General features: G+C 40.1%; 1 protein-coding gene and 2 long non-coding RNA genes across 6 annotated transcripts; 2 read left to right on the top strand and 1 right to left on the bottom strand.

The window, feature by feature from the left end:
- The first annotated feature begins 98,220 nt into the window (after positions 1 to 98,220).
- On the top strand, positions 98,221 to 235,418 carry NRP1 (neuropilin 1). Of its 4 annotated transcripts, none has more exons than XM_003988216.6 (17): positions 98,221 to 98,541; positions 101,975 to 102,149; positions 153,763 to 153,944; positions 159,921 to 160,148; positions 166,331 to 166,486; positions 169,015 to 169,181; positions 193,758 to 193,913; positions 197,566 to 197,710; positions 204,780 to 205,111; positions 209,653 to 209,797; positions 213,181 to 213,264; positions 217,653 to 217,712; positions 223,214 to 223,351; positions 227,191 to 227,465; positions 227,946 to 228,042; positions 230,315 to 230,365; positions 232,501 to 235,418. In XM_003988216.6, the coding sequence occupies exons 1-17, from the start codon at positions 98,469 to 98,471 to the stop codon at positions 232,788 to 232,790; spliced, it is 2,754 nt and encodes a 917-aa protein (XP_003988265.1). In that variant the 5' UTR covers positions 98,221 to 98,468; the 3' UTR covers positions 232,791 to 235,418. The 4 variants fall into 4 exon arrangements, with proteins under 4 accessions (XP_003988265.1, XP_006933414.1, XP_006933415.1 ...); XM_006933352.5 differs by having other exon boundaries at positions 98,222 to 98,541; positions 213,181 to 213,285; XM_006933353.5 differs by having other exon boundaries at positions 98,223 to 98,541; positions 227,194 to 227,465.
- On the bottom strand, positions 134,712 to 150,458 carry LOC109501397. Its single transcript, XR_006600422.1, has 4 exons — positions 149,974 to 150,458; positions 143,481 to 143,510; positions 136,001 to 136,150; positions 134,712 to 135,057 (listed from the first exon to the last, which is right to left on the bottom strand). It is a non-coding gene; the product is annotated as an uncharacterized LOC109501397 (long non-coding RNA).
- LOC109501398 lies at positions 197,717 to 199,558 on the top strand. Its single transcript, XR_002159429.3, has 2 exons — positions 197,717 to 198,094; positions 198,906 to 199,558. It is a non-coding gene; the product is annotated as an uncharacterized LOC109501398 (long non-coding RNA).
- Positions 235,419 to 288,358: the final 52,940 nt, after the last annotated feature.

The following is a 288,358-nucleotide window of genomic DNA, read 5'->3' as shown; positions in this document are numbered from 1 at the left end:
ATATGTCTAAATATTTTCTTATTTTAGCCTTGCATTTAAATAACAGCTTAGCTGGATTTTTTTTTTTTTTTTTTTTTAAATCTAGGTTTGAGGCCTCTGCGTGGTTCAGTTGGTTAAACGTTCAACTTGGGCTCAGGTCATGATCTTGTGGTTGGTGAGTTTGAGACCGGTGTGGGGCCCTGTCCTGACAGCTCAGAGCCTGGAGTGTGTTTCAGATTCTGTGTCTTCCTCTCTCTCTCTGCCCCTTTACTGCTCACACTCTGTCTTTCTGTCTCTCTCTCTCTGTCTCCCTGTCTCTCTCTCTCTGTCTCCCTGTCTCTCTCTCTCTCTCAAAAATAAATAAACATTAAAAAAAATCTAGCTTCAAATTCTTTTACTTTGTACTGTTAAACTCTTACTCCGTTTCTTCTTTCTTCTCATGTGGCTATTGAAAAGTCTGATGTCCTACCTTTCTTGCTTATTTCTAGGTAACCCTCTTGTTATTTTGAAAGCTTACATGTTCTGTTCGATTTGAGTGTTCCGAAGTTATTCTGCATTATGTACATTATATTTTTTCTCTAATTTGTCTTATACAGCATGCTATACAATTTTTTAATTAAAAGTTCTGATGTAATTCTTTAAATTTGACAATTTTTGACTATTATTCTGCTTTTAATTGCTAGGCTTTGTTCATTAATTCCATTTATCCTTTTTCTTTCAAAGAATTTGAACTTCATATTTGCTTTTGATACATTTTGTGGTCATCTTTCTTAGTTTGGGGCTCTTTATGATACCTGGCCATGGCAACCTACTTTGTAATCCTCAGATTTAGTCTGAAAAATGGTTGGGACATGCCTTGACCATTTTCATTGTACAAAAGTATCTTATTCATGTATTTCTTTGCTTATTTATTTTATCCCTCCTCATTATACTGTAAACATCCTGAGAACAGCAGTTTTGTCTATCCCAGCTACAGTCATTGTTCTAAAGATAATGCCTGACATTATACAATATACCCAAGAAATACATATTTTATAAAAGAATATGGAAAATATTTTCTGTACCCACTAAAACAGGGCAGGCTATGCTGTAGAAACAAACAACCTCAAAATCTTGGTAGATTATAACATGTTTATCATAGAGCACCTGCCTGAGGGTTCTGCTCCCCTCCATTCTCACGCATGTACACAAGCTGATGGAGCCCCCTCCACCAGGAGTTTGGTTGCACAAAGTAGAGTAAAGTGATGAAAGACGAGTTCAGAAAGATAGTCATGAACCAGATCAGGTGACCTTTGAAAGTCAAGGTATAGATTTTGGATTCTGTGAGGGAATCCAACGGAGGATTTTAAAAAGAGGAATAACATTATATGATTTACCAGGTTATTCTTACTACTGGTAGGGAATGAATTGAAGGCAGGAGGCAAGAATAGAATCAAGGAGACCACTACAGAGGCTCCAGCAGCATTTCAGGTAAGAGATGATGATGGCTTAGAGAGACGTGTGGCAGTGGGAGATAAACCGCAGTAGATGGGTTTGGCATATGTTCTTGACATCAAGTTGACAGATCTTTTGGAGGATTAAAATAGAGGGGATAAAAGAAGTCAAGGATGACACCTAGGTTCTTGGCTTGAGTAATTGGTAGATGCTGGGGTATTTTGCTGGCAAGGGAAAACTGGCAATATCTTGTGGTAAGAAATCAAGAATTTTGTTTTGAACACCAAGTGGAGAGTCTATGAGTCATTTAGAAATCAAATAACCAGAAATAAGCACAGAAGTAATAGATTTGGGTTCATTATCATATAGATTATAGCTATAGCCATGGGACTTGCTAAGATTACTGAGGGAAGAGAAGGAGCCTGGGATTATGGCTTGGTTATTAAACAGAGGAAGAGGAGCTGGGGAAAGAGCCTAATAAGAAAAACTGTCAAGATGGGGGAAGAGTGTGGTGTCAAGGAAACCAAGTGCAGACAGTGTTTTTACAAAATAGGGAATGCTCAAGTGTTTTGAAGGATGGTAAAATGTCAAGTAAGACAAGGAAAAATAAATGACCATTGGTGACTGAAAAGAGCAATGTCAGAGAGATTTCTGGGAACAGAAGCCTGATTGGAGAGGACTGAGTGCTGAAATGAGGTGAGAAGTAGAGTTTTACTCTGGAAAATTCTTTCAAGAAGTATTGCTATGAAGGGGCCTTGAGGAATTAAATCATGCAGAATGTACTCTTTGTTTCCTCCTTTTGTCAGGGAAGAAATCAAGTACTTGGCTCAAGTGAAAGAATGAGGAAGGAAAAGAAGATGAACACATAATGAAATTTTCACAAAATCAAATGGAAATAATAAAAGAATTTTCTTAGAAATCTTTAGATATAAATTAGTCGTTCATTGCAGAAAAGATTTTTTATTTGTTTTGCAAAAGAGCTAAAAAGCTATGTGACCAACCAGACCTGAGCATTTGTTCATTATTTTATATTGCTATTAAAATGCTGTAGGTAATTTTCAGTTATATATAAAGAACTAGCAAGACAGCTATATTCTTATAATTTAAAAATTATCACATGTCAATAAAACTATTAAATTATAATTTTAGGCCATTAAAATGAATAATTTAAGGCTATGAGGAGAGCTTTCACTTTAATAAGTTCATAAGGTGTCAAACTTTGCAATTTATTATAGATTCTCCAGCTAATATGCCATAATTAATGTGAATGAAAAATATTTCATTGCCTAAATATTCTGTTTATGTATTCCTTTCTAATGATGAAACAAAAGGACTAATTTGTTAAAGATGTTCTTTAATTGACTCCAAAGGGAATACTTAGAATATAATTTGCTGACTCGTTTTGTGCAATTCCTGATTCCTGGTACTCAATGACGTCCATAATTTTATGATGACAAAACAGTATAATCATGTAGTAATGTTATTCCCAAGCACAACAGTTCCCAGTGGATTTTCACTACCAACTGTATGGTTTAATAAAAAGAACACTGGGGATAAGATTTCAAAAGGTAGAGGTAAAAAAAGGTCCCTCTGGCAAAGTAGACCCTTGCCACCAAGAATACAGACCTGGGAGAAGGTAGGCAGGTGAGACAGATAGATAGATACATAGATAGATAGATAGATGATAGATAGATAGATAGATAGATAGATAGATAGATAGATGATAGATAGATAGACAGCAAGAAGTATTATCATTTATTGCCAAGTATTTGCCCAGTTGGGGAAAACAAAGTTTCCCTACTTTAGGAGAGAGTAGACTTACACATCTCTTCACTCCATACCAAATATGATACACACTATTAGGTATTAAGGGGATAGGATTCCACTACTTATGAGGAAGGGTGATAGCTTTATCTGCTCAGGAAAAAGATAGAAATTCTGCTAGGCACCTTCTTTTATGGTACTCCCCAAATATCCTTGTGGCCTTTATTGATATCAGCTGGGCACTTGCTGTCTGTGCTGCATGTACACAAAAGCAACTCATCAATCCCCTCAGTCATAACCTAATAATTCAAGTCACAACCTAATAATTCAATATAGGCAAATTGGGCTTAAATTTTAGCTAGTATCCTACAGATAAATTACATTTTATTATTAATTGTTTGGGGCTCATATGTGTTAACAATTTAGGGGAGAATTTGGAGGCAAAGCATTTGTTTGAAGAGGCAGGTCTTATTAGGGTTTATTTAGTTTAGATTAGATTTTTAGAAGTTCACCATTCACAATTTACTTACATAAATAAATTACCACATATAAACCTTAATTTTCTCAATGGGAAAACAATGATCGAATTATCAACCATTCGACATCCCCAGCAGGATGTTTGTGAGATCCTCAAAGACAATGTCAATGAACGTTCTTAGCTAAATTCATACTACTTTACCAATAGGAGGCAGCTTTAAGCCTACTTCATTTCCAGTGTTCAAACATTAAAATTCTAATCACAATGGATATTTGTCAGAATATAACCCATTTAAAGGGTAAGAACTCCTACATTTTATGACCCCAAAGAAAACTTTAGTGAGCTGTTCATAGAGCCAAAACTTGCCTTAGCTCTGAAATCATAATGGGCAGAACAAATGTGGGCCCATGACATGGCCCTGACATTAGGAAGTAAACATCACATGATGTCATGTGAGTGGAATATGAAATGTGAAAGCCAAGCCATTCTTTAACCCTACCTGTCATATGTTAGGCCCTGTATTAATGTGCTCTGCCAAAATGGGGTCTTTACTACTAAAGAGACATGGAAGTTTGGACTAGGTCCAGAGGAGAACGTGACAATTATTAATGACTTGGAAAAAAGACCTATAAAGAAAGGTTAAAGAAACTCAGAACTTTTCAGAGAAGACTTAAGTATCTTCACAATTTCAAAGTGGGCAATTAACCAGTAGGAAACACAAAATCAAGAAGAGGAGTCTGGCTGTTAAATTTGTCAGACAGAAGAAGTTTCCAAGGGACAATGTGGAATCTTATCTGGGGGTGATTACGGGTTTGATGATCTTTTGCTTGGATGGTTTCAATTTCATGTTATCTCAACTCCTAGGCTTAGACTTGGGAACCTCTTAAGGCCATTTGTAAAAGGGGTGCTTGGGCTTATCTGAAGGGCAATGTTTATTCCTTGTGTCAACATAGAGCTGGAACCAAAGAAATTGAGACTGTTATTTCATTCTGGCAACTAAATTGTCACTCCCTCAATAAAATTTGTTGCAATAAAAGTCTACCCAGTACATACAAAAATCACTTGACTGTTCCATTTTGGTTTTAGTTCTTTCTTTGAGGTACCCTTTTTTAATGTCCCACACATACACACCCTGAATGCATCCTGTACTCCCTTATATCTGAACCTTTTCTTATTTTCTCTTCTCCCCCAGGAATGTCTTTGCTCACCCTTTCCATCTGTTAAAATATTACTACTTTATTTCATATTCCTCAAGGCCAATTCAACTGGCATTTCCTCCAAATAAACTTCCTTAGTTTTCTCCTTCCACTCTGTTGGAACTAATCTCTCCCATATGCACATATGGAAGTATAGCTTCTATAGCACTTTGTACTTTTATTTTACTTCTGCTTTTGAAAATAGATGCTCAATTATTTATTTGCCTCTCTTCTAGAGATAAAGTTCCTTGAGGACAAGAAAAATTATTCTTTCTTCTACTCCCCATAGTGCCATGCATATAATAAATAAGAATATTTCTCAGGAAATACTCTCTGCAGTCATGGACATGAGCCCTTGAACGTTCTTTTCTTTGTAACTGGAATACACTGTCTTACTCTAAGAAAAGTCATCTGTCTTTCTCTCACAACTCTGTATAGAATTTATATCTTCTATTATAATTTTGAACCTAATTCCACTGAGATATTGGTTCACATTATTCTAGACTCTAGACCAAAATCTGTATTTGTTACCTATTGCTGCATAATAAATTCCCCCCACAGCTTAGTGGCTCCACATTTTCATTATCTCATAGTTTTTGTGGTTCAGGAATTGAGGTCTGGTGTATCTGGTCCTCTGCTTCATGTTCTCTCAAAGGTTGTAATCATAGTGTCAGTCCAGGATAAGGAGCTTCATCTAAAATATCAACTGGGGAAGGATCTCCCATATGGTTGTTGGCAAGATTCAGTCTCTACAGGGTGGTTGGCTTGAGGTTCTTTGTTGGCTACTGGAAGAAGAATCTCTCAGTGCCTTGCTACATGGCCCTCTCCAATATGGCAATTTGCTTCATCAAAGCTGTTAAGAGAGAACATCTTTATAGTGTAAAGCTTATCCCATCTCATTCCCAGCTTATTTACTTGTTCTCAAGCCACCTTAGATTAGTGAAAATAGAATCAATTCTTCTCCCTCTGTAACTCCTGATGGTGCACCATAGTGCATAAAGTGTGTTTGACTAAAGATGTTCCTTAATGAAATTCAAGTAAGTTTGAGAAATGTAGCAAACTCTGCAACTCTCAGAAGACTCACAAAACAAATAAATATAGTAAAAGATCTGTAATATATTAATTTGCCATGGTAAAGAAAACTGTTTAATTTTATTTTTTTCAGGGTTTCCCAAATTTGTTTGGCAAGGGACCCCTATAACAACCTATGAAACTACTGCTCTGAAGAATGTGCTTCTTTAAATAAGGTGTTAATTGTATAACAAGAAATAATCCCTTCTGAGAGTGTACCCAAAACACAGAGAAACTGAAAGCACTTGAGAGGCATTGTATTTCATATATGCTACCCAGGAAAGTAGGACAGAGGGCAGAGTGGTACTTAGAAGCACCATTGTGCAAATTCTATGAAGGAGTTTGATAAGCAATGGTTTGGGTGATCTCTGCACACAGGACATATAGGATGTACCATCCATCCAAGGAGCCAAATTATGGGTCTTGCTTGTGGAAGTTACTTCAAATAAGTAAATAATTAACCTACTTCTTGCAACACTGGAGCATACCCCCATCACTCTTTTTCCCTTTCTACCTCTTCCTCCCCACAGGACTGTGCTTCTTGGATGTAAACAATGCCGAGATAAGATGGGGATGTAGTGGGGTGAACAGTGTAGTGAAGCATTTCTAGCAGAGGACCGGGATATGCTTCAGACAGCTCTGAAATGTGTGAGCCCTGACCAACTGCCCACCAACCGCCGATTTTATCCTCTAATGAGACTTCCTTATTCCTCCCAAGCACGGTTTTAATAAATTGTCCTGGAAAACATCAAAGTTATTTGAAAAGGTCCATTATGGCATATTATTTCTTTATGCAAAATGGCTGTTTAACAAGATTGCCTCCTTGAACTTTTCACATGAATAAGAAAGCCAATCTCATTTGCTAATGGAGGCTTTACAGCAGATCCTTTTGCTGCCCTTGTCTCTCTTTACCATTATTTTATGGATAATAATTTACAATTTGTGTAAGCTAGGGGGGGAAATACCCTAGAGCATAGGGTGACATTCTCTGTGCTGCCATATGGTGTGAATGTCCCTGAGGCACATTTTAAGGAAGCCAGCCCTGGCCCCTTTGGCAGTTTGACAGGAAGTAGAGAAGGGCAGGTGATACTTGCCACTGAGGTGAGGCCAGGGCTAGCTTCATAAGCTCCCAGCCTTTGCTCAGAAACTCTATTTGTAAGACGCCGTTTGCATCAGTTATGGTTAAGAAGGCAATGGATTCGTAAGGAAGGAGTCATGCCGCTCTTACCCCTGATTTGAGCACAGAGTGGATGATGTGGATAATTAGGCTTCTGCTGCTGCTAATGATTATTCAAGTGAATAAGGGGATAGAAAAGAGTGAGCAGTAGAAATATCTTAGCAAGAAAACATGTACTGAATGGGAAGCTTGCACAGCACTCAGATCCTTAGTAGACACCCACCTGAGTTTTGGCACTGGTCAAAAATTGGTGAATTTACCATCTATAGAAATTACTTCCTTGACATCATGGGATATGTTTTATATTCTCTATTTGGGAAATTCCTATGTAATTTTATGTTAAATGGGGGAATTTCTTCTGAGCAGCAAGGAAAGATGTTTTCAATTGTTTTTCTGAAGGGGAAAGAAAGGAGGTTGTAGGAGACAGCCCAGGATCCCTGGATAGGATGAGAAAAAAGAGAGAGAGAACTGGGGTGCCTGGGTGGTTCAGTTGGTTGAGCCTCTGACCTTGGCTTGTCATGATCTTTCAGTTCGTGGGTTCAAGCCCCATGTTGGGCTCTGTGCTGACATCTCAGAGCCTGGAGCCTTCTTAAAATTCTGTGTCTCCCTCTCCCCCTGCCCCTGCTCGGGCTCTGTCTCTCAAAAATAAATAAACATTAAAAAAAGTTTTTTTAAGAGAGAACTGGATTAACTATACAAGAAGGTATAATAAAACAGAAAGGAAAGAAAAAGGAAATTAAGAAGTTATGGGATTTAATTTTTTCAAAGGTGATGTTTTGAGTAAATCATTTGAGGGAAAAATTTGAGGGAAGGTTACAAAATTATTAGTATATCAAGATTTTCATTAGGGTAAGAAAGAATGATTATTTCTTTTATGAAACTTACTTTCTTCACGGATAAGTGGAACGCTCCTGAAAAAAAAAAGTCTATTGACTCTGACTTTGCCCACTTTATGCCAATTGTTATTTAATCTTTCTGGTTGCCAGTTTCTTTGACTATACATGAAATAGTATACCTGCCTTTTCAACAGAGGCTGCCTTAATAATGGAAAGAATCTCAGGACATCAGAAACTATGAGACTTGGGAAGGAGCCAAAAGGCAGGAGATGTTTCTTTGCTGAAATTTATTTTGGAGAATTTGATACTTCAAGATTTGCATGATGTCAGAATGCCAAATCAAAACATCAGAAAGAAAAATATGTTTTTCCTTCTTCAGCCAGCCTTTATTCTGTGTAGAATCCCTTCAATTAAGAGTTGTAAATGATTCAATAAATAATAATTTCAAAAAAAGTGTATAAATTTAAAAATAGTTAAAATTTAAAATGGACCATCTTGAGAAATTTTCAGTGGTATGTGTCTGTGTGTATGTGCATGGCCAAAAGGCCTTCTCTAGCAGACAGAATAAAATTAAATTAGGAGATGTACCCTTAAAAGACTGATCATAAAGAGACCCAGTACCTGATGGTGATGCCAAAAGCCCTATAAAAATGCCTATGGATAGCAGGTGCCATCAGGCGATGATCAAGTTGATTGTCTATCTGCATCGAAATGGCTCTCCACCATGTAACTAATCACGTAGATGAATATTATTGTGATTTACACAGCAAAAAAATAAAATCACTTAGCAAAAAGGCCATGATTTAATGTTTTGCCTTGTGTTTATCTATTATTATAATCAAAATTACCAATTACCCATCATATTGGTCAATATGGTGGCCCAAGTTAGTTAAAATACTTATTGAGTACCTCCTATGTGGAAGACTTTGTACTAACTACTGTGGAAGACACACACACACACGCATTCACACACACATATACACACTCACACACACAAACACATTATGAATGATACATAAATCCTGCTTCTAGTTTCTTAAAATGTATGGACACTTTTATTAGATGAAAACTTTGAAGTATTATTCCCATGGTGGAAATACTTTGAATTACATAATCTAGGTAATCCTGAAGAGTTTGTATGTAAATATTCACAAACAGGAATATATTTTAAATGCTCAAGGAAAGTTTGCTAATTTAAGAATCATAAATTGTCTCACATAAGACAATTTGATAATTCCAGTAGTCTATGTTACTTGTAATTTTTGAACTTTATACTTATTTATAATAATTTATTTATACATCTGTTATCTTGTAGTAATAATTGCATTTTTCAAACAACAAAATATATCCAACCTTTTTTTAAAAAGTGTAATGTAAACATTGCCTTTTCACAAATGCCAAAAATGTTCTAATGGTGTGTAGAACAAAGACAACTCATAAGGAAAAAAAAGGCTCCTTTCACCTGAGAGATCATTTCTAGTGCATGGTGTGGTAAAGAAAATGTTTACTACTTGCCCATTTAGAGAAAATGTCTTTTATTCACTACACTGGACCATACTTTTATCCTGTGCTTTTAAAAAGATAAAAGCAACAGAATGCATTTACACTCCTGTTTCAAGAAAGGATATTTGTTTAAAAATGTTTTTTTCTTTCTTAAATGAATGGGGAAACATTAAAAATGTAATTTGAATGACCTTTTTTGCAGTAACCTAATGTATGTATTTCCTGACATAATACTACTATAGAGTTAAAAAAAAACACATAAAGAACAAGCAAACATTTGTTTGTTGCATTTGATATATACATGTAGTCTACAGATATGAAGGCTTATGTTAAAGTTTTAATGTGGAAAAATATTAGAATGCTTTCATTTATTCTGATGGCTATGAAGGTCAAAGAGAGATCAATCCACAGAAGCCAGTAAAGTTAGAAGTAATTTAATTAGGGTTGTCTAGATCTGAAATATCATCTAATCCACTTATTGCTGGGGGGAAATATGTGTATCTATATTTGTCAAAAGTGATTATGTACTTTTATAACCTGTGAAGAATTATACCACAAACCCCATGAAGAAGACAGCCATACAGGAAAAAAAATGGAATGGGCAATATTTATTGTCATGCTCAATATTATTTCAAAGTACAATAGTATTTTTTTTCTTTCTTTATGAAAACTGCATTATAACAACCACAAAGGTCAGTTAAGAAGTGTTATGCACAGCCCCTTGCCACCTAAAGGAAGCCAACTTGTTACATCGACAAGGGTGACATTGCATGGTCTCTGGGCCCCTCCCAGGGGATCACATTTCAATGTCATGATACTTGCTGGTGTCTCAGAACCTACTGTGTTGTACAGAGGCCAATGTGATCCATTGTCACCACTCACTCTGACCAAGTCAGTTCAAGAGATAAGACTTTCAAACAAACTATAATATGTAAGCTACAAGGTAGAATGCAGAAGCTTTTTGGTGTGCTGGAGCTCTCATTCACTATTTCCACAGGACGTCATGTGAGTGGTGGCTCCAAAGGACTGTATAATTCACCTGGGTGTCCCACACAGGAGGTCCCATGTATCCATGGTGGGCAGAATGCACCTGTTTTGTTACCCTATCTGAGATTCCTGAATGCCACTACCAACAGGGCACTATTAACTGGTGGAACATTTGTTCTACAGAACCTCATCATTTTTTCCACTCAATCTTTCTTTGTAGACACCAAATCCACAGAGAAACTGATAAGAGAAATTATAATTAACAATTAATAAATAAGTCTCCTCAGCAAGGAAAGTCCCTTATTCCCGAAGGTTTCTAGATGCATTTAGCGACTAATTGCATAAGCAATTCTGTCACCTGTGACCTTGCATCGAGACCTCTCATTATAAAAAAGGCTTCACCAAGTTAGTCAATTTGTTCCAGGAAAATGGAGTTGATGTAAAATTTCAGTCCTGCCTATAGAGTTTTCAAAGTGCAGGCATATGTTGCCTAGAGTTCAACTCCAATGAGGTTTGAGGCTTTTATTAAATTATCCCCATTTCATCAAGCATTTTCCTGAGTCCTGCAAACCTCTAAGTGAATATAATGTTAGTTTTACCTTTTTTCATAGTCCTGTGTGGGGCAGAGGGGGAAAGGGGTACGGGAGAATGAGCGTTGAGTTCATTGGACCACAACCTTCTGAATGGGCCTCACTGTGGAGAGGGACTTTTATCCCTGACAGGATGGTAAAATACTCTAACTTATTCGGATCTGCATTCTTTTTGCAGTCCTGAATCTACGTTTATTTATTTTTGGGACAGAGAGAGACAGAGCATGAACGGGGGAGGGGCAGAGAGAGAGGGAGACACAGAATCGGAAACAGGCTCCAGCCTCTGAGCCATCAGCCCAGAGCCTGAGGCGGGGTTCGAACTCCCGGACCGCAAGATCGTGACCTGGCTGAAGTCGGACGCTTAACCGACTGCGCCACCCAGGCGCCCCTGCAGTCCTGAATCTAAACAACCAAGGTTTGTAAAAGTTTAAAACTCTGTAGTTTTTTTTTTTTTTTTTTTTTTTTTTTTTTTTTTTTTTTTTTTTAATGAAACAAGAAGAGTATTTAAATGGCAACAAAGAAGGGAAGCTGTTAAGCATTCCCATGATTGGCTTCCAATGGAGCAACCGGTGCGGAACAGAACTTGAGGGTTTCATATTGAGTTCCAGATTGCCATATGGGTTCAGATGAAAGTTAAAGTCAATGAGTTGGATACTTTTCAAATCAGATACATGAAAATTTGGTAGGAACACAGGGGTGGGTTTAAAAACTATACTTTAATTAAAGATCACAACATGTTTTCCACAGCTTTTCTGTGTTTAGGCTTGGCAAGCCCATGATGAGTCCACACTAATGACCATGAACAGAAAGAAAACTACTTGTGTCTCGTGTTTTTACAACACTGTTTATAGACTTCTCTTATGGTACTTATAAATTGTGCTAAAAAGAACTTGATATATAGGACCAGATAGACCCAGTTTTGAATCCCAGGCACACTATTTACTGTGTGACATTGGACTAGTTGTTTAACTTCTAAGTTTTCCTAGTGATCTGGTTATCTATTACATAATGGCTAACATTCCAGAACTTAAGGATAAGGCAACAACGATTTTAGTATGTTTGTGGATTCTGTAGATCAAGAATTCAGTCAAGCCACAGCAGTGATGGCTTATCTCTGCTTTACAGTGTCTGGAAAGATGGAATCTATAGGCAAACGGAATCGCCTAGAAGTTTTATTCAGTACCTGGGTCAGGATAAATTGAAGGCTGGCTCAGCTAGGACTGGCACCCAGAGAATGTAGACATGCCCTGGGTTCCTCACAGCATGGTGGTCTCATACTTCTTCCATGATGGTTCTGGGCTCCAAGAGCAAATGTTCCAGAGGTCAAGGCAGAAGATACATGGCCTTTTAAGACATTTTGTCATTTATCTTGTACTCTACCAGTCAAGGCAGTCACAAGCCTCCCTAGATTCAAGGGGAGAGGATATAGACCCCACCTCTTAAAGAGGGTATCAAAGAATGTGTGGCCATGTTTTAAAACCACCAGTACAACCTTGTAGGAACATGGTGAGGATTAAATTAGAAAATGTAAAACATTATATTTCCAGTACCAGAAAATTAACAGGTGCTTAATAGATGGAGTTCTGTTTAGTACTTTGTTAGGGTTGTTAAGGTACAAATCTTACTGCCCACTGTAAGTTCGCACAAGATAAGTGGAATTCATGGGGTTACCCTGCACTCACGCAGTGCCCTGGCACATGCTTCATACACTTAGCTAAACATTTACTGGACTGTTTTTGGTTATAGGCCTGAGACTGTGAATGAATTAATGAAACTTTTGGAATCTTGTAGTAAGCAATGATACCTAAGATAGTTTATTAAGAAATATTGTTAATGCCCCAAAGCACTTAAAGTGGTGCTTTAGAATTACTGACAAATTATCATTTCAACATAGGTACTGCTAAATGTGCAAAAGCAATGATTTGATTTCATGAATACATAACTGTGTAATTCTTTTAGAAAGCACTGGGATCCCTTATTGTCACTTACCAATGCCATTTAGTTAAAGTCTTAAGAACACAACTTTTCCTCAAGTTCTTCTTGTTGTTGTTGTTTTTTTTTTTTTAATCCACACTGTATGAGATTGTGCAAACCAATGAAAGGAGAGGTTAGACAGAATTTTCTGGCCAAAATGAGTTTGCACAGCTGTGAGCAATAAAATACAGCAGCCATGGCAACCCTCTCCAGTGTCCCGATAACACATCTGAAATGAGGTTATTAGAATTATTAATTCACATTAGTGGCTATTAAAATTACTACCTGCAGATTTGCTGCTTGAAAATCCTTTCTGTGTGTGTCAGAAGAAGGCCTTGTTTCCAAAGGGATCTAGGTACTTAAATAGATGCAATCTATTGTGTGTAAGGTGTTGGAGGAAGACCAATGGATTAATAAAGCTCGCAGTGAAATCGGGATAGCTGCCTTGTGAGGCAAAGAAAGCACATGTAACACTTTGTTCTCCTGACGGTGGCAAAGGACCAATGAGGCTCTGATGGCCGGAATGATAACTGGATGCTCCTGAATTCTCTAGAAGGTATTACTTAAAATCCAACCCAGTGTGGGCTGTTTCATGAAATTCTGAGTGGCATAGAAAATATTCTACCTTGGCGAGCCATAAACAAAATCAAAAGAAATCAGCTGAAAAGTAAGTCATTTGTAAGGAGGTTATGGGGATTCTTGGAGAGCCCATGGAGACTTGGCTAACTCCCTTCCATCCCCCATTAACTCAACTCAAAAAGCAGATGCCTGCTGTTTTAAGCAAAAGAAGAAACACCATTACAGAGAGGCCACGGTAGGAATTAATCAGGGGAAGCAGCTATACGGCTGAAAAAGAACATTTTATTTATGGAAATGAGCAGGAAAACACACACACACAAGGGGAAGAAAATCTACAGGTATAGGAAAGAGGCTGCTGAGGTGACAGAGCTGCCTTCCTTGTAGCTCACGCGTGCCATGTGATGTGCGTAGAACCAGACATCTGCAGGAATGTCTTCCTGGTGACAATGGTGCCCCTAATCCCTGGAGCAGGAGCCCTGTTCAGCCTTGCATAGTGTCACAGAAATGGGAGGCATGAATAAGAGTTCCTGTGTCCCTTCTGAATTGTGTCCTAGTGACTAAGAAGGGGTACTCCATACTTCTGCCTTTTTGATCTAGCTTTGCTGGGTCCTTCATCCACGCAAAGGCAGTCTGCCCTTGACTCAGGAATAGTTGTCAGCCAGAAGCCAGCAGGCTTCCTCCACACTGCTAAATGTGGGGGTCTTTTGTTTTTCTTTTTATTGAAGTATAATTAACATATAGTGTTATATGAGTTTCAGGTGTGTAATATAGTGATTCAACAAATCTATACATTTCTCAGTGTTCATCAAGGTAAGAGTACTCTTAATCCCCTTTACCTGTTTCACCCACCCACGTCCCCTCTGGTAACCATCAGTTTGTCTTCTGTATTTAAGAGTCTGGTGTTTTGTCTATTTTTTGTTCTTTCTTTGTATATTTGTTTTGTTTCTTAAATCCCACATACAAGTGAAATCCTATGGGATTTGTCTTTCTCTGTCTGATGTTTTGCACTTTGCATTATGCCCTAGAGGTCCATCCATGTCGTTGCTGGTGGCAAGATCTTTTTCCAAAACAGGGAGCCTTTGATAACCTCTGCATAAAGCACCAGGAACAATTGCAAGGGTCCTATTTAACCTTGCTCTGAGTCTCCAGAAGTGGGCACAGGAACCAGGAGACTAAGACAGAACACTGATAAACACCACATAACTCCAGAAGCCACATTCTCCAAACAGAACTTCAAACACACACTCCGCAGAGGACTTGGGTGTTGCTTACAGATTCTCAGAGCAGTCTGAGTCATATATAGTTCAGAAGTCAGAAATGCTGAAATTGCTGGGACATTCCTATGGTTTGTGGGATGATTTGATAATATGTTTGTATTGAATCTGGCTGGAAAACCAGAAGGTATGTTTGCTCAAAGAGGTCACACACAGAGACCTTCCTAAATAGGAATTTGTCATAGAGGCTGGCCTCAAAGAATCATTGATTCCCACCCAAGGAGAAGAGCTTCCATGAGATTTTTCTAGTAGCAGAGACTAGATTGTATCTCTGTAAAGTATATACCTGCAAAATTCAATTCTATTCACAATTCCACTGTATCTAACAAGTAACTATTGAGTACTTAGTATTTTGAAATCCCATTGCCTTAAAATTCTTACCTACTGGCAAAAATGCCACACCTCTTTCATGGAACTACATGAAAAAAGTTTTTTTAAAGGATTAACTGCTTTACATATTTGGGCATTGAGATGGCCCAGTCTTCCCTTTGACTTGATTTTCAGTTAGCTGGCTTTCTTAATCACAAAATAAATATACATTTTTCTGATTACAAGGTAAATCAAATGTAACATGATGCAAAAGCACAAAAGTAGAAAATGAATACTATTCCAAAAATCCCCACTTATTCCAAAAATCAGCCACCTTCTAATCTTTTTCCTGTGTGTGTGTGTGTGTGTGTGCGCGCGCGCACGCCTTGGTATTTCTTCAAAACTTGCCTCTCTGTCACTTGATCAGTATCCATCACATCCACTTAGATTCCAGATCCCCCAAGCCCTCACCATAAGTCCCATATGGTTTCTTTTCCTCAATCTCAAAAGTTTTGGATGCAACCTCAACAATTGCTTTATGCATCTCTGGCTCTTAAAGTCATGCATTATGTTTACTTTTGGGTTACTGATCACTTCATTTATCAGTTCCCTGCTCATCTTCACCATCTTAACCTTTTATCCTCGTGCACAAGTCAGCATCAGAAATTCCTATCTTGTAGATAGGCACTATTTCTGCCTTTAACTGCTAAGAATAAGAGGATGGGGTGGTGCTTTTGTGTCTCTCGGAAAAGGACAGGTGGCCCTGGCCATCTGGGTGTCATTTATCCCAAACATTTGCCTTTGATTTCCCAGACTTTTTCCCCAATTTCTTCCAGAACACTTGTCCCTTTCCTCTGTCCCTTCCCACCCACACTCCTGTTTCTTCACAGCCTGTCCTCTGTCACTGTTTTTTGCCACTTCCTCTGTACTTTCAAAATCAGTCTTGTGTTTGTCTTGTCAAAATCTTATCTGCCTTCTTTCTAGTTATTTAGAAAGTTTTATTCACATTGATACATAAAAATTCTGACTTTTGTCATTGGCTTATCCAAGAGTTTTCCCATCCCCTCTCTATTTCTCTCTTAATTGTAATCATCAAAAATCCATTTTCTCAATCTACAAAAAGCAGGTTCTAAAGCTTTGTGATTCAGAAAAATGCACTGGAAGGTACACAGATGTGGATGCACAGAAAACAATAAAATCTGGACAATAAAATCATCTGATAAATTCTCTGCCAATTGTGTCCATGTTCTTCATGTTTTCCCCTCTTGCTAAATTTTACTCTTAAGACATTTCTCCTACATTTGTGGAGTGAGTCATGACTTGGGTGTTGCAATCCCCTCTGCCCTCCTATTTCCTAGACACATCCTCTCTCTGGTCTTGACTCTTAAATGTTTCTCCTCATATATCAAATAACCAACCTAAAAATGAACCCTGTTTGTTTCCTTTTTAAGACACCTTCTTTCCCTTCTTGACTGTCAATAACACCTCCCCGCTTCCCAAACTCAGGGGCTTATAATCATGTATTATTCCTCCATTTCCTTCTCTGGCCACATTTCATTCCCATGGGACCACCGCTCCACTTCCTGAACAGAAATCTTACAAAGTGAGCGTTTTCATTCTCACTTCCACTGGACTTTAGTTTAGACTGAAATAATTTCCTGCTCAACCTGCATGCAACCCCAACTTCCTACCTTTCTAACTCTCTTGCTTCTCCCTTCTCCTTCCTAGGAATCTAAAATTTTACTAGCAAAATATTTTATTTTCTCAGCCCATTTCCCTATGTCCCCCACACCCGCAGGTGTACCCTGTTCATGTAGTTGTTCTTCTTGATTTCCAGAAGTTTTTTTTTTTTTTGTTTTTCATATACAATTCAGTGTTTCATGATATTTATGTAGCCCTCCCTTTTATCTCAGGCTCTGGCATCTTTCTTTCCTGACCTGCATTAACGACTGGCTCTCATAAGCATCCTGTTATGGCATCTTTTAACTTCTATATTTATTCCAACACACTTGACTTGAAGCTTGAGCACTGAAGTATACATATTTTATCTACTGTATCCCCTTCCAGATGAATAGTTTGGTTGCAAATAACCAGGATATGCTAGATTTTGTTACTACATAACAAATGATTTCTAACTACTTCTTGTTTTGAATCACAACAAACAGTGCCACAAGGCATCCTTGTTATTATTTCTTTAAAAACACTTGGAGCCCTTGTACAGGAAGTGGGAAGTAGGACAGCCCTGGAATAGCCTTGAGGAAATATTGTGTTGTGGAAACTACTTTTGGGATTACATGGGACATTTCCTAAGACCCAGGTAAAAGCAGAAGCAAGAGAAAGATAGTCTAGGCTGCTTCCCAGGGAGTTTTCACGCACTGAAAACCACAAGAGTGTCTCCATGGCTCACTTAATGGAGAAGGTACTTGAGACCTTGGGACTGATTTGTCTAACTTTGGTGTAGTTGGATTCGTGTCAAATATAAGCATCAGTACAGTGGAACCAGCCAACTTTCTGAAATCTTTCCCTTGGTTCCAGACACCTCCTCTATGGTGTTTATACTAACCCTGGAGCTAGAAAATCCTCTTGAATCGGATAACTATGAAGACCTATATTTCCTCCAGTCCATCTTAAACCTGTTCATTCATCCCTTAATAATCAACATGATGCATTAACTTTCTCCCTTTGACTTTCAACTCTTAGCTATCGCCTCCCGAGTCCTTCAGCCCAAAGATGCGTTGAAATGGCTGATGCTGTACAGCTGTCACAACCAAACACTCAGTTTAAATGTTACTTCTTCCTGGAAGAATCAGTTATTGTCTTAATGTTGCCCCAAGCTGGTCCCCTCAGACCACTCCTGGGGACTCTGCCACAGTTGCTTGCGCTGTTTCACCTCTTAGATTTTAATACATATTAGAAAAATCTAAATGAGATTTTTCATTGGGGTAATTTCAATTTCTTCCCAAAAGATAGGCAGGGAAAGCAGCGGGATGCTTTGCCAGCTGCAGCTTTAGCACTTTGATGGAAGGATGCAAACTCAGTCTTTATCTCTTTATGGATCACAAAGGCCTGAACTAATTAGTACTTATTAGAAAGCCAATTAGAAATACATTTTATTTCTCCATGTGGTGTAAATGGAATATACCAAGGTTGATTGTGGACCGAGATATGCTCTACAGCACTAATGCAGAAGCGGCAAGTGCAGGGTCTGGAGGGCGCTGCACCGAGAACGGAGGTATGGTTCTCTCTTTCTCATATGCAAACTTGACCAAATGCTATGCATGGTTGGGTCTATGGCTAATATCCATGTGCTGTGGGGAATAAATATCCTTTCCTACTTTTGATCTAACATCCCTAGCATTCCAACAGATCGCTCACCTAGAGTGTTTCCTTTACTTTCTCATTTTTCTTCATTATCAAACCTATTCAGCCAAGATTTTATGTAACTGGGTTTAGACACCAATAACCACACAGATGTGACGTCTATTTTTGAGAACCTTCCATCTTCTTCTCTGACAACCCTTTTACTGTGTTATCCAAAGGTGCTCAGTCAGGGTTGATATAATACCACCTCCCACCTCCCACTTTAACCACTCTGTCTTGTGCTGGCCTTAAGTGTGCTCCTAACTTTCCTCTTAGAGATGCTTTGCCAATTAGCTAGGTGATAAATACAAACAACTCAGATCCATATTCTTCCATAAATTTCATATTCACTCTCTCAATATTAGAATGCTAGTGACTGTTTATCAAATATAAAATTCATTATATGTCTGTGTATCAAGCCATTTGTCCATCCATCTATCCGTCCATATCTGTATCTATGTCTGTATAACCCTCATTCCCTCTCCCTCCCTCGCTCTCTCTTTTCTCATATGTGCGCACTTTAATAACAACCTATATAGCTTAGGAGGTTGGAAGAGTGATGTCTTTTCCTGTCATATGCCTCCTTTTGGTTCAGACTCAGTAAGTAAACCATTTTTGGCCCTCCACTCACAATCTGGACCTTATGTGTTTATGTTAAGTGTCACCTCTTCCCTCATTAGACAAAATGCTTCTTATTAGCCAGCACTGTGCCCATACTGAAATGGAGATCATAAGCTCAGTAACCTCTATGTGGACAAAAATTATTTGCTAATTATCAGAAGTACTTGCTCAGGAACTTGGTTCTGCCCCACTGTTACTGCTGAGCTGACTAAGCCATCTGCTAGCCTGCTTTCTTTTATTGTACAGTTTGGGGCCTCCCGTGTGTCATTCTGAAAGCTGCTATTGCGACTCCCTAAATTACTTTCCACTGCTCATATTCTTTATTGCCTTTGTCTTATTTTAGAATCTTAGATTGTTCTCATTCTTCACCTGTCTTTGAGCTTAAACAAAATTGGCCTGGTTGTATGGGTCACCCTTTATGTGGTCATTCGAAATTAAATGAAAGCTTTCAAACAGAAAGGTCTAATAAAGACATTAACTTATTTTATCCTATAATATCAATGCTTTTTTTGAGGGTGGGGTAGGGTGGTAGGGGGAGATTTTCATGGTTTGTAACTCTAATCTAAAATGCCCAAGAAATTCCATCACCCATAAAGTGAAAAGCAAACAGACATCCACAAAAAAAGCACATTCCTTATGCCCCTAATATTGCCTTCAACACACTGGCTACCTGGCTGACATTTACACTGGTATTTTCTTCTAGTTTTTCCATGAGATTTGCTTCCTTCCCCTCTTTCAGTCATCTCCCTGGTATTAACTTGTTATAAGTAGAAATCTGTGGCATGTTTCTTCTTATTTCAGGTGCCCAGATAACACATGGATCCTCACCTGTCCCTAAGATCAGCTCTTTCTTTTCATTCTAGGACATTATGCTGTGCTTTTTTTTTATCTCCTCTTATATATCTTCATGTTAAACAATCAAGGTTTTATACCCATCTTGTGTTGATTAATGAACCTTAATTCTTGGAAGAAAACTCTGAGACAAGATTTTTGAGTCATTCCTGACTCAGCAAAGCTTCTAGCATTCCCCTGTCCTCAAAGCCCTAATATGAAGAATGTCCATCTGACAGAACCTGAGTTCATTGCCCACAAATTAAAAGTGTAATTCTTTTTCTTTTCAAAGACTCAGGCATTTGAGCACTGGAATGCTCAACTCTGAGGTCCCCAACTGCACAACATATTTCACATCATCCTTCTGTATTACATATTATTCACTCTTGATATTATTCCCAGCCACGTTCTTTGTTATTATACAGATTGCTGAGGTTACATTTTTGTAGACATTTCTCCAGTACCATCCTCACTTTCTCTCTGATGGGTTAAACTTCTGCCTGTCTCTTTGAGTCCTGTTCTAGTCACTTTGATGCATTGTGATTGACAGTTTTTCTGACCCCCCCCCCCAGGCCTCAAGAAAGATCTGTTAGTGCAATGCCAGTTCTCCCTCCACTTTTCTCTGGTGAATGATTGGGCAGGTGCTCCAGAACTTATTACCCAGCTCCCCATTGGTCCTGCTGGGAACACCCAGGTGCAAATTGCTTTTGCTCTTGGGATCAGAGTTAGCTGCCCAGGTAAATGTGGTTCCTGCCTCTGTATGCAGAGAAAGACTCCAGAAATTTTTAAAATTTTAAAAAAATATTGTTTTTATTATTTCTTTTTGAGAGAGACAGAGCACAAGCAGAGGAGGGACAGAGATAGAGGGAGACATAGAATCCGAAGCACAGAGCCTGATGCAGGGCTTGAACTCACAAACTGTGAGACCATGACCTACGCCGAAGTCTCAGACCTGAGCTTAACCAACTGAGCCACCCAGAAGCCCCTAGAATTTTTTAATGTGGGATGGGTCATCAGAGATTTCTATAGTTCCCTAGGAGCTAGGACTGTTGGCGTGTTACCACTTTCTAAATTACTAAAAATGCATTTTTGTTATTTATCAGATGGATTGGATATGATTTAAACTTCTTTAGTTATGGTTTTCATATCTAGAAATTATGCATGCATTTTTATTATCTTTGATGGATGTAAACTTTTTAGAATTTGGCAATCCTAAGGAAGCAAGATTATGTCTCAGAAAGATGAATTCTAGCTGTTTCTTCTATCTTTAGTTCCTTCCTCATAGGCCTGGTCTTCCCCAACTCTGGTCAACAGAAATAAATACAGCTTTCCTTGCCATATGAGGTCACAAAGCACCATTTCACCAGGGGTACCCCTGGGCCAGGTGCTCTCACCTGGACTATGTGAGCCTGAGCAAGTTATTAATAATAAACTGTTCTCTGAATCCTCACAAGGTATATGTGCAGCTATGCAACCTTCCTGTAAATATCTCCCCACTTCTTCACAGAAAAGGATTTCAGTACATTAATCTCAGCTTCCCTTTGTCATAGATATGCACAATTTCACCCGCATGTCGTTCAGGAATCTATGACAACGCCTTCCTTCTGTCCATCCAACTGTGTCACTACTAGTAAATGTGATCCCTCAATGACACGCTAACAGCTTTTATCCTTGGCCTGTGTATCAGTATTGCTGCCAAACCAATGCTCATCTTATCCTCCAGAATAAGTCAGAAACAGCTCCCCTGCTAAAGCTGACTCTGTACTCTCAACTCTGGAATCTGAATCACAGCTAAAAGGTTTGTGAGTCATGGCCACGGTTTTAATACCGAAAGTTCCCAGGGCCAATGTGCCAGTGTGGGCAGTCACTGGCTTCTTCTTCAACCCCCATCCTGATGATGACTCAGCTTTCAGCTCTTGTGATTTGCCCTCTTCCTTTTCATTAACCCTTCCAGATCTGTTCTTCCCTCTGTCATCTGGTTTCTCCTTCTGAAACTTTAGGGGAATTAACTGATTAATTCACCCATGCCAAAAAATTCAACTGCTTTTCTTAAATGTTTATTTATTTGAAAGAGAGAGAGAGAGAGGGAGGGAGAGAGAGAGAGAGAGACAGCATGCAAGAGTGGGGCGGGGCAGAGAGAGAGGACAGAGAATCCTAAGCGAGCTCTGTGCTGACAGAAGTGAACTTGACTCAGGACTCGAACTCACAAACCATGAGATCATGACCTGGGCTGAAGTTGGATGCTTAACTGACTGAGCCACCCAAGCACCCCCAGAAAATTCAACTTCTTAAGTCTAATATTTCCCCATCCTTGTTATTTTTCCTTCTTCCTTCTTTTTCCTTCAAGCAGCAATTCCCCTCATGTGGTCACTTGTCTGGCTACTCCCAGCTACTCCTCAAAGAAGCATCTCCCATTCTGATGGAGTCTGTGCTCTTCCATGATATTTCGTACAGCCCTGACTTCCTCTGTGTCTCTTACAGCTTCTCTGACCTCCCACCGCAGCGCTCTCTACAGTTGTTGAAGGAGTTGTCTCTCTCCCTCCTTTGTCCTTGCAAAGTGGCCATCAGGCTTAGCTTATGTATCTCTCAGATTGGGAGGATCTTGCCCAAATATAAAACCTCAATCACATGACTAGACTTTTAGGGAACCAGTATTCCTTATGCATCCCAAACTGTCATTTCTAGAATGGACAGGGAAATTAAAAAATGGTCAATGTAGGTGACAAAAATATTCAGGACAAAACAGAACAATATCCTATAATCAAGACTTTAAATTACAATGGCAGACAAAATAGCAGGTGAAAAGAAAGCAAAGAAGCATCTTTCTTGGTGGATGGGATAGTGCCATCTTCCTACCTTCACCCTCACAGATACTAGAATTTTCTCAGTAAAAAGCCACAGACTTGTGGGATTCCTTTACTAACCCCTTTTCTCTCCTAACCATGCTTGTTGCCACTAATACTATAAGTGAGAGCAGATAGGAATCCCAGCCTCTCTAGAGCATTCAGGGGCTCTTTTTTTTTTTTCAATATATGAAATTTATTGTCAAATTGGTTTCCATACAACACCCAGTGCTCATCCCAAAAGGTGAGGAGCTCTTTAGATAGGAGGAGAAGGCAGCAGAGAAACATCCAGACTAGCCTTTCTGAGTCTCCATCACAAACAGCTGGCCAGTTTCTATGTCAGATGAACAATAATTTCATGTACATTGCTCAAAATTCAGTAAATCAAAAACTATATTGACTTTCCATGAAAACTGGCTCACTTTCTCACTATTCCATTCTCCTGCATTGTGGTGTCTTTATTCTTTGGTTGAACGAGAACTTCAGGTTGGCTTCCTTTCCCTATCCCTGATATCCAGTCTGTCACTACTCTTTTTAGACTCTTCCTCCTTCCTCCTCCTCCTCTCCTCCTCCTCTTTCTTCTTCCTCTTCCTCTTCTTCTTCTTTTTTGTTCATTTTAAATTATTTTATCTTTTGCCATCTTAGATCAGATTACCACACCTATCTGGTGGATGGGAACTATGGCACCTTGTGTTTCCTTACCCTTGCCTATGTTCTTGGGCAATGACACTGACCACCCCAAACCCTGCTCTCAGGACATCCTCTCTCATTCAAGGATGCACCATGGCTTCATTTCATCACTATACCAAAAGCAACCAACCACACTTACCAAATTTAAAGGTGGAACACTATTCAGTACTCCCTGTAGGATTGCCGTCAATCTTTGTTTTTTCAGTATTATTTTGTTAAGTATATGAAGCGCATGATTGCTCTGATGCCTTTGTTCTTTTAAGTATTATGTAATATCCTATTTTTGTCCCTATTGTTTCTGCCTTAAATTCTAATTTGTCTGATTAACATTACCAAACTAAATCTCTTTTGATAAACATTTGTATGGTGTCTCTTTTTACTCCTCTTCATCTTTAATCTTTCCGTATGATTTTAAATTGTCTGTTTTAAGCAATATATACCTGGATCTTTATGATATTGAATAATCTATCTTTCAATAGATGGTTAATTCATTACTTTCATTGAATTTTATTTACTTTTATTAATTTTGTTTGGACTAATTTCACCATCTTAGTTACCATTCTTTTCCTTGACTTTTTTTCACCTTTGCCTTTTTCTGTAATAAAAATATTTCTGCATTTTTGTTTATATATTTGTTTTCTTCCACTACTTTGGTAATTAGAACTTGTGTTTCCATTCTTTCAGTGACAACTCTTAATTTTTTAACATATAGATTGTATCTTTTGATACTTATATCCTTCTGTTGACCATGACAACCATATCAGTATGATTTAACACTCTCTGAAGAATGACCCTCTCATTATCTTATGGTTATTGGTTAGATTGTGGTTTACATTTTTTAGTTATTTTAAGGTAAAAAAAATAAATAAATGTAATGTCCTTTAATCAAATTCTGTTATAATTGCTTTTAACTTACCCAGTGCATTTAGCTTTTAATGTGCTTTTAAGAGTTTCTATTTTGATCTCACCCTTGAGATAGTTTAACTGGTTTTTAGATCATGCTGACGATTATTTTTCCTCACCTATTTGTTTATCTGCCATTTTGTTCTGGATAATCTATCTTTTCTGTGTTATGAACTTTAAGATTTTCTCTTTATCTTTGATATCTACAAGTTTATTATGAAGTGAATGGGTATGGATTTGTTTTTATTTCTCTTTCTAGGTACATAGAATGTGCTTTCAGTCTGAGTACTCATGCCAGTCTTTTCTTCCCAACTGTTTCCTCATTTTCTTCTGCTGGAACGCTTACTAGATATACTCTGGTGGTTTTCACCTGGCCTTCCTGTCTCTCAGTGCCTGTTCATGTGTATTTTCAAATCAATCTCTCCCCACCACCACCACCCCACCCCACCCCAACCTAGCCCCAGCCATTTGCTTCATGCTGAGTATGCTGTATCTTAGCAATGTTTTCCAAATGTGTAATATGTTCTTCCACAGTTTATCCTGTATTTTGGATTTTTATTTTTATTTAATTACTATATTCCTCAATCCCAAAATTTTAGAATTGGTTCTTTTCTATATCCACCCATTCTAGTTTTATTTCTGCCTTTTGTTTCCTACTTATATTTTATGGTTTCATTTATCTCTTTATGCACCCTAAATGTAGGTCTTTGTCCAGACTTCATCTATGCTGATTTCTTGTCCAGATTTTTTTTTTGTCTACTTCCTTCCTTCTTACCATTAGGTTTCTCCATGTGGCTTAGAGTTTTGTTTTGCTGGTTCATCCTGTTTGGTTGGTTTCTTTCTCTCTTGCTCTGTCTTACATCTTCATCCTTCCTAGTCCAACCATTTGTATCTGCTTCTACCTGGTCCCTGGGTTCCAAGTGCAGAACCAGACTTTATAATGGTCATTTGGGGACCTAGTGTTTTGGGGAGAGGAGAGATGTCACAGATGGAGCTCCTTATCCTGAGACTGTGCCTCTACCTCCTACCTTCTTGGATTTCCAATTACCATCATCTGTAGTCCCTAGGCAGCAGTCGATAAGAGTTTTTCCATATCTTTTTGAGAGCTTAGAGAGCCCAACCTCAGCCCCTGGCATTTGTCTTCATCTCTTGATTTTTTTTTTTTTTTTAAATCTCTTTTACCCTGTAGGAACTTAGTTCCCATTGCCTGCTGCCTGACCTGGACTCCATCCCACCCGTGGCTATGACCCTGCTTACCACTTTGTATTTTTGTTTCACTTTTGTTCCATGGAAATGTTTTAATAGTACTTCAACTTAGCTATTATAATTTTCCCATTTAATACTTAATCATTTCTTGGTATTTGAAACAGATGGGAGGTGTGCCAAAGCCCTGCCTGCCTGTACCAGCTTGACCACAGTTCAACACTACTTCCAACTACTCACCAAAATAAGATGTTTGGTTGAGTTAGGAAACCAAACACCTCTGCCATGCTGTATGCAATAACATATTCAAGTCTTATGAGCCTTATAACTCAACTCCCTAGTCCTTGGCAAAGGCTTCACCAAAGGCTCCAACCCTTAAACCTTCGCCTCTCCTTTGAATTTCCCAAACGGTGTAGATCTCAAATAGAAACTTAACATTCATAGCCTAGTCATTTTATGAACTATTTAGAAGGCCCATGCTTTACAATAACTTGTAATTAGTTGAGACATAACTAAACTAGTTAGTAAAACCAGATAACCCCCAATTAATGCTGATTTTATTGTGCCTTATTTATCAATTGGTTGGTTATTACAAAAAGTGACCAAAGACTTCCTCTCTTTGACATTTAGAGGCATTTGTGCATATTGCTATTATGCATCTATTTCTATAAACATAATATAATAAAGAGTTCATTTGACTTGTAGGATTCATTTTAATAATGTAGTATAGTTTTTGGTTCTAAACCTATATAGTTTTAAGTTTTGAATTGGACCACTGTATTTTTCAATTATATTTTATTGAATTTTAGAAAGGAGAAGAAATACATCTTATTTATTTTTTGCAATCAAATATATTAATATATTTTTTCTTTTTTATTAGGTTTTTATTTTAATTCTAGTACGGTTAATATACAGTGTTATATTAGTTTTAGGTGTACAGTATAGTGATTCAACAATTCTATACATTACTGTGTTCATCATGATAAGGGCATTCTTTAATCTTCATCACCTATTTCACCCATCCCCCACCCACCTTCCCTCTGGTAACCATCAGTTTGTTCTCCATTGTTAATAGCCTGTTTCTTGGTTTGCCTGTATCTCCTGTTTTCCTTTTTGCTCATTTGTTTTGCTTCTTTTTTTTTCAAGCATTTTACTTCTTAGAATTTATTGTACAGATATATATTTGAGGAATGACAAAGAGAAACAGAATAAAAATACCTAAATGTCCATTAGTAGCGGTCTTTCAAGGTAAGTTAGAATGTTCTGTTAAAAGTCATGTGAGTTCAGGCGCCTGGGTGGCACAGTCGGTTAAGCGTCTGACTTCAGCCAGGTCACGATCTCGTGGTCCGTGAGTTCGAGCCCCGCGTCGGGCTCTGGGCTGATGGCTCAGAGCCTGGAGCCTGTTTCCGATTCTGTGTCTCCCTCTCTCTCTGCCCCTCCCCCGTTCATGCTTTGTCTCTCTCTGTCCCAAAAATAAAAAAAAATTAAAAAAACGTTGAAAAAGTCACGTGAGTTCTATATGTACAGATATGAAAAGATTGCTTAAAGTCTGTTACAGAATCAGATGTAAAGTTACCATTTATATTATGTATAAACATGCACATATTTACTACACCACATGCTCAACTATGCATACATTATCTTTGCATGAATACATACAAGAAACTGGTCACAGAGGTTGCCAGAGATGAATTTACTTTTAACCAACCATGTGTTTGCTTTTCAAGCTTTTTACTATTATATGGATACCTATGCAAAATGGAGAAAATGTTTCCATTTTCAATTCATTTTGCCATGTTAAAGAGTATTTCCAAATCTGGAGGATTTACAAAGACCTCGCAGCATCTTTCATCAATGTCAAGAATCTACTCATAAAATGTTCCATTCGGTACCCATAGCTTAGCCTCTAATTTTATTTAATACTTTCACTCATATTTTCAATCTTTACAGCTGAATTATAAGCCCCTTGGTGGCAGAGAATGTCCTGCAGGACCTTGAAGAAAGGGACTCAGCTCTGTTTGTTCATGTGAACCCAGGGTCTGGTACACAGAAAAATCTCAGCAAATGGTTTGCTGTGTTTGTTTGTTTGTTTGTTTGTTTTGCTCCATCAGTTCATTTTTATTTTCTTCAATCTTATCTGTAGTAGGTAAATAATGGGAACAAATACCTGTTACTTGTGAAAGGCTTTGTTCAATTTGACGCACAAGCTAAAATCAGGAGTAGATTCTTAGTACACGGAGATCAAGATGATATGATGAGCGACTATTATTTGGGTTGTTTGAGGGAGCTTTTCATGTATCTCAAAGTTCCTCAGGCACAGGGTTTTGTCTTCTACTTATTTTTACATCTCCCTTAGTGCCTAACAAAGGAATGCATACCTACGTAGGTACTCTACAAATTCTTGTTGCGTGAATGCCACTTTCAGAGACTCCTATATGGTGGATGTGAGAGCTCGAAAACTCCCTGGAGAAATCAGCCTAAAATGGGCTTGGGGAGACTGGCATCTGCGTAAAGCAATACTTTAGTATCAGGCGTTGGACTCTGAGATGTGCTACTTTGCCAGTAGGATCATCAGTGTGGCAAACCTATTTCCAGTGTTAATATTAAATTCTCTATCTCGTTGTGTCCCCTTTCCCTGGTCCCTTAAGTCCAATGGCTTGACAGTTTTAGATAATGCAAAACAATGGTAGTGCTTGGTCTTTGTCTGATTTGTGATTAGGTTTTTTTTGTTATTTTCGTACTTTAGCATTTCATCCGCCTCTTGAGACTTTGATGCTGGGCACATATTTTATTTATCTGAATTTTAAAATGCTACCATCCTTTGTGAGAAAAGATAAGTAAAAGTGCTTTTTTGGTCCCCCTGTGGAACTGTTCTTTGTTTTATCAGTAATGCATGTGCTAGGGAACAATTTTAATGGGATCTGTTCTGAGTGTCTGAAGGACACATGCAGATTGGATTTCATTCCTCAGTGAATTTTCACCTGAGAAGATTGCACCATCCTTACTATACCCATGCTTTAGCCTTTGCATGGCTGTGGTAGACTGAGTAACAGTCTCACCCCCCACTCCCCAAGATATTCATGTCCTGATTCCCAGAACCTATGAAGGTTACCTGATGTGACAAAATAGTATTTACAGATATGATCAAGTTAAGGATCCTGAGATGGGGAGATTATCCTGGATTGCCCAGGTGGACCCAATGTAATCATAAGAGTCCTTGTAAGAGGGTAAGCAGAGGGAGATTTGATGAAAGGAGAGGATGAGGTGATGTGACAATGAAAGCAGAGAGTGGCGTGATACTCTTTGAAGATGGAAGAAGCCACAAGCCAAAGAATATAGACAGTCACTGGAAACAAAAAAAGCAAGGAAACAGACCCTCTCTTCAGAGCCACCAGAAGGAGCCAGCCCTGCTGACACCTCGACTTTAACCTCATGAGTACCCTCTGGCTTCTGAAACTATCAGAGAAAACAAACATGTTCTTTTAAGCCATGGAGTCTCTGACAATTTGTTACAGCAGCAACAGGAAACTAATACATGCCCCATATAGTGTAAGCATCCAACTTGCTTATATAATGACAAAGAACCCTGGAAGCTCTCATTGAACAGTTCCTTAACAGCCACAGAGTCCAACAATCCAAGTACTATTTGAATCCCTGTTATGTTATCCATGGCAATGATCACTGGAAGTAGAGGGAACCATCCATCTGGAACATAGCCCGCTTTACCTCTGACAGCTACATTCAGGGGGTAGATAATATACAGTACAATAGTTCTTCCTGAGAGAACCTTCATGCAATGGAAGAAGAGAGCCAGATAGGTTTAAATTGTGACTGCATCTGAGATCCTTCAGCAGCACGAGGATAAAAACATATACCTTACAGGGTTGTTGAAAGGATTAGAGATCCTGGCAGAATACCTGGCATGTATGGGTCACTAACAAATGATAAACACCATTATTTTTATTGCGCACCAAATAAATTTGCTTCAAATAAATAGCTTCATCCAATTACACAATCCGTACTTTATCGCTATACAGGAAAGGTCTAATCCTTCCTCTTACATAGACAACCTTTGCAATACTAACAATAGCAATGCGTCTTGTGAGACTTTATCTAGTCCAGTGAAACCTTTCCAGATTCTTCAGCTGTAGTTCCTATGTCATGGTTTAAATCTCCTCCATTATTTTCTAATCTCAAGCTCTATCCCATCCTTAGTGTAGAAATAAGACACGTGGAATAGGATCTGTTTGAGGGGTTCACAGCACCTGTGAATGGAAAGACAATATATAAGCACCCATGTTCTCCATTAAGGCTATCATGCAGCTGCTATGACTCAGCGTGGAAGATGGGCCTGTGGGTAATAACCTGCCAGATGATAATCTCTGTCTTTAAACTGACATTTGAGGGATAATCCTCAAATTTATAGTCCAGTGCCTAGAAAGTAGGATAGACTCAGGAGGAACAATTTGATATATATATATAGTTATAAATATAAATAGTTATATATATATATATATAAACTTATATATATAAATACACTAATTATGTATGGGATCTCTAAAACATAGTGCAGTGGCCTCTCCGATTTTACTTTCTTGGGATAGAAAACAAGTGGTCTTAACCTGCAACAAAATATTCCTCTAGTTCTGCCTTTCTCATTTTGTCATTGACCTGCATCAAACCCATTGATAACTATCCTGCTTAGCTCTTGCCTCCCTCCGCAGCCCTCACCTCCTATCCCCTTGCTTTTATCTCCTATATCCCCACCATAGCAAACTTCCAGCAGCTTGGCAAAGTGCCACTTCCCCTTGCCCATAAGTCAATCTGCCTGGTACAATCTTCTCCCCCTCCTATGTCTATTTCACCTCCTATTTCACTGTCAAGATCCATCTCATTATTCACCTCACTCAGGACCTCTTCTTTACCCATCCCACCCCATCACCACCACAAGGATGAATCAGAGCTCCTCTGTATGTGGATAATACCATGTACTTGCTGCCATCATAATATTTATTTATATCTTGTTGTATTTGATGATCATGTGTCTCTCTCCCATGTGAGTTTCTGAACTTCTTAAAGGTTGGGATTTGTGTATTGCATGTACTTAGCACAGAGCTGGACTATGCAAAGAGTTCAATGTGTACATGCTAAATGCAAAGATAAGTGCTCACGAGTTCTCTGGTACTATATGTGCACCTTTGCCTAACCATTCTGTGTGTCTGGTGTTCTGTCATTACGTCACCAACAGGGATTGTCACACAGCCATCTCACATGGTACTCTAGATACCAGAGCTATTCTAGTACAACTTCTCCATGGAGTAAATGCTCAAATAGACCCAACAAACCCATAACTTTGAAAACTGGAAATGATTTACCTAGGAAAAACAGCATGGAACAACGCTTTGAGCTCTCTAAACCAGGTGGTATCTTGCAAACTAAAATGTGGTTTCTGATTGATATTGGGTGCTTGAATTACTTAACCCTGCCTCCCCTTTAATCAATTAATCATTTATAAAAAAGACCAAATAATATAAATGATTATTTATTTATTGCTTTTATTCCTTTCTTTAAGCACTCTCTAGACTAGTCCATATTTCAGTGCATGTCAGCCCTCTTCAATCATTTTTTCTTGACACACACTGATTTCAGAATTTGGTATTTATTGCAACCTACTTAATGTATTGCGGTGTGGGGTATTTTTTTCCTAATAGCATTTAAAAATGTGTGCTTATACTTCCATAAGAATTGTTACCAATTTTTCAATGCATTTGTATTTGATAATTTTTGTTTCAAAAATAAATTGCAAGGTCTTCCACAACACAATTCCTTTGGTTATATACTATACAGGGGAGAAAATCTGTACAAAAGGTTATCACTGTAAGTTTATGTGGAAAAAGTAGAGAAAATTTTCTTTCACACTTTCTAGCAAGTCTTTAGTAATTCTTATTCCCCTGAATTAACTAATCACTGACGCTTGTTCTTAAATTTGTTTAACAGGTCGGATAAATGCTGACTCAGCATTTATGGCTTAAGAGAGGTAAAATTTATGTGTGTCTCTTAAACTCATTGGATAAAAAACACAAATAGTAAATCTAGGACACACTTCACACAAGTCACCAGAGGAGATGAATAGTGTCAGATGCTAAACATGGGTCTTTTCTGAGGGAGAAAATTTTGTCAGTTTCCAATCAAACACAGGCAACTGTAACAGCTATGCTCTCTGCTCACTACCTGCCATGTCACTTAACTGCTTGGTCAACAGTTTCCTTTAGAGGTGCACAAATAAGCTTTAGTTGGGCCTAAAACCACTTTTTTTGCTTATGCTCAAGCCCCATTGAACCAACCTAAGTAATTAGTTGCTTTTCGGCACCTGTGTATAACACAAGAGACTGGGAAACATCCGGTGGCTCGGGGGGAAAACTAGCAAGCAGGACAAGTCCCATTGGTTTGTACAATAAAATGGCTCATGCATAGAAAAAGTAAGCCATCTAAATAGAGCGTGTGGAAATTTACTAGGACTTCTGATTCTTTTCCATGGAAAAATCTGTTTAGTAAAAACACAAGATAAAATTTAGACTATTTTCTGATTAGATGAATGCACAAGAGCCTGGGAATAAGAACATGCTAGAATATAACAATCAAATTAGAAAATGGGCAAAAGACATAGACACTTCACTGAAGAGGATGTACAGATGGCAAATAAGCACGTGAAAAGATGTTCCACATCAGTAACCGTTAGGGAAATGCAAATTAAAACCACAATGAGCTATTACTACACACCTATTAGAATGGCTAAAATAAAAAATAACAAATGCTTGCAAAGATGTTCAGAAACTGGATCTCTCATGCATTGCTAGTGGGAATATAAAATGGCACAGCCATTCTGGAAAAGAGTATGGCTGCTTCTTATGAAACTAACCACATACTATAAGACCCAGAAATTATACCACTAGGTGTTTGTTGCAGAGAAATCAAAATGCACATTCACACAAAAACCTGTACATAAATGTTTGTGGCAGCTTTATTCCTAATAGCTAAAGCCTGGAAACAATCCAGATGCCCTTCTGTGGGTGACTAGTTAAGCAAATGGTGTTCCATCTGCAGCATAGAACACTACTCAGCAAGAAAAAGGAACTTTGGATTAATGATACACAGAACAATTTGGATAGATCTCAAGGGAATTATTTGAATTTAAAAGGTTATGTACTGCATGCTTCCATTTATATAACATTCTTGAAATAGCCAAATAATAGAAATAAAAAACATATTAGTAGTTGCCAGCGTCCAGATAGTGGGAAAGAGAGAAGTAGCCCAAGGTATCCTCATGATGAAACTGTTCTGTATTTTGACTGTTGTGGTGGTCACATGAGTCTACACATGGATAAAATTGCATAGAACTAAATACACGCACACTAAAATAAGTGCATGTAAAACTGGTGAATTTTGAACACAGTTGGTACAGAGTATCAGTGTCAATTTCTTGCTTGTGATATTGTAGTATGGTTACCATCAAGGGAAACTGGATGAAAAGTGCATAGGAACTCTGTGTTACTTCTCAAAATGAAAAGTTAAAAAAATTTTAATGTTAGAAAAATATTTGTAGGTTACTGATTGATAGGATTACAGTTTTAGGTTGATAAATTTGCTCTTCTGAAAAACGGTCACCTTAGGGTTTCAACATTACTCAGGGTTCTAAAGCAATGGATGACAGACCTGGACATCACCCTCAATTTTTTCCCTGTTTTTATCCTCTTCCACACTAACTCATCAAGTTCTACTTCCTGTACACTCCTTAAATATTATGTCCTCCCTTGTTTCTACCGCCATTGTCTTGGTACAGATCATCATCTTTCCTTAGAGACTATTCCAATAGTCTCCAGACTAGCCTCAAAGTCTTTGTTCTCCTCTTCATTGCAGTCCATTATCAAAAGTGTAATAAGCTAGTCCTCTTTCTTAAAAAGAAAGTTTGCCTTTCGTCTACTTCATTGACTCCCACTTACCCCCAGGATAATAAAGAATTCTTATATATTAGAGAGAAGCCCCAACATGCTGGAACCATTACCTTAGTATCTACCATTATTTTTCCCACATGATACTTGATACTTCAAGGATTTTAAACTATATGGGATTTCTATTCACACCACAAGTACTTACGCTTCCATACTTTGTCCACACCCTTCCCTCTCCCTTGAATGATCCATTCCACCCTCTTACCTTCCAAGCAGTCTTCTGCAAAACCTCAACTTAGATATTAGCTTCTCTATCAAACCTCCCCTGAAAACCTAAGTAGAATTCATCACTTTCTTTTGTGTCTTGAACATACTGTTGAATTTATAACATTGGTTCATATGTGTTGATGTACATGTCTCTTTCCCTTCTCAGGGTGATGAACTCGTTAAGGACAAGCTCCATGCCCTCTCATCTTTATCTTCTTATGATCACACACAATGTTTATCAAACAATAGGCACTTGATAAGTGTTTGATGAACTGAGTTAGAGAAAAATTATGGAACTCCAGCAGTCTGATTGACTTGGCTGTAGCTATTTGGTATCAGTAATGAGAATTACAGCTGTGATTAATTGCAATGATGGTCCCAATTAATAGCCTCCCATTACAATGTGACTTTGCAGCTCCTCCCATCGGGAGGGGTAGTCTGTTCCCTCACACCTTGATTCTGAGCTGGTCTTGTGATTTGCTTTTGCAAACTGAAAGTGACAGAAATGTCAGTGTGCCATTTCTGAGCCTAAGCCTTGAGAGACCTCTTGTGATTCTGCTCTCTCTCTTGGAAAGCTGCCCAACCACTATGTGAATGAGCCAGGCTGACCTGCTGGAGGACAAGAAACCACATGAAGGACAGCCCAATATTCCTAGCCAGGCTACTCCAGACAAGCCTGTAGTGAGCCAGTCCCTAGGACAAGCCAACAGAACTATCTGTATGACCTAAAGTTGACAGGAGATTTATAAGTGAGCCAGTTGAGACTAAGAAGACCACCCAATTGACCTGTAGATTCATCAACAAAACAGTGATTATTATTGCATGCCACTGATGTTTGATTGTTTCTGATATAATATTAGTTTGGTAATAAATAAAGATGTGAAAATTAGTACCAGAGGTGGAATGTTGATGTAACCAACATCTAAAGTATGCAGCATTGATTTGGGAAACAATGTGTGAGTAGAGGATGGAAAAACAGTAAGTACACTCTTAGCAAAGGCTGGAGAAATGGTGTAAATATTGTTTTCAAAGCTAGAAAAATGGTGATCTGTGTTATGCAACAGCAAAATTACCTGTAAGTGGTCATCCCTGCACATTACATGAAGTGAAAGGAGCCAGTCATAAAAATCCACATATAACTCCATTTGCATGGAATGGCCAGAATAGGCCAATCAGTAGAAATAGAGGTGGAATTTGAGGAACTTAACAGAAGGCCATAGGGTAAAGGAAGGAAAAATAAGTTACAAGGAGGAAGGCAAACCACAAGAGACTCAAGTACAGAGAACAAACTGAGGGTTGATGGGGGTTGGGAGTGGTGGGGAAAATGGGTAATGGGCATCAAGGAGGCACTTGGTAGGATGAACACAGGGTGTTGGATATAAGTGATGAATCACAGGAATCTACTCCTGAAGTCAAGATTACACTGTATACATTATATGTTAGCTAATGTGACAATAAAATATTATATATATGTATATTAGATTAATTAATGTTTGCCAGGGGCTTGGGGAAGACAGAAATGGGGAGTGACTTCTGGTGGATATAAGATTTATTTTTGGAAGCACAAAAATTTTCTAAAATTAGATAGTAATGAGAGTAGTACAACCACTGAACTGTACAATTTAAATGAGTGAATTTTAGAGTATGTGTATTATTTTTCAGTAACGCTGTTATTGAAAAAGCTATCACCTGCTGCAAAATAAAACATGCTTCATCAATCAATCAATAGATTGATCAATCAAGTATCATATATACACACATACATATGTATATATACACACATATACATGCATATATATATATATATATGTACATATAAAACCTAAAAAATGCTTGGTTTTGGTTAAGTGCATTCTCCAGGCAGAATGTTAAAAGTGTTAGCTGGTCACTTCTAGCTGCATATGGCAAGGTACATAATCAGAAGATGATGTAAAGAAAGCACTGGACAGTGTGTAAATGACTTGATGGATTGAAAAATAAAACACTTACTTATTTCCAGTCTCTTTAGATAGCAAAAGATTCTTAATGTAAAATTCTGCCTGAGGACACAGATCAAATCAAGGGTATCATTGTGTGACCATTTGTTTAAACCTCTGAAATAGTTAAAGGACACATTGAGACAAATGATTCAATTGCCACTGAACCAAAGGACTTCTAAAATCTCTCAAAAACGGAATCCCAAAGTAGCAGTTGATAAATCTAGAGAGCCATATCTACAGAACAATCTTGGGTATTGGCTTTGTCCAATGAGGTGAAGAAAATAATCAGATTAATTAGGAAGTTAGATAGGCAAAAGCACTGCCATTCTAGACTAAAGGTGATTGAGATTGTCCAAAATGTTCAAAATATTCTGAGCATCCTACTTTCTGTAGGCAGAAATAGGTTAAGAACGTCATTCATCAAAAAAAAAATCCATTCATCTGCAAATATGGGTTATTTCTTCAGATGGAGCCAATGAGGATGATGGAAAAGAAGAACATCTCAGAGGCCAGGGACAGGATCTCGGAGGATGGCATAAGAACTTCAAAACAAACAAAAAAAGACCAAGGAATCAGTCACAAGAATCAGAACCAAGGTTCCTCACCACCAGCCAAGGTCCAATCAAGAAACACTCCCCATCTCCAGAGTTGGAGGTACCTGGTAACATTTCCCTGATGAGTTTCAGAACTGCTATGGGTCAGTTACTGCTAGTGTCTCCCATCCTCTCCCTTTTTCAAAAGGAGTTTTTATTGCAGTGATTTGCCCCTGTGCCATTGTGATATGCTGGGTCTCTGGTGACACGTAACTTGTCTCTACATTTCACAGACCTCTGGATCAAGAGGATACACATTCCAAGAGCCACATGCAGAGCTGATATTAAGTTTAATCCATGATTGGTTGAGATTTTGTCAGTCTTAGCAGAGTCTGACTATATTTTGCGTGTAGGAGGGCTATGAATTATTGAGACCAGAGGCAAATTGCTATGAATTGATTGTAGAGATAACCCCAACTAATGGCATCTCTATATCTGCACTCTGCAATGTGACTTTGCTGCTATTCCCATCAAGAAACAGAGGCTAGCTCCCTAGCACTTGGATCTGGCTAAATTGTCTATTTGCTTTGACTAATATAATATGGTGAGGCCAAAGTTATGCCAGTTCTGTGTCTAGGTCTTGAGGACTTTCACACTTTCACTTTCTTTTAGAATCTTGCTTCTGCTAGGAGAACAAGCTTAATAAGCCTGCTAGATAATATGACAGACAGAGTATAGAGTAAAGAGTATGAGAGAATTCAATTGCCATTGTTATTCCCTAGCCAGTGACTATAGAAATGAACCAACATCCAGAAGCAGAGCCACCTGGCCAACTTGCAGATGACTGCAGATGCATAAAGAAGCATACCAAGATGTACTGAACCCAGTCTAAATTTCCAGCCTTAAGAATTGTAAGACAAATTAGTGTCTATGGGTGTAAGTTGCCAAACTTGGGGCAGTTTGTTATGTAGAGATAGTTAACTGATACAATAACTAACATAAACTGGGTACCTACTCAATGTTAGGCATTGTTTTATACACCTTGTAGGTATTAGTTCATTTATTCCTTACAAGAACTCCGAAGTAGGTGTTTTTATTATCTCAGTTTTACAGAGAATGAAACTGAATTAAAGAGAGTTGAAATAATTTGCCAAGGCTACCAACCAGAAGGTAGTAAATCCTGGGCTCAAACTCAGAAAGTCTGGAGAGAGAGTCCACGCTTTTAAGCAGTATACTATACGATTGCTTGAGCAAGCAACTTGAGACAAACACCTTGATTTATTTACCTTTGTTTCCCCAATGCTTGGCATCAACTAAGGGCTCTAAAAATACTAAATTTTCCATTTGTAACAACATGTATGGACCCATTTTTAATTTCTACATGTTGCTAACTATAAGGAGCCATTATCTGAGGAATAAAGTTCAAGTCCTTTAACATCTATCTACAAAAAGCAGCCTATAATGTAATTTCCTCTACCCCTTTCCCTCCATGTACACACTATTCCTTGATAATTCTCCATAAGGATCTACCAACGTGTTCAAGTATTCAGTAAATATTGAGTACATATGGTTTGGCAGATACTGGACCTCTTGCTTTTTATGCATTACGGATGGCTCAATTCACACAACTCTATGAAGTATTTTACCCTAATTTATAAATGTGCGCAAGTATATGATTTTTTAGTATACAAGTACAGTTATAAGAACAGAACCAAAATATCAATGATTTAAACAATAGAGAAATTTATTTCTCTATTGTTTAACAGTCCAAATATAAACTGTCCAGGGAAGGTTGGAAACCCCACAGGGTTGCAGATCCAGACAATTTCTATCTTTTTGCTACATTAGCCCCAACCCACAATTTTTGCTATATGGCCCAAGATGGGTGCATTGGCCCCAGCCATCACATGTGGATTCCAGCCATAAAAGAGAAAAATAAAGGCAAATAAGAAAGCATCTTCTTTCCTTTCAAGGAAATGACCCAGAACACACCCACATTTTTTTTCCATGTTCCATGGGCCAAAACTTTATCATGTGTTCACATCTGGTAATAGGGGAGGCTGAGAATTATAATCCTTAGCAGAGCAGCCATGTTCAAAAGTTTAAAAAAATGTGTGTAATGTGAGAATGAGAGCATAGGCACTGGGGACTACTGGTCACTGTTGTCGCACCCACTGGGTCACATCCAGGTCACAGAGCTAGAGAGTGATAGAACTGGGATTTAATAAATGTGGGCCTGCCTCTGCCACCTGTGCTTGGTGCATTGTGCTGCCCTTATGCTTTCCTCTCTCTTGCTCCCTCAGCAAGTTGTTTGTGCTTTCCTCAGAGCACTTGCACTGTCTGTGTTACAGTCGTGTCTGTGCCTCTTTGTCTCAACCACAAGACAAGACATCAGGACATCCTGAAGTCACAGAGCTATTTTAATCATTCTTGCTCCTAAGCCTTCAATATAATCCTAATGACCATTGTGTGCCAGGCAGTGTGCCAGGCTCTGCATTCATTCACCCCCCCATGTGAAGAACACTGTACTGATGTACTCGTTTCAGAGGCCAGGAAACGGACACTTCAAGAGATTAGGTAACCTGCCCGAGATCATGCAACTAGAAAGTGTCCAAATGGAGATCTGGAATCTGCACCGCTGGCCTCCAAATCCTCTTTTACACTGTCTATTCCGGACCAAGCTCAGCCATGGAAAGTCATGATTTACATACAGCCCTCCCATTCACTCAGTAAGCCACTTAATTATGCCACTGAAACTATTCCCTTGGGAATTATAAAGAATAGTTGTTTTGTCCGTGTTCTCCAAGATTTTCTGGGTCAGTTCTCTTGGTCTTCTTCTGACAATTTACTCCTTTCTTACTTATCCTTATCCAGGGGTTTCCTCTCTGCTGATTTTATTCTTTTCCTGGGAGGTTTTTTTCTCTTTCCTTCGAAGGCAGGTACCCCACAAGTATATTCTCTGAGCTCTGCCCACCCTTCTCGTCCTCTCACTCAAAGACAGCATCCAGAACACTCCTTTGGAAGCTCCAGTCAGCCAAATTCCCGATGGGTCTTCATCTCTCCCTTCCATGTCTCCCCTGGTGCACATCCACCTGCCCGTGGACACCTCCTCCTGTTAACTATGCTAGCCATCTAAACTTGTCATGTCCAAAATGGAACAGCGTGCCTCTGTCTCTCCTCCAACCCAACCCCAAAACTAAAATTAAAACATAAATAAGGGGCGCCTGGGTGGCGCAGTCGGTTAAGCGTCCGACTTCAGCCAGGTCACGATCTCACGGTCCGTGAGTTCGAGCCCCGCGTCAGGCTCTGGGCTGATGGCTCAGAGCCTGGAGCCTGTTTCCGATTCTGTGTCTCCCTCTCTCTCTGCCCCTCCCCCGTTCATGCTCTGTCTCTCTCTGTCCCAAAAATAAATAAACGTTAAAAAAAAAACATAAATAAATTGACTCTTGCTTATTTTCCTTCCTATATCAGGGTATCATTTTTTTCTGTATTTCACCAACTTTAAATGCCATAGTTGCATCTTACTTCTTTTTCTCCTTAGCCCAGTCCCTTCCCCTGCCCTTCTATGGTTCTTTCTTTTCTTACTCTATTGTTACCCTTATGTCAGATCCTGGCCACCTGTGACAGGGCATGACCTCTCAACAGGCCTCTCTGCTGCCCCCAGATCCATGAGTGTGGGCTGGGACTTGGGGCCTATCTCCCTGCAGCCCCCGTCTCCCTCGTGGGTTCCCATAGAACTGCACCTTGGCTCCCTTGGTCCCACCCAGCCTCCTCCCACTGGCTTCTGCCCAGCAGTCACTGCTACCTTCTACTCCCAGCAGGGGCTAGGCAAAGGCTCAGGGATGGTCACATTTGGACACATGTGCCTTGCAGAATCTCAGGGCGGAGTATGGCTATGGCCCTCCCTGACCCAGACTGGCTGTACCACTGACCACTGTATGGGAATTTGGCAGAGATGAGCTTCTCATCCACCCTGATCCAGGAACCTCGCACCTTTAGGTGCCCTGAGGCCACCCATCTGCTATGGGTTGAGGCAGCGGGCCGTGGGAAGGGAATACGTACGTGGCTTGACTTCCTCACCACCAGCCAAGACAAAGCACACTTGTACAGCAGCTGGTGGGAGGGAGAACCCAGAAGCTGAATGACGGGCTCTAGCCAGGCACCCATGGAGCACAGATCTTCCCCTGAGAGGACCCTGGTGCCCTGTATATTATCCCTAAAATACCCCTTGAACTCTAGTATCTCCTCACTTACTGGACAACCTGGAAAACAGGCTGCAAGTGCTTTAACCCAGTGTGTAATTTCTCCTTGCTCTGGACACGTGAACATCACCAACATCCTCTCTCCCTATCTCTTTCCTTCCTCCTGCTTGCCTACCTTTGCTCATGCTGAACTCCTGTTGGAAATGCCAGTCCACACCTCAGCCCCATTGGATTCTACTTACCTGAACCCTGTACATCTTGCAGGGCTAGGTAAATCTCTCCTCCACGATGTCCCCATGATTCCCAAGGGATGAGCTCTCCCCTCTGAATACGTACATCACTCCCATACATTTGGCTACTTTACTGCCTTATATTTTCATCGGTTACACATATATTTCTCTTCATTCTAAAGGAGATTTTAAACCTGTTGAAGTATCTGGGTCTTAAAGATCTTTGACTACCATCAATATCCAGCACAGAGCTTGCACACAGTCAGCCTACAGTAAGTAGCTGTTGATTGTTAGAATGTGGACAAGGTGTGCAGAACAGACACTCCAGGAGGGTTGGCCAGTATCTGCAAGAGTGTGGAGGTGGAATACGTGTAAGGGACAGAAGGAGGCTGCAGAGAAGGGGGTAGAAGCTCGAAGAGGAGACTTCTTGACAAGAGCTGGGGGTCCTGGTGGGGAAGTGAAACATTTAAAAAAATCCCAGGTCACCGTATCTAATGAAATGTCAGACTGGTTCTCAAATCCTCTGCACAATTTTGCATTCCCACTCCAGTAGCCTCCAGGTGCTGTTCTCATACATTGATCTCCCTAATTGTATCTCACTGTTCGTTTGAAATGTGATTTGCAAATCCAGCCCACTGCTTCAGAGCCCAGGTCCTGGCAACTGCCTGTGACTGATTCAAACGAGACTGTTTGAGGATACTCTCCTTCCCCCACCTCGTACATGTTTGCTGCAAGTCCTGTCTCTCAGAAAGGGTCTTTGTGCCACTATTTTACAATAATATTTTGGATAAAATGTTCAGTTTCTTCTTTGTGATTCCAGTCAGATGGAGAAGATCTGAGCTCAGTGTGCAGGAAAGGGCAGAGGATCTGTAATTTTCCTTAAAACAGTTCTTGGCCAGAGCCCTTGTCTAATTTGTATGATGCATTGCTTGACAATGTTACGAAACACCATGCTGGCCTACAAGGCTAATTTATGGAAATTACAAACATGCATGGATTGGATTCTTTTTTATATTATAAAGTGGTCTGACGTTTTGAATTTTTGTTGGCTTTTTAGTCTCTGAGGGATGAGTGAGCCCAGAAACTTCCTAACGTTCCCATACATCAGAATCTTGCTAATCTTTTGGTGGTCTGTGAGTCCAAAAGCAGCAAAGCCTTTGAAAATGCCTCCTGCATTCTGTTCCACATTGCATTTTAAAGTTTCTTTTTGATGATTTTATTTTTGGGAGACCTTCAGAATCCTGTTTGTAAGTTGGCCATTTTGTTCCTATTGCTTGATATTTCACTAACATCTCAATAGACAGTACATTCAGCCAAAAGTACTCTGGACTCATACATCAAAGAAATCCTTAATGAAAGTACATTAAAATCAGCCTTCAGGGTCTGTCTTAAATCACTAGAAATACATTTACACTGTAAAAAATTTAATTGAAAGGATTTTCTTTTTTTCAAAAATGTATGTAGTGATCTGATCCTAAGTATATTCCAAATCCAAGGTCATCTTCATAATGAAGCAAATAGCTACTGATTTGCTTAGCTTTGATGATAAATTCCATTTTTTTTCCCAGGCAAAATATAAGCCACCAAGGATTTGTCTATTAGGAAATAAGGTTGATGCACTGGGTTTGTCTTAATTTACTATGTAAGTAATTGTTACTTGAGATAATGTTTAAATAGTTCCTAGATACTCCTTTTATTCAAAGAAAGGTAGCCTATCACCTGTTTTCATCTAAATGAACATGCTTTCTAAATTAAAAAAAAAGTACATTTTTTTGCTTCTTTAATTAATCCCTTCTTCAATCCTAGAGACCATAAAAACAAAAGCAAAATATTTCTTAAAGTCACGTATTACTCTCTCATCTTCTCCTTAAAAATGTCAATCAATTTATTCTGAAATCTTCTTGTAATTAAAGTATGGAATATCTTACTTTTTATTCATTCATTCATACCACAGACATTTTCCCTAAGAATTCTCATTTCTCCATTCCAATTTTGGCTTTGCAAGCAAGCCTGCTATTTATTTCTGGTACTGTTCGATGTCTCTCAATTTAATCCTCAAATAATTATATTCAAACATCCAAAGAGCACAAATGTAGCAGCCTAACTATTTAACTCAAATTCTAAATCACAAGTTATTCATGTTAATGGTTATAATGAGTTTTTAAAGCATATATTACCATTATTTAACATGCCAGAAAAGGAGTTCAGTGTTTCTTTTCCTCATGAAATTTCAAAAATCACTAGAATTAAAATCACATCAGACATGTTTGGCTGACCTGTGAGTATCACAGGGCAGTGGTCCTCGCTTCCCATGATTTGGCACCCTCTTTCTCATTCAGTGTTCTTTTATGTAGAGAGGAAACAGCAACAGAGGATCAAATAACTGGATCTTTTCCATTTTTTTCCATATTTTGTCCACACATTTACACAGGTCTAATTGGCAAGATATAAATACGATGATCTTTTTCTGAAAGGAGAGCCTGTGGCATCATTCATATTCTCCATACCTTTATACATGCATACACACACACTCATGTACACACACACACACACACACACACACACAGGATCTGTTACTGCTCCTTGTGAAATTACTCCAACTGTCTATCCTGGAAAAACTAGGAATATGTCCTTACTCTGCAGCAAGTCAGCTCATTCAGACAATGAAACCCTGGAAGTTAGGACTTGGCACTTGGCTTTATTCTCCTTCCCAGAAAAATGCAAATACCAGCTCTGTGACCAGGTTCTGTATCCTCCTCACCACTCCCTGCCACTACCCCTGCCTCATCCAGGTCTCGTTGCCAAACCCAAGCCTGAACAGAGGAGAAGAGCCACAAACACAGGGGGGTGGGCTCAGACCAACAGTGGAGCAACAGGTGCAGAGGACTCGGTCATAATCTCAAAAGGATTCCATGTCCTAACACTGCTTTTGTTACTGACTGGACCAGGTTCCTTGGACACAGCTAGAGTAGAAATGAGGCCAAGCCCCAAATTTAAAGGCACAGGCAAGGCTTTGTTGGGGGCAACAGCTGCAGCTGAAAGGAGACACAGTCAGACAAAGGTGTCAGACTGGCTCCCTGAACAATATCCATGGAAAGGTTTAAAGGGGCTGAGGTGGGAAAGGAATGATGTGTAAACAGGTAAGGGTGGGGAATCCCAGTAAAGTGGGAGCGCAGGTGCAGTTGACAGAACATGATCTGGGTGTGGTTTTTAGCATTAAAATGAGGGGAGATGTTAGTGAAAGGTCAACTTTGGTGACCCTCCTGTTTCAGATCAGTTTGAACAGGTCTGGGCTTGCTCCTTGGTCCCAGCTGTACTCTGGAAGAAAAGCAACAAGAGCCAGTGGAGGGTGCCCCGGGTGCATAGGGACTGGTTGCCAGAGTCCTTGACTGTCTCACTTTCCCTTCTCCTTCCTGTTTCCAGGCAGGGTTCTCACATACTGGCCTCCTAGGACCAAATTTCTGATTTTCTTTAACCTCTCTTAAGCCTTCCTTTACTGGCCATCTATCCCCATCTGCTGCTTCAGGAATTTCTCTCATTTCCTTTCCAGAACAAGGTGGACTATCAGAGTCCACTCTGCAGACTCACCCCAATTCAGCATCCTCCCCTAAATTGTTGGTCTGCGGGGTGGTAACTATACCCATGATTTTGGAAAAAATCTCCTTGTTAGGTGTATCATCAGTTCTCAGTGGTGAGCAAGTTAGTGGAAGGCTATTTGGCATACGGGCTTTCGTGAGGATCATCTAACTGTAGTGCCTGGCATCTCAGCTATTCTGGCCACATGCATATTCCCTTCTGTCTGACTCTAGCCCAACATTTGAAGTAAGTCAACAAGGTAATCTTTCTAATACCGATTCTTCCATCAAAGGCTGCTTGGATTAATAGGCAAACATTCAGGCTTTGACCGTATCAGACTTTCCTTTTACTTACATTGTCTTCTAAAATGTATTATGTAAGCCAAACACTATAACTGAAATTTCTACTCATTCAGAATTAGTTGCCCCACCTGCCTGTCTGACCAACAATGACTCAGTGGGAACTTCTGTCTATCAATATCAGAAGGTCTTCAGGATGTTCTTTTGGCTGTTTCCAAAGTCATTCCAAAAAGCATTCCTTCAGTGCTGTAATAGAGGCCAGATTTGGTATTCAACAGCACAAAGACTTTTCTTTCTTTCCTGCCAACTTGAGACATCCTTATAGCTTTAAAGGACAAGAATATTCAGTAACTGCCAAGACTGAATGAATCAGCCCCCAAAAGCTATAGTAAAAATTATGTAGGAAATAACAGGCCAAGAAAACCCAGTGCAAAACAATGGTCATTTTACATGTAAATTTCATGGCCTTCATATTACAAAAGAAACAAACAAATTAGTAGAGACCTTAGCCCCAAGGAAATTAGTTTGGAATTTAGAAAGTGTGACAAATACATTTAAAGATTTTAACAAAACCTGGCATTTTTAGCCAACACACAAGTCTTGTATTTCATCAAACTTTTCCTTAAATCATAAAATGCTCCATTATGAATATATTGGAAACATGATGAACTATTGTTTTTGGCTTCTTTGCAAGAAAGCAATAAAGTTGCCTTTTTCTTGGCTGTTATCTAGATTCTTGTCATTATCCATGACATTGCATGAACCTGTATTATCTTTAATTTTGTTTTTGCAAACTAATAGTCGTAAGAAAATCTCCTTTTTTCACTTAATGATTTGGTTTATTTTCAGTGTCTTTTTCAGTATGATCTCAGCTCCTAGGCAAAAGGGAGTTGAGAAACTTGTAGAAGATTGACAAGGGCAGAGGACTGCAGTTGGCAGGTAGAGGCACAATAAAGCCCTGATAAATCTATAAAATTTTGGCTTAAATATCTTAAGTACCATTACTGTTTAAAACCTGCCCCAATATAATGGTAGTAGGGAAAGAATTCCAAAATATTGGCCAGTTTAGTGGGCATTCCCTTTCCTCTGGTGACCCAACACCATAGGACAAATACACTTAGGAAGCTGAACAATGATATCTGACTGATGTGTGATGGCTACCCTGTAGGGGTACCCTAAAGGGTTTAGGCCAAGGTGGCTAAATGCGTTCTCACTAAGACAAACCCTTTAGTGACTTCATATTCACTTTGGAGTCCCAACACCAGCCACTCTAGATTCTTGTCTCATTATCTCCTGCTCTGGGCATATTATTCATAGACAAGGTGGGGGCTTATGATGGCAACAGAAAGAGAAAATTATTATTAAAAACATTTCAAGAACCCCAATCTCTTGCAAGTTTAGAATATGAATCAGGCAGAAAGAAAAAGCTTCATGTTTGTCAAACAAAAAGCATCCTGATAGACAAATAACATGGAAAGTTTAACATTAAGTTAAGGCAAAAAACAACCAGGGCTGGTAATGTTGTCCATCAAGGAAGGAGACGGGGGGAAATGTGGGCAAATGCTACCAGCATGTAGACAGTGACCTGGATAATCCAGGACGTTCCAGGTAAGGGAACAGTGCTTTCCCATGCCCTGACTCCCTCTGTCTGTGGGCGCCACTTTATTTAAAAATCTGTCAGTTAAAACTTCAAAACACCTACAATAAAACTGAGGGACCTACAGAAGGTACACCTGTAAACAAGACTCCTTCCCTTTCAAAGTCCTAACGAATGACAAAGGACGGGTGGTAAAAACCTAGAAATAGATACAGTATGAGTGCTGTGAGGGGGTTATTTAAACAGACCCTGAGGTGAGGGTGGGAGGACCCCAGAAAGCATGCAATTGGTTCAAATCTTACAAATGAAGAAGGAAAGAGATTTGTTCAAGATCCCACAGTTACCAGGGTGCCTGGGTGGCTCAGTGGGCTGTCAGACTCTTGATTTTGGCTCAGGTCATCATCTTGGAGTTGTTGAGTTAGAGCCCTGCGTCACATTCTGCACTGACAGTGCAGAACCTGCTTGGGATTCTGTCTCTTTCCTTCTCTCTGGCCTGCCCCTCGCCCCCCCCCCAAATAAATAAATAAACTTTAAATATAAAAAAGATCCCATAGTTACCAGTAGAAACTGAGTCTTCTACTTCCTCCATTATGTAGCACTACCTCTCCAGGACTCACATTTCTGAGAAATAATGAGATTAATGGAATTAGATAACTCATAACCCAATTTCTCATTTCTCAGTGAGATCAGGAAGGGAACTATGAAGTCAGGATGTGTGTGACAATGAGATAGGGCAGTTCAAAGAGGACCAAGGGTAGACAGGGGTTAGTGCTGATATCTATCAGGGAGGGGACTTCTGTCCAGGATCTGGGAAGTCTGCAGAGGTGTGCAGAAAGGACTGAGAATTAAAAGCAGGTGTGCAGGAGCAGCCACACAGGTCAGCAAAGCAGAACAGACGAACCTGTTCTGATGTGGTGCTGAGGAATAGAATATTTACTCAACCTAGGTCAAAGGCTCTTTGTTTTCCAGTTTTATGCTGTTAGAAACACAAAAGACTATTCCAGAGAGAGGCATGCTTTACAGGTCCTGACAAACGCTACTCACAGAAAATACTGGATATAGGCTTGTTAAGAATGAGGATTTAAAGAATCTAGCCGACTTCGCCAAATAACCAATTAAATTAGAATTAATTATTGAGAAGAATGTATATACATATATGTACATACATATATATTTGGGTCTCTGGAAACAAATAACAAAACCAATTAGAGCTACTTTGCATCCAAAAAAAGAGGAAAAAAAAGAAAATTTACTCTCAGTATACAAAGTCACTCTATGGAACTCAAGGTCAAGCAAGCCTCAGGCTTCAGCAAGGAACTAGAATAGAAGTTGCTGGAACTCTCCACTTGCCCAGCCTGCTTTGCTCTGTAGATTGCTTCATTGTTCCCTCTCTGCATTTTGCCTGTGCTGCCTGACACTGGGCAGGAGGCGGCCACCCCCAAATCCACAGGTCACCGTTCAGTCACAAGCAGATTCTGATTGGCAGGACCACAGACCTACTGCCAAACACCTGAAAAGAGAATATGTTCATTCCAGCTCAATTCCAGAGTCCATCACTGGCCTAAATGGCTCTATCCAGGAAAAGTGTTCCAGCAGAGGGAGATGGATTGGGGGCTGAGCAGATGGTTTCCAGAAAAAGACCTGGAGGTAGGGTCCTGAGGCATCTACTATGTATTCATTCCTTAAATTTAAAAATTAAATTTAAATTTAAATTTAAATTTAAAACTAGGGACCTCCAAGAGCTTCTAGGCCAAACCAGTGATTTTGTAAATAAAGAATATGAGGCTCTAAGAAGTGAAATGCTTGCCCAAATTTATAAACCATATATATGGCAAAGCCAGAATTAATCTGAAGTCCTCCTATTCCTTCATTCCTTCATTCAACTCATGTTGACTTACAGCTTGTCAGCTTACTACATGTCAGGTCCTTGGCCAAGGACTAGAAATAAGTGTTGTATGCCAAACAGGATCTTCTCCTTCCTGGAGTCTACAGACATGTGGGGGAACAATCACACAAATAAATAAAAGTATAACTCTCATCAGTGTTAAAAAAATTGACAGTACCAATTTCCATTTTGCTGTTAGATGTCATTGGCTAGGTCAAAAGAGTAGATATCAGCACTCAGAAGAGGAGTTGCACCTAAAATCAACTTTGACAGGCATGATATCGCCAAGATGGTTGCATAGGAGGCTTCTGACTGGCCCTTCTTTCTATGGACACACTGCAAATATAGCTACCCACAGACTAATTGCCTCTGAGAGAAATCTAGAACTAGTTGAGTGACTCCTGCACATTGGATGACACAGAAAATACCCACATCAAAACACGTAGAAAAGGCTGAGACACTCTTGCTATAAACTGCACCCAGGACACAGTGACATGCATTTGGGAAGGAACCCCCAAGTCTAAGCTGCTCCTTGAGGACCAGAGGATTTGGACGATACTTAAGTATCCTAACTTCTAAGGCTGCCACTCAAGGGACAGTCTCTCACACAAGGGACAGACTCCCAAATCACCTAGCTCTGAGAGTCAATGAGGTTTGTATTTACCAGATCCATAGCACTATAGTAAACAAAAAAACAGTTGTTAGATGGACATCTGAGCACTCCCCTTGGTTATATCCCCAGCTCAGCGCAGAGGGAGTAGGGAAAAATAGCCATCCCTCAGTTTCTTGCTGGAAGGGACTGCATACTTTCCAAGCTGCTGCCTGAAGGTCCAGCTTCTAATCAGTCCGTTGCTAGGTGCTGACGAGTTCCTCCCCAGAACCCAAAAAAACTGGTAAGCACTTTCCTTACATTCTCCCTCCGGCTCACTCTAACAATAAAACCAAGTTTCCAGCTTCTCTCTGGAAGGAACTTGTTCACACATTTAGTGCCCCAACTTCTCAACTTTTGTGGTGGCCACCCAAGGGATAAGCCCTCAAATCACCTAGCTATGATAGCCAACAGGGCTCAGCATTCACAGGTCTATATTAAACAAACAAATAAAACAGTTTTCAAATGGGTGTGCAAGTACTTCCTGCAGATATTTCCCACCCTGGGCTCAGCACAAGTACCAAATGGAAATAAAGAAAATCCCATTTACAATAGCATCAAAAGTATTCCTAAAATACTTAGGAATAAATTTAACCAAGGAAATAAAAGAACTATACACTGAAAACTGTAAAACATTGTTGATAGAAATTGAGGAACACACAAATAAATAGAAAATATTCCATACCCATGAATTGGAAGAATTCATATTATTCAAATATCCATAGTACCCAAAGTTATCTACATATCCAATTCAATTTCTCTCAAAATTCCAATGGCATTTTTCACAGAAATGGAAAAAAATAACCTTAAAATTCATATGGAACTACAAAAGACCCTAAATAGCCAAAGCAATCTTGAGAAAGAACAAACCTGTAGGCATCACACTTCCTGATTTCAAACTACACAAAGCTGTAGTAATCAAAACAAAGTGTAGCACAGACACATAGGTCAATGGAACAGAATAGAAAGCTCAGAAAGAAACCCAAGCATATTAGTCACTTAATTTTTGACAGGGACGCCAAGTGGGGAAAAAATAGTCCCTTCAATAAATGGTGCTGGGAAAACTGGGTTTCACATGGCCAAAAAAAAAAAAAAAATGAAACTGGCCCCCCAACTTATACCATACAAAAAAAAAATCAACTCAAAATGGACTAAAGACTTGAACATAAGACCTGAAACTCTAAAACTTCTCAAAGAAAACATAGGCAGTAAGCTCCATGACATTGGTATTGGCAATGATTTTCTTTGGGTTTACACTGAAAGAAAAAGTAACAAAGACAAAAATAAAGAATGAGACCACATCAAACTTAAGAACTTCTGCACTATAGGGGCACCTGGGTGGCTCAGTCAGTTAAGCCTCCGACTTTGGCTCAGGTCATGATCTCACTGTCCATGAGTTTGAGCTCCCCTTCAGGCTCCGTGCTGATAGCTCAGAGCCTGGATCCTGCATCAGAGCCTGGATCCTGCTTCAGATTCTCCATCTCCCTCTCTCTCTGCCCCTCCCCTGCTCATGCTTTGTCTCTCTCTCTCTCTCTCAAAAATAAATAAAGATTTTTAAACATTTTTTAAATAAAATAAAATAAAAGCTTATGCACCATAAAGGAAACCATTAACAAAGTGAAAAGACAACCTGTGGGGGAAAAAGACAACCTATGGAATGGGAGAAAATATTTGCAAACCACATATCCAATAAGGGATTAATATCCAAAATATATAAAGAACTCATACAACTCAACAGCAAAGTAAAGAAATTTTATTTTCCCTAAATTTAAATAACATTTTATTTTGCTTAAATTTAAATAAAAATTTAAAAATGAAAAAAAAAAAGGACCTGAATAGATATTTTTCCATTTTCCAAAGAATACACACATTTAGGCAACAGGTACATGAAAAGGCGCTCAGCATCACTAATCACCAGGAAAATGCAAATCAAAACCGCAATGTGATATCACCTCACCCATGTTAGAATGTCTATTATCAAAAAGACAAGAGATAATAAACATTGGTGAGGATGTGGAGAAGAGGGAACCCTTGTCCATCACTGGGGGAAATGTAAACTGGTGTAGCCAATATGGAAAACAGTATGAAGCTTCCTCAAGAAATTAAAAATAGAACTACCATATGATCCAGAGATCTCACTTCTGGGAATATAGCCAAAGGAAACAAAATCATTATCTCAAAAAGATATTTGTACTCTCATGTTCATTATAGCATTATTCACCATACCCAAGGTACAGAAACAACCTAAGTTTCTGTCAGTGAGTGGATAAATAAATAAAATGTGATACATACACATTTATACACAACGAAATATCATTCAGCCTTAAGAAAGAAGGAAATGCTGCCTTTTGTGAGAAGATGGATGGAGCTAGAGAATAATATGCTAAGTGAAATAAGTCAGAAAAAGACAAATAATGCATGCTTTCCTTATATATGGAATTTAAAAAAAGAAAGAAAAAAGCCTTTCTCATAGAAACAGACAGTAGAAAAGTGGTTCCAGGGGCTGCAGAGTGGGAGAAATGGGGAGAGACTGGTAAAAGTATACAAACTTTCAGTCACAAGAAGAATAAAGTCTGAAGATCTAACACATAACATGGTGACTATAGTTGAAATTTGCTAAGAGATAGATAGAACTTAGGAGTTACCACACACACAAAAGGTAAATATGTGAGGTGACGGATATGTTAATTAACTCAATTGTTGGAATCCTTTTTACAAAAAAATTTTAACGTTTATTTTTCAGAGAGAGACAGAGCATGAATGGGGGAGGGTCAGAGACAGGGAGACCCAGAATCTGAAACAGGCTCCAGACTCTGAGCTGTCAGCACAGAGCCCGACGCGGGGCTCAAACTCACAGATCCCGAGATCATGACCTGAGCTGAAGTCGGCCGCTTAACCAACTGAGCCACCCAGGCGCTCCTGGAATCCTTTAACAATATACACATGTGTCAAATCACCACACTGTATACTCTAAATATACTACAATTGTATTTGCGATAAAATAAACTTAGACACTTCATAATTTCATCAATCAATATAGTGTGTGTAGACATGTTACACTATTATAAAATCTTGAGAAGTGGTTTCAAAATCACCCATAGCTGTGGCACAGCCCTCAGTGTGTGTGACTGTTTACCAGCAAACAGCATTTTATCAATAGACATTAATTTTTGTTGAATTGGCATTGGCTGAACATTTGGAAACAATGAAAATATTCCATCAACTCAGAATACAGTCTTTTTCAAAGATTCTTATAGTACAGGCATCCTAGATATTTCTTTTTTGGATATCTGTGGCTCCTTAACTGAGATGTTGTCATCAAAAATGTAAAAGCCTATGAAAAATTAAAATGGCTTTGGTTTGGCTAAGGCCCTCAGCTGAAAGAATATCATCACATGTCTTCACTTCTCTTGTATGTATGGAATTGTACTTTGGAGATTTTTTTCTTTTCTTCCTTTTGACTAAAACCAAGTCAGTTGCAAAGTATCCAGCCGCCTTGCTTCTTAAGAAAGTACTCTTGATTTTTAGGTGTCATTGTTCTCTCCCATTACCATGCAGCAGGTTTCTTCTCTAAACAAGTGGCATTCTTAATCTTTCCTTCCATTCCATGCAACACAAACTGAGCTGGAAAAAAATAACTCCAAAATAGCATCTTTCTATTTTTGCAGTTTTATATGATTATAACATGCTAGAAATGTCACTATAATTATAGCAACAAATTATTTCAACAATCCTCACAAGTGATGCTATTTATAGACACTTGGAGAAGTATACAGAGCATGAATCGACCCTGGCGGAAAATCTACTGAATGGCTGTGCTGTAGCCTGGGGCGGGTACCACCTGGCACCAGGTGATTAGATGTGTCCTGTGGAAACGAGGTTCCAGGAGTCTTCACTCAAATGCAAAACATAAGAAACAGAATAAAGGGAAGAGGACATTTAACTGATTATAGCTTGGCATTCACTCTGCATTCCTAGTGTGTTAGATACTATTTTAAAAAATTACAATCACTGTTTCACTCTCTTTCAAGACTTAAAGCTGACTGTTCTATCAGAGAGACCTCAGGTTCAGGAGAGGTAAATGGCAAGGGAGAAATGTTTAGGTCAGGAAAAAGAATGAGATATCCACCTATCTCTTATCTGTGATCATTTATGGACTATTGAAGCTGGAAAGAATACAAATAGTTACTATGGACCATACTTACTTCGTTCATGGCAGTTTAAGCAGATTGGCTGGACGTGTTTGTTTGTTACTGGGTTTTCCCTTTTTTGTTTTTAGTTTCTTTCATTTTATGGTTTTTATATAGTATTGCTTAACAAAGCTGTACATTCAGGGATGAAGTAAATTTCACAGTGGCTCCTTTAACCTCTACTGCTCGGATGCATTTGCAGAAACTGCACTTTAGCTCAGAGATTCAGCCTAGGATGAGATTTAGAGAGCAGGGAAAACCATTTCATCAAAAGTAACCCCTCAGTAAATCACAATTTGCTCCAAAGTATCTGTGTTTTTGCATATTGGTTGACGAAGCTCTCTTCCTGGGTCACTGAGTAGAGTTGACAGTGCTGTCATTCTGAGAGCAATGGGTAAGTAGCTTCCCTTCTCTTCCCCAAAACCTGACCATGCCTCTCCAGGACACCTCCCAGGAAAGTGTGAGCACCAGCTGCAGTAGCTGATAATGACAACCCTGTTTGATTTTTTTTTCCTAGCAAACAAAAAAGATGTCCCTAATTTTCCTAATCTCCCTGTGAATGTCCACCTCTGTGTCATTAAATGTTCACCTACAGAATTTTAAACTCTATCAGAGATTGCTTTTTTCCTATCTGTATTTCTCTGGTGTGCATTATTGCCTCGAGTATGCAAAGGTAAATTTGCCATTAGTTGGCTGTCATTATGTTGTGGGAGTATACATACAGAGTGAAGCTTAAGCTTAATGCAGGGCACAAGGTTGAACTTCCGTGACTGTTGCATGGTGCCGAGAAAGTGATCTGGGGACACACTTTATGGGTAAATGACAAGTGCAAGAAAGGGGTCTCCAAGGCAGAAGACAAAGATTTCCGGAATTAATTGCTAGTAGCTTCTTCTGATCCATGTAAAGGACCAACCTAAGTAGGAAAAATAGTAACAATAAGAACAACAAAAAAACCAAACCCAACAACATGTGTACAGCAGGGACTGCAGCCGCAGCTCCATTTGGAATGAATAAACATGTGTTAATCATTAGAGTTTGAAACTGATCCCAGAGTATGTTGCATTATAGCTACAGACGTGAAAAATGCATCTTTGCACAGACAATAACTATGAATGCTTAGATGGCGACAAAGCCATCCCTCATAGTGCGGAGCTCAGGATGGGCTGGGGAGGACAACGCGATGTTACAGGTCACATTTAAGGAAGGAGGAGATGAATTTTCTTCAGAAGCAGCAGGATGTTCCCTGGCACGCAAACTACGGGCTTTGTAAGAGAGCTCCAGATGGATGCTGAGAATAAGATACTAAACACAGCAACACCATACTAGTTGGACAGCTACCTGACAGCATTGGAAGAAGCCTGCAGAAAGGGTCCCTTCATTACGCTAATAATACACGGGCTTATGTGGTTAACTGAAGCCAAGGGCTGGGGATAATTTTACAAAAAGGAAAAAAATTTAGCTGCCATGGTAACCTAGACAACGACAGATCTTCTGGATGTGACAAGATTCCAGGCTGAATTACACAAAGTCACCATAAGCCCAGAAAGCAAAATGGATTTAATTAGTTGGTTAAAGTCTGCAGTACAGGAAAAATGGCAACATTTGTCCTTTATTCTCTTTCCAAACTAACAACATTTCGCTAGTATGAGCGTTCCTAGAAAAGGAGCATTTTTAGCTAAGCACGTGATTGCAAAACGATGCTTCGCATGGGAAATCCCCAAATTTAAATTCCCTCAAAACTCCAGATCCAAATTAGCCATGACTCCTTGAAGGATGAATAGAGAATAGGCTTCATGACATGTCATTACTAAACATGGAGTCTTCAAATGTCCCTCCCTGTAGCCACAGATGCCAAGATTACCACTTCCTAATTTTAAGGCTATTAAGATAACTATAGCGCAGGAAACTTCTTCATCTTATTAATCAAAATATATTTGGTAAGTACATATGGCATATTGAATATTAAATAAAGCAACTCTCAACAGAGAAGATTCCTATAAACTAAGATTTACTATCCAAAACAACAGCCGTGTTATCATAGCCAGGCCTGTGGGGGGATATTAAAGGGCACTGAAAACTTTTCTAAAATTGGAAGACTTGTGGGGATGTTGCACATGTATTTTGCCTTCCTATAATTTTCTTTACCTTGGTGTCTTAACTGTGTATTATAGACTATTACGATTATACAATTATTATTACTACTATTAATAATAATTATTGTTACTATTACACCTGCTCTATAACTCTCTTCTTTTGGTTTTCTAACCCCCATTTCTGGGTAATCTTGGTCCCATTCATAGCTCCTCTTCATGGAGTCCTCGTTCTCTCCTTTTCTGCTGTCAGCTTCGACTCCTCATCTCCCATTTCTCCATTCGATATTTATATGTTTCCCAAAGCCTCCTCTCATATCCACAGTTTACCATTTACCATTTACCATTTTACCAATTTACCATTTACCAATTTACCATTCGATATTTATATGTTTCCCAAAGCCTCCTCTCATATCCACAGTTAAATTCTTCTCCCCGGTCCTTTATTTCCGTAGGCTTCTGTCAATGCAGTCATTGCCCTTCCAGGGTTTCTAGTCGAAACTTCAGAATTGGTTATCTTCACATCTGATGTCTAATCAACCACCAAGTCCTGTGGGTTCTTCCTTCAGATTCTCCCTCAATCCTGCCCACATATTTATACTTGGCAATGTCAAATGAACTACTGCTCATGAACAGATCATAGTCCCTCAGGTCTGCGTGCCTGGGAGTATGTGCTTTCCTCAAGTATCATTAGGTAAAGAGCAGTAGAAACTCAAAATAGTTCTCAATGAAGGGATATTGTGTAAAGATTCAGAGAAATCTCATGGAACTCAAGGTGGGAAGCCAAGTCCAGCTGGCAGTCCCAGAGCTGAGAGTGGGAAGAACGCCAGGAACTAAGGGGGTGTTTCTCTTTACTCAAGAGGTGCTTCATTCCCTCAGTTTGCTTGAAGGCCAACCGTTTCTTTATTCATCAACATGCAAATGACCACCAGGCATCAAGACCTCCCAGCTCTATTTTCTGTCACCACTTGGCAACATACCTGGGTCTCTCAGTTCAAAGTTCAAGGGAAAGAAAAGATTGAACCAAGTTATCTGTTTAACCAAAACCACACATATGTTTGGTAGCTGGACCATCAGTAGGCTGCCTTTGTGTCAGGTGGCACGTGCCTACCCCTTAGGCAATGAGCCCTGATTCAAGTAGTGGGAGCCGTAACTATTGTGGCCATTTGCAGAGACTGTAGGTGGAGGATGGTCTTTAGAAGGGACCATGGAGGACAGGCAATGAAACAATTCTTGTCAAAAGTGCTGTTTCCTAGAACACTCTTTTCCCCACCCATCTACTCAGAATACTCCTCCTACTCATTCTTTGAAACCCAGAAACAGTCACTCTTTTGTTCACCATTTCACTTATTTTGCTCAGAGCCCCAAGCAGAAACAATCACACCCAGCTCGGTGTTGTTGCTATTTCTTGAGCTTATATCTATTACTGCATATAAATCACTAACCTGTAATTATTTATTTGCATGATTGGGTCTCCCACTGGACCGAGCATCTCTTCAGGACAGTTTTGAATTCTGTTCATTGCAGTATTCCCAACATTGAACACAGTGTCTGGTAGTAAGTACTCAACAAATGTTTTGTTGACTGAGTTGCTTTTAATATGCTAATTAATTAATTAATATTTATGAATGTTGTCTCCCAAGTCTGCCCCTTGCTTTAGGGAATTAATTGTATGTAATTGAAAGGGCAGAAGTTACAGTTAGAAGCAATGAATTAGAAGCATCTATAGAAATATGGATGAATCTTAAAAGTATAGTCCTTAGTAAAAAACAGAAAGGAAGAGAAGATATGTAATGAATATCATTTACATGAATTAAATTTTTAGTGCACACAAAATGTAGTAATATTTAGGAACACATACAAAAAAACAAATATACAACAAACAGATGGAAATTTTTGACTATGGAAAGAGAGTAATGGAAAAAAGGTACAAGAATTTTTAAAAGAGATAACAATAAATAAATAAAATAAGAAAGGGGTCTTACACAGATTGAAGATGGTAATGTGCCTTGATCCAAGGAGAATGATGGACTCAACCATCTGCTTTGACTTCAAAATAAAGAATAACAAATGGAATGAATTTTAATATTATTAAGGTTTACATTGGTTTACGTACCCTAGCTCTTGTTTGTTGGTGAATTGATACTGGGAAAGTTACTTACATCTCCTTGTACTTTAGTTTCCCTATTTATAAAATTGGGATATTATCAACTTAGTAGGTATGCCTTAAAATTAAATTAGAAAATGTATATAGAACACAGGTCACACAGCAACTCAAGAAATATTCATATAAATGGATTCCTATGCAGTCTCCCTGCTTCCATTCGCCTTTGGGTTCTTCCAGATCAAATTTACCTACTATCAAAGACAAAGACATCCTGCCCCTACTCAAAAATTTTCCATTATTTCCTGATTCCTATATTATCTATTTCCCACTTTGTTGGAATTGGAGGGTTAGTGGTAACAAGGTAGAGGTGTTAGAAATGATGTCTTAAATCTTACCTGTGAGTTTAACACAGTAGAGGAAGAGGTGGCTGAGGGAGACAATAGAGAGGGCATGGAAGGATATTGCCCTTGTACCACAGAGTTAGACCATGGAGTTGGCTACTGGAATGACTATCACACTCCTATAATATGAGGATTGGAGTGCCACCCAGTGATCCACTAATCAATGCTTAGCAACTCAAGGCCAACCTTACTCACTTCCTTTCATAAATCTTGAGCTCCAGGTAAACTGATTTTGTTATCATTCTCTCTGTAGGAGTGCTGACATTTCCTGCTCTGTGACTTTCCTGAAGATATTCCACACTTGGAATGTCTCGTCTCTTGTCCCCCTATTTCAATACTATTCATTTTTCAGGGACCAGCTAAAATCCAAACTTCTGAAAAAACTTCCATAGATCACTTCAATTTTTGAGGAAGCTCTCCTTTCAAGATGGTCACATTTATTTGGCATTATATACTACCCCTTCATAAGTTTGAGTCATCTGTTCAATCTGAATTATATTTATATTGGGTGTATAGACTTTTATTCTTATGGTATCTTAGTATCTAAACAGTGATTTATATGTAGTAGACCCTCAAAAAATATTGTTTAACAAAGAAGTCACTTCAATAGCCTAAAATTATATAATTTTCAGGTGAGTTAACTGAAGGCTAAAATCTCAACTTATTTTATCAGTGAGGAGACAGCAGGTAGAGGAAATAACGTCATATCTATGAGTTAATGAATACATTTGTTCTTTTAAATTTTGAGTTTCCCTGTCTTTTTCCTAATCCATAGAGGTTTATGGGGATATCTTGGGATGATACACAACCACAAAGGGCCTTAATTTCAACCATTTGTGAAATGAAAGTGTTTGATTAGAAATTTCTTCAATCAAAATCTTACAGAGAAACCCAATCAACAATAACAACACACACACATGCACACACACATACACACACATACACACACAAATACGTAGCTGCTGTGATTGAAGATTCCCATCATCTTTCCCTTTCTCCATTCACCAGTTACTTGGAAGTAGAGTTTGAAAACCCCAGGATGGAACCAAAGGCTCTCAGACACTTGTTAGTTGCTGACTCCATGACTGCAGGAAACTGAACACCTTCTTGCTTCCTTCATACCATCCTCCATTTGGCAGGCTATCTGAGTGGTACAAATTACTTAATAGGCCATTCAAAGTAGTAGGAGTTTCACTGCCTTCCCAAGATTCTATGAAGATCAAATGAAATAACATCAGTTGAGGTGTTTGCCAGTAATAAATCTTAGCATAAAGTCATAGTGGTATTATTCATATTTAGATGGTGATTGTTGTTGCTTTTACCATTTTTATTACTAACTTGCAACACTACTTAGAGATACTAATTTTACTTAAATGCGAGGAAATGAGGACTTATAGAGGTTAACTAACCTCAAACCAGGCAAATTCTAAGTAACAGAACAGTGATTTTAATTGCAGGCTTTCTTATCCAACATCCATCTTTTCACAACATGCGTCCTCAAACTGAATTAAAAAGGCTGCCTGAAAGAAAAGATGGTTTTTGAAAAATATGTTTAAAAGAACACAACTTACAATGTCCTCCATGACAGTAACCCTAACTGATATCTCTGAAGAGCTTGGAGTGAATCATTTTGATCCTTGGGGCCACCTTGAAACATGGAAGTGTTGGGGGTGATGGAGTAACAGCTTTTCATGAGCTTGGGATGCAATAAAAGATGCCAGAGGGAAACAAAGGCCAGCTGGTGGAATTTACCAGAAGCCAGGGATGAGTGTTTCTGGTAAGAGTAAACTCTATTCCCTGGGATATTACTCTGGTTCCTGTTTGTCATCTCCCATACTGTTGGTAATAGTTGGGCACATTTCTATGCTTGGTTTCTAGGCACTCCCAACCACATACTAACAAGTTTAATCTTTGCTCCCCATTGATCTAATACCTCTCATAGATAAGACCTTCACACTTCCACATATGTACACTCTGCTTTGTGGTGTCAAACTTATGTACTTGTTTTTTTACTCTGCAAGCTCAAGACCCATCATCAGTCATGACAGGTAAGACATTGAGACTGAGACTGCCTATATTACTCAAATGAAATGACTTTCCCAAGATCATGAGAACACAGACAAATTCAGTGTCCAGATCCAAAATCCAGCTGTCTTCCCACCACATAGTTTTTTGGATGAAGCATTAAAAACTGGTCTGCATATTATTACATTGCTATCTGATCCCATTAGTGACATACGAGCTTTGTGAAATACAGTGCTTTCTTCCTCTGGAAGCCATTTGATTCTTATATAATCAAACACTGAAAGTATTGTATTTCATGTCCTCACAATCAACATGGAAGGTGATGAATATGGAGCATGTTTGGTTTTAAGAAATCTCTATGTGAGGGGTGGAAGGGAGCAGGCATGGTGTATATTCATTTGTTTGACTTCATTTTATTGTCTTTTGCAAATCCTTTTTAAATTAATTGATTGGGCCCAATGAACAGGTCTTTCTTTTCTCCTTCCCACTCTCTTCTCTTTCCATAAAGATCCCTCTGGGATCCCAAAGACATCTATTCAGAGAAGAGAGCTTGAGACATAAAGGGGTCCATGCTTTGGGGAAAGTCTTCAATACCTGCTGTCTCATTGGGCTCCATGTGTGTCAATAACTTTACTTGTGGAAGGTGCTGGTATGAACATTCAGATTCAGGACAGAGACTCCAAAACCTCTAGTTAAAACCTCTGTCCTACTAGTTTCAGAGAATCTAAGTCTTCCCTCTAAGGTTTCATTTTTGGTCTCAGTACTACAAAAAAGGACATGTTTTCAATATAATTCACAAAAACCAGTCACATCTGGCGAATTATTAGTAAATACTAAATAATTAAGCTTCAGTTCAACAAAATTTGAATCTAATGTCATTAGGTGGCCTCCATTTGGAGTTTCTGTTAACTACTTCGAGTCTAAAACTGGTACAAAACCCTTTCAATTCACCAATGTTTAAATTTTGCATTTCAATTTAGGAGGAGAAACAGGAAATGAAGAAAGAAAGAAAATTATTACAGTTCCAAATGTCTAAAAGTGTTTAACTTCAGTTTTTTTTTAACTTGGTTTTCATTTTATTCAAATTAGTGTAGGCACTGCAAATAAAATTTTAGAATGCAGACAGAAGGTCTGTGAAGCATAAATTATAGGTGTTTTCCCAACTGGTTTGTATAAAGGATTTGCTAGATCATAAAAGTTTAATTCACTAAAAGTCAATTCTTCTGAAAAAGAAATTAACTTGGTTTAAAGAATAATATTCATTCACTTAAGGAGTTTATACTGAGTGCCTAGGATGTACCAAGCATTGTGCTTAGTACCATGGGAGACATGGATATACATATAGGTATATAATCTAGAAGTTTGGTGAACTTATTTGAAAAAGAAGAGGAGAGGGACAGAAAGATATACCTATAATACTGGAAATGCTGGCAAATCTAGTTTTTGCAAACATGATATATGTTGAATTTCTTCTGCCACAGTTTGGATGCATATACCTTATCTATAAAACAAATATCTATCTAGTATTTAAGCACCAGTGAAGATACAATGATGAATAATCTGTAACCCTTGCCCTCAAGGAGTTTACAGTCTCGTAATCAATTTGATAACTAGGTGATTTTTTAGAAAAAGGGGTGAGCTCTCTATTCTCCCAAAGTAAGGATCAGTAGCTTTGAAAACAGGAATTAGGGAAGCAGCAGAACCAGGCAGTATCTGGGTTGAATTCTGTAGGAAGGGGATGACGTTAAAAAGACTAACAATTAACTTTTGAGAAACAAGCTCAACGTAGAAGAAAAATAGACTGGAGGGAGCCAATTTTAATTCCTGAGCCAAGAATTGACCATGGCCTGGATGGATGATCCAATCTGAGAAGAATCTGTAAGAATGGCCTCTTTATCTTTACAAAGCTAGATGCCTTATCCTTGGTGCCTGCATGCTCCTATCAATAAGGAACTGGTACCCACATCTGGCTATAATAAGTGATGAGTCCTTCCCCCCAAAAAAGATTCAGAGTTCCAAGACTGAAGCACAGAAGAAAAAATTGCAGAATATACATTCATTCTGCCACCCACCCCCACCTCAAGCAGGGTGCACAGTGCCAGTCCCCCTTCTCAGTATTGAGAGGACACTGAAGGGACTATGTCATTGTCCACAGTAACAGCAACAACCAATTTAGATCCTTAATGACAGTCATCCTGTCATTAAGTCATCCTTAAAAAGTCATCCTTTTTCCCTATGCAGAATCTAGATGAAATAACAAGCACACCAGAGATGAGGTAAGAAATTAAAATCATAAACTCAGACTCTAAGAGTGTACCTTAGTGTAACGTTTAAATTTTAGCATTAGAGATTGTCTATCTACTCATAATATAAAAATAAAACACAGTAAGTCTTTTAAAAATCTGGCTCAAAAACTTTTTCATGAATTGATTTGAAATGAAATCTATGACATGTTCTAAAAACTCTTGAATCGCTTAAAAAAGAATTCCGTAGAACCACGGAAACTTAAGGCATGGATGTTACCTTAGGAGGTAATATTCATAATTGATTATGGGATTCTCCTGGGAATTCTCTATCGGAAGTACCCATAGTGTAATTCTGCACTGGAAACCAAGGATTACCTGTCCTTCACTATTCCCCCTATATCATCCTCTACAAAATCTGCCTCGGTAAGAATCTGCATTCTCAGGGCGCCTGGGTGGCTCAGTGAGACTGACTTGTTTTTGGCTCAGGTCACAATCTCTTGGTTTGGTTCCTGAGTTCAAGCCCTGTGTCAGGCTCTGTGTTGACAGTGTGGAGCCTGCTTGGAATTTTCTCTCTCCCTCTCTCTGCCCCTCCTGGACTTGAGATCTCTCCCTCTGTCTCTCAAAATAAATAAACTTAAAAAAGAGGGGTGGGGAAGGGCTCCTGGATGGCTCAGCTGGTTAAGCATCTGACTTCCGCTCAGGTTATGGTCTTGCCATTTCAGAGTTCGAGCCCCGCGTTGGGCTCTGTGCTGACAGCTAAGAGTCTGGAGCCTGTTTCAGATCCTGTGTCTCCCTCTCCCTCCCTGTCCCTCCCCCACTCGCACTCTGTCTCTCTCTCAAAAATAAATAAACATTAAAAACATTTTTTAAATAGAAATAAAAAAGAATCTGTGTTACTCACATTCCCTAAAGTAATTTGCAAATGGGATTCTGTTTGCCTACAAGAGATGGAACAGGGTAATTTTAACAACAAAATTTAATTTGATCTAGGAAACATATGAGGGAATTTTAGCCATTCAAAGCAGAAAAAAGGAATAATAAGAACTGAGGCTTCTCTTTTCCCTCACTTTCCTCAAAACTTGAACTTCTGGCAGGACCTTGTTCATTCTTTCACTTCTCAAACCTGCCATTCTTTGTTTCCAGTTTTTACCTTTTTCTTTAATACCCCATTCTCCTTATTTAAAGCCAAATGTGGAGTTATTAAAAAGTAATTTTTTTTAAAAGAGAAATAAAATTTGTAGAATACTACCAAAAAACCCCTACATTTTATAAATTATAAATCTGAGGCATAAGGAATTTAGTGACTTGCCTGAAGTCACACAGTGAACACATCAAAAACCTAGGGACCCAGCTTCTAAGAAGATTAGAGTCAGATAGACATTGACTCTGGAGGCAGAATAATAATGAGATAACGTTTGGAGATTAGCTCCAAACCTGCATATAGTAAATACCCAAGAAAAAAATCACCATCATAAGTTTCTGTCTTCAAAGATGTCAGGATGATAAGTGCTGCAGAGGAAAAAAAAAAAAAGATAGGGGGAGGAAAGTAGAAAGTAAAGAGGGATGCTAACTTCATTGAGAGAGATGTATGTCGTTCACAATAACCCTGCCCGCTGCCCCCTGACGTAGCCCCCTTTTATCCTGGCTCTTTGCTTTAAGACCTTTTGTTTTCTTTTTTTGCCTTATATCTCTTGCTTCCTCTACTTTTTGAATACTAAATGCTTAATACCCAAGATAAAAAATATAAGTTCTGCACTCAATAAAGAGAGAGGTGAACGACATGGATACAAAAATTACTTCAGCAGACTGGGTATAACTCGGCTTAATTTTTGTCAAATATAGGGATGCCTGGGTGGCTTGGTCAGTTGAGTGTTGGACTCTTGATTTGGACCCAGTTCATGATCTCACAATACAGCCTGCTTGGGATTCTCTCCCTCTCTCTCTCTGCCTCTCTCCTACTCATGCTTGTTCTCTCTATCTCTCCCTTTCTCTCAAAATAAATAAATAAACATTAAACAAATCTGTCAAATATAAGAAAAATGGTTTCAAGTTTTAAAAAGAAAGCCCAAAATACACAGAAAAACTAAATTTTGTTGAAGACCCATTAGTCTTTGCTCATTCATCTCAGGATAGTTGCAGAAAGGTGAAATCCATTCAAACAAGCTGTGGTCCCTAAAACTGAATTTTCAAAGAATCCCCAAACCCCTCTGCCAGTATCTCATTGACCTACTCATTTTTTTTATGTATCCATCAAATATAATCCTCCACACACTGAATTGAAAAAGGAGTTAGAGTCAGAGTATTCAAATAATTTAGAATTTTTATAGCAGCTGATATCTATTATTAAATTAATTTTCACCTGTAGGATAAAACTGAAGTGTTTTATGGGCATCTACAATCTTAAAAACCTTTATTTCCATTTTAAAATAACTGAATACATGTTCTGGTAATCTCTCTTTCAGCCTCTTCTTCTCTGAAAAGAGGGTAGATTCACAACCCCTTTGGATACTCAAGCAGGAGAGGACTGAGAGACACAAACCTTTAAAAGGAATTTTAATGCCATTTAGAAATTATCTCATCAAACCTAAGATGGTGGCATGAAGTAGTGAGAAAATCTTTGCCCTGACACTCTGGTGGGGTTGGGAAAGGAGACAAACCAAGTTTTCTAGAACCAATTGTGCTGGAAAATGCTATATGGTATTTTAAAAGAAACACCTTCATTTTTCCAGGTCCCAATTTCCTCATCTATAAAATGATGGGGTTATGTCAGCTGCTTCTAAGTTCAGGAATTGAAACTTAACGTAGTCAATTTCAACCTAAATATCTTCCTTATCTGGGGTGTTTGGATGGCTCAGTCGGTTAAACATCTGACTTAGGGCTCAGGTCATGATCTCGTGGTTCATGGGTTCAAGCCCCATATCTGGCTCTGTGCTGACAGCTCAGAACCTGGAGCCTGTTTCGGATTCTGTGTCTCCTTTGCTCTCTGCCCCTCCCCCGCTCATGTTCTGTCTCTCTCCCTCTTTCTAAAATAAATAAATATTTTTTTTAATTCGAAATATCTTCCCTATCTTGCTTTATACCTCAATCTGACCAGTGCCATCTGTCTCAGGAAAAGGAAACACCACTCACCCAAGTGGTCACACCCGTCACCTAGAAGATGTCGTTCATGCCTTTCTTTCTCTCACAACCCAAATTCAAGCCATGAGTATATGATTTCTGAACATATCCTGAATTTGGATCTTTCTTTCTATCATAATTGCATTCCAAACTACCTCCTTTTTTCTTCTCTCCTAATGTATTTTCCTGTTCCCGCTTTTGCTCTGATAAGGTTTATTCTCTACAGAGCAGCCAGAGTGATCCTTTTAAAACATACATCAAACTCTGTCCCTTTCCAGAACAAATTCATCCACAGGTTTCCCTTCAATCTCAGAATACCTTGGCAAATCCTTACCATGCTCTGCAAGGGCCTACACAGCTCACTTCTGGCTATCCCACCAAGTATGACTATATTCTCCCTCTGCCTGTTGGCCTCCAACCACTCTGCCCCCCTATTGTCCCCACTCACAGTCTTTGTACACACAGCTCCCCTGGCTAGAACCCTCTCCCCTCACACCTGGATGGCCCCCTATTCTGCTGCACAGGTCTCTGTTTTATTGTCACTTGCTCAGAGATACTCATGCTGACCTCCATATCTGAAATAACTTCCCTGTTACTCTCTCTGAATCCCCTTCCCTTTGTTTTATTTTCCTTAGTACCTCTATCACAAATATGTTAGATTGTTTCCATAGTGGTGCACAATGAATCATGGCTCCTGACCATATGTAGCTCACTCTGAGCCCCTGGGACATGAGCAAATATGACACACTTGATAAACACTTGTTCTTTGGTGCTTGTTCCCATGGAACCCTAGGACCACCCAGGGCCAAAAGACCACATGGACAGAGGATCCCAGCCAGCCCCGCTCTGCCAACTGACCCCAGCCACGAGCTGACCTTTCAGTTCAAAGCAGTCACATGAGGGAGCCCAGGTGAGGCCAGCAGGGACCCCACAGCTCATCCACAGAATTGTAGGACATAATAAACCATTGTTTAAGCCACTCAGTTTGGGATGGTTTTTTATACACCAAAATATAACCAACACAGCTCCGATGGCATATTATTCCTTTATTGTTGTCTTCCCATTGGCATGTGTATCCTATGTGCATGTAGGGACTTGGTGCCAGAGAGTGTTGTGGTGGCAAAGTGCCAAAGGAAAAGTATTTGAGAAGGTAATCCCAGCCAGAACGAGTGCAGACCAATCAAAAACATCTTACAATATTTCAGTTCATTCACACAGGCAGTGCCCATGACCAAAACCACTGCTGTGCCCATCCTGTCTTCCTGCTAAATCAGAATCCCCTCAAGCTGAAACCTTAGCTCACTGTATTATTGATTTCTAAACATACCCATCACTGAGCTTCTAGACCCTTGGACAAAGAACAATATACTTTTTAAGTAACCATTATTTTATATCTGGTATAATTAAAGTTATAAACTTGCCATTCCTCCCACCACATTAGAAAAATGACTTCCCCACACACTCGTAGCCTCAGGAAAGATGGGCAAAGAAAACTACGTTCATGGAAGAGCTGTCAGTTCTATTGATGATGAGCAACATGGATTGAGAGGCCGGACCTAACACCCTGTCCCCTGCCCAGTGGGCTGGTAGAGCAAGACTGGGGGAAAGAATCAGAGAAACAGGCATGGAGGCTTTAAACTGAGCCCAGAAGTGAGCTGAATCTGAGCAGACAGTAGACAGGAGATACCATTTGTTTTTCATAGTCACTACTCTTGGGGACACACTGGTGTCAAGTAAGGCAGGCAAACTAGGGGCTCGTTTGCTTGGGAGCCATTCTTGAGTTTTCCCACAGGCTACACTGCCTGGAGCAAGTTCATTCAGCATTCTGGGTTGTAGTTTTCTTATCTGCAAGAAGAGGAAATTGTCCTAGATGGGATCTAGGGCCCTTTTAAGCTTAGAATGCTATGAGCTTAAATCAGTAATACCAGAAAGATGCTGTTTATCACCCCCACATCCAAGAGATGAACAATGAAGTCACTATTTTTATCAATTGTTAGACACAAATTAATAGTCCTATGAAACAGTTTTTATGAAACTGCTTCCTAGATGTTGTGTGTGTTGCATCAAAAGCAAACATCATGAATTGACTCATTCCGCATGTATGTGCTGAACACCACTACATGTTGGAATCTGGACAAGCACCCAGGCCAGGTGAGAGGCACAGAAGACAGCCCCCTGTGGAAGGCTGTAGTCAGTTCATAAAGGATCTTGAGTCCCCAGTGGCTTTAAAGGAGGAAGTTACTGGTCAGCGTGATTCAGAGGAGGCTCATTCTGGTGTCAGGGCTGCTGGGCAGGCGGGGAGAAGCAGATGGTGGGGAAGCCAGCAAGAAGGCTGTTGAAGTAGTGTGAGTGAAACAGAAGCATAAAGTTCTTCCTCTGTTATGCGGGCAAACTGTGTAACACAGAGACCCAAGCATGCCACAGCTCAACACAAGAGGCATTTCCTGGACAGTGGGTCAGCACCGGGGGTAGTTCCTCCACATGGGTTGTGCCATCCACATCTCCACGACCTCATGGGGCTTCATGGTGACCAGTGTTCAACCAACAGAAAATGAAAGAGCACAGAAGACCTCGTGCGGCAGGTTCTCAGAGACCACACCTGAAAAAAACACATTTCTGTTCTGTGTCCCATTGGCATGGCCTGGATGATACAACAGAGTCTGGGAAAACCATATACTCCTTGACAGTCCCAGGAAGACAAAAACTTTTGGAAAACTACTGGAAGTGTCTGCTAGAAGATGTGAGCTGACAAAGTAGCAAAGACAATAAGATGAGGGAAGGATGGAATTAGGAGACATTTCTGAGATTAAATCACAGAATGTGGTGGCAATTTGGAAGGAAGCTAGGGAATGAAAGGGAGACATTTGGTGATGACCCTGAAATTTCTAGCTTAGTAAACTGAAATTAAAAATATTGCCAATAAGAAATAATGTTTTTGAAGGGCAACTTAGTGTTATCCATCAAAATTTCAAATGGAGCATACCTTTCATACAAACATTCTACTCTAGGAACTTCTATATAGAAAAATTGATTCTCTCTCTCTCTCTCTCTCTCTCTCACACATACACACACACATACACACATGCAAATGCATTTCTTGCAACATAGCTTGCATTAGTCAAATAAGGGAAAACTACTTAAATGTCCATCAAGAGAATACAATAGGATGAAATATGATATAGCCACATAAGTGACAACCATTAAAAATTGCAAGAGTGATCTATATGTATTGACAAGAAAAGATGTTTAAATTGTACTGTCACATTTAAAAAGCAAGTTGCAGAATGATATATACAACTGTTTTTGGAATAAAAATATATGTATGCATATTCATTGAAGAAAAATTCTAAAATAATATACCAAAAACCATTAAGTCATTACTTTGAGAGTTATGTATTATTTAAGTTTATTTTTATAGAGTTTCTATCTTCACTTGAATAATCAGGAAAATATATGATTAAGGGTTTTATTATTCATCTATTCATCTAGCTAGCTAGCTATCTAATTTATTTCCCAGGATCTAATTTATTTCAAGGAGTACATAGTTTCCCATGCCTGTTTAGGTTTAGGAGAATGGTCAGAATGTGAACATGTATGTGTGCATGTGTGGAAATGTGTGTTATTTTTGCTGTTCCTCCAAAACGCTTCATAACATCAGCAGCTTTCCCATTTTAGACAAGAGTCTCTGAGAAGTTAATGTGCCTCCTCCATATCACAAGCATCCGTATGAAGGATCTTTCCTTGGGCTTCATGGAAAATATGAAGGCCTTCTTCTGCTATCCTTGTCTGCAGAAGACCCCCACAGGCAGACATTAGTGATGGCTTGGTGGCAGAAGGGTGGGCTGAGTGGGCAGAGAGGGAAAGGCAATGAGCAAAATAAAGAAAGCTGTGTCTTCTTTTGGAAGATCATGTGGAATGTCAGCTAAAACAACCCCCTGTCTATTTTCACTTTGCCTAGTTCTTGTTTCCCTTTTCTCTTGATCCTTCTCTCTGACTCTGTTTTTCTCCCCTCTGCCTTTCAGCAAAAGATGATAATGAGAGGAGATATAAAAGCCAACAAACCTTTAGCTGTTTTTGATATTTTGCAAATGTTGCCTTAGGATTTTTTTGTTTGTTTTGTTTTTGTTTTTGTTTCTGATCACAAGCCCTTGAGAGATACAAGCCATGCAATTTTAAATTTTTGTTTGTTTGCTTAGAGAGAGCAGGAGGTATGTAGAGAGAGGAAAGGAGAGAGAATTCCAAGCAGGCTCCACACCATCAGCACAGAGCTCAATATGGGGCCTGAACTCACAAACCACAAGATCATGACCTGAGCCAAAACCACGAATCAGATGTTAAACAACTGAGCTACCCAGGCATCCCACAATTTGAAAATTGTGTACCCTGTCTTCTATAGGGACATAGTCATGCCCATAAAATTCTATTATTAAGCTCTTGATCACAGGTACCATTTGAGAAATAAGTGGCAATTGTTGAGTTTTTTAGTTGTATATTGATGTTACCAGTTAATTTTTGTTTTTCTCTTTCTTCTCAATCCAGTTATCTCTCTCAAATGTATTGAGTGAAATAAATAACAAGTGTGTACATTTTGTTTTCCTGCCTTGTTTTTTTATTTCTTTTTTTTTTTAACATTTTATTTATCTTTGAGAGACAGAGCATGAGCAGGGGAGGGGCAGAGAAAGAGAATCCGAAGAAGGCTCCAGGCTCTAGCACAGAGCCAGATGCAGGGCTTGTGAACTGTGTGATCATGACCTGAGCCAAAGTCAGAGACTCAACCGAATGAGCCACCCAGGTGCCCCTTCCTGTCTTGTTTTTGATGAATCATAAAAAGATCCATATAAAAAAATGTAAAAGGCGTTTCACATGCAAAATATTTCACAAAGAATGAAACTAAGACATAAAATATCACATATATTTGTATCAGCTCACAGAAACCTGTTATTTCCATGTAATAAGACATTTCATAAGCTACCCATGAAGTCTGTTTCTTAATATTATAGCCACTACACACATACACACACACACACACACACACACACGTGCACACACACATGTACACATACACACAGCGGGTTGGGGGAGAGACAAAGACTGAATTGGCTTAGCAAATATCACTAATAGCCAGTATTGTTGCAAATTCATCTTTATTGCTTTATGTATGAAAATAAATTTAAGTATATATTTAATATGCATCTAATGTAACAATAAATTCGTTATAAAAATAATCATTAGAATGCAGATGGTAAGACTTTGTTTCTAAATAAAGTCAGCAACAATTATTAAAAATGGTTTATTAGGTTCTTTTTTAAATAAAGGAAAATGATAAGCCTCAGTGTGTGTAGGATATGTCTGCATCATGCAGGCTTACTTGGAGCATAAGAATGCATACTGCTTCAGTAATTCGGATGAGAAGAAAGAAGTCACAATATTTTAACTTGTAATAAAAATCCATCAAATATGCTTTTCAAAAAATATTATTGTGTGAATGTCTTAAATGGCTATCATTTCTAGGAATCTTCTTTAGCTATCTCTGCCCTCAAGAAAATCAAATAAATTACACTAGACCAAGCATTAATTGGTTGCCAAGATTCATTTTGGTAAAAATCATTCTGGAGTTATAGACGTTCATAAAAAGACTAATTGCAAAGTGGTTTAAATTATTGTTATTATGATTTAATTGTTCAAAACAATTTTCCCTTAGGAGTATTTTTTCCAAGTCATTTATTTCACTTTACCAAATGACCTTTTAAGAAGTTCTGTAATCAGCATACTTTGTCAAGCCAAAATAGGAAATATGCAGAAATACTCTGGACTGTTTGCTCTCTTTTCTTCTCTGTCTCTCTCTTTCTTTCTTTAGGAAAGCCATGAATTTTATTATTAAAGTAATTCAAAAAGATAGGCACCTATAAAATTAAAAACAAAAGCCCAACCTTAATGCCATTAGGCTCATTAATTTTTTATGAAAAATAGAAACAGTATGTTAAAGTAGTATGCTGAATATTTAATATGAAAAATAATGTGAAATGGCTTAAACATATTAGATGTAATATGAATATATAACCTAAAATATAAAATGCAATACCTAAATATACGATGTGAATATATTTATCTTGTAACACTTTGTATTTAAAGTCTTCCTTATAGGGAGTCTTTGAAAGGCCCCAAATATTTTCCTTTCCACAGCGTATAATTTAGCAACATGTCCTTTCTGTGCACTGACTGGTTTCAAAGTGTTTCAATAATCAAAATATATACAGAAAAAGAAATTCAACTCAGTATATTTGCATCTGCTTAATGTGAAAAATTTTATTGTCATCTGAGTTCCCAAAATAAAGATGAGGATTGGAGACTGACAGTCTAGCTTGTGGCCCTTTTTCTATCCACACATTGAGCACAGGGTCCATGGGGTAAATATGAAGATGTGGGCCAGCTGACCTTCCCATCTTATGAAGAACCTGAGTAAAGTAATAAAGTTAGGAAACAGGATGGAGTTCATCTACAGATGATCAAACTCAATATTTTTTCATAGTTAAAAGCTGGGTGTATTTAAAACAGAATTTACTCTTGGGGCGCCTGGGTGGCTCAGTCGGTTGAACATCCGACTTCGGCTCAGGTAATGATCTCACGGTCCGTGAGTTCGAGCCCCGCATCGGGCTCTGTGCTGACAGCTCAGAGCCTGGAGCCTGCTTCAGATTCTGTGTCTCCCTCTCTCTCTGCCCCTCCCCTGTTCATGCTCTGTCTCTGTCTCAAAATTAAATAAACATTTAAAAAATTTTTATAAAATAGAATGTACTCTTGATAATAGTTTGAGATTTCATCTATATAATATTAATCAGCAAAAACACAGGTTTATCAGATTCTCTTTTAAATCTAGCATGTATCTCTGGCTTTCAAATGGTATAAGAAGGTGGTGACCAGTGTCACATATGCACAAAAGGTGTCTTCTATCAAAAAAGAAAAAAGAAAGAAAGAAAGAAAGAAAGAAAGAAAGAAAGAAAGAGAAATCAGCAGATGTAGTATGCATTAACTGTTCTTTAAAACTATGTGGCCATGGTAGGAATATGGAGGAAAAACAGAAGGTGAAAATGTATGCAGATGAAAGGATCTTGTTATGGACTGAACTGTGCTCCTTCCCCCAAATTCATATGTTGAAGCCCTAACTTCCAATGTGACTATATTTGGATATTAGACATTTAGGGAATAATTAAGGTTAACAAAAGTCGTATGGGTGGGGTCCTATTCTAACACCGATGGTGGCCTTATAAGAACACAGACACCAGAGATCTCTCTTTCTGCTAGTGCACAGAGGAATTTCATAGGAATACACCATGAGAAGGTGGCCAACTGCAAGCCAGGAAAAGAAGTCTCATTAGAAACCAACCCTAACAATACCTTCACCTTGGACACTTAGCCTTCAGAACTGTGAGAAAATTAGTGTTTTGTTGTTTAAGCCATCCAGCCTGTGGCATTCTGTTATGGCAGCCCAGAAAGACAATGCCAGTTTAAAAAGTGCTTCCATTTGTTAGCTAATGGAAGGTGAATGAAAAGAAAAAGGAGACACAGGACAGGGCCAACAACTGATTGAACAAGTCCCAGAGGAGACTAAAGATGATGGAGTCTTGAACACAGAACACAGTTCACAGAACACAGATGACTTTCATTGAATAAATCAATTGCTCTAGAACATTTTAGACAGAATTTAGAGAACTTAACAAGCATTCTGACTTAGTAGGTGCAGTATTTTCAAAAATGCTTCAAAATAGTACCCTTTCCCTTTCATCTCAGAAGAAATAGCTCCTACTCCAGAACCAAACCTTCCACTTGCACTTAGGATTTCAAAACTTCCCACCCCCTGAAGACATCTTAGACTTTCTCTTCATTACATTCCTGGCCAGGCCTCTCCTTGAGGTCTCTCCCCACCAGCAACCACACCCATATACCCTATGCCCCAGGCTTGAATTTTCTAGCCTCTTGTGACTTAGGAACCCCTTTCATAATGATCTTGCAAATCATCTCCTTTAAATTTCTCCATGGTATAAAATGAGTAAATTTTAAGTTGAATTTTTTTTTAAATTTTACATCAGTGTATTATTAAAAATTGTATCACAAAATTCATTTAAAATACTCTCCTATAATATTAATTCTGTGTATAAAAATGTTTATCTTTTTCCATTTGTTATATGACACAGTACTGTTTGATTTGCTTTAATTATGTAAAAAAAAAAAAAAAAGAGAGAGATGGTTTAGTAACAAATCCCAAAATGATACTGTATGCAGTTTGGAGACTGATGTATATTAAAATGTAGATTAAAATTTAATTACGTGTTACATCATCAGGATTTGACTACTTTAGTAGCTGATGTTTAGAATCCCTATATTTTGCAGTTTAAAAATCAACTGGTTCATTTATATAATTGTTAAGTTCTAATGATGATATGAAAGGAGTTTTCAGGCTGTTATTTGCAAGCACTTTCCAAATAACATATTTTTATTAGATGAAAAGCCAAACTAGATATGATAACTACTCTATTTTTTTCTCTTTTTCTGTTTTTTTTTAAGCATTTGAGGCATCTTGAAGAGCTTCTTCAGAATTTTGATATATGACTTGTGGATTAGGTGAAAATCACATAGAGGCAAACATGCAGAAATATTATCATGTGCTTTTCAATAATTTCTATTCTGACATCAACATTCCTTACTTTATGCCTTAAACCCAGAAGCCCCTTTGTCAGCTCCAAGATGAAATTGAACAAATTGCTTAAAAATTATATGATTAAAACCAGTGGTATTCAGTCTAGTGACAACCTTGTTATTTCCATCTCCACTTTCTAACATGCTTGCCTATCTAGTGTGTATAGGGACTCTGGCATCCTGCTGCTATTACTTACTAGGGCACAAATCCCTTGGAAAATCTTGGGGAATCTCTGGGTGTCCACAGATCACAGATCAGAACACATTGCTTTAGCCCCTTGCTCTCAAACTTGAGCGAGCATCAAAATCAAATGAAGGAACTGTTAAAGCACGAACTGCTGGGCCCCAGAAAAATCCAAATTTTCTGATTCAGTAAATCTGGAGACGTGCAACAATTTGCATCTCTAGTGAGTTCTCAGATGATGCTGAGGCTGCCAGGTCCAGAAGCAGGCAGGAAGAAGCACTGCTCCACCCTTGCAGACTGTTTAAAGTGTTCCCATTTGCATCCAGGGTCCAGGTCTCAGCTTTTTCCCTTCCTGGAATGCCCCTCCCCCAGCTCTTCCCATCCTCTGAGTTCTACCTGTGGAAACTCCACCCCCACCTGTCCTTCAAGGCAAATTTACTACACTTCCTCTAGCCAGCTTTCTATTCTGCCCAGAGTTCCCCCATGTTCTCCCCTGTGAGACAGCCAGGTGGATGCTTGCCCAGCATGCACACATTGAGCACAGACTACAGGCTAGGCTGCAAGGAAAATGTCCAGGATACAAAGATGTGTAAGCTGCAGATCTTCCCTTTAAGGAGACCTCATTTATGGATCTCACTCTTGTTGGCTGAGTTGAAAACGCCTGGATTGTGACAACTATGTCTTATTAATCTCTATATCCCCTAAAGAGCCTCATGCACATTTAGGCATTTAATAAGGTTACTTCTAATTTTAATTGACTCATGAAAAATATTATTTACTTATTCAACAAATACTTATTGGATGTGCCATGATGGATGAGGCAGACCTAATCCCAGCCCTTATAATAATAATGACACATGATGATTTATTGAATGCTTATTATGTGCCAGACACTGTACTGAGTGCTTTATATTTATCAACTCATTTAAACCTCAAAACAAGTCTATATGATGAGTACTGTAATTACTTTGACTTTACATTGAGGAAGTCTAGGTAAGCTGCTCAAGGTCACACAGCTAGGAAGAAAAGGAACCAGGATTTAGGGCCCAGGCAATCTGGCCCTAGAGTTTGCCATTTACCATGACAGTATAGCTGCTGAAACCTATTTTATTTAGTAAGGGAGGAGGGCAGTAACGCTGAATGAATTAAATACAATCCTAATATGTACTATGAAATGAGAAGTACAAGATGTTGTAATACTAGATGATGTAGGGGCAAACTTGGTCTTTGGGGATGGTCAGGAAAAGCTTTCTTGAAAAATAATTTCAAGCTAAAATACAAAGTGCAAACAGGAGTAAAGAAAGCAAAAGAGAAAGAGGGTAAAGTGGTGTTACAAGTCAAAGAAAAGGCATGTGCTTAGTTTGCAAGGGGTGAAATATGTTTAAGGAACTGAATGCTGGGAGGCCTAGGTGGTTCAGTCAGTTGGGTGTCAGCTCAGGTGGTGATCTCAGGGTTCCTGAGTTCGAGCCCCGCATCCACCTCTGTGCTGACAGCTTGGAGCCTGGAACCTGCTTCAGATTCTGTGACTCCCTCTCTCTCTGCCCCTCCCCCGCTCACACTCTGTCTCTCAAAAATAAATAAAACGTTAAATTTTTTTTTAATTAAAAAATTTTAAAAAAGGAACTGAATGCTTATGTCTGAAAAGATGCAGCTGAAAAACACTGGAGGCAGATCAGTCAGACTTAGGCATCCTGTTGGGGATTCTGAAAATCATCCTAAGAACAATGGGAAGCCGCTGAAGTTGTCTATGTAAGACAGTTGTATGATTGGATGTACACAGAATGGAAAAGAACAAGTACAAATATGGACACTGGCTGGTAGGCTACTTCTATAGACTAAGCAAGAGAGGAAGATGGCTTATATTATGGTGTTGGCAGTGGAAAAATTGAGAAATGAATGGATTTTAGCAAGACTGAGAGAGAAGATAAAACTTATTGCTAACTGAATGGGAGGGCTGAGGGAGAAGTGCCAAAAAGGACTCTGATTTCTGTCATGCAGAGGGAGGTGACAGAGAGTGACTGAAGGGTGACTTTTAAATTGAAACCAGAGTGATAAAGAAGAACCAGAAATGTAGGGATCTAGACAAGAAAATTGCAGGCAGAGGTGAAAGTAAGTTCCAAAGCCCTGATGTGGGAATGAGCTTGACGTGTGTGGGATGGCAGTGTGGCTGGGGCACAGTGGGAGAAGCAGGGTGTGGAGGAGAGCAAAAAAGAAGACTAGACCTGAGTCATCACAGCCTTGAGAGTGAAGGCAGAAAATTTAGAATTATTCTAAGTGAAATGGGAGCCACAGAAGAGTTGCCACAGAATGGAGACATACATGCACATGTTTAAAAAGTGTTTTAGCAGGGTGCCCGAGTGGTGCAGCTGGTTAAGGATCTGACTCTTGTTCTCAGCTCAGGTCATGATTTTGTGGTTCATGAGTTTGAGCCCAGCATCTGGGTCTGTGCTGCTGGTGCAGAACCTGCTTGGGATTCTGTCTCTCCTTCTCTCTGCCCCTCCTCCATTTGTTCTCTCTCTCTCTCTCTCTCTCTCTCTCAATCTTAAAATAAATAAATAAACATAAAAAATTGTTTTAGCTGCTTTTGTAGAGAAGCTACTATAATAGATCAGGTGAGAGATACTGGAGGCTTAAACTGGGGAAATGATTATACTTAGCATTTAAAAGATCATGGGTGTTAGATTTTGGCCTAGACAACTGATGGATGGTGGTATTTACTACTTACTAATGTGGGGCATGCTGGGGAAGAACTTCTCAGGTGGACAAATATCAAGGGTTCTGTTTCCAATGTGTAGTTTAAGATGCCCAGCAGACTTCCCAGTGGTGTTACACTGACAATCAGGTATGTGGGTCCAGGGCTCAAGACCAGGGCTACTAACAGTACATTTGGAGTTTTGCTTGAAGCCATGGGACTGAATAAGATCACTGAGTAAAACATGGAAGGGGAAGGGACAAACACTGAGCTCTGGGACACCTCAAATATGGGCCACCTGGATCGTTAGAATGAAGCTAAAGAAGTGACCACCACATATGGCCACCTGCACATCATTGTGACCTTGACCAGGGCAATGTCAGTGGTATGGTGGCAGCGATAGCCTCACGGAATTCCAGTGAGGAGACAAATCAGAGGGAATGACACTGGCTACTTTTGTCTTAAGTTGTGTTGTGATGAAACCCAGGGGAGTGGCGGGGGGCTGGAGAGGGTGTGGGAAATACTATAGCATATCTGGGTGCAGGGGAGAATGACTTTGAATAAAGGAGTGGGAGGGAGTGGGTAGCAAGAGAGAGAGAGAGAAAGAATAACCATAGGACTTAGTCCTTGAGAAGGCCAAAGGGGGTAACAGAAGTAGAGGAGATGGCTTTAGACAGCAACAGGGATAGCTCATCAACTGAAATGAGAAGGAATACTATATGGGTACGGATAGTTAGGTTGGTACAGTTAGGTTAGACAGATACAGATAGCAGTTAAGTTGTTAGATAACGTGGAGGGAAGATGAATTAATTCAGTTTCACTCTCTGCTTATATTTTTCAATGAAGTATGAGTTGAGGTCATCAGCTGAGCAAGATGGGAAATTGAATACAGATATTGAAAGCAAATAAAAAGTTGTGACATAGTCATAGAAGCAAGTGGAAAAAGAAACTACCAGAGAAATAAAGCAGGGTTGTACAACAATGTCCAGTACAGATTGTGGTTATGAATATAAGTGAGACCGGTCAGCACAGTTATGTGATCTTTTCCCCCAACATTGTTCAGCTGTTTTGGTGAAGCGTGGATGCATGGATAGATGGATAATTGGTTGAAGCAAGGGTGTACATATGCCAGGCAGGTGCAATGAAAGAAGAGAGGGACAACGAAATGAAGGAAGTGGTTGTAATTATGGGCTCTGCAAATGAAGGTAGGTGAGGAGGGAAGGAAGAGAGGCACTAGATTTGAGATCTTGATAACATTTAAGAATCTCCGGTATAAGGTATCAGAGCATGTAATAGGTTAGCAAGGATAGGTTGTGGTGTCTCAAAAGAATTATGCTTAAAACCAAGCTAGTTTCTCTTGCATTATAGGTCATAATCACTTATTCAAAGCTAGTCTGGCCAGATACAATCATTATTCAGAATTTTTCAAATTTCCCAAAACATAGTGCATATGTGTCATATTCCAATGGGAAACAGGGGCACTCTCCAATCAAACACATTAATATTTCTGTAGCAAAACCACGAATGTTCATGTGAAGTAGGATAAAGACTATTAATACCCTTGGAACAAATCAGATCAGGTCATCTTGCCAGATGAGTTGTCAGAACTGGTGGGATGTTGTCTCCAAATGAGTGGCAAATAAATAAATAATCAAATAAACAAAGGTGTCAGAGCTATTTGATTGGGGATTTCAGATAAGAGATTGTGAAGACAACAACCCTCTGTGCCCCCAAGTCATTTGATTTTTAATTTTCTCTCGTTTTCTTTTTCTCCAAGAAATTTCATATACTTCCCAACTAACACAGCCATAATGCTCAAACAATAGCCATAATTTTAAAGGTCACACATGTTTACCATTGCTCACCTAGAGGAATAAAGTTTTACACCAACTCATGAAAAACTTAACCTCCTGTAAAAATATGTGAACAAATGTAGACTTGCTTCCGTAGGGAAGGGAAGCAGGGGCAATTATCCCAGAGTGTGCCAGCTCTGGAATTGCTCTGGGGTCAGCTCCATCCTCTGGTTTACATTCGTGGGGAGGATCCACCCAACAGCTGTGTTTCAATCATCTACAGAGATACTGTCTCCCACCCACTACCCTAAGTTAGTGAATTGTAATAAAAAGCACAGAATTGAATGTGCTGCGAAATATACATTATGTTCCATTGTGTAACTGTGTAATTACTGTACTATACATGCTGGGCCAGAGAATGACTGAAAACTGAAGAATTAACCAAAGTTATGGCTACTCTTGGACGAGATCCAGCAGGCAGATGAACGGGAAAGTCCTGATATTTTGCCAAGGCCAGGGCTGTAGATAACTGAGCGACACATGGGGTAATAGAAAGAATTAATTGACTGAAAGTTCAGATTAGAAGGTTGTTGAGTGTGGCAAGTTTGTCCAGAATGGTATCTTGGGATGTGGTGTTAAAACAAACAAAGAAAACCATATAGGATATTAATATTATTTTAATAATCAATAAAAATCTACATAACCTTAAGTTTTAATAATCTTTCTCTGTATCAAGCAATGTTTCCATTCCACCATTTAGCAATGTTTCATCATGTTGTTGCAAGTATCAACCTTCTTCCTTCTTTCTTTTGTAATTTACTGAGGTAAATCTGTTTTCTTTTAGGATAATCTTTCTAGCCCAACATTCCTAAGCAGACAGAGTTTGCAAGAGTGGTCCATTAAGAATTTCATTTTTCCAAAAGCTTAAGAAAACCATACATTTAATTAGGATAAGGCTAAGAAGCTAATTAACCTTGCAAGTATATTCCTGAGAAAGTACATTCCAAGTGGGAGAAAGAGTGAATGAAAGTAGAAAGGTAGAGAGATGTAGATGCCCAGGGAGTTCATTCCAGCAGGACAGAGAGTGTAGGTAGAATTAAGGAAAGTGAAGAACAGAAATGAATGTCACCATCCAGTTTTGAGTCTCTTAAATGCTAGCCTGACAAATTGGAATTTATTTAGTTTGTTTGCAAAGACAACACAAAGGTTTTTGAATAAGACAATGGCATTATCATATTTATATAGCTTTTTCCGTAGAACTCAAACCACTTCACGTTCTTCTGAGTCATTAAATATGTCTGTGGCTTTAGGGTAACATCAAGTTAATTTGAGTCCTTGTCCTAGTTTTTACTGACTTCCAAGACCTGGAATCTATAAATTAAAGTCTGCCAGTGACTCAAACTCTCTGAACTTCATTTTACTTCTATGTAAGTGGGGATAATAATACTAATTTTATAAAGTCCCTGTGAGGATCAAATGAGAGAATATGTAAACCACATTGTGGAGTATATGGTACAAAGTCAATGCTCATTATAAGTCAGTTCTCCTCCCAGGCCTTCCATGTCTTCTAATAATTAGAATGATAACATCAGAAAGAAAATATCCCTCCTGTAAGCCTTTTCATTTTCTCTTTATTCAATTTGAGAGACTTTTATATGGCAACTTGCTAGATCCTAGGACACCAAGATGAATAAAATAAGGCTCTTTTTCTCAAGAATTCCACAGGCTAGTGAAGGGAGCAGAAACCACATCAATAACCAGAACACCAAGTAAGGAGAATTAACAAAACACTGGAAGCTTAGAGGATGGGAGCTAATCCTTGCCAGTGGATCTGAGATTTCACAGGAGAGCTGATAGTTTAGCTAGGCTTTCAAGAATGAGGAGGTAGACATGTGAGCAAATCACAAAGGCATAGAGGGTGAGATCCTAAAACAAGAAGGCCAATAGGGTGGACTAACCCAGTATGAATCCAGAAGGAATATGAGAACAGGTTATTAAGGAATATATTTATCCTACTGTGAGTATGAGTTTCATCCTACATAGAAGCAGAAACCACAAAAAGTGTTCAAGCTGATTTGATATTTTAGGCAGTGGTGCAATAGGATATACTGGAACACCGGAGCAGCAACACCTCCAAGATCCACAGAGACCTTCATGTTTCCAGTGTTGGTATCACGATGGAAACTGTAACCAAGATGAAGGGTCCAAGAAGAAGAAAAGTAGGGAGCAGTGGGTTGAGGAGTGAGATGAAATTATTTGGGACCCCTTAGACTTGCATTGGCTGTGGCACAACCAGACGTAAAGCTGCTTTGAAGTTCAGTAAAGAGATCACGATGGATTCAAGGAAATCGCAGATTATAGGTAAGGGCTGAAGCCAAGCATGTGACCAGGTTCAACCATGAAAATATGGAGTGTGAAGGAAAGAGGGCTAAGGGTGGAATGAATGATGGGGATCACAGAGTAAAACATGGTGTGAAGAAAATAAAGGATTGGTAACAATAACACAGGGGCATCTAGCTGGCTTGAGCTATACAGCATGCAACTCTTAATCCCGAGGTTGTGAGTTCAAACTCTATGTTGGGTATAGACATTACTTAAAAAATAATAATAAAAAATAAAATAAGTAATACAAGTGGAAAAAAAACAGAAAAAGAATGTCTATGAAGTCAATGGAGAAAGCCAGAAAAGACCAACTGTGTTTTTTTTTTTTAATGTTTTTATTTATTTTTGAGGCAGAGAGAGGCAGAGCATGAGCAGGGGAGGGGCAGAGAGAGAGGGAGACACAGAATCCGAAGCAGGCTCCAGGCTCTGTGCTGTCAGCACAGAGACCGACGCGGGGCTCGAACTCAGGGACCATGAGATAATGACTTGAGCCGAAGCCGGATGCTTAACCGACTGAGCTACCCAGGCGCCCCAGACCAACTGCATTTTATGCAGAAAGAAAGTCAAAATATGTTTAGAGTGAAAATACATATATAGGTCTTTTTCCTTTATTCCTTTATTTATGTATAAATAAATATAATAAAATATAATATAGAATAAAAATATAAAAATAAATATATATAATATAAATTTAATACATAAAACGTATCTTTTATCGCCATTTAACAAACAAGATGAAATGCTTACCTGATTTTTTCCATGTATTATGTAATGGCTCCAAGTAGAAAACATTTCCTGAAGAGAATATCATTTTTTCTCATTCTTAGATGATCTAGATGGCATCATTCAGTCTTTTGTGTCCACACTCATTATAATACAATCAATCCTATATAATGACACAAGATACATTTTCCTGAGACTACCAATCTGCTACTTTCCTATTCAAAGAACTTTGAGTTACTCCTAATTGCTTACAGGATAAAGAATAAATCTTTTCCTTTGTCATTAATGACCCTTCGTATGCAAGCAACAACTTCCTGTCCTGTTACTCTATTACATGAATCTTCTCTCTCTGGTTTATTCATTGTCCTCAAACAAATTTTATGCATTTATGCCTCTAATGGTTTTTTAATACCTGATATAATTCCCTTTATCCGACCCTTAGAAACAAAAAGAAATGCTGCTATGTAATTCCTGAGCATCCTGGAAGGCTTGTCTCAAGTATCATTCCCACTAAAGTCCACTCTGCTTTCTAGACCTTTGATAGTTTTCATTTGGTACTTATCAGGCCAGAGACGAGAGAATCTGAGCAGGGCCCTGAAAGACTGTGTGACCTTTGGAAATATCTCCGGCCCTCGGTTTTCTCATCTGTAAAATGAGAGAATTTTTAAGATTCTCGAGCTCCAAAATCATTTTGTTAGAGTGGGCAGTAGGTTCTAACAGGATACTAGAGGCCAGCAGAGAGGAAGACATGGGGCAGCACTCCACAAGAGTTGGATCAAACCAGACAGCCCAAGATGGTGGATGCCATGACAGGAACCACCCCCCAACCCCGACCAAATTAGGAAGAAAAAGCAGGAAACACTGCTTCCCACCCCAAGAGATGAATATTCCATCCCCTAGCTAACAACTATCAATACAAGATAGAAACCCAACCCCCAGGGCATGCAGCACCTGCACGAGTGCTCTATCTCTGTCTCTCTCTCCCACTCTCATATCTCCAGAGTGTACTTTTTGCTTTCGTTTTCATAAACTTTCTTGCTTGTGTTGCTCATCCCCTGTGTTGTATGTCTGTCCTCGAATTCTTTCTTGAGACAAGACCAAGAACCATCTGCACCTCCTTCAGGATGGGCTGGGTCTAGGCCCTAGGGTTCAGAGTCTCCCCAGTTCACCCAGCAACAACTTGATCCTATATGTTATAGTGCGTGTCTAGCTAAAGAGATAGGCACAGAGCAAAACAGAACAGAATAAAACAAACCATGATACTAGGCACACACATGCGGATGTGCACGCACAGACACACACAGACACACACAATATTCCAGCAAGGAATGAAATTGAACATCTTCTAATGAAATGAATGTACTAATACTGATGAAGGAGCATGAGGTAGGTGGAGGGGCAAAACACAAGCTAGCACACACCCCCCTCCCAAGGTGGGATTTGTGTGATATTCCTTGGACACTCCCGGCTACCCAAAAACAAGACAGGACAAAAAATAAATTGTTAAACTGATAGGAGTCTCCACCAGCTTACCAGAAAAAAGCAATCCCATCAATAGCCTAAAGTCCAGGAACTGCCTACTGTCTTAATGTTAATGTTTTGCTGGAGGGAAAAACAACCTTAGCTTGACAATAGCTAGGCTTCGGATTGTCTTGGAGCCTTTACCATATGACAATCCCTTTAGCAACTCCCTCTTGACTTTATCTCTCCCACTCTATAAAATGGTCACCCCTGACACTTACAGCGACGCTCTTCCTGCCCATGGGTACTGTCCCCATGCTTCAATAAAATTACCTTTTTGCAGCAGAGACGTCTTTAAGAATTTTTTCTTGGCCTCTATCTCCGGACGGCCCTTCCCCCCCCCACCATCACCTCAAACTTTCATCAATACTAAGACTTTGCCAATGAACTTGAGTTTGGAAAAGAACATATATATGGAATAGAATGACAGTGGCACAGGAATCAATTCAAGCACCTCACAAAATTGGAAGCTAAAAGTGTAGAACAAACTTAAGCTTTTAAAAAACGTTGTCAATAAAATGAACCTAGGGTCCCTATTTTCTGACTTTGATGACCTTCTGGGATTCATTTCATGTTCCCCTCTCATGCACACTGTCCCATTTTGACATACAATATCCTCTCAAATCTCTCTGAGTATATTAGTCATAGTTTCCATATTTTTTTAAGTTCTTTTTTTCCTCCCTGAATTTTCTCTCTTATCTATCTATTTTTGTTTTCTGGTGTTTTGCTTTCACACTGCAGGATTTTCACAAATGCTTTGTGATCCATGGTTGGCCCTTCAGACTTAAGATGAGGGAGCAAAACAGTTGTTTATATATCTGCTTTTCTTACTGAACAGTAAGTCCTTTGACCAGAAGGATTATGTTTTGTTTACCTTTTTTTCTTAAACACTTTTGCAAACTTGACATGCAATATAAAAATTATAGTATTTAGAACATAGGAACTGACCCACTCTTTTCTATCCATACTATATTTGGAGTAAGAGTACCATTAACAACCAATAAGGAAGACTGAATCAGTTATGAAACTTCATTCTGTAATCAAAAGTTGAATAGTTATATCATTGATCACACAAATGGAGAGGTCACCTGGAAAAGAATAGGCAGAAGGAAGTAAAGAAAAATGGGACATTAAAGGCAAGTCAGATATCTGAATGACTAGACATGACTGTTGTACAAATACCATTACTATGATAGGCACTCTCCCTATATCAGGAACTATCCTGAAAATTAAACATCTAACTCTTGCAGTCCTATGAGGTAGGTATTATTTTTTGCCCCATTTTACAGATGTGAGATCAAAAGGCAAAAATACTAAGTACTTTGCCCAAGGCAACACTGTTCATAATTGGCAAAGCTGAAATTTGTACCTAGGCTATTTCTAGAATAGTCATTTAATCTCTATAGACCTAATTATCATACATTAAGGGCTTTAGAATTTGGAAGTGAATGGAATTTATTAGAATTTAGAATTTCAATCAGAAATTCAATTCAATTAGAATTTCCCAGTGATGAACTAATAGAATCAAATGTCAGGGACATCAAGAGGGCACGTTTGCAATGGTCAAGAAGTTAAGTCTTCAAAATCTACTCCAAATCCAAGAGTCTTTGATGGCAGTTTTATGTGCATATATGTAGTCATTCTTTCCAAGTAAAATGTAAGATTCTTGGAGGTATGAATAATGTCTTAACCTTTTCCGTGTTCTATGTTCTCCTCTCCACACTGTTCTGTATGCATAGTAAGCAACAAATATTTGTTGTTTAATTTTGAAATACTTTCCACTGACTAGCCTTTTAGAACAGGGTCGATTATCTCTTCTCTGTGATGTTTAGCATGAAGGCAACAGAACAGATTGATGACTTCTAAAGCTCCCTTCTAGAGCTATGATTTGGTAGGGGACAAAAATAGACAGGAAAAAGCACCAACATCCTTATGTCCCTCTGTGGCACAGTTGGAGAGTGCTATGCCAGGGTTTCTGATTTTAAAGGTTGTTTTAAAAAAGAGAGAGAGAGAGAGAAAGATAAAATGAAGTTCTGAGCAAGTCTCAAAATGGCTTATTGATCATGTCACGCAGGTCTTCTAAACTCCATCCTGGGTATATACAAAATATCAAATACGTGTTGGGAAAAGGAGCTAGCCTTTCTGATGGCCTCAAGGATATGTCAGATATAGCAGCAAGTTATCTAAATATTTCTAGACTACAATATTCAAGACAAGAGGAGCAATCACAAAGATTTTGCAAAACAATTGTCAGCAGTAAGAACATATCTGACAAGTTTGGGGGTAATACTTCTTAAATATCTCTCCAGGTTGTTTAAATTCATTTGAAATCATCATTTTGTCTCCAAACAATGACAATTTGATATTACAAGTAGAACATTACAGTAATTTTGAAGCAAATGTTACTGGGTCACTTTGTAACTGACACTACATTTAAATACATTATATTATTCTTTTAAAAGCTGAATGAAAGTGCAAAAAATATTACTGAGTTAAGAAAGTGAGAGTATAGGATAATAATAATGATGCTTTAAACCTAGTCTTGAAATTTTTAGACAGCGTACATAACTATTTTCATCCAATAGCAAAAGCATACAGACATAAAGATTTGAACAAAGAGAATTAGATGTTCTTGTGTTGAGAGAAAACTGAAGAGCAGAACTCAAAAGTCTTTGAAAGCATCAAATGATCCTATAATAGTGAGATACGGTTGCTTGTAAAGTTATAATTATATCCACATTGACTAAAACAGCTCCTAACCTCCAAAAACGCCATTTACAGAGAAGATAGAAATTCTACTTACCTGCGGCCCCACCCTCCCAAACCACAAAGCCTCACTGATGGCAGCTGTTCCCTCTCACCCTCATCTTCAACTGCATGTCTTGGCTGTTCAGGCTCTTCCTTCAGGAATATGAGTACTATCAGGACCTCAACCAAGCCACTTCTTTAGAGCCCCACTATCCAGAAAATTTCCCCTCACAATCCTAGGAGTAGAACCCAGCTGCCAAAGCCTGGCTTTTTTGAGCTTTCCCCTATTATTACCCTATTGACTTAGTGTCCTTGCCCTTCTTAAAAATAACCAGGTCTAGGATCATAAGAGGCCTCACAGCTCATGGCTACCAATAATGAAAGTTCAGCTATGGGTGAGTTTACAATGTCTTAGTGAACTGGCCTGTTGTCTATCTTGTATAACCTTGTTTCTGTGGGGAACCATGTACAACCCTAACCAACTAATTTCGAAACCGGTATCTAGAGCATAACCCATGCCTAGGCTAGGGACCACCCATAATAATAATCACCCCCAACTAAGCAGCAGGAGCTAAAACTACAAATTGAAAATATTCCACCAGGGAAAGAAGAGGAACTAAGACATTGGGAATGCATATTTAATAGTTGTAGCTATAGAAAAGGAAAATAAATTCACACCCAAAAACAAAAGCAAATTAAGAAGGCTTTTTAGGTGAAACTACTAGCTAATAATGCTGTCATGGGAACTCTGATAAAATGCTTACATTGCAGTCTGACAGATCCCAGAATCCTCTGATGGTCTAGGAAATCAAGTTATTGAAAACATTGTCTTTTGTATTTAGAATGTCTTCTCTGCTTTGGAGTAAAAAAAATGTGTCCACACTGGATGTTAACAATAACCAAAAGGAAAAGAAAGGAAACAAGCAAACAAACAAAAATCACTCTCTTTTTTTCTTCTTTTCCAATGGAAGCACTAGAAGGAACAGTAAAATAACAAGGCCATGGTATCAATCTGTCAGAATTAAAAGGGACATAGTAAAGGTCACAACTGCGTAGAGTGCACAAACTCAACACCAAGAAGATTTGGAAGTCATTTGGCTTTGACTTAATACCGTAAAAGTGTTTGTGCTTAATTATGGAAGCCCTCGGGGACTCTTCCCTTTCCCCTTTGAAGGTGGGGAGTCATCAGTAATGGAAATTACCTGGTTGTGAGATTAAGAAAGACAATGTGCTGGACACCAACGAGGGGCCAACATGGTTCTGACAAATTACAACCAAGCCTCTCTTTTAGGGCAGCAGGATATCACTCTGGGGGATTTTTCCATCAGCCAAAGTACACCTACCTGGATCTTTGTAGATGTGACCTTCAATTAAGGCAATGATTTCCTCATTACCCATTTTCCACAGGCTTATTTTACAGAGAAACTCCCAGGGAGCATGAAATAGGAAAACTCAGAAGGAACAACAAAAGGGATTTTAAAATCAGGATAGTCATTACAGCCTCAGGGGAAAAGGAAGAATGTTTTGGGAGCCTTTATAAAACTTTTGTTTTATTTATATTGTTTTCCAAGGACAGCTTTTACTAAGGGATGTGGTTGTTAAAATCACAGCAAAGGTACGCTTTGTCAGATAGATGAAGAAGCTCTACTCTGACCTCCTCATGCTTTGGGCCAGCAAGACACTGAGGAATATTTTTATCTTAGCCACAAAACCAAACCTATCTTCTGGACTTAATAATATAGGGAATATTTGCTAGAGCCAACCACAGCTTAATCAGTATGAGCCCATCTAATACCCCTATGAAGAACCAAAAATTGCCCCAGAAAATGCTCCTGTGTCAAAAGCATGGTACTGGGTAGGTAGAGCTTTCAATCTCACGAGCAAGTCTGCAACTGAGCTCCAGATTAATCTGAAAAATACTCTGAAACATAATGTGCCCTTGATATGGAAGCTAGAGGTAACATAAAAGGAGACCCACAAACCAAACGTGTTATTTTTTGTCTTCAACTTGACCTAGCACCGGCAGGTCTCCATTATTGCTCCCTGAAGGGAAGTGGGAATGAAAGAGCAGAAACCCAGCTTGGTGCATATTCCGCTTCCATTGACAAGGGTACCCAGAAAGGCAGAGCATGTCCATTAGCACAAACAGCACATGGTCAGAGAAACATAAAGAGGAACAGCCTTGCTTTACCCTGTACTTTCTCAATAAACCTTTTCTTAAATTTTTAATCTAGTTAACTCACAAAGATCCTTTATGAAATAAGTACTCCTGTTCCCAGCTGAATAGGAATGCTGACTTGCCCTATACTTATGAGAAATCAGGCAAAGAAGAGTTTTGGTGAAGGGTGTTTTGTGGTTTCTTTATTTTGCTTTATCTTATGGTTTTGGCCACTCCCTGCCATTCCTCCGATAGTACTATTTTTATTTTATTTTATTTTATTTTATTTTATTTTATTTTATTTTATTTTATTTTATTTTATTTCTTACTGACAGTATATACAGATGGACACAGGACACAGTCTTCAAGTCCACTGCAAAGCTTCATGGTCCATGTTAAGAAAACAATTCAGAAAGAAAATACACTGGGAAGGTTTTAAATATCACATGAGCAAAGGAGCCAGTGTGAGAGACTCCCTGAGATGTCCTGGAATAGCACCCATACATTCAAGGTCTTACAGAATATTGGAGAATGAGACACCCACTCTAATGTTTAAAAAAAAAAACTGCTCTCAAATAGTAAAATTATCATCCAATTTTGCCACTGATAAGGCCTTGAAAGATTACTGAATCCAATGCCTGTGTTTTACAGATGAAAACCCTGGCAGCCCAGCAGGATGAAGCGATGTGTTCAGTACTGCACAGAGTTGTGGTAAAATGGTAGCCTGGACCCTCTGGGTCTGGACTCTCAGCACGGTGCTCTGAAATTAAGTTGTACTTTCCTGTTATATGCTTTCATAGGTAAGTATCTCTCTGACATTGTTCACATCCTTATTTAAGCATGTATCTTAAAAAATTTTTAGGGACAGCTGGTGGCTCAGCCAGTTAAGTTTCTGACTCTTGATTTCAGCTCAGGTCATGATTTCACAGTTAATGAGATCGAGCCCCAAGTGGGGGTTCTGTGCTGACAACAGGAACCTGCTTGGGATTCTCTCTCCCTCTTTCTCTTCTCCATGCCCCCCAACCCCTCTCTCTCTCAAAATCTACATTAAAAAATACTATTTTTAAAGAGTAACATTATGTAAAAAAAAAAAAAAGTCTGGTACTATAAATGTGTGTGGGCCTGTTCCAAATATGTCTCAATATAGTCAAGTAGTTCTTTTTTTCCATGAGGCTTAACATACCTAAAGAAAACGTACCACATAAGACCTGCATTAGAACATATTGTTCTGAGTTCTTTTTAGGATGTGATTACTGTTTATTGCAAACTTCACACCAGAGTCTACCAATCATGTCACCCTAAAAACTGTTTATTTGTTGAAGAAAACAAATTATTTTATAAGTGATTCTTAGGCTGTGTCTTCACAGCAATCTCCCCAAAGTAGATATGTTTGTATTTCCCCCTTGAAGGCAACTTAACATTTTGGAACCCCAGTGGTGGTATTCTGACACCATTGTGCACAGATTCCTTATTCATATCCTTATGAGGGTATCCTGAAAATTTCCTGGCCTCTAAGAGCTTACTAACTTGGATTACATAGCCTCTGAAATTTCACCATTCTGTGGGCTAAGTCTTGTGCTCTTACAGTGAGTGATATATTTTTTTTAAAGGCCTTTGTGAAGGAGCAGGGAGAAGAGAAATAAAATGCAGGAGAGTCACTGAAAAGAAGGTGGAGTTAAAAAGGAACTCCTTCACCTGCTTTATCATTTTACTGACAGCTAACCTTAAATGAAGTTTGAAATAAAAACTATAGATGCATGCTATGTCACAGTTGGATATTTGGATAAAAATCTAAAAACAAAGGAAAGCAAAACAAACACACACTGTCATCCACCATAATAAAAATGAAGAACTGAAAGTTTGGTAACTGGTCACTCCCAAACAACAAAGAGACTGGTCTGCTGAATAGTGGACACTTGTGGCTTCTGGTGACCTGGCATTCCTTCCTACTTCTTCCAGGAAACTAGAGACCCTCTTTTTCTTTCAGAGACTGCCTCTCTGCACTCTGTCTATCATGCGCCTTCATGCCCACAGCTCTGGTTGGGCAAGTGACCCAGGATGACGAACAAGAGGAATCCATCTCTCTTGACAACTGCCTGCTCCAGGGATGGGCACATAAACCAAGCAGATCCATCTGGATTTTATGGAAGGTAAGTACATATTTTGGGAGAGAAAGCCTACCTCTGAACCCTTTCTCTACTAACACAATCTACAAAGAAGGAAGCTTTAAGTATGGACTTGCTATTACCCTTGACACTGCCTGGAGAGTGCCTGTTGGAGAATGAAGTCAGCTCAGATGAAAACACACATGTCTTGCTGATTGGCACCAATTGAACCTTTGGCCTAGCTATGCCTGAGGCTAGGTCCACATCTTGATTTCCCAATTAGGACCATTAAATCACTTTTTTGTTTAAGCTAAAACGGATTGACAAGTGACAACCTTGATTACCCCTCATCATCCTAGAATTTAGGAGATGCTTCCTTTTATACCTGACAGGAAAGTTGCTGTCTTATATCTACATAATAAAAGATATTCACCTGACATGATCAGAGCTAATAGGAACTACACAGATATCAAGAGTTGATCTGTTTCCTACAGTAGCACCTGTTTAAAAACCCAAGGCAGACCATTTCAAACCAAGGTCCAAAGAATCTTAAAAATCAATGAGACAAGAGTTTGCTTAGGCAGACAACATTAAATTTGAGTATGTTTGAGTAAGTCTGAGAATGAGTTAAATTTGACTACATCCAGTCCGTGTCTCAATATAATTCCAAAGTCTGAGATATCACAAAGGAATTTTAAAATCCAATGGAGAAATATGCCTTTGAATGCCAGACTAGAGACAATAGCACAGTGTGAATTTAAGATGCCATTTGACCTCATAAAACACAAGCTAGTGGATATTTTATGAATTTTCTAAAGAATAAACCAATTGTGTTAAACTTATTTTATAGTTTTACTTCTATCTTAAGATACAAAGGAACATCAATTGGTAAAGATAAATTCAGAACATCAATTTCCCACAGTTTATTCCATCATAGAATTGCTGCATAATCTTGCCAAATTTGAATTCTCCATGTATCTTGGTTCTTCAACCTGTGGCATAAAAGGGAGAAATGATCTCTTTAGAGGCTGGTGAGACCCAGGTCCACTTTGAACTCTGAATGCAAATTGTAAGTAGTAAAGTTCTCATGGATGCTTGCTTTTTGTTTCTTTCTTTCTTTTTTTTTTTTTTTGCTTTACATTTCAAAATGCAAGCCTATATATTTTGTTTTATCACCTATCGCTTAACAATTTTGCTGTCTCAACTTTTACATTTCTATTATTTTTAATTTCTACACCTAGAAGTTACACCAACAAAATTGAGAAGAGAAAGTGCAGGAGTGTCTCTTACTAAATATTTTCCCTTCCTGTCTACATTGCTATTTATTGTCCCTGCTGAGGTGTTTATAGCATTTGTGCAGGAGGAGAATGTGCCTGCAAAAGGTAACTTGTTGAATGACTAGTCTGAGGAACTTTTACAGTACAAAGTTTCCCCAAAGGCTTCCCTTGTTCTGCATGCCTTCCTCAGGTCATACAAACTTTTATGTGGCATTAGGACAAGTCCATCAAAGCAATGAATTTTGTAGCTGAAAATCAACCAGCAAATATATGTTACCTCTTATATAGGAGAAAAGGTGCTTTGACAATCTATTGGTTTAACATAATAAACTGAAGGAAGAGGGCTTGTTGAAAATGATGCCCACTGAAAATAGTCTATCAAATACATTTGACTGAACTATCAAGGCAGGAAATTGTATAACAACTCAAAGTAAGCAAAACAATCACCTATGTATCTATGGAAAGTGTGTGCAATATTGTTGTTGAATCTTGACTTTCCAAAATTGAAGAAACAGTTTATTTCACATGGAATATCCAAACAAGCAAGTCTGTGGATGGCTTCTATAGGGTGTAAATGAACATTTAAAATTCTTCTTTGGCCATCTCCAGAAGGATAAAAGACAAAGAAGAGATTGGGTGGGAGTGGAAGACATTGCAAAGAGTTATTTGGAGTGACACTTTCCTGTACATTAGTAGACACATTCATTAATTTTTTATAAATAATAGTTAGAAAAATTCCCTTTTATTAAGGCATTATTAAACACCTACTTTGAGTCACTAAAACTGAAATAATACCATGAATATTTGATTACTAGGTCAGTAGGGGTTAAGCAAGCTTTTATGTTTCATGGAAGCCAATTTTTCTAGGAAAAGTGTCCCTAGTTCAAATTTTCAACCTACAAAATTATCAAAACAACAGGAACAGCTTCTCTGGTCAGTCTGCTCTTCATTCCAATTATGCTCATCTCCAGAGACTTTCAATACCTCTCTCTCTCCCTCTTATCGCATGGGACAGGAGAAAATGGAAGACACTAGAGAGAAACTGTCCCCTACCAGGACAGCAAACCTCCATGCAATTACATCCACCAGCTCCTCTTTCCTCACATGGCTATGACACAGAGGCTGTGCCTTATTTTCAATATCTTTCCCAATACTAGATTCTACCCATTGGCGTTTAAGAGCGTTCGAGAGCACCCATCTTGAAAGCAAACAAGAAAGAGAAAAAATCAACCTCCCTCCACACTTCTTCCTTGCAGGGCTATTTTCTGTTTCCCCCACCTTCAGTAGAAACTTGCAAACAGAATTATCTTTGCTCATTGTCGCTATTTCCTTACCTTCCACTCATTCGCTAGCCCCCTCCATGCTGGCCTCTAGCCCTGTCCCTCCATCACTCCACTGGAAAGACTCTTGTCAAAGTCACTGTCAGTAGTGATTGGCCGCTATATCCAATTGCATTTCAGTCCTCATCCAACTAGGACTCTCAACAGTATTTCAACTCGCTTGTCTAGCATTTCCTGTTTGAAATCTCCCTTCTACTTGACTTTTATGACAATATGCCCTCCTGGTTTTCCTTCTACTTCTCCAGCTGCTCGTTCTCCAGATCTTTTGTTGAATCCAGTCTTTAAATGTTCTTCAGCGTTCTGTCTTGCTCTCCTTTTCCAATTCCCTTAGCAATTTAATCCATTCCTTCCACTTCAATTACTAAATTCTTATAATTACTGGATTGTAATATCACAATCTATTGCTACATACCAAAGACTACAAATGTATATCTCTAATCCAAACCACTCCTCTGTATTCCTACCTCATTTGATAGTCTCAAAGACACTAAACACTAAACCTGGATCAGATCAAACTCATGATCTTCTTTCTACACTAGTCTTCCTTCCAGTGTCTTTTGCCTATTTGAAGACTATCACCACCAATTATGAAAGCCATAACCTTAGGGGTTGTCCTTGACCACACCCTCTTCTTCATTAGCATAGCCATTTCACCATCTGTCCTGTTATTACACTTCCAAATACACCAGAAATACATCTTTTTCCAACCTCCACTGCTATGATCTTTGTTCATGTTCATATTCAGATTCTACCATAGTTACTTCCTAACTGGTCTCTTGGCTTCTTCCCTTATTCTACTCTTAACCTATTCCCCACATAGCAGCTGGAATCATCTGATATGAACACAAAACAAAATTAAATTCTGCTAACATAAATTCTACAATTCTTAACTGTGGGTTTGTTTTGTTTTGTTGTTTTTGTTGTTGTTGTTTTGATTTTTGTTTTCAACTTTTAAATTAGTTTTTACTAGTTTTTTTTTCAAAATTCCTTAAAATTTTAGTTCTCTGTATAAAACTATGATTAAATGTTAAGAGAGAACTACTTCCCTGTTTGATTATTCAAATTATATTTTATACATTGTCCTACTTAAAAACAATCCTTTGGAAATTTTGAATATGTTCTCCGTAATGTTTTTATTGGTCTGATGAGTGTTCCTATTGGCTATTATCACCTTAATTTTCCTAATTAAAAAGTAATTCAATAAAGGCAGAACAATCTAAGAATATTCTTTTAGACAAATAATACATAATTTTCAAATTCTAGCCCTGACCTCTAACACCAAAAACTGTTTTAAATCAGATAACATGTTTCCAATTTTAGCATTGTCTTCCTGCATCTTGTTATTGCATGTACTGTATTATAACTTTGTCTTAAAACTTTAGATGGTAGCATTTTCTCCAACATGTGAAGAATTTTTAAAGTAATTTTTTATTTACTTAAAATTTTTTTAACATTTATTTTGAGAGACAGAGACATAAAATGAGCAGGGGAGGGGCAGAGAGAGAGGGAAACACAGAATCTGAAGCAGGCTCCAGGCTCTGAGTTGTCAGCACAGAGCCTGGCATGGGGCTCAAACCCATGAACCATGAGATCAGGACCTGAGCCTAAATTGGATACTTAACTGACTGAGCCACCCAGGTGCCCCTTAAAGTAATTTTTAAAAGGCCAAAACTGAAGGATAAGAAAGTAAAGTTTCATTTGTTTATTTTCTTCCTTCTTCTGACAATCCAAATTAATGACATACCTATGGATGAGGTCCAAAAGATACCTCCTGAATAGCAGAGTCCTTTGACAGAAGTGTCATTTGTAATATAATTTTTAAACATAGTAGTAGGGACTCCTGGCTGGCTCGGTAGGAAGAGCATGCAACTCTTGATCTCAGGGTTGTAAGTTCGAGCCCCATCTTGGGTGTAGAGATTACTAAAAATAAATAAATAAACCTAAAATAAAATAAAATAATAGTAAATTAATTTAAATTTAAATTTCTAATCTTTTCCCAGTTTCACTTCTTCCATCCTTACATTTCAAATGTAGGTTAGATCCTGCTAAAAATATGTTGTTTTATTGCTTTTCTGAAATATGTGGGTTTGGTGCTTTAAAAAACTTGCCTAGACTTGATATAGTTTTGAAATACCAACCTCAATCTCCATATTGCATCAACCTGGAATACTTTGAGGAAGTTTGTGGCTCAAATGGCCCTCCCGGAGCAATGGATCTCATCTTATTTCTGATAAATTGAGGAGAGCTTGATGAAAAGAACCAAACATTTACCACCCAGTCTACTCTTAATGGCGGGCAAAGATTCCAGCCCTGCTAGGGAGGTCTGTGTCCCTTATTCCTCTGCAGTTCCAGTGTGGGAGTCTATGGGGCTCGGTGTTGCCCACCCAGGGCCTCCGCCTGGCATTCTGGAAGTATGCTCCATGAATCTTCCCTTCACTAAAACTGGGTCCTATCTAGTCTGGGGATTTGTGATGTCAGGAAGAGTGATGTGTTCGTGAGATCAAAATAAAATCAACCTAGGAACACTGCCAAATTCTTCCTCTGTCTATCACTTATTCTCATATAAAGGTCGGTCTGTCTCCCTTGCTGGAGAATTGCGGAAATCTAAAACTGACCCTTTTCAGCACTTAAGCGGAATCTAACAGCAGAGGAAAGAGGTTGTTAGCAAGGACAATTTGCTCTGTACCAACCCACTAGCTGGCAATTATCAATCAGTGTGGTAGGGCTCCATTCCCCAGTACTGTGTAGAAACTAAGAAGTCTAGAAAAGCCTCAGATCAGGTAAGCCCAGAAAAATCAGAGGCAGAACTTAAATTTGATAGTTCCCCCCAAGCACTTAGTGCAAGTCTTATTAGTTGCTTGGAGAAAGCCTGGCTAAAGTGTTCACCGGTGAGCAAGAGAGAAGACAGGAGTTTTTTGGGGTTTTTTTGTTTTGTTTTGTTTTTGTTTTTTTTTCCTGCGTGTTGACACGCTGGAGGTGCCCTTCCTCCGGGAAAGGAGGAAGGGAGCCAGAGGGGGCGACGAGGTTGCAGAGTGGGGGTAGTCCCTCTCTGAGCGCCTGATCTGGTGGCTTTATTTGTTAGCGCGGTGGGTCCAGGCTGGGAACTGCACACTCAGCAGGGAAAGGGGAAGAGAGATTGGCGGCAGTTTTATAAAAACAATACAGCTCAAGTCTCCCGCGTGTGCCCCCTCGCTCACCCCGCGGAGGCACAGTCCGGTCAGAAACGGCTCCCTGGAGCTAGTGCGGCCTCCTAGTTCCCAGTAGGAAGAAGGCGGGTGTTTGCGACTGGAGGACGCCCTGACCGCTGCACACCCCTCCCCATTCCCCTTCTCTGTCAACCCGCCAGGTTCTGAGAGGCGCCTTTCTCTCCGAGCCCGGGACGGAGGTTGCTCGGGGTCACCCCAAATCTGATGATGCCGTTCGCCCTGCGCAGCTGGGGCTTGGGACTGGCGGGGGTGCTCTGGAGGCAGAGAGGACACGGGGAGGAGGCGACGTGCGCCTGTCGTAGCCAAGCGCCGGGGCTTTCCTCCGCAGCGCCTGCTCCCCCGGGTCTGCGCTGGGCGCGGCTGGCGCCCTGGTCTCGCCTCCCTCCCGCCCTCCCGCCGGCCGCCAGGGCCCCCGGACGCCGGGCTGCCCACGGCCCCGCCACTGTCCCTTCCGCTCAACCCGGGCATTTGACTCCCGGCCTCGTAGCGCCACCTCCCCACCCAGCGCCTCCCGGGGGTCCGAGAGCCAAGACTCGGGAAACTGGTGAGGGGAAGGAGGCGCCCTGAGGCCAGCTTGGAGGCGGGGGCTTTCCGCGCGCCCGCAGCGGGAAGGAAAGCTGGACCCGGAGAGAGCGCGGTGAAGGCGGACGCCACGGCTGCACCTCCGCCCGGCCACTAGCCCGCCGGCACCCCGAGGGGCGCGCGCCATCGCGCGTTGCCGGGCCCGCGCGCCTCGGGCTGCCCTCCTCCCGTCCCGCCCCTAGTTCTTCCGCCAAAACCCTTGACCAGAGTCTCCTGGCCAACATTCTTAAATCTCTTTTGCCAGCTCTTTGCGCCAGGTAGGAATAAAGCTCTGCTTTCAGGGTGTGTGCAGAACGCCTATTCCCAGAAGGTGTAGTGACCTTTTCACCTCCCGCACGAACTCCTTGGGAGGGGGGTCCGAGGGCATTTACCCTCTCAAGGGCCTGATCGGTGGCCGAAACGTTTGTTCCCTATTCTTGCTATCCATATCCTCAGAGGCCTTATGCAGCAGTTCCGGGAAAGCCTTTGGGGATGGAACTGGGGGGCATCCAGTCCACAGTGAGGACGCGCCGCCACGGGAGGTGGGGGTGGACAGGAGCTGGAGGACTGGCATGACAATTGCCTGTGGCCTGGGGCGGGCACCGTGCGAGCCCTGCCAAGAGCCCTCCTACTCCGCTACTGTTCTCCCTCCCAGCAGAGGCACAGAAACGGGGGCCCCTGGACCCCTAATTGCCAACCCCCGGGAACACCTGGGCTCCAGAGAGACAAGAGTCTGGGCGGGGTCGGGCGACGGCTGCCCCCTAGCTGAAGACGCACCACTTCCCACCCTCCCGCGTTCCCTCTGTCCCGGAGGAGAGGGCCCCAGATCTCAGTTAACAATGGAGCCCCCGGTGCGCGGCGGGCACCCGGGCACCACTGGCGCCCGGCAGCGCGCCCTGCTGCGGGACAGGGAGGCCTTGTGCGGCTGCAGCACAGCCTCGCCCGCTCGAGTGGTCTGATTCGGATTTACGTGGCAGCGACACTGTCAACCCTTGCCTGGCTCTGTGGTGCGTCTTCCCACTCCAGCCTAGCTTTCCCGGGTCTCCCTTGTCCTGGCCCGGAGCGCCAGGGGAGCCCTGCTCCTCCTCGCCCCGGGCCTCGGGCCGGCACACGGGAGTGACCGGGCAGGCCCAGCGCTCCTCGCCGCCGCGGGTCGGGGATTTGGAGTTGCTCGAAGCTGCAGCCAGCTCCCGGGCGCGCCGCACTCCTCCGCGGTCGGATCCCGGCGATCCTCCACCAGCTGCCGGGCTCTCCCCCGGGGGTCCTGAGCGAGCGCGCAGAGGTAGGCTAGCCCGACCCAGTCAGTCACTGGCACCGACCTCGATGCTTTCTTTCCAAACACACACACACACACACACACACACACACACACACACACACACACACACACGCGCCCTGGGCGCAGACCCCCCAACGCCTCCCTTCCCGTGGATATCCTTCAGGGCCTCCGGGAGAGACCGACAGACGGACGGGGAAAGCACACGGAGGGAAACTTGTTCCTTCCAGTCTCCTGTCAGGCAATTACTGGCGAGCCTGTGCCGGCAGAGGGGAGGGAGGAAGCGAGGGAAGGGCTCCAGAAGGGGAGGGGGAGGACGAAGGAGGTGGGGGAGGCGGGGGTGCAGTTGGTGAAACTCCTCTGTCTCCCGCTCATCTTTTCATTGCGTGCTCCTCTCCTTCGCGCAGACACCCCAGACCTCCCCTGGGCGCCAGCTCCTCGGCTCCAACGGGTCCAGAAACAAGCCGGAATTTTTTTTTTTTTTTTTTTCTGGAAATTGGCTTTGGTGTGTTTCCCTACCTCCCTCCTCCCCCGTCTAGCCCCCCCTCCTTTTTTTTTTTTTTTTTTTTTTTTTTTTTTTGAGACATGGCCCGGGCAGTGGCTCCTGGAAGAGGAACAAGTGTGGGAAAAGAGAGAGGAAACCGGAGCTAAATGACAGGATGCAGGCGACTTGAGACACAAAAAGAGAAGCATTTCTCTCGGATCAAGGCATTGCATCGCTGCTCTCCTTTCTCCAAGACGGACTGAGGATTTTACGGCTCTAGGCGGAGTTGAAGCTCTTCAGATTGTTTAGATTCCCCGCTTTGCTCTATTTTCCCCGCACGTTCTGGTTCTCCCGCGTCTGCCTGGGGATCCGGCGAAGGGAGAATGGAGAGGGGGCTGCCGCTCCTCTGCGCCGCGCTCGCCGTCGCCTTCGCCCCGGCCAGCGCTTTTCGAAACGGTAAGTGACAGGCGGAGGCGCGTGTGACAGCGCGGCGCCCGGGCTCCCCCGCTGCCCGCGTCCGGCCGGGACTCGGGCTTCCCGCTCCAGCCACGGGACTCACGCGGAACTGCCGGGATGCGCCGGGAATAGCCACCTCCTGGGCGGAGGAAACTTTTGTCCAGGAGGAGAAATAAAAAAATAAGAACGGTCGGCTCGGGGCAGGAAGATTTCAAGTCCTCTGCCTCCCTCCCCAAGTTGGTTGTTTGGTTATGGGGGTTTTCCTACCTCCGTTACAAGGCAAAGCTGCCTACCTTCCCAGATCAGCACACCAATTATCTTAATAATGTTTCCTCCCAAAGGCAATTAGATGAGACTCCCTTTCAAAAATCTGATGGCTGTTGAAAGTTAATGAACACTTTGCCGGGAGAACTTCCTGGTTGTTTTGCAGCTCTTTGAAACCATCTCCTCTGGTGGGTGCCTGCAAGAGATAGCGGTTTTGGGGTTGCTGGACCTCCGTCCTCTGTCTTTACATATCGCCCCTCATCTGTCTGAAGTATGAATGAAAGTTACATAGTGTCAATAAAGGAATCTGATATATACAGTGTAAGACACCGGGATATCTGAAAATCCCTAACCTAGCTACAGCTTCCACTTAGCTTCTAACACCACTCACTGCTAAGTAAATGAAAGAGTGCTGGGTTATAAACAGTATTCTGTAAACTAAATAATGTATTTTAAAATGTGATCTTGTTGTAGGCATGTTTAACTTACACTTTAAAGTAGGTGAAGGCAAGGATATGGAATTATCTTTACAGTAATTCTTCAGCAATTATTATTAACTATTTATCAAATATTTACTTTTGTCTGGCTTAGATTTCAATCAAAGTAATTAGGAAAAAAAAGAACACCCACTACTTACTGTGGTATATTGTTTTAATAAGAGGCCACAAGTGGAGGGGTTCATACCAAGAGGAATTTAAATCACGTCTTTATGATAGGAGTTAATCTCTCTAATATGCTTTTTGGAGGTTTTGTGATTGAAGCAATAGATTTCCCCCAACAGCCACCAAGCAGTGTTCTAAAAGAAAAGCTTAGAGGCGACACACACACACACACACACACACACACACACACACACACACCTGTAAATATGGAGTTCAGTTTATTAATGAACCTGAGTTAGTGGCATCTTTCTATAATCTGGCTGGCAAGGGATGAAAAACATTCTCCTCCAATTGAAAGAGGTCAAGTGGTTAGACTTTAGAAATTACAGTAACCCAACCTCTGCCCTCTACAACTCCTGGGATTAAGTCCTTAGTAGGGATATTCACAGGATGGATTCGTAGCCTAATGCAAATAGCTTCCAGACTTTAGATTGTGAAGTCCATGGATATATATATATATATATATATATATATATATATATATATAGTATATTTTTAAATTTTCTTAGCAGAAATCTGGGGAATGCTGAGAACCTGAGCTCCAGTCTGTGAGCTTGCCTGGTTAAAGCCATGTTGCTATGCGTTCAGTGACCAGAGCCAGTAAATGCCTCTGTAACACAGCAGACCTCTTAAAGCCATGTCCACCTCCTCCAAGTACCAGTGTCTGCTAAATTAATTCATTAACCTTATTTAGGTCTAATGGTCCAGAGTCATTAGAAATTGCTCTTTCTTAATCAACTGTTAGAGAGATTTAACAGAGCCAGGGAGTCTAGCAGTCCACATTATCTTATTACACTGTCACTTTCTCAGAAGTCACAGATTAAAGAGCTCTGGTGTGGTACCGAGTCTACCTAAATGTCTTCTGAAGTGACTCTGTGGAGTGACTAGAAGCAGTGCTGTTTTATTTCACTCCTCTTACGGATGCCAGACACTGCCATGATGTTTGTATAGAGCTGGAGGAGACTTAATGAGATGGGGTCACTTTCCAAGTTTTCTGCACATTTGAAATAATGGAAAAGCCTCAGTAGAATCACATAACAGAGTCCAACATGATCATTAGTTGAGATCCTGAACTCTAGTTGCAACATTTCTTCTTGGCAAACCTTAAGGTTTTAAAAGCCAAGGCAGAGGAAACCAGTAGAAGGGTACCCCCCAGTCTAAGAAACAGGGTCAGAAACATCTAGCAATTGAGAAAAACAATGTGATTTATATTGTCTTCTTTTTAATTTATGGGAAATGATTTCTGTAATGCATGTAGCTTTATGCATTTTTGATGTGCACTTCATCTTTCATTTCCATTTGACCTGGTTTTCCTGTAATAAAATTCTGTAGATTTATAAATTCATGCTGAGAGCAAAGAATGCCATTCTCTTTCCACAGGGAATCTATTAGATGCAATATTAAAATCTATATATACCATTACTGAAAATTTGTGATTGATAGGCTTATATATTTCACTGCTTTCATACCTATTCCTCTTACATAGTTTATGCACCAAATTTTTATTGCTTAAAATTAAGCATCAATAAATGTGGCAGCATTTCAGGCTGAGACTCTCCAGCATGAAATCCATCATAAAAAGTGACAATGAGAATCTATGCTGAACAATAAAGCAGCCCAGTGACTGGTTTATTTGGCTCTCAGTGAATCACTTCAGCATTTGGTTTTTGTTTTTGTTTTTTAAATGAGGGCTCAAAACTAGTAAGCTCACCTTTCGCAGAATGTGAGACTATGGCTTACCATACCCAGACCTCATGTGTGGTAGGATTTTTTTTTCAACATATAGGGAATTAGAATTAATGCTGGGTGGCTATTTATTTTTCTTTCTGCCCAGTAGCTTTGATCTAGTCTCTAGGACTGAACAACTTTACTTGGAGCGGTAGAGCAGAATTATTTCTGCTTCACCAAATACACTTTGTTCTCTGTTGATCTGGATCTCCAGAGCAGAGATAACTCAAAATCACTTAGATTTATGGGCAGATAAAACAACAACACAAAAGGTTTGGCTTTAAGCCAATCGAAATCTTGGATGACAATCCCCACTGATCAATGACATAGACCAGGCTTATCATCAAAAAGCCACACAAGGGGTCGAATCACTTCTTTTAGTCACCTTCCACTCAGAACTTGCTACTTAATGCGATTACACTTCTTGGGGGATAATTAAGTCTAGTAGAAGCTCCCTGGGGACCATGTTAACATCCATTGAGAGGATTTAATGTTTTTAACGCTAGAAGACCTTTTTTCTTGGGAAGGAACTTTGTGGGGGTAAGGGTGGAGTCCTGTCAGATGTCAGTCTACTTTTCTCCTGTGCTAACCGTCCTGGGATCAAAGAGTGTTCCTTGGTGGGGGGTTGCTATCAGTGCCACCTGAAGGGCCTGTGGGGACCTCTTGGAGTTCCCCCTACAGAGCTGTGGAATGTTTAATAACCAGTAATGTTTGTATAAAGCTAGAATACCTAAATGGTTGTCAGGGAAAGATTTACTAAAATGTTATTTTTATTACAGATAAATGTGGTGATACTATAAAAATTGAAAGCCCAGGGTACCTTACATCTCCTGGTTATCCTCATTCTTATCACCCAAGTGAAAAATGTGAATGGCTGATTCAGGCTCCTGACCCATACCAGAGAATTATGATCAACTTCAACCCTCACTTTGATTTGGAGGACAGAGACTGCAAGTAAGTGAGAAAGTATTTGAACAGGGCACCACACCACCATCTAGTGGTCATGGATGCCTAAGGGGGGGAAGTCTGTGTGTACAGTATGGGATATAAATGGATCCAGGAGGGATTCTGATCTAGGCCAGATCATGTATCAATGGTATGGAAATTAAATTATGTTAAGTAATTTCTGAGTTCCCCAAACTAGCATATTATGTTTAAATGTATAATCTCTCAATTTTTTTTCCTGTTAACACTTATGGTTTCAGAACTCTTTTGTTAAGAAATGTATATTTACATTTCTTTCTCTTTTCTTTTGTTCCTGGAAAGGGGAAGAACTAGAAACCCAAACTTTCACTTAAGATTTTTTTTAATATTGTGGGTTACTAACATATATAGCATCAACAGATGATGAGGTTGGGTATTTTTTAACAAATCTGTGACACATTTTGTGACTTAAGGACTGAATCTTATTGAATTTGACATGACAAAAGCAAAGTGTCATTGAATAAAAATAAGGCATATAGTGTAAGCTGGATGAGGGGTTTTCGTTGTAGATTAATGATTGCAAGTGTCTTGTGGAAAATGCAAAAAAAATGTTAATGCATAATGAATACAATGGGGCTCAAATATAAATTATTATTTCATCTATCTGCTTTCATCTTGCTAACGCCTTATACTGTTAACTAAATAAGCATCAATTTATGCCAGATTTCCTTATTATCAAAATATCCTCACTTTAGATACAGTCTAAATTTTATCTCTTCACTTTATATGAATGAGCTAGTGTGTGGATCTTGCTTTTCACAGTGTAGAAAATGTGTTTTAACATTGCAGGCAGCAGTCTCCTCAGATCCAGGATTTGCTTTTCTCTCTGGACATCCACGAGACCACCTGTCTCTGTCTTGTCCACGTTACCACACTCTGCCACCCTGCATGTGATGTGTTCTCCAGACACTTGAACCTGAATATCTATCTTTAATGAATGTTTGGATAACGAAATAGTTTTAGCCAAGGAAAACAATCTACTTAAATCTCAATTCTAAAGTGTTTCTCGGGGACCAATATGTTTTCCCAAGTTTTAAAATGGATCAGTTTGATATAATTTCATACGATGTGAGTAGGCTATGGTTTCCATTGGATATAAACATTATTATGCAGACACGTTCATTATTAAAAATGTTCTATTTGCAAACACATAGCCTTTTTAGGGAAGAACAGAGTAATATGAAAACGTTCCCACCTGTAGGAAGTCCTTAACGACCTGTTGAGTTGGTGGGGTAAACTAATGTTTCATGGGCAGGGAAATGAGGTCATCAGGCTAATTCAACATTCTGGTACCTAGAGAATTAGCATACATTCATACACTGTTGATCAATTTCCAAATAATCAGCATACACTAGAGTGTAAAAAAAGTATGCTGATTCCAATTTAATCCTTGTTCTGTGCCTCAGGGCATTATATTGACTTCTTAATCTTGTATGAAAGTTGCCATTAATAGAGTGTTCCAGTGACTGCTAAAAAACAGGGAGTTTATTGTTGTTGCCAATATTCTGTATGGTGGTTTTACAGCGTCAGTCACCTAGAGAAGCTGGATGTTTGTTCTCTCTTTCATTTTATTTTGTTTTATTTTTTGCTTTTTGAAAATATTTAAACTGCTATAAGAGATATTTTTAAGAGATGGTAAAACATGTTCAAGTAATAACATTTTTCCAAAGATAAGATGCCATTACATTTTAGTAAACTCATGTCTACTAAATCCTGATCTGAAAATCATGACCACATCTGCATATGATATAATAGCTAAAACATTCAAAATAATCAGTAGTCAGTAGCAATGGTGTGCTGGTAAGGGTTGAACAACTGGTTCTTGGAAGGGGGTGGGTCAAGTCCTCATTTGTAACATTTGCCAATTTCTGTAGTATAAATATTCCCACCATGGCCAGTTTCAAACTATCTATGTGATGTCACTGTATGCAGACTTGCAAAGAGACGTGCATGAGGGGTTCTTGTGAGCTGGTGCAAGCTGGAGTAGAAGTGTATGAAGGGGAAGCCAGTCAAGTGAGTTAATATGTGTCAAGTGTGTATCACAGTGTCTGGCAGGCAGTAAGTCTGCAATAACTATTTGCTATATCATAATGGGAGGTGGAGGGTTGTGGAATTGGAAGAGCACTTTTTCAATGTTCTTTCTTAAACATGACAAGAAAAGGGATAATTATAATTTATAGCAAGGGAAAATTTTAGTGATATCGACAAGGTATTCAAGAAACTGACATGACCAAGAAGATTGTTGCTGTTGTTCTGATAGAGGCGAGACTTTTCAAGGCTACAGAGTGAAGTGGTTTCTTAACTGTAGCGAGTAGGAATTTGTTCTCTGTGAAGGTGCCATCTCCTGGCCAGCCTTGAAAGGCTGATAATGTTTAGCCTGATGAAGTCAACGGAGATGATGGCATAGAAAATAGCTTTGTGCCCTGTTTTGAAGTGTTGCTACCTGATTGTTTTATCAATAAAAATTCAAAAAATGATATAGGAAGAGCAGCTTAAGACATTGCTGTCACTATATTTTCAGGCTGGTCCACATGTGACTCCTGGTCACTGTTGCACGTTGCAGTTGAGATACAAGCGTGGCACAATTCTGACAATCTTTTGTGAAGGCTGTGAGAATAATCTACAGCTTTAATTTAAAATTAAAATTCCCTACAAAAATGAAAAATACCAATAACCCTTGGGAGAACAAATGCATAGGCAAAAATTTTTTGTTGGATGTGCAAGAGCATAGTTTCTTTGTTTTTTACATTTTAGTGGGTTTGGGGTGGGTTTTTGTTTTTGTTTTTCTTTGTTTGTTTGTTTTTTGGTCATTTATAATAGGCTGCTTCCAAAAACATATTTGAGTTGATACAAAATTAGGTACAATAAACCAAATACAGCGAGCTGGCAAGCTTTTAGTTATCATTCCTGTTAAGATCAAACTGATTGTCTTATTTGAGATATTTAATATCTTCCCCTGTTTCAGCTACATTTTATGTCTAAGAGCAGTAAAAAGTCCAATGTCATTGGGTTATTGGCAAGATAAAATAGGGTAGTGGCTATGAAAGCCCTTTGAAAAGTTAAAAAGCTTCCCTCGAAAGAAGTTGCCACTGTTATTATGGTATCTTTAACAACTTGGTGATGGTTAAAACATTTAGAAATATGAAACTTAAGCATATGTCAAACTAAATACATAGATCCAGTAATGGGATGATCCACATAAAATATACCTGGTAATTTCTCTTGAAGCTTTCTAGTATTTGTACAGTCAACTTCCACCATGTGAAAGTTTAAGAAATCAATTCCCTAGCACATTTGCTTATTGAGGAACATCCTTAAAACCCAGGTAAAATTCTTTTTGTGGAGTGTAGGGATGGATAAGTAATTAAATAGATTACCTCTGGTAGGAAAACTATTTACTTATTTAAATTGGTATTGTTTTATTTATAATTAAATTAAAAACTATGTGATAATTTTTAACAATATACTAATGCAGTATCAATTTTTCATGTGAAGAGCTCCAAGACCAACCCAACACATAAGCACTATGAACCTAACCTTACAAAAGGTTTTTAGAGTGGATATCAAGGCGTTACTTCCTTAGGGAAAATGGATGTGCAAGTTTGTGCCTGATAATATTAAAATGCAACAATCTATGCTTCAGGTTGCAGTATGAAAGTCAGGTTTCATTACGAATAAACATAAAGACATACTATTATAACTACCAGAGTTCTTTTATTGAACAATGTATAGTATTGACCAATCAATCAATCAACCGGTAGAGCAGTAGAGAATCTGTCTGTGGCTAACATTGCACTAGGACGTTTAGCTAGAATTACCACCTGGTTTTATTGTTATGTTGATAAAAGAGAGGTGGTTAGAGAATATTCTGAAGGAGGAGAAGGTATGGAAGGAATGTACCAGTAAAATCCTCCATACCTGTGAAGTGTCAAAGCATAGTTACAAACAGAAAAGAAAGAAAAAGGCAACCTGCTGAAGTGTTTTTCAGAAAACAGTGTTCATTGTGACCTGTAAATGGTTTTCAGCATTTACATTGAGCTAGTTAGCTCTTACTCAGCTACAGTTTTCTTCGGTGGTAAAGCAGACATCTTGAATCTCGTAAAACTTTATATCTGCATAATAAACAAGAATGTCATTGATACAGTAGTTAGAATTTATGGAACTTTTCCGGTTTCCCAGCAATGCAAACTATCAGCATGATAATTTATAATGGGTTGTGACAAATACTGCTGAGCAAAGAGGTGTGTGATTACATTCAGATCAGATGTCCTCATCTAGGGAGCAATAAAAATTTCACAGACTTTGGGTTAAAAACATTAAGAAAATGAATGTGGAGCTCCAGAAAGAGTCTAAAAAGGTGGTAGTATTGGAGGGAGAAAACTCAGTAGTGGTCTTCTTACTGACTGGTTCCTGGCTCCAATGGCTGGTTTGTCAGTTGCTGTTTTGCAGGATTTCACCAAGACACAAGCTAACATGGTACAGGTGCTTTTTTGTCTATAAGAGATTTGTAATCTGTTCTTTGTGTAACCAAAAGTAGGTTTTTTTTCTAATTCAATGCAATCAAAGGAGTTTTCACTCTTGTAACTTCATGTGAAGTTTAGTTATAAGAAAATTCTAACTAAACAGATAATACTCAAGTTTGGGCATTTTGTTGGAATAGATCACACACTGTTTCTTTAATGCCACTTTTAAAATTACCTAAGTTCTTATGAACTTAGAAACACTGGTCATTTCATTTATTTTCATAGACTATAAACTCACTGAATGAAAATTAATGTTATGCTAGTTTCTCAGGTCTGATAATTTCCACCAATTTAATTATCCAATGGCCACTTTGTCATTTATTGCCAATTTGGGGAAGTATAAGTTCCATTTTTGGTTTCCCTGAGTGCTATTTTCTGTTTGTCTTTTCTTATTTTCCTTTGTTCCACATGGGGTTTTTTTCCCCAATTAATTTTGATTTTTTTTAAATGCTGCATTAAAATATTATTTATTTTGATTGGTAAGTTTTTCATTTTTTTGTTTTTGAGGTGAGTGCCTTACTCTAGTCCCAGTCTTGCATTTTAGAGCATCACTTACACCCAAACAAAGTCTTTGTTTTATGGAAAACAGTGAGTATTTTAAACCAAAATACTTCTCCATTTTCTATATGAAATATAGAAGTATAGGTTCTTTTAATTAAGGTATGATATGTATGTAGAAAAATACACACAGTGTGAAGTTTGATAAAATTTTATAAGGTGAGCACATCCATGTAACCAATCCAAAGTAAACATTTCCAGCTTCCTATGAAGAAGCCCACTTATGTTCGCTTTCAGTCACTAGCCTTTAGCTTTTTAAGGATGACTACTGTCCTAACTTCTGTGATTCCATTTCTATAAATTTCAAAGTCAGACAAAACTGAACTATAGTCTTAGAAGTCTGTATGCACTATCCTTCGAATATGATAAAACTCTTTGGAATAGAGATAGAACAATGCATACTATTCCCTTTCTAATAATAATAATAGTAATAATAATAACAGTCATACTGAAGTGTACTCTAATATTTTTTAGTAACTCCTGTAGAAATCTCTTGTATTTGTTACATATATTATGCATATGTTAAAATATACACAAAGTTTTCAATCTGGAGCTTGCTTTAGATTCAAGGCAAATGCAGAAAAATCTTCCTTTGCTTTACTTTTCAGTTTTTCATTGTTGATTTTCATCCCAAGTAACTTCCTGACATGGTCAGTGTGAGAGACACCACTCAATTAAAAACTTTTTAGTGGATAAGAATGAACCCTTCTTAGAACAACTGCTGGCCAATGTTGTTGCTACCACCTGCAGCCTCCTTGGTTACTACTCAGGCAGATAATTATCTACTTTCTTCCTTTTGATTTTTTTTCCATTAGGACTGATTCAATTTGAACAAAACCCCATGTGTTTAATAAAATTAACTTTCTTTATTATTTTTTACTATAAGCAGTCACATTTGATCATAATGAATTTTGAGTATTATAGGGTTGTTTCGCGTTAGGCATTTTGGTAATTTGAAAGAAGAAACCTTTATGAGAAACTAAAAGAGAAGGTTAGTTGAAATCTTATCAAATTGAATCAACATGTGCATGGCATTTCCAACCAGATTTCACTTGGGGAGCAGACACTTAAAAATCGATCCAAATGAGACATATGCCTTCAGCCGGCATGCATATTCTCAGCTCCTTTCTTTCCAGCATAAAACTTGATACTTGCATGCATGCTGACATACTCCGGCAGAAGCACACACACAAACACATATGTGCATGTGTGTGTGTGCTTGTAAAGGAGGCTACAAAATAAACTTAACTAATTGCTGTTGTAGTATTCATCAAGGCTGATCATTAAGCCCAAAGAAGAACAAGAGACAAGATTAGTGTTCAGATCAGGTTCCAAATGCCTCTTAATTGGGTGTTTGTAATCAATCCTGATTGTAGGAGTCAGTGACTTGGCAGAACATAGCACCTCAAAAAAAGATTTTTCCTGCTATTCTGTGGTTGATAGAACTGTCTAGTATCTAGGTCCGTTAGGGATGGCATGAGGTCAGGATAACTCTCAGATTGGCTGTGAAGCATGCCAAACACATTATGCTGCTTATGTTTGAAATCACTTAGTCTTTGCAGTTAGCTTAGCAAATGAACTTCGTTCATTCAGAACTCTACTAAATTCTGCAGAAGAGCAGAGAGGAAAAATAATCTTTTGGCTTCTGTCCACTCAATTGCCTTGTAACTTGGATTCTTTCCTGATCACACCCAGGTCTATATTGTACACATTTTATATCTTATTCAGTCAACATGTTTTTTTTCCCCTTTAATTTAAATAGTTGGTAGAGTGTTTAGAAAGTAATGATCATGGCTGGTTCTTATTGTTGGGTCCTCACTCCATGCCTGCCATGGCACTCACTAAGCACTATGTACGTGCACGGGATGTCACTTAATCTTCCTATCATCCCCATTTTACAGATGGCAGCACTGAGGTTTACAAAAGTTAGACTGAGCCCAAATGCTCAGCTGCTGCACCAAATCCCTTTCCATCTTTGTGACTGATGCGGCTTGTGATGTCCCTTTTGAATGAGAAAATTCTTACGAAGGGTTGCCACCTTATCTTTTATTCAAGTAGCCATTTTCTTCTATGAAACACCTCACACAAAACTTTGAATACAAACCAACTAACTCTGGGGAAGGACTTAGTTTTGGAGCTGTCAGTTCAGATTAGGTAAGAACTGCTAAAAATGGTGCACAGAAACTTCATACCAATTGGTGATTTTCCACTCAGTTAAAACTTGCCTTGGGGTTGGGTGGCTTAGTTAGTTGAGTGTCAACTCTTGATTTTGGCTCAGGTCATGATCCCAGGGTTGTGGGATTGAGCCCCGCATAGGGCTGCACACTGAGTGTGGAGCCTGCTTAAGATTCTCTCTCTCCCCCTTTCCCTCTCCCTGCTGTCTCTCTCTCTCTCTCTCTCTCTCTCAAAAATAAATAAATAATAAAATAAAACAAAATAAAATAAAATGAAATTAAAGTAAAGTAAAATAACTTGCCTTAACTTGGGGATGAAATCCTGGGGGGGGGGAAATATCTAAATTCTGGTCCCTTTGGTTGGTGGAGTTGGAAAGCTCAAAGCACATACAAACACAATATTTATGTAAAGCCTGATAACCAGGCAGCACAAGCGTTCGATTTATGCAATTGGTTCGGGGGACATGTGAGATCCCAGCTGGGTCCAGGGCTTTTTCACAGGCCCAGAAGGCAGCAGGATTCCTTGTCTTCCAAGCATGGCTCATTTACTTAATCTCAGGCAAATGTCAGGAAAGTTTTGCTCTCTCATGTCTTCCCTGTCTGTAAAGTTTTGATACTTCTATTTGCCATCATGACTCTGTAAGGGTTAAATGGAGAATGTTTGCTCAGGCACTGGATTCCTATGAGAAACAGAAGAGTGTTTTTTGAGAAGAAACAGATGCTCCAGAGTATTTTGTTTTTATCTGGTCAGATACTTGTATAATCAGCTGGCCAGGTTGGAGGTGATGGCTTGTTGCTTCTGATGGACTGGCATGTCACAGAGAGAGCAGCCAGTCCCAGGCTGAAAGCGGATGCTGAATGTCTCCTTATTCAACTTCTTAAATTTCTTTAGAACAGCCAGAGGTGCCAAAGGCCAGTCAATATATTTGTGATTCCAACTTCTTGCCTGACTCTCCAACCAACAGATGCTATTGTGTGAAATATAAGCAGTCACTGAAATGGCATGGAAAAAAAATTAAATGTGCTCAAAATCTTGTTCCGAGAGAGATAACTTAAAAAAAAAAAATTGAAGGCACTAGGGATGCCTGGGTGGCTCAGTCGGTTAAGCATCCAACTTCAGCTCAAGTCATGATCTCCCTGTTTCCTGAGTTCGAGCCCCACATTGGGCTCTGCACTGTCAGCTGTCAGCACACAGCCTGCTTGGGATTCTCTCTCCCCCTCTCTCTCTCTGCCTTCCCCACTCATGTGCTCTTTCTCTTTCAAAATAAGTGAACTTAAAAAAAAATTAAGAGCACTGAATTCCCAAATTTAAAGAAAAAAAAAAACAGGCTCTTGACCCAAACAAAATAAAAGACACAAAACCCCACAAGCATGGTAGCTTGACTTCATCTCGTTTGGGATGATGATTTTTAGACAGAGCAATCCCTGGCAAATGAGACTGATATTTTACCTTTTATCTCAGTTCATACCTGCCTGTTCATTCTTGAATAGCTTGAGAAAACAGGCGTTTATTTGTAACACAGTTGGTCACAGAAAAAGATGATTAAAATTTTAATTTTTGGATCAATCCACTCTTGAAAAAATTTCAGCCACTAGAAATGACAAATTCTCATTGGTTCGACAATGAGAGTGCATTTGCATCTCTCTCCTACCACCCATCTGCTCAGGTTCTTCATTCTAACAATACAGGTAAAGGTTGGTCTCCCCATTGGGTAGTGAGCTCTTTGGAAGCAGACACTGTGTCTTACTTTCATTTCTACTCTCTACCATCCCCACAGTGCCTTGCACATATAAGTTAGTGGAACTACACAGCTGACTTTTCTTGAAATTGAAGTCTGGAAAGAAGAGAAGAGAAGAAAACAATGTTGCCCTGAGTGGGCAGTCTGGGGGACAGACTAGCAAAAGTCAGTGAAGGGAGAGCAAAGGAGCAATTCTGGTAACTGTCCAAGTGGGTGTTCCGTTGGTCTCAGTGCCAGTTTTTCGAAAAGACGTGATGGCAGCCACTCCCCAGACACGGAGGTGCGTTATCGAAATCTGGCCAGGTTCCCCCTCCTCCTTCCCCACCTGCCTAGTCAGAGGCATCAGAACTGGAACTTTCTTTGTTTTTTGTTTTGTTTTGTTTTGTTTTCTTTGTTTGTTTTAATTTATTGTCAAGTGAGCTAACATACAGTGTAGTCTTGGCTTCAGGAGTAGATTCCGTGATTCATCTCTTACTGATGACACTCAGTGCTCATCCCAACAAGTACCCTTCTCAATGCCCATCACCCATTTTCCCCGCCTTCTCCAACCCCCACCCCCATCAACCCTCAGTTTCTTCTCTGTATTTAAGAGTCTCTTATGGTTTGCCTCCCTCTCTGTATCTTATCTTTCCTTCCCTTCCCCCTATGGTCTTCTGTTAAGTTTCTCAAATTCCACATATCAGTGAAATCATATGATATCTGTCTTTCTCTGACTTATTTTGCTTAGCATAACTTTGGAGCCTCAGTTCCCAGCCACACAGGCAAGGCTGGCTGATCAGCTGGGGAGTGATCAAGCAGAAGGTTGGGGGGGGCAGGGGTTAGCCTCTCATACATGTACAGCCCACTGCTCTTACCCTGTGTATGTTTGAAATGCATTTTAGCCCTGGTTCCACTGGAGCCAAAACATCACCAGAACTGCCCTAGAAGCGTCTTCCCTTCTACAAGCGGTAGCCCGTAATTTCATTTTTAGTGAAGGTTGTTGACCCCGGGCAGAGGGAAGAGTGAGGTTTTTTTATAGAACTGATTGGATTTTCTTTCTTTCTTTCTTTCTTCTTTCTTTCTTTCTTTCTTTCTTTCTTTCTTTCTTTCTTTCTTTCTTCTTTCTTTCTTTCTTAAGAAAAAGTTTTATGTTTTCCTTATCCTTTATTTCATTGCCAATTTTTTTGTCCCTGAGTAACTGTTAGGTTATCTTGGTTCAGTCCGTTAAGACATCCTCCTTTCCCTCCTTAGCGGATCTAGCCTCATATCTGGTGTGTGTTAGTTCATTAACAGGAGCTGGGGATTTCTGATTGTCGGGGGAACATGTTAGCAGCTCCTGTGAAAAGTGTTCTGGTGAGGATCAGGGGCATGGAGTATAATTGCACGTCTGCCCTTCATTTCCATCTGTGAGGCAGGACACAGGGAAGGTGGGCGGGGTCACAATCTGTGAATGGCTGGGTTGTAGCGCTGTGAATACTGTGGTTTTGACAACCTCAACCAGTGCCTCTCAGGCAGATGTAACAACATCAGGCTCTGATGGAGCAACACAGCCTAGACATAGCTTCAATTCCTCTTTTTCCTTCTCTTTCTGGAGAAAAAAAAATTGCTTTCCTTCCTCTACCTATCTCGGTGACACAGTGTTGATGAGATAATGTAGGTGGAAGTAGCTTAGGAATACAAGAGAAATATGTTAAATAAAGCCTAGGTATTACTATAACAGGAAGTGCATCCGCAGGTTTTGTTCCTCAAAATAAGTTCAGACTGTAAACAATAACGTCTGCATCCTTACGAGGAGGCACTTATAAATATTTCAAAAGCACTGCACATGTCTACAATGGAGATAGTATCTCATGCCCAGCATGTATTCAGCAAACAAGAATTTCTGAACGTTCTTATACTAAGTTTGGCTGGATAAGTGGGCTATAATTGCTGTCTTCTAAAACTCTGGATGGGTGGAGTTTCTGGAAAAATCTCGTGGAAGATGCTATCTCAATGTCACAAACTTGATAATAAAATTCATGGCTTTAAAAACATAATTTTCTCAAGTTTGCCTGAGGACTTATAAATATATGTATATGGTACATTCAGACAGTAAACCAGCCAATACTTTATGTACAGCCGGAGCCAATATCATGGTGGCTATTACAGGAGGGATGCCAGTCCTTTCCGACCAGTTAACCAAAATTGTGCCAGTCCATTCATGTCCACAAAAGAGGAAATTAGACGGATTTTGTGTTAGAAATTTGTACAGAAAAGCAACTGGGAAAATACATGTCTTTAAATTGATGATTCATTGCATTCCTGTCCCTGTCCCTGCACTTCTGGTGGCCCCAGGTCTTTTAACTTTGTTGTCTCCTTCCCCTATTTCTGGTTGTGAGAGATTTCCCAATAGTGAGGAGATGTCTCGGTGGCTGTGATGAAAAGCACGTTCTCAGGAAGTCCCTTGAGAGAGTGGCAGAGGAGAGATTGCTGTTTTAGCCCCCTCTCCCCACTTCACCCTCATAAATGGCCTTAAATGATACAGTCATATCTGTAGCTTCTCAAATGCACTTTCAATTCTGTTTTCATTTGAAATGCCTTCAGGTGTGTGTGTCCGGGAGCTCCAGCAGAAGTGGTTTGCTTTCCTTCTTGTGGGACCATTGTGGTTCTTCACAGGTCAGATAGATTCTGTAGGACTTTCTTACTCATGAGTAAAAGAAATCCTCCTGGGAACTTGTTACCCTTCACACAAATATTTCATCTCTCTCTCTCCCTTTCCTCTTACTGCCACAAATACTATACTCCACAACTCTACCTTCTCACTTAACTCTTTTCCACATAATTCCTGTCCCCTCCAGTTGATTGAAACCTCTTGTTGAAATGTTACATTCCAATTATTCTTCTAATGCCTCAACCACTAGCCTTGCCTTGGCTCTAATTTCTTCAATCTATGTACAACATTATACACAATTTGCTACTCTCTACACATCGGGGCTTCCTTCTTCCCTGCATCTCGTCATACTGAACCATCATGCTTTCCTCCCCACCTCTTTTTTCTGACTTTCTCTTTCTCTTCTAACACTAAAAGACAGGCCCTTGCCAAGTTTCTGCCTTTGCCCTGAATGTCTTCTCCCTGAATTGCCTTGTTGATCTTAGTCACTCAGCTCAGATAATACCCAAATTTCTGTCCAGCCCTAGATTTGACCTACACATTGGACTCAAACTTCCAAATTCATATGGGACGATGTTGACTGCCTGAGTGGTAGACCATTGCTACAAATGAAAAATCTGATTTTGTACCACCCCTGCATTTTCTTTCTCATATTGACTCCTTTCTTTCCTGTTTATCCAAACTCGGCACTCTGCAATGTCTCCCAATGCCTATTTGTCCCCCAGGTGCAGTCAGTTTAAAGGCCTCTAAATTACAAATCTAGAACTCTTTTTTGTTACATTTCTTCTGTAACCACTCAAGCCCTAACACTTTTAACCCCTTCTTGGTGCTATTGCATTAGCCTTATAAAGGGACTTTCCTTATTCTTCTTCTTTGCTTAGAAACATGGAGCTTCCCATTTCTCCTTGCTTCTGTCTGTACTTCTCAGTCAGTCTTTCACAACATAATTTCCCCCATCCCTCCAGCCTATCTCCTGTGGTTCCCCTATACATCCTAACCAAAATACATTGTAGTTCTTTAGACTTACCCCTGCTTTCCCACCCCACACCTATTCATAAGATGTTTCCTTCAGAAAGGTGGGAAGGGTAAACACGGTTCCCTGTGAAAATGTTACACATCATTCTAGTTGAATCTGAAATGCTGCTTCCTTCATAAAGCCATTCACCGAATAAACATGGTTTCTCTTTCTCTGTCCTCCAACACCCTCAAAAACTGTATTTATACCTCATTCATGTTCTTTAAAATATTCTACATTGTGTCATGATCATTAATATTCTGCTACTCTCCATTCAACTAGTTCGTGAGTTGCTCAAGAATGGAGGATGATATTGATTTCCACTGCTTGCAGGGCCTTGCATAGTGTTTCAGCTATTATAGGTGTTTAATTAACATTTCCGAACTGAACTGACCAACTGACACCCAGCGAGTCTTCTCCAGGGTGTCTATCTAGCGTGGAAGAACCAAGCCAGCTTTACAGGGAAAGCTCTAACTTAATCAGACTATTAAAATGCACACTTACACTTCTCATTTACATAGTTAACCCTTCATTTTCCCGGGTAGTGGAGTCAAACTTACATTTTCCTTCTAAAAACCGCTAGTTTTAAAAACCTAGATTTCAACAGGTGAATGGCTTCAGCTAAATCTCGAAAAAATATGCAGAGGTAGTGCTTGACTGAAAGCTTTGCTTTCTGTCTTACACTCATCTCCATAACCTGTTTTGGAGTTAGAGACATAACATGAATACTATTGTATAGGTATATGTCCTGATTGCTGAGTGTTTTCTGATATCACCACAACTCTTAAGACCTTGTGTCACTACTCTGAATATTTTGTCCATTGTATATTTATATCCAGGCTCATGTTCAAACCACCTTTATGTAAATTTAACACAAATAATTTAGAGGTTTCATCCATTCCAGCTGGCAACCTCAGTATATGCACATGTTAACTTCCCAGCAGATCACTGGGGAAGTTGTATAAAGTGAGGTTCTGTATGATAGAAGTCAACAGGGGATACAAACTGTGCAGAATGGTGTAAGTTTGTTAGTCTCTATCGCCAGATAAATACCATGCCCCAGGCCTTGGTACAGCCACTTGTAAATACCACTCTGGGGAGGTGTTAGATTGAGCTAGCCCAGGGGTTGCTGCAGTGGGGTGTTTTCTAAAATGGACAGTACAGGGTTTCAGCTACTCCTCTGGTTGACAGCATGGCAGTGTTTCCTAAGTGTTTCTTAAAGTTGTGTGTCACAATGAGCTAGTGTCAACCCAAGGGGAAGACACAAAGAAAATTGTAGGTTCATGGCTACACCTACAATAGCAAGTAACCTCAGCCACCATGGCTCATTTTTAGATTTCTTACTACTTTACACTGAGTTCTCTGGGATAGTTCCAGATGTTTCTGTTATCTGTCTTATCTAGAAACCCACAGCACATCCTCATTCTCCCATGTCCAGGTTGCCTGCAACCAGAGAACAGAATGACTTAGATGACAAACTCTTGCATTTCCATGGGTATAAAAGATTAGCTGGGGCAGAGGTGGGAGTGCTACCTGACCAGGACCTCATTTTATGCTACTTTGTGCCAGTCTGTGTTGACCATGTTCATCAGTCCCTCGGGAGACTTGCTTAGTTAACAGTGCGCCCTTCATGTATGATGCCTATAGGAACCTATAGTGATCCTGAATTCTAGAAGCGATTCAGCCTTTATGTAGCTGTGGGCTCCAGTATTTCATCTTTCTGGGCTTGCATTTCCTCATCTGTGAAGTGAGAGGATTGGGCTCTGTGCTTTAAGCTGTCTTGCCTCTAATATAACAAGAGTGAATGTGTGCAGGGGAATTCTGCTGCCATAAGAGCATATTCCAAAGGTGTCTTTTCTGGCGATTTTTCCTGGCCCTGATCCCTGGGCCTTCCTTTGTCTTTGACAAGACCCCTGCCCCTTTTTCTTTTGTCTGTCTTAGCTGTAAGCTACCCCCACTCAGCCTTTTGTAAAATGGCCCCTCCCATTTCCTTACTCTTTTTTTTTTTTTTTTTTTTTTTTTGCCTCTGAGACACTCTTATGTCAGAGACACTCTTTTATGTCAGGTTTCTACCCCCAAATGGTATCAGACATTTTAAACTCTATTTCAGCAACATTTATTCTGAGGAATTGCCCGTTTTCCCACCTGACTTTAATCTTCCCCATTACCAGGTCTGTTTCAGCTAATCAGTCATTTGGAAGAACTGAGAATGTGGTCCTCAGAAATACTCATCTCTCGTTCTGCTGTTGTTGAATATGATATTTGCGGGCAGTGGAAATTTCGCATAGGAATGAGTTGTTTATTCTTGAAACTAAATGAGCCACAGGCCAAGTTCGAAGTGTAATTTAACTGCAATTGATAGCCTAAGTGTTAATCGAAACTTGGATTTGATCACTAAGAAGTAGCTCTACCTTACCTTTTTTGTTCAACATGGTTTCTTAAAATTAGATTATAAAAAATAGAAATTACATTGGAAAAAATACAAAGGAATGACAACAGCGATTTTGTTAATGAATCCCACCTCACTCTTTATGTCTCAGAGGCAGTGTAAACTGTGTAATAAGCTATGCATCTATTTGTAAAACAGCCTCGAATTAAGGAGCTTATTCAGATGCCATTGTAAAAATAATTTTCTGAAATTGTGGTCTATCAACAGGAGATAAGATGGCACTTTGTTGTCGCCTGCTGAGGCCCATTATGAATATTCTATTTCAGAAGCAAATCACACTGTAAATACAATGTTCAGATTCATTTATTTCCACAATAGCATTTTTGCAAAGGTGCAATTTCATAATTTGACTTAGTATTGATAGCACATCATCATTTCAAAGCTCTTTATAACCACTGGTTAATTCACACATCCTTAGGAAATTGTTTATTTGTACCAGCCCCATTTTACAGTGAAATCACCAAAATGTACACAGATAAAGCAACTTACCAAAGACTAAACAGGGAGAGAGATGTGATTAAAATGTGCTGTCCTTCTCCTGAGCACATCTGACTAGGCACTTCTGAACATACATGTGTTCCCAATAAAAACTAAGAGCTCTCTTAATGATTCTATTACAGGCAGGAAACTTGGTTTAAAACAATAAATCCAAGTCATTCAAGATGCAAATGTAAACAGGACCTGAAATGAAAGAACATATTAATTGTACTTTTCTCCTCCCTTTGGTCCCCCGAGCCATATTTTTGTTAAAGCAAGTGATCAATGGTGGACTAATGTCTAAAGTTATTTAGCTAATTCCCAGCATTAATTGGAAAATGTCTAGTATTTCTAAACACCGCAATAAAAAAAGAACTTGAACTGTCAACCCCCATTATTTTTGTCATTACATCCTTCCTAGGACTGACCCTGGGATTTAAGCTCTTCGTGCTTTTTATCCATGTTGTTTTAGGGTTTGGTGTAGATATCAGTTATACAGGCCCTGAGGTTGATGATGATCATGAGTTTACCGTTCAAAATCCATCACAACATATTCTTAAAAAAATGCATGGTGATAAATTCAGAACTTATAACCTTGGAAGTTGAGGTCAATTCAGGCACTTTCCAAAACATTGTTTATTTGGACACCAACATTCCTCCTTTGAATACCTCAACTGTTGCCTACTATTTCATTCATTTGACAAGTAATTATTGACTACATAGTATGTGCCAATGACTGTTCGGTGATATAGCAGTGACTGTAACAGACATCATCCCCTTCCTTCATGGCACTTATATTCTAGAAAGACGGTGATTAACAAAAGAGAGCCTCTGTGGCAGGAGCTGTCCTTTGTGCTCACTCTGTGCCCTTCCATCTTGATTCTCATTATCTTCACCTGAAGTTTCCAGACTGTCCCACCTGGGACCCGACTCTCTCTCCAAATAAGATGCATATAAAAACATCTGGCTTAGGCAATTGTTGGTTGAGTGTCATGTTTGTTCCTGGTTGCTGATGCTCTCTACATGTAACCGCTGCTGAGGTTCCAGACCCTCTCTGATTCAGCCTTCAGTCACTACTCTTGCTTTCCAAGCTCACTTAATCTCCAGCCCTAAATACTTGACCGATGCATGCCAGCTATCCTCATCTGACACTGGCTAGGAAGGTCCTGCCTCGGGTCCTGGCCTCTTTGACTATAATTATGGATCCCAGTCCATCCTCTTTTACTCTCCAGCAGGCTCTGAGTGACAGGTTTCAGGAAGCAGTGGACATGGACAGAGTGAACATGTGGCCTCCAAAGTTCCAGGATGGTTTTGGGTTGCTTTAAAGTATGTGTTTGCCAGAGCCGGCTCAGCAGGGCTGCAGGGGACATGGCCTCTGGGTGATTCATATACAAGAATCTCTCAGTGGGGACCAAGCACAATCAGCCCTCACATTTTAGAGTTGGCTTATAGCCTGAGCAACCATTTTACTCTTTCTTCAAGTGGCATAAATTAAAGAGAAGACAGAAGGAAACTATAGGAAATCTTTTCTCTCTCATATCCCTAGCTGGAGTATAAAAATAATAATCCTTTAACAAAAATGGAGCAGAATGCTTTACCTTACCATTCCATCTTCGTCTCTTTCCATTAAAGGTCCCCATCCACTTCCTGAACATAGTGAGGGGTAATAGAAACAGAAAGGAAGAGATAATCCTCAAGGAGACATGGACAGAACTTGACCAATGATCGGATCTAAGGGGAGATGGAGGCTGGGATTAGCGACTCTGGGTGTCCCTGTCTTCAAGACCTGAAAAAACAATAGTACCAGTAACATAGATAGTAAAAAAGCAAGGTAGTAGGTCCTATTGTGGACATTTTGATATGCTTTTGAAATATATACACAACATTCGATTGCTTTCGAAGTAAGATGATCCAGTTCAATGCTGATAAAAATGGGTTTGACCACTTCATCTTAAGAGAAGGAGGAAAACTAGAATTCACCTACCAAATCTGTCGAAGATGGCAAATATGTTTGGTATGGATTAGCAGTGGTCTTCTGTAGTACATTTGAGAAAACTTCTTGGAAAGGAATGGCACAGTAGAATGCAGTGCCTCCCACAGGCTTGAGAAAGAGGTGGTAGTTCAAGTGCTACAAATAGCCATCTTTAGTCCGTACACAGAAGCAACCTCTTTTGGAAATAGGCTAACCACAGAATGGTAGACAAGAGTTTTATGTAGAACAAACATTTTTGTTGATTAAGTTAAGGCATGAGTATTTTTTTTTTCTTGAGCACAGAGTTATCCGAAATAGATTTTTAAATCTAATTGTTATCAGCCCAAGGACAATTTTTGGATTATTTGTCTTGAAAGAAGTCTTATGTATATATTCTATAGAATCAATTTTAAAAACTCAAGATTTGCAGATACTGTGAAAATATACATAATCATTTTTATAGTTCTAAATAAAGATTTTCTCTGTGGCTTGGCAAACTCTACGTTCTGATTTACACAATAGGCCTTTTATAGAGACATGCACACCACACTGAGGTTGCATATATATGATGGACTCATGCTGCATATTTTTCCTTTGAATAAATATTTAAAAAAAAAAAGACACAAGAAAATAAGTTACCCGTAATCCTGCCACTCAAAGATAACACTGTCTTCTTTTTGTGTATCTTTTTTAGGCTTTTCTCTTTGCATTTGGAAATATGCATATGTTAAAAAAAATGAGATGATTCTCTGTAAACACTTTTTATCCTACCATTTTCTCTTAAAATTACATTTTAAGTATTATATTAGGCCCTTAAATAGCTTTTATGGCATGACTTTTACAAATCACATTATCTTTACAAAAATAATAATTTTTATTAAACTGCTTAGGACATTTATTTTCAATTATTCAAAATTATAAGTAATAACAATAATGGTGAGATGAACATCTCTATGCACATCGTTTTGTATCTTTGAGAATTTCTTTGGAAGAGATTTCTAGAATTATGATTTCTGAACTGAACAGTAAGGACAGTATTACGCCTCTTGAATACAAATTAGCAGCTTGCTTAAGAGGGTAATTCTCAGAGATGGGGAGGTTGGTGAGATTTACTTTAAAACCATCTACATTTTCAAAGAAATTGATATTTTTATGACATAAATTGACACTTTAAATCAGGAATTGGCACACTTTCTGAAAAGGATCAGCTAGTAAATATTTTAGGTTTTGCTGACAAGATGATCTCAATCTCAACTTCTCAGCTCCTCCATGATAGTGTGAAAGCCCTAGACAAGTAAATGAATGAGCATGGCTGTGTTTCAATAAAACTTTATTTACAAAAACACACAGACCAGTTTGCTGTGCTGGCCGTAGTTTCCCAACCCCTGTCTCACCTGAAAATTCTGCCAGTCTGTGAAAACATCTAAATTTGTCACCAGCAAGATTTGGGAGCCATGTTTTGCAGTGTTCCCTTTGTAAAGATTTGAGCTTGTAGGATTGTAAATCCCAACTATAGTCTAGGGAAGGGAGTAAATTTGCTTTTGTTGAAAGGCAATTTGGAAACTAAGCAAGGAAGCTATGAATCAGCCTGTTGTTTCAACATATGTAGACTATGAAGAAGTCTATACAGTTAAGCTTCTGTTTGCCTCTGTTGGGCAGCTGTAGCTCTGCCTTGCATCTTTTCTTAGTGTGCTTCCTTGAGATATTCACTCTAGCTTCCACAAAAGTAGTCCCATCTATGTACACAAACTAATTTAACTCAACATTGATTCAATCAAGGGCTCCATCACTCATTAATTCCAGCATTACTGCACAATTCCTAGGAAAACAAAGCTGACGCTGGAAGAAAAAAAAAATCTTATGAGAAATAACTTTGTTCTCAGGAAACTTACTGAACAGGGAATATTTTTCCCAGATGTTAATCATGTAATTGCTTTTCCTTAGGTGACCCTTTATGGAACAGCTAAAAGACATCACTGACTACCTTTAACAAAGGTATAAAACAAAGGAAATAAACCAAGTGTAGTCTAAATAATGCTACTATGTCATAGATAACTAGCAATTATTTGTCAAGGAAATTAGTAAAGTAGCCACAGGTGTGATATATATTTTAACAGTCTTTATGGCAAAATAGAGGATGAAGGAAATTACTTTCAGTGACTGTCGGATCTTACAGAAATGGGCAGGCATGTGGGTGCACACACACACACACACACACACAGAGACACCCCCTTATGACTTTAAGAATGCAGAAGCAGCTGCCTTGGTAAACACCACATCTGAGTCCAGCAGTAGTTTTATGCTCATTGTTTCTGTCTCTTTTATTTATGCTAGGGAAACAATGTGAGCTAGATGCAGACAGCATCTCTGCCAATAATAGAACTGTGTTTGCTGGGGAGCCCAAGCAAATAACAAAGAGTTAGAAAAAAATGGATTTGACCTTAGCAAATTAATATAAACAATAACTTCCCTGCACACACGCACCCGTACTCATACACACATACACATATTCACACCATGTATGTATAACAGCTACAGTTAAAATTTTGGTTAGAATTTTTTTTTTACTAAAGGACCCCAAATTGTGTTCCCATCATAAGCTTTTAGGTCTAACATAGTTTTTAAAATGTATGGAAGTTATAAACACATACACTGCTTGGCAGTTAGCTAAAATGATAACCCCAGATTTATATTCTGACCCTTCTGTTGGGTGGATGAAGACACTGGAGATTTAACAGTGAGTGACTTTCCCAGTGAGTGAGGCTGTGTTACAAGCTTGTTTCTCCTGATTCCCAGAACAATAATTCCTTCACCCATTCACACTGCCTCTGTACCTATGTTTCTTTTCCTATTTGTTGTTTGTTCTGGGTAGTATATATTCATGATTTGTTGTTTGGGACACATGTATCTCTTCTGCAGCTTGTCCTTCAAGAGGTTGAGAACTTATTTTGTGTCATCTTGAAAGGTAGGACTGGGACCAGTGGGTAAAAATGATGGTCCTAACACACCATCACAACCCTTCTAATTGTCATAAAATATGACTTCCCGGGAATGTAAGCTCAATCTTGAGCTATTTTAATTTGAAAGGTTTACATGTTAAAAAAATAGTTTTAGTACATTATATATGTTTATACAAATGCAATTCAGTACCTTATAATAGTTGCTATATGACAGAAAATCTTCAGACAGAGTTATCAGTGAGGTCACACAAATCAATGATTCCCACTATCACTGTGTGCTGTGAATTGGTCCATGGTAATGTCACAGAGTGCCCATTTGTAGCCTGGCAGAACACACGTTCCTGATGCACAGTGTTCTATAGCAAATCACTTTTCAATTACAAAGAATTGATTTGATTCTTTACATTACTTTAAATCAAGCTGGATGCTTTTGCTTTTCTGACTTTCATTGTTTAGACTCAAAGTATGTGGTTTTCTACTCAATTTCTACTCTAGTGAGGGACTATTTCATAAAGCAGTGGGCTCCCATTACCCCCAGAAGCTTTCAAGCAGTGGCTTGATGCCATCTGTGAGGAGTGTCATGCAATTCTGTAAAATTTCAGACCGAGACTGAATCGGGTCCACAAATAAATGGAGATGAGTAGATTGAATGCCAACGCCATGGCCGTTGGTTTAGATGGAGTCATTTTCATTTCATTCCCCAGAGTGCATAATGAAAGACACAGCTTATCTCAGAGCTAAGTTTGACTTGTAAAATAGCATCACAACAGCTGCTATGGGACAATCATCATGTTGTAGAGTCCTGGTGCCCTTGGGTACTGAGAAGCAAAGGAACCAGTGAGGCAGTATTGATTAAAAATAAATAAATAAATAAATAAATAAATAAATAAATAAATGGCATCCCAACCAGGATGACAGAGAACCTCACTGAAGACAAAATGCTACCAACTGTCTCTTATGGTTGGGGTTTGGTTTCTTCCCCATTCTTTTCTTAGCTATCTCAGTCTTTTGCAGTGATGAGTTAGTACTCCTAGGGGGCTAGGGGTTCAGTTCAAATAAAGAGAAGTAAATCAGTGAAAGAAGAGGATATGGAAGCCAAAAATAGAAGGTACTATAGTGAAAACATGTCTTGGGTCAACTCCTAAACTAATTATTATAATGTATTTCAGTTACCTTCAACCGTTTGACCTTTTTTTCGTGTGTTAACCAAATTACTTTTCGTTATTTCCCAAGAACAGCTAAGTATCATACAGGGAATATTTGTTCTGTCATATGATTTGGTTGAATCCCCCATTTATATCTTAATGGAAAAATGGGTTCTCAAAATTTGAAAAAATCAGAATATTCATTTCTTCTTTCTTATCACCATGCCAATACTGTTTTATTCTATTCAGTAAAAACAAAAGGCAGGGGCATATATCACATGAAGTACCACAGTGGGCAGTGGGCACTGGGCTCAGGATGATGAATAACGCCTTGTTTACCATCCTCAAAGGGGCTACAGTAAATGAGGGAAGCAGGACTGGTAAACAGATGTTTTATAATTTAAGATGGTAAATGCTATAACTGATGAGTAAATGAGGCGGTTTCCAAGTTTGGTTATGTGGGCAAAGCTTCACTTTTCTCCGGCCACTTCCATCCCATTTAACATTATTTACTTTTTTCTCATTAACCACCAACCTCCCATTTAGAGAGGAAACTGAATATCCATTCACACCCACAAATTTTGGCCTTTCACTTCATTTCCCTATTATAATGAAATAAGGCCCTAATCATTGTCAACTGGAAACTAAATAAGGTAGAGTTTAAACATGAATTGTTATTGATCTGTACCACCTACAACTGTATGAAAGGCAGAGACAAAGAACTGTACCCTGGAATGCATCCCTTGATATTTAAAAGTTTATCATCTCTTTTGGAATATGGAGTTTATCCAAATAATGAGATAGCAAATGAAACAAGGCAGTCTGGAAGTGCCAGCTGAGTGTTACAGAGGAATGTGTGATAAGAATTCAAAGCACCCGTTTTTCCTTGTCAGGTAATTAAAAAGAAGAATGAGTTCTACAGATAAGACGAATACAAGAGAGAAGGTCTTTTAGAAATGTTTGTTTGTTTGAGTACACTTTGATCTATTTGTCCAATTTAGAGAGAAGGTAACTGATAGCGTTGATTGCTCTCTCTCACTTCACTCTTACATAATGAGGTTCACATACAGGTGTGATTAAGTAGAAAGGAATGCAAAATCTCGCTATGGTGGAGGGACAGATTTTGCCTGAAATTGGTAGATTGTAGTGAAATTACAGAGGGGTGATTAACTGCCTTGGACAAAGATGTACTCAACTTTGGAAATATGAGCTGTGACTATAAAATAATAAAGTTTACTTTATAAACAATCATACCCAGAATTTCTGCCTGCAATGATGTCTCTACCTTTTAAGTCATTGACTGTGCTCCCATTTGTCAAAACCAGTTTCGAAGTGACCTCAGGGCCCTTACTAACCACAGGGATAGAAGCGATTTTTGGGTTTACAGTTATTATTTTTATTTCTAAACTTTGAGGTCCCCAAACTTGCCAGAGCACCTCCCACACCTCTCCTGTTCCCCTTTGTACTGTGAACAGGTCTGATCAGCTTGCCTTCCTTGGCTGTTAATCAGGACGGAGGCTCCAGGCCTGGGCCTGGATTTCTCAGAGGAAATCTTAACTTTTCTCCAAGCCCCACCTCCTCATTAACAGACCAGCTACAACTTACTCTTCCTGCATTTTCTGTGTGGCTCTTGCAGTCCTGGCAAGATGCCGGCACCTCTGCCACGGATGGTAATAAAGTGCCCTCCAAGAGAACATCTGATCTGCAAAGTGTTAATGGTGAAAAACTGGGGGGAAGTCCTTATCCAAAAGCCATCTTTTGATCAAGGAGGGGCCCTCTGCCTCAGAGGAAATCTTTCCTGTTTACAGACTTCTGGGGCTTTGAAAAGCCTTGGCAGACAGTGGGCCAGGCTCCTTAGCTTTTACAGAGGGGCAAACAGGATGAGACCAGGATGGAAACTACATATCATAGGAACCCAGAAGGACAGGAAGTAACAACATGAGAGGGAACTCTTGATTAAAAGTATAATTGGAAAGGTTTGTGGGAGGTGGGAAGGGGATAATGACATTAAAATATGTCTGTAGATTTTGTTCGTGTTTGTGATAGTACAACCATTAGCCCACCTTTTCTTCAATTGGTTTTCTTTGTCACATTATTCTCCACTTTGGAGAAATCTGATCTTTCCCCCCTCCCCCCCCCCCCCACCTTGCATGAAGATTTTGTGCTAAGTCTATTTGGGAGAAAAGACAATCAAACTTCATTATTTTGATTATTATTAATTTCTTTTTTTTCTTTTTTTAATATGAAATTTATTGTCAAATTGGTTTCCATACAACACCCAGTGCTCATCCCAACAGGTGCCCTCCTCAATACCCATCACCCACCCTCCCGTCCCTCCCACCCCCCCATCAACCCTCAGTTTGTTCTCAGTTTTTAAGAGTCTCTTATGTTTTGGCTCCCTCCCTCTCTAACCTCTTTTTTTTCCTTCCCAATCCCCATGGTCTTCTGTTAAGTTTCTCAGGATCCACATAACAGTGAAAACATATGGTATCTGTCTTTCTCTGTATGACTTGTTAAGTGAAATAAGTCATACAGATTATTATTAATTTCTATGTGAAGTGGAACTTGGGAAAGACCTTATTATCCTTTGTAGAATTAATTATTCTAGAATTAATAATGAGGATATTGAAAATAAAAGAAGTAGGTAAAGGATGAAATTGCCATTCACTATGCTTTTTCTACATCCTGTTCTCCAAGAATGACATAGATGGTTGTGAATTCTTTTTAAAAAATGGCTCAAAATTAGACATTACTATTAAAGGAACATTTTTCTCTTGCTTCAAAAACTGTTGTGTGTGTGTGGTGGTGGTGGTGGTGGTGGCCATTGAACTCCCACGTGTGGATGGGGATGTCCACGAAATGCCCCACTAATCTTTACTCCATTTCTTGGCTCCACCCAGCCTTCATGTCACCACTGAGCCACACCCACCCAGCTCTGTATCCCACACTACAGGGTGAACCATGATCATCTGTTTCCAGACAGAAGTCAGTAGTAACATGTTTTATAATTGTAGTCCTATGCCAACTAGAGAATAAATTGTCATTACCAGATGGCTCCATGTTGCAGAAAATGTGCTAGTACAGAATTCTGCATCAGCCTCCTTGACTTGCACCCAGCAGGTGATATTTATGGACTGTTTACAAGTTGCTCACATATGGCATTCTAAAGAGGTTTGTAACTTTTATATGCTGTCATCCAGTTTATTTATTTTATGAAAATCCCACTCCAAAGGTCAGTCTCGTTCTGTCTACCTCCCTAACTTCAGACTGAAGGAAAAATCCTGAATGTAATCTCAGGACAAAAGAGCTAAACAAAGGGACTTTCAAACTCTCCAAATGTAGTGCTCCCCCCACCCCCCCGCCACACACACGTCCCTGCCACGCTGCTCATCCTGACTGCGGGTGTAACCCCAGTGAGAATGGGGTAGTGTCTCTCACTTATTCAAATGATACAACATTCATGTGCTTCTGTGTGGAATCATCTGCCAGCACTGGGCTTGGTTCAGCTCATATGGAGGAGAGACCCCAGCAGCAACCCTGCGGAGTGAAGTGTAGTCAGTCACGTGGGAGGGCAAGCCATGGGCACGGAAGCAGAAGTGCCCACAGACCCCTCCTGCCACGCACCCCTACCTCAGTCCTCAATGGGCCCTGGCCATCAGGTAGGAGCCTTGCCTGGCCACCGTCCAAAGTGGAGCATCAGGGCTCCCACCTGAGACAGTGACACATCGGTTCCTGAAAATAGTTCTTCCTGACCTGGATGCACTTTGCTCTGGACATTGGCATTCCCGACTTTATCATCCTCGGTCCAGGTAGACACTCAAGATGGGTGGAAATTCTATTCATTTTTAGGTCAAGGAAAATAGGAAGAAGATGTTTTCTTGTCCTCGGGAGAGCTAATCTACAGGAGTCACATTATTTGGTCATTGGAAACATTTCAATACTGAAACGAACACAAGGTGTCCCCATGGTGGGAAGAAGGGGCAGGAAAGAGGGGAGAAAGAGGGGGCAGGCTGCCCAGGAGCCACAAGGTCCAAGGACCATGAAGATTTTAGACGTCTTGAAAGTCAAGTTCTTCATCTTCATTTGGTAGGAAATAGGAGACAGCAGGAAATTTTTTAGAACATGAACTTTTCAAGTGACTTTTCCAAGTCACATAGGTAATCTTTTCCCTTTTCACAGATTTCTTTAGGTAATTAGAGAGCATATCATAACACAGAGTTCAGATGGGGAAAATGGAGGCCAGTGATTCCCCCACAGTTCAACAGGCACTGTCAAGCTAACCAGGATCCAGTCATTATTCTTAACTGATTGCACCCCTCCAAATCAGTTCCTGCAGCAACTTGTATTTTTATTTTTTCAAAATGTTTATTTGCTTATTTTTTAGAGAGTGCAAGTGGGGGAGGGGCAGAGAGAGGGGACAGAGAATCCAAAGCAGGCTCTGCACTGACAGTCTGACAGCAGCAAGCCCGATGTGGGGCTGGCACTCAGGAACAGTGAGATCATGACCTGACCGGAAGTCCGACTCAACCAACTGAGCCACCCAGGTGCCCCTGCAGCAATTTTTTTTAAAAAATACCTAAAACTGGGCCCTCAGATAATCCTGAGCTAAGAGCCTGTGGATGGTGCTCAATACTGGTGAGCGGAACAGACAGAGACCCTGCCTCAGCACCCAGGCCTCTGGCCCACAGGTCAGCCTGCAAGGCTGATGGACCCCTGCCTGGGAGAGCCAGTGGGTCTAGGGAAGGATGCTTCTGGGGGAAAGGAAACAAGGCTTCTGTGGTAGGGGTGGGGCAGGTTTGGCTCAGCCTCTAGAAAGAGTAGGGCATGGTTTATAGAGCCCTTTTTCTGGACCACACTGACCCAGGGTCAGCCACTTACTCTGTGACCTTGGGCAATGTAATCTCATTAAGCCCCATTTCTCTCAAGGACAAAGTGGACCTAAAAATAGTACCTTGTGTGGTTATTGGAGTATGGAATGAGATTATACAGGGCAAATGCCTAGAAAAGCTCCTGGCGCACGTAAGTGCTCATGAATAGTAGGTGGTAACAGTAGTGGCGGTGGTGGGAGTATTTTGATTAGTGGGAAGAATCTGGGGTTTCCATTCTGGCAACATTCCAGCCTCGGCCTATAACAATAGCAGCTACAGTTCCTGTGGTGTCTACTGCGTGCCTGATGGCATGTGTATATCTTTAATCCTCACAATCATGCTGCAAGATATTGTCATCCCCATTTTATGAAAGAGAAATGAAGTATAAAAAAGTTAAAAGATCTGGCTAAAACCACAGAACTTGCAGTGGCAGAACAAGGGTTTGAAGCCAGAGGTCCTTCTGATGCCAAAACCACTGGAGGATCTAGGTTCCCTGACCAGATACTGAATTATGGGAACTTGTGTTCCCTTCCAGCTGAGCAGGGATCCCAGAACCCCTGACCACATGACTGGTACTAATGTGCTTATTTCCGGGGCAATAACTGAAAAGCACTTGGGATCTTGGGAATTCAGGCATAACATAAGGTTAGGACATTAAATGGGACCTCCAACTCTGAAGTTGAAAAATCAGGCTTTTCTCAGGGCAAAGGACGGCTGTGAATAATGAACAGGGGCTGCCTAGATGGGTGGGTGTTGGCTGTGTGCAGGCAGACCCCTCAGATCCCCCAGACTCCCTTCAACCTGGGCAGCACACCCTAATGGAGCAGGAACCACATGAGCCCACCTGCTGGTAAGTCCCTAGTCACCCAGGGTAGAAAGAAGACTTTCACATGCTGCTCCTGGGACCAGTGCTAGAAATAGGTTCTCTTAAAGTTCCCTATCACAAACTGAAAAAAAAATTTCCTGGGGATCCCAAGATCTTAAAAATCTGCTTGGCTCCAGAAAAACAGGTACATTTAATGCTCATCTGAGCAAGAGCAGGATAAAGTGAATTTCCACTGTGAACTGACGTTGATAAGTATATTATTAGTAGAAAAATGTAGTACTCGTTTTCAGAGAATAATGTAATTCCTAAGAATGTTTTCTTAGAGCAGTGTCCAAGGGTCTAATTTTTTTTTAAAGTTTATTTATTTATTTATTTTGAGAGAGACTGACACAGCACGAGCTGGGAAGGGGCAGAGAGAGGGGGGCAGAGAGAATCTCAAGCAGGCTCCACACTGCCAGCACAGAGCCCAGTGAGGGGCATGAACTCACGGACTGTGAGATCATGACCTGAGCTGAAACCAAGAGTCGGTCACTTAATCAACTGAGCCATCCAGGTGCCCCAAGTCTAATTTTCTATAGCCATGAGATCCATCTGACTACAGGATCTCAGGAGATCACTGAGAAGGTGGTCCTCTGTTTTTTTTTCCCTCCCCTCCCTCTGTCCTCAGACCTGCACAATTTAAGGCAGTTAACCCTACCTTGAGGCCCAAAGTGTTTGAAGGAAAAGTAGGTTTGCTGGAATGGAGTGCACTTTGACAACATGAGATACAAGATGGAAAGTAAAAACTGCAGAGTCCCCAGAAATATTTCAGAATCCATATTTATATTCAATTGAAATCTAAAGAAACAGAAATTCATGCAAATGGCTTCTAGGAACACCCTTGAAGAAAACAGTTCATTAATAGACTGCAAGTGAAATATTCACCCCTTAAACAGTGTGCTGCTTTTTATAATAAGACACACAGGCTGTGGCCATAACTAAATTTGCCATAAATTATATGGCATCACCACAGACAGTAGTGTTTAGTGTTGGGTTATAGTACAGATTGTGTGGACTCCCAATCTGTAATTTATAATCAATTTGTAGAGTTTTTAAAGTTGCAGTGAAGGAAAGATTTTTATTTGTTTAAACTGGATTATTAGGACTGACATGCTAATGCTGTCTGGACTCTGGTGGCCCAGTAGGTGCCTCCCAGGGAACTGACTGACTTGCCTAAACCAAACTTGGTGTGTGGCCTTGGAGCACTTGGCTGCCAGATTACCTGTTCCCATCCTATCCCTGCAGCTCTAGAGTAAGAACAGACCCCTTGTGCCACTCCTGGGTAGTGACTGCTCCAGATCAACCTTCCTGGCACTCCTGTCTGCATTAGGCCTACCCTGAGAGTGCAGAAACTTCTTGTGCTTCTCATCAAAGAACAAGCTTATTTCCAGCTGGCTCTGGGCTGGTTTGGGTATAAGAAGCAGGATTAAGATGAAAGGAATCATTTTTCATAGGTCTACTTAAAGTAACTAAAAGGAAAAGGAGATGGAGAGTTCCAGAACAGTCAAACTAACCTCTAGAGAGGTCAGTGGACTAGGGGCAGCTTGCCTTCAAACAGATCTTCCTGTCTGGCTGTCGGTTCCTGCCCTCACTGAAAAGCCTGAGGATACAGCTGAAAGAAAAGTGTTTCCCAGACTTAAGGAATATACTTATCCCCCTTTCAAGAAAAGCATTCCCGCCAACCTTTAGTGTTGAAAATTATTTTATTATTATATTGCTTACTATATACGTACAAACATGTGTTCATGTCCTATTTATGTTTAGCATTCCCACAGAATAAATAAAATAATGCAAGTTTACACATTAATCTTGACTTAACAACAAAACCAAAACACTCGGATAACAGCATCAATTTTACGTGATGAATCATGGCATTTGGCAGAAGCAAAATCCCTGTCATTGGGTAACATAATAATAGAATGATGAGTTTGCAGTTTTATACTTAACTTATTATTAACTTAATTTCCTTGAGTTTCAGCACAATGGACAACCCTTCTGGCTACTAGCATGGCCTTTGCTGTTTTTCCTTTTTTTAATTTTTTATTGTTTAATTTGTTTTAGCCACTGATGGTGGTTTAAAGTAATGGCATATTAACGATGGATTAATTTAATGGTGTAGCCCAAAATATTATTATGTTGGAAAATAATAAAAAGTTGTTCACTGCCTATTTATGTCTGGAGTTGTCACTTGTGAACTACTGCCTATTAGTTCCCCAGTGACTAGACCATGGTGCCAATGACCAGGATCCCAGTGCTTTAGAGTTCAGTTCTATGTTACTCCTGTGTTATCTGGTATGACTCGCCCATCCCAACCACTTGTGTCTGTTTGAATGAACGGGAAGCCTTTGTCTACACAGGGAGCCATGCCTTCAGGTGGTCTGCACTTCTCACTCATTTAATCATAAACCCAAATACACGTGTGACTACAGAAAGACATGGCAATGTTCCTTATATGATGGTTATCGAGGCGATCTAGAATATGTTTGCAGTGCAGGTTTTTAAAAAGATAATCATCAAAAGGAAAACCCCATAATGTTAAATTCTTTTATAACTGTTTGACACTTGGAGAATGACTGGCCTTAGGTCCAAGTGCCCACATATGACATATTAGAGATCGTATCAGGGCAAGCCACAGGCTCTGGATCTTGATCATAGCTATGGTAAAACCAGAACCAACATGACTATTTTTAAATCCTGGTGTGTTGTTAATGGAAAAGGCCTTTGAGATCTTCTGGGGCAATACCTTTAGGTTACAGATGAAACAAAGGCCCAGACCAGTCAAGTGACTTACCCAGCATCACCCGAGTCCCTCCTGACTCTTTGACCAAGGCTGTCCTGTCACTGCATCAGCTTCAGAGGGGCAGTCAACCCTCGCAGCTCAGTAAGTTGGTAGCTGTGGCACAGAGGAAATGTTCCTTGTTTAATGTTATGGATTTTGCTCAGATACAAAGTGGATGTCGGTTCTCTCCCAGGTTTCACTTACATCGGGTGAACCCTTCAGGATTTCACAAAGACTGGCTTATTACTGCTTTTCTTCCTCATTAACTTTCCAGTGCTTCTCCTTCTGGCCCTTTCTATTTCTGAGCAGTTGCTAGAAATGAGTTTTGCTGAAACATTATTTTGTGAAAAATATCACACCCAGAATAAGGACTTACATATGTTAGCAGGAAGTTAGATGTCACTTTAGACTTCATTACGATTCTCACATTCTAAGAGCTTAACCCAAAGCTTTTGAGAAATGTAGGGACCTCACCACTACATAAAACGTCACATATACATAAAAATCAGTAAGTGATCAACACCTTACATTGCAAGAAATAACATCAATTTTAACTTGAGGTTGCAAACCCCACTCTGATTTTATATAAAGTTCTACTTTGTTGAATTTGCTCACACATGTTATTGTTCAAGGTAACATGAAGTAAAGAATATATTTAGCTGGTATTAGTGACCTCTTTGAGTTGTCTGAAGAAGGAACATTATCCACACTACAACTGTGATAGAGGACTACACATTGGGTATGGGGGAGTGAAATTCATTCATTCACATGGTAATGCAAAAATTGATAAATCCTCAGTATGGTGATAATGCCACATACCTATTATACAAATCAGCTATGTTTTAAGGGATGTTTGTGGCTTTTAAGCGTGTGTGTGCGTGTGTGTGTGTGTGTGTGTGTGTGTGTGCGCGCTGTTAGCAGATGCCAAGCATTCCTCCTTCAAAGATAACAAATATGTTTTCTGTCTTCTCCCTCTTGCTGAATGCTGAGTGAGTGTGTTTTAATAGAAGCGCTGGAATGGGGAGAGAGAATCCAGAGTCCACTATTGACTCTGCTGCAGTCTCCTGGTCATATGACCTGTAGCAGTCACATCACTTACTAGGGGCTCTGTTTCCTTATCTGTAACATTTAGGGGTCAGAGAAGATGCCTGCCAAATTCCCTTCTGTAATTCTTGTTCTTGATAGCTTTCTTTGTTTCTAGCACGATGAAACAAATTGTGTGTGATTAAGTACACCATCGCCGTTATAAAGATGTAATAGTCCAAACAGGTTGTAAAATTCTAAGGATGCAACGCTCTGTTTTCTTCCACACTGGAAGCCAAGGTATCTACTAAAGATGTTAGAATCAAAATTGGCTGGGCCAAAAACATTCCAGGGAAGGAAAAGCCTGGAAAAGTTCCTTCTCAGATTACTATATTAAAGTCTATATTTCATAAATGTCTCTTATCTCATCTCAAAAGACATAGAGAATCTAAGTATTCTGGAATAAAAATAGATTGTTATTTACGTATATGTGCATGCGTACATTTAAATAAATTGGAAAAAAGAAATGTTCTGAAACTGAAACGAAACAGGTTGGAACTGTCTTCAAAAATTTTCTTCAAAGTAGAGGTTACAGAATGCAGGAATAAGTTACTAGGGAAGCTGTGGAATTTCTTTCTTCAATGGGTTTTAAACGTAGGACAGACACAAATCTGCTCATCTGCCTGAACTGGATTAGGTTGTACAAATGAACTCAAGCCCTTCATTGTTGATTCCCATGAAAATGCTCAGATGCCTTTCTCTGTCCATTAAGGTTCAGGGTCAAAGTCAGCACAATGGTACATGCATAGAAAACTTAATTTCCTCTCCTCCCATATTTGTAGCTAAACATTAACTGAGCCCATCAGAATGCTTGAAAACATTTATTTTTTTCAAGTGGGGATTTTAAAAATCACTTTGCTTGCTGTTCACATATATGCTAGAGAAACAAGGGAGCCAACAACTGTAGAATCCTGTTATTCAAGAAAAATCAGGGCAAAAGTAAATTTGTAGAGAAAGTTCATGTTCTTAAACCATGCAAGTGAAAAACATTTTAGGAAGTCTGTGGAAAAATAGTAGCTAGGGTATCAGGATGTTAAAACTCACTCTGATCTTGGCTACTCCACTTCTCTGTCTCAGTTTCCATATTTAAAAATAAGGAGCTCAAATAGACAATTTTCAAGGACATTTCAACTTGAAAATAGATATATAAAAACCTCTCTCCCTCCCTTGCTCTCTCTTTTTATGTAATATATGGCAATATATATATGACTATATATGGCAGATATGTGACTATATATATAAGATAGATGTGTGTGTGTGTGTGTGTGTGTGTGTATAGAGAGAGAGAGGGAGAGAGAGAGAGAGAGACAGAGAGAGAGAGAGACAAGATATATAGATATATACGTATCTTCTAAATTTTGTCCCCATTTAATTGACTCTCTAATTCCAGGAAACACTTTTTGACCCATGTTTTAAATGTTTATTATAAGTGAGTTTGCAAGCACTTAGTTTTCTCTAGAATTCATGCCGACACTCTTTTGAAGATTCTATTTGCATCTACTCTATGTACCCCACAGATGTCTTACTGCTCTCCACGTCTCCACAACACAGCTCTGTTTAGTGGCGCGCTATGGTTGCTGTTGTTCATAGTTGTCTGGAAAAGTCTTGTCTCCAAATTACAGTGGCTTTCTTTTCTCTTGCCCTGAAGCAACAAATGATGGGAGAAATCTGTGTATGTTTCTGTTCTTCAGAGTCAGAGCTGCCTCAAGTGTAGAATTCTTAACCCTCTAGTTAATTCCAAATGCAATGAATTGCTAAATAAATGAGAACCATGGGCTGCCTATCAGGGCATTTGTGTAAGTTAAATTAATTTTTAGAACCAGATTGCATTAGTTAAGGCTGGGATCTTAATGTGCGCCGACAAAAATGTCCAATCAGCCTACCAAGGTGCCTGAGATGTATTGCCCAGATAATAGCTGAAAATTTGAACTTGGCATTTTTATGGATTGGTTTGTGTCTAAAAGGCAGGCAGCTTTTAAAAGCCCTGCATAAACACTGCTTTCTGTGGACACCTATGGCGTGACTATTTATAAAAGTACCCAATCATTTTTCCCCTCCTAAAAGTGCTATTGGCAGAGGAGGGCTTGATATTTAATCTATAACCTGCAACTCACTGCACCCCACAGTGGCAAAGAACACACAAGAGCCAGAAGAAAGAGATCAAGAAAGCATTAAAAATGTCAGGCCACAAGACCATGTTTAAATTATTAGGTGAGATGCTGTCCTGCATTTAACAATGGCCCAGCACACCTCCAGGCCCAACTTCCTCTCCACTTGCTCTGTTTTGATGGGTTACTGCAATCTGTTCTGAAATTGAATTTCAGTTTGTTTCAATAGCATTTTGCAGTAAATAAGAGTGACTCTGGTATCTTGTTTGCGAATCTTGATGTAATAATCAGAAGTAATTGAAGCATGCACAAGCCACAGAGACTTATGACATGTTTTTAAACAAGTATTGACTGATATGAAACTAATTTAACTAAAACTGGAAATCGGACTCCTCGGAGAAGGCGTGCACAGAATACAGGGTCTGTTGCAGTTGCACTGAATTGGCCTTAAAAAATGGCTCGTTCAAGTCTCCTTACCTTTCCTGAGGAGTTTAGGTGCAAGTTAGTGGCAGGCAAGGTTGTGACCCCATGAATAGGGCTAATCATCTGACGACCGGAATTAATCATTTGTCAGTCCTGTGGTTTGGATTAAGTGGGGTGAGTCATCCACGACTGGCTCGGTGGCTCCTATGGATAAGAAAACCTCTTGGTAACAGAGGCACACAAAATCGACTCCAAATGACAACATTTTGTGTAAACCAGCACAGATTTGGAATCTTTTTGTTTTATAAGTGAAACTTCCTTAGATAAGATTGTAATCTTTTGTATTTATGCTCATGCTTACATGGATCTATGTAACTACAGACATCCCACATAACCATCATATACATTCTCACTTGCAATGTGCCTGCTGGACTTATATTCCATTTAATGCTACTTAGGTACTGAAAAGGAGAAATAAAAGAACAAACCTATAATTTACATCTCTAAGCCTTATTACAGACAAAGATTATTAGAACAGGCCGTGCTATTCTCCTTAGGCTCCGGATTTAAAGCAGGTGAAAAGCGTTTGAGGATAAGAATTTGGAATTCAAGTGATGGAAAAAAATAGTCTAAAATGTTGGCTTCCACAGATACTGACCTTAGGTACAAATGGTGGTGAATTCTTTTGTTCACACACTAAAGAAAAGAGAATGGATTGTGTGTAGTGCACTCAGATTAGTGATAAAGTCTCTGAAACCTTTTGATGCTTGTCCCCTAATTGAAGGAAGTAGAGGAGAGTGATAATGCAGAGAGGGAACATAACGGAAAGAAAATAATTAACAGCTTCATTAGGCAAATTTTACCATTTGAATGTGTTTCAAGCACACAACTAATGTCAGTTGGATTGAGACTTTATGTGGAGCAAATTTCTTTAAGACAATGAATTACAACATATAATTTGAAATGCATAAATGCTGCCCTTATCAGTAACACTACCAGAGATCACAGAAAAGTTGAGGTCTAAACAGTATATTTTCCTAAATAGAATCTTGAAGACATGGACCTCATTAGAATCATCATTCCACCTGTGGAAACAGGATTGACAGAGCGACTGGGGATTTATAGACGTAATACCTATTATCACTAATAGGAGTTAGGTACCCAAATCCCAGAACGGTAGATGAGACTATGCCCCTAAGTGTTTGGCATACTCCTGTGCAGAGGTGTTGTTGTCGTGATGGCTATTTTAACAAGGTTTAATGTAATTGGAACAAAAGTAGAACCACCCAGGGTCTTGAGTTTTCCCCACAGTGATTGATACCATTTGTAGAAAAAAATTTCTTAGAGCATAATATGTTTTCTTCCAGAACCTTTAGTAAGCAAATTAGACAATGCAGCTGAAATGTTGTTACAATATCAATACCAAAGAGTTGGACTACCTGAATTATGTGATGTTTGTTGCGTTTTCTTGTTTATTCATTTTCTCCATAAGCATGAGCTTTTTTCCAGGGAGGCAGTTTTGTTTCTGATTCTCATAAAAGCCCGAGATAAATAGAGAGACATATTTTCTACCTACCAGAAATCTTATCAGGGAAATAACTAGGGCATGGCAACACCTAAAAACCAATTCCAGGGCAACACTGGGCAAATATAATTACCTGGTCCATACTGGCTAACAAAGGGCTCCATAAATTCAAGTGGAGGAAACATCTACAGATGACTGACTATAAGGAAAGCTTCACAGAACAGATGAACCTTGAGTTGGGCTTTGAAAGAATGGAATTTGGTTTGGCAAAAATAAGAAAAGAGAAACTTCCAGGAAAAGAGATGCCAGAACAATTCTGTGCAGTTATTCTTAGGTGAGGGGTGTCAGAGAAGTTGCTCTGGTCTTTGGAAGAGTAGTACTATCCCAGGGGTGGTGACTGGGCAGAGAGGCTGGGAGCAGAGACCCACAGGAGTAGCCAGGGGAAGACTCTTTGGGTTTGTGTCTTCAGACGACATGCATTTGCCTTCAAGTCATCGTTTCTAATTTCCTTTTTACCCTGCCATTTCTCTAGTAGCCTTTTTTAAGGCCATTATCAGCATTTCTTCTATCTACATTTAAACACTGTTTTTCAAAAGTCCAGGGGAGAACAAGGGAGAGATACGTCATGTTGTTTGCAGCCCCAGAAGAGCCTGGCTGACACTCTACCTTGAGCCAGCTCTGAAGTACTGAACGAGCAGAGCATGCTTGAGAGGCAGTGGGAAACACCTTGCTAGAGAGATATCTTCACATCATCTTCAACTGGCACGACTTCTATTTCTTGGACTTTCCGTCTAGCATCCATGCTATTGGTTTGCTTTTTGGTCCCTGACAGTGAGGTCGAGAGCCAAGGATGAGGAGTCGGCTCTGTCTACACTGCCACTCATACCCTTGACTCTATTCCAGGCACTTTTGTGTGACTCTAGGTGAGCAATTCAGGAGTTAATTCAGCTTATTCTTTAGTAAGTTCAGTAAAGAATCGCCTGTGACACCAATGGTTTAACAAAATCGACCAGCTACTCTGGTCATGATGTGGACATAGCTGCAGTAAAGACACCCTCACATGTCACAGGACACCATGTATTCACTCTTTCCTTTCAAGCCTGTAAAACAATGCCAAGTGTAAAAGCTCTCTCAGCTTTGCAGAAAAAGAGTGCTGCATAAATATAAGCTATTATTGCTTTTCTCACCAAAATTATATATACACATATATGTGTCACACATGCTAAGAATACTTTCCTCCTTAATTGCAAAACATAATGGGAGTAAAAATCAAAGCTTTTGCTAATGGTCTGCCGTTTGTACAGAACATTTCCATTGAACAGATCAATATTATTACTGTTCAAACATTTACACAGCCTGTGTTCAACATGTCTGTCACACATTAAGGGGCAAGTATTTTTGAAGACATTGGATTTTAAAGAAGAAAAATTAGAAAAACATCAAGTTGAAGTTATTATTTTTAATGACTGCTAAACCCAACATTCCTTCTGCTTTGATAGTATTTGAACTATTAACCTGTGTTTCTGGAGTGTATGTTCATCAGTGAATAATTAAGGAGGAATTCAGTAGTAAAAAACTGATATAAAAGCCATTTGATTCTAAACTTACAAAAGCCTATTTTAAGTTTTAAAAAATGATTAAGGCTATGTGTGTGCTTAATTAGTGAAAATGGGTATTTCGCCTATGTCTGGCAAGGAGAATTATTACAACCTGTCATTAGGAAAAGTATCCTGAATCAATGACATTTCTACAGTATAGCAACAATCTTGCTATATTGCACTCACACACACACACACACACACACACACACACACACACACACACAAATGTTAAAGGGACTATCGGTTGGCATGAAATTACATAGTAGTGCGTGTGAGGAGGAAGGGAGTAAGAGAAAATTCAGCATATAAATTTAACAGTTACAAAAATAGGAACATTCTCAGTCCAGCATTGGGAGTTCTTGGCTGGTGTGCCTAGTTTGTAAAAGAAAAATCAGCAAAATAAATTCTTTCTCTGGCATCAGAAAGCCAACCCTCAATGTGAATGTGGAAAATTTTTGTATTAAATTGTCATCTGGGCATTTCTTTCGCCCTCTGGCTCCATCCATGGGGAGATCTAGAGCAGCCCTTCCTCTGCCCTGAACCTCTCTCCATTTCCTGGGTCCCTGCTCCACAGAGACAATTTGTCATTCCCATGGCAAGACCCTGCGTCAAGATTGCCTAGCCCCAAATCAATAGGAAATGTGGAGGCTGGAGAGTATGGGAATGGAGGCATGGTGGGGTATGGAAGAGAGGAGAATAGAAGTCTAGCCACCCACCCTGCCTTTTGTGGCACCAACACTACTCCAAGTGCCCACAACATTACAGTGTTCGAAATACATACGCACCTTCCATAGTGCTCACTGTCCTTATACTTGCTAAAATAAGCTTGTCTCAACAACCTTTGAGCAATTTGAGAAGTGGTTCCTTACATATCTGTGCTTTTGCCTGTTTTCAAAAGTGTCAGTCTCATATATGTGTTCTTTAATTTTTTTCTATTCTTATAATACCAAAAAAGTTAGAGACTTTAGGGTTGTAATGCTTATCCACAGATACCTGTCCTGTGGAGGAGGAATTGAATGTGGTCTTAGGATAATGGGTAGAAGCTACATTAAATACTGAAGAAGCATTTATTGAGGGAGCAGATCCAAGTCAAAACAAGGAACACACAATAATCATCAGGATGACAAAGATGGAATGAACTCCTTGTCTGGACTCAGTCCATCTCCTCTTCCTATAGGTTTTGGAGCAAGGCTGAGCAGTCCCTTGGTAGGAATCTCAAATTGGAAGTAAACCCTGATGACCATCAAGACCCTTTCATCATCTCCTCACAAATGGGATGTAATGGTTTGTCGTTCATCAAAATACAGTAGAATGTTCTGGTTCTTCTGGTAACTGGATTTGAAATATTGCTCCACTCCCCTTAAGCGTTTTTTGGCTTCAGTTTTCTCATCTATAAAATTTAATTTTTTTTAATTTTTTTTATTTTAGAGAGAGAGGGAGAGAGTGCATGAGTGGGGGAGAGGAGCAGAGGGAGAGAGAGAGAGAATCTTAAGCAAGATCCATGCTCAGCACAGAACCAGACAGGGGATTTGATCTCATGACCCTGGAATCATGACCTGAGCCAAAATCAGGAGTCGGATGCTCAACCACCTGAGCCCGCCAGGCACCCCTATACAAGGCAGTATTGGTCTCCTATCCCTCAGATCTCTTCCCACTGTAAATTTTGCTAGTTCTCTTCATGGTGCTCACCACAACATGAACTACATAGTAAAAATCAGGACATTCCCAATTCCTGCTCTCAGAGATGCAAACTAGAGTAATCTAGCCAAGTGCATCTTTCAGGCGTGGTCAAGCCTGTTTTACCAAGTATAGGGATCAGTCTTAGGGATCAGCATTGTACTTGTTTAGCTAGAAACAGTTGCTAAAACAGTTTTCCAAGCACTGATTAAAATTAAATTCCTAACATTTAAGGCAGAAAAGAGGAAGGAATTATGTTGCCAAATTTATCTCTGTCTTTGCAAATTTATGTCATCACTTACAAAATTGATTCCCTTCCTGAAATTTTTTTATTATTTTTGACCTGTGGCTAGTTCAAAGTCAGTGACTTTCCAAAATAACACTTTGAAAATACTTTCTGATGAACAACAGTTCCACAGGTATTATGTAATAAAAGACGCTTACAATCAATAGATTGGCACATGTTGGGTTAAACCAAGTTAAATCAAGGTTTCGGACCTGTGGGACTTCTCAGAGCCTTTAATATACTGACATAAATTGTGAATATTCACAAAAGGAACATTACAACATGTAGCATTCCCAGATGATTTGGGAAAAAAAACTATTTTTTCCGTGAAACATTTCATGAGTATTCTGGGGAACACATTTTAGGACCAATTCTTCACTGTTTCTGCTTCCATTAAAAAATAATAATAATAAAGGCAAACACAACAGACTGGAAATTGATGAAAACAACAATAATATTATATAGGTAATTGGCCATTACTAGAGAAAAAAAGCAATCACAATTAATGAAATATCTGAAATATGGGATATTTTTAATGTAATGTGATAATCTCAAAGACCTGCACTATTTTAAGTAAGTTTCCCCTGAAGGATTCTCAAAGGGCCTGTTTTATTGTACATTTGTAAGCGAGCACTTATTTGCCCCCAAATAATTCAAGAACTAAAATGCTGAAAAACTACCTTGCTATCTCTCTGTGTGACTTTACACTATCAATTCTCTTAACAAACTTTTATTTATAAAGTGCAATAAACTGTAGCCCTCTACGTTAAAAGCATTCAAAGAAAGTAAGCTGTTGAAATATAGTGAAATGTTCAATGTTCCATGTATTCTGGTTTTTAATGCAAAAAGTCACCTTTCCTTATGGAATAATTAGTCAAAGTAAGGGAAGATAAAGCACAACCTTCTATCTCCTTTGCCTACCTGTCTTGTTTTTACAGCTGAGTCTTTACTATCATCAAGAGGAAATTTTTTATGCCTTTCTCTAGCTTATGTTGTGATAAAGAGAAGAGTGTATTTGGAAATGCTCCCTTTATGCTCCCTTTTGTTTCAGCAAACTTGACCATATTCCCTTTTCCTTTCTGTGAAGCTTGCCATTAAAGGCACCTTGGGGTTGGGGAGGAGTTTAGATGGTAGGACGGAGGTTGTCTGATCTCCCGGTTGAGTCAAATCCATGCTTCCACCAGAGCCATTTTGGCAAACTGACCCCTCTGTGTTCATATGGTTAAACTTAGATGGTGCTTCTGCTTTTAGGCTACTGGCAATGTTTATGGCCACTGCTTTCTTTTCTTCTAAACACGCAGTTACTCTTTAAGGTCTGCATAAATCATGAGGCCACCTAGATCATTAAAACCCTTTCTTCTCTCCATGAGCTTGCTCCTAACACAGAGATGGTTCGAGTCTTGCTCTATACCAATTAATTACTGAGTCTGTAATGCAAATCAGTGATAAGATAAAATCATATAAACTAATGTTTAGGCCAGTAACCAATGATTCCCTGAATATATTTTTTAACTGGTTTGCACGTTGTAATATAGAAGAAACCCTAGTTGACATTTGAAGTATTTTATGTCCATAGATATATTTCTCATTACATAAATTATTCTCTGTATTACTAATCGACTTGGGGGTTCAGAATATATGCTAGGTTAGTAAAACTACTAGTGACCCAGTCATGTGCAGCTGATACACCTGTTTTTCAAGTTAATAGAATCTTAAATAATGAAAACCAAAAAACAGAAAAGAACAAATACTGTGAGCATGGATGCACCGAACTCTAAAGATGGCCTACAGCAATTCAACAGTACACTGCTTTCAGTAAACATTAGGGGTTAAAGAAAAGGCAAATCTCCCTTTGACCATGATCTATTTTTCTCAAGTGTATTTCATTCTAGTATTATAAATGCATTAGGCCCATGGTGCCTGGGTGGCTCAGTCGGTTGGGCGTCCAATTTTGACTCAGGTCATGACCTCACAGTTCATGGGTTCGAACCCCATCTCGGGCTCTCTGCTGTCAGCACAGAGTCCACTCTGGATCCTCTGTCCCTCTCTCTCTCTCTCTCTCTGCCCCTGCCCTGCTTGTGCTGTCTTTCTCTCTCAAAAACGAACATTAAAATATAATTTTTTTAAATAAATGCATTAGGCCTATACCTAAAAGATTCATATTTCTTGGTTATGGCTAGCTTAGTGGTTTGTATCTTAGGTAAACTCTAGGACCTACTGAACAGAATTGTAGAGTTCCAACTAGGGTCAGTGCTCCCTGTCCATACTAAAATTCAACTCAATGTTGCTTTCACTGGTCGTGTCACTAAAAGGAAAACTAATCTGTGTCACTAGACACATTTTTCTTTGGCATTTTTTTTTCTTTCCACTTTTTTTTTCAGAAAATATGGGTAGCCATTTCAGGGTAAGGGACTTCCCCATTCCAGAATGAGTAATCTCACCTACCTGACACCATAGCGTTCTACTGTAATTAACCTGCAAAGAAAAAAAAAAAAACTTAAAAAAATAAGTATTTGCCAACTTTAGTTCCTGCAGCTCTGATTTGCAAACTACCTAGATCCCCACTGAATAATTACTAATTAATCAGGAGGATATTTTTAAAATTCTTGAAATTAGCACCTCAGGTCCTATAGTCTAAAGCAGAATTATTGCTTTATTTCTTTTTCCAAACAATGAAAAAGGAAACTTGAGGATTATGATTTTGTGACACTATAAGCCAGAGTCACTGCCTTTCTATAACTGGAAGTTGTACCCGGGGTGCTTCCATTGTACCAATTATGGGGGCTTTTGGAGAAAATTCAGCACTGCATGCTAAGAGTACTAATCCAACTGCACATCATTAAATCAGTTGGGTACATCAGTGGAAACACTTAACAGACTTAGTGATTTAAAAAAACATATTGTGGTTATCTATAAATTGATTTCTTTAATTCCATTATTGACAATGGTTTTTATTGATTGACTTTTGGTGGTAGTACTGGGGCAAGACCTACTGCCATCACAAGTCGTATTTTTCAGAATACCAGGTTATTATGGCCATATTCTGAGATTTAGTCATGTGACTGATGGATCCCCCTGGGAGATAACAGTAGTTAGATTTCCTGCACTACCTGAACTACACAGTCTGTTTTGAGCTTGGTGGCATACCTTTTGGAAAACAAAGCCCCCATTTACTTTTTGATACATTCATCTCTTTCCTTCTTATGCATTCCAACCTCACTTGGGAAGGGACATCAAGCCTGTCAAAGATCATTACATTCATTACCTAATTTAACCCTCCCTATCGTCCTGTAGGTTAATCCTCATATGAGTTGTCCATTGTACAGGTGAGCAACAGAGGCTCACAGAGTTTGGTTAATACCTGCCCAAGGCACTCAGCTAGTCAGTGGCACAGTGTAAGGACTTGGATCACAGTTGTCCCAATTTGGCTAAATTGACTGCCTGATGGTCAGGCAGGTGGCACTTCCTTGCCTCACTGACCCCTGTGACACTTTGTGGGAGGTCAAATATAGTGACACATCTTGACAGACCAAAGGTGCCTGAGTGGTTCCTGAAGTTCAGAGCCCAGACCAGAACCCTGTTCTTCCTGCCCCAGATCTCTCCACTGGGCCACGTTATAAGAAGCTCAGTTAACTTAAAAAACTCAAAATTATTCCCTTTGGAGGGCCAAGAGGAGAGGAGCAGAGAGAAGAGAATATCTTTTTAGAAAAAAAAAAAAACCTTAAAGATACAAGGATTTAAAATAAATAAGAAGGAAGTAAATGTGTCCAAAAAAACCCCTCTGTCACTTCCTGATGGCTTGACTTGCTATATAAACCCATCTTGAGACAATCCATACAAGTAATTCCTTTTTTTTTTCCCTGAGAACAGTGGAAAGTTGGCAAGAAGTAAAAATTTTCTATGAAATAGGGAGGCGAACAAGTTGTAAATGATGTTAATATCTTCCAGATGGCACAGTTTTACTTGGGAACTGAGTTTATTGTAATTAAAGGCATGTGAATTTTTCTATAAATACTGAACTTTGCAAGTTTGACACTGAAAGACTCCATCACTTCTGGAGGATAGTTGTTTTAAGGGAGGTGTTCCTTCTCTTCCATTTAAAATGCATCATTGAATTTCATAATCTGAGTTAAATCATAGAAATATTTTCCCATGTGAAGGACTCTTTTTTATCTTCCATTCCAATAAATCTTAATTACGAAGTGAGATTCCTCAGAAATGAGAAATTTTAACTCCAAACATTTTCTATTAAAATTATGTATTTTGACCATTATTTTATACCCCATGTCTTGAATTCTTTTATGTATTTATTTTTAAATTAAGCTATTATCACTTTTCTGTCTCCAGACATATGTGTTGGGCAATCTTGGAAGTTCTGTTTTTGCTTCAAACAGGAGAGTCTGGCTCACTCCAGAACCCTGCTTTCCTTTTCCCTGCAAGCAATGCCTGCGGGCTCAGGGATCCCAAACCAGCAGCCAACATGACATGAGAACATTAAAATTGCTTCCATGATTGCTCCAATTTCCTAATCCCATCCTTAGTCTTACCCTGTATCTACTAATCTCTGCTCTACCAGGTGATGCAAGTGGATGATCCCTGTTGGCTTTGGTTTCTACTGTAGCTTCCAAGCCCCGTATGTCCTACCAGAGCTTGGTCTCTGTGGTAGGCAGAATTCTAAGAAGGGCCCCCAGGATCTTTGGCCCCTGGGATGCACACACCTTCTCCCAGTTATTCAATCAGCCATTAATCCAGGTGCTGCTACAAAGGGATTTTGCTGATTTAATTAAGTGGCTAAACCAGCAGACCTCAAGAAAGGGAGATGATCCTGAATGAGCCTGACCTAATCAAATGAGCCCTTAGAAGGGACTGAGCTTTTCCTGAAGACCATGAGGCATGAGTAAGGCAGATTTTCTGCTGTTGGCTTTGAAGCTGGAGAGGGCCACATGATGACAGGTGCAGGTGGTCTGTAGGATCTGAGAGCAGCCCCCAGCTGACAGCCAGCAAGAGAGTGGGGATTGCAGTCTGGCAGCTACAAGAAACTGAATTCTGCCCTGGTGGTGTGGGCTTTGACAAGGACACCAAGCTCAATTTGAGAATGCAACCCTACTGACACCTTGATTTTGGTCTTAGGTTGCCCCGAGCAGAGAGCCCCAGCCACGCCATGCCAGACTGCTGAACTATGTGACCTAATAAATATGTGTTGTCTTCGGCCCCTCTCTTCACGGTGATTTGTTATGCAGCAGCAGGGATCTGTCTGTAACCTGCTGGACATTTATTATCTCATGTTTTCTCCTATGCTAGTCCTGACCAGCCACGGCATCCCTCGTAATCAACTGCCATCCCTTTGCATGGCTCCAGGAAGAACCATTTAATATCTCTTAATTTTACTCCAGTAAAACTTTTTTCTTTAACATTTTCTTTCTTTACTTTTGTAATGCCTCATTTCCTGGGACTGTTAACTCTCATACATATTATTATGTTACTATCTAGTCTATTAATCATCAGTTTTCAATAGCTGCAATAAAATTATGGATATTCTTTATAGTGACCCTGAGGCATCACAAAAGCTTAAAGATGAAAATTTTAATGTGTGAGATTAGCTTTATGAGTTTTACTATACTCTGATTATTGAGAACAAGTTATCTGACTACCTACATAAAGAAACCCTTGCTATACTGAATCAGCAGAACCACCTTCTGGAAAAGATGCTAGGGAGACTGTATTGTGTTGGGATTTCCTGCAGGAGAATTATCTGGAAGCCTGTGGACAAGTGCAAGATTAACATCTTGCAAGCCTTTGAGGAGGACAATGACAAGACAAAAGCGTTTGCAACAGTTTTTGTTCTAAGAGAGGTAGGGGGTTGGCCTCCCATTCACAATCTATAAAGTCAGTTACAGGAGGCATGGTTTGGCTGGGGTACATCCAGCAGCCACTAAGCAAAGCTACCTGTTCTCTTTAGCACCACCTACTTCCCAGCTCTGTGGCATGGGCGCAGCCAGCCGGCCAGGGTTGTCATCCCTGCCCTCTGGACCTTGAGCTCTGTACTGAGGAACTCCAGGGTAGAGAAATGGCAATGTTGATAAAATGCCACTCTCCTTATAAGTGAATGGGGTCACCACTATGTTGGGTAGCTCCGCAACTGAAATAATGCTCCCCCATGCCCGGACACTGTCAAGAGCATATCGCTTAGTGCAACTATTCGTAACCACATCATAAGTATAGCTATAGTCAGGCTATGGACTAGAAGTTAGGGGTGTATCAAAAGGATAACTAGACTTGCGGCATATCAGAAGGATTGCCAGAATAGAAATAAGGGAGACTGACTTTTAGAAAGTGTCAGCACAAGTTAAAATGAGGCTTAGCTTAAAGACTCATGTCCTACAATCCTACTTATAATACACAGAGTGCATACAGGAACAAAAAAAAAAATATATATATATATATATACATACATATATATTATATATGAAAAAACATGTATCATTAGGAAAAGATATTTAGCATTATTTTAATAAGGGAAAATTACTTTATTAACTTAGAAACAAACATTAAAGGGGAATATGACAAAATATTAAACAAAACAATTTTCTGTCTATAGTATAAATTTAAAATTTTTGCCAGATTCAGAATGGCTTTCTTAGAAATTGGCACTTCATAGAATCAGCCAGCACAGCCCAGTTTCTCTGTCCCTCTGAAAATGTCAAGGGCTCTCTGGCCATGCCCAAGGCTCAGGCCCTCTCCTTGTCCTGAGTTTGGTGTGTTACTACCTCCTTCCTGGGGGAGTGGCCCAGGCCGACTCCAACTCTGGTGGCAGTCAGAGGGGCCTGCCTTTCCCACTTATCCATCCTGGGGAGTGCGGATAGGCCTGCATAATCCAGTCTCTGTGCCTGACCCATCCTTACTGGAGTAATCTGTGTTCAGACCCCAGTGCCAGCAGTGGGGAGAAACCAAAATTTGAGCTGCTATTCGATAACACTCTAGCACCCTCCTCTGTTTCATTTCTATTTCTCTACTGCCCAGGCGGGGCTTGGGTTCTAGTCATGTGGTCCCTGAACATCCACCCCAAACAGGAGGACCAGGACCAGGACTAGAATAGCTCTGGAAGAGGCCCATTAAATGACCACCACCAATTCCACTGAAACTTTCAACCCACGTGACTCCCTGGAGGCCAGTGGCTCTCTCTTATCTCTATGTCTGTCTCACACATGCACACATGCACATAAGCCTCCATACACACTGATATGTCTGTGTATATAGCTCTAGCACACAGTTAAGAAAAAAAATCAATGAAATATTAGTCGATGTGGTGGTTTTCTAGCAACAATGACCAGTTGAAAATGAATTATGAGTTGTTAATAAGTAATTCTAAAATAATAAGGTCATACCCATCCTCCACCTCTCAAAATATATGTATGAGAAAGAGTAACAACAACAAAAATAGGAATCAAATTTGCCCAAAAGTAGGCAATGTCGAAAGGATGCAAATTTCTTCATCTGTGTCTCCCACCCAGTGCTTCCCCAGCTCTGTGCTCCCTCTGGGTTGGTACCACCTGATCAGTGCCTTCCTGGGATCATGGGAAAGACTATGTTAGATAGTACATCTGACAGCACTTTGTAACGTGGAAATTACCATACAAATGGCAAGTATTATTGCCAGTATCAGACGCTATCAGATCACATCTGATTCATTTTAACTTTCTAATACTTAAAAAAAAAAAGCACACAGACTTTCATTGATCCAGTTATTTTTAAAAAAGATGAAGCCTTTGATTTATTTCCAAATAAAACCTCATAAAAAATAGTGTTTTCTGACCAAGAAATAAAAAATTATTAGCTAGGCAACAGGATATTGATTTGCTACTTTATATACAGAGAGTTAATGCTTTTCAAAATAACTTTTATTTGATTACAAAGAACACTTATCCATTGTAAAAATTTTGAAAAATACAGAAATGACTGAGGAACATAATCTCACTACCTGGAGACAATCACTTATTAATGGCTCTACATACTCCCTTCCATTTCTTTTTCTTCATATGATTAAGAATTGAGAATATACTGTATATAGGGTTTTATGCTCTTACTTTTCACTTATGATATCATTAACATTTTTCCTATGTTATAAAAAAATCTTTTGTTGAATATGCTTTTAGTGGCTGAATAATATTCCATGATATGAATGTATATAAATTCCTTCTTGTTTCCTTCCTGTCTGCCTTATTTCCATTTTCCCCCATTATTTTAAATAAAACTTCAGGAAATATTTTTGCATAAATATTTGACATGATTCCAGATTATTTCCTTTGAATGGATTTCTAAAAATTGTTTTTACTCAATAAGAAGCTATGAACCTTATAAGCCTCTTCATATATCTTGATTAGAACATTGCAAGCAAGCCAGAACTTGGGGGTGAATATCATGTAAAATCACTCAGAAACACAGATACAGATACAGACTAATTGGCTTCTTCTAGCCCCATCATTGTATATTTTTATTTCCAAATCCTTCTCTAATGCTCTGAGAGTAAAGCTCATTCTCTGCTGGGGAATATGTAAGGTAATTCTTGGACAGCGGTGTAGTAATCGTTTACAGGTTGTTCAGTAGGAATAGCTATTAATGCCTTGTGCAAAATAAACCAAAGATCCAAAGAAACACATTTTTGCAGGTGAAAATTATGTTAGCCAACATCATTTCTCACTCTGGTTTATGATGTCAGGTATCAGGTTTCTCCATTATTAATGTACACATGCACGTGGGGGCAGATCCTCTTGGAAGGAGATTAAAAAGACGCCACCCCCTTCCTAATCATACGAGAATGTCCAGAAGCTGTGAGGGGCTGGTACAGTAGCTCCCCCGTACAGACAACACCCCGCAGAGGATTAGCTTTCTTCCCATTAGCGGGCTCCACCATGGAGAGTCAGGGGTCATTTGTACTCACCAGAGAAAACCCGACTTGAGTAAAGTGTGCTATTCGTCTCTTCAGCACTGCGTACCTATAAAGCCTCTGAAACCACTCTTTAGTGACTGAGTACATTTCTCATTTCCCATCCCTTCTCCCCCTACTTGGCGGTTTTCCTAAAGCCGTAATTCAAACTTCCCAAAAGAAAAAAAAATAATAATCTCTGGGTAATCCTTTCAAGAATTCTTAGAAGGAAATCTTTATTCTTTTATCATTCTTATGGGAAACCTAACTCGTGATTAGTATTAGGACTCAGAATGTTTCACCACACACGTATACCCAGGTAGGGTGAGGGAAGGGGGAGTGTGGGGGCAAAACACCCTTCAGCTTAAGGAATTTGTGCTCCTGGGGCGCCTGGCGGGCTCAGTCAGTGGAGCATCTGACTTCAGCTCAAGTCATGATCTGGGTTCGTGAGTTGGAGTCCCACATCGGGCTCGTTGCTGTCAGTGCAGAGCCCACTTTGGATCCTCTGTCTCCCTCCCTCTGCCTCTCCCCTGCTTGTGCTCTCTCAAAACTAAATAAACATTTAAAAAAAAAAAAAAAAAGAGTTTGCTCTCCCAAGCCCGGGACACTCTTGAGAAGCACCACCATAGTACCACACCCTAAACCAGGAACCATGGTAAAGTGTCTTTAAGTTGTAAAAGAGTTAGTTCCCAGTAAATGCAGGCTCCTTAAGGGAAAGCATTAAGGTAGGAGAGTTAAGAAAAAAAGTGGCAGGATGCCTAAAGGGGGAGAGCTTGGTTGTCCTCTAAATATTTAAAAAATCCACATGACGTTTACATTCCTGTGATAAGTGGACAGGATGAGGTTTGAAGAAGGGTTTCCCTGGCTGGGACCCTCCAGGCCCCTGCACAGAAAGACAGTGCGCTTTGGACTCAGAGGCAGCTTCCTTGTCACCTGGAGCATTCATGTTCTGGAGCAGGGCTCCAAACGGATGGGCATGTCAGCTTGCTGACCCCTCCTCGAGCTTCTATGCGTGGGCCCAGTTCCTGAGACACAGTTCCCGGCTCTCCTCAGGCTCTTCTCCAACGTGTGGGTTCAGCACGAGAGTCAAGCAAGTGGCCCGGCTTCCACCTGTGTAGGTCCCTGCCGTCATGACCAGGGATCTTGACATTCCAAGAAGTGCGGCGTTTGTCACACTGGAGCACTAACAGAGCAATGTGCAGCCGCCTGGGGGAGCGAAATTTGCAAACTCAGTATCTCGGGCCTCAGGCCAATGCAGGCTGGGTGCGTTGCTGTGGTGACACATTTAGTCTCTAGGGAGGGATTGCTGGCATGCCTGCTGCATTCCTGGCACCACGTTTGCCAGCAAGAAACTTATGGAGTGGAACTGGTATCAACTCCAGAGGGAGATGCAAGCTGCTTTCTTAACTTCCTTGGCAGTACTACCCTTTGCAACTTGTGCACATAAACCCTCCTGAATATTTACATGAACTGCTATTTGTGACACTCTTTGGGGCCCTGTTGGATGGTGCTTTGAAGGGAAGTGCTAAAATGATAGCAGCCTTCCAGTTTATAAATGTAACTATTGTATCCCCGAATAATTCAGTTTCCTAAAATTGGCACTTAACGATGCAATGACTTATCTCTTGCTGGGAAGAGATTCTAATCCCTCTCCTCCTGTTAAAAATAGCTTTTACTGTTGCCAAGAGGAGAGCCTGGTATTTACTATTAGAAGATATGTGAATTAAAATACTAGCTTCTTTCTCTGTTGCAACTCACTGGCACTATCTTAGCTGAGCTCTCTCCTACCTGGGAGGAAAGGCTCCTCACAGAAGTGCCCCCAGTTCTTAGGAAAGCCTGACCTACCTCCCTTACTTGTGCCTGGAAAGCAAAATGCACTAAGATTTGGCCACTTAGTATTCAGACCATGTCAAGATTCAAGTAAAAAGCCTATATTGCACCATCACCAGGCCAAACATAGCCAACAGTTCAAACCACAGTTAAATTATAAGCAAACGTGGGGCAAAACATGCAGACCTGTCTAGTCAATGAAGCAGTAGAGATAAAAGGAATTACTACATAAATGCCAATGTGGAGGCTTAATGAATACAGAGATGGTGTCCTTTCCAGCTGCCCCCAGTTAAGTGTAAAAGGCCAGTAAGGATTTTGAGCATAATGCTTTCTTCCTCCTCTTCCTCCTCCTCCTCCTCCTCCTCCTCCGCTTTTTCTTCTCCCCCTCCTGCTTCATCTTCTTTTAACATGCAAAGCATCTCCCAAGGTATTGAGAAATGAACAATTCTTCTGTGCATGTCCATAGTTTTGCAGAGGGGCCAGCCAATGATTACTACTGGAAACATCAGATGCAGCAAAGGAAATGCAGTTAATACAATAATTCACATATGTTAATGCTTAGTTCCATCAATGTCAACTTTATTTTCTTCTTGATATACACAAAGCTGGCACACAATTTTAACTGATGAGGTAATGTCATTTTTAATTTAGAGAGCCTTAAGCTGTCCACTCTAACTAGTGATATCATCTTTGCAGTTCCCTTGTGAGACTTTATGTAAACATAAGTAATGTGTCCTGGACAGTTTGAAAAGAGATTGTTAAAGATGACATTGGTCATCATGAAGATTTCCCCCACTTTGATCTCTTTTAAATTGCCAGATACAGTTTATATTACTGCCATATTCTAGCCATTCCTGAAATTAATATATCCCAGGACTTTTGAACCAAGTCAAACGCAGAAATAAAATAAAGGTTTGAAATGAATGGACTGTAATGTTTTCATGTCAGTTATAGAAGAAAAATGGAAGACAGCTCAGATTATCTGGATCCTAGGTGACTTGGTAAATAACAAGAGAGGAAAGGGAAAGGCACTAAGAGTATAACACCAAACAAACAAAACTCTTCCTATTTTTGAGGGGGAATGCTAGTTTGTTGGAGCCGGCTCCCCACCTCTTGGAGGTAAAGAAGCATATGTGTTATCTCAGTACAATATTTAGAATAATATTTTATTGTGATTTCCTTTACCATTTGTCTCCTTAGTGTATTATTATTAAGCCCGTTTTTTTTTTAAATCACATCACTTTGGTGACTTGGAGTGTGTCACATTTCCTTTTCAAACAACAATATTCCTTTAAAGATTCAGGCTGATGGGTATAAACACAGTAATTTTCCATTTTTAAATAAACCTTTTTCTTTGGAGAGATTATGTTCTGCAATTCAAGTATAGCTTTGGAGAAGATGATCTGTGTTTTAACCACTGTGGATACTGAGAGAGTTTTTCCTAAGAAGTCTGGAGTTTGGTAGAATTGAATTAAATAGTAAAGAATCTGTTTATTATTCTGTGGCCATATGTTTAGAGGGTCGCTCACAGAAATCAAAGTATTTTTCATGGAGAGCTCCAGCCAAGGAGACATTTTGGATTCATAAAAGAACTTCACAGTTTGAAAAGAATGCATAGCATTATGTATTGACACCCCACCACCACAGACAAAGGAACACAATTTAATAATAGAGAATTGTGCTCGTGAGATTTTTCTTTTTCTTGTTAATTGGTTACTTTAACTGACATTGTCTGCAAGTATAATGGACACCATTATTCTTAATAGTTCTGTGTTGCCAGATGATGTATACAGACATGATGTAGTCCATTTTGATTATTTCATTTTGCTAGATTTTTATCCCTCCATGTAATACAGTGGTGAATACAGATAGCACTGTTTTCCTAACAGACTATGCTGGATAATGCTGCCTTCTAAATCACTGAAATTAAAAGGGCATTTCTCACTAACCTGTTGTCTCCTGTATTTATGTTAGGTATGACTACGTGGAGGTCATCGATGGAGACAATGAAAATGGACGCTTATGGGGAAAGTTCTGTGGGAAGATTGCTCCTTCCCCTGTAGTGTCTTCAGGGCCATTTCTTTTTATTAAATTTGTCTCTGACTATGAGACACATGGTGCTGGATTTTCCATACGTTATGAAATTTTCAAGAGAGGTGAGTGACTTCCTGCAGAACAAGTGTGGCTAAATGTTCATTACCATTGTTTGATTCCATGAATGACAAAGGGAAAAGAAGACAAAGGCATAATGCTTTGATCTTCTTGTAAAAAATTGCATATTCCCGTTACAAAACTGTTGGAAAATACTTTAAACAAAGGAAAATTACCCAATGTATGGAAGAAGTCGTGCTTAAAGATTTTTTTAAGTGGGTCACCTGGGTGACGCAGTCGGTTGAGGGTCCGACTCTTGGTTTCGGCTCAGGTCACGATCTCACAGTTCATGAGTTTCAGCCGCACATCGGGCTCTGCGCTGATGGCATGGAGCCTGCTTCAGATTCTGTCTCTCCTTCTCTCTGCCCCTCCCCAACTTGTGCGCGCGCGCGTGTGCGCGCGCTCTCTCTCTCTCTCTCTAATAAATAAATAAACTTTAAAAAATATTTTTAAAGTATTTCAGGACTCAAAATTGCATCATTTTAATGTGCTGACCAGTGTTTATAGGGTATATATTCTGTAAAACTCTCTAAGAGCATTTATTCTTATCTTTCTTCAAAAATAAGTGTGATCTTCTCTTGAAGTTTTATTTCTTTCATTCAAAATGTGTGAGTCTCCTTTATCTTAAAGCCATGTACATACATCCTGTTCCCTTTATTTCATTACAAAACTCAAAACTAGTATTTCCCAGGAAAGGGAAAGCAGTCTGCTGGTCTTAGAGTTTCTAAAGCTGCTGAAGGAAGAAGAGTCTTTCTATTAATGTCTGTTAAGAAGAGGAGTAGTTGTAGAAAGAACCTCCTGGAGGAAACAAAACAGTAAAGCTTTAAATGCCATTCCCCTTAGGAAATAAAGATCTTTCTCCCTCTACGATATAATCACTTAGTAGTAATCTTCTGTTCAAATGGTATATATTGAGATGGATAGAATCTGACAATTCCTAGTCTCCCAGCCTTGAAGAATTGAATGCACATATCAGTCAATTGATAAACAATGTATCTTTATCCAGATGTCACTGTTTTTCACAACAGCTGGTAGATTCCTTTAATGTGTTAAATTTAACCTTCCGTTTTAGGTTGGCAGTAATGTGGTGGGTGGGAGTTCCAATCCAGGGACAGAACTTAAGATTTGAGTGTACTGTCCTAGAATAGGAGCTTTTTTTAATAGAAAAAAATCTAGTTACATCAATTACAGAGTCTCAGCGGCAACTGAGAATAACAAATAGGAGTCATTAGGAGTTTCTAGGAACATTGGTACAACTTCTTAAAATTTCAAAGAAATCTGCCATTGCCCCATACAAGTATGGATAGAAACAATTCTGCAAACATTTGAATAAATAATAGTATACATATGACTTCAGTATGTACAGCTGATTACATATATACATATTTTCTTGTGTTGAAAGCTGTTTGACCTGTTGTAGAAATCATATTGTACGTGTATGTATATGGACACACACACACACACACACACACACGTATCTACATTTGCTCACTTACCGGCATATGGCACTATCAAAGAAAATAAGGTGTCAGAAAAGAATTTAGGAGTAGCCTTTCATTTTCAGTGTTTCTCGAAGATCTGAAGATAGTTGAAAGAGGAGAGAGAGAGAGAGAGAGAGAGAGAGATCTATAACTAAGTCATTGAGAATTCTTCATATTCCTTCCTAATGAACTCAGCCCCTTATACTTCCATTTCCTCAGAGGTACTGTAATTTCCTTATCCTGATCTCCAACACCACCTTTGAAACTTGAAGCCTTATTTTTTCTTTCTCTTCTTGCCTCTCTACATCCAATATGGCTTCTAGTTCTTTTGAATTTACATCCAAAAGCCTCCAAGAGTCATGCTGCCTTTCTGCATTCACTACATTAACTGAAGAGGCCCAATTTGGGTTCTCCCGATGTTTTCTCATGCTACACACAGCTTCTCAAACAGTCATCAAGCCACTGTCCTCCAAATGCCTATGGCAGGTGTCCATCACCTATTGGGTTAAACCTCAATGTCCCATTGGGTCAAGCTCAAGGCTTGACATCAAGTACTCCCAACCTTCTCCAGCTTCAAATCCCACAGATCCACACCTGGTTTCCTGTCTCGGATAGTGCACTGGGTAATGTCCAGCAGACCTGAATGTGAAGTTTAATTCTGCCTCTATCAATCTGAATGTTCAGAGACTTGGATTCCTCATCTGGTAAATGGATAATAGTATCCAACACAGGTTTATTGAGAAGATAAGTTGAGATGAAAACATGAGAAACATGTAGCCAGTGCCTGTCACCAAAGATGTGTTCAGTAAACAATGCTTATGGATGAAGCTGGTGCCATTAGCTTTCAGAGCCCTTGCTCTCTATCAGTTTATATTAACCTCCATGGAAACCTGGTTCTTTTCTTTCTTCTTCTCAAGAAGCTTTTTTTAATTCTTCTACTTTTTTTTCCTATGCATATACCCAACTTGTCCTCTACACATGCAAGTGCACACACACATACACACAATATACACATAATGCATATTATGTATACACACATATATCCAAGTATGTTTCACTAACCATTATGCTTCTTAATATTTTCAAATTTGTACATATATGCATATTTTATTTCCCAACCAGATTGGTACCACCTGAAAAATGCAAAGAAAACATCTTTCCCCCCCCTCACTGCATATACTATAGTCCTTACAGGTGTTTCATAGAAAGTCATTAACGAATACATTTACGCATACATATACAGGTTCATGGATATTTTTTTCCTCAAAAGCCATTTAATGATATTATAGAATCCATGAATCTCCTTTTTTTATTTTTGAAAACATACCACTTCTTCCAGAGTGCAGCAATTTCAAGTTTCCTCAAAACACATAAATTATACTAATTATAGTTGGCCCAATAAATGAGTCTTTCACCTGTTGGCCTTGAGGTTTTCTGGCACTAGATTACAGTTCTAAGGAAATTTTAGGCCATTTCTGCATCCCTAAGGCTGCATTTCTCGAAGGCCACCTTTGCAAAGGTCAGTCAGCAAAGCCAGTCCCCACCTCTTCCCATGCTTCCTGGAGCCACCCTGGACACCCTAACTTTCTACCCAGGTCCCTCACTTTCCCCTTCTATGTGTCTTTTCCTAGATGGTGAAAGATTGGGCCATCAACCTGAAAATTATTCCCACTCACCTAAAACAATTTCTCCAGGAAACTCAAGCATCACTACCTATCACTCCTCCCCTGTCCTTCCCTTGGTCTGGGTTATCCAAGGGAAGAAAATGTAGACATTTTCTTTGCGTGTCCATGTGGGGAAGACATGGCATTTATTGAGAGCAAGACTGATCCCTTCACATGTTATTTGGTTATGAGTCTGGATTTTAATAATAATTCCAAGCAGACTATCTTAGCTGTTATTATTGTGTACCCTTATTGTCATTAACAATGAAGCGTGGCATTCTTACAGCCACACAAGGTCCTCCAAGTCTTACAAATAAATCAAAAGCACAGTGTTCACTGGCGGCCAATGCCATGTGTCACCTCTCACAGCAGCAGCTCACTCATGCCTAGACATGCGGGGCTGCTCTCCCTCTCTCCTGTTTAGTGCTTCTGTACTCTCTACAGAGTTCCTTCACCCACTCCTGCCTTGCTTGTTTTTGGGAAGTGCTTGCTCATCTGTGGCAAACCTATGCAACAGTGAACAGGAAAAATATTAAAACAAATGTTGATGTTTACTGGAGGAAGTAGGAAAATACAGAATCTTGAAGTTTAAAGGGATTTTTTTCCCAAATCCTAAAGCCTACCTCCCATTTGTTATATACAGAATCTGAAGACTGGGAAGGTTAGGAGGCCACTCAAGTTTACACAGCAGGTTAGCAGTAGAAGTAGGACTGGATCACAGATCTGGTGCTCAATCCAGTTCTCTTCTACTACTCCATGGAATTTCTCCAGTTTTTGTCACACTCCTAGGCAAACCTGGGCCAGCCTTAGTGAAAGCATTGAAATTATTTGATTTTGAAAGTATGCCTTTAATCCCTGTCATTTTTTCCTCTTATTAAATCTTGATCTCACCTGGATAATTTTACCTTTTTAAGAAGGAGAAAATGTTAGTACCTGAGTTGAACCCCACTGTCAGCTTTTCCTTATAAGGATCTTAAAAAAGCATCCCCCCCCACCCCGCACTGCCCCAGGGAGGAAGCTGGAGGTCTCCAGGGTCACTGTTCCTACATCTTAAAAATAAAATGAAAGGGATTCCAATATTTTATATATATATATGTGTATATATATGTATATATATTTATATATATGTATATATATATATATATATAATTGTAAACTATAATGTCTTTGTAAATTAATGTCTTAAATTGGCAAAGTCCCTGTCATCTTAGAAGCCACCCATGAACTTTGAATATAAATGATACGGCACATTCTGTAATCTTCTTACCTGTAATTGACATGGTAAATGTCACATGTTAGTAACTTTAACCAGAATCAAATAAGTAAGTATCTGAAGCCACCATGGTGAAGGATGAGCCACATCTGTGAAGGCTTTGGAAGGCATTTTAAACAAGTCAGACCTCAAAAGGCCAGGTTTATTGTGTACATCTAGTAATTTTTATTCTTCTGTGTCTCCAGTGCCATGAACATCTAGTATGTACATGGAGAGCAAACAATTGATTTGTTTTCTCAAAAGCCTGCCAGACGCACTGAGGTGGAGATTCAGCGTAGCAATTCTAAACACTAAAAATAGAGATCTGTTGGTTTAATTTAATCTGTATTGATGCCTACAGTGTTGCCTCTAGTACTTGGCTCTGTGGGAGAATATTTAGTTAAGAACACTCTCAACCAACCTCCTTATTAGAGCTGAATCCATGCATGCCATCACAGGGTGCCCATCAGTGAGACAATGTCCCAGGGAAAGAATTGTTGAATCGAATATTCCCAGGTTGGATCTTGAGTTTCAAGAGGATCAAGTCATTGCTGATTCCCAGAGATCCTTAGGATACCTTTGAAAATCATAGCAATGGTGGTGGTGATAAGGGGTCAAGTTGATGTGCTCATATTCTTGTAGATGGGCCATTTTCAATGGTGTGGTGAATACCACCCCATTTGCCACTGGACGCCATGAATCAAAATTGTGGTCATTCATACGGTCATAAGGTCAACTTGCCCTATAGGTGTGTATGAGCTTGACCAATTTAAATTACAAATTACCATAATTTGTAAAGTGTTGAAAACCCTGAATAGTCACTAAAATTATACACTATAAATAGACACATTACACACCCACACATGTATGTTAAAAATAATTTTAGAATGGCACTGTATCTGATACATTGGGGAAGGCAACAATGTCAACATTGATATCAAGTGACTTCTAGCAACACGGCCTGTAATCACAGTTTATCGTGCCCTCACTAACAGCCACACTTTACCGGCACACCTGTGTCAACACCACTCAAAATGAGTCACTCACCCTGGATACATGTACGAATTACCTTTCACATTTAGTTTGTCAAAGAGGCATAGGTCACATCTGGCAGAGTTACTGAGTCACTGGTGTAGGAATCTGAAACCCAAACTCCCTCCACTGAATTCTCTCCCTCGCCTTTGTAAATGTTCTATTTCACCAATAAAGGGCTGTCAGCCTCAAGATTTAAAGATTTAAGCTTGAAGGGGCTATAATTATTTCTCTAGGGCTCTGTCGAGATTTCTGTAGCTTAGTCATTCATTGTTCCCACATGATTTGATATTTGTCATTTTTTTTTCTCTGCAACAGCAGAAGTTTTTAAATTGCTTCACACAAATGGAAAACTAAGGTGAACACAATAAATCTGAACTTGACTTTCCATACCTATCACTCCTATAGTAAGGCTGAGTAATGAGTGATTCGGAAAGTGACTATAATCGTGAGCTTTTATTAGAAAGATATGCTGCCTTTACCCAGGTTATTTGTTGGTGAAGTTGTGTGAGTGGGATTTTCACTTTGCTCTTTCTTTTCTTTTGCTTCTAGGTCCTGAATGTTCTCAGAATTACACAGCACCTAGTGGAGTGATAAAGTCCCCAGGATTCCCTGAAAAATATCCCAACAGCCTTGAATGCACTTATATTATCTTTGCACCAAAGATGTCAGAGATTATCCTGGAATTTGAAAGCTTTGACCTGGAGCTTGACTCAAACCCTCCAGGGGGGATGTTCTGTCGCTATGACCGGCTAGAAATCTGGGATGGATTCCCTGATGGTAAGAAGGGCAGGAAGCATCCCCAAAAGGGGAGAATCTGGGGGAAGGGCGCTGAGATCCTTTTACAAGTGTCATGATACATGCATCATTTTTTAAAAAAATAGTTCAGAAGGAGGAGATAAAACAAAGCAAAATGGTAACTCTCTTTATGAAGAGTAGCGATGAAATATTTGAGCTCAAAAGACAGTAATTATCTAGTCTAATTTCTTCAATTTATAGGTAAGGAAACTGGGGCCATGAACGATTACACATGGTCTCATAGCTATTTTTGTGATAGAATTAGGACCAACACATGGTTTTCCTGACTAAAGTATTTGCCTCATTTCATTGACCTGCCTACTGGTCATTAATTCACAGACCTGAAGAGATCAGTTAAGTCAGACAATTCACTTGACAAATGCAGAGACTAAAGACCAGAGAGGTTAAGTACTTGATACAATTTTAAGGGTGAAATGGCATCCATTATGCGGTTACCAAAAATTTAGAAATTTAGAAAAAGAAAGAGGATGTTTGGACATTCCTAATTTAGACAGATTCCTTATCTGCTCCCTAGGGAATTTTTATCTTTGGCAATTTGAATCATCTCAACACATCATCTGTATACATTGTTTTTATCATCTAAATTTATCCTACATTTTAAAATATATTTACTGAATACCTGCCATGTACCAGGCATTGGTCTAGCTACTTAGTAACAGAACAATCAAAGATGGCTGCCCTTCCCCTCCCCTGCCCCCCCCCCCCACCTGGAGTTTTGATTCTGCCAGGGGCCATTGGACAATAAACAATACACTAACAGATGAAAGAATTCTGTCCTTGGAATGCAAAAAGAGAGAACTTCTGTAAACAACAACAACAACAAAAATGAAAGAAAGGAAAGTAGAGTAGAGCAAAGGCATGAAAAGTACTAGGGTTAAGAGACGGGAATATTTAGGTTGAAATTTTAAATAAGGTGGTCAGTTTCAGCCTTATTACAAAAATGTCATTTTAGCAAAGATTTGAAGGAGGAAGGGGACAGGGGGGTGGCCATGTGGACAGCTAGATGAAAGTTTTCCATTTCTATCCTTGTGAATTAGAAGGTGAATGGCAAAAATACACACCCAAATCCTGAAAGAGGGAGATAATATCAAATAATTTGTTGCAGCTGCATTGCTTGTCTTGTGTTTAGTCTGGTTTAATATTAAGATTTCTCTAGAGAACACACTCTACACAGATCAGAAAGGGCAGCTTGGAAGTTCTTACAAATCATGCAGTTAGAAATATGTAACCACCAATAAAATAGAGTCAGATATTATGATCAGGCTGGAGGAAAGAATATTTAAATAAATACTAAATTGTAAATGAAGGGCAAGTATCATGTGAAAGAGATTGCCTTTGCCTTTGAAATGACATTAAAATTCTCAGCGTAATTCAATTTAGCTATGCTCCTCAACAGTAAACAGCAATGGAGATAAACTGGGTTTAGAGAAAGCTTATATTGTCATTGCAGTAAGTGGGTGAGTTATCATTGGTATAGTTTCGTCTTTGCTCTTTTACTATATAAATAGGGTTATGATGATCTTATCGAAACTCCTTCATTAAGTAATGAGATTTGCCCAAACAGAGTGCTGATTGATTTCTAAGTATTCAATCTGATAATTAGGAAAACAATATTATAACAGTATTGTAATAATAGTTGGAACATTTAATAATGGGTTTATTTGTTCACAACCCAAATTTGCAGCCTTCCTTTCTAGAACTTACATTTAAATTGACATTTGAAAAGGAGGTCCAATCAACCAACTTATTTAGAATACTTTCAGAAAGAAGCACATTGTTATTAGTGTCAAGGGTTTTTCAAAGTAGTAATTTTCTGGCTCTAGAAAATCACTGAGTTGAAGCGAGGAACAATTAACAATAAGAGTTATCAGCCTTGCAATTCAGTCATGTTTTAAACTACGGTGCACTTGACTTATTCCCAGAGAAAACTGGCCTTGGAATATGGAAACTGTGTTTGTATATTTGTTAAAATTTACCTAGCCTTGTCCAGCCTACACCAGCATAACAGCTCTCTCCTTTTTAGGCAAAAATGACAGACTTCCCCTCCTGGGTTTGTCAGTGGCACTAGAAACATTTTTGTTATAGTAGTTCAACACATACAGTCCCTTGCCAGCAAAATTGCTTTTACTCTTTGATATCCCTTCCAAAAACAACAACCAGAAGGCGCTGAAGGCTTTTAACCATCAAGTGATTTTATGTTGCCTTTTATCATACACATTGAATTAGGTGACTAAGTAATTGAAAGCTACCCATTGAATAGGATTGACTTTGAAGAAAAGCAGTTTACTCCCAAACTCAAGTCGAGGTATGCATTGTTGTGAATCACACATCTTTGTCTATCACTCCTTAAGCTCCATGGATTCACAAGTAGCGACTCTGTAGTAATTGGTGGAAGTTTACATATGGTTTGTGAGCCATGAGCTGAGCACACTGCCCGGTCCTGGTGGATATTGCAAATGTTTGTGCTGAATTCTGGAGCCAAACACGAATGCTTAGCTCACACCACATGGGCACACATGAAGTCAGCTCTCCCCCCAGGCTTTAGCTGCTGTTGTTACCTACATTCCAAAAACTATCAACTATTTGAGGAGTAAGTTTCATGAACGCTAGATTGAGCTCTGTTTGGATTTTATTGACTTAATGTTTATATTAAAATTAACTTCTGGGGCGCCTGGGTGGCTCAGTAGGTTAAACGTCCAACTTCAGCTCAGCTCATGGTCTCACCGTCCATGGGTTCAAGCCCTGCACTGGGCTCTGTGCTGACAGCTCAGAGCCTGGAGCCCGCTTTGGATTCTGTGTTTCCCTCTCTCTCTCTGCCCCTCCCCTGCTCATATGCTGTCTGTCTCTCTTAAAAATAAATAAAAACATTTAAAAATAAAAAATAAAAAAAATTAAATTAAACTTCTAAAATAGAAATGATATAAACATAAAATTATTAACATTCCAAAATGTAAATGACATAAATGTGCAATTTTTTTTTCTGGGAAAAAGTTGCCAAGTCCAGATATTCTCCAACAAAAAGTTTATTATTGTAGGAAAACAATACCTGGTCTATTTTGTACTTTTTCGAAGTGATTACCTTTTTTGTTTAGTTATTCAGAATGCCTCCTTTTGAAAGTCTGTCTTTGTAGCAGATTGCTGCCTTTTTTTTTTTGCCCCCCACCATAGAAAGGGAACAGGAGACCAAACTGTCTCATTCTGAGGTGAGAGATTGGAGAGATTAATTATTGGAGAAATTAATGGAAAAATACAAATAACAGGGTAATGCCATTCCCAGTTGCAGGTATATCTTTTAAATAGCATAAATACTTTATTGCCTTCACACCTGGAAAGATATGGTCACTATGCACCTACTGTCCTCCCAAGAGATTGTTTAGCACATATTGCTTACTTAAATTCTTCAGTAATGCAATTGCTGAGTTCCACTTCTGTTTTTGTGAGTTTCCATTCATCTCCTTGGCCTAACGGAAAGAGGAAATCCAATAGCTGTGTTCATGTAAATACACAAATGAGCACATGCATGAGATAGATAAGTACTGTGCCCACTCTTGCTCAGATCAATATTGCATTAGCTTGCTAGGCTAAGGTCTCGCTGTTGTTCAGGAAAATTCAATACTTCTTTGTCTTATAGTCGAAAAAGCCTTTTCACTCTCATATCTTGAGGGCTCCTAAAGAGAGTTGCACACTGCTATCCGGGGGCAAGGTTCTAAAGGACAGAAGGCAGATTTACCCGGCATGTCTTAAACATTATAAACCAGTGAGTCATGGAGACTCTCTAAATTATGAGTCTGCATTAGACAAGTTCTCTTCTGTTTGCTCTTTCAAAGAGACTCCCCCTCCCCACTCCCCAGAGGAATGGGGTGGTGGGGGGAGGGTGGAGAATCTGCAGCCAGAGCTTAAGGGGTTGAGTGTGGCTTCCCTTGTGCACTTGTATTCTTGGCGGGTCAATGGCTGTGGTGATCAGAGACCGGCTCCAAGGACTAAGGCTGTAAATGTTTGCCCACAAGCTAAAGAAAAAGAAAGTTATGAAACCACAATAATGGAATTTAAATGAGGGGAAAAAGTGAGAACCTACGAATGGACTCTAGGCCTCTCATTAAGATTGTAAATCAGAAATGGGATTCTTTTCAAGGAAAGGAAAGACCGGAGTTTATGGCTCTAGCTCGGTGTTTTCATGCATATGTCATGGGCAACTTTGTGCTCCATAGGGAAGAAAAAGGTGTTGAATTCATTCAGAATGATGAAAATCTGCCAAAGGACTAGCACTTGTAGAAGAAGCTGAGGCTCAGATTAAAGCTCAAGAGAAACAAAACTGCAAGTTTCATCTCCTGAGATGCTCTCTTCTGCCAACTGGGAAACCTGATAGAACAACATTTTCTTCCCATAACAGAGTCCCTGTTCATGACCATGTCATGCCCTGTAGATAATCTGTATCAATTCCCCTAATGGGCCAGGGTCCTTGTTTTCTTCATAATAAAGCAGGCTACACACACACACACACACACACACACACACACACACAATGTTTGGTTGCTGGAGAATGAGGAGTTACAGTAGAGAAAACTCTTTAAATTCAATCACATCAATTACTATGAATGCATGAAGTTTTCAGATATTCGAAGTAACCATTTTTCACTAACTCGAATGTGGAAACACTTTGGTTTAGTTGTAGTTTTAGGTTTGCTTTGTTTTAAGAGGGCCAGCCAAGAGCTGAAAACCTGTCAGCCAAGGATCTGAGCACTCCGAAAAGCAGGGTGCTTGGACTAGCCAGCTGCCTACTAGGAACTCAGTGGGTAGGTGAGGCTCCAGGGAGATCAGTTCTTATGAGACTCACTTTTCCAATCACATTGGAAGCTGCTTCCAGTCTTCATCAGCTGCTTTCTGCATCCAAGCTCCACACACGGGCCTTGGCGCAGCAAGTCCCTTCTGTAGGCCCATCCTTCCAGAGAGGGGTCCACCCACTGTGCTTCCTTGAACAAAGCAATAACTCTTAGTTGAAATGCAGAGAACCATGGATTTCTTGGAGGGGAAAATGGTCCACACCAGATTGTCCTTCTAAGCCCAAACCATCTGCTATGTTTTTACCATATGTGCAATGGAAAAAAAAAAAAAAAAAAAAACTAGAGAAAAGGGGATTTTTTTTTTTCCTTGCTGATGATCTGGACAGGGAATTGGAGAGATTCTCCAAGCCCAGAGGGCTTGTGCACTGTCTATGTGGCAAGTTGCAATTACTAACTGCCAAGGTTTATCTAAAAGCACTTCAACAAAGGGGTGGCCAGTTTAAGCCCAGTTGCAGTTTGACATATCACAAATTAATCAGTGTTCCCAATTTTTCACTGCCCAGGTACTACTTTTTTTCCTGATATGCACAGTCAAATGGCTCCTTTGGGCCATCTTTTAGCCACAGGACCTAAGTGCAATGTGGTCACGTCTCTTAAGTTTGGGAGAGGAAAAAAAACAGAAAAGTCAGATACATTTTCTTTTCATTTTGTTTACAACTTATTATTACGTATAAATTATTGGTGTCTGTAGCTTCTAATTTTTTTAAATTGTTACAATTATAAATTATCCATTAGATAGAGCCCTGTCTGTGATGTTCATCATGATAAGGCTCCAGAACTAAAAGATGGAATGAAGAAGGAAATTGGGGTTACTCAATGTTGGATCAGATTCCTGGCACTGGTCTGCTTGCATCCGGGACCAGTTCCCTGGATCTCCTCATAGGGGGGGAAAGTGAGTAAGGCAGCTTCCAGAACCCTTGGTGATCACAGCCTAGCTGGAATCTTTCAGCACTGGGCAGTGTGTGCAGTTTGGTCCTGGAGATGAATGTCAAGGTGACACTTGACAGCCCAAATCTCATTCACTGCAGATGAAGCAAGCATTTTGATTCTGTTCCTGAAAACAATCCTGCTCAGTGGGGAATGAGGTTATATGCCTGTTATTGCCCTTCTAAGCACACTTTAAATCCCTCTCCACAAACCTGATCCAATATGTTCACAGTGAAACAATTAACCAGGGAAGACTTGCTTTGGGTAAGAAAACACTTCTGGGTTCTGCCGGGACCCATGTTTGCAAACGGTTATTCTTGCATCTGCGGTGGAACAAAAGATACTTTAATGTTCTCTGCATTTCTCCCTTTCTAGTTGGTCCTCACATCGGGCGTTACTGTGGACAGAAGACACCAGGTCGGATCCGTTCCTCCTCGGGCATTCTCTCCATGGTTTTTTATACTGACAGTGCAATCGCAAAAGAAGGCTTCTCAGCAAACTACAGTGTTTTGCAGAGTAGTGTCTCAGAAGGTCAGTATTTATTCACCCTGCCAAGCCCTGTGGTAAACACTCCATGTTATTCCTCCTCACACATCTGTGGCCACATGAAACACTAAAGAAATGGTTTGCGAATTGGAATGTCAAATATTTATTTTTCTCTTTTAAATGGTTTTTATGGATATCAATAGGAAGAACTGTTTGGTGTGCTTTCTTAAGGAAATTGTGGATGAGAAGACTGCTTGTGAGCCTCTGAAATGATGGGAGAAAGTGGGAAATGGCAAAACAGTGTCCTGAAACAACGAACTATAGCCAGACCCTATCTGGCACCCTTGAATGTGTACTGGGCTGAGAATCATAAAAGGACAGGCATTGATCACAAGGGATAGGAACAAATCTGCCATAATTTATTGACAAGCCAGTCTTACAGAATAGATGACACCTGGTGGATTGGTTTGTGAAGACACCAATGGAAGCCATTTGTTTTTTGTTTTTAGGTGAATAAAAGTGGATATTCGTGTAAAAGAAGTGTGTTTTAATTTTGGTTATAGCTTTCCACAAAAGAAAGAGGAAGTACTATGTTTCACATCTTATTAAAATAATCAACTAACTCAACGCTTCTTCAAAGTTTATGTGGTGTCCAGATCTTTTAAGGGCCCAAGGAAAACACCAGAGAGAACAATGAGTAAATTGTGTATTTCATCAGGTCTAGCTGCCAGGTTGTAAAGTAACATAGGGAAGAGGACAGGGGCTGTTTGGAGACCTTTCCTGCAGATATACTAGTATCTTTTTTTTTTTTTTTTAATATTTGTCAGATGGGTGCCCTGGGTGGCTCAGCTGGTTGGGCATCCCACTCTTTTTTTTTTTTAAGCTTTATTTATCTTTGAGAGAGACAGACCAACAGAGTGTGAGCAGGAGAAAGGCAGAGAGAGGGAGACAGAATCTGAAGCAGGCTCGAGGCTCTGAGCTGTCAGCACAGAGCCTGATGCGGGGCTCAAACTCATGAATGGTGAGATCATGGCCTAAGCCAAAGTCAGACACTTAACCAACTGAGCCACCCAGGTGCCCCATAGATATGCTAATATCTTTTCTACCAGATCTTACTGGAAAATGAAAAGGCCAATTAAATTTCAAGATCTTATTTGTGCTTAATTTGATTAATTAATTTATATATGTTTGTGTCTATAAATATTTTTAAATGTTTATTGAGAGAGAGAGAGAGAGAGAGAGAGAGAACATGGGGGAGAGGCAGACAGAAGTAGAGAGAGAGAGAAGCCCAAGCAGATTCCACGCTGTCAGCACAGAGCGCGACACAGGGCTGGATCCCATGAACCATGAGATCATGACCTGAGCTGAAATCTAGAGGTGGATGTTCAACCAGCTGAGCCACCCAGGCACCCCTATAAATATTTCCATATTATAAATAACAAATCTAAGCTTAAAAGTATGAAACCAGTGAAAGAAAACCTTCTATGCCATAAAACTTTACCTATTATGATAAAAAATTCAGAAAATGTGCAAGTTTGGTTAGTTGGCATTTTTCTTGATGATTGAGAATCCTTAATCTCTAAAGCTTTTTTTTCCCCATGTTAGTACTTTTAGATTCACATTTCTTAAAGTTGATTATTTATTTCCCTATGTCATATTTCATATCAATGTCATATTTCATTGTTTCACTGAGTGTATGAGGCCTTATGGAATACATGCTTTCATGATTCATAGTCATCATTGTGAGCATTATTATTTTATGTTGTAAAACTGTGGTCCTCCTTGGGACCATATGATACTGTGGTTTACTTCTGATGGATACTCTCGTGTTTTAATAATATAAACTAATGATGTTAATAATCATGACAAGGCCAGGGCAGGAGGCATGAGAACAAAGGGAATCAGGGAGAAGTGGCCCAGGTGCCAACTACAAGGAAATCTGAAAGACAGAGAATTAAGGTCTACTGTTCACCAAATATGGATTATAAACAGACATAGAATCTTTTTCACTTTTACTGGATCTTAGAGAAAATACTAAAACTTCTGGTGTGTACTCGTATGAACTTTGAAAATAAATCAAAAGCACCATCATTTCCTAGTAATTTTTTTAAAGTATACTTATTTATTTTGAGAACAACAGTCAGAGCAAGTGGGGGGAGGGGCAGAGACAGAACTGCAAGCAAGGTCTGTGCTGCCAGCACAGTCTGATGTGGAGCTTAAACTCATGAACCATGAGATCATGAGCTGAGCTAAAACCAAGAGTCGGGACCCTCACCTGACTGAGCCACCAAGCACCCCCTAATAGATTTCTAATAGTATTTCTGTCAACCTAGGTCCAGTTAGGAAAATAATTAATCCACTACAAGATCTTCAGAACCCTGTTTTTAAAAATTACTGCCATGAATTTATTCCCACGTATCAGTACCACGTCTCAATAAGTCCCCCACTGTCATCTTCTGTAAGATTTTGTGTGAATGTCAACGTGAATGTTTTAGTTGGCCAGATTATAAAAAGAAATCTGCATTTCAGGTCCCCTATGTTTTCATGACTTTGGGCCATTTTTTCCCCTCTAGATTTCAAATGTATGGAAGCTCTGGGCATGGAATCAGGGGAGATTCATTCTGACCAAATCACAGCTTCTTCCCAGTATAGCACTAACTGGTCTGCAGAACGCTCTCGCCTCAACTACCCTGAGAATGGGTGGACTCCCGGAGAAGATTCCTACAGAGAGTGGATACAGGTATGTAGCAGGAGACATGGCATCTTTAGGTTGGAAGATTTTGGTCATCTAGAAAGGGTGTTGAAAAAAAGCAGTGCAATGCCTGATGCCTGCAGGTGAGAAGACAAAAGGAATGGGCACCAAGTGTCATCACCCTGCAGAACCATCATGTCACTGCAGTCTAAGAAAAGCAGGCCTGGTTGATGTCCTTGAAAATTCTTTTTTTTTTTCTTTTTTAACTCTTCAGAGAATGCCCAGTTGTCTCACTTTGGTAACAACTAAAAGATCTGATTTTTCCCAACAACTACACATTTTCTATTCATATACTTCCTCCTTCAACAGATTTTTATTTCCTTGATGAAATATTTTGGCTCAACCAGTAGACTTGCATGAAATAGTTATATCAAAGTATAAGGCTTCTTATTTGTTTGTTCAGAGTAGAAGAAGGAAAGAAAGGAGCTGATGTTTGCTTTTCCATACAAGTGTACATAGCACATGCCCAAGAAAGCAGTGGGAGCAGATCAAGGGCACTGGTCTTTGGGGGCTGTGTATATACACATGTATGTCTGAAATGGACACATTTGTATCCTTATTATGGCGTTGCTTCTGCTTCCCTCCCTTTGCCCTGATACCCCCTTCCTTACCATTACCCTTACATCCCCGACAGACTCTCCTCTTCTGCACCATGACTCCCTTGCCCCAACTCATCCCTGGCACCAATCCTAATACCTCAGCCTGGCCAACCTTGTTGTCTGGATACGCCCACTCAAGACCTGATGCTCATGTTCTTGACTTTTTCACCCACTGTCAAATGAAACATTGGGTATCTGGCTGTGTGGGTTAAACTGTGGGCAAATTATACAAAGTTATTTGCTGAAGGATACAGGCTTCATTTTCATAGAGTAGGCAAAGCTTGTCTTACATACCTTGCAAGATATATAAAAATGACTAATTCCCAGAGAGAGTTTCTAAGCAAGGAAAAAAAGCAAGATGATTAATCCCCTACTTTCTATATCCATTGTTGTTTCAGTCTTTTGAACACAAATCCCAGATTTTGTTTTACTTTGTAAAGGTCAATATTAGTTTAACATACACTTAAAGTGAAATGGCCTATTACAGGAGACTGAACTCCTGCTAACCTCTAAATGATAACACTCTAAATGTGTAGACGGTGAGAAAAGATGAGATTTTTACCTAAGGATTGCTGAATCCAGCTCTAGATTAAGTCAGAAGTTAAATGAATTTGCCTATGTCAAAATAGCTCTTGGTAACTTGTTTTTTCACATCCCCAAACCAACAGGCAGTTCAGTATGATTGACAGACGTGTCTCCAGAGGAAAGCTTGCATTTTGCAGTGCTAAGCATGTTTGCATGGTAACGTGGTCCTATTCTTGGTAATGTGGATAGTGCTCAATAATTTAGGGACAGTGTTGGGCTTGCAAGACTTCTGAAATTGCAACTGTAGCAATTCTTCTGTGCAAGGCAATTCTGTGTCAGTAGAAACATTGAGACAAGATGGGCTCTCACAAAGCATTTGTCAACAAGACAGGATTTACATCCTTCTCAGGAGCTAGGCAAAAGGAAAAAAAATCTGAAATGGTCCGTCTCTTTCTATCAAAGCATAGAAAGCAATGGTTAGGAGAAGCTACGTAACCAAAATCTCTCAAACAAGGTTTACTTCTTACTCAAGCTACTCTCCATCGGCCAGCTGGGGGTCTGTTCCACATCTTCTAACACCAGGACCCAGACAGAGGGGACAGCTGTCATCTCAAATATTGCTGGTCACCAAGCAAAGGGAAAAAGAGAGCACAGCCATTGTGCTAGCTCTTATGGTCCCCTCAAAGAGCGCTTTCACCCATTTTCATTGCCAAAGCACATCCCATGGCCACACTTATCTTCTGAGGGGTAGCAATTCACTTCATGCTGGATGGAGGAGAGCTAGAAATTTGGTGAACAGCATGAATGACAATTGTGCCATTCATAGAATAGTTACCATTTATTGAGGGTTTACTATGGGGCCCCACTTCTGCTGAGTACTTGACATATTTGTATTTCATCCTCACAGTAATCCTGTGAAGGAGGTGCTATTATCCTCATTTTACAAAGGAGGACCCTGAGGTTCGGAGAGATTAGTAAATGCCCAAGATCACAGTGAATGACCAGGCTTGGAATCAGGGTCTGCCAAACTCCCAACACCTGCTTCTTCACACTTCAGTCTCCTCTTCTTTATCATTTGTTACCTTTCATATGAATTCAGGTATATCTTGGGACATAATTCCCTTCATGCCTTTCCTTGTGAGAGGACACACGGAGATGAGTTGGGTGCTTACTCTTTCTAAATCTAGCGTTCAATGCCCTTATGCCTCCATCCCTATGGACGATGAATGTCAGAGAGACTCAGCATCAGTTCACCTTGAGGTAAGATTATCTTTTGCTCCTTCTGGAGCTCACTGGACTCATTTACATGTTTGTTGTATCTTTTCCCTCATGATGGGAGCTCTTATCATTCACCCATCACCTAATTATGAATAATTTTGTATGTTTCCAGCTTTTCTGAAACTCCTTGGAAGTGGTTGGCTTGTTGTTTTCATTGGGTAGATGTTTTACATTAACCACCAAGTAAAGCATAATTGAGGCTGAGGGCAAGAGGCGCGTACCTCCAATCACAGGAGCATTAGCGCACAGACATTTCTATTTATATGCACATCAGTATGCAGTTGGTATTTGTTTTCTTTTTCTGCTTTTTCACATTTTGCATGAGATATACCCCACAAAACATGTTGCTGTAGCAACAAGAACAAACACTTGCATGTGTTAAATTAATAAGGCAGTGTTGGAAGCTGACTTTCCTTCAAGACAGGAACAGTCTTTGGTTGCCATTGTTTTCTCTAGGAAATTACTGAGTGACATAAAAAAAACAATGCATCGTTAACCGTGGGTATGAACGTCTACATCGGTGCTTCCTGTGAGATCTGTTGTCTGCCAGAAAGCTTAAAAACAAGTCAAGAGGCAATTTAGTGGGAAGGGGCATAAGGGAAGTCCCCACTCGGAGCTTTGCACATGGTCATATCCTGCTCAAAAGGCCACTTCATATCCTGAGCAGCTAAAACCTCCTAATGGTCAACAGCAGAGTTTAATCACACTTCGAAATTTGCCCATGTTTTTCAGAGTATTCCACTCTGTCCTGTTGCTTGGAGCTGCTTATCTTATTATTCATTTAGTCTTTTTCTTCCTTTTGTTTCTGGCTAAACAATAAAGGATTCAAAGTAAAGACTCCGTATATCAGTGGTGTTATAAAAATTCTTAATTTTCAAGCATATCATCAGAGCCCAAGCCATTAACCTCATTGAAGCTGAATTTCTTTCCCTGTAAAATGAAGGTATGGTAGCCTTCTCCATTCAAGCTGTCGCAGTTCATGATACTGTGAATCTCAGAGAAATGCAGTCTTGGGCTTTCTTCTCCTCTGTGCATACTAAGTGCGTAGCATACTGTCTGCTCCGGAAACGTGTTCTCATGGATCCTAAGTGTAGTCATTCACACACAAAGCAGAATTTAATTCGTTAATTATTTCAATGTTTTATTAATGATAGTGTTCACCACACTGTAAACAGATTTATCCTTCTAGCTTTAATTAAAGCTCTTGGGAGCGCTCTCCTCAAAACAACTGTGACTTTTCCCTGATTAAAATGCCAGGAGACGAGGGGGAAAAAAGGCAAGAGATATAATGCCTAGATGGGATATGACCTTTGTTGATCCAAAGAAATAAAATGGCACCAGGGACTAATCGATTACCACACCCTCCAGTGAGTTTAGAAATAGAATTGCTTGATAAACCGACTCAGGCTGAAACTCCACTCTTCTCCAAATTTGGGGGCATTGTCTTTTGTGGGAAAATTTTTGGGTACTAGATTATTTATGCCGTCACTTATCCCAGAGAAGCAGAAAGCGAAAGCGCTGGCTCCTAAACCCCATCCTGTTTGGTTTGGTAAATCAGCCCTTTTATGGATTAATCACACAGAAGAAAGAAGCCTCCACAAAGATACTCTGTAGCTCTGAGAATACCTCACCGAGCCCCCAGAGCAAAATCGTCTTCTCTCTCCACTACCTCTCTCTATTTACTTGTACAGATGTTCATTCTGAGGAATGAGGAGAAGGAAAGTTCCAGAAGAGAGGAGCTAGCACTAACTTTATGAGGAGGCTTGATTCTATATTTTCCTTTTGCCTTATGTATGTTCCTGTTGGATAATATTCCACATTTTCTAACTGAAGGAACTTTGAAAGCAGACATCAGCAACAAAAGGCCTTAGTGTGGAAAGGAGGTAATCTGAACTGAGTCATAACACACCCACAATACCACACACCACACACCCTCAGTCGTGTTCACTCACTTACAATCATAGTGTCAAAGAAAGTAAATGCCCTTGTTAATGTTCAACATGTGAAACTGATCAGGCCAGGCCTTAGGGTTGTTTTGTGGATTTTAAAATTAGTTATATGATTGGGGTGCTGGGTGGCTCAGTCGATTAAGCGTCCGACTCTTCATTTTGGCTCAGGTCATGATCTCATGGTTTTGAGATCAAGCACTGTGTTGGGCTATGCTCTAGGCATGGAACGTGCTAGGGATTCTCTCTGTCCCTCTGCCCCTCCCCCCACTTGCACTCTCATTCTTTCTCTCAAAAATTTAAATAAATAAATAATAAAATTAATTGTAAGACATGTTCTAACAACAAAACTTTATGTTCCTATTGCACTTTTTCTTTTTTCTTTTATTTATCTTTAATTTAATTTTATTTTTAGAGAGAGAGAAAGAGAAAATGCAAGTGGCAGAGAGGCGCAGAGGGAAAGAGAAAGAGAATCTGAAGCAGGCTCCATGTTCAGTGTGGAGCCTGACGCAGGGCTTGATCCCATGACCCTGGGATCTTGAAGTGAGCTGAAATCAAGAGTCAGCTGCTCGACCGACTAAGCCACCCAGGTGCCCTACTTTTCCTTGTTTAAAGCACCTTTTTGTACACATCCCAGTTTAGTCTTAGAATGTAAGTTAAGTAGGCCAAAGATTTACATCCTCAACTTCATGTGAGAAAACAGAGGCTCAAAGAAGTTAAATGGTTCATCTTTTCTTGCAGAAAAGATGCAACTTGTGGGGAAAATTGGGCTTACACAATGGAAGTGGACTTCCTTTCTCACACGTGAGAATGGAGTCAGTAGGCACAGAGAGATCATGAAGGCAGACAGCAGCTGGTGAGTCACCACTTGTGGCTGGACCTGACCCAGGCCCAGCGTGCAGCTGGCTTTTCCATAGCTCTTTGGCCATTCGAACTGTGAGTTTTTCACCTTACACTCTCAAATTCTCAAATGCAGTAAACTGAGCAATTCTCTCATGCCGACTCTACAGAGGAAAACCACAAAGTCTGGTGAGGTGAGGTCGTAAGGCCCCACAGGTCCTGGAGGAGAGACAGTCATTCAAATAGCCAAGTTCCTATAATCCCCAGCCCAAGGGTCTTTCCTCTAGGCCAGGAGGTCCTTCCTGGCTTATTGCCCAAAGGCTTCCCAACATCCCTCCAGGGCTGTGAGTTGGAGCTACCAGCAACTTCCAGAGTGTCTCTGTCATCATTAAAACATGGAATTAACAGTTATGACTTGCTGATAATGGAGACAAAAGGCAATTTAAAGGCATGGGCTTGATTTCAGGAGCTAAGAAGGGGCCAGCTGGATGCCCTGTATTAGAATAGTAACAAATGGGATGAAGTAACTCATGAATTCTTGGAAATATTCCCTCTGACACATGGAATTATTACACATTTTTAGGAAATCTTAGGTGGGAAAAGTTAGTGCTCCTCATTCAGTTAAAAGAATTTATTTGGAATCCTTGTTTTTATCTTTAAAGTTACTTGTCTCCCAAAATTAGGATAGATACTGAAATCATTTATCGTAAAGCCTTAGAATATCATTTATTTTAACAAGCTTCATGTATAATTTTCTTCTAAACTTTCTGGAAAAATCTTTTGTTCTCATAATAATGTGTTGAGTATGGAACAGGTATCGTGGATGAAATAGTTTTTGACATTTTCATACAATTGCTAGTTTTTAGCAGGTTTACAATCTGTAATGCTGTATTCATAATTGGTTCCATTTGCTGAATTGACTGGTCCAGAACATATATTGAGCCACGTTATCCTGACTGTAAACGGTCTGCTTATAAACCAGACACTTTAGAGGGTACATTATCTCATTCAGATCATTAGTAAATTGCTGAAATCGCAATAAAATGATCCTTTATAAATGTGTAACTAGAGAACTGACAAAAATAGCTCACTGTGTTACCCAAATGTGGAATGAGACATGTAAAATATAGTGTTGGCAAATTTAGGGAAAATATAGCTGTTTGACTGAATGTTTATTCCCCAGGTGTGCTGCCTGTGTGTGTGTGTGTGTGTGTGTGTGTGTGTGTGTGTGTGTGTCTGTGGTGCAACTAATATTAGTATGCTGTTTTAGCTAAAACATTGATCTGGAAGGGAGAAAAATTGCTTTAAAAAAAATTCCCCCAAGATAAGTCTTTCATTATCTTACCCTGTTTCTGCAGGGACCTCTACTTCCTGATAAAATGAATGCTTTACATCCTATCACAGGGCCGTTTTCTCTGACTAGGTTCCACCCAGGAAGTCTCTGTTCCCAAAATTCCTCTCTGGAGGAACTTTTCCTTTGCTTTCTCTTGTACCTTGTTTTCTCAAGTTGTTGAAAGTCATTTGAAGGAAATACTTATAGAAAACATGTACAGGGATGGGTTAAAGTCAGAACTTGTTGCTGCATTAAAGGAGGTTATGATTTGGGGAACATGGAATAAACGTGTGGCATAATTATTTAAGATATTTTTACCTGACTGTTTTGTCATCTACAAAATACCAAGATCATTTTAACTGTTTTGATCAAATCAACCACTTAATTCAGTTTTAAAAATCAGTGAAATGATTTTACTAATTAGTATTTCATGTCAACACACCCCAAAGAGAATGTGTGACATTTAAAGAAACCTCTTAGATTTTTATGATGAAATCGCTGGAAAGACAATATTGAAAAAAACCACAACTATTCAGGTAGAACTACACTTCACATAGATTAATTTGCATACCACACACATTTCATTTGTTTATGGTTTTGGTTTCTTAATTGTTTTATGTCTATTTGGAACCAATATTCATAGTTATATTCTAGAGGAGAATTGTTTTCTTTCTAGGATAGCTCAGCTTTAAGTATAAGGCTAAAAGCAGATGCAAACATCATTTTATCTAAATTCCTTATTTTGCTTGAGTTCAGAGGTTAAGTGATTTCCAAGACCACATAGCAAGTTAATGACCCAGACCCTGGACTAGAATCTTAGCATCCTTGCTGCCCCTTCTTTGTTGCTACTCAGTTGTAATACTGTGCAAACATGAATTTGGATCCTTCTTGAAGGTGACATTGTGAAGACCAGGTAAACACATTTAAGTCCCAGCATATTCCTGCTTAGTTACTGATTGGTAAAGGATGTCTATCAAATTGAGCAGTCATTGCCAAAGCTTTACCTTTGGCCAATGACTGGACTCTGTCCCAACCAGAGTTTCTTGGTCTAAACAATACTGATGTTTTAGATTAGATAATTCTTTAATTTTTTTAATGTTTATTTATTTTTGACAGACAGAGAGAGAGAGAGAGAGAGAGCGAGCACGAGCAGGGAGGGGCAGAATCCGAAGCAGGCTCCAGGCTTGGAGCACAGAGCCCGATGCAGGGCTTGAACTCATGAACCGTGAGATCATGACCTGAGCCAAAGTCGGATGCTTACCCAACTGAGTCGCCCATGCTCCCCTAGATTAGATAACTCTTTATTGTGGAGGCTATCTGTGCATTCTAAGATATCTAGCAGTACCTCTGGCCTCCATCCACTAGAAGTCAGTAACACACACACACACACACACACACACACACACACACCACACACACACACAAACACACACACACACCTCAATTATGACAGCCAAAAATGTCTGTAGGTATTGTACAATGTCCTACTGGGGACAAAAATCCCCCTCCATTGAAAACCATTGGTATAGAAGATGTCCCAAGTCCTAATCAAGTCATTTTTTAAATAATAAGGTTAATCACCATTAATAAGGTTGATCACAAAGGAAAGGTAAACTGGTTGCTTGGCTGTTTTTTGTCACATTTCAATTGCTTATCATAGATAATCATTTGAATAGAACCGTAGTTCTTTTGTTTTCCAAAAATACAGATGCATCTGTTTACCTTATGCAGGAAAACAGCATCATAAACCTCCTGGTTTATTTATCTTAAGCTTCACTATTTTTAGCTTTTAAAAGTGAACTGTTTTTAGCTAAATAAATACAGATGTGATTTCAAAATACTGTAGCTTGGGTCTCAAAATGCACTGATAAGGATTGGATTATGAAAAGGAAACACAAGGATAAAATCACAAGTCATTGTTGACAAGATATAGGAAAAATAAGACTGAAATGAGCCCCTCCACACCTGGACATTATGTGTCACTGACCTTTGCCAACGTATTTTAATTTTTTTGCAGTATGTAAATCAAACGTGTGTGCGTGTGTGTGTGTGTGTGTGTGTGTGTGTGTGTTTTCACTTCCATGGTAATCAAGAGTAAGGAGCTGTGTTTGAAAAACTTGTCCATTGCTTATTAACTTATCTTTTCATGGGAAAAATACTATTAAGTTTCCAATTTTGTAACCTAAACAACAACACATTAAGAGCTATCAATTCCAACCAGTTTCATATCTGTGGACCAATAAGAAGGCAAGGTTGATGGTTTCACATCTGTTTTGGGTGAAAGGCTGTTCCTGTCTGTGGTATTTAAAATTTAAAGAACTTCTGTTATTATACAATTGGGAATCCTCAGGGAGTAAAATGTTAATGAAATCCATAACATGCACAGATTTTATGATAGCAGTTTTAAGAAATTCCTTTGGTGGGGTTTGTTGATTTCTGTCCCGGCGGTAATAATTGTACCTTTTACAGAGTGCATTAATGTTCGCATTTAGGAGCAATGGCTACGTTTATGCAGCGTGTAATGTAACACACGAACTCCTAAGCTTTAAATAACTTTCATATCGTAATTTGAAAACCCTGGAGCAAAAAATGTGTGTTCTTCAGAATTGGCACAACCCACAGTTTAAAACTTACCTAGCACGTTCACAGCAACCTCCTCCAAAGATGGAAAAGGTACACCCTGCAAATTCCAAAGTCTGGATGCAGATGGACATTCCAGACCCTCTTATATTTCTCATTTAATGCACCATTTGAAAGCTCTGCATCAAAAAGGCAATTTTGATCAGCATCACAATAACAATTTGGGATGCTGACCTACAAGAGAGACAGATACTCATATTTATTTCCTTTCTCCACTTCCACTGCCCTCCCCGCAGCTTTCGAATTTCATTTAATTCTGTGTTCAGATAAAGAGAGGAAAGCAGATTAAATCAAAAATGCTCTATAAATCCCAATAGTAATAAAATGCATTATGCTTTCATATTTCCAGCTATTGAACAGAGTAAGCATGTGAAACTAATTGCACACATTATGACTCAGAATAATCACATATGTACTCATGCATGTGACATGCAGGGTTTTTTTTTTTTTTTAAGCTCTCTTTTCCTTAAGGGGTTAAAACTGCATTTATGACACTCTTAGAATTGCCTTTCTTCAGAATAGTGAAGTCTTACTTTTACCAAAGTTTTGTTTTCTCACAATTCTAATGCTTTAAATTTCTGATTACATTTTCAGGATTTAGCAGAAAAATAAATCAGCTCCTTTATTCTTTGAGCAGGCCTGAGAAGGACTATCTATTGATAGAATTCTTCAGGGGATGGATGATTGGACCAGACAGCTTCTGAAGTCTTTTCAAGCATTTAAGATTCTGTGATTCTATTAGAAATAAATTTACTCTATCAGCTGGTGCCCTGGGCTTTGCCTAAATGAAAACATAAATATATGAAGCATAAGTGGAATTCATTTTAAATACTCCTGATTACCGTGTGAGGCAGCACATAGCAAAAATGTATTCTCAATTCAAAACATTTTCTCTTCTTCGATCAAGTAATTGTTTAGGTTGGTTTCACCATGAAGTTTATCTGAGGATTTCACATAGAAACTTCACTAGTGAGGCCTGTCTTCCTTGGTTCTTTTGTACTAGCTCACAGGGATGTGCAGCCCACCAGGGAAGATAAGATGAGGCCCAGAGAGTTCATCTTTCGTGTCTCTCCAATCTTTGAAGAAAATATCTGTAAGGCATAAGCTTACCTACCATTACGGACTGTTCACACCTTAAAGTCCTGCCAATACTCAGTCTTTTTTTCTTTCCTTAAGAAGACAAATACCACATTCAATTCTGAGGATGTTATAGGCCATAATACTAGCCCAGAAAAGTGACAGGGAAAAAAAGCGGCCCCAGGGAACCTGGATGAAGCTGTATGAAGAAGGACATTACAGTTGTCTTATGCCTCCAAGACTTGATGTATTTACTTTGGGCTAAAGCTGATGCAGATAGATCCATCTCAGAGGAGAGAAAGACCAAGACCCAGGGAGACACGCAGGCTAATAGCTACAGAAAGTGCAAGAAATCTGACAGAGCTTTCAGTTTGAGAATCTGGAAATGAAATCTAAAATTTGCAGTGGGGAGTACCTGTGATAATAAAAAGAAACTAGCAAATTATGAAATATGAAATACTGAAGAAAATGTTCTTTTGTATTTTAGGAGGGACACCACGCTCACGGGAAGAAGAGATAATAGCTCTTTTTTATGTTCCTAGTCTTAAAAAATGAAGGTATAGCACGTAGGATTTTCATGGGCTAATTATTTAAACCTTATTTTAAAAAGCCAGGCTAGTCATTGCTACTCTCAATCAGCAACATTCTATCACACACATTATACTATTTCTGTAGTTTTAACTTATGTTTCCAAATATTGCAATAAGGAGGCTCTAATTTATTTAGAAAGCTCCAATGCCAAGACAGCAAGAATTCATTTATTTAACAATTCAATTTCCATGGAAAGAAAAACCAGTCAATACATTTGTACATTCAATATGGTATTTCCTCTCAATCAACCACTAGGAAATAAATGAATCTTCTTTATTGCGACAAACGTGGAAGGCATCTTACGTGATCTCCATCTGCACATTCCTGTGTTTTCTGGGCAGTAGGACAAAAAGGAAAAGGAGGCAGGAATAGGCAATTTGGGGTTCATCCTGTATATGCTGAAATTCAACTGTGATTATTAATTCCTGTAATACAATAATCCAGTCCCCTTAGCCTAAGAACTTTGCGGTTTCAAGAAGAATTTACGTTAACATCTGTTTATCTACTTATCTTTCTTTGAAGTGTCTAGACTTAGAATATTCATGTGTCTCATACAGAATTCATCTTAATTAAAATCTTTTTATCAAAAGTAATTCAAATGTTATGAAGCAGTTCATTTGATTTCTTTTTAAATACTGGCAGTTTTAGTAAAACCATGCAAAGTGATGTGTTCTTATCCTTAACTTTGTGTCTAAAAGTATAGTAACAATGGGATAGGATTCTTACTGCTCCAAAAACTTGCAAGGGTATATGAAAGGGATGCTTTTCTTAGCATTTCCAAATATGCGCCTTAGCTCCATGTTTTTCTGTCAAGAAGTGCCCCTTACACACACACACACACACACACACACACACACACACACACACAGCAGTGTGGCCATGTTCCCCAAGAAAGCATTTCACCTCTTGTCACCTCCAAGTGTATGCTTGAAATAGATGTATCCAACCACGTGTTAAGAATGGTTCCAGTGGATAAATGCAAGTCATAGCTTCCATTATGTTAAGGACTTTAGGCAGTGCTAGGGGACAAATAACATGATATGCTTAGTGTAACATCTGTGCTCATTCTCCTGTGGTTTGAAAGTAGTCATGCACATGCATTTTTCCCATTGTGTGACCCAGGCTGAAATGCATGAAATTAATATAGATTTTTTTTTCAGCCTGCATTTGGATGGCAAAGCAGCGTATCTTCAGAACACAGAATGATGTCATGCTTTTTCCCTTTCTTCTAAGGGGAGCCTGGAAATCACTAATCATTATATAACATTTCTCCTCTCCTTGTTTTCATTGCCCAGCTCCAACACGGAATCAGTCAGTCCAAAACTACAGAACGTTCCTTGTGAATTGTAAATGCAAATGATTTTCTTAGAGAGTAATTTTTGAAAATGCATTATTTCAAGGCTTTTCTTGTCCCCCTTTCTCAGTGATCTTCAAAAAGAATCAGTATACACTTCCTGGATGAACGATGAGCTTCCAACAGGGAAAACGCAGTTGACCAAATATTCAATCGTGACGTTCATTTCATCTGTTCTCAGGAATGATTGGCATCCCTTCAGAGACTAACTGTTGACACACACTTTCTGATGGCCAGCTGTACCTAGGCAGTCTGTTCTTTCTCTCCTTTCTCGTCTCTGGGGCAGCATTCCTTATAACCTTAGGCGGTGACTGACTTTAATCTCAATAATCCCATCAGCTCCTTGCTGGATTGTTCATGCCAAGTGGACGAGTTTTCTTGGACACCTGCACTTGCAGATTTGCCATCAGCACATGAAATTCTCATTAACGTGACAGGCCCACCTAGCTCCCTGAGAAATACATGGAAAGTCAGTATAAAAGGATGCTGTCAGAGTTTATAGGCCAAGAAGCTGATTTAGACTGTTGCCCTCATCTGCAAGTCTTTAGTTTCCAGAAATTCATCCTTGTGTTTGTTTTTGAAACCAAGCTTTTAGGAGGAGGGAGAAAAATTAAAGTCATGACTTACTGGAAAACTAATAATAAACAAGTCTTTTTGTTTGTGCTGGAATAGACAGATGCCTTTGGAGTACAAATGTGTGTTTATCTTGAGTCAGTTAGGGATCTCCCCACTAATGCAGATAAAACTTAACAGGAAGAGTGGAACAACAGCTTCTGAAACAAGTAAATACACTTTACCTGTACATGACATTTAATATGCTTTTTGGTCTTTTAGGTTTGAAAATCTCTTTAAACTCCTGATAGACCTGAAAGATGTATGTGTCATAACTGAGGTCACTGCATCTAGAAAGGGGTGATGCGATTTTTGCCTCGGTGCAGAGCTCTAGTTCTCCTGCCAGGAGGTTCACTTACGAGGCTGTTTCTCAGACACCATAGACAAAAAAAACCCACAAAATTCACCAAAGGCCTGAAATCTGCATGCATTTCCTAGCCACATACAGCTATAATTCCAACGTCTTATAAAGCCCACACGTTAATTTGGTAAAACCGTAGAGACCTATAGTTATGCAGTGAAATGTTGATGTTGTTCCTTTTTAGAAAATACAGGAAGGGTATGGGAAAAGTCTAACATACCAGATACATAAACAGCCAATACATAAACATCCTGTGGACATCATGCTTGCAATTAACTTAGCTCTAAAATAAAAGGTTTGCATGAGGTTGAGAGCATGATAGACATTGTGAAAAAAAAATTTATGGAAGTCCTACTGTCCTTTGGGGTGACTTGTGGGAGGAAGGACACATACTAAGTTACTTGAGAGGTCATCTGAGAAATAAGTGAAAAGGAATACTTCACACAGCGTCAACCTAGCCCATGAAACTCATTGTTCAGTGGACTCCAGCCTCAAGTAGTGGGCTTTTCAAAGGACTGGAAATTTTATGAGTAGTTATACTAGTTGCAGTTATAAACGCCAAGATAAAAATAATCACATTCCTAGCTTACGTGCACAAGTTCGTTGGCCAAACACTAACTTTGCCTTTAATGACAGGCAATTGGCTTTTGTTTGGAAGAAAGGGGTTTCAGATCTTGCCAACAATGGTGGACAGACACAGCATTGAGTTTAAATCCAACAGATATATACTGAGTATCTGCTAAAGATTAGACACTGTATGTGAGAGCCAGGTGAATTTAAAATGAAAGTTTCTGTCCCTCCTTCAGAAGAGTTAACATCCAGGTACACTCACACACACACACACACACACACACACACACACACACACACACCAATTACCCAAGTGGCTAAGAGAAAAAAATATTAGGGTCACATTCTTATGGTTAATGTGTGTACGAATGCTTCATTATGATCCTCATAATAACCATGGGTTGTAACTAAATAGAGTAAGCCTTAGTGTTTTTGCTGGCAAGACGAGAAGACTAAGGCTTGGGATGGCTAATTAACTTGCTTAACATTGTCCAGGTCACTTTTTAATGTCAAAGCTACAGAGGTACTTCTGGACCCTGTGCTATCTGCCACCACTTGCTGCCTGCATCACCCCAATTTTTTCCCTGAAGTCTAGAATTGATTGAGCATTTATAATGCAGTCTATCCACTCTGTACTGAGATTTATTGTTTACTTTACTTATTCCCTCACTGACTAGAGGGCAGGAATCTGGGAACCTTCCCTCTCTTTCACCCAAGTATCTAAGACTTATTTGTGTTATAAATGAGTAATTGCCAGTCACCAACTTCCCTCCACCGAAACAAAAACGCTCACCATTATAAGCTCATGTTCTGAACTCGATGCCCTCTCTTTAAATGTTTGAGGAGCGAATGGTATGATTTCAACAGCAGTATGAATCCCTGAAGTAAACAAAAGGTTTTTATGCCACTTCACTGAAATGTTTTCTTTTAAATGTAGATATAAACTTAGGGTAAGACTGCAGAGTGTGCCATTAGAGCTCAAGAGAGAAGTCCCTGACTCATGCAAATTGAGGTTTAGGTATGTTCCCAGGAATGCTTGGATTCCCAGAGGCAGGGAGAGCCCGAATTTCAGCAGGATTATCTCAGCAACACAGTACATGCTCACGAGCTTAAAGCTTAATTACAAATAAGATGTCATTGTCTCTCTGTCATTAGCCACGCCCTTCCTGGCCTGGACTTGTGGACCACATGAAGGCCCACGCAAAGAGTGATACATGCTAGGGGGAGGGGGCAGGGAGGACACTTAACCTTGATCTCTAAAGCAACTTTGCCAGGAGATAATAGATAGAAAGAAAATATTCATCATATCCGATATTTCAAAATACAGACAGTTGGGTGAGATATTTTTCCAGTTGATTCTGCCTTTAGCTCAACAATCTTGGCCCCTTCCCTGGCCAAAATCTTACCCCATCTTATGGGATCCAGTTTGATTCAAATGACCCTTTTACCATAAACCCTGTTCTTTCTCTTCCTGGAAGGAATCTTTCTTCTTTGGAATCCCATAATGCCTCATCTGTCAACATGGTGGTGTTTTTTACTTTCAGCCTTGTGTTATCATTATTTCCACATAGGCCTACCTGCTTCCAGAGCCTGGCAAACAGTACATGTGTGTTGAGTTTAATGGATTAGCTGTTTTTACCTGGACACCTGAGATCCTTCAATTTAATTTCACACTTTCAGCTTGAACATCTATGATATGTAACGTGCCCTAATTGTGAGCATGCTCCCTCGCTCCATTTATTAGTTTATAGTTTTCCCCCAAACATTTTTAAGAAGGAGAACAGTAATTAATGTTTATCTACATAATACAGTGTGTCTTAATGTCCAGATTTTCGAGGTGTCTCAAGTAAGAGAGGAATTCAAATGGAATAACTGTCTGGTTTTTCTGAACACAATTATATCTGTTCAAGAAAATCTAGAAGGAAAAATACCCTCAGGTTTTGCAGAGAATATGTGAAGACTTTCTGCTCATACGTGTCTTGAAGATGTTTTTCATAAACTAAGCTGAGCATTTTCGGGTGGGTGTCACAGTCCCATGTGCTGCTGTCAATCCAAAGATCTTCAAAGCCTAATCTATCTTCAAAGCCTGTATCTATCACATGGAGGAAATGTAGACCAGTGGTGGTGCCTCCATTCTAGAACATTCCATCTTTATCGTTTCCATATTGGAGTGATTTGAGTAGCTGGATTCTGGAAATGACTCTAGTTGAAATGCTAAAGTATTAACCTGCTGCGCGGAGTCCCTTTTGTTTCTTTTTTTGCCTATGCCACTTGCCAATTTTAACAGCTACAGCAGATTTTACTATTTAAACAGAACCAGATGGAACTCCAGTTCAAAGAACATAGCAGAATTAAATATTACTTTTTTAATTAGTTGTTTCTGATTTATACCCAAAAAAATTAACATGAGATAGAAAGAATGTGCAATAAATTCAGACACAAAGGAACCCACTTAAGCATTATCTCTCTTTATTAGCCAAAAAAAGACAAAGGTCTGCCCTTGTTTAGGGACGTGGTTTTTCTTGCCCCTTTCCTTGTTCTTATGCTGGAAGTATAGTGGCAAGTCAGGGAAACCAGGCTTTCCATTGCGTTTCTGCTGTGACATCCTTATCTAATGTTATTCCAACTGGCTGGCTCACGTCTTCTGATAGAAGAATTCATCTGTTCATTCATGTAGGATTGTTGTACTATTGGAGTTTTGTTATAACCAGTAGTTTGTTTCCACCCAAGAAAAATGCTTTCCTTTAATTTAGCTATGGGGGAGAAAAGAGAGAGAGATTAATACAGGCAATTAAGACCAGAAAAGAAAATAGGTAAGGTTCTTCCTGCCTTGCACTTTTCTCATACTTGGATATTTTTACTCTTTACCAGAATTTTAAAAATATTTCCTCATTATCTTTTGCTTAAAACAATCCATCCCTACCATCTTATTTTTCAACAGCATAACTGAGTCACTTGCAAATTTTTGCTTTCTGGTAGCCTGTGTAAATTTTAAACCCACAGTCAAGGTAATCATAAATGGTTTCATATTTTCTATGATTATACAAAAATGTAATTTTTAAAAAGAATGATCAGATTTCATTATTCTTGACAAAGCAATTCTTTCAATACTTATCAAGTTTTTGCAATACAGATGGTGCAACATCATGGGTGAGTGTTTGTACATGGGCCACGGATCTCCTCTGGGTAAGTCCTGGCCCAGTCACTGGTGAGCTCTGTGACTCTGGGAAAGGTCCACCCACCAGTTAGTTCCTCAGTTGCTTTGCCCATAAAATCTTCCATGTGTGACTATTGAGAATTCAAAGAGATAATCTTGTAAATTTAGCCCTTAATAAATGCCTGATACATAGGGACTGCCCTGTGGTTTTCCTGTTAATATAGTAACTTCAGCCATAAGTATATTTTTTATGTAATACAATAATAGTGAAAAAACACATAAAGAGATAGAGAATTATATCACTGGCTATAAAGTGGTTATATTCCAGTTGGTAACTATACAAAGTCCAAGATGCTAGGTTAAGGAATGCAATGATCAGATGCTTGAATTAAGCCCTCAGATCCCAGAACAGCATTGATGTTCAAATGACCAGGCTCTATCAGAAAACATGTGTGTTATCTAAGGAAATGAGACAATTACTTAAAAAATATTTTCTTTAGCTTGTGGTGTCTAGTGATGAATTAAACAGCTCTTTGAGTCATCAGAGATGCTCTAAAAAAAAACCCAACACACTCTCCCCCTGCTTCAAAGTATTTTTCCTGTTTTTAATCAGACTTCAGTTCTTTGTCCTTTATTTTTTCAGGCTCTTGTATTGACCTGCTATGGGAATGTTAGAAGCTGGTAAACGCTTCCTTACCAATGCTACCTCAATGGGCAGTATTTTATTGAGCAAGACAGATTTTCATTTTAGAAATGAGGCTTTCCACATTATGACATTACCAATGGCTGGTTATGTATTATTATAGAAAGCAACGATATTCATTTCATGGCTCGGAGGCTGCATGCTGGTGTTTAAACGGCAGTTTGCAAAGGTTTGCTACGTGATTTACTACACAATGCTAAGATGTGTGCTTTGTCCAAAAGTGATTCCCAGTAAAATGTGTGCCTCTCCTGGCTTCTCTTTATCTGGGGAATGTGTTTCCTGCCATTACTAAGACAATGCCATGGCCATAAAGTGCATGTGGATTATACCTGTAGACATCTTACAACAAACGTTGAGTCAGGATCATGGTCAGGATCTATGCTGTAGGGAGTCCTCACCCCACAGGTGCTGCTAGCTCTCTACCCCCTGCCCCCCCCAGAAGTGGATGAGGACAGGATTTTACTATTGCACCTCTCCCCAAACCCGAAATGAAAATTGGGCTTTCCTCTTCTGTATCTGCTGTCTGACAATATTTTCTCTTTGAGGATAGAGCACAGTTAAAGTAAGATGTGGGTAGACATTCTACTAGCAGTTAGAATTTATATTTATATTTATATTTATATTTATATTTATATTTATATTTATATTTATATTTATATTGGAAACAGGATATATTGGGTAAGCTATTGTAAGCTAACTCAGAGAGTGGCCGACAGAACTCAAAAGTAGCGTGCTAGACTTCTGCAAAATAGTCTACATACTACCAGATAAGTACCAGATGTTTATGTGCATCACACACACAGAGTGAAACATTCAACAATTTTAGCAAATGCATTGATGCATGGCTCCATGCATACCCGTCCCACCATCACACCCCCTTACCATCACCCTTAATGTCAAACAGAAGTGCATCAAACTCAGATGTAAAATCACATCCATCTTCCAATTAAAAATAAAGCAGCTGTGAAATAATGATATTCTTTCAAAATAAGAAGATAGTGATTGGAACAGAGCTGATTGGATTTAGGGAAAGCAGGTTACTTAATTATGGTTATTGTGTGAATGAGTTTTTATGGAAAGAAAGGAATTATTGTTCAGGATGATGAACCCTCCAAAACACAGAGGGGTGGCATTATGTAGAACTATTCTGGGGTTATATCTTTGTCTTTCCAGCTGCCTGTCTTGGGTCACCAATCTTGTCTATTATGATGTGAGGTTGGTAAGAGCTCATCATAATTCAAAAAGCTAAACCAGCAAGAGGATGGCCAGTGGCTGATTTGGAAAGGTTTTCGTGAAAACTATTTCTTTTGGCTTGAAAATGACCGGAGCACAATACTCTTTAAAGAGCCATATACTTCTTAACAAATAATGTCTATAGTGGTGAGGAAGGCACAGTAAGTTGTTTAGGGTCCATTTATTTCATTCATTAATTTCCTCCTGCTTACCTCTGCACTTCCTGCTCCTCCTTCTCACCAGAACATTCCTTCCCTTTGTGCCCATTTGTCCACTTCTACTGGGTACCCGTCAATACCCATCTTAGACATCAAAGTCTGCAGTGCCCCAACTTCCAATTCTCTGGGTAAAATTTTACTCCTTCCCCTGTGCTGGATCACATTTCACGTGTATTGATTGCCCCATTCTGTCATCATGTGTTTGTGTTTCCAACACTCTGACTGCTCTTTATATCCTCACCACTTGATACAGAACTTAAAAGATGAGTGGTATTAAGTGTTCACTGAATGAATGTCAGTTAGGTTGAATAAAAATGTTCACAGGTTGAACAGATCATGCTACAACCATACTGTGGAACACCATGAAGCCATTGAAAATACTTTGGGCAAAAACTTCTATCCATAAAACTAAACAAAAAGCAGGTCATCAGACATAGACTTAATATGACCTCATTTTTTCTGATACTAATAAAACATACAACACAACATTCACATATAGTTTGCATAGGAAAGAATACTCTGGAAGGCTATTATTGGTGGCTTTCTCCTAATGTTGGTCTTATGGAGATTTTATTTTCTTTTTTAATCTTTTCTGCAGCTTATACATTTTCAATAGACATCTATTACTTTTCTATATAGAAAAGCAGATGTCCCTTGCAAGAAATCCTAAAAGTCTGTATGGAAGTAGAGCAAAGACGCAACCTGATGGGTTCGGTGGTGGAGACATGAGCTATCCCCCAAACATCGCGGGGGAAGAAGGTACTTCATTCTGTCTACCGGACTGAAAAGACGAAAGAGTCATTTGTTGTCAGAAAAGAGGAAAAGGTTATTTTAGGTCAAGAGAACTTCACATGGCAAAACAGGGAAACAGAAAGTCTTATTTTGTGTTAGGAATAACAAATAATTTCACGTGGCTGGAAGGGATGGTTGGAGAGGGATAGATGCAGCAGGTAGGACTACAAAGGCCAATGGAGGCCAATGTCATGGTTAGCAGAACTGGCTTCACCGGTGAGAATGATGTAAACACCCAGGCTTTAGGCAGTGAGTCCTTCTGAGTCTCCTGACACAGACACGGGAAGTGTGCCCAGCAGGGCTTCTGAGGCTGACGGTTTTGCTTCTCTCCCAAACCCAGTGAGTCACTCCAGGGTTGTTGTTAGGGCATTCCTCAAAAATACCTAGGAAGAAGGACTTGAAAGAACACCCCTGGTGTTGCCCATGAGAATTCCCGCAGTGATAGGGAGGCTGTGTCTTGGTAGAGTTCTGGCTACCATCCGGTTTTAATTGCAAAGGTTCAGGCCCCAGCCCTGATCATTTTGTGAGGTTGTCATTCATCCTTACTAAACCCAGTGGCAGTAATGTGAGGAAGAAAAATGAAATGAAATTTCAAGTATCCCAGTGCGGTATAAACAAGAGAATCTGCAGAGTTTTAAAGCACAGCAGGAAATTTTATGCAATTACAAGAGGAGGTTGCTAATGCATTTCATTGCTGTTGAGAAAAGAAAATATTTTTTTCTTTTTTACAAGTGATTCGTGTACATGTTTTAGGGCCTTTCTATCTGGGACCTTGGACATTTCTCCTGTTGGATACCCAGTTAATTCCAGTCTGTTGCTCCTTCCTTTAAGTCAGTTGTTTCTAATGCCTAGGGTTCTTCCAGTTGACAACCAATTAAATTCTCTCCTACCTGGTAACCAAATTTTACCCTAAAAACAAAGTTTAAAAATTAGGAAAAGGACAGCCAGGGAATGAAGTACTAGAGTTATTTCAAATCAGCCTAAGCTGAATGTGCACTCCTGAGAATTTAATCATTTCCAAACTGAAGAGCCATTTGTAAGTTTGACAGGAAGAGTTTATTTAAATAGCTCTGCTTCATGCTCCCTTGGACGTCAAGACTTGAAGGGCCCTTCAGCTTGAAAGTGGATATGGCATTGGGCATGACTCAATGGATAGTCAGTAAAGCACTAAGTGTTCTGAGAGCATTTGAAAACAGTTGAAATTGTTGAGTGCAACCATGTCCAGAGTGCCCATTAACTTTCAGATTGCAGCGTTAGGAAATCAGAGAGTTTTTGCGGCAACTTAAAATCACCTGATTATTTGTCTGGAATAGAGTTAGATTTAGGGTTGCCAGAACATCCAGTTAAATCTGAATTTCAAGTAAACAATGGACCAGTTGTTCATATGTCCCAAATATTGCATGGGACGTACATGTACTAAAAACATTTGTTGTTTCTCTGAAATTCAAATTTAACCTAACAGTCTATATTTTTATTTGCTAAATCTGGCAAACGTGGATTTGCCTCCTTTTTTTCAGCTTTGTATACAAATTCATACAAAGTATTATAGTTCACTTGTGAAAAAAACTCAAATTTCAGAAAAAAATTCAAATAGCAAGTATAGGCACTTGATAAAAATGTGTTGGGTAAATATTTATTTGTTAAAATTAAAGCATCTACCATTATCCAAAAATATTAATTTCTATTAAAGTCTTGCTCATTTTTTCTCTGAAATCTGGTAATAGCAACCAGAGCATAGACTTTACATCTTTAAAATCAGGTAAATGAGGGGTGCCTGGGAGGCTCAGTCAGTTGGGTGTCCGACTTCAGCTCAGGTCATGATCTCACAGTCTGTGGGTTCGAGCCCCACGTCAGGCTCTGTTCTAACAGCTCAAAGCCTAGAGCCTCTTTCGGATTCTGTGTCTCCCTCTCTCTCTGACCCTCCCCCGTTCATGTTCTGTCTCTCTCTGTCTCAAAAATAAATAAACGTTAAAAAAAAATTTAAATCAGGTAAATGAGACAAAGATGGTTTTATATTGAATGGTATTCTCTTCCTTTCTAGATGAAGTCTCCTATTATTGAATTGTGTGACTTCAACTTGGCTTTTATGAGCTAGTAACACAGCTGTTTTTCCTGGATTTAACTTTGTGTTCAGTTTTGAAGTGAATTGGCAACATGTTGATTTAACTACTCTAAGGGCCTTCAGGAAAAAGCAATTCATGAAAGACAATAGTCATTCTTCATGAGGCTGACTGTACATAAAATGGAAATTCTTTAGGTGTCCATGGCCTATAGGACTGGAGGGTTAATTGAAATTTTGTTTTCTGAAAATTGGGTTGTCATGTAGTAAGTGGAAAGCAGGATTCAGAAGTTTTGGTGGTAGGTAGAGGGTATACTGCAGGGGAGGGGGTTGTTTTCTTTTTCTTTTTCTTTTTCTTTTTTTTTTTTTTTTTTTTTTGGCTTTTGTTGCTATTTTCATTGGAAAATGGCATTCTCTTACCTAATAATGAATGTACTGTTGAAACATCTTGTTACTGTTAAGCAGTTGTGATGTGCAATTACTTTCTGTGTCCTTTAAAAAGTATTTGCCAGGGGTGCCTGGGTGGCTCAGTTGGTTGGGCATCCAACTCTTGACTTCAGCTCATGTTCTCATGGCTCATGGGTTCAAGCCCCACATCAGGCTCTGCACTGATGGTGTGGAGCCTGCTTGGGATTCTCTCTCTCCCTTTCTCTCTGCCCCTCCCCTGCTTGCACTCTATCTCTCTCTCTCCAGATAAATCAATAAACATTTTTTTAAAAAAACTTTCAAAAGTATTTGCCATATATTTGTATCATTTCTTTAAAGTATTTGCATTATACAGAAATACAATAGAGGGTATGACAAATGGAGGAAAACAATTTTAAACAAATAATCAAATGTATCCCTAAAAGGAAACTGAAAACATTTCTAATCTATAGAAACAAGTAATGATTTTTGTTTTAAGATCATTCTTGGTTATTGGGGCACCTGGGTGGCTCAGTCAGTTAAGCGTCTGACTCTCAGTTTCAGCATGTGAGTTCATGATCTCGCAGTTTGGTGAGTTCAAGCCCCACATCAGGCTATGCGCTGACAGTGTGGAGCCTGTTTGGGATTCTCTCTCTCTCTTCCTCTCTCTCTCTGCCCCTCTCCTACTCACACTGACTCTCTCTTAAAATAAATAAATGAACTAAATTTGTTTTTAAAGATTATTCTTGGTTATTGATGATGGAAATAAGGGAAGTAAAAGAAAAAAAAAAACACTGTAGTTGACCCTTACACAACATGGGTTTGAACTATGGGGGTACACTAAAAAGTGTATTTTTTATAGTATTGTACTGGAGGTGTATTTCCTTATGATTTCCTTAACAACATTTTCTTTTCTGCAACTTACTTTATTGTAAGCATACAGTATATAACACATATAACATATAAACTATGTGTGTATCAATTATTTATATTATCTGTAAGGTTTCTGGTCAACAGTGGATTATTAGTAGTTAGGTTTTGGGGGAGTCAAAAGTTATACACTGATCTTCAACTATGGAGCAGGTCAGAGCCCCTAACCCCCCTCATTGTTCAAGGGTCAACAGTATTTTACTTTACAGAGAACATGGAATCATAGGAAGTCAGAGTTGAAAGGGGCCTTCCAGGTTATCTAGCCCAACTCTTTTATTTAACAGACGAAGAACTGGAAATCTAAAGTCATTAAAGATGAAGTGATTTGTCCGAGGCCTAACAGCTAGCTAGTGGCAGAACCAACATTTGAGGGCCCGATGCTTAGATCTTTGTCCCACCCACTCATATCACAGGGTCGCAGGAACAACCCAAGCCACTGCACACCTCTGCCAGGAAATCGTGGATCTTCAGGCTTTGGTCACCCTCTGTCATCACTGCTGTGATGCCTTCCAAGTAGCCCAACCTTCAGGGGTACGAGACAGGCTAGTGAGAGATGAAGACGAGGCTCCAATGTTGAGGAACTTCTCCACTGGAAACTTACAGTAGGAGCTTGTGAACTCTAGCCATTGTCACTTGGAGGCATCAGTCCTCCCCAGATGATGCCTTGGAATCCACTTGCCTCTTGAGCTGAACTGCAAGAGAGGCCATGGGAAGATATGGGGAAGGAAGAAATCTAAAGATGAAACAGATATCCTTACTTTGCCTTCCTGGTCTCCCCTCCATTCCAGATTATAAGTCTCTGGCCCATTCTCCAAACCACAGCACTCCTAGTGCTTTCAAAGTCCTCTTGTTTCTGTCTGGAAGGGGACAGATGCTGAAGAGTGATGAGAAATGGGAGCCCATTAGACCTGAGTTTTAGTCCAAGCCTCTCCAACATCCAATTTGCAAGTTTATCTTGTCTTTTCTAATTTTATCTTATCTTTTCTAATTGTAAAATAACACATACCAATGCATTGTTTGGAAAGAATTTTTAATCTCTTAAAAAATATAGCAAAGTGATATTGAAACCAGTGTTCACTTTTGTACCAAGATCAAGCAATTGTGGTTGCAGCACAACCTCTTCCTGGAACTGCCAAACTCGGACAATTGCTGTCTTAATCCTAGCCATGCCTTTCTTTAGAAGGAATGAAATGGAGAAGATAGGGGATGTTGATGCCAGGTGGAAGTAGGACCTATAACTCTCAGGTGGCTGAAAACTGCACTGTGGAACCCATGGGAAAAGATGTTTCAGGTTATGATGGTTCAGGGCGAATGAGTGACTAAGCTTGTATTGTTTTGCAGGTAGACTTGGGCCTTCTGCGCTTTGTCACTGCTGTCGGGACACAGGGAGCCATTTCAAAGGAAACCAAGAAGAAATACTATGTCAAGACTTACAGAATAGACATTAGCTCCAATGGGGAAGACTGGATCACCATAAAGGAAGGAAATAAACCTGTCGTAAGTTTCGCTGTCAGCCCCTCAACCAATTCAGTCTTTGAAACAGATGATCAATTTTTACTTGTTTGTTTGGGAGCTTTCTGTCTGGCCTGGTTTAGTTTGGGATTGATTTAAAATGAAAAGTGCAATTTGAGGTTTATATCTGACCAAGGGGTGGGGGTGGAGGGGTCTCATGTTCCCAGATCCAGAAGCCAAGAGGAAATTATACAGATGCTTCCTAGAAAAGTCAATACCAGCCAAATTAAGTGTTAGACTCAAGAATCACTTTAACCCTCCCGTGGGGACACTGAGCATGTATAGGATAAGCACTGTCTTTTTAGAACCTGAGGAGTTGTTCTGTTTTGCTTCCCCGTGTTTCTTCATTGTCTTTCGTAGATTCCTTCTTTCTTCCTCTCAGTCATGGGCTGGTTTTAGAAAACTCCTTTTCATCTACCCTCTGTGGCTCACAAACTAATTTACAAGAGTGTTTGGCCGTTTATGTGAAAATGAATAGAAGAAAGGCAGTTCACAGTGTTCCCTCAGATCACACAAATGACATGATGTTACCTCCTCACTGCTCTTAACAAAAGAAGACATACCAACCATGCCCTGCCCTGGGTGCCCTACCCTAAATCATTTGGAGCTGAGTTGTTTTTCTCAGCCTGCGTGTTTATTTGAAGTTATGCTTGCTCTGATTTACTCATCAAAAGATTTCTGAGATCTCATATTCACTGTTTCCCCAAAACTAAAAGCTTGCCCTGAAGACCAAATAAAATGCACAGAAATGATAAGGATAGTAGCAAAGATCCAGGTAACTTGAAATTCAGGATTTGGGAAGAGGCCAATTAACATGTCCTTGTCTCTGTTTTGAGCATGCATGGCCTGATTTTCTCCTTCTGGGTCTGGAGCTAAGAAGAGCCATAGTGTGAAGTGAGAGAACTGTTAATTCCTTTTGATTAGCTGCAAAGCCCCCACTCTTATTTAGGGCAGACAAAATGAAAGTAGATATATAGACAGTTGCCCTGTGGGAGGGAAGGTCTATGGACAGCAAGTTCAAGGCCACTGACTAGCCCTGGAGGACATGGAACCAGTCCTCCATCTGGAGAAGAAAAATCCTCACAGCCAACATTTGTGAAGCTTTAGCAAGTAAAATTTGACCCTAAGTTTCATGACTTAATCTTGACATATTTTTGAAGACATGCTTTAATTTCAAACAAACAAACAAACAAACAAACAAGATACTAGTGCCCAGGACACAGCAAGAAGAGTAAGGAGAACTGACCTCAGGCCTTCAGGCCATTTCTTTAAAACATGAGTGCTACTTCTCCACGGTGTCCTCATCAGCCGCTGGCCATCAGTCATTGGCATGGCCCAGAAGGGGCTGTCTGAGAGCACACACCAGGTTCTGAGGGGGTGTCTGACAATGCACAGGGCTCACTCTAGGTCCACTATCGGGAACATCCTGGCACATGGAAGGGCTTCCAGAGTGGGAGGCAGAAAGAATAAAGAAGGATTCAGCAAAGATATAGGTGCGACATCCATCTGAGCACTTTTATTGAACCTAAATGCAAGCCAGACGTCCACCTGGCGTCCAGTTATTGTTGTCCACCCTCCTTTCCCTTTACTTTGCGGCCTTTCAGACACTGACCCCTACCCCCTTCCCTGCTTTCTTAGCCAATGGCAAGGCCAGCAGCCCTCTTTATGTTGAGTGGAATGTATGTACCTCCATGGTTTTCAGCAAATGTGAAGTCCCCTCAGTGTGAGCCAGAGTTCACCCCCAGCCTGTGCCGGGGCATGCAGTGCTCTTAACTGACTGTCAGCCTCTCCCTGAAGTGGACTTGTTGACCCTTCAAGCGTTATATGGCTTGGGACTCTGCTTCCTGTGGCAGCTGCCCATTCTTCTCTGTCACACAAAAATGCTCCCACACAGATTGTTTCCCAGAGAGATTTGCTGAAGTAGGACAGAAATCCAAAGGCCATCACAGGCGAGGATAAATTATGATATTAAACCATCTCTGGAGAGGGATCAGGCTAACGGCCAACTTTGTAAAGCATTTGACCACCTTCAGTCACACAGGCCACTTAAGCTAAATGAAGTAAAAACATCAGCTCGACCTTTAGAAGTCCTTTCTCCCAGGGGAAGAGCAAGTCTTGGGAAATTGTGGTTCTCCTCTGAGAACTTACCTGGAAACGTGGGGAGGAATCTCCAGGCCTCCAACGGGCTCAGTAATGCTCAAGTGACACAACATAATAGGAATATGGTGTGGCTGTGTAAGAAGCAGAGCACTAGTTGGGGCGCCTGGGTGGCGCAGTCGGTTAAGCGTCCGACTTCAGCCAGGTCACGATCTCGCGGTCCGTGAGTTCGAGCCCCGCATCAGGCTCTGGGCTGATGGCTTGGAGCCTGTTTCCGATTCTGTGTCTCCCTCTCTCTCTGCCCCTCCCCCATTCATGCTCTGTCTCTCTCTGTCCCAAAAAAATAAATAAAAAAAACATTGGAAAAAAAAAAAAAAAGAAGAAGCAGAGCACTAGCTGATTTACTTTGACACGGGATATCCCCAGTTCAGGGCCAAAGTGAAAGACAGGGAAGTAGAGGCTTTCAGTTCCTCCTGAGGTGGGTCTAGTGCCGGATGTTCCAGCACGGAACCTGCTGGAGAACACAGCAGTGGAGCCACGCCCAGGAAGAGTAGTCCCAACACATCCTTGTGGGAAACTCATTCATGACTGGCACTTACTACCTTTGCAGTTACAAGCCTCATCTTTCTTAAAATCAAATGGCTCATTTTTAAAACTAGAAGCAAGAGCCCTGGAAAAGCTGATTTCCAGTTACATATCATTTATAACTCAGTGTTGATTTTGACCGCTAAAACATAATTTTACCAATATCCAAAAAAGATGAAAGATCATTACTTAGTTGGTGTCAGGGATAAAGTTTCCCATCAAGAAATGGAGTTAAAAGAGGGGAAGCTACTTGACACAATGCTGTAGCTGGGAATACAACCTAGAATTTTCAAAAAGCCAAACCCTATGGGGGCACCTGGGTAACTCGGTTGGTTAAGCATCTGACTTCAGCTCAGGTCATGATTTCACAGTTCGTGGGTTTGAGCCCCATGTTGGGCTTTGTGCGGACAGCTCAAAACTTGGAGCCTGCTTCAGGGTCTGTGTGTGTCTCTCTCTCCCCACTTCCCCACTTGTGCTCTGTCTCTCATGAATAAATGTTAAAAAAAAAAAATTTTTTTTTAAAGCCAGACCTACACTGAACTCAAAAAGTACTCCTTCTGGGGGTTCCTGGGAAAGTAAAATAGAGTGAGTTCCCATGCACCATCTATAGTATTATGTAGGTCCTTATGATAAAGTTAATAATTTCCAGCTTTTTTGGATAGCCTTTTTTAGGTAGCCTTTAACAAATGTTGTCTTCGTAATAGTGCTTTTGGAGTCTCTAGGATCTCAGAAAATTGAATGGATGATTAGGACAACATTCTACATTACACGTGATTTCTTCTGATTGCCATCATTTGAAAAAAATAACACGACAAATTACTAATGCCACCTCAACCTTTGATGGGCAATGCTGAAATTATAAATAATTTTTATAGGCATTTGTGGAAACATATTTTTGTATTTGTCTTAAATCTGAAGAGTCTGTCATTAAAGGACCCTTTCTTTTTCTATATAGATCTTTCAGGGAAACACCAACCCCACAGATGTTGTGTTTGGAGTTTTCCCTAAACCACTAATAACTCGATTTGTCCGAATCAAACCGGTGACTTGGGAAACTGGCATATCTATGAGGTTTGAAGTCTATGGCTGCAAGATAACAGGTGAGTTCCAGCTTGAAGATGGCCCAGTTTTGATTTATGTAAGCTTTGCAATATAGGGAGTTTTTATAATTTTAGGAATGGGAATTTTATAATTTTATATAAAGCTGGTCGTTTTCTTTATATAAATCTGGTCATTTTCAGTTGGTGGTTAAAGGCATATGCTTTGAGTTTAGACATCTGCATTCAAATCCTGTTGATACTCCTCACTAGCTTATTTTGTGGGGGAATTTATTGTCTTTCAAAGCCTTAGTGATCTCAACTAGAAAACAGTCATCATGCACCATGCAGGATTGTTGTGATAATGGAGTAGCTCATGGATATAAAGTGCTCAGCACAGCCTGGTGCTAAGCGACACCTTTCCACTTGACTCCAAGCTCCATGATGGTGAGCACTGTGCTTTTCATCTCTGTTTCCTGGGTGCAGGGCACACTGACAGGTGCTTAGTCGATTTGCAGTGAAAAATTACTGCATGGCATGCTCTCCACCTTTTTCATTTTGATGCCTGTGGGTGGCTCTGTCAGCCACAGTCAAGAAGGAGTTTAACTTATGAGAATTTCTCTCTTCACTCACTCTACCTGGACAACTTTTTGTCTCAATATCTATCCCTCTATTGTTGAATGCATACACTAATATTAGAAATTGATCGGTCAATGTTTCCTCTCTTTTTGTTTGTTTCTTCTGACATTCACAGGACTTAAAAAATCTCTGTTAAATTGATGTAAGTAGAGGGATTATACCCATTTGAGAGATGAAGGTGTACTCTGGAGGCACGAAATGGCTAAAAAAGTGGGCCAGCTCAGGACAGAGCTGGAAGTAAAAGAACTGTCGTCACTGTCACTCTCACTGCATTTCTCTGGCGATTCACTGATCTTCCTGTGCCACCGTTCTGTATTCTGAAGTAAATACTAGTCAGGCCACAATTCCTCACCATTTAAGTAAATACATTGCAAAGGCTTCACACCCACACACACCCACACACACACACACACACACACTGCAGTACAATGTAACATTCAGTGTAAGTTTAAAAGTTAAATGGAATCAGCAACTGATTCACCAAAATGTAATTAAAAGTGAACCACTTTTAAAAGTCTCTGAACTATCTTTTAATATTATGTTAGTGTACATAGTTAGGACATTTAATCTCTTCTTCCATGAATGCTAGTACTATTGTTTTTATTTTTATCCTTTGTAGGATAATTATATCGAGACAAGGAAACTACTGAATTTAAAAACAAAAACAAAAACAAAAACAAAAGCCCCACCACCTGGGCAATTTTCAATGAAATTACAAGCCATTTGGACAAGAGCGCCACAAGAAAAAAACTAAGGAGAAAAAAACTACCCTTGTTTATAGGAGAGTCCATTTTGGCAAGTAATAACTGACACCTGATTTTACCAAAATCATATTTATTTCCATACCAGAGACAGGTTTGTTTATTGTTTCAGGATCTAAGACTAAGAAAGTTCAAGGCCTTGGAGGCAGGAATTGGGTGGAGAGAGGTTTGGAGGAAGAAGGGATGTTGAAAAGTTAGATATAACCTTGGCTTTATTTTTGATCAGCAGTTACATGAGAAAAGTTCTAGGTCATTTTCAGAGAATTACAAATTTCAGAAGTTGCTCATAAATTTGTAGAAACAAGGCCATTTGAGGTCAGGGTGGAAATAATTTCCGGCTCATTTCTAATCTAATGTCACTGCACCAAAAAAAAGAAGAAGAAGAAGAAGAAGAAGAAGAAGAAGAAGAAGAAGAAGAAGAAGTAACTTTGTAAAGACTCCAAACGTAGTAGTCTAAACTCTGATTTCTGAAGTTCTCCTTTTAGTTCAATAAAACATACTTAAATTTGAACCTCTCTTTCCATTTTCACAAGGATTTCCCTGAGAGTTCATTCTAGGTGTGTGAGTCTTCACATGTGAAGAAGGCAAATACTTTATTGGATTTTTAAAACCAAAAATGTTACATGACTCAACGTTAAAGGACTAATTAAATGTCTAGTTTATTTATTTAAACATAGATATCTAAAATAGCATACACTATTTTCACATATATTTTATTTTACTATTATTTTAAGGAGCTATTTTTTCCCCAAAAAAGATACTGCTTTTAAGTTCATAGCGCTAATATTTTTATCATGACCCCTGATATATTTTAGATACTTCTCTCTAGTAAGGTCGCTACAATCTCCAAATAACTGACCAAGGCAGATTTTTGGGAAGGCAGCATGTTATAAGGATGGTCACGTGGACAGAAAGTGTGCAGACATCTATCTAGGCCTCGCTCTCGACTGTCCACTTGGTGAATGTGAGACCATAGGCAAGACATTTTGTCCCTCTGAACTCCATTTCCTGGTCAGTAAGATTAACCTTAATTCAGCTGTAATGAAGATTAAATTGAAAGTATTTATAATACACTTGGCCTAGAGTTAGTGTTAACTAAATGGTACCCAGTAAATTACACAGTGAATGGTACTCCATGAACTGAACCTAGGACAAGTCCCAGCAAGCAGAGTTTTCTTCTTGATGACCAGAAGCAGATAGTTTTCAGCTTTCAGAGGCCCTAATCCCCTCAGAATAGAGACTAATGCAAGAGGACAAGGCTGCAGTGTCCCTGCTGGACTGTAAGATCTGTGAAAGCAGGGGCCATGTTTGCCTTACTTTCTATTGTATCCTGTATGCCTGGAACAAGTGCTCAATACATTTATTTTTTAATGAATGAATGGATTAATGAATTGCAGTTTTATCCACAAATGACTGAATTTCAAAATACCACCCTCTCCTCTTCAGTTGGCAATTCCTAACTCAAACTGGATTAAAACAAACAAAAACTATTGAATTAAGTTATCCTGTGAACACATCACTCGACTTCCAAAGTCTCCAGAGCCCTTAAGTTTTAACCTAATTTTTGTATTCAGAAATTATTTTTTAGAAATACAATAATCCTAGAGAAGCCAGAGTATACAGTGTGGTCACCATGTAGAGATATAAAGAAAACAAGGTTGGAGCAAAAACCATTCTGTTTTAAAGGTGATTGCCAAAGGAGCATTTTCATTATTTTGACAAAGCAGGCTTCATCATTTAGGCAAATATGGATATGTGGGGAAGATAATCTTGGAGGATTACTGCTTGATGTATGAGAACATACCACAAACTCGTTTACCTTGTGTTTGTTAACCAGAAGTGTCTTAACTGGTGCTTCTGCTCACATCAGTGTGTTCCTATGTTAATCAAAGTTTGGAGGGATGATCTCAGGTGCCACAATATCCTGAGTCATCATGGGAAGATTAAATTATGCTCACTCAGTTTCACCCATCAAATGCAGTTATCATGATCCCTCTCATTCTCTAAAACAGAGTAGTTGATTTACCAGTATATCTCAGTTTTCCTATTAAAACTGTATAATTTTACCATAATATATCAATGAAAAGAATCACCTTAATTCCCCACCACAGAACTCATCTCTCCCTTCCATCTAATATTGCTTTTTAAGTTTTCGAACAGGGTTGCCAGGTAAAATACAGAATGTCCAGTTAAATTTGATGCCGATAAATGACAAATAATTTTTTAGTATAAGTATGTCCCATGCAATATTTGGGACATACTTATACTAAAACATTATTCATTATTTTAAATTCTAATTTAGTCTAGCATCCTGTTTCCTGTTTTGTTGTTTTTCTTTGATTGTTTGCTAAATTTGGCAACACTATTTCCAAAGGACTTGACATGTAGCCAGGCTAAAGCACATCTGAGCAAGCCTGCTATGGAAGAATAGAACTAGATCCTAGCATCTTATTCAAACCTTGAAATGTTAGTGTAACTTTTCTCCTAATCATTGCCAAAAGTGAGTTATTAAATTGTTGAATTAATAATTGTTATTTAACATTGTTAAAAGTGCTAATTTTTAGTTAAAGGCAAATCAATGTGCCTCTTCACTGTTCTTTTTTGGATGAGGCAGACTTATAGAAGGAACAAGGGTCTAACTGTACTGTGGATATGTTAGCAGAATGGGGGCTGGGCATCACTAGGTTTGTTGATATGTAAACTCTGCTTTAGCCAAGTCTGCATTAGAGAAAGGACGTTCATCTGGTAAAGGTTGTGCTCTCCTTACAATATTCAAGTTAATTGTGTTTTTGTCCAGATGGTAACATCTGGTACTTATTACTAGCTAAACATTTTCTTTATAAAAGCTGATTTTGAATCAGACAGGTGTGACCACAGTGACCAAAAATGTGACTTCTATTTTTAGCACTACAATTTCATAGACCCTCAGTAAAATACTTTTTATAATTTTTTTTAATCCTCATTGAATTTATTGTATCCAGGTCCCAGCCAAGAGCAGCTACTGTGACTGAATTACAGGAAAGGGTGCTTGAGAAAAATGGCAGTTGCCTTTATTGTGTTAATAAGTTGATTCATTTATCAAATATTTGTTAAGTAAATACCATAGAAAGCTGGGCTCAAGGAGTCATAGAAAAAATTTAAATATGACTTGGCTTATGTCCTCAAAGACAAAATCTGGTGAGGCCAGTAGCAGCAATCCAAGGAGCTGCATAGGGTCATCAATATAGAGAAATGCACATAAAGTGCTAAAGAAGAGTCTCATAGAAAGAAAACCATGCCTAGTGGGAAATATTGGGAAAATTGTAGCATTCAAAAATGGCTCAAGATTTGTAGTGGTTTAGGTAGTGGGAAGGGCAAGGTAATGGGGACTTCCTAGTGGAGGGAACAGAATGAAAGAAAGCCTCCGTCCATCCCACCCCCATACGAAAGTTTTTTATTCCATTATTTATGCCTGTCACAAATGGGGTAAAATGAGGAGAGGCTTTCAGGGCTGCAGTATAGAAGACAGGACATGCATAATTCCGAGCCGGGACTGAATGCTTGGATAAAGAAATGGCATGACCTGAAATGTACAACTCATTGGAAAGTATCTGAGCAATTAACTCTTAAGGACCAGTTGATAACATGGACACAGTTTAATCTCATTAAATGCATGCCTCTCATTTAGGATGGCTATATTTTTTAAGCTAAATTTTAGTTATATTATGCAGAATTGAGTTGTTTCAAAGAAAAATAGGTTATCATTCTTATGCATGTCCTAGATTGAGGTGTACAGTTTTGAAAGGAGAATAATTGAATGATTTGTTATTAAGTGGCCAATCAATTAATCAATGATTGATACTCTCCTTATGCTCAGAAGCTACTTGGACTGCTGCAGAAGATGTAAAAAGATCTGATGCTCTTTGTTGCTTTTTTTTTTTTTAATGTTTATTTATTTTTGAGACAGAGAGTGAACAGGGGAGGGTCAGAGAGAGAGGGAGACACAGCATCTAAAGCAGGCTCCTTCCAGGCTCTGAGCTGTAGCACAGAGCCCGACACAGGGCTCGAACCCACGAACTCTGAGATCATGACCTGAGCCGAAGTCGAATGCTTAACTGACTGAGCCACCCAGGTGCCCCTGATGCTGTTTGTTGCTTTTGAGAAATTTCTAATCTAGCTGTGGATGCAAGATAACCAATCTTAAAGCATGGAGAGAACAATTTAATGCTAAACTGTGTGCTACTTTCTGCACATGCAATCATATTTCTGACAAGGGAGAGCTTGGAATAAAGGCTAGAATAGTTTCAGTTTTCATGAAGAGTTTAAGATGGGTTTTAAAATTTCAGCAGAACTTACCTCTGTCAACAGGAGGATAAGGGGCTGCAGGAACATTTTGAGCAAAGATAATGATGAGGGTTGTATCTAGGGTATACAAAAAGATGGATTCACTGAAATATGCTGTCAGTAAGAGGAAACAAAATTAGATAAACAGAATGAAACCAAAATGAAGATTTCAAAGGCTGGATAGACTTTTTATATAGTCCTATAAATAACGGGGGGCCATGGAAATTTTTTAAAGCTCTCTTTTATTATTGTGGTAAATACACATCACATAAAATTTATAATTTTGGCCATTTTAAGTGTACAATTAAGTTGTGTGAAGTACAATCACATTATTGTGCAGCCATCACCACACTGCATCTTCAGAGCTTTTCATGATCACAAACTGAAACTCTGTACCCATTAAATACCACCTCCCCATTCCTGCCTCCCACCAGTTCCTATGGCCACCATTCTACTTCCTCTCTTTGTGTATTTGAATCCTCTCCATACCCCACATCAATGGAATCATACAATATTTGTCCTTTTGTGTCTGGCTTATTTTACTTAGCAATGGAAGATTTTTGAGCTTAAGAATGACATTGCAAAAAAAAATTTTTTTATGGAAAGTGAATTGGCAGTTATGGATGGTATAGATTCATAACTGGGGTCTGACAAGCCAACCAGACCAGTTAGCACCCTGGCCAGGAGGGTGCAGACCAGAGTAATGCCAAAAGGAAATGAGGACCACAAGGCAGGACCAACCAACATACTTTTTTTTTTTTTTTTTAATGAAAATATGATAGGATTTAGTAGCAGAACAGGAATGGAATATATAAAATAGAGAAAGACTAGATGACTAGGCAGAAACTAGCTGGTTGGCGGTTCCACTGGTTAAAACACAGAGTTTGATAAAGAGATTCAGTATCAAGGGGAAAAGGACCGTTTGGGTTTGGACATGGTACGTTTGTGACGACAATGGGATTTTCATGTGGAAAGCTCCTAAAGCAGTTAGAAAAGGGGTGGGCAGGACAGCCTCCGGCTGTTGGAATTACTGATTTCCTATCTCCAGCCTATCATAAACTGAACCTCTGTTGGGCAGGGCCTGTACTGGATCTAGGGCTAAATTCTAGATACCAAAGGGACTGGAACATCAGTACTTTGACATTAAGCTTGGAAGAACTCAAAAATGGGGAAATGTCTATCTTCACGGAAGAGTTTCCTTCTTGGAATGTGAGTGTGGGAGGGAGTGCTATAAGTCTAGGAGAAAGGTTTGAGGGAGGCAGCGCTTTGGTTTAATGTCAAATGATCCAGAGACTTAAAAATGTATATGAATGGGTACAATGTTCCTATTCAGTCTGTGGTATTCTCTTTCTAAGCATGGAGAGTTATAGAAAATCATTTTACATCATCTATTTCATTCCACCCTCTAGATTATCCTTGCTCTGGCATGTTGGGTATGGTGTCTGGACTTATCTCTGACTCCCAGATAACAGCATCAAACCAAGGGGACAGAAACTGGATGCCTGAAAATATTCGCCTGGTAACCAGTCGCTCCGGCTGGGCACTGCCACCTGCTCCTCACCCATACATAAACGAGTGGCTCCAAGTGGACCTGGGGGAAGAGAAGATTGTGAGGGGCATCATCATTCAGGGGGGGAAGCACAGGGAAAACAAGGTGTTCATGAGGAAATTCAAGATCGGGTACAGCAACAATGGCTCAGACTGGAAAATGATCATGGATGACAGCAAGCGCAAGGCTAAGGTGAGATGCAGGGATGGGAGCAGCTGCTGGGGAGGAAGCCCTTTCTCATGTCATTGACTTAAATCCAAGACCTCCAGCATTTTCCTGAGGAAGTACGACTTTGTATTTCTTTTAAGCCATGACATCAGTGGAAGTGTGGATGGTGTCCGTAAGACCCCCATTCTAGGGAAGACAGGAATGAGATGCTAAAAGTGGTATCTGAGATCAACGCAGAAAAGAATTACATTGCTGGCCGCCTTTCCTTCCTTAGGGAACAGGGGAAAGCTCGACACTCAGGAGACAGGGCGGCCCAGAGCCTGGGAGCCTGGGGACTGACAGGGCAACCCAGCAGAAACTCAAAATCTCTCAACAGATTTTAATCTGTTAGCCACTGCCCCACCCCCATCCCTTTTCCCTTCTCTCACCCATCCCTCATTTAAGTGGTTTTTGGGGGGGTTTTGTTGCTGGTTTTTTGTTTTTTGTTTTTTTTTTACATTTTAATTGTGGTGACATACACATAACCTAAAATTTACCATCTTAACCTTTTCAGATGTAAAGTTCAGTGGTGTTAGGTACATTCCTACTGTTGTGCAACCCATCTCCAGAACTTCCTCATCTTGCAAAACTGAGAATCTGTACCCACCCCGCAATGACTCCCATTTCCTGATGCCCCAGCTCCTGGCGACCACCATTCCACTTTCTGTCTCTGTGAATTTGACTTCTTCAGGAGCCTCCCATAAGTGGAATTATACAATATTTGTTTCTTTGTGACGGGCTTACTTTACTTAGCACAGTGTCCTCAAGTTGGAGCAACAGGATTCCATTTCTTTTTAAAGCTGAATGATACTCTACTGTATGCACATACCACATTTTGCGTATCCATTCATCCACCTATTGCCACTTTCATTGTTTCTGCCTTTTGGCTTTTGTGAATAATGCTTGAGTATGTTTTTTTATACCTTGGAACCTTTTAAAATACACTTGGCTCTTGATCCAATGATAAGGGAGATATTCCAACATTCATCACAACACGTGGTATCATTTTTTTTTTTTTAACCAAACAGATTCTTTAGGGATTATGTTTTACTTAGGCTGGTGGTCAAACTAATTTGCATTTTCTTTCTTTTAGTATATGTGCTGCCGAAGTGAGCACTGATTTGCATTTTCTGAGCACACAACACCAGCTAGGCCTGATGATGGCTGGTTTGAGTGTGAATAAGCAACAACCCATAGACCATCAGTTCTGTGTGCACTGAGGGAAGTATTCAGCTGATGGCACTTCTCACACCCAACACAACTAGCTTTCCATCCCAGCTTTTGCATCTCTGCTTTGCTCAGGACCTACTCCTTTTGTGAAAAGATTTTGGCCCATTGGAGGGAACGTTATCCTTGTTCCCACTCTAAACGACTGTGGTGATGTGCCTTGAATATAGTGACTCAGGCCAAGGGCTTTGCAGGCAGGAAACAAAAGCCCAATGGCACAGCCAGATCCCCCTCTGTCCAGAAGCTGGACTCTGCAGAGACCACCTGTCCCCACTGGCTACCTGTCCACCAAGGCCGTGGTCAGCACCAGTGTGGCAGGTCACTGAAGTGATGATGCTGTCGGAAATGTAAGAATCTCTCTCCCATCTCGCCCCTACTTAACTTGTGGTTTCTAAACAATTTCCAGTGTTTTTTTTTTTAATCTACATTACAGCTACTTTCCTTCTTGTGTTCATTTCATTCCCCACCCCCTTTATGCCTGCCCCTCTTGTTTTGATAAAAGAAAAAGTAAAATAAACACCAGAAACCGGAGTTCCCCTTAAGAGCCCATCTTTTCAGAGGAGTTGTGAGCCTTCTGACTTTGTCACAAAGTGTGAATATGCCACACATCAGCAGCATCCTGGTGCTGTTGTGACAACAGCAGGTGTTGTGACACCTTCAACATGAGGGTTCTAGGAGAGAAAGAAAACAAATTACCATATGCTTTGGATAAGGTGCCTCATCGAGTCTGCAATTAAGTCTAAAGCTATCACTCTACTGTAGTACATTGCACATAGAATTCCACCAGGAGCCAGCACACAGGTTTCAATCTTAACAAAAAACTCCACTCATGAGTATGTGAGATTTTTCTCCTCAAATATGATCTTATCCGTCATTATCATCCCATGATATTTAAAACCACAAAAGCCTCTAAATTATTTACATAGAGCCTAATCTGTCATTCCTGACATGTCCTTCTCCTTAAATAAAATCTTTAAGATGCAAAAGGACATGGGTAAAGCCTTCAATTTAGGTGCAGTGCATATTACTAAATTGTATAATGATACTTAAAACATACTCTATTTAAACTTACAAATGAAGGTCACCTGCTTAGGATGCCAAGTATCTTTTGTGTAATAGTAGAATGAGTACTGGGTTTTATGAATAAAACAGTACTTTGATGGCTATAAAATCCCCTATATCCTGCTCCTCACTTCCTACCCTCAAGTACAAGGTATATCAGAGTCTTTGAATTAAGCAGAGAGGAGATCTAAATGCTCAAATTCCTCTTCTTCTAAACCACGGTGAGTAACAGGACACAAAGATATTTCATAAACGATCTTATGTTAGCAGTGTTAGCTCATTTCCATATAGATCCTCTCTGCTAATATTCTTTCCAGCTCATCACGGACAGCTTTTATCATTTTCTACATTGTCCTAATTCTTTACTCAAGTTAAAATTAGAAGAAGAGCTGGGAGTCTATAGCTATAAGTGCTTTTCTCCTGTGATTGTTGGAGCTATATTAACATAGAACAGGCATGCATAGTAATGTTGTTTTCATTATAATTATATCTCACTGACGACACTTAATTGGGCCTAACAATAATATATGTCAGATTCCCAATTACTGAAAGCAACTGTGTTCCATCAAGAGTGCAGAACCCCAATAATGATTTTACTCTTCAAAATAAGAGAAGGCAGCTTTAGGGGAAGAAGCGAGTCTGTGTTAACCACATCCTTCAGATTTCTGGAGACTTTTCTGGATTGGATAGGACCAATTAATTTATTTCTGGAACTCAGAGAACCTCTGGCCAGATCACAGTCAACCCAATCCGTCTGTTTTCACTTACATGTGTGTCCCTTTTAGCCCTGGTATTTCTACCACTGAATGATCACATCTTTTGCTGGCTTATGACATCTTGATCCAGGAATCGGGTATGGTCCCTGCTCCTGACTGACATGGCCTGGTGTCTGGCCATCCACTCAATCTAATCTACCAGTCAGTAACCCAAACTGCAATACATTTAAAGAAAAATTAAGGAAACTAAGTATGTGGCCTTGGTTATAGACCTCAGTTACCTGAATGTAATGAGATTAGACATGATTATTTCTAAGGGAAGAGGCATCATAGCAGTGTGGTGAAGGGTCCCAGTTAAGACTGCCTAGGTTTGAATCCTGGCTCTGACACTTACTGTACGTATGGCCTTGGGCAAATTACTTGACCTCTCTGTGCCTCACCTGTCAACTGAGGATAATGATAGAATGTACCTCAAGGAGTTGTCTTGAGGATTAAATGAATTAATATACTTTAAGCACTTAGAACAACGCCTTGCACCAGGAAACATGATGCGATGTTTCATGTATAACAAGACACTCGCAATGATAAGGCAACTTGATTTTCCTAATCTCGCTCCCCACCTCCCTTTAGGGGTAGGATTAAAGAATAATGTTGGGAGAAGAGGATAGAAGAAGGCTTATCTATTTCTTGAAAAAAATTATTGTTCCATTTTCTTATGATTCCACTCAAGGATTTTGACCTTCCTGTCAATGTAAAAAGGGAAATAAAATAATCACGTAGCAGCACGGGCAATGGGTGGCCTGGCCCCTGAAGAATGTCACAGTGACTTCAAGTCAGGAATGTATTTCAAAAAAAGGAGCCCATTCACACTGCAGTTCAGCCAGGCATCAGAGCCTCACTTGATAGCCAGGACCCTTGTTACTTTCCTGAGAGGCTCTTTTATCTACAAATGCCTCCAACTGGTGGTTCTGCTTAAGTAAATAGCAATTTCAGTGAGTTGGAATAACCCCAGTTCCTAACTAAATAGCACTTGTACTACATTAAATTTAATATCTCCTTCTTCAGGAATTTAATCACTCCCTCTTCTACAGGTTTTAGCAAACTAGGACCCGCTTCTTTAAGAGAATGTAACAGGAGTCGTCACTGAAAATGTGGTGTCTAACATAGCTCTGAAAAATGGCAGCTTCTCTTCCTGACTTCTCTTCCTCCACCTCAAGGAGGTGGTAGAAGTGTCACTTCTTGAAGGCACATCAGCATAGCATTGAAAACGTGTCTCATTAAATCCTCAGCTTCTGGTATAGCCTCAGTGTGTACTTCAAAGTTTCTCAGAAATGACATCTGTCACTTCTTAGAGAAGCTTTAGTTGTTTTTTTCCCCCCCTTTCTCATTTATGAAAGACATGTCAGCCATTTACGAGGTGGTGGGATGGGGTCTGTTTCTCTGCCCTATTAAGAGTCCTAAAGGAGGGATTCCTCTACCGAAAGGGAGGTTTTATTGATAATAGGGTTTCTCCTACTTCAGTCTTTTGAAGGAAACAACAACTATGATACACCAGAGCTACGGACTTTTCCACCTCTTTCCACACGATTCATCAGGATCTACCCTGAGAGAGCCACTCATGGAGGACTGGGGCTGAGGATGGAGCTGCTGGGCTGTGAAGTGGAAGGTAATTACAACGTCCCGAGTCCCTTCTAGTTTCCCACTTTTTAATCTCTTTCTTCATGCATTTATGCCCCTGATGGCATGGCTGCAAATTGCCAGCTTTTTCCCCTGGGTGATCCTACCTTGTGCCTGTCAGTCTGTGAGGCTCGACGTTCTAGCACATTCCACCAAACAGTGCCTTCAGAATCCCACTTTTGTATTGGTTGTTTGTGGAACTCTCCTCAGATTCTTTGGGTTGCCTTCTTTGACTTTTTTAAGTTTCCTGAGGTGAAATTTGCATAACATAAAATTCACCATGTTTAAGTAAACAATTCAGTGGCATTTAGTACATTCAGTTATTTTTGCGACCACCACTTTTATCTAGTTCCAAAGCAAAACCCCCACCCATCAAGCAATTTCCCCTAGACCCCTGGCAATCACTAATTCCTTTGACTTTTTAGTGTTGTTTAGCCATCTGTGTCCCATTCAACTTTCTGTCTGCAGTGTTGACTGCCATCTCATACTAGTGGAAAACAGCATTTGACAGACAGAACCACCACCATTATCTTGAATGAACTGCTTAGGCTACTGCAGAGAAACAAAACTTTACATGAGATAATATGTATGAATGTACAGTGAGGTCTGTTTGAGGATATTACTGCATACACTTATCATATGAAAGTCATCTCAAGGACAAATTCAGCTCACACACTGACCTCAGAACTGCACTTACCTCTGCATTTTTTAATCACATAATAAATAAAAGGAATATTTGAAAAATGATATGATAGTTGTTTATTGTACCATCTAATGCTTTTGTGCATTAGAATTCCCATCTGCCTTAGATTTGGGCATAAAGAGTAACCAACTTTTCCATCCCCATAAAGGTCTTTCTCTAGGTTAGCTCAAAGAATGGCTATTGTTGGTACCCAGATGTTAATCAATTGAGCATATGCTCATGGTTGTTTCAAAGAATGCTTTTTAATATCACCTTCTTGTGGTTTCAAAATTATTTGTGTTTTGAGCTACCCAAATATAATTACATTCTTGAGCACATTAAACATCATAAAACTTTTCTTATGCACTAAAGAATCTGAAGCTATAAATCACCACACTAGTGAATAATTCATAGCTACTTTTGTATGTATTTATTTTAAAGCAGGCCATTATCTCCCATTCTTTATTGTGTAGTTGTTTCCTTATCTGTAGTCATATCTCAGACCTCTGAATTATCCAGTCACTATCAGCACAGACTAAGAATGACTATGTGCCAGGACTTTGGCAAAGATACCAAGAAACAAAAAGGGATGGGCAGATTGAACCCACTGCAGACAATGTTTGTTCCATTTACTGGGAAACGTGTTCATCTGGAAAAGGGAGTCGGTTGCCATGATGCAGGTCATCAGCCTGGATTCTAGAAAGCAACACTGATTTAAGAGGTGGAATGAATGGATGGCTGAAAAGACTGAGGCTGGTGGCAGTTTGCCAGTGTCAACTCTGTAGTGAGAGGTACAAATCGTTGGTGAAGAGATTTGCCACAGATGTTTCCAAGCACTCACAAAAGTGAGGAAGTTGCCCTTAGCCATAAGAGAAACCAACATCCGGGAAAAGTAATGTCAAAACTTTTTGACACAATCTGTGAAAGGGAGTGGTTTTTTTTTTTTCTTCCTTAAAATGATTAACAGGCCCTATTAAAATATCTGCTTCATGACTGTGCCATGGGACATACCTAGAGGGATACGGGAAGACAGTGAGATATAGCTGAGCCTTCTGCAAGTGTCTGTCCTGTTTGGGGCTAGCATTTACAAGACACAATTAGAGAATCACAGAAGATAAAATATATCCAAGTAGTAAAATTGGGAAATAAAAATTATTCACTTTCTATTTTTTAAATTTAAACCAGGTACTACCCTGGGCCACTTCCAATGAGGAATTCCTCCTTTACAAATCCCATAAAGAATGCAGATGAATAGAGAGTTTAAAATACTTAAAAGTGGCAGGTAACTCAGTGAATACAAGTATCTGGATTAGCAGGGAGGATTCCACTGATTCACTGATAGCAGTATGTGGAGCCCAAAATGTGTGTGTATGCATTTCACAAAGTCTAGATGGTATGCCTAAACACTGTGCACATTCTCTGTACACATTCCTAGTGTGTGCTCTGGGCAGTTGAGGAAGTTGAAGCTAGCTAAATTTCTTTCTTTTTTTTTTTTAATGCGTATTTATTTATTTTGAGAGGGGGGTGGGTCAGAGAAAGAATCCCAAGCAGGGTTTGTGCCATCAGCTCAGAGCTGGACACAGTGCTCCATCTCATGAGATCATGACCTCAGCCGAAATCAAGAGTCGGACGCTTAACCGACTGAGCCACCCAGGCGCTCCTAGCTACATTTCTATATTTGTCATAACTCTGCTCAGTAATTAAGCACAATAACAAAGACTATCAATTTTTTTATTGAGAAAGAAGCAGTTACCAACACATTCCCAGACACATGGCCAGAAGCTATTAGAGAACAGGCCCCCACTCCCAGTATCTTGTCTGGTTCTCAGACATTGAGAACTGTACATTATCTCAAGCCTTGCAAAGTGAAAGGTAATGCCAAAAACTGTAAAATATTAAACAGATTGCAAGAATGAGTAACAGGCTGAAAAATAATAGACCAAACTAAGTTTAAAGAACTTCAAAAGCAGTCTTTGATTAATGTTGGCTACCTTTCAACTGCACACTCAAAGATACAGGAATACCTGTCCACAGTGGAATGCAGTCTTCCGGGAGTTAAGGGAAAATGACCCCAGGACATCTAAGACAGCTCCTCTCAAACACCTGGAGAGGGGGATCACAAGTTGAGAAGCTTACTTAAAGGGAAATGGAGTCATTCACAATTTTCTTTCTTTCTTTTTTTTTTTTTAAAGAACAATATTGTACTAAAAGTGAATCTTGAGACTCCCTTTTGGAGAAAAATTCTAATACAAACCTAGCAAGCTTAGCTAATACTAAGAAAGTAAAAGAATTCGTGACAGGCGAATTCTCTAGCCCATTGAGAATGTAAGGAAAAACAGTTGAAGCAGAATCTCTGTCATCAAAGTTCTCAATTCCAGGGTCATGAATAAATAACCAGTGAGAATGCAAGCACTTTTCACAAAAAGGATGTTTATGTAGATAGCAATGTATAAAATGCTAGGGCAGCCAGCTCTACTGAACAGATATGGATCAAATACCAAAACAAAGCAGTCCCCAGCGAATTCTGCCAAATCCAAGTAGATTTAGCTCCTGAAAGGGAGGCGAATCATGCTCCTGGCCTTCTTACCACGGATTAGAGTTTTCGGCAAAGGTGTTAGCAGACTCAATAGCCAGAGCCTTGCAAATACATTTCAGAGGTGTGAGGTAGTAATCCTTGGATCTTGTTTCAGCACCTACAGCTGGACCAACCACTCCCAACGGGAACCTGGTGGACGAGTGTGATGATGACCAGGCCAACTGCCACAGCGGAACAGGTGATGACTTCCAGCTCACAGGTGCAGAAACCATCTTCATCCCATTGCTGTGCCATTTCAGTCATGTCGTAGTGGAGACCTGCTAGTGCATGTCTGTTCATGTTTGTGTAGCTCCTCACGGTGGCGGCCATCATCAACTGGGGTCACTGCTTCCTTTCCTCATGCCGTCTGCCGCCGCCGTTCGACACAATTATTTTAGCCATTTTCAGAGCCAGAGGCTAGGATTTTCTTAATTCCATAAGAATTTCTCTATGGCTCCATGTGCTAAACTCATCCTCACCTTCAAACCCCCACCCCCACAACACGTGCACCACCCCTACAGAACCACACACTTTAGAATGTTTATTTGCATTTTTGAACAAGGGGAAAATGCTTTGAGTGGAACCTTTACCCAACTAATTGATGAAATTAGGCTTATATTTGAAATGCAGCTTTTAAGTTAGGGTTTTGTAAATCATTTTACATTGAAATTTACAAAGGCAGAATTACTTCTTATTTCACATCAGCAACGACTAGCAAATGTATCAGGGATGGTGTGTGCCAAATACCTCACTAATTAATTTAGAGTATTACTCCATAACATTCTAAAACCCTAAGAGCTACAAAGTGACCTTCTCTTCTACTTGGAATGGCAGAGGAAATATTAGACAAGTGGGGAAATGGGATTGTACCACTTGGAAATTGGCCAAGGCAGTAGGATTTTCACCCTATTGTTGCCAAAGGCACTGTGGGACCTTTATCGCCACTTGGGTCAAATGCAGTTTCATATAGCATCTGACTCTCATTTTAGATTAAACATGAGCCCTTGGATACAGGTCTGTATTTTTAGCCAGAGGGGACTCAGAGAGCCCACATAATTAATTTCCATGGGCGAAACTGAAGGCGTTACCATGTAACTTCATAATAGTGCCATGTTATTGGCTAATGCATTAATGTAAAAATCTGGAAGGAAATGTCCCACAGTACATTTCCAATTACTTCAAAAGCTCTCCTCTGAAGGAGCAAGAGAGCTCGGCACTCAGATAGAATAAGAGGTGAAATGTAACTCAGAGACATAGTACCATGAACTTGGTTTACATTTAAATCCCAGCTCCTAAGGCTGTCTCCCTCCAAATTTCCAGGCTAATCACTTACAGTCATAGGGCCAATAAATGTTACTATGGGCTTTTGAAAACAAATCTTGTGTGTAAGCAGCCAAAACCCACAAAAATTAATTAATGTAGAGGCATTTTCTTTGTGAGATTTCAAGTTCAAGCTGAAAACCCTACAGCTGATGTTAAGAACAGAGTACCATTCTATGAACCAGGTCCTGTGGAACCTTCCCAGGATTGCTTGTAAACACCCTGACACAGACCTCAGGCTCTTTGTGGACCCTGTCACACATCTGTAGTGAAATTCCTCATAAAAAGGAACGACTGTAGTCATCACAGTATACCCTTTCAATTGCCCTCTTGTGGAGAAGGTTCTTTTCTTTATAAACCCTAAAGTGGTCAGTTAATATTGATTAGAAACAAAGCCTCAGATTTACTTCTCATATCAGAACAACCAACCTTCTCATTTTTGGATCAGTTCATGACTGAATCAATTGAAACTGAACCCTTTGAATGAAATAGGGCAAGTATGTTAGCCTGGAGCAAATTATGTATGCCAAACGAGTAACAAACCACAGAAAATGGGTCATTTATAGTAGAAACACTGACAGTCTTTTAAATGTACAAGGTTATAGTTTATCTACAGCATTTAACATCATTTATTGGTGAGATAGAAAAAAGTTCTAGTTTTTTTTTTTTTTTACATATTACAATGGCAAAAAAAAGTTATTTTCTCGAGCCAGCCCGTTTGTCTCAACATTTCTATGAATCAGACATATATTAAGAACTTCCAGAGGTATTGATAATGCCTGCTCTACGCCCCCATCAAGAAGAGGTGATTTCAGAAGGCATCTCATGTTTCAAATTCATTTATTGCATTGCGGCCAGTTTTGGGTTTTCTTCTTGTTGCTGTTTTTACTTGTTTTGCTTTATGAAGTTACTTGTTCTCTCCTTTTCTGAGAAAGGGTGTGCTCCTATGTAAGCTTTTCTGCAAGGAGCAAAATCCTCCCTGACCCAGGTATCACCTTGCATGGAAACAGCTCACATCCTAGGCTCACACACACTCCTTGCTCCTTCAGTCACAGGCTTTGCTGACAGAGCCTCAAACTTGGCACGTTGAGTGTAATGGAGCCAAAGTGAAAGCATCCTCACCTTATCCTGATAGGAGGGGGTGTGGAAATTAGGATGAATGCTCTCTTTCATGGTGTTTGGTTCCTTAATGCAGATGGTGTCCCTTTAATTTCTCCTCCTGGGTTGGCTACTTTGAATATAGTGGCAAATAAGTATTTTAGCAAAATGCTCATTACTTACAAACAACACTGAATTCCAGGTGAACTCTACCAAAATGCATGGAAATGAGGAGAGATTTTGCTCTCCCACACTGCTTGCCAAGGTGAAAATTCACCCCTGAAGTTACTCATTTGCAAATGCTGTTGAAGTCCTTAGATAATACAATTAGCTTCAAAGGCACCAGGAGGCCAAATTTCTCATTGGGTCTGTACGTACCCAACATCAGAGTTTGGCTCCCAACGTATAACAAAACTGATAATGCATATCAGTTTTAAAAAGTGAATTTTCACCTTGAGTCTTTCTCCCTTGAGACCACTGGGAACAGAATGCTAATGTATTCTGGCCTCCCTCCAATTCTGCCATTATAGATTCACCTCCTTAACCCATAATATATATAATTCTTTCTTCCTAGTGCTTGCCTCATTGAGGCCACGCACACGTGTGACCGCTCATCCAGCGTATATGCTGGGAAAGCAAGGGTAACATGACTTGGTGCTGTAGTCGATTAGCTCCAAAATCTTCAAACCATCCCAAGAGCATGATTTTTACGGCTCTCTGATTCATGATCTGGATGATTTCTGCTCTGTGGAAGCTGCAGGGTGAAACTAGGACCTGGCCAGAATAGAGATGATCACACATCTTTATTGAATGATCCTACTGGAAGCTGTACAATGACACCTTATAACCACCTCCCAAACTTTCCCTGATACTCATGAGCCCACCCCATGTCCTTCCCCTGAGTCTGCCCTGGGCTTTCCCTCTTGGGGTAACAAATAGATTATCTCTGATCATAATCTGCAAAACAGATACACATAAGGAGAAATGGCTCCAACACCTTATGTAATAAACAGCAAACGGGTGTTTCCCCTGCACTTAGTGGGTTATAAGCCTCACCTGAGAAGCTTTTGCAAATTCAGATTTCAAGGCCTGAACTTTGGACATTCTGGTTCAAGGAGTTCCAAGGAGGACAGGCGGATTGGCAGCTGCAGTTTCAACCAGCGTTCAGGTGATTCTTGTGTTTGGCAAGTTCAAGAACACGACTTTAAAACAGAAGTGTAGGGGCACCTGGTGGCTCAGTTGGTTAAGCTCAGGTCCTGATCTTGCAGTTCATGGGTTTGAGCCCCGCATCTAGCTCTGTGCTGACAGCTCAGAGCCTGGAGCCTGCTTCAGATTCTGTATCTCCAGCTCTCTCTGCCCCTCCCTCTCTCTCTCTCAAAAATAAATAAACATTAAAAAAACTAAACCAGAACCAGAAGTGTAATAATGAGGAGGAGCAGAAAATGGAAGCGCCAGGGTGCAGAAGAAAAGAGGGTGGAGCTAAATCAGCACCTGGTTCCCTCACCAGGAATTCCAAAGTTGCCCCACTGATTGAGAGCTCACAACATTCAAGATATTCTTTGTGCAAACTTCCAGTTCTCTGGGCCTGTGAACTTTTTCTGCAGCTTCTCCAAATCACACACTGGGCAGAATATTTGTCCTTGGGAAAAATAAACAACTGCAGCAGCAAAAGAAAGGAGGAACTGCTGTCGCCCTCTTAAACCTACAGTTTTCAAAATAGATTGTGGGGAGCAGCCCTACACCGCCCCTGAAGGCACGCATCTGAAACCTTGGGAAACTATTTGAAGCTTAAGAGGCCCAGGTCAAGTTTAATTCCCAAGTCACTGGGGACTTGTGGAGGCTTTTGCCCTTCACTGTCACAATGGTGTAGCACGCTTAGCCTGGGAACCAGGGAATGCCCTTGGAACAAAGTCTCAAACTGTCCATACTGCCTGGATGCTTTATGAGCAAATGTGTTAAGTAAAAAATAGTGGTTTATTTGAACTTGATATCGTGGTGGACAAAATCTAAGTAAAACAAATTACTACAGGCGGAATTAAAGGAAGGATTTTCTGTGGAAAATGTTCGCCTCTAACAGATGTATGCACACATGCAGCATTTCTTTAATGCTTATTATCCCCAATGCTTACTTTTTTCTCATTTTCGTCTGTCACTATTTTTGTTTTTCAGGTGGGACCACCGTGCTGACCACAGAAAAACCAACCATAATAGACAGCACAATACAATCAGGTATCCAACAAAACAAAATGGTGTAGATTCCACGTGTGCTTCTCCCCCCCCAGCCCAAATAGTGCATGGCCGCCCCCCTCCATGCCCTGAAATAGTGCCCTGCGCAGCTTCTTGGTTTCGGTTTCCCCCAAAGTCCTAGAAGAGGGACGCCACGCAGCATCTGGTCTCTAAGCATGAGCCATAAATATTGCTTTCCTTTCATCCACATGTATATGCAGCCGGGAGTGAGGTTTCCTTCTCCATCAGTAATTGCCAAATGGTGACAATCCCAGCTCCCGACTGAAGGAACTGAGTAACATACTTTGTTTAACGCAGCACATCTAGGACATGGACTGTGTTTGCAAACTACAGGAGAAGGAAATCTCACAGGCAGCAGCCTGACTATTTATTTTCATCACAATTCTGCAAAACCGAGACAGGCAAAGTTTGTCAGTTTTGCCTGCCACAAAGTTGGCAGTTTGACAACAGCGTTTCCAGTGGGCGTGCCACGAAGTGGGGTGCAGGAAACCAGGGCTCTGATTGTGCGGGGGGAGAGCGGCGCCCTCGGGAGCGCCTCCGCATCCTTTTATTCATAGAAAAGCGTAATGACTTTTCAAACCCTTGGCTTGCTGTTTATCAGCGGCCAGCGGCAGTGAAATGGCAGCCTCCCCCCTTCTCTCTTTTGTATTTTGTTAGTATTCTGTAAAATTCTTCCCCCCAGACACACACGAAGGGAAATAGTCAGTATAAGCAATCAGAGGTTTTAAATACTTTAAAGTTAATCATTAGAGTAAGGTGACCAGGTCAGTTTTCCAGCTTCTCCCATTTCCTTTATTGAAGCTCACTCAGCCTTGGCCTCCACAGTCATTTATTAATGGGGCGTGTGGTGTATATCAATGTTTCCTCAACAGTATGACACTACCCAGCTAGGCAGAAAGTAGAAAGGACTGCTCTAATTAGTATGCTTCCTTAAAGGACACTGTCACCGTTGACCTGATTAAACTGCAAAACAAACTTCTCTTCACTTGAACTTAACCCCAAGTTTCCCTGTGGTGTGCTCAGGTTGACAGAGTTCTTGCTACCCCATGGCTCAGACACCCCCAACTATGGAAAGGTGAAACAGAAGAGTATCTATCTGTTCACCTAAATTCAGAAAAAACTATAGTCCAAAGTACATCTTTACCAGTTGTAAAGTATGGCCTCCAGGGGTTGTGCAACCACGCTGAATGGCTGCAGTTGGTCATGAGTGAAGCCCGGCCTCTCGCTTGTTTCCTGACTGTTCTGGGGGCCCTTGGCCCTCTTGGGTGGTTTTCTGTGGAGTAACTGCCGGCTGGCTTTCTGTGACCTTCTGTCATAGGGAAGAGGGCTGAGGTGAAAACATGAAGTTCTAATGATGTAACAAACATATTAACTGCTCTGTTAGTTTTTTCTCTTGCCAGAGAGTTAATTAAAACCACTCTAAGGGGCGTCCGGGTGGCTCAGTCGGTTAAGCGACTGACTTTGGCTAGGTCATGATCTCAGAGTTTGTGGGTTTGAGCCCTGCGGCAGGCTCTGTGCTGACAGTTCAGAGCCTGGAGCCTGCTTTCGATTCTGTGTCTCCTTCTCTCTCTGCCCCTCCTCTGCTTGCGTGCTCTCTCTCTCTCTGTCTCTCAAAAATAATAAACATTAAATTTTTTTTAATAAATATTTTTAAAAATTAAAAAATAAAGCCACTCTGAAGTTGCCAATGAACTTGTTTCAACTCCTCTCTCCTCTTGCCTATCAAAAGAGCTAGGGATCATTTAAAAACTAAAAGTGAGCAACAGTTCTAGAGAAAATGGAAAGGTATACACCAGATTCCAAAATGGGATAATTCTCCCTGGAAGTGGAAGGTTAGGCATGACTTTGTGAATGCATTCGGTTTGTGCATGAGTTCAAGGGCCAGCCATCTCAGAGGGTGTACTGTGGTCAGAGCACAGATGTACAGATCGAGAACCAGTAAGACCCATAGCGACCACAATCTAAACCAGTTTATGTCAAACCAGAGCTTACTGATAAAGGCGGTCTGCTCTGGTTTTGAGTTCCACAAATGACCTTGGTTTCCTGTTTTTCCATTGCTTGAGTCCTGAATCTGTCTCCCAGTCTTTGTGGATAATGGACAGTCTGACCTTCTTTGAGGAGTTCTGTTCATTGTCACCTTCTGGCTAAACCAATGCTCAGAACAGTTCAGTAGGCCCAGAGTGTACATAAAGTCAGAGGCCAAGTCTGATTTTGAGGTGTTCACCCAGTGGTGGGACCCACCTATCTGATAATTTGATCTACACTGTTCTGCAGTTTTCAGATTCTTTGGACATCTTTATAAGCAGCAAACTGAACCCCTGAACTTTCATCTAATCTCATTTTGCTGAAACCATTAGATACTCAAGCAGAGTCTTAAAATTTCATTTTTGTGGATTCTTATCAATATAATAAATTCAGTGGATATATAATATTCATATACTGCCTGGGTTGTAATCAGATGCATAAAAGCCTATTAATGCTTTGCCAGGAAATGATGAGAAACCCTGCATTTTAAATCTGACTCCCCCTGCTGAAACATCTCACCCTCTGAGGATCTTCAAACACTCCTATAGCAGCTCAGAGTATATTCCTAACCTCTGATTACATGGGCCTGAGCACCTCCACTTATTTGGACTGAAAGACCAGTCTATGAGTAAGCTAGTTAACATCCTCAAAAGAAGTTTTGAAAAGCAGATTCTAAAATTAAATCCTTGTGCATATATGGTGCTAATGATTCGACTGTGGGTAAGATAGTTCAACAATTGCAGCTGGTGCGTGCTCACAGCGGCTGTAAATTTGTTTTAAGTTCAGAATATTGTTTCCTGCTATTTTTAAGAGTCAAGAAGGGATTTAGCCAGATTATTCCCAATGAATTTAATGAGAATCATGCAGCCACAGGGCCTGGATAATATTTTGAAGACGGAAAGGTCAATAGTCCTATATACTTAACTTCATTCATCAATTTGCTTTTTTCTCTTTCTCTTTCCTCTTTTCTGCTTCTGTCCTTCTTTTTTCCTCCCTCAATCTCTTTTTTCTTTCCCTTCCCTATAAATGTTTGTGTATATTTTATGTGTTTAATAGCCTTTCTGGCCAGGCTTGAATTTTCAACATTTTCTCACCCCACACCCCTCGCCACCATATGCATTGATTAAAAAAAAAAAAAAAAAAAGAGTATTTCCTTTAAATTAACAAGATTGCCAGAGATTATATGATTGGGACAAGAAGATGAAAGAGTAGTAAAATACATAACGTTAGAGCAGATTGCCTTGTTAAATTCCTAGGACTGGAAAAAACATGAGAAGATAAACACAGACCACTGAGCAGTACAGCTGCAGAAATGCTTGAGTCCTCCTTTCAAGCAAGGCTGTCCTATGTCCTGGTCATTACCAAAACATCCAAGTTCATATATTTTATCACCAGAAAATTAAGAGCCAAAATAATGCATGGTGTGGTTTTCTATACTATACAATAATAATTTGATGTATTAACCAGAAATACAACCAGAAATGTGTGTGCTGTAATGGCTTGCTGCCTTCCTACATGTGCATGTCTTCTAAACTACATTTAAGAAGGAAACCCAAAACCACACACATATTAACATTTTCCAATATTAACATTTTCTAACATGAGATTATGCGGCAGTACATTCCAGGTTTGTGGGTGTTGACATCCAAGGTTGCTCAACCATTCAGTCACTGTTCAATGGACTGTAGTTCATCTGCATAATTCAATCTTGCTGCTCAAAAGTGTGGTAAATTTTGGAGAGGGTTTCTCATGCTTTAAGAAGCCCTATTTCATGGTTAGGATAGACTAGACATGAAATATATCACTCCAGTGACACCATAGCTGTGAAATACAGCCCTTTTGCACTAACACAAAGTCCGCACGTTATATGCATCACGTGGCTCACACTAGAGTTACTTTCCCAAACTGGCCCTAGGCACCCTTCCACCCCTCACCCCTCAGGAGGTCTCCTTGTCCTTGGATGGGAGAATCCATCCAGTTTCCTTTTGACAATGCATATGGTGCATTCCTTCCAAAATTCTACATTAGCATTTGAAAAGGGTTCCTTGGAAACTAAAAATGCAAAGTAAATCATCCTTATCTATTCACTAAATCTTCCCATTAAAATCCCTCCCGCCATTGTTAAAGTGGGGGAGGGGCAATGGAGCCCAGGCTCCGAGAAGAAAGCAGGCTACGTCGTGTTAAACAGGGACAAAGTTAAAGATCAAAGCAAGCTAGGATCTCAGCCTGACCCTAATACAACATACGATACTATACCTCCCTTATTGTACATAGGAATTGTTTGAGGAATGTTCAAGATCCAATTGGCGAGACGCCCTGGGCACCTTTCTCTCCGTTTCAATGCTGCCATCTTGTGGACTACCTAAACTCAAGAAGCGGTGACCTTCCTTCATTAGAGAAAACAGCCGCGCTTTGTGTGCTTAATTTTATGTAATGGAGGGAGGTTTGGGACTGGCAGAAGCAGGAGAATTTTATCTTTAGGATTATTTTTATTATTAGTTTCAGTTTACCAAAACCAAAATCCAAGCCATTATGATTTCATTTTTTCCATACTTAAAAAGAGAAGCTGCTTCTAAGAAAAAAAGGAGTTGAGTAAAAAAAGTAAAGCTGTGGGGGTTAAAAAAAACACCACAGTCAAATAGCACCTTGTAGAACACACAAAATGAATAATCCCTCTGAGAATCCATTCATACTTTCTTTTTAGATTCCAAAGGAAACACTCTGAACATGAAAAAAAAATTTTTTTTAATGCGCAGCTATTTAAAAATGCTTTGGCTTTACGTGAACTTGCCTGGGTTTTAAGTGGGGTGAACAATTTACATACACATTTTAAAATTCACTAAAAAAGCAGAAACTTACATTTAAAATTGATTGACCTGATGCAAAGCACAGAAGAAAAAATAATCTTAAGAAATGCTTCAGAGATCTGACCTAAAGACCTGAGGCATTAGCCAGAATGGTGAGAATACAGATAGCCTCCAGAATGAGACATCCAGCCCAGTCACATTTCTAGACTTTTAAGGTTCACAGGTCAATCTGTACTTAAGATTCTTTTCATTGGTGGATATCAATTTATATAATACTCAAGAATAGAGTATCTTTCATATTAAATATTGTGGACCAAGGGAGAATGCTACAGATGTAATATATATGCCTTGGAAAGTAACCTTTCTGGAAATTTTATGTAAAACCAATTTGGCAGGCAGTCCATAATCTTTTTAAAGCTAGATTAAAAAAAAAAAAAAATCCTAAACGTGATTTTGCAAACATTTTGACATCTCCATGCGTCTTTTGAGTTTCCTGGTAATCCTGGATTTTGTGGCTTTCCCAGAATTTTCAAACATACGTTAAGTTATATAAATTGTGCCTTCTGTGAGCAAATTAAAGGCCTTTCTGACCTAAATGATTAAATTTGTCTTTCTCTGCTTTTCTCTATTTTTCCTTTCCACCCACTGAAGAGTTTCCAACATACGGTTTTAACTGCGAATTTGGCTGGGGCTCTCACAAGACATTCTGTCACTGGGAACATGACAATCACGTGCAGCTCAAGTGGAGCGTGTTGACCAGCAAAACCGGACCGATTCAGGATCACACAGGTAACGGAGAGTTCACTTCAGCCTCATTTCTTTGAATTAGCAAAGGTGTGGCTATGGCGGGTTTCTGTGGCCTGTGGGACCAGCGGTGTTTGAAAAGACTACATGTGTTCACTCATGTCTTCCTTTCCTGGAATTACCAAGCTCTCCTTTCCTAGAAGGGATGCTTGTCCGCCAAGTAGTAGAGAAAGCTGATTAAGTTTGGCAACTGACTGCCTCTCTGGTAAATAGCAAACTGGGTAAAGATGTGTGAATAATTACCTGTTTCATACTTTTCCTGAGCTGTTTATGGCAATTTCAAGTATACTCAAATAGAAAAGGCTTAGTGAAATGAACCCTATATGTATATAACCCAACTTCAACAGGCACTAAATCACAGGACTCTTATTTTATCCCTATCACCCCTGACTCTGGATTATTTTGAAGCAAGTCCAGACATATGTCATCTCATTTATTTTGCAGCTAAAGAAACAATAAGTGAGACTATTGCTTGCTCTCTCTTGACCCTTGACATGGAAGTGGAAGAAGGTGGGGTGGGATTCTTATTCTTTAGAGGAAGGTTGTAAATCTAGCCCATTTTTTCTGAGCAGGTGGAAACCTCACCCCACACCACCTCCTGTCTTGCTTTCCTGCTAAGATTAATGAGGGGCAGAGGGATGGGCTGGGGGTTACAGGGGGCTGACAGCCACTCCAAGAACTTTTTATCCACCGCCATCCTGTTTTCCTCTTAGTCATCTTGTCACCCAGTGTAAAGATCCAGCGGCGTCCTACAAAGACCACATATACACACACTCCCATACACAACAGATACAACCCACCGACTTCTACCCTACTCAGGGAGACTTACAGGACTGTTCACTGAAGAGGTGGCTTCTCAAATGATACCTTTGAGGGGCATTTTCTGAGGCTGAGAAATCTCATTAAGCAAAATTGCCCCATGCTAGGGCTTTGGGCCAGTGGGTCAGTGGGCCAATGGACGGGCAGAGGGCACTTCATGCCTCTCCCATTTTATTGTTCACTTTTCTTTCCCCAGTGAATATAACCATTAAGTAGGTTGAATTGGCCGCCTTCCACCACAGCTACCTCTTTTCCTAATGAGAATGACAAGGAAATTGGATAAAATTGGACTCCTTCAATTCTGAGACACTTTCAATTGAATCTTAAGACAAGCAGTTTTAGAAAACTTAAAATACTTTGACTGTAAATGGCACTGTACATATAAATGGCATCAAATTAACCAAATGCAATTAGCTGAAATGAAGGCAGTAATGGTGGAAAAATTGATGCAAAGTGAAGCAAAATGGCTCAGTAGGATCTGACATTCAAAGGAGGTTAAAAGCTATGTTAGCCAGAGACAAAAGCTAAAAGGCTTGCAGAAGTAAAGTGCTAATTGAGAAAATGAAGACAGAGTTCCTGACCCAGAACTGTGATAAAACCCCTGAAAGGGAAAAATATCAACGCTTTATGTGTTGGAGTATCAGAAAAGGAGGGCTTGTCTTAGATTAACAGCTGAGAAGTGTGATTCCTTCAGAAGGATTTGTCTCTTTTGTTCTCCCAGACACCCAGATTTACCAGGTCTGCCCTGAAGAGAAAAAGCCTCCTGTAGCACTAGGAAGGCAATCATTTGCTGAGAGAGAGGGGCGAGCCCGATATCTGAAAGGCAGGAACTTGTTAACATAAAAATCCTAGATGAAAAGAGCCTACACCCAGCACACATGCACACGGACCGACATTACACAGTATTCCGCACTTTGCAAATCAGACCTGGAGATTTATTTAAATTAGCAATATCTAGGTAAAATATCCTGCTGTTCAATTTTGAATTTTTTCAAAGAAACCCACGTGGTTTTCTGCAGTTGACTTCTAAGAGGGAAGCTATGTACCTCCTTAAGGAGGATTCCTGAAGCCCATCATCTTCCCTGGTTCGTTGAACAAGGGTTGTTTGAGGAGCTCTATTACTTTAGATTAGATGCTGAACTGGACACTGGAGATTCGGGAATAAAGGAGGGTAGCCCTGCCCTGAGGAGCTCACAGTCTGGTTGCAGGTGAGAAATGATTACTGTGCAGGCGTGAGGGTGCCCCAAGGTGGGGATGAGCAGCGACAAGAAAGGTAACATGGGGGATCAGAGAAAGCAGTTCTGTCCCGGAGACTGTCTGAGCTAGGATGGCGTGTGCAGACGTGGAGGAGGGATGGCAGGTGGTGTGGTTGGGCAGGTTCCTCTGTGAAGCAGTTAGATATGTGGCAGGGGGGGTGTGTGGCCTTGGGTGTCACACGAAGAAGTGAAGAGGCTAACGGTAGTGAGGAGCCACTGACAAGCTTTGAGCAGAGGAGTGACAGGAGCATGTTTTTAGAAGACCACAGTGCATCGGGGCAGAGGTCATGACAGATTTCTCAGGCAGCCATCTTTCCTCTACCAAGTCCAGTTTTCTCCTTCTTTCTTCCACCTCTTCACTGACTAGCCAAAATAAACCTCTTGGACTCCATTAGTGTGCTTCCTCTCTGCAGCATCTCTAACTTCAGTATTTTTCCCTAAGATGGGCATATTGGGCACAAAGGCATGATGGGTGTGTTTTCCACCTGTCCCTGCTCGTAGACTGATACCCTACTCACCTCAGGGAAATGGCAGTGTCACACAGATAGGGTAAAGTAGTGGGAGAAAACAAACCCCAAGAGTGACTGAGTCCCCTTGGTCATGGGAGTGCGCCACAAAAACAGTATCAAACATGCTGCTGGAATTTCCACCCTCTTCGTATTTCACCCGTTGGTTTCATTAAGAGTGTTTTGGTGCAGTCTCATCTAAGCAGCCAGGTGATGGAAGCAAGTTGCCCACTGACGCATCCACTTCCACCTGGACACCGTTGATGCAGGCGAGCAGATACAAGGACGTGCCCACATGTGCACAGTGAAAAAGTATCTCACAAACACACAAACCCCTTGGGCAGCAAACAAAACATCCTGCTGCCCACTAAGGCCCAAGCGTCAGATTCGCACTTACATCAGGTGAAGCGTTAGAGTAGGTATTTCTATTTGCAGAGCAAACAATGAAACATGAGTTGTGTGCATAGACCAGGTGGTGGCAGGAGGAAATGTTCCCACTGGGGGTAATTAAAAGCAAAGCCAAGAGTAAGTCCTTGCAGCCCGGCAAGCGTCTATACTGCCAAAATGGCAAGTTCTAATAAGCCTCAAATATGCAACCTTGCCCCTCCTTGAACCAGAAGCCCACATCAAACAAGAGTGGGACTTGAGCTGAAATTCAAGCTTTCAGGTATATTTAAGGAATTTATAAGCCATTAAAATAAATGAGGGAAAAATCATCTGAATTTGTGGGAAAAAGAAGATGACTAGATTATTTGGAAAAACTGCAACTTTATTATTATCAAGAAGCTATAATGACCTAAGTATCCTCACCCAGCTCAAATGATAAATAAGAAAACATCAAAATATGTTCCATTTAATGTCTGTGTTCACATCAGTGCTGCTGAAACTATTTTAAAGTTGCGTGAAAATAGGTCTGCCCTCTGCTTTCAGTGTGCTTGCAACGATGCAAAGGCCAACTAGAGTCACAGCCCAGATCCACGTGACAGTGCATTCCAAATATGTAGTATCCAAATTAATGCTGCTTCACAGCCTTCTCCCAATGAAGCACCCACTCACAGAGGCTTGGAGTGCAGACCCAGTTGCCAAAGAGGTTCCCCAACAACAGCACACCGCTCCCTTTCCACTGCATATTTGGGTTCTCGGTGCTTAGCCTAGGAGAGAAGGTTTGAGTCACGGAACTGGAAAGAAGAGGTAAAGGATTCATACATTCAGCCACTCTCCCTAACCTGGGTTTTTGTCACAGCAGGAGATGGCAACTTCATCTATTCCCAAGCCGACGAAAACCAGAAGGGCAAAGTGGCTCGTCTGGTGAGCCCCGTGGTTTATTCCCAGAACTCCGCCCACTGCATGACCTTCTGGTATCACATGTCCGGTTCACACGTGGGCACGCTGAGGGTCAAACTGCACTATCAGAAGCCAGAGGAGTATGACCAGTTAGTCTGGATGGCCATTGGACACCAGGGAGACCACTGGAAGGAAGGGCGTGTCCTGCTCCACAAGTCTCTGAAGCTTTATCAGGTATGCCCCCTTCCCTTCCCCGGGTGGGAGGGCAACTCCTTCAGACACACTGAGATAATGTTGAAAATCATGGAGAAGAGATGTGGGAATTATTCCAAAGATGATTTCAGGCATTTCCCGAACCTGGGATTTCGCTGCAATCTCAGTAGCATATATCGCAGTCTCCAACATTATAGGAATAGAACCAATTTGCCGAGAAAGAGGAGAATGCTACTTTATAATCTATTTCTGGCTGCCACAATGAACATTCCTTTTATTTGGTGCTTTCCCCAGTTTAACATTTTGAGTTATAAAAAGAGAGTGTTAGAAGTTTGATGCCATCACCAGGCAGTTAACATAGATTGATGATCGAAGCGCACGCTTACGTGAAATCTCATGAATTTAATTTATGTGCCATAGATTGAACTGAACAAGCATTTGTAAACACTGCTATTCAGGACCGAACATTTCAATACTGCGAAAATGATTTCATTTTGTTAGGTGATTTTTGAAGGTGAAATCGGAAAAGGAAACCTTGGCGGGATTGCAGTGGATGACATTAGTATTAATAACCACATTTCACAAGAGGACTGCGCAAGTAAGTATGAAGTGCTGTCGAAACCAGACGCACTTTCCCAGGGCACAGTTATTTTCACGTGATGGTGTTTGTCTTGTTCATTTAGACCTAGAATTGCAATGCAGGCTATAGGCACATCCTGTGAAGTGCAAATTTTGATGCAACAGGGCACAAAATCGGGTCAGTTTATCTTTAGCTATGTCCTTTCCTAACCCAGTTCATTTAGTGTCTGATTGTACCTGCAAAACCACATAAATAATGTGGAATCCAAAAACCATAGCTCAGAAGAAAGACTCACAGTTTACAGGCTATATATACCATGCCAAAACATTTTGATGAAAAGTGGAAAATTCAGACATCTGGATAATTCCAAATATCTGAGTCTATAAACAAAACAGCAGGCCGTTGAAAATTTTGAGCACAGTGAACTTAATTAAGGTTACATTTTTAATGAATCATAGAAGCTATGATTCTTTGCTTTATTACAAATAAGTAGATGTTTCTGACTCTGAAAATAGTGGCAATGACTCAAGAGAATAAATGAAATTTTGAGACTTTGCCTAGTATTAGAGTTTATGGTTTTTATTGGTCTGGATGTATAGATGAAAGTTGACATAGAAAACCAATTCATATTCCCTGGTTCTTGATATGTAATTATAAATAGAATCACTAATGGCAATGTAATAGCACAGTAATTAGTCTTAAGCTCCATTTGCTACACTTAAACTTTTGCTATATATCATATAATAGGATGTTAATTATAACAAAATGGAGTAAGCCTATTGGGCAAATTTAAGACAAAGGGGGCCTGTTGGCTGTAATGGGTTTTTGGTCATTTCAGCAATTTACAAAGCTTTTATTATACAATATATTGAATATATGTAATCCTAAAGTGGCAATAATTTGATATGGTCAATTAAAGAAATTAGGGGAAAAAGAGCAGTGAATAAAGATCTGCTTCTTCGTACTATGTAAGGAAATCTATTTAATGCCACACTACTTAGCAGGTCTTCACAAGAAATGATAAGACTGAATATTTCAGTTGCAATTACTCTACAGATTGGCCACATCCAAGTCTACACTGTTGTTAAAATATGTATTTCAGGAGTGCCTGGGTGGCTCAGTCAGTTAAGCATCCAACTTCAGCTCAGGTCGTGATCTCACGGTTTGTTAGTTCAAGCCCTGCGTTGAGCTCTGTGCTGCCAGCTCAGAGCCTGGAGCCTGGTTCCGATTATTTGTCTCCCTCTCTCTCTCAAAAATAAACATTAAAAAAAATATGCATTTCATGCAGTTACACAGGCTTTCCTATTCCAAGATGAGAATTATATTTTTAGAATGTAAGAGTAAACTCCCTGAACTAAGGAAAAGAAATCAAATTTAATTCCATTCAGCAAGTTTTAATGGACTGCATATTGTATGCAAAGCAGCATCCAAGTGCTCCGGTGAATATATAGAGGGATTGAGACAATTCTGTGAGCATTTTTCTTTTCATGTGACTGGTCCACATGGCTATAGTTGTTATGAAGCAATGTACTCAGAAAGTCACAACTAATGCATTGCCAAAATACTCTATGTTGCTGTCACAATAAAAAGATGTCTAAGATAACTGTATAATTATTCATCAAATATATATCCTTGAATATTTAGCTATGAATGCTATGAGACTATCAACTATTTATTACTTATCCACACATTTATGCAACAAATATTTATTGAGGCACCTTTTATGTTCTAGACACTGTTGTAAATGTTGGGAATGTAGCAGTGAATAAAGTACTCAAACTCCCCACCTCCTACTCAAAACCACATGAGCTACTGGAACTCTTTTCCAGAGGGTTTTTTTGTTTGTTTGTTTTTTTGTTTTTTTGTTAAGACACAGGACACAGTCTCTTGCCTCAAAGAGCTAGGAAGCAGTTATCTACAAAAGCACAGGATGGTAGCCATATGCACAACCCCACTACTGTTTCCTATTTTCATCAGATTTCTCCCCACACTCCAGATGCCAAAACCATCACCCTCCACTCTTCTCTTCAAAACACGGATAGCTGTGCTACCTGGATTTTGATGTGACACAGATATCCTAGTCATCTGACATTGCCACTCTATTGATCTATAGTTATGTGGTAGGGTGGGATTGCACTAAAAACTCTCAAAGAGATCTAGCAGAACCATTAGTGTGAGGAAGGGGTGTGTGTGTGTGTGTGTGTGTGTGTGTGTGAAGGTTTATGTGGTTGTGTGTATCGAATTTTGTTGGCAGTTCAAATATCTCTTTCAATTTTGTTTAACTTGTCAGAACCGGCAGACCTGGATAAAAGGAACCCAGAAAATAAAATTGATGAAACAGGTAAATTTTTCTTGCTGACCAATTTTTTTTTTTAATTTACTATGGCTTTCATGGTAAATTTTATGAAGCAACTATCTGGAACGTTAGTGCCCTGGTATATCAAAGCAGTTCAAATAAAATAAACATCTCTGCCCATGGAGCTGCGAATTGTCACAGAGTGAGTGCTCTCTTCTAAGCTGTCTGGAGGTCTAGGGAAGCCACTGAGGCAAGTCCAGCTTGGGGGAGTGGCTGAGCCCTGGGGAGCATGCTCGCCCTGCCCTCCCCTGTCTGAGCTGGAGGAGCCCCTAGAGCATAACTGTGTGAAACACTCTCACTTTACAACTGTAGAAGTAGGAAAGCAGCAAAGACCATGACTTACCCAGAGATCAGTGCTAATTTTCATACAGTAATTTGAAGCCACCCTAAATTCTTGTCTGGTTGATATCCAGACATGATCTTTGAGGACTGGAACCCAATTTTTGTGATAAGCTGTTGTGTTCAATCTGTTTCCCTCCTCCTCTTCATGGGACCCCTAACTTTGTGCTAATGAAGACAGTGATGAGGATGAGGATGATGATGATGATGGCAAGGACTTATTGAGGACCTAGTATGTTCCACACACTTTACATATGTATCTTCTATGCTCTCTAAAGCTTCTTTATCCCCATTTTGTACACGAGGAGGCTGAAAAACTCAGATCAGTGACTTGCCTTTAAGTAGCACGGTTAATTGGGTGGTAGCCTTGGATCTTACACAGATTAATCTGAAAATGTATGTTTTTCTTGACTACTTTGTGATGAAATACAAGACATTTGATCAGCGTTGGGCCTTGCCCAATGCTATTTTATTTCTAGAAGCTTCTGTACCTCCCAGCCAGCAGTTGTGGATTGATGGACACTTGCCCCGGAATCACTCACAGCTGCTGCCAGCAGTTCTGTGTCCTACACATTAGCATAGGCACCTGTTGCCTGTAGAAATGTGGACTGGCTATAGTCAGACTTGGACTTGATAGACACAGATAAATATGGCACTATACTATAACATTAGTAACATTAACACCCAGCTCATTCAGCTTAGTTACACAGCCCACCACGCTGAGATGTAAACTTTATTAGAGGTTGTTTCAAAACAATGTTCCAAGGGAGAGAATATTAATATGCCCCAAGGCTTGTTTTCCCCTGTTTAGGGACTTGCATCTCATATTTTTAGTTTTCTTTGATTGGAATCTTTGTTGATCAGAACACCATTAAGTAAACACTGAATGTTGTGCATTAACATTTTAGTCTCATTTCTAGTACCACATAATTAGGCTCAGAGCTCCCATGTTAATAATTTTTCATGTTCCACTCTAAAGAAAACATTTCCCCAGTGACTGAACTGCAGAGCAGTGTGACTGTCTCCAGTGAAACCACCAAGGCTGCAAAGATGCTGATTATTAACTGTGTTCTATTCAGCACAGCACAGACACGGTCTCTAGCTCTGAGCCATAACCCATTTGAAATGTCAGCAGCAAGCATCCCCTTTGTCCTGAAAGCTCTCTCCTTCTTGAGTGAACCCACGGTGGACTTGGGGGGAATCTGTTTGACTTGAGGATTTTACATGTGGAGGAACAAACACGTGTGTAAACTGTGCCGAGACTCGCTGGAAATGGTGCCACATGAAAGGGCAGCTTGGAAGATTTCCTTGTGCCTGGTTTAGGGATCAGGCAAACACACAGGTCATGGTCAAATCCCCTTACTAGCCAAATGTGTGACTAAGCATTTTGCAGAGCTTGATGACCACATGTTTGGCCAGGGACTGTAAACACAGATTGTGATCTAGTACAGATGGTGGGCTGTGCAAAATCTGAATTCGATTAGAACATAACCCTCCCTGTATGTCCAGAATCAGTTGTTTCCATGTGCTGAGCTATCTGTCAGAGTCACAGCACCGACTCCCCAGAACTCTCCCCTCCCATACCTCAGTTCTAAATCTTGATGTTTCCCGCACATGGGGGAGCCAAACCCCACTTCAGAGATTGCCTGCGGGCCCTTGAGAGAGGACGGACGAAACTGGAGTGTGGGATTTGCTTTTTTCTCTCCTTTTTGTCTATTCTTCTGTCCACTTTCATCTGGTATGTTGGCATTGCTCATGGGCCAATTGTTCTTTTCCCCTAGGGAGCACCCCAGGCTATGAAGGCACAGGAGAAAGCAATGAGAACATCTCCAGGAAGCCGGGCAACGTGTTGAAGACCTTGGATCCCATCCTCATCACCATCATAGCCATGAGTGCCCTGGGCGTCCTCCTGGGTGCCGTGTGTGGGGTCGTGCTGTACTGTGCCTGTTGGCACAATGGGATGTCTGAAAGAAACTTATCTGCCCTGGAGAACTATAACTTTGAACTCGTGGATGGCGTGAAATTGAAAAAGGACAAACTGAATACACAGAGTACTTATTCGGAGGCATGAAGGCAGACAGATGAAAAGACGAGTCAGAGAATTGAAGGGGAAGGACGTAACTTGAACGTGCTGGGGAACTGTTTGTTGATCTCTCTCACTGTACAGGCTGGGAAGTGCGTTGATGACGCTGAGCCAGGCTTTTCTCAGGAGCATCCATGAGTACGGCCGACAGACATGAACAAGTTAGCTGTGTTCGCAATCGGAATCATGTACAGTCAGCTTTTTTCTGTTGGTTTCATTTGAATAATCCAATGCTGGTGTTGAGACCAAGTATGAATGACTTAATGATTCATTTCGACTCTCCCTCCCCATTCTCTCTCCTCTTCCTTTTATGGATTCTTTTCAGAAACTGTGCAAAATCCAAGATGCTGGCACCAAGTGTATTCAGTGGGGCCCTTTTGATGGACATGCTACCTGTAGCCCAGTGCCCAGAATCTATTAGAATAACTGCACTTCAGTGGACTCCTGAAGCTGTACTTGTGTATAATTGCCCGCGTCGTGCATAGGCAAAGAAGGGTTAGGATGTTTTATGTTAAAGTGCTGTAGCCTCAGTACCAGTATAGTGTGTCAGCTCTGTTTACAAAGCAATACCGTCAAATTTTCTTGATGTTTTCCAGTGTTGTACTAAACCTCGTGCTTGTGAACTCCATACAGGAAACCGTGCCATCACCAAACACTGCTGGCAACTGGGTGTGCTGCCGACAACCGCAATGAAAAATCCTTGGCACTGGCTAGTCTATGTCCTCTCAAGTGCCTTTTTGTTTGTACTGGTTCTCATTGTGTTACATTAACAACCCGCTCTGTTTCTCGCTGGTGAAAGCCCTACTCTTTAATCAAACCCTGGTGGCCCACTGACTAAGAAGAAAGTATATTTTAGTGTGAGATGTCAGCCCCTGGGAAGGCAAGGGCTCCGAAGATTTGGCAATGTGGCTTAATTGTTCTGCTTTTTCCGTAGTTCAATTTCATGTCTCTTGACCCTTTTGTATAAAGCTGCAATATTCTCTCTTATTGGTCTTTCATATGGAATGTATTTTCAAATGTAAACTCTTTCTCTCCTCTCTCTTTCTCTCTCTTTGTCTCTCTCTCTCTCTCTCTCTCTCTCTCTTTTCTCTCTTAGAATTTAAGCATTTGCCATTGTCCAGAAAAGAAACTTGCAGCTTTAACCTGCTGGTAATGGCAAGCAATTTTGCTAGACTTTATGTTTAAAAATAAATAAATAAGGGAAATTCCTAACTTTGCCCTCCAAAGTCTAACTTTGGTTTTCTTGTTAACTGGTTAAAGTGACAGTATCTTTTTTCCTTAAGCCATTTGTCTGTCTGCTCCAATCAAAATGATCTGAGATAGAAATGTTTGCATTTAATAGAGTGAGAAGCTGAGGGAGAAGGAATACTAATTGGCTTTTAAGTGAGACCCAAAGGAAGGACTGAATACAATTCTCCAAGTATCCAAAAATATGAGATTTTTACATCCAAATATGCAAAATGACCCTTGAGAACCCTCTTGTTTTGCTATTGAATCAGACAAGGGAAATGGAAGAAAGAACAGTTAATTTAAGAAAGTGACTATAAATCCTGGTGCCTGGGGGGAAGTATTTTAAGATAATACGGGAAAAGAAAACAAGTAAAGTCAAAACAAATCTTTAAAAACATCCATTGAGCAGCAACGCTGAAAAAACAGAGACTTGAATGAATGTACCTAGAAACTTCCAATGGCTCACAAAGAAAAAGCCTGCCTTGGGACTGGTAAGAAGGAAGCCTAGAACAACAGCACAGAGCCGTAAATATCTTATCAGGCAGCATGCGAATTAATCCAAAGAAGCTGTGGTTGTTTCCCGTGTATTTGTATCAGGCCATGGTGTATAGAACTTTTAGATTGTCCTTCCTACATTGCCCTGGGTCCCTTTCAGATGCATTTGTGGGAGTCACATTTGCATCATGAATGGGTCAGTCCATTCATCTTGGTTTAATTGGATTATGAATGCCTTTTGTTTCCAGGAAAGTATTGATCACTAGGAAAAAAGAATAGATTTTTATCCCCAGAGGCATTCATTCAGTTGTTACAATCATACCAGGATGAAAGCACCAAGATGTGTTTTTGTTTTTTTGCTTTTTTTTTTTTTAAGGCAACAGACTTAGAGTTGTCCTTAGTCAAGGAAAAATGATACTGCAACTTTAAATTTTAAAGTATCTTGCACTGATAAATATATTTAAAAATTATATGTTTATAAAGTTATTAATTTGTAAAGGCAGTGTTACAAAATGTTCAGTTTATATTGTTTTAGATTGTTTCGTAATTTTTAAAGGTGTAAAATAACCTATTTTTTCTTTATTGAAATCTATAAGACTTTCTGTAGTAAAATGTTTTCATTTTACTGGTATATGATTGCTTCATGTTTTGTACCATCATAAAATTTTGTGCAAATTTTTTTTACAGAAATTTTTATTTTCTATGACAATATGACGCTTGTAAATTGTTGTTTCAAAATGAACAGCGAAGCCTTAACTTTCAATGACATTTGTATTCTCAGACACTGAGTAGCATAAAAACCACATAGAACTGAACTGTAACTTAGATTCCAAACTATGACTACTACATTCCAAAGAAACAGTTGAATTAAACATTTTCATAAAACACCCACACCTGATGGCTTTTATTATATTAGCTTTGTTCTTGTTAAAGAAATTGGTATTGTGCCAACATTGAATCACTTCCAAGATTTTTTAAAGTTCTTTTTCTTTTCAAAATTTTCTTTTTCAAAATTTATTTTACAAAGAGAGAGAGTGAGCTGGGAAGAACGGCAGAGGGAGAGAGAGAAAGAATTCCAAGCAGGCTTCACGCTCAGTGCAGAGCCCCACATGGGGCTCCATCCCACGACCTGGGATCATTACCTGAACCGAAATCAACAGTCACTCAACTGACTAAGCCACGTAGGTGCCCCTAAAGTTCTTTTTTTAATTTTTAAAGTATATCCTAATTAGGAGAGAAAGTTAAGAAGACATATCCCAAAGTAGAATACTGACCCAAATTAGACACTGTCAGGATATAGGAATATAGAATTTAGCCTTATACACAGAAATTTTTCAACCCCAAATCTTATGTCAAATGCTCTTTATTCCATTTGGTAAATCTTTTTTTTTTTTTTAATGAAATTCACAAACATCTGTTGGTAAGTTTTGTTTTTATAGAAAGTAGGTACTAAACTGACAGGGTTTATGCATGTGCCTTTGTAGGTGTAAGGCAGTATTAAGCATGGCATTACAACTGGCCATTTGCTAATTCTTAGGAAAGTTTCTATTCCATCTGGGACTAAAATAATAGTAATAGTAATAATGGTAATGACAGCAACACGAAAGCAAGAGAAATGTTAAGCCAAAGCATGCTGAGTATGACTCTTTACAAAGCTTCTTCCAGCAACCCTACTGTCCACAGACCAACAATTCTTTGTTTATCTATAATCCTTTGATTATAGGGAAATTTGAAAGCATAGGAACTTCTTGAGAAGTGGGCTGTTCTGTATAGCTCTTTGCAGGGAGCCAATATTCCTGCTTCTCTGGACATTTTTGCCTTTTGCATCTTCCAAGATTTATCTAAGAATAAGACATTTTCCCTATTGAGGGAATTTTCAAGTCTCTGCTTAGAAGAGAGAGACAGAGCTGGGTAATCACTTCACCGAAGTTAAATTCTACCTATTTTCAGGGATGTTTCCAGAAAACATGATGACTGGCAAGGGTCTATCAGAATTCATCTAGAGATGCTTTCTGAAAAATGCTAAGGTCCCTCAATTAATATTGTCTCTGTCTCATGTTTGAGAAGGCCTTAAACATAGACATGTTTTCACCCTGTGTCACCCCTGGTTAGCTGCTAGTCTACGTCCTTCTTACTGGATGTACTGAGCTACATCACTCTATAATACTTCCCAAAGTCAGGAATTAAATGTATCATGAGGGTTGAAACACTTAAAAGCATGAAAATTATTTATTGTTCCATCTCCTGTCTTCCCTAATAACTTATTAATTGCCACTCGGGCTGAATTACACTAGTTCTTTTTGCAAATCAAATGGATTTTGTAACATTCCATAATATTTCTGCTTCCCAATGGTAATTATAGCTGTTGTGTTGCATTAAAAAGCAGTTCTGTTAAGCATTAGTTCTATTTCCCTAACCTATATCCACTAAGGGATCTTTACCAGCTTTTCAACTTGGGGGTTGAGAAAGGGAGTAAAGGGAGCCCCAAAGTAAGTAGAACTGAGCACCAAAAGTAGGTAAGACTAGATTAATAACCTTTTTAAAAACCTGTCCAATGAAACATTGCAAGATGATTCAAATGAGAGCATCACATTATCACATTGCATGCAACGTGTTAGCAATAAATGTCCTTTGAACCAATCATATCATTTTAGGAGGAAAAGAGTAAACTCCACTGCACCAAAATTTTCTATGGTGTTGTCATTGTACTGCTTTTTATTGAAAGCATTAGCTATTTTCACAGCAGCTCTTTGAGGTAAGGTTTGCAATATTATTCCACCTTATAAATGAGGAATCCAAAGTTTAGGGAGGTTGAATGATGAGTTCAGTGTATCTCTAATCTCATCCATCTCACAGCCCTGCATTTTCTTGCAAGGTGCTTGCATAGGGCCTTGCTACTCAAAGTGTGGCCCAAGAATCAGCATCAATAGTGGCATCACCTGGACACCTATTAGAGCTACAGAATCTTAGGCCATACCCCAGAGACACAGAGTCATTTTAATAATATCCCCAGATAACCTGTATTCCCATCCATTTAGGTTTGAGAAGTGCCAAAATAGTCTTCAGTTAATGCTGAGCCAGGTGTGTGAAAGTTTGCCTCACTTCCAATAGTGATTTTGAGACACTCAGAGATGGGGAAAATACACATGCCTGCAGGTTTTACAAAGCACTTTCCAGATGAGTCGGAAAACAGACTGGATGCAACCTGGAAAACAGAAAGTAAAATTAGCAAATGGGCAATCCCACTCAGAAGCACGATTGCTCTGGAGGGACCTACACATACATGGGCTTTTCTGAGACTGCAGAAATAGTGCTGATGAAGTATTTTGCTGGGCAAAAACTTTAAAGTGCTACAGAGCATAGCAAATACTCTACTCATCAGAGTATAATTGGGGGTGGGGTGGGGAAAGGAGGACCCATTTGTAAAGAGCAAAATCCTCCTACCCAAAAGAAGTTGTCTTATTTATTCAACACACACAGTTTACTACTTTACAAAGATGTTAAAATCCTGAATGGTAAAACTAGACTGAATCCTACTTGATCTTCCTTTGATGATTTCTAATCTTATTCCTTAGGGTCATCTGTACAGCTGAATGGAATGGTACCTATTATGATATAAGAGCTTAAGAAATGTGTAACACTTATAGCCAGTACCTACTGGTATCATTGCCCTGTTAGTGGTGTTAGGAAGCTGCTTGCTCTGGTAGAGTGTGATGCTGGGATTGGACATGCTGTCCTGTGAGGAGCTGTTGAGTCTCACCCTTGTGCTACTCAAATGAAATGTCTTGCCCAGATGGAAAGCAGGTCCTGGTCCATCATGACGCTCCTTTCAGGGATTCAGACATCCCCCCTACTCCATCATTTCTGACATGCGCTAAAGCCACACCCTTCTTCAAGGCCTGATCATCATCCTGACAGGATACAGTGCTGGCAATGCTAACAATGCTAACAATCTTGATGTAATCCAGTCGGGAAACTGTACCATTGTTAACTTGAGCTATCCTTTCTCTAATTTTGTCCAACTTCTGAAAATCATTGATGTTGATTAAATTGCTTCTTGACTTTGAATATGTGATATCTTTAAAGCAGATTCAAATCCTCAGGTTTTTGTTTTGTTTTGGTTTTGGTTTTGGGTTTTTTTTTTTTTTTTTGCTTTTTTGGGTTTTTTTTTGTGTGTGTGTGTGTGATTCTTCTGCTGTGATTCAAGCCCTCCATCTAAAAGGATCTTCTTTTGGGAGTCAAACATAGTTTTTGTTACATCAGCTTCTAATTCTCTATGTATTTAAGTTGCTGTTAGTAATAAGGAGAAATACTCTTTCTGGCATCCAGATAACAAATCATCCCTTTGATTTAATTTCATCTATTGATTAGGAGGTTTGGGTGGGTGGAGAGGCCCAGGAAGTGGCATCCATTCCATATTTTCCCTGTTCCTTAAGCACACGGGACTAGGACATCAGCTATGTGTACTTCAGCTAATGAATGAGCACATGGTGGCATCTACTTCGCATAAATTTAACTCCTTATCATCATAACCACTACAATTTCCTGAATGTTTACTGTGTACCAAACTTCACTATATGCTTCAGTTAATCTTTAAAACAACCTTATTATGATTTAAAGTTACAAAACAAGTCCAGCAAGGCTGAGAAATATAATTGATTTCACACAATTAGTTAGTAAGTAGCATTTCCAAGATTCAAACCCAGATCTGTCTATATTCCAAATGCTACTCTAAGCTACCTCCACAGGTGAAGGAAAGGTCTTCTTGTTACCAATGTCATTTGTTACAGGAATGTTCTGGAATGAATGGAACTGTGATCTCACTTTACTGTTGGTCCAGGTGTTAGCTTAGGCTAACTATGGCTTGGCTATGCAGTAGTAAGAAATAAACTTCCAAGTATTACTGAGTCAACACATAAAAGGATATATTTCACTCATATAAGGCTATGGTGAATCAGGTAGCTCTGCAGGACACTTCTGTTCCAAGCAGTGACTCAAGGATCTGGGCTGTTTGCCTCTGGCTGCAATACCAACCAGAACACGGAACTTCTAGTCTCCATATGAAAAAAAGACTAGAACTTTGTTCACTGTCTCTTAAGTGCTGCAGCCTGGGATTGGCACATGGCCTTAATTTTAAGGGTTTTGAGAAAAGTGGGGGAATACATGTATACTAAAGAAGTAGGAGGTGTCTGTACCACAACTTGCAGAGGCAAAGCCAAACTCTTACTGTACAAGGTAACTGAGATTATTCACTATGCCTGCCTCATAGGGAAGTGAGGTCTTTCAGACTGGAAACCAATCATAACCTAGGGAGAGAAATAACCAAGGATGAGCAGTAACATGAGATGAGATGGCTTATGTCAAAGATGAGACTCCTGGGGCACCTGAGTGGCTCAGTCGGATGAGGATCCAACTCTGGATTTTGGCTCAGGGCATGGTCCCAGGGTTGTGGGACTGAGTCCTGCATTGGGCTCTGGGTTGAGCATGGAGCCTGCTTAAGATTCTCTCTCTCTCTCTCTCTCTCTCTCTCACTCTCTCCTTCTGTGCCTACCCCCTGCTCTCATGCTCAGGCACTCTCTCTCTAAAATATACAAAATAAAATAGGAGGGGACAAGATGGTGGAACAGCATGGAAGCTTTTTTTGCATCTCTCACCCCTGAAATACAGCCAGATCAACACTAAACCATCCTGCACACCTACAAAACTGATTTGAGGATTAACACAACAATCTGCACAACCTGAACCAGAGAACTCAGCAGGTACACAGCACGGAGAGGTGAACTAAGGGAGAGAGAAGCTGTGGAGGTCAGGGAGCTGTTTTGCTTGCAGAGAGAGGACGGACACAGGGGGAGAGTAAGAAAGAAGCTGGAGAGAAAAGAAAGAGTATGCAAGGGACTGAACAAAAAAGGGACAAAGGAGAAAGGAGAGGATTTAAATTCCATTGAGACTCTATAAACAAGGGGAGTGCAGAGTCTGAAACTCCACAGCTCACTAGCTGGTAGAACTCTGGTGCGAAGAGCGAATCCCCAGGAGCAGACAGTGAGGTCCTCAGGGTCCTTGGGCTGCATGGGGTGAGGCAGTTCCCCTGCTGGGAGGACATTTGGTAGAGGCTGTGAGGCCACCCCACAACCAAAGATCCCAGCGGACCCTGGAGAACAACCACATTCACAGGTGTTGGAACAAGGACGTTAAGGGGGAAGCCTGGTGTCAGATGTGTGTTGTGATTTTTCATAATCCCTGAAACGCTGTTGCTACATGATTGTGTGAACTTTTTCTGGGGTGGGCTGGCACCCAGCTGTAGTCTCTGGGCATCAGCAGCAGCACGGTCCTGCAAACGTTCTTGGTTGAGGGCCATTGCTGAGTGAGACCATCTCCTGGAAGGTCTGAGTGGGTCAAAGCTGCAGTCTCTCAGAAGTGTGGGATTGAGAAACACAGCTGCATCTGAGAAAAACTCAGGAGGGAGGTGCCTGATGGCTTGGTCCTGGACAGTGTAAAAGCAGGGTGTGGACAGAGGGATGTGTGATTGCTGGTTGGGGAGAGCACAGAGTTCTGATACTAGAAACTGGGTAGTTGGGTAATACCATTTTCACCCCTCCTGCACATGCACATACACACCTACATGCGCCACTACAATCCAGCCCATTAAGCTAAGCAGCACCATCTAGTGGATAACAGAGCCATTACACTAAGCCCCACCCAACTGGGCCAACCTCGTTCTTCAGGACACCACAAGTCTCTCTGCCTGCTTAGTTTACGGACTGTAAAGTGCTTCATAGTTTGACTTCTAGGGAACACCAATGTAATTTCAATCGTATTTCAGTCTGTTTGCTGGTCCATCTATTCAATTTTTTTTTTATTTTCTTATTCTTGAACACAGAAAGAGAAATTTCTTTTTATTTTCCATTTTTATTAACATATTTTCTTCCATTTTTTTCTATTATATATTTTTTACTTTTTTGTAAGTTTTTTAAATTCTATTTTACTTCCATCATTTCATTTTATTCTATTTAATTGTACTCATTTTTTCAAATTTCCAAACTTTTTTTTCTTTTCTTATCTTTCCCTTTTCTCTCTCTCAAGCTCCTTTCAACAACCAGACCAAAACACACCTAGGATTTAGCATCCTTTATTTGATTTTATTGTGTTGTTTTTAATTTTTTAATTTTAATTTCTTTACCTTATTAATTCCTTTTCTTCCTTCAAAATGGTGAAATGGAGAAATTCACCCTAAAAGAAAAAACAGGAAGAAATGACAGCCAGGGACTTAATCAACACAGATACAAGCAAGACATCTGGACCAAAATTTAGAATCACAATAATAAGAATAGTACCTAGGGTTGAAAACAGATTAGAATCCCTTTCTGCAGAGATAAAAGTCAGGATGAAATAAAAAATGCTATAACTGAGCTGTAATCTCGAAAGGATGCCACAGCGGCAAGGATGCATGAAGCAGAGCAGCAAATCAGTGATATAGAGGACAGCCTTCTGGAGAATAATGAAGCAGAAAAAAAGAGGGAGACTAAGGCAAAAGAACACAATTTAAGAATTAGAGACATCAGTGACTCATTGAAAAGGAACAACATCAGAATCATAGGGGTCCCAGAAGATAAGAGAGAGAAAAAGTGGTAGAAGGGTTATGTGAGCAAATCATAGCAGAAAACTTTCCTAACCTGGGGAAAGACACAGACATCAAAATCCAAGAATCACAGAGGACTCCCATCAGATTCAACAAAAACCGACCATCAATAAGGCATATCATCGCCAAATTCACACAGTACTCAGGCAAGAAAAGAATCATGAAAGCAGCAAGGGAAAAAAATGTCCTTAACCTACAAGGGAAGACAGATCAGGTTTGCAGCAGACCTATCCACAGAGACTTGGCAGGCCAGGAAGGAGTGTCAGGATATATTCAATGTGCTGAATCAGAAAAATATGCAGCCCAAATTCTTTATCCAGGAAGGCTGTCATTCAAAATAGAAAGAGGGATAAAAACTTTCCCAGACAAACAAAAATTAAAAGAGCTTATGACCACTAAACCAGCCCTGCAAGAAATTTTAAGGGGGACTTTCTGAGGGGAGAAAAGATGAAAAACAAAACAAAACAAAGACCAAAAGCAAAAACACTAGAAAGGACCAGAAAACACCACTAGCACCTGCAACTCTACAGGCAATATAATGGCAATAAATTCATCTTTCAGTACTCACTTTAAATGTCAATGGACTAAATGCTCCAATCAAAAGACATAGGGTAACAGAATTGATAGAAAACAAGATCCATCTATATGCTGTTTACAAGAGACCCACTTTAGACCTAAAGACACCTTCAGATGGAAAGTAAGGGGATGGAGAACCATCTATCATGCTAATGGTCACTAAAAGAAAGCCAGAGTAGCCATACTTATATCAGACAATCTAGACTTTGAAATAAAGACTCACAAGAGATGAAGAAGGGCATTATGTCATAATTAAGGGGTCTATCCACAAAGAAGACCTAACAATTGTAAACATTTATGCTCCAAATGTGAAACAACCCAAATATATAAATCAATTAATCACAAATATAAAGAAACTCATTGATAATAATACTGTAATAGTTGGGGACTTCAACACCACACTTACAACAATGGACAGATTATCTAAACAGAAAATCAACAAGGAAACAATGGCTTTAAATGACACACTGGACTGGACTGGATAGACTTAACAGATATATTCAGAACATTTCATCCTACACACATTCTTGTCCAGTGCACATGGAACGTTCTCCAGAATAGCTCACCTACTGGGACATAAATCAGCCCTCAACAAATACAAAAAGATTGAGGTCATACTGTGCATATTTTCAGACCACAATGCTATGAAACTCAAAATCAGCCACAAGAAAAAATATGGAAAGATAACAAATACTTGGAAACTAAAGACCATTCTACTAAAGAATGAATGGGATAACCAAGAAGTTAAAGAGGAAATTAAAAAGTACATAGAAGCCAATGAAAATGATAAAACCATAGCCCAAAACCTCTGGGACACAGAAAAAACAGTCATAAGAGAGAAGTAAATAATAATCCAGGACTTCCTAAAGAAACAAGAAAGGTCTCAGATATACAACCTAACCTTACAACTTAAAGAGCTGGAAAAATAACAGCAAATAAAGCCCCAAACCAGTAGAAAATAGGAAATAATAAAGATTAGGGCAGAAACTAATGCTATCGAAACCAAAAATAACAAACAAACAAAAAAACAGTAGAACAGATCAATGAAGCCAGAAGCTGGTTCTTTGAAAGAATTAACAAAATTGATAAACCACTAGCCAGTTTTATCAAAAAGAAAGAGGAAAGGACCCAAATAAATAAAATGAAAGAGGAGAAATCACAACCAACATAGCAGAAATATAAACAATAATAAGAGAATATTACGAGCAATTATACGCCAATAAAATGGGCAATCTGGAAGAAATGGTCAAATTCCCAGAAACATATACACTACCAAAACTGAAACAGGAAGAAAAAGAAAATTTGAACAGACCCATAACCAGTAAAGAAATCAAATTAGAAATGAAAAACAAGAATCCAGAGCCAGATGGCTTTCCAAGGGAATTCTACCAAATATTTAAAGAAGAGTTAACACCTATTCTCTTGAAGGTGTTCCAAAAAATAGAAATGGAAGGAAAACTTCCAAACTTCTTTCTATGAAGCCAGCATTAACTTGATTCCAAAACCAGACAAAGACCCCACTAAAGGAAAATTATAGACCAATTTCCCTGATGAACATGGATGAAAAAATCCTCAACAAGATACTAGCCAACTGGATCCAACAATACATTTAAAAAATTATTCACCATGATCAAGTGGGATTTATACCTGAGATGCAGGGCTGGTTCAATATCCAAAAAACAGTCTATGTGATACATCACATCAATAAAATAAAGGATAAGAACCACATGATCCTCTCAATAGATGCAGAGAAAGCATTTGACAAAATATAGCATCCTTTCTTGATAAAAACCCTTAAGAAAGTAGGGATAGAAGGATCATACCTCAAGATCATAAAAGCCACATATGAAAGATCCACCACTAATATCATCCTCAATGGAGAAAAACTTAGAACTTTCCTGCTAAGGTCAGGAACAAGACAGGGATATCCGCTCTTGCCAGTGTTACTCAACATAGCATTGGAAACCTTAGCCTCAGCAATCAGACAATGCAAAGAAATAAAGGGCATCCAAATTGGCCAGGAGGAGGTCAAACTTTCACTCTTTGCAGATAACATGATACTATATATGGAAAACCCAAAAGATTCCACAAAAAAAACTGCTAGAACTGATCCATGAATTCAGGAAAGTCACAGGATATAAAATCAGTGCACAGAAGTCAGTTGCATTCCTATACACCAATAAAGAAGCAACAGAAAGAGAAATCAAGGAATAAATCCTGTTTATAATTGCACTAAAAACCATAAAATACCTAGGAGTAAATCTAAGCAAAGAGGTGAAAAAATCTATACACTGAAAAGTATAGAAAGCTTATGAAAGAAATTGAAGAAGACACAAAAAATGGAAAAAGATTTCATGCTCCTGGATAGGAAGAACAAATTTTGTTAAAATGTCGATACTACCCAAAACAATCTACATATACAATGCAATCCCTATCAAAACAACACCAGTATTCTTCACAGAGCTAGAATAAACAATCCTCAATTGTACTACTAGGTATTTATCCAAGGGATACAGGTATGCTGTTTCAAAGGGATGCATGCACCCCTATGATTATAGCAGCACTATCAACAATAGCCAAAGTATGGAAAAAGCTCAAATGTCCATCGACACATGAATGGATAAAGAAGATGTGGTATATATATATATATATATATATATATATATATATATACATACAATGGAGTATTACTCAGCAATCAAGAAGAATGAAATCTTGTCATCTGCAACTACATGGATGGAACTAGAGGGTATTATGCTAAGCGAAATCAGTCAGTCAGAGAAAGACAATTATTGCATGAGTTCACTCATATGAGGACTTTAAGGTACAAAATAGATGAACACAAGAGAAGGGAAGCAAAAATCATATAAAAACAAGGAGGAGGATAAAACATAAGAGACTCTTAAATATAGAGAACAGAGGGTTGCTGGAGAGATTGTGGGAGGGGAGATGGGTTAAATGGGTAAGGGGCATTAAGGAATCTACTCCTGAAATCATTGTTGCACCATATGCTAACTTGGATGTAAATTTAAAAAAGAAATTATTAAAAAATAAGATAAAATAAAATAAAATAAAATAAAATAAAATAAAATAAAATAAAATAAATGAGACTCCTGAATATTGGATTAGGAGGGGGCATCCGCCACATGGAGGCAGGTCAAGAGACAGGAAGTGAGGAAACTGAGCTAAGGGCCTCTGAAATTATTTCAAACCATCAGGTCCAGAGAATAAGGACCTTAGGGGGCAGTATGTGGGAGTTCTCTGTGAGTTTGGGGAAAAACTTTTGTATTTCTCATACATTTTGTGTATTTCTATTTGATTTTCCTGTTATGTTTAGTCATTTAGTTTTTAGTCATTTGGTACTAGTTAGTAATTTTTAAGTCCCTATGGATCTCAACTGTCCAAATAGGAGACAGGGAAAGGTTTTTGTTCATATGTGGCCAAAACATAAGCAAGGAAGGCAAACAATACCCAGAGCTCCTCCTTTCCTTCTCTACTGCAGTTCCTATCTCCACTCCCTATTATATTTCTTTCCATAGAATTTATCACCTTTCATTCATGCTATTATTCATCCACACTAAACATACAAATTTCATGAGGGCAGTGGTAAATATTTGTTGAATAAAGGAAGTATGGTGAGCAGCTGGGAGAAGATAATTTTGAAGGAAATGGGAAAGGAAGACACAAAGTTAGGGTCAGGATTAACCTCCCAGATGTTCTTCTAGAGCAAGAACTTAGAGGGTTGGCACACCACAATTTTTTCTTAAAAGAGATTTCTTTCACACCCTGCTTGTTATGAAAATTCTCAATAACAGAATGGCATCTCCTCTAATATTTATGTCTTGCATAGAGACAAGCAATCCCCCTACCTAAGTTTCTCTTTTTCTTATTCCTACCCAAAGGCAACATCATTATCATATAAGATTTATAAAGTGAGAAAGCACCCACAGTGTCTCATAGCAGCCCAACTAACAACACTGAGAGGATGAACTTTCTAGAAACCCTGTTGAAGATGCCATGTCAGTTTAGCTCTGTGGGATGCCAACTTTAGAGATGAATTTGGGGAACACAACTGGGCCTCCCACAGGATCAGTTGGGAAAGCAGACATCTTCCTTGAGTGATATTGCTTGAGGATTATTGAAAGATTTCCAAAAACCTAGCTTTGACCCTGCTTCTCATACCAAAATATAGATGAAGCAAAGCTACTATTTTCTCTTCTCCCAAGATTTCATTTTCCATGTAAAAATGATACTTTTCAAATAATAAGACTGTGGTAGAGCTAGAAAAAACGAGCACACTCACAGAATGGAAAAGTTGAAGAAATTTAGGAAGATGGAAAACAAGCAAGACAGACGCTGGACTTTCTGAGTGAAAATAGTGAATAATTTTAACTGCCTCACATAAGTGAAGGGGAGAAAATTAAGCAAAGAGGGAGACAGAGAATGCTGGGAGGGGGGTTTTAAATAGTCAAAGAGAAAAGAGAGAGGAATTGTAATTTAAAAACCCTGTATCACGAACTTTTCCTCTCCTGATAACTATGAAAATGAGATTAAAGTTAGCAAAAATCAGCAAATATAATCATTAAAAGCAACTAAAAATGGTAATAAAACCTATTTAAGGAACTTCAAAACCTGAAACCAATTAGAAAACTCTAGAGCAGCCAGGAGCAGCAGGGGATGTAACATAGCCTAGCTTATCACCTGATTCGACCCCCAGAGGGACATATCCAGGTAAGTCGAAGACATGTGAAGGATTCTCACTAACAGTGCCAAATATTGAGCTACACAAACTGAAAGGATGTTCTCATCTTTTTTTTTTCCTTTTTCAACTGAGAAATGGAAACTGTTTTGGAAACTGTTTCCCGAAATAAAGGGAAAACTGGTGGAATGAGGAGAGGAGAGGACCACGAAGCTCTCTGAATTGGGGAAGCTGTCTGAAGTCCAAGAATACACCCTGGGAATGAGCTACAGTCCACTGTTAGGTGAAGGGAAACTTGGTGAGGCAGAACCGGCTGTTTCTTCAATTTCTTCCTTTAATAATAGAATTCCCAACTTTCCTCTGCACACAGGACGGTCCAGAAGAAAGACTGCATTTCCTAGCCTCCCTTGCAGCTAAGTGTGGCCATGTGACTATATCCTATCCAATCATATGGAAGAAGTAATTCTTGAAACCTCAGGTTAATGGCTTTAAAAAAGAGAGAGATATGGCCCTTTCTTCCCTCCTCTCCCCTTGCACTGGCTGGACATGAGTGTGCTATAAGAGCTCGTATGCACTGTAATGCATAGAAAACTTGTCAACTAGATACAAAAATTTAGGATCCCTGATACTACAGAGCTTCTGCTGCCTCTGTACTGTCAATCTGGACTGCTTACATTCAAGTCATTAAGTAAGAGAAATATAAATATCTACGTTATGTAAATCACGACTGTTTTGGCCTTTGTAGCTGTATCAGTATTATATCTAACACTTGATTAGATATGTAATTTACAATGTTTAACAAAATCTTACAGGAGAGAACTGGGCCCCGATATTGATGAAGACTGCACCAAGATGATCTTGCTTCGTTTCTCATTTTCTCACCCTATAGGTCAGATAGAGTGGGAAGAGAGTGAAGACTTACTCATGCTAGGGGCACATGGGTGGCTCAGTCGGTTGAGTGTACAACTCTTGATTTTTGCCTGGGTCATGATCCCAGGGTCCTGGGATATAGATGCATGTCAGGCTCCACATTGAGCGTGGAGCCTGTTTGGGCTTTCTCTCTCTCTCTCTCTCTCTCTCTCTCTCTCTCTCTCTCTCTCTCTTTCTCTCTCTCTCCCCTGGCCCTCTCTCTCCCCAGATCATGTGGTCTCTCTGTCTAAAATTAAAAGCAGAGTAACACACTCTATATCACAACAAAGAGAAGGTCCAGTCCATGTGGTCTAAACATAACAAGATAAAGAAGAAGATGGCACCAGGCAAACAAATAACAGAAAACACGAAAACATCATGAAAAAAAAAAAAAAAACAGATATTGTAATCTAGAAGAAAACAGAAATCAAAAACCAAGAGATTTACTCACAATGACTTGGTCTTATGTAGAGAACAGGATCATAATAAACAAAAATATACAATGACAGAAATGGGGCTTTTAGGCTCAAGACAAATTGAGGATCAAAATAGCATTATTACAGGTTTAATAAACAATTTAAGAAAAAGCAAAAATACTATTGAACATAGAATTACTGACATAGAAAGGCAAGGTTTGAGGTTATTATGATAACTGCAGATGAAAAAGAAAAATCAAAGCATTTGATGAACACTACTATAAACAGAATAAAAGGCAATCCAGCATCAAGATACTTTGTATCCCTGTGTGAGAGATTCCACCTAAGGAAAAGAGGATGTGTTGAGAGATAATACAAGAAAATGACCTTGAAATAAAGAAGATACTGAATATGCTTATTGAAAAGAATACTGTGTTTCAGGAAAAAGTGATACAGAATGTTGACACCGAGTTACATCCTAGTTAGGTTGTTGGAGTATAAGAATACTAATTAATGTCTCAGATATCCATGCAGTAAAGGCAAACAACTAAGAAATAAGGGGAAAAGCCAGTTTGGCCCTTCCTCAGAGTAACATACAAGTATCCATTTAAAACAATGGAGTAAAGCCTACAAAATGCTGAGGGAAAGAAAATGTAACACCAAGAAAACTCTGCCAATCTGGAATGTTATTCAAATACAGAACAGACATTTTTAACAATAAACACAAAATTCATGGAGCACAGTACCCCGAGCTGCTCTTGAAAGAACTACCAGGGGTGCGCGGGTGGCTCAGTTGTTGAAGACTTGGACTCTTGATTTCCGCTCAGGTCACGATCCCATGGTCGTGGGATCAAGCCCCACAATGAGCTCCACTCTGCGTGGAGCTTGTTTAAGATTCTCTGTCTCTGTCTTTCTCTCTCTCTCTGCCCCTCTCCCCCACTCATGCACACGCACACTCTGTCTCCCCCCTCTAAAATGAAAAAAATGAAAAAAAGATAATAAAAAAAAGAGAAAGAACTACCAAACAATTAAATTCATACAATTCAGAGATAGATTGAAAATAAGAAAACCAGGAATAGAGAAAGTGGTGAAAGGTAAAAGCTATGTGGGAATTAAAGTCATCCTACAGAATGTGAATGTTATACATTTAAATAATGTAAAACAAATGATATGGCTAGAATACCTATATCAGGATGTAAGGATAGTGAGTTGAGAGAGAGGGGGAGATTGCTGATGCCCTCTTGTTTCAGAGCTAGGATTCAGAACACATTGCTTTAGATTACAACACCTGCTTGCTCTTTGTCACAATTCTGACTCCTTAAAAAAATTTTCCCAAACTTCTCTGCTGAACATAAAATGATCTTTTAGACACTAATATTGCTGGTAGTAAAGAATCATTTTTTGACATTCTACATTTCCTTCATTTTCCTTTAATTTTTCCTATTGAGTAAAAATGAATTCAATAATTTTCATTAAAATTGAATCTACAATACAATCAATCACATTTATATAAAATAATTTTCTCAATCCATTTATCAATCTGCATTATATCTTTACTGTTCTAAAAGTAGGGCTATTAACGAGTGTTACTTTTTGACCTGTATTTTTCTGTACTTACAAAAATTACAATAAGAAAAGAAAGAAACAGGTATCTGACTGATGCAAACACTTGATGTGCCATGGCAATTTATTGTTTTACTATCTATTTTCTTTTTCCCCTTATTTCAAACAGGCAACCGTGTAACTCCTCGTGTCCAGCATTTTTGCTAGATGACAAGCAGCTGATGTCAACTTTGCAAAAACATTAATCCATTAAAAATTAACGTTAAGAATCTTACAGTGAACGAGAAGAGGGAAAAGATTTTGGGGGCAAGGAGTGATGGCATTGAGATTTACTCAGGCTGGAAATGGAAGAAAAGTCTCTGGATTCTATGCACCCCACAATGGTTCCTAGGAAGGGAAGGGGGATCCTACTAGCCTATAATTTCTTATGACCTGAGGATGGGAACAATGAAGAAATTGTAAAACAAAATGGAAATTAATATTTATTATGTTCTAAATAATAAATAAAGTGTATTTTAAAAATAGCTTAAAAGTATCACTTTAAGTTTAAAGTCCACATGTCAGCTCTTAAGGCTATATTACTAAGATAATATATTAGTTAGTCGAAAACTTGGTAAGAATTGGTTTATCTCATAATGTTAGTTTACCCACTACCACTGAAGGAAAGTGTGGCTCTTATTTTTTTTTTTCATTTTTATAATGTTTATTTATTTTTGAGAGACAGAGAGAGAGGCAGGGAGAGAGGGAGACAGAGGATCCAAAGAAGGCTCTGTGCTGATAGCAGGTGTGGGGCTCAAACTCATGAACTGTGAGATCATGACCTGAGCTAAAGTTGAATGCTCAACTGACTGAGTCACCCAGGTGCCCCAAAAGTCTCATAGAAGATGAAACATTGGGTCAAGAAGACCTTCTGGGGAGGAAGGAAACCAGGAGCACTGGGAGAGGAAACAGCTCTGGAGGGAACCTGGATACCTGGAGAAAGTATCAACAAGGGAAAGAAGATGGGAAGATGGGAAGAAAGAAGGGAAGGAAGTATGAGAACAAAAAACAAATGGCCTGTATTCTCATTTTTCAAACAGTTCCCAGCAGGAAAATGAGGTTTTTGTTGTGTTTGTTTTTCTTCCCCAAACCAGTAAGTTGTCAATCCACACTGGGATCATATAGTAAGTCAGAGTATTGGAACAGCCAGCCTGGCACAAAGTAGGAGCTCAGTGAGTTAAGAAATAAGTGATAAACTTTATAAATAAGTTAATAAATGATTGAAAAATTCCATAATACATAGAGTATAAGGTCTGATGGAGTGGGGTCTAGAAGGTTATGTTTGGCTGGCCAATGACTTGACCTGTGTAAATCATAAGAAACAAACAACTGTTTATAAAGCATTTAAATGTTACAGGCCTCAAGGACATCTTTGTTTTAGAAACCACCCTGGGAGTAACTTATTCTAGAAAGGAGATGCTTGTGACAGCAGGTCAGAGTTAAATGGCCTGGCTCAGGCCTGTCTTTGGCTACCTGATGGCCCAGACCCCTGGCACCCACTCTTCACCAGCGTGCATTTGTGAACCTATGGCTGACAAACATTCTAGGCTCTCTTACAAAAGAGGGTAACACACCCCTCAATCTCACCCCATTGCCACACCTTCATCATCAAATCCCTGGCAACATTTGAGGATTTGAAGGTCATCTTGAAAGCAGTATTATTTGTTCCATCACCTGACAATGTTACCCCACAAAGTCATTCTAGTTTATAACTCCTTGATGTAAGTTCCTGCATTTACACTCTTTTTAGCTCACACGAGAATATAGCAGGCAAAGCACTTTGCAGGTAAGCACCTTAGTAAAGGTGTTTTTCCAAAGGAAATGTTATTATTAGGTCACATTTTCCCATCATGCTCAGAATTCCTTTTGAATTCAGTGAAACCTCTCTGCGGAGTAGCCCAAGCACAGAGTTCTGCCATTGTGTAATGTGCCTGCTTGCCTTGGGAGCCTCAGTCCTGGGGGAGATGGGGCAGGGAGATGGAGTGAATGTTTATAAAATACAGATCCACAGATAGACACTTGCAAGTGGAAAGTATTCTTATTATGGAATCCCAAGGTAAAGAGCACCTTCTAATGCAGAATGGCCAGTGCGTCATGCTGTGTTGCAGTGACTTTCGACTGCTACCCTGAGCTCCGGAGAGCGTGTTCTGCAAAGCACATGTCAAACACTACCATTAAGCTCTTCTAACCTCTTGTTAGTAAGCTGGGCAGAAACCGTAAGTGAAAAAAGTCACAAACACGATGATCTATTATTTAAAAAAACTAGACTGCAATAGATCTTAAAGAAATTCCGAATGATTCCATTTCACTTCTGAAATACATAAAAGATTGTTAGATGAAGTAAAAGCAAGCAAAATGTTTATGTTTGTATAGTGACACTTCAGTCATTTCTCACACTTGGTTGGTAATAGGTATCTTGAACAATCTGCATTATACAAATCTTATTTCTAAGTTCACATACTTTCGTTTAAGCAGTGGAGAGAAATTTCTTTGTTAAACATTGCATTCTCTTCATAACTCATGCTAACTTGCAAACCAACACGTGCTACTTTAAATCAATACCATCACATGAAAGAAGGATGGAAACCAGAAATACATCAAGATAGAAAATGGAAACCATAAATGTATCAGGGTAATTCAATGTAGGCTTATACCTCGGATTTGTTCTGATCATTAATAGTCAAGATAGCATTTTGTATAGTGGAGAGGACAATGGCTTTGACTTCAAGAGACCTAAGTATTTATCTAATTCCTCTTTTACTTCCCTCCCTCCATTCTTCCTTTCTTGCCTCCATCCTTCCTTCCCTCCTTCCTTTTTTCCTCTTTTCCCTCCCTTCCTTTCTTCATAAATATTTACTAAACACCTATCTGCACAAGGTGTTATGTGACATAACGAGATATGTAAGATCCAATTTATGCCCTCAAGTGATCTATAGATTTGTATGGGAAATAGGAATGACAGGATGATAAAGCTATAACATGGGTTGAAATTTACCAGTCCTAGATGAAAATGCAAATTCAACTGTGCACTGACTTCGTAACTTCATTCACATTACTTAACTTTGCTAAATCTGTTTACACATCAAAATGGAGTTTACTTATAAAAATGAAGATAGTTCTATCTGACTCAGAGACTGCCTGTAGAGAGAAAATTGTCAAGGTGTCTAAAATACACAGAAAACTGTCCAGTGAGTTCTTTTCTTAAAAAAAAATCCCGGACTCAAAGTCAGAAGAGGTGTGTACAAATTCTAACTCTGTGGCAGGAATGACTAGGTCCTGTAACCTCTCTAGATCCCATAATCTCCCTCAGCGCAAGAAGAGAATTGAGTTCACTAATGCTCAACACCTCCTCCACTTCTAAAAGTTACTTTTATCTCAGCCAGTGGAGAGACCCTTGGGATTTTTGGCAGAAAAATTACTTAGGTTGATTAGAAAAGTTTAATTTGGTAGCAGTAAATTGAGCAGGGAGTGTGCATAGAGTTAGCAGAAAAAGACAAGGATATCTGTTAAGAAAAATCTCTTTTCTCCACACCACAAAACAGCCACCTAAATAAGCTGCACCTACCTAATAAAAGAACATAGAATCTTTTGTTGTTTTTGATTCCCCCATAGAACCACGCACACAAGCTATCACTTATAGCAGAGTGTTATTTAAAGTTTGGGAGTGAAGAGTGTGTGTCTTGGGGACGGGGTAATAGGAAGTGGGCATGAGAGCCACACCATAGCAATCATTTAAAACAGAACCGTGCATGGCACATCCCTTAAAAGTCCTGAAGAAGCTATTCCCAACACTGGGAACTTCGCAATGGGCTTCTCTTCTAGAAAGCCCCCGGCCTCATGCACCACCCCATGCTGTTTCTTTGCTGCTAAGATACACAGGTACAGTTTCTCTTCTTCTTGGCCTTGCTCATGCTCTGCTCCTCCCCAGTCCAACTGTAATGACAGCTGATATTTATTTAGTGTTGATAACATTCCCAATATTTAAGAACTTACTGTGTGCCCAGAGCTATTTTAAGCATGTGTTATTTAATCCATACAATTCTGTGAGTTGAGTATCATTGTGATAATCACCATTTTCACTTACAAAGTATGAGATTTAGGCACAAGGAGGTGAAGGTGACCCCAGTGAGAACGTGGAGGCAGAACTCAGGGATAAGCAAGCTTGATTTCAAGGTATGTGGCATGCTTCCCTCACCAGCTTTGTCTCTCCTTACCACAAACCCTTAGTCCTTCTTTTTCTTATCTTCCAGGTCCCAAGCTAAAAATCCCCTCCTTTTTTGGTGCTCAGAAATTTCAGCTTTTTTGTCTTGTTTTACCCAATCCCATGGCCTTGTCTAAAGCAAGGCAGCATCTCTGGGCCTCTGACCAATGTCCTTCATTGGCTGTCCCCTGTTGCTCTTCCTGGGACAAACCTGTTTTCACCTGATTCTTGTTCTCCCTGGGCAGGATGGGCTCTCTCCCAGGACTCCCTGGATTCTCTCCAAAGCCAGAGTCAGCAAACAAGGCACAAGGAAAGAATGCAGGTGCCTTAGTGTCCCCTCACTTATAACTCCAATCAGACTGCCACTCATCTCAATCTGAATATAAATAACTTGATTAAAGGTGACTTACAGCCAAGTCATCCATTAATTTCCATCTGAAAATGTGCCGTCCCCTAGAGTTTATTATAAAAGGATTGTACTTGCACCACTGTCTTCAACATCAAGAAAGGAATCAATGTACTAACCTTCAAATAAGAAAAAAAACTGAAGACCCTATTACTGTCTGCGGCAGTCACCTTCCAACTCTTTTACAGACTTATACTTTTGCGGCTTGTGTTTACTTTTCAAACTCATTTCCTAACAATCTCCTGTTGGTTGCTAAAAATCCCTTTTTGACAGAGAAAGCACAAAGGTAGTAACCACCTGACCTAGTGATTCTGGATCCATAGTGGCCAAGGTAGTAATGAAACACAGCTCCTTCTAGAGAAACTTGACCTCTGAAATCCACTACCATGGGTCGTAACCTCCTTTTGCACTAAAGCCTGTCTCAGGACTAATCATGCCTATTTCAGCACAGCTCCTGGAGGAACTGTTAGTGAGGCACAGAATGGAGTGAAGAACAATATTTCAGAGGGAACAGGAGGAAAAATTGAGGATCTTGTCATTTTAAATCATGGAGAGGTGATCATATAAATTCCTGGGATCTTAGAGATTCATATTTCATTAGCTCTTAGAGGAATAGTATCAGAATATGGCACAGTTCCAATAGGATTGAAATTTGTCAATTCTCCTGTTGAGAACACTGATTTTTCTTTAACATCTACTTATTTATATTGAGAGAGAGTATGGGAGAAGGGCAGAGAGAGAAAGAGGGAGAGAGAATCCCAAGCAGGCCCTGCACTGTCAGCTCAGAGCTCACTAACTGTGAGATCATTCCCTGAGCTGAAATCAAGAGTCTGATGCTTGACGAACTGTGCCCCGAGAACACTGATTTTTATCTATTAGGTGCCAAGGTGTCAGCATGCTGGTCTAACACGAAAGATAAGGGAAACTGGTGGAATTACTGCTATAAAGAAGACATGGGGCAACATGGTCACCCCGCACATGGGAGGGTGGGATCTCTACATGATGCTTCAGGACATTTTCACTTTCCTGGTGCAAAGATTCTATCAAAATCGGCTAGTGGCTGTCTTGCTCCGAACGTGAGAAAAAGGTGGACAAAACACAGTGACTGTGTTATAGAGGGAACAAACTGAAACTAGTGAGCTGGCTGGAAAAGACAAACAGAAGAGAAAGGCTCTTCACCAAAAGTCTCCAAAGAAACCTTGGTTCTTTGAGATATTTCTATAAAAAGGACTCTGTGGACTGATGTTTTTGAGAAACATTACATGGAACTACATCCTCTGGAAGAATCAATCACAGCTGCTTTGATGTGCTAATATACACTTTAATCTTTGATTCAGAATTTTCCATACTTATTTACCCATGGAAGAATTGTGTGTGTGTGCAATACTCTGAAAATATCCCCATTCTGAGAAATGGTTAGATAATAATAAACTAAAAATTAGATTTAGTTGTAGGAACGAAAGACAGAAACATCATGGCATGTTACTGCTGGAAACATTGCCTCAAAATGAAGTGGTCCTTAAGATCCTTTGTTCTAGTTGAGCAGATAAAAAGACCAAAAAAACCTGACTATTATTGATGAGGGGGCACAGATGTTTAGGAATCTTAGGCAAGAACTCTTGACCAGAATTTACAACTTGTTCCCTATTCCGTTCTTTCAACAGATTCTTTATGCTAATGAGCCTGGCATTATCCCTCATCATCATCTCCTTGCTTAATCACCCTTGATTGCCTCTGTTGTGCATTCATAACCTCAGGTTAAACAATGCAGACAACGCTTTCCTCTTCCCTGACTGTGACAATGTATCATAATTGAGCCATTTCTGCCTCTCTGGTCACCCTCCTATTCTCCCAAGTGCATCCTCTGTACATTAATCTGCTAGTTAAATATTGATAGCAAGCGGCTCCCTTAATATTTACTTTCTTGCTCCATTATTGCTACATACAGGGTGATTATTTGTTTCTGTCTTCCCAGCCTGTTTAATCAGAACTGAGTCAACTTTCCTATGTTTAACCTTCTTGTCCAATCAGAGTTGGAGAGTGTTTGGAGTGTGTTCTGACATCAGCTCTGAAATAATTCTCTAGGTTTGGTGCATGTGCCATCGTAGCCAGCAGGGGTCAGAAGGGCATTTCTCTCTGGGGTCAAGAGCATTGGTAGTGAGAAAGTAAAACCCTAGAGGCACCATCTGGAGTTGAACAACTCTCTTTGAGCATTGTCTTCTAAGTGTAGCCTAAGAGAATTGGAGTGACCTGCCAGCTTTTGTATTTTTTATGGAATGTTGGTGCTGGAACTCCTACAGTGGGTAAACTGGTTGCAAGACTGGGCATCCCAACAAAGACTGTATGGAATTGGGGAAAGTGTCCCTACCAAAAATAAAGAAACCTGGATGCAACCCCTGATCTGGATGAGATTCCACTGGAGGCTTTTGGGCAGGTAACTGAACTCTCTCCATTTGCCCCACAGGGTCATGTGGGAGCATCAAGTGCTAAGTTGACAGAAAGCATCTTTAAAAACATACCATTCTCTGCTGCTAAGGCATAGAAATGTAAATATACTGCTCAAAGGCAAGCAAACAAATCATTTTGCTTTAATCAGAATGGTGTAGGTGGTAGTCTTCAACTCTTGTTTTTCAAACTGGAAGCTTTAATACCTGCCCCCAACAGAAAGATCACAGTTGCCTTGCATAGGTGTGTATTTAGGGGGACAGCACAATGATTAAATTTGGGACACACTGGTGTTACTATCAAAAGAAAAAGATGAAACAGGTGTGCTCTGGGCTGTTTCTAAATCCTGGGTCTGGTTGGTTTATCAGTAATTTAGGAACTGTCTCCCTGCCTCTCCACCCTACAGAGGAATACAGGCAAGCAAGAAGTGAATCCTCCAGAAGGTCACTATCTGATTTTCAACAAGAGTGCCTGGCAGTTTAGAGATTTTAAGTAACATAAGAATCACATGCAAGCACGTGGTTTAAAGTTTCCCCAGTTGCTGATAAGGCGAATATTCCTCTGCATTGATAGAGTGAGTGGAAGGACACAGTGCTAACTTTTCCAGGTGATTCAACCCGTCCTCCGAGTCCTGGGAAATGCAAGGTATTTGTGGCACTAGTGACATCCACAGTCATGGAAACTGGAAACTAAAGAGCTATCTTCCAAGTAGTCCCCTTGTTTTGTGCCTGGCCTATTCTTCAGTGGTTTTGATTATTTGACATTCCTCTAAACTCCATATCTTATCACACTGCCATACATTTTGCAAATGATTAGAATCTCTCTCCTCTCCTGCTTCCTCTTCCTCAATTGATTGTCTTGGAACTTCCTACACATTCTCAGAGATGCAATTCAAATTCCTCATTTGGTATAAGCCTTCCTAGTCCCCACGGTGAGAGAGAGTTACCTTCTAGGCCTCTGTAGCACCTTGCACAAACTCTGTTTATGGGAACGTCACATTAACTTTATAACTATGTTTACTTCCTTTACTGGTAAGCCTACAGACAATAAAATAAAGCTCATTCCAGGTGGTTCAATAGGAGGAATTCAATCAATACACTAGTTACAAAGGTGTTGAAAGAGTTGATAAACCACAGAGGGAACAATGAGACAAGGCAGATTCTGGTGACACTGGAAGGTGCCAATGACTGCCTGGCCTGGAGGAACAGAGGCAAAAAGAGCTGTTGTCAGAGCCCAGAAGCCAGGGCTGGATCTGATCCATGAGAGCTGGGCCCACTGGGACACCACCCAAAAGCAGAGAGATATGGGTACAGATGTGCCTGCATCTCCCTAACACCCATCCTCCAGTCTCCTGCTGATAATCCCACTACCTTAACTGTGGCCCCAAGTGAGTTGCTAAGGGAATCTGGAGAATGCAGCTTTCAGGAAGAAGTCTGAGGTTAGATCTGAGAGCAAAGAAGCAAATGACTGGTTCAGTTTCCTCCCTCAGAAGACCATGAGCTTCATTTTTGTATCCTAGGCACTAGAAAGACACTACATGAATCTGTTGAGTAAGGTACTGAAAAAGTGAGATGTATTTTTTTTGTATTCTTGTCAAAGGGGCTTAAACCTTTTTTAGAAAAATAGTATCCACTTTTTTGGCCTACCTTAAACCACTTTCTTTTTTTTTCATCAAATTGAAAAGTACTCTTTTTTTTTTTCCTTTAATGATGGGATTTCCATCTTTGTCTGTTGGCTTTTCACAGTTTCTACATGCCCAGAGTTCCAAGAGGATGATGATAAGAGGCAGCTGGTAATCTTGCTTGAAATTTGCATTGAGTTCAGTCATCGGTTCCCTAGGGCCCTACTCTGTAGGCCAGTCAGGCTAAGAAAGGAGCTTCTTTGCTATCAGATACTTTTTAAGTCTTTTCATTACCAATTCACCAGGACAACACGTAATGAGGTCTTGCAGTAGCAGATAGGGAATTCATTTCTCAGCCAAGCAGCTGAACTTGTAGCTGCCACATTGTGGACCATTATCTATAATTACTTCATGGGTATTCCACAAAGATAATTTTCCTTGTGGGATATAAAAGGCAGGTCTCACTGAAGGTTTTGTAGATTAAGCCCAGGCCAAAGCAAGATGAGCTGGTGTTGATATCTAAGTGGGGGTGTTTCTTTTTTCCAGGAACCATTTGGCTTCTGCCTTAACCATGAAGCCACCTTTGGTGAAACAAGTGACAGTGACAACTGGATGGATGCATCATTACTAGTCTCTAAAACTTGGGGTTCCTGGCTCTTTACCAGTCTTTATAGGCAAATGCTCTATGCACAAGTTTCTCTTTCAGTCATGCCATTCCTCAGAACTTGCTTATAAATCAGCTGGGTGCCAGATGCCTCACACAAAATCAGGAAAAGAAAAGACCATAGGGGGTGTCTGGGTAGCTTGGTCTGTTAGGCATCTGACTTCGACTCATGTCACGATCTCACGGTTTGTGAGTTTGAGCCCCACATCAGGGCTTGTGCTGTCAGCATGGAGCCTCTTGAGATCCTCTGTCTCCCACTCTTTCTGCCCCTCCCCGACTCACCCTCCCTCAAAACTAAACATAAAAAAGAAGAAAGAAAGAAAGAAAGAAAGAAAGAAAGAAAGAAAGAAAGAAAAGAGCATAGGCTCCTCCATGGAGAAACAAATTCTGGAAAACTCAATGAAGGGAAAAATAAGTTCTTGTCTGAGGAAGGTGGGTGAGGAAACAGCAGGGGTGTGGCAGCACTGTATCATCTGCCTGAAAGCTGACCGTGCATGTCTCCTCCCAACTCCATGTTCAGTGACGTCACAGTGGTAGCTGGAATTGGATAAGAGTGGGAATATTTATACTATGCACACTGGCAAACTCTACAAAGTAGGGCTTCTTCATTTTCCTTCCTCTTCAGGGATCTAGTTGTAACACATTTACCAGTGTGGCACCAGGGGCTGAAGAATCCTTTTATTTATTTGTTTGTTTGTTTGTTTGTTTATTATTTTTCAGAGAGACAGAAAGAGAGAGAGAGAGAGATAGTGTGAGTGGGGGAAGGGCAGAGAAAGCAGGAGACACAGAATCTGAAGCAGGATCCAGGCTCCCAGCTTTCAGCACAGAGCCCCGTTCAGGGCTTGAACTCACAGACAGTGAGATCATGAGCCGAAGTCAGACCCTTAATCCACTGAGCCACCCAGGCACCCCTGAAGAATACCATTTTTGCCAATGCTTGCCTTTGATAGAGGTCATCAAATAAAGACCAGCAGGAACTCACCAGCAGCCAAACAAATCCAGGTTGATTAACTTGCTGTACCCAGGGTGATGGGACACCACAGAGACTGTGGAATGTCTCATGATGGTTAAAAGGGACTGGGAGGCACCTGGGTGGCTCAGTCAGTTAAGCGCCAGACTTCAGCTCAGGTCATAATCTCCGGGTTCATGAGTTTGAGCCCTGCATCGGGTTCTGCACTGACAGCCTGGAGCCTGCTTGGGATCCTCTCTCTCTGTGTGTGTCTCTCTCTGCCCCTGTGCTTCACTCTCTCTTCTCAATCTCTCTCTTAAAATAAATAAATAACCTTAAAAGAAAAGATGGACTGGGGAAGGGGGAACAACACTACACTGGAGGCTGCCATGAAGCAGCAGGCTAGAAATTGGCTTTGCGGGTGTCCTCCATTATTCAGGAGGCAGGAGAATGAAGCAGGGCTGAGGAAGCCCCTGGGAAAGGAGCTGTCCTCAGGTAAGAGAATAGTGACCCTTCAAAAGGAGAGAAGTTAGCCATCATTTAGCAGCAGTGGTATTGCCGTGGAGACACCTGTCTGTTCAGCCTTGACCATGTTCCATCAGAAACTTTTTTTTTAAAGGTTCTATTAGGAACATCACAGTCTGATTAGCAGAGAGGGCTAAGAAGTGAAGTTGAGGTCCTGTTTTCTTGGAAACTGCCAAGTTTAGATAACTGTAGAATGCTGTGTCCAAGCCCCTTGTTGCCTGCTTTGAATCCAAGGCTGTCTTCCCTGTGTCAAGTGACCCACAGACTCAGAGCCTCCAGGCAACAGTGGGGTGTTCGTTCCCAACAAAGTGAATCAAAAGCAACACTTCTAAAAGTGTAGGATGTGAAAAAACACAGTTTCTCAGCATAATTTCACTCCTTTCAATGAACAAAAGCTGTTTTCCCAGGTTCATACCTTCTACCAACCTTCTTCCTGCTCACCATCACATGGTTCAGACTCACCGGTCTGGCCACTTGATTCATGGGGAACATGGTGGCATTTTTACTCAAAGGAGGTAGAGACATGGTGAAAGCTTTTAAGACCTCTATGTCTTAAACACCTTTTGTCTCCAGTGCCTGGCACCAAGTAAACACCTAATAAAGCCTGATGGAATGAAATCCTCCATGATGGGGGTCCTGGGGACAGAAATGGGTCTTTGGACACTTCTCAGACCACCCTGTCTGGGCAGTCTTATGCTCTGTGCATTTACAGGTTGTTTGTTACCATCCCTGCCAAGTTCCTTTTTCTGTAGAGAGGGCCACTTGGGTACCACACAGATAGGAAGGAAAGTGTGGTATTTGCAGCTGTGCCCTCTAGGTGTGGCCCTTGATGCAAGAAAACATATAGCGTGATTGTTTTCTATACTTCAAATCCGTAAGGCCACAGATTATCGGAACCTTTCATCAGGGTTTCTCTTATGCGACCCACCAACCACCTGCACCAGGATCACCTGAGATGCTTGTTTATAAAGTGCACATTCCCGTCTCTAGCCACGTCGACTGAATTGGAACCTGTAGCATTGGAAACCGGGGTCTGCGGTTTTCACAACCTCCCCTGCATGTTGTTTGTGTGCACTATGGTTTGAGAACAGCGCATTCAGACGGTGTGATTTTTTTCTTTTCTTTAAGGTCTGCTCATCTAATAAAAAAAATGAGAATCTGTTGATTCACTTGTCCATTCGACCATTTACTGAGTGCCAGGAGCAGAGGTATCTGTAGTGAAAAAGATACTCAGGGAGCTTACAGTCTTCCAGTCAACTCATCTGTCAAGACTGTTTGCCATGATATGAGGGAGATTTTGTTTTCCTTTTTTTTAAAAATTAACTTATTTATTTTTGAGAGAGAGAGAGAGCAAGAGAAGGCAGAGAGAGAGGGAGACAGAGAATCCCAAGCAAGCTACCTGCTCTCAGCACAGAGCACAATGCAAGACTCCAACTCATGAGCCATGAGATCATAACCCGAGCTATGATCAAGAGTCGGACACAACCAACTGAGCCATGCAGGTGCCCCTTTTGTTTTCCTTTTTTAGACCATTTTAGCAAAAAAATGGCATCATGCTTCCTGACCAATGATCAGAATTGCTAATGTTTACAAACTAAGCTGTTTACAGTGGTTACTTCTCAGAGGATGGGATGCTTGGGAGTAGGAACAGAAATACACTTCAAAGGACTGCCCCAGGTTTTATTGTGTCCTCCACCCAGTCCACCCTCCACATTCTGACCTTAGTGACAGGTCAGTGCACAGTGTGACATCCAGGCTCATCCGCTTCTGCTGCCAGCTGCCTCAGTCTCTCCCAGGCTCTGATCGTGGTCATGGTGCTGGTCATGGCAGTTGCTGAGGCAGGAGCCTGAGCTCCCATGCCTTGGCTCCACCTGCCCAGACTCCCTGGAAAGTCTGCTTCTGCCATCACCTCCAGGCTCTGAGGATGTTCTCTGTAGTGTGGGATCTCACTTGCTCCAAGGGCTAGTAGGTGTCCCACATAGGGCAAACTTTGACTAAAAGGGACAAGACAAGAAAGAGCCATCAGAGAAGTATCTTGCCATCCCACCTCCAACTCGCACACCCATGGACTGTTCCAGGCAAGGTGGTTCCTAAGTCTGCTGAGAGATGCCTGTCCCTTTCCTTTTTTCATTACTATTGCCTTAGGAGAGCATCCCTAGGGACTAGCATATAAACTTCACCTCAGGCTTTGTTTTTCAAGGAAACCAGGCAAAGATGTCGTCTCTGTTTAAAAATTAATTTCTTCCAATTCATCTATTAAAATATTTAAATTGTCTAACTTTGGCATTATGGCCAAGTGTCCACCTCTGTCCTGAAGTTGGGGATGGTGGCTAGCTCATATTTGTTTTTCTGGCCAAAGAATCATGCCCTCAAAATAGTAGAAAGTCAGTAAGCATTGCATTTGATTAAAAAATGCAAAATCTTTGCCTTTGAGAAGCTGGTGATTAGAATTTTCAGGCACCTGGTGCCATCCTGGAAATGGGTTTGGTTTCCTCAACCAGTCAGGCACCTGGATAGTGAGCTAGAGCCACTCTATGTGGTCATGCAACAACAAGAGTACAAAATGGGTGGGAGCCTGGCAAGAAAATAACAGAAGTTAGATTATACCTTTCAAATTCCCAAAAGGAATGCTAAGGGGACTGTGATTTTCCTGGGCTATGGAAATCACCGGTACACCAGAGGATGCTTTGAATCACTTCCATACCAAGATCAGTCAAGTGAAGCCACTGAGAAGCTCATCCCACATACAAATGAATCTCTAGATTTTAATGTGCAGATTACCCATCATCTTATCTTTCAAAGAACTTTTTATTTCATAAATTTTCATGCATTGACAATACTATTTTTAGTTTTTTTATATTTTTGTCAAACACAGATTTTACATCCTACATGGTTCTTGAAAATTGAAATTGAAATTGTTCTTAAAGGCAGTCTCCTGCCCCTCCAGTCCCAGTTGTCTAGGCATGGTCCCCAAAATTAACTATTAAGCAGCTCTTTTGACTATTCCCTAAAGTGTTTAGAGTATTTTTCCTCTAAATACTCTATGTTCTCTCAAGTATTTCATGTTTCTAAACAATATATTTCTGATTCTGATTCTTGATTGTCCACTTTAGACATCAACTCTTAACATCCCACCATGGTATATTAGCCTATTTCCCCATATCCCTGCTGCCTTCTCCCACCCTTCCAACTAGACTTTTCACAAGATTTAGCTGTATCAATAGTCAGTTGCATATACTTATGTAATTATCATTCGCCACTGAGCCCATTAACACATAGGCCAATACTCCTTTACTCCAAATTATTTTCCTGGGGTTAATAATTACTCCATTTAATTCATTTGCCTGGTTTTCTTTGTAGGTGTCCTGTTTTTTTCCACATACTCCAATAATTCTGTCAGATGTCTGTAAATTTTCCTCTGCCATACACTTATTAATATTTCCCCATCCACAGTTCTCCATCCTGTTTGAACAATGACCTGGGGTCCTTCTGAGCTTGCCTAAATGTGTAGCTGTCACTCTGAGCCTCCTCCACTTTGGGGTCTTCTGTTTTTTAGATTGTGTCCTGTCCAATAAATGTAAGTGTGGAATAAAGACCCGTGCTTATATGTAGGGACTGAGATTATCCATTTCTCTAGGAAACTATTAGAGGATATGATCCTGCCAATGAGAGAGTAAACCAAAAACAGGAAGTCACAGAGGTTCAAAAACAGGAGAATGCTGAAGGAAGCTGAGTCGTTTCTCTGCCAGAACAAGACCTCTTTAATGCTGTCCTAAGGAGATGACCACAATGTATCCATATATCAAATCACCATCATGTACACTTGAAATATCTTATAATTTTGTGTGTCAGTTATAACTCAATTAAACCAGAGGAAGAAGAAGAAGAAGAAGAAGAAGAAGAAGAAGAAGAAGAGAAGAAGAAGAAGAAGAAGAAGAAGAAGAGAAGAAGAAGAAGAAGAAGAAGAAGAAGAAGAAGAAGAAGAGACTGAAAACACTTTAAAAAAGTGTTTGATAGTAGATTCTTTCTTAGTCTGGCTTAGAGCAGGATCATAGGGGAAAAATAATCTTACAAGAATTCAGTGTAGACTTCAACGTGATTACCAGCATATGCCTGCTGATTGGTAAGCAGAGATTCAGAGGTCGGAAATTATTCTCCCTGGGCACTCTGAAGGCCTTGATCTAAGTCTTCTGGCTTACAGTGTGACAATTGAGAAGTCTGGTGCTGCTCCCATTACCAAACCTTTGTATGTGACCTGCTTGTGGAATCTTTTAGGGTGATTTTATTACCCCCAAGTTCCATGATGCTTTGCCTCTAGGTGGGTCTTTCTTTACCCCTCAGTGTATCATTATGAGTACATTATGGGCCCTTGCAATCTAGACACTTATGTCCTTTGGTTCTGGGAAGTTGCCTTAGATTAATCCTTTTATAATTCTGTGCACTTCATTTGCTTTATTTCCTGCTTCTGGGACTCTTTCCAGTCAGATGTTCAATTTCCTGACTTAGTCTGTAAATTCCTAGTTCTTCATTTCTTTATCTCCATCTGTCCTTTTATCCTGTTTTTTTTTTTTCTAGAATATTTCCTTCTCTTCTCTCCTAATCTTCCTAATAAAATGGTGGAAGGAGTATCCTAGTTTTAATTTCAATGATCTCTTTCCTGTTCTCTATTCCTTTTTTTAAAGTTTATTTATTTATTTTGAGGAGGGGGGAAGAGCGAGGAGCAGAAAGAAAGAAGTACACAGAGAATCCCAAGCATATTCAGGGGCTGTCAGCGTAGAGCCTGATGCTGGGTTCAGTCTCACAAACCATGAGATCATGACCCAAGTTGAGATCACAAGTCAGACACCCAACTGACTGAGCCACCCAGGAGCCCCCTTATAATTCTCATTTTTATCTTTTTAAAAAATTATGGTAGAATACATCTAACATAAACATTGTCCCTTTTAACCACTTTTAAAGTGCAATTCAGTTGCACTAAGTATATTCACAATGTTGCACAAACACCACTATTTATTTCCAGAACTTTCTCACAATCCTGTGCTAAAACTCGGTACTCGTTAAACAACTCCCCCTTCAGCCCCCTGCCCTGTTTTTAGCAGCCCCTGAAAACCACCATCCATTCTACTTTCTGTCTCTATAAACTTGTCTACTCTAGGTATCTCATTTAAGTGAAATCACACAACATTTATCCCCTTGTGTTGGGATATATCACCTAGCATGTTTTCAACGTTCATCCACATTGTAGCATGCATCAGAATTTCATTCCTTTTTAAGGCTGAATAGTATCCCCATTGCATGCATACACATTTTGTTTACCCATTCATCCAACAAGGAACACTCAGGCTACTTCCACCTTTGGCAATGGTGAATAATGCTTCCATGAACATTGGTGTACAAATATCTTTGTATACATTAGTGAACAAACATGTTCAAGTTCCTGTTTTCAATCGTGGGGAGTCTATAACTCCAAAGTGGGATTGCTTGATCATATGTATAGCAATTCTGTTTTATTTGGGGCGGGGGGTGAGGGGAACCATAATGTTTCCCACAGTGGCTCTACCATTTTACATTTCTATATGTGCAAGACTTCCAAGTTCTCCACATCTTCATCAACACTTGTTATTTTCTTATTTTTTAATAACAGGTACCCTAACAGGTGTGAAAAGTTACCTCATTGCAGTTGTGATTCCCATTTCCCTGATTAGGGAATGCTCCCTGGTTAGGTAACTTCTCATGTGCTCATTGGCCACTGTATATTTTCTTTGCAGAAATACCTAGTGAAGTACTTTGCCCATTTTTATACTAGATTATTTTTGTTGTTGAGTTTTAAGAGTTATTTTTGTAATTTTTTTAATGTTTTTATTAATTTTGAGAGAGAGATACTGAATGCACGTGGGGGGAGGGACACAGAGAGAGCTTCAGCTCAGGATGCTTAACTGATTGAGCCACCCAGGTGCCCCTAAGAGTTTTTTGTTTTTTGTTTTTTTTGTATTATGGTTATTAATCTTTTTCAGGTATATGATTTGCAAATAGATTTCCCATTCTATGGATTGACTTTTCACTCCCTTATAGTGTCCTTTGATGCACAAAAATTATGAGGTCCCACTTAATCTATTTTTTTCTCCTTTTGTGCCTCTGCTTTTGGTGTATGTCTTATTTCCTTTTTAATAGTAATGCTATCTAGTTTCATGGATGTGATAACATCTCTTGACTTGCAAGTATATGAATTTGCAAGTTTGCTTGTTTGATTTTCACATTTTCTTCTGTTCCCTGCATTATTTCTGTTTTCTTATTTGTCACTATTCCTGGTATTTATTTCTTTGGTTTTGGTCTTGTCTTTCATACTGGAGGTTTCCTTAAACGCTTGTTAAGCCTTAGCAGTTATTCAGATTTAAAGGTGAGATATTAAAGCCTGATGGGGACTAACTGCATGAGTGACTATGAACAAAATAAAATAGTGGACTTTACTCTAAGATGATAAAATGGCAATTCAGCCTTTTTAAGGTAAGTGTCACTAAATGTCAATATATACATTTCTCTGGGGCCTTTAGTAGAAGAAGCTTCTATCACCTGACCTCCTGATTTGGGGGCATTTGGTTAGCTACCAGTACTATGGAAGCAGATGGGGAAAAGGATAGTTGAGCCCACCATTCACTGCAAATACATTTACATAATATCCTTGTTTTCATGTGTGTCCTTCTCTATTCCCCACCCTCTATATCTTTGTCTGACATGTTGGAATTCAGAGCCTCTTAGGTTCCATTGCCCCCAAAAAGAATGAACTTCTAGTTCTTGATTAAAGAGCACATGAGAAAAGGAAATGTACCTGGAGACCTAGTCTTTCTTCATGTAGCATTTCTACTGGCTTCCATATTATAGTACCTGTCTTAGTCAGCTTAGACTAAAACAGAATACTATAGACAAGATGGCTAATAAACAACAGAAATTTGCTTCTCATAATTTAGGAGGCTGGAAATCCAAGATCAGGGTGCCCAGATGGCTGGGTTCTGGTGAGGATCTCTTCCAGGTTGCACACTGCTGTCTTCTCATAGCCTTACATGGTGGAGAACAGAGATGGGAAGCAAGCTCTCTGGTGATTCTTATAAGGACACTAATTCCATTTACAAAGGCTCCACACTCATGACCTCATCTAATCCTTATAATTACCTCCCCAAATCCCTGCCTCATAATACCACTGCTCAGGGGTTCAGGCTTCAACATAGGAATCTTGCAGGGGACACATTCACTTCACAATAGCATCTCATCTAATCAACTGTGTTTTAAAGCAATTATCTTGTGCCTCCAAATTCTTAGCCTCCTTCAGTGCTGAGGGCAAATCAGCTCACCTCTCTACAGTATCTCCTCCTGAAATCTAGGTTTAGATCCTCCACTTTCCTAAGTCATTGGCATCACCATGAGCTTCACATTTCCTAGGAATTTTCCCACTGTTGTCTTCTACTACCTTTGAAAGTTTACATCCTTTTTTTTTTTTATTATTCCTTTGCTGGCACATTTGGAGAGAAAAAAGAGATGTATGGGGTCAATTTACCTTGTCTTACCAGACGTTTCTACTGTCTCCCTGAGTTTCTGCATGTCCTTTTCTTTGTGATTACTGTAGTTCACCATGTCCCAAAGGACATTTAGAGACGTAATGGTTACACAGGCTGTTAATAAAGATGTACAAAGAAAGAATCTCATGGTCAAATAAGTGTGGGAGACATTGGACAATAGAGACTTTCCAGGAATGCTTGTATTTTTCAAACAAGTTGAGTACTACTTTTCAAGAAATGCCACCAGGGGCACCTGGGTGCCCCAGTTGGTCAAGTGTCTGACTCTTGATTTCAGCTTAGGTTATGACCTCACAGTTTATGAGATTGAGCCCTGTGTCAGCACAGAGCCTGCTTGGGATTCATTCTCTCTCCTCTTTCTCTGCTCTCTCTCTGTCTCTCCTCCCACTTTCTCTCTCTCTTTTTCTCTCAAAATAAATAAATAAACATTTAAAATAAAAAAAGAAATGTCACCAGAGCCAGCTTAAAATTCACATAAGAAAACCATTCTCATTGCATTACGACACTCCTCTTTTGTGATCAGACACACATACACACACACACACACACACACACACACTTATATTAGACTTGTCTTACACATCTATCTTAGTTCCCAGATTTGGTTCTATATTATTTCAGATCTAAAATATTCAAAAGAATGTGCTTTGGTCTCTGAAGAATTCCAAATATGTTTTAAGTGATGACATAGTCAGCTTAAGTCTAGAGCCACGGAAGATAAGTACTTTGGAAGGAACAGCATGTAATGGAATGCACAGCAATGCCTATGAATATTTTGTAAGTCTTTTGATTTTATGGCTACATGTCATATACTCAAATGAGGCAATCTTGTACAGTAGCTTCTTATTTCCTAAAAAAAAAAAAAACAAAACTTAATCTCCTTCAATGACCAATGAAGTCTTCTCTTCTGACAGGCATCAAAATCAGGAAGGGTTTTGGCTCTGTTTTCTTTATTCTTCCTGTTAAGCTCTTCCTATGAAGTTGTCCCACATTTGATGTGTTCTTTGTTAAATACCACTCATTCTCTGCCAATTTAGAAAAACATGCTTTAGTTCTACTGCTACAGCTGAAAAGGAGGATAAAAGAGGGGGTGGGATTTTTTTTCCAGAGTGGGTGGGGCGAAGCATTTCCAAAGGCACCCAGTGATTTTCTCCATTCCCAATTTTGACATTTCTTTCATGGTTCGTCTCGTTTCTGAGGAAAAGACGTTTCTTGTATGCTGCCACTTGTTACAAATGCAGTTAGCGTCCCTGGAACACTCGTAGGGTAACTTCATGATCTGCTGAAGTGTCTGGCTGACACACGGTGCGGCTCAGCTGCCAGGACCCTAAATGAACGCCGATTACAATTAAATGCAAATTAGTTGCAGCAGTTCATACATAATTTCTTCAGCTGCCTCTATTTTCCAAGGCACAAATGCCATTCCAGACTGTTGTAATTAATTACCCCCAGATAAGTGTGCAGTAAGGATATCCCTATCATTTCATTTTTCATCATTGATTTACACATCTGACATGGGAGCACGTCGTTTGCCAGTTAGGCAGTTTAATTAGGTTAATTGACGCAGCCACTAGTATCCTACGGAAGTCACTAGACTCATGCTACCCAGCCACCTTGTCTTTATGCAGTGCAGTGCACTCAGGTTAGACTGCAGCTGGAACCAGGCACAAATCTTGTAGTGGGTAATCCTGCCCTCTGTCAGTCTGTGCACAGTGATAATAAGCATAGTAGGTGCTTATTGCATTTGTTAAATAAATGGATGGATGAATGTTCTAAAGCCTTGTTTTCATCACTGTGATGCTTGGCTTCCATGGGAAATCGGAGCAGCTCTATGAATGAAGGGGCCAGAGGGCATACAGAGAGAATAGCTGGTGAAGACAGAGCCTGTGGCCAAGTGTCCAATCTTGCCATATTTCTGCAGCTACCAAGCTGAGCCTCTGGTCTGTCTAGCCTGGGGGTTCTACTGGAATGTGCTGAAGGTGGAGAGTGTCAGAATGCCATCTGGGCACCACATGGCTGCACTCTCCCCTTAAGCAGAACCTCAAGTGCTTGCAGCAGGATGCTGCTTTCTCTGCCAACACCCTACAAAGTGTCTTTGCAGATGTCTCCATTTGACCGGTGAGCATTACAATGGGTCCATTCATGAAATGAAAAAGTGCCTTATTGCACATGACAGAGGTTCCTCACTATACCCAAAATGTGGGCTTTCCAGCCATCATTGCCCCTTTCAAGTGGTTGCACAAGGGCTATATTTTCTAAGCTCATCTTGCATCTAGATGGCTTCATTTGATTACATCTCACCAATATAATTGTGGCAGATTGTATGATCTAAAGTCATCCATACCACGGGGTCCCATTCAGACATAGTTTTATAATGTGATGTTGTACTCCTGTATCAATCAGTGAGCTCTATGTTCTCTCCCTTTCATCTGGGTGAGCTTGTGAGGTTTATCAGGCCAAATCGTAAAAGGTAACACAGCTTCTGCCCAGACCTCTTGGGACACTCATGCTGGGAACCCAGTCACTGTGGCAGCCCAGCAGCCACATGGAAAGTCCAAGTGTGGATGTTGTGGTTACAGCCACAGCTAATGTACCGTCAGACACCAGCCTACAATAGAAGGAGGTGAGTTAGCCAACAGCTGTAGCCCTCAGCCTTTGAGCCACCCCAGGAGACACCAAATGGAGCAGAAATAAGCTGTCCCTGCCAAGCCCTGTCCAAATCACAAATTCATGAGCAAAGCAAATATCATTGTTGTAAACCCCTAAGTTTGGGTGATTTGTTACACAATCATAAAGAACCAGAACAGGAATGTGAGTAAAAATTATATATATTACTTCCAAGATGAGGCATTGAAGAACTAGCAGTATCTTCTCCATATCCTCTCTCTTTCCCCAAGGTCTTGAGGCAACTGGACTACAAGAGGGAGTGACCCAAGTATCTTGGTTACCATGCTGTGTCAAGCTTTCCATCACTCAAGAATGCCTGCATCAGACTGTTCTGGGGATAGAAATAAATTTTTGTTGTGTTAAGACATTAAAATTAAAGGGTTTATATTTTTATAGCATCTAGGGTTATCCTAACAAACTCAATACATTTTTTCTAATCTCCCCTAAATCTTCTACTCCTACCAGTATCTTCCTGTCCTTTATTTTCCCAGTTATCTGTGTCATACTGACTGTTGTCACTTGGGTTTCTGTTCAGTTATCCTCACACCTATAGATGAACCCTGTGTGTCATCAGAAGGATAATACTTAAAAACTTCACATCTCCTGGAGGATGTAGAGCCAGAAGACAAAGGAAGGGAGGGAACTCGTAACTCTTATCCCTCCTCAACACCTCAATGACAAAGGCAGCACTAGCACAAGGCACAGAGGGAAGGAACCACTATGGTCCATAGAATAAACCAACACAGGTCAGTGGAATAGATCGCCAAGTTCCCTTCCATAGGCTGTCTTGTCTAATGGAGCCAAAATTGTCACACACAGACCATTAGGAGTAGACCATGCTCATATCCTTTCCCCATTACATAACCAGTTCAGAGGGAGCAGGTAGATCTTGGGTTCCCATGGGGCTTTGGTGCCAGATAGAGGGCTAAGAAAATTAGAGGTCCAGGGCAGCATCTGCACCCCCACGTCTAGTGGCTCTTCCATAGGTCTCAGGGATCTGGGTCTAGTGCTTATTTCTGCAGCTCTCCATTGACAATAATCTCCCTGCTTCCCTGATTCTCAAGGATCATAGGCCACCCAATCCTCCCATGTAATAACAATGCAATGTCCTGTAGCATCATGTATGACACTTGGGAACACAAAAACAGAATTCCTGCTCAGTTTTAAATATTCACATGAGTCAGTGCTACAGGAGGCTTCAGTGGGTCTCTTTTTGCATTTCTTTTTTTTCTATTATTTTTAAAAATATAATTTATTGTCAAATTGGCTACCATACAGTGTGTAAAGTGTGCTCTTGGTTTTTGGGATAGATTCCCGTGGTTCATTGTGGGACCCATACAACACCCAGTACTCATCCCAAGTGCCCTCCTCGATGCCCATCACCTATTTTCCCCCTCCCCAACACCCCATCAACCCTCAGTTTGTCTTTCTGCATTTCTGAATGCTGAGAGATCCTCAAAGATCTTGCCTTCTGCCTAGTAGTAAAGTTTACTCCTTAACCTGAAATGCGCTTGGAAAAAACTGGAGAAATTCTATTGGGGAGCTCAGATTGTGTCCCCGACACTGTGGAGGGGAATCTTGGTGTGAACCATACTGTTCCAGGAAGTGGCTTTTCGAATGTTCAGCATAAAATATATTCAGCATAAAATATCAGTACCTGACCTGACCTGATACCTGCCCCGTGTATCTTCCTACAACAAAGGGACCTGCCCTCATCCACCCGCAGCTTCCTTCCTGATGATACCTCTCACCCCTATTACTTACAGCTGCCTAAAGCCTTCTCTGCTGAATTTTTCTTTTTCTTTTCAACACTGAATGGCAGCAGCCCACAGAGCACTTGGGATCCAATCCAAAATGAGAAAGCTTTACCACTAAATGGAAAAGTACAATAAAAATACCCTTGGTTCATGTTTACTTTTTGAATTACTTCATCTGTGAGTTCCAAATCCTCTAAACTCACAACTGCCTGGCATTTTGGGGGGTACAATCACAAACCAGGGTCTGTGAAGTTCACTCTGGATGTTGCTAGCCCCAGAACAGTATGAGACCAGATCATGTGCCATTTCCCCAAATGGCCTGTGGGAGAATTTTTTGTTTTTTATGCTTCAGTGGAAACCCCAGAGTGGAATTCGGCTTTTCACAGTTCATTCCTAAGTTGAACAAAACCGTTTTCTATGGGGACCTCAAGAATGTCAGAGATTCCCTCATCTTTCCATGGTTCCAAGCGTGGTCTAATCCCTTATCTCTTCATGAGCTGTTTGGCTCATGCTGTTTTGATTTCACCGGAACGGCTGAGCCTCTGAGATCCCTAGCTCTGGCCTCCTCTCTTCAATGTGTCCCTCTGGGCCTCTGGGCTTAATGTCTTCAATGGAGATCTTGTGGGATAATGTTTCCAAATTTGTTTTCCAGAGCCTCAGCCCCTGGGAGCAGACTTGCCTGGGTTTTGTCAGTCCCTGCCCGGCCCCTCCCCATCAATCTCTCCTCGCCCCCCTTCCCCTCCATCAGCAGCTCTGTCCCTGTTGGCTCCATCACTCACTGCTGACCTTGGAGAAGCGATAAAGACTTTGGTGGCTGTGCTCAGCCAGGGAGACACAGAGGTGCCAAAAGCCAATTTCTAGTTTTCAGTCACTTCTATCTTTCACTAGCTTCTAAAAGATTTGAGGGTTTTAAAGGCTTTGTCAATCCAGGAAACCTCTTTCCACCCATCTCTGTCCTTGAAGCTCCTCATTAAAGGACCAGCCCCCTGTTGACAAGGCTCTGTCTTCTTAGTAATGGAGCCAGGGATGATCTATTTTTGTGCGGCCCAGCACTGCTGAGTGAATGGTGGCCTCACCGAACCCCCAGGACTAGGTCTAGCTGTTACCCCATTTCTGATATTCTAGTCATCCTGAAAACTACCTGGGGATTGGGGGTCTTTCTAGGTGGCCCCCCAGTAGTGCTGTCCCCTCCCCTCCTACAGACGTGGGTCCTGTTTCCAATTCCAAGTTTGCTGGGCCAATACGAGCATCTGTCTGAAGCAAATGAGCCGAGAGCCTAGACAGATCCAGGTTCCCTAGCAAATCAGATGAAGAGGAATGTAAATCAGGGATGAAACTCATTATCTTTAGACCCAGCATCACTCAGGCCACAGGCTCACAGCTGTGTGACTATTTTTTGCCTTCAAGTTACAATCAAGTTTCAAAACTGACCCTCCACACCCTTCCTAGCACATTTCACAAGCAGAGGCTGTTAAAAGCTTAGAGGCACAAAGGAAATGAAGGACAGACTGTTCTAACAGTGTATTGCCCAGACACAAACCCTCACACCAGAGAGGATGGCTTGATCAAAGCCACCTTACAGTCATTGGAGCTCTCAGTTTAGGAGCACTTATAAAACAGGGGCTTTAGCCAGGGGACAGATACCATCCCCAGCCTGAAGGAAGCCCCAGACTATTCAGGAAGATGAGTTGGGAAAACCCGAGCTTCTCCCGCACCCAGCTCCCAGCCACATCACCCAGAATCTCTGGATCTGGACCTCAGGATATGCATTTTTTAGACACCACAGATTATCCTGATGTTCACTTGGGGTGGGAAGTCCTTAAATACACACCAAAGAATGTGATGGCAGAATGAAAGAGGAGCAGCTTACATATCCAGAGGGAAGGAGAGAAGAGTGCAGAGGACCAGGGGGGTGCCTGGGTGGCTCAGTTGGTTAAGCATCCGACTTTGGCTCAGGTTATGATCTCATGGTTTGTGGGTTCGAGCCCCACGTTGGGCTCTGTGCTGACAGCTCAGAGCCTGGAGCCTGCTATGGATTCTGTCTCCCTCTCACTCTGCCCCTACCCGCCCCCCAAATAAATAAACATTAAAATTTTTGTTAAGAATTTAAGAATCCATTTATTGACAGTTGATTATATGTCAGCCAGTCTTCTGAGTGCTGGGACTATGCCAGTACACAAAACGGATTTTTAAAAATCCTTGTTCTGGGGTACCTGGGTGGCTCAGTCAGTTAAGTGTCCAACTCTTGATTTCAGCTCATGTCATGATCTCACAGTTTTATGGGATTGAGCCATGTGTTGAACTCCTCATTGACAGTAGAGCCTGCTTGGGATTCTCTCTCCCTCTCTCTCTGCTCCTCCCCTGCTTGTACACTCTCTCTCTCAAAATAAATAAATAAAATGTAACAAATCCTTCTTCTCATGGAGATTATGGACATTGGTCTCCTTGAATAGGGCCCAGCTTGGGGAGAGATGAGGAAGGGAAAGCAGATTCTACTTTCAGTGTGAAATTGAGGAACCCAAGGCTTTGGCACTTACAAATGGCAGATGGTAGGTGGAAATGCAGGCCTCCCAAACCCACTACGTGCTGCTACATAAAGGTATCAATTAAGATGAAGTCAGAGAGCCCTGGTAAAACACACACAGATGCTGACATTTAATGTGGTTGGGAATTTGGTTCTTCAGTTATTTTTCCCTTCTTAGCAGAACCTTCTGGGGACACAAGGTTATCAATGCATCCATCTTTTTGCTCAGCACTTTTAGTATTACCTCCTAGGCCTATCGAATAGACATATTCATCTATACAAATAACACAATTCCCTTAAGGAATTCAAGACATTTTAGAAATGGCAATCAAATTTGCAAAATAAGGCAAAGCAAGGCATAACAAAAAGACAACAAAAAAGTTAGTAACGATTTTTTGTTATGCGAAGCTATAATTAAGAACAAAATTAATGGGCAAAAGACATGAATAGACACTTCTCCAAAGAAGACATCCAGATGGCCAACTGACACATGAAAAAATGCTCAACATCACTCATCATCAGGGAAATACAAATCAAAACTACCATGAGATACCACCTTACACCTGTCAGAATGGCTAAAATTAACAACTCAGGCAACAACAGATGTTGGTGACGATGCGGAGAAAGAGGATCTCTTTTGCATTACTGGTGGGAATGCAAGCTGGTGCAGCCACTCTGGAAAACAGTATGGAGGTTCCTCAAAAAAGCTAAAAATAGAACTACCTTATGACCCAGCAATTGCACTACTAGGCATTTATGCACAGGATACAGGAGCTGTTTCAAAGGGACACATGCACCCCCATGTTTATAGCAGCACTACCAACAATAGCCAAAGTATGGAAAGAGCCCAAATGTCCATCGATGGATGAATGAATAAAGAAGATGTGGTATATATATACAATGGAGTATTACTCGGCAATCAAAAAGAATGAAATCTTGCCATTTGCAACTACGTGGATGGAACTAGAGGGTATTATGCTAAGTGAAATTAGTCAGAGAAAGACAAAAATCATATGACTTCACTCATATGAGGACTTTAAGAGACAAAACATATGAACATAAGGGAAGGGAAACAAAAATAATATAACAACAGGGAGGGGGACAAAACAGAAGAGACTCATAAATATGGAGAACAAACTGAGAGTTACTGGAGGGGTTGTTGGAAGGGGAATGGGCTAAATGGGTAAGGGGCACTAAGGAATGTACTCCTGAAATCATTGTTGCACTATATGCTAACTAATTTGGATGTAAATTTTAAAAATTAAAAATTAAATTTTAAAAAAAGAACAAAATTAGACAAATATACAACAAAAGAGCACAGAGTTTATCAGTGTATTATTTTCAGGACAACCTATAAAAGCAAATGTGTATTCAGAGGATTTCATATGTGTGATATCTCAGACAAATTGAAAAATTCCTGTTTTAACAAAAAAATTATCATTCTCCACTAGAGAAGTAAAGCATGGAATACATTGGTACTTTCCAGCAATTTCTTTCTTTCAAATCTATACTGGTTACAGGAAAGAATACACTTTTTTTTATGACAATGCAACCCCAGCTTGGTTTTAAGAGGGAAACTGAGATACATATATATCTACCCGTGGTTATTTCCGTTCAAAGAGAAAGAAAACAAACCCCAAATCCTTGAAGTGATAACAACAGTTAGTTTTATTTCACAGCCGACAACAGTTTGTCCTTTAATAGGTAGAAGATACAAAAACAAGACTGTGTGTGACTTCTGTTTCAGTGAATGGGCAGGTCCATGGATTTCACTCCTCTGACAGTGGCTCCTACCTCTCTGCCTGGCCATCACTCAGCCTCCTACCTATTTACTCCACCTAAATGCCACTTCCCACAGGCACAACTTAAACCTTGTCATCATCTGCAACATGTTCTGTGTCCCCACCTTGACCTCCCTGTCCCCTCGGTTCTTCCTCTTTTGCCCCCCTTTTCCTCCCATTTACCCTTCAAGCCATCCCTATTCAGTAGAGCTGCTCTTCATCTGTCACTTACACCTCTCCCATCTTGCTCTGCTGCTCTCTGTCTTTAGAATCTCCTCTCCTTCTGTCACCTCTCCACCAAGCTGTTCCTTATTCAAGGAGATCAAGGCTCACCATCTCCATGAGAACAGGGATTTTTTTTAAATATCTGTTTTGTTCACTGCCATAGTCCCAGCACCCAAAAGAGTGGCTGGCATATAAGCAGCTCTCAATAAAAAACTACTGAATGAATGAATGAACAACTTCACTACTTAACTCCTCTGGTCCTCCACACTATTCTGTCTTTCCCTTTGGATGACAGACCTGCCCCTCCTTTGTTTTCCTATCACATTCTGTGTTCACCTCCAGGACTTCTCAACCCTGAGTGAAGCCTGGTGCATAGCAAACGTTTGCCATGGGTAGCTGTGTGAATATCATGATCCTAAGGTCTGTGGGTCTTCTCCTCATCCCCAATGGCCCAGATGTCTGGCAATCAATCCCAAAGCCCCCTTCACAGCTTTACCCAGACAGTGGAACCTCAACTTGCGGGGTAACTAACATTCTGGTTGAAAATCCTAGAGCCCCTGAGGAAATATGGTAGCACACACATGGAGTCCTAAATAATCCTAGAAAAGAAAAGTCTTGTTTTGTTTTGTTTTTATCTGCATGATTTTCCAAAAGAAGCTAGTATATTTTAGAGGGAAGAGCATTGGGTTTGGAGACCTGGGACTGGACTTTGTGACACAGGGAGGATCCCTTAGTGATTAGTAAGTAATCTTTGTATTTCTTCCCTTTCCTGTCACCTTCCCTCCTGTCATCCACACACCCAAGCCCTTGGTCACTTCACTGCATCTTCCAACAGAAAGGATGTATAAGAAAGATGTATTCTTACTTTTAAATCCTAATACATTACTTAATGAAAGACAGAAGAGGTTATGTCTGTTTGGGCTGAAATGAGTTTTATGAGTGAGTTGCAGATTGCTCAGTTAGCCATGCCTGCCCCACAGTTTCCATGGAGAGAGGCCACACTCTGCACCCGGAGCATACACCTGTCTCCTGTCATGTCGTATCCGAGTCAGCTCTTCATCTTACATGAGCAGGCTTTCTCTTCAGAACACTCCCATTTTGTTACTACATGACCCCCTCTTGTGCAGGGGAGTTTGCCACACACCACTCCTCAACACGGGTCTGTGCTCATAACTGCATCATCTCCTTGGCTTGGCACATCTACACAAATAGCTTTGATTAGTTCCAGTCTCTTTTAACCGTAACAGTTGTGTCTGCCAAGGGAGGCTAAACTTGGGCTTAGACTAAACCAATTAGCAGCAAGACCCTCACTCTCCCTGCCTTTCTGTGCTGCTCCTGCATCAATGCCTGCACTGGCAACATGAGCAATCTCCACAGTGGCTGTGCCAAGTTCTAATCCAGGACCTTCCAAAGCCCTTGCCTGGCTGCTGTCCCCACTGGACACAACCTTTGAGAGCACTGGTCGGTCTGGGCTGAGCCTAGCCATCTCTGCCAAGAACGACCTTTTCTGTAAGGTGCTCTTCTGATGGTTTCTGTTGTTTATACCACAGTTGAATGCTGGCCTCTACTTTTAGCTTCACCCAGTAGAGCAAAGTGGTGGCACGGTTGTTTTAAATGTTATTCCAGTTATATAATATGCTTTACACCGTGAAACACGGTGAATATGTAAAAGCTCCCAATTTTAGATCAGTGCCAAGGGGCTGCACTGGTGGGTGACAGATGAGCTACAGGGTGTGTGTAAGCTGGCAGATAAGCTGGAAGTGAAAGTGGCTGCTTTGCTGCCTCCAGTCCCTTTGGGCTGGCTGAGCCTCAGAGGTGAGCTCCAAACACAATCTAGAGATGACTGGTTATCTCCTGTTTGTTGATGATCGTTGACTGGAAAGTATTACTGAGTGTTGAACTGGCACAATCTTACCTTGAAATGACTAGGCTTGCATGACTAGGATGAGTCACAGGCACTGCCAACTTTCAGGCACAGGCCCCAGGGTTGGGCTTTTGTTACCCGATTGAGGGTTCAGGCATCATCCAGTTAGGACTCAAAGGTGGCCTATCCCATCTTCAATACAAAGGAGGTGACAAAGTTGAGCGCAGCGTGTGGTGGATGACAATTTGTATCCCCTGGGAAAAGTGAGGGTTTTTTGGTTGTTTTTTTTTTTGCCCCTGCTCATCATTTCTGATAAAGGTTTGGCAAGATTTGCCTTTGCTTCTCACTCACATACAGAACTGATTCCTGGCTGATAGTTGGAGAATTTGTTCCTTTCCCTACTTGGTCACTAGATCCTGACTCTGAAACCTCAGGAGAGTTACCTTCAATGACTAATATGTCATCTTTCTCTTCCCTTTGTATTTTATTTCCAAGGGGGCAGGATGATAGTGGTACGGTACAGTTTTATTTAATTAGCTAAAAGGCTCTGTGTCTACCTCCACTGCCCATAAATTAATGTCCACTGTGACATGCTGTGTATAGAAACATTCAAGGTTACGATTAGCATGTCAAGAGCTAGAGTTTGATCTTTACTAGTCGTCCCTGTCCTGCCCAAAGGAAACAAGCAACTGAATAGACCAAGGACAAGGATCTGTGAATCATGTAACATCACATAAGCAAAGAAAAGAAGGAAACACATCATCACCAGCTAAGATGAGCAGCTGCTGGACTGAAGTTTCCAACTGCTAGTGGTAAGTTCAGGGTGCTGTGGGAACCAGGGAGGGACATCCAACCCTGCCTGGGTGAACATAAAATGGAGGTTACCCCTGCGTGGAGTCCCAAGGTTCAACAGGGATCAGCCATTTGCAGAGTGTGAAGTTATCATGCAGAGGGAGCAGCAAACATGAAAGGTCAAGAGGAGTGAGGAAGTTCAGCATAGCCACAGAAGTGGAGAGTGGTTAATGAGGGCTCTAAAGAGGAAGGCAGGACTGGATCAAGAAGGGCCTGTGTGGCTTGCAGGAAGGATTTTAAGCAGAGAAGAAACATGATCAGAAATGCAGTTTATAGAGCTCACTCTGGTGGAAGAGTTAAGGAGGCAAGAGTTGAAGTAGAGCCGTCAGTAGGGAAGCCAGGAAAGAAACGTGGATGACTTGGAATCTAGCAGTGCTGGTAACGGGGAAAGAAGACAGAACAGAGGAATGGTGAGATGCTCAATGATATATGGGGGTTGGTGAGGGACAAAGGGGGTACCTGGTTTCCCAGGCTTGGAGCTTGAGCATCTGGAGGAACATCAGCGCCATTTGCTAAGACTAGGCACACAGCAAGTGGAGTGGGTCAGTAAAAGCGGGGCACAGAGGGAGGATGCAGTGATGACAAGTTCCATTTGAGAATGTTAACATGTTAAACTGGAAGCTCTTGGGCTCCTCAATTTCTGGTCAAATCAGCATGCACACGTGTGGTCTAGTGGCATAGGCTTAGGTAGTTGTAACACCCTCTGTGTCCTATGTGACCCTCACCTCCCTCACTCCGGGTGGGAACACAGAAAGACAAACTGCAGGCTAGTGTAGTGCAGGACTGGGAATACTGGTGAGCGACAGGTATTCTGTGAATCACACAAACACAAATGGAGCTGCGTTAGTGCACACCATCGAAATGCTATGCGGCTCATGAGATTAAAAAGGCAACAGTCTTTTTAATCCTGATATAAAGGACTATAATCATTTTTGTCACACGAAGCAAAAACTATAGCTCCACTACAAATTTGGAAAGAGCTGACTGGTAGGATTCAATTTTGCTACACTAGTAAAAGTCTCAAGATTCAGGTAGCCAATCAGTAAATAATTAATAGGGTTCATTATGTGAAAAGGCATCTAGGAGATGCAAAGATGTGGTGATGATCCACATCCTCAAAGAATTTGTAATTTTAAAGGCATTTAGGAATACAAATGGCTGTACAAATACAAATACAAATACAAATAAAGGTAATATTTCATATGTATCAATAGCAACTATCAGCAAAACCCCAGGGTCAGAGAGATTAATTGTGATTGGGGCAGGGGGAAGTCATGAGGGGCTTCTCAGGCCTGGGGTGGCATGGGCTGACCATGCTTTATGGACCAGCCCGCACCTTTGAGCAGCAGTAGGATTTCCTTCTACATGCCACATGGGGTCTTTACGCCACCACAAAATGAAGAGATCACAATCAAGTGCCCACACTAAGTCAAGTCGCATGAAACTGCCATTTTGTACAGGTAAAAATGGTCAAATATCAACAGTCTCATGAAGTTTAATATAATAATCCTATCTGATGTGAAGCCTCGGGTCAAAGAACCCCTAACATATGCTAGAACTCCCACAGCCTGCTGAAGAGACGTGGCTGGTGCTCACTCCCAGCATCTTCACATGGGCTTCCAAGGGAGGAACAACATTCCAAGGAGCTGGCTCTTTCCGCTGGAACAAATTCACAAGGTTGGAAGCCTATGGGCAGTTTGGAAAATTCACTGGTGACATCTACGTCATTCCCCAGATTTGATTCCCAGTCTTGTGGCCAGTGAAGGAAAATCAACTTGATTAGGCCACATTCCTGATGGCAAATGCTCCTGACAGTCTGTCGCATCTGAAATTCTCACTAAAACAAACTCTTCTAAGCCTCAGCAGCTTCTGTGAAATCCATGTTAACTTCCTGCTTAATCTTTTGTGGAGAAGATTAATCACAAGCGCACCCCCACCGTCTCAACCCTGCTTTGCTAAAACTTGCCCAGTGTGGAAAAAAACCCAGTTTGAACCCAGACTTGCATCCCACAGGAAAGTCCTGTAAAGGCCTGGGCTGAGTCAGGCTTTTTGAAGCACACATGCTTTTTTGGAGCTGACTGATTACTGATGCTGTCACCTGATGAGGATGTAAAGATTCCCTGAAGCTGAGGTCATGAACCTAGAGCTTATTTTTAAAACTGTAATATTAGAGAACCATTTCAATATCCATGTGGGGATGAGAAGAAACACTTTTTTTTTAAATAAATAATTTAAATGGTTACATTTTGGCCCTGCCCAGGATTGTGGATTCAACCACAGCTTGTCTATGGGATTACTGTGCACAGCATATTTAAATTCACCCCACAAATGGCCTTGTTTCTTTTTTAAAGGGACAGTCTCATTCTAGAATTAGAAAGAAAAATGTTTTGCACACCCAAAGATCTCTGAAACGTTTGCAGACATTACTTCATTGGCCCCTGCAGCACCTTTTATGGCTCCTATTTGGCTCGGCTCAGATGCTGAGGCAAAACGGGGAGCTGAGCCAAGGTCAGCCCCCCGCACCGGCAGGGGTATGCCGTGCACAGGATGGCACACGCGCTGCGACAGCCAGAGAAAACGCTGCCTCAGCAGCTTGGTGGGATTAGTAACGGCTTTCTTTCTGCCCCCGTGGCACCAAATGTGGGCAGGAAAGAAAAAGAAAAATACTGTGAGAGCTTACTTCAACGGTCAAATGATTTGGTGATTTGGAGTCTGCCAGTTCCTCGGAGGCCCTCTGAAGCTTCCCGGCTGGGCTGGCCGGGGCAGTTTGGAGAAGGCTCGAGACCCTCGGTCATCACTTTAGCAAGCTCTGCTCTGTATTATTCATGCTCCTAAACTGTAGTCCAATCTCCTGCTCCTGTGCATGAGGAAAGTGAGGCCCAGAGGGGTAAGGGTCCATTCTAAGGTCACAAGGGAATGGGTGCAAGCCAGATCTCTTGGTTTCAAACAACTGGGTGAGGAAGAAAACTTGGGCAAGCGGAAAGGAGACAAAGGGAGAAAAGGGGGGAAGATGGAAGAAAAAGGACAGAGGAGAGAATAAAGTATTGGAAGTGTCAGATGCTTTTGTGTCCCTGACAGCGGTCTGCGGCCTGCTGACCACCCTGGGTGGGCGTGCGTGTGGCCCGAGTATGGCCTGACTGGCAGTCCTGTGAGAACCTGCCACGGGTAAAGTGGCTCCGGGCAGAACCCTAGCCACTGTCCCTGTAGGAATGGAGACTCAGGAACTGAGCATCACCCCGGGCCCAGGCGTTACGCATACAATGGATGCCCTGCTCCTTGTCAGTCAGCCGAGGCAGGGCCCTGCCTCCTGGGCGCATCCCTCCTGCATCTGCCCTCCCACCAACAGGCTAGTATGGTATACTTGCCCGCTGTGTGCGTGCTGCGTGCCCACTGCGTGCCCGTTGCGTATGTGCTGCAGTCCTGACACTGGGGTGCTGGGAGGGCAGGTGGAAGGCAGCGAGGGAAAAAGCAAAGGACACGTTATTTTTTCCCTTTGCTTCTGTGATCCCAAACAAGAATCTGCCGTGTAGTTTAAAAAAGAAAAAGGCCCCCGAGAGGGACCTAACATTGTCCCCAACACTCCAACTCTAAATGTCTATTCTGGGACGCAGTGTGTGTGTTTGAGGGAAGAGGACAGTTTGTTCTGTTTTTCGAGTGGTGAATGGTGATGGTTTTCTGGACGCCCTGAACTCCAAGGGAAGAGCAGTGCTGTCCTGACCCTTGAGCCGCCTCTACTGAGAGTCTGTGACAGTACCTCCGCAGGGGACAGACAGTATGATGGCTGGGACTTGCAAGTTAGAGTCGGGGAGAGCTGCAGGGGCCAGAAGCTCCTAGAACAGCAGGAGCAGCCATGCTGCACCCCGCCTCTGGGGTCACAAGACGGCACCTGTGCAGTAGGGACATGTGGTCAGAAACTCATATGGATGGAAAAGAGAAAGTCCTTGTGCCTCTGGCTGAAGGTGATTACCAAAGGGTGAGTGTGGCAACTGACTCTTGCAGCTGTATCATGGTTAAGAGAGACCCTGAAAGGGAATGTTCTATCATGGTTTGCTTGCTAATTGTTTTTCTTCCATGACTCCCAAACTCAGTTACACTCTCCCTGAGGTCAAGACTCTTCTGATCAACGGTGCTCCTTTCTGGAGCTGCAGAAGGCAGCCCCAGATAGCCCAGCTGTCCCCTGGGTGAGCATGAACATACCAGAGATCTGGGCATTGGCTACAACTTTGAGGGTAAGAGGCAAAGTAGAATATCTGCATGTCCTTGGCAGGCAGGAAGTATGAGCTGGTCTTCTTCATATGGCCTAGGGCAACACTAGCACACCAGATGTAACCAACACAGACTGTGGACAGTGTGTGTGATGAAGGGTGAGCAGCATGGCAGTGTTTCAGCAAAGTCTGTCTTATGCCCAGGGAAAGCCCTGGAATGGCGGGCCCCACCCTACTCTCTTCCTTTTCTGAAAGGCCTGGCTCATCTACCTCTTGGCCTGACTATAAATTCTGAACTGACCTCCTAAGAACATGTCAGATCTCAAGAGAAAGAGGGTGCTGCCTGAGGAAGCACCACCACATGCCACAGAAATGAGCAGGAAGTGGAGGCAAGGACACAGCTTGTGGAAATAGGTCAAGCAAAGGGAATGCCTTGGAAAATCACCTTCCATTTGCCTTTGGAAGCTATTAAACATGAAAGGAAATTCCCAGAGGAAGAGGTGAGGTGTCTGTCCCAGTCCATCTCCACAAATAGCCCAGATACTCAGCATTCTGGAATGATTGGAGACGTGATGGCGCTGGCTGAAGGTGAGGAAAGGATGAGGCCACTCCTCAGTTCTCCACCCACAGGAGTGCACACTAAAGCCCTGGGTTTGTTGCTCCAGCCAAACTCACAAGACCCATGCTCTATCTGAGTATTTTTATTCACATTATGTTAAGTACAGCTGGCTTTTGAACAACAGGGGTTTAAACTGTGTGGGTCTACTTATACACAGATCTTTTTTAATAAATACAGCACAGAACTGTAAGTGTATTTTCTTTTCTTTTTTCTCTATCTTACTTTACTTTAAGGATAAAGTGTATAATACATATAATTTACAAAATACGTGTTAATGGACTGTTTATCAGTAAGCCTTCTGGTCAGCAGTAGCCTATTAGTAGTTAAGTTTCGGGGGACTCAAAAGTTACACGTGGATTTTTGACTCTGCAGGGGGTTGGCATCCCAACCCCTGTGTTGTTCAAGGGTCAGCTGTAACTTAGTAAGCATCACCTAAACCTTCTGGGTTCTTTGAAAAGAATGCCCCAACTATCCACACTGTCCAGGAATGTATGAAGGACAACGATCTGCAGATCAGCCTACCTCATGGCCTTCAGTGTTCATACCTAAACACCCCTCTCCAGTCCTGGATGTTCCAGCTCCACTTCTGTGCTTCAAATCTTGGCTATTCATTCTGCTTTGTTCTCCAAGGTCTGATGACTGGGCAGTGCGCCTATTAATCTTGAATGGAATGAAGTCGCCGCCACTTCCATTTGAAAAAGAAATAGCTTTGCCTTTTCCATTTGATTCAACAGTATAAAATATTTATGATTCCTCTGGCACCTCAAAGCCCCCTCTCTCCCATCGATTCTCTCAGTCAGCACTAAGTGCTCACTTGGAGGAAAGTACTTCCCGTCCATCAGGGACAAGCCCAGGGTGACAACATGCAGTGAGCCCAGCTGCCCTGAGCCCACTGGGTCACCAGCAAAGCTCCTGCTCCTCACAAGGGGGGCTTTCAAGGGTTTCCAAGCCACTCTGTGGAAGATTGCAGTCCCCTGGGGCTCCGGGGTCCTGCTTTTCCTTATACCGTAGTTCTTCAAGCTGACAAAAGGTTTTCCTCTTGCCTCTCAGGGGTGACTCCTGCTCTCCCCTTGCTGGTCATTGCACGATACTTCTTTTTTTTTTTTTTAATTTTTTTTAACGTTTATTTATTTTTGAGACAGAGAGAGACAAAGCATGAATGGGGGAGGGTCAGAGAGAGGGAGACACAGAATCTGAAACAGGCTCCAGGCTCTGAGCTGTCAGCACAGAGCCTGACGCGGGGCTCGAACTCATGGACCGCGAGATCATGACCTGAGCCGAAGTCGGCCGCTTAACCGACTGAGCCACCCAGGCGCCCCATGATACTTCTGCCTCCGCTGTACTGGTAATTCCTCCAAACTCACTCACTGCCTTATGGGCAGGAAGTGGTGTGAGATCTCACCTGACCCAAAGAAAGATACAAAGCTCTATAAGTCCCTAAATCCTTCTGTGCCTTAATTCCTGGGGGTAATAATGGTAGTCACCATCCTGAGTGATTAGGATTTATTATAATAAATGTAAAGAGCTTAAAACTGTCCGACATTTAGTAAGTACTTGGTAAATAGGAGCTTCTATTGTGATTGTTCTCAGTTTTACTTGACGAGGCCTTATCAGTCCCAACCATCAATGACAAGGTGATGTCTTATCTTTGGCGGATGGCAGGGAAACACACTGGGCTAAAAAGCCAGGGGACAAGGAGAACTTAATTTGGAGAAACTGCTGCCTCAGACTGGGAGCCCCTCTATACTTCCTGTCATTGGCCTAGAGCCAACAAGGTAGAGGCAGATGAAGTATGTTGGGCCGTGGGTTAATTAGGCTAACCCCACACCTCAGTGCCTGCTATAATTCGCTACACATAGTATATGTTAAATAAATCCCGAATGTGTGCACATGTGTTCTGCACCCCCTGCCCCAACACATATCCTATTTTTGCATCTTCGTAGTGTCCTAAGTGTTCTCCCTAAGGAAGAATACCATACTCTTTCTCTGCCCTGGCCATCACCATCAAAACATTACCGTCAGGTATTCTGAACTTCCAAATGCCCAGAGTCTTGCAGTTTGCCAAGTGGGTAACTGTGCAACTGTACAGTTGCATGGTAACTACAAACTGTAAACAAGAGTTTTAGGGTAAGACAGACTTGGGTTCAAATCCTGACTCTGATAACTCATCCACAGTGCCCAGGGCAAGCTATTTAACCTCCAGAAGACTCTGTTTCCTTATCTATGAAATGAATAATAATAGTGATTGCCTCACAAAGTTGTCACTCATAAAGTAAGGATTTTTTGAGGTATTGCAAGAAGAGAAATCAGCAGAGTGTCTGGCACATACTAAGTGCTCAATAAATGTTGATTGTTATGGCCACTGTTGCTCATGAGTTAATGCACTTAACTGGAGGACATTTGAATTTACTGAACTTTCTAGAAGTGACTATGCCACAAGACTATCAGAATGGCAGTTAGTTGTGGACATTTTGTTCAGGCCAGAGGGAGAGAGATTTTTCAATACGTGATTTTCTGGGCAGACATCCCTTCACCGCCAGCAAGAGAGTGCTACCTCCTCTGGCCCTGACCAAGGAAAACAGAGGAAAGAAAACCCTGCTACTGGACTGGAAGGTGAACCCAGCTCATTCAGTCTTTTCACTGTGCCAAGGAGGAAGGATGGGGAGAGACAGAACAAGTAAAAAACATTTTGAGTCAAGTGTGGTCAACCTGGCAATGGGGTCAATTTCAGTCACGAAATCATGTTAAGTGGTGGCAGTAGGAGGTTTGAGGTTGCTTAATTGTATTGCAAAATATCCAAAACCTGGAGGACACAAAAGAAATGATTAAAAGTCACTGTGGCTAACATAGTATATTCCCCTGAAAGCTCATAAACAGGCTGCTGCTCAAATGTCTCCTGTACTGAAATGGTACTGCCCAGCCTCTCCCAGGTGGACCCTGAGACAGTATTGGCTGTGTGCCTCCCTGATGTGAAACTTTTGAGCCCTCCTGGAAAGGGCTGAGCAAACACAGTTGTTTAATGCAGTTCCATTTGCCCAACCAGTGTCAGCATGTTACTGCATTAGAATGTATTATGCTCGGCCATGCTGGCACTTTCTCCATCTGTTTACATTTAGAATG

Source organism: Felis catus, chromosome B4 (assembly GCF_018350175.1).
Source record: "Felis catus isolate Fca126 chromosome B4, F.catus_Fca126_mat1.0, whole genome shotgun sequence".
NCBI classification, from domain to species: Eukaryota; Metazoa; Chordata; class Mammalia; order Carnivora; family Felidae; genus Felis; species Felis catus.
Note: the sequence above shows the minus strand (reverse complement) of the source record. Positions and strands in the feature narration are given on the sequence as shown.

Excerpts from the sequence above, each read along its gene's own strand:
- NRP1 (XM_006933352.5), top strand. The coding sequence starts at position 98,469 with ATGGAGAGGGGGCTGCCGCTCCTCTGCGCCGCGCTCGCCGTCGCCTTC. Across the intron at positions 169,182-193,757 it reads CCTACAGAGAGTGGATACAG|GTAGACTTGGGCCTTCTGCG; the intron begins GTATGTAGCAGG and ends ATTGTTTTGCAG. Across the intron at positions 223,352-227,190 it reads ACCGATTCAGGATCACACAG|CAGGAGATGGCAACTTCATC; the intron begins GTAACGGAGAGT and ends TTTTTGTCACAG.